At 40.1% G+C, this 283205-nt stretch overlaps 2 protein-coding genes and 1 long non-coding RNA gene across 9 annotated transcripts; 2 read left to right on the forward strand and 1 right to left on the reverse strand.

Annotated features, from left to right (window-relative positions):
• Positions 1-7693: 7693 nt before the first annotated feature.
• On the forward strand, positions 7694-202127 carry EXOC2 (exocyst complex component 2). Of its 7 annotated transcripts, XM_030552297.1 has the most exons (30): positions 7695-7793; positions 26708-26761; positions 28010-28130; positions 29214-29373; positions 34142-34318; positions 37815-37941; positions 54685-54798; positions 58813-58937; positions 82250-82330; positions 86254-86399; positions 86506-86587; positions 87580-87682; positions 90969-91087; positions 113450-113575; positions 124494-124618; positions 130912-130980; positions 131720-131877; positions 135925-136046; positions 140056-140117; positions 143167-143247; positions 144367-144426; positions 145439-145500; positions 146838-146904; positions 149296-149412; positions 155825-155966; positions 186580-186635; positions 191096-191218; positions 194743-194804; positions 195818-195877; positions 200382-202127. In XM_030552297.1, exons 4-30 carry the CDS (start codon positions 29256-29258, stop codon positions 200470-200472), a joined length of 2775 nt encoding a protein of 924 aa, XP_030408157.1. In that variant the 5' UTR covers positions 7695-7793; positions 26708-26761; positions 28010-28130; positions 29214-29255; the 3' UTR covers positions 200473-202127. The 7 variants fall into 7 exon arrangements, with proteins under 7 accessions (XP_030408158.1, XP_030408157.1, XP_030408155.1 ...); XM_030552295.1 differs by lacking the exon at positions 28010-28130; XM_030552296.1 differs by lacking the exons at positions 7695-7793; positions 28010-28130 and adding an exon at positions 8069-8224.
• Positions 202128-215406: 13279 nt separating this feature from the next.
• LOC115645142 lies at positions 215407-218533 on the forward strand. Its single transcript, XR_003998657.1, has 3 exons — positions 215407-215491; positions 215593-215744; positions 217241-218533. It is a non-coding gene; the product is annotated as an uncharacterized LOC115645142 (long non-coding RNA).
• Positions 218534-239649: 21116 nt separating this feature from the next.
• IRF4 (interferon regulatory factor 4) lies at positions 239650-260972 on the reverse strand. Its single transcript, XM_030552303.1, has 9 exons — positions 260887-260972; positions 258226-258448; positions 257303-257489; positions 256252-256340; positions 255332-255473; positions 252751-252858; positions 250939-251292; positions 246009-246121; positions 239650-243547 (listed from the first exon to the last, which is right to left on the reverse strand). The coding sequence occupies exons 2-9, from the start codon at positions 258427-258429 to the stop codon at positions 243404-243406; spliced, it is 1341 nt and encodes a 446-aa protein (XP_030408163.1). The 5' UTR covers positions 258430-258448; positions 260887-260972; the 3' UTR covers positions 239650-243403.
• Positions 260973-283205: the final 22233 nt, after the last annotated feature.

A 283205-nucleotide genomic window follows, 5' to 3' on the forward strand; every position in this document is an offset into this window, starting at 1 on the left:
CTTCAAATGAGCAAAAGGACAAAATAAGGAATTTATCAGCCAATTAATTTTAACTTCATTGCTGGGTGAATTATTGTGGCCCAATCCTCTAATAGGGTTAAATGCCCTCAAGTCTAACTAATAACTATGGAACTACTCGTAGGAATTATTATGCCTGATAGCATCTGAGGCCAAGGAGGTTTTGTAAAAAGATGATTTTTTACAAAACAAATTTTTGGGCCTTATTTGACAGTAGTACAACTTTAAGTAGTTTCTCACTTTTCCAATATCAGAGGGGTAGCCGTGTTAGTCTGGATCTGTAAAAGCAGCAAAGAATCCTGTGGCACCTTATAGACTAACAGATGTTTTGGAGCATGAGCTTTCGTGGGTGAATACCCACTTCGTCGGATGCATCACCCACGAAAGCTCATGCTCCAAAACGTCTGTTAGTCTATAAGGTGCCACAGGATTCTTTGCTGCTTTCACTTTTCCAGTTCTTCCTGTTTTTCTTTCTAGTTTAATTTCTTCTCTGTTTAGGTTTAATTCTATTTAGGCTTTTGTAACCACATGCCAAATTAAAATCCCAGCAAAATAAAGAAAATAACATAACCCTCCTATCTCACCCCCCAAAAATGTTCTTTATTTTTTAGATCTCTCAAGTAGGCAAGTCCTAGATGGTAAGATGGGTTCCATCATCTCCTTCTTTGTTTTATGTGGCATGAGACTGACACCTAACTTACTCCCTCTGTGGCCTGCTTTGTGCAGGGGTTTGGACTAGATGATCACATTGGTCCCTTCTGACCCTAGAATCTATGAATCTATGAATCTATAAGAAGCAGCTTAGACATCTAAGCTGTTCAACTCCAGGTAGCAGGCCCCTCCCTGTTCATGGATCACAGAGCTAGGCACCTCCATGCAGCACAGACTTAGAAGACTATTTCGGTGAAATGGGCAGGGCTTAACAAACACCTCTATCATCAGCATCTTCCAATGCGTAGCTTAGGGTGCTCTGTGCCTAGCATGCTGGCTTTTGCAAATCCCATTCTAAGGCAAATCCCTATTCATTGTATAGGGAGCCTAGGAGCCTAACTTGGCTTTATTGTTTCTATGATTTTCTAGTTAGGCACTGTGACTCTCAACATTGAAATGCTTAAATCCCTTTGTGGATGCCACCACAGGCCCTGATCCTGAAAATGTGTAGGCCTATGATTAACTTTAGACACCTTGGAGGTGCACCTTCAAGTGCAAAAGTTAAGTATTATGCCTGTGGGCTGCTGTGTTCTGTAGCCGTTTCAGTTCTTGCATGAATGTAAAGATAACCTGCAAAGGTGAATATAAACCACACAAAACTCTTGAACTTATGTCCTTTTTCACTCCTTTATGATATAGGAAAAAATGCCTGAAGATGTGTTTTTTTTCTTTGTACTTTTAACAGTAGAAATTCAGATCCTGTCTAAGTGGACAACTAATGCAATGATGACCTCCTAAAAGCTAATAGATGGAAAGCTAAATTATTAAAAAGGGGAAGGATTTTTACTCAGACTGCTTAAAACTGCTTTTGTTCTCTTTTAACTGCTATTTAACTTAACTGTCTGATATTTGGGATAAAGGAAGCTTTTTCAGGGATTCAATAGCCTGGTCCCTTCCGTTAAGATGTGAAAATATTTATTCACTGAGACCTTCAGCAGTGGAAGCCCAGAAATGACACTTCCAAGGTCTTGACTATGCATACTGGTTTAATTAAAGATGCATCATAAATCTAGTTACTTAAACTGATGCAAATCCCTGTGTGAACACTTAAATTGACTGGAATCTGGTTTATATCTATTTAGTTTATTCAGTAAGATTTAAGATAAATAGCTATAAACCAGGTTAAAAATCAATTTAAGGGCTTGTCTGCATGAGAAAATTGCAGTGGTTTAACTGCGGGTGTGATTTTTAAACTAATTTAGTTAAATGAATGTGGACACTTAGAGTATGTCTACACTGGCAAAGTTACATTGCTGGCAGTTACATCGCTGCTCAGAAAGCACTGAAGGGAAACCCCTGTTGTGTGTTCACACAGTCAGCTGCTTGCGCAATAGCGTGTTCACACTTGCAGCACTTGCAGCGGTATTCAGAGCAGTGCACTCTGGGCAGCTATCCCAGAGCATCTTTTCCTCTTCTGCCGCTAAGAGTTGTGGGAAGGCGGAGGGCGTTGCAGGCCATCCTGGGTCCTGTCTCAATGCTCTGTGATGCATTGCTTTGCATCCCAGCAATCCCTGTGTGCATTTGGCACCATCTTTCAACAGTTTGTGTACTGCACACTCTGCCTATTTGGTCTGCAGGAATGGATCCCGCACTGTTGACCAATATGCTGCTCGCTCTCACTAACATGTCACGAGTTATTCCTTAAACTACAAAGGAGGAGTTTGACATTGATCTTGCTACACCTAGTAGTTACAACACGAGATTGCTTGTGGCATTCCCGGAGGTGCTGACCACAGCGAAATATTGCTTTTGGGCTCGGGAAACAAACACTAAGTGATGGGATCACATAGCCATACACATCTGGGATGATGAGCAGTGGCTGCAGAACTTTCAGATGAGGAAATCCACGTTCATGGGACTGTGTGATGAGCTTGTTCCAGCCCTGTGGCGCAAGGACACGAGAATGAGACCTGTCCTGTCGTTGGAGAAGTGCGTGGCAATTACACTGTGGAAGCTGGCTACTCTGGACTGCTACCGCTTGGTTGCTAACCAGTTCAGAGTGGGAAAGTTGACCACTGGACTCGTGTTGACAGAAGTGTGCAGGGCTATTAATCGCATCCTGCTTCGGAAGACCATGACTCTGGGCAATGTGCATGACATTGTGGATGGCTTTGCACAAATGGGCTTCCCTAACTGCAGGGGAGTGATAGATGGCGTGCATATTCCAATTCGAGCAGCAGACCCCATAGCACATTAATCAGAAGAGGTATTTTTCTATGATTCTCCAGGCACTTGCATGCATCTTTCGGAACACTGGCCTGTTCAGGAACCTGCAAGAAGAGACTTTCTTCCTGAACCAGAAGATTACCGTAGTATAGGCTGACCAGATAGCAAGTGTGAAAATTCAGGACAAGGGGTGGGGGGTAATAGGCACCTATATAAGCAAAAGCCCCAAATATCGGGACTGTCCCTATAAAATTGGGACATCTGGTTACCCTACCGTAGCGGAAGTCAAAATGCCCATTATGATCCTGGGAGACCCTGCCTACCCCTTAATGCTGTGGTTTATGAAACCATACATGGGGAACCTCGACAGCAGCAAGGAGCAGTTCAACAACAGGCTGACCAAGAGCAGAATGACTGTTGAGTGTGCTTTTGGATGTTTAAAGGCCTGCTGGCCCTGCCTATATGGAAGGCTGGACGTGGCCGATGACAATATTCCTATGCTTATAGCTGAGTGCTGTATGTTCCATAATATTTGTGAAGGGAAGGGTGAAAGCTTCACTCAGGGTTGGGCCGCTGAGGCTCCACTCCTGGAGGCTGAATTTGAACAGCCAGAGTCCAGGGCTATTAGAGGGGTGCATAGCGGGGCCATAAGGATCAGGAATGCCCTGAGGCAGCAATTTGAAACTAAAAGACAATAATATTTGTTGCTCTGCTCTGCTCTACAATATTTGTGCAGTGATTGTAATGCTAGGAAGTGATTGTGATTGGTGCAGATGATGCACTATGAAGGTTTAAGAAAATTGCCTGCTGCTTTGCAGGGCTCCGTTTGCTTTCAATTAATGGATTAAAGATTGCTTTCAAACCAAAACATTTTTTTTTATTAAAAAACAACCACCAGAGGATAGAGACAAACAAAAAACCACAGCAGCACTATGGAGGATGGGGGAAGAGAAGGTCACAGGAGGAGGAGGGATCCCAGGACAGTTCAAGATTTGTGTATATCCAGGTATCATATGCAATGCTTGTCCTTTGGAGTACCAGTGCAGCAGGTACTGCACTTCAGCAGGGCTAAACTGCAGAGAGACAGATGTTGAGTTCAATGGGAACTGGGAGTTCGCAGGGCTGGACTGTGACAGGGCAGGAGTAGAATGCCGCGGGTACAGACTAGATCCAGGAGATTGATAAGAATGTTGGGAGGGCACTTGGGAAAGAGTTTTGTGATAGCAGCTGCAGGAGAGGGCGGGCACAGAGCTGCTCGGTTTGGAGTACTAGTAGTGTCACACCCCAATTGCCCCTTCCCTCAGGGAGTCCCCGGGGAAGGCAGATCAGCATTGTATGTGGCTAATGCTGTTGCGAGCATCGCAAAGCATTCTGGGGAGGGTCAAAGGTGTGTGAGTGGGGAATGGAAGATTCCTTTGCAAGAGTATGAGAGGCCAAGGTGGGAGGGGGAAAGAAAAAGCAGAGAACGGGTTAACTCGGCAATTTAGCTAGCTCCGTGTGAAGATAAGACGCTGACCCCAGCCCAAGGTCATAGGCTCATCGAAAAATCTACAGATGAGAAATCTACAGCTGCCCAGTCGTGAGAAGAGGAGAACTAAATGGACCAAAGTTGCAAAGATAGCAGCAAAAACAGAGCGAATGAGGTGGAGACAGTGAAGGCCAACAAAAGGGAAAACAAATTCTCTGGAGCCAGTGTGTTTTGGGCAGCCGAGAAGGCCACACAGCAAGCCGATTGAGACTGGTACAAAGAGCACCAGGCACAGAGGGTCCTGGAAGACGATACCTCGAAATGAACCCAGGACTTAAAAACCCTCCCAAGAGCTGGAGCAATTAGGAGATTACAGCGGATTGCTCGGATGACCTGGGCCCAGGGCAAGAACTCCTGTCCTCCCCATCCTCTTCTTACTCAGGTCTGGCCAATTTTGGGTAGTGCGTATGTGAATACGAAAGTGGGCTAGGGCTTGGGGCTCTAATGCTTTCTTTCTTCCCGAGTGACATGGGAGCATTCCCAGCACACTCTGCTGTATTTTTATTATTTTATTAATACAACTTTAAAACTTAGACTCTTGGTGTGCTTTGTCATCTCCTCCTTGAAAAGATCCTGTGGCCCAGCCTGATCAACTGAGGCCCAGGCAGATTGTCACAGTAGCACCTGGAGCGTGTCTGCTTGGCACTCCATAACCTTTAAGAGCCGCTTCGTGTCTTCATTCTGGCGTGCCACATTCTCCTTTCAGTCCCTCTTCTTGCTGTCCCACCACTCCTTCAATTCTTGTTTTTCGGCCGTGGAGTGCATCATGACATCATGCAGAAAGTTCTTTGTGGCCACTTTCTAATTCTGCGTATCCGTTCAGCCAACGATAACAAAGAGGGAGGCTGGGCTCCCAAGGTCATATCTGCGAAGCCAAAATGCAATATTTTACAGAAGCAGTATTGTTTGCAACACACAGACCACTAATTCAATGATTTAAAACACAGCCAATATTCACATACCTGTCACTAACTAGATGACCCCAGGCAAGTACACAGGAGCCACAAGACTCCCAAAATGGTGAGTAACCGCAGGGGCAGGAGCAATCAGTGTTCCAGGACCGTACTATATACTAGGCATGTGGCTCCTGGAGAGACAGCACTGTAGGGGGAGCCTTATAATCATTAATGTCCCTGCATTTTCCAGAGGCTATGTTCAATATGGAAGATATCTCACTGCTGAGGGTGAGCAGGGACTCAAGGGAGGGTCTTTTCCAACACTACGGCTTCTGCCCTGGCCTTTATGCATCTTGCCTATGTGCAGCAATGGTCCCCCCTGCCCCAGTGATGGCAGAGTGGCGTGGGAAAGTTACCCTTAATGGGGCAAGAAAAAAGCAGCTCGGCCAAAGAACGTGCGGCAGCAGATTGCCCAGTATCTCCATGACAGTTTCATGGAGATCTGTAAGGCAGATTCCCATGAAGTGAGGGAGTCAATCAACACCCTGTTCCGCCACTCAGACTAAGCATGTAGAGGTACGTGCATCATACAGACACAAGTCTGCTTTCTGCAACCCTTCTGCCCCCCAACAACTCGCTTCAGCGATTCCCAAAATCAAAGCCACTTACTAGGGGCCTCCTCTCCTGTTTGCGCTTCACCAAGCTCCGACAGCTGTGACTGGCTAGCCTCCTCTGGGGTAGAGAAGAGCTCCTGGCTGCATGCATCTCTGACCTCCGAGTCCTCCTCTGCCTCTGGGTCCCCTCCTCCTCCACATCCTCATCCAAGATTTCCTTCTCCTGGCTTGGTCCACTCTCATCTGGCACATGAGCCACCGAAGTATCCACAGTGGTCTTTGCAGTGGAGATGGGATCACTACCGAATATCGTGTCCAGCTCTTTATAGAACTGGCAGATTGTGGGTGCAGCACCAGAGCAGTGGTTTGCCTCCTGCGCCTTCTGGTAGGTGTTCTGCAGCGCCTTCAGTTTGACCCTGCACTGCACTATGTCCCGGTTATGGCCACTTTCTGTCATGCATCGTGAAATCTGTCCACAGGTATCATAATTCCTATGGCTGGACCATAGCTAGGACTGGACAGCCTCCTCTCCCGAAATGCTGATGAGATCCAGCAGCTTGGCACTGCTCCAAGCTGGTGATCACCTGATGGGTGGAACAGGCGTGGTCACCTAGAAAGATGTGCTGAGACCGCTGCACACATCACCGAGCAAACAGGAAGGCGACTTTCAAAATTCCCAAGGAATTTAAGCGGTGGGGCTCATGGTTGGTCACCTGAGGGCAGGGCAGTAGAGTTCAAACAGATGACCAGAGAGGTGAGAACAGGCATTGTGGGACACCTCCCGGAGGCCCACTGGAGCACTGTAATCAACCAGGCTGTATATGCTGACACCACAGCGCAATAGCTCTGGTGCAGAAAGCCTTTCGTCGGGGTGGTTTCTGTGCACTAAGTAGCTTGGCAGTGTGTACACCTCAGGAATTACACCACAGAATCTTACCAGTGTAGACAAGGCCTTATTTTGTTTACTTTATTTTAATTAATTTATTCTAAACTAAATCACAGTAAGCCCCTCTTAAACCAAACTAAGAGTGTTCATAGCAGGGTTTATATCAGATTAATGAGAGTGGTTTAAAAAACTGATTTAAGTTAAACCAATATAACTTTCTCAGGTTGAGAACCTCTTCCCAACAGGGACTTGCTCATCTAAAAGTGTTTTTAAAAATGAATAAATTAGGCACAACTTTGGATGAAAACTAGGACATGGGAAAACAAAAATCCAACCTCCTGCCTCCCCAACAGGACCCTTATCAGACCTTGATTTATACAAATCAAGCCAGACACCCAGTTTGAAACAAAAAAATATACTCAGTTTCAGGTTGCCTGTGCGCTGCCTCCCCTGGCAGAGCTTTGCAGGAGCGGGCCTGGGTCCTATTCTGTTTCTCTCTCTCACTTTATTCCGACTCTAAGCAGCATTTCCCCACTCATCCCCGGTGGGGTTTTTTCTTGAAGAGCCTTCAGTGGGGCTGGACAGCGCCTGGCCCATCGGGGCCCGCCCTGCTGTCCCCCGCTCCCTACAGTGTCTCAAACCCAGCAATCCCAAGGGCCTCGCCCTGCACTTGAGGGCGAATGACCCAGCACCAGCACCGACCCCGGCACCACCCCCGGGGAGGGACCGAACGCCCAGGCACTCAGCTGGTGGGAGGGGGAAGGAGGAGGAGGAGAACAAGCGCAGGGGCGGGGCCGGGAGAAGGAAGCCGCGGCACGAGCGGGAGGGGCGGGGCTGCCGCTCGATTGCTCTGGCTCCGCCTCGCGGGCGATCGATTCATCCTGGCTCCACTGCGGCGGGCTGGCCGTGCGAGAGGCGCAGGCGCTGCCGGGAGGGAAGCTGTCCCCTGCTGGTTGCAAACACCGCGGCGGCTGGTGAGTGACGCGCCCCCCCCTGCCCCCAAGTCAGCGCGAGCCGGCTCTGACCTGCCCCCGAGCTGCGGAGCAGCCTCCCTCCCCGAGCCTCTGCGGATCCTGCCCCCCCGGGGGGGGTCTCACTGCCGTTCGTGATAACGATCCGGATCGGGCCGTTGGGACCCGCCCGTTATCCTGCCCCCGCTGGGCGCTGGCTCTGTGCGGGAGAGGCGACCCCCCAACCCCCCCGCTGTGACGGGTGCGCTGGGGCTGCCGGAGGCTCCTCCTCTCTCTGCCCGGCACAGTGGCGGGCCGGCCGCGTCCGTGCTGCGGCGGATCCTGCGAAGGGCCGGAGGAGCGCAGGTTGCGGCTGCAGTACGCGGGGCCGGGTCAGAGCGTATTCGGATTCAAGCCGCTGTCATTGGCAGTGTGGGCGCGGCCCAAGCCAGAAGGTCTGTGTAGTGCATTAGTGAACACGGCTGTGAGGCCTGGGTCTGGCTGTGGGACCCACATTTGCAATGAGCGCTGGCTTGGAAACACTGGGTATGTCAACACTGCAGTTAGGCATCTGTGGCTGGCCCTTGCCAGCTGACGCATGCTGGGGGGGCTCCTGCTAATTGTGTTGTAGATGCTTGGGCTGAGGTCTGGGACCCTCACACCTTGCAATGTCCTAGAGCCTGGATTGCAGCCCAAGCCCAAATGTCTACACTGCAATTGAACAGCTCTTAGCCTGAGCCCTGTGAGTCTGAGTCAGCTGGCAGGGGCCAGCCACAGGTGTCTAATTGCAGTATAGACATACCCACTGAGTTCATAAACCCAGGTCCCAGAGACCTGGATTTACAGTGCAGTGTAGACATACCCTTATAGCTGGCCACATAATCATTGATATTTTGTCAACTTGACCACTAACCAATGTGTTTCAGAAGCAACCGGAAAGATGCAGCTGAGGCTGCAATGTGCTGTCATTTCTGTGATGCTTTCAACACTTTTTTGTTCACCTACTTGATATCAAATCTTGGAGGTTGATATTAAAAAAAACATGTTTTTAATTAAATGGAAGCTCTTGTTCAGTTTTTATTATGTCTCTGTCACTACAGATGTATTCTTCACTGAACAGTGAAATCATTGATACTACAAAACCTTTACATTCTAGAGGCCCCATAAATATCATACATGGGCAAATAATGGTGTTTCTTCTTCATTGTAAGCTACAGTTGAGGAGTACTTGATTGTACTTCCATACTTCAGGCAGTCTGGAAACCTTCAGAGCCCTGGCTCTGTAGCAGGGAGCCTGGAAGTTCTGATAACTCCAGCTCTCAGGGCTTCCAGACTCCCTGGCCAGCTGGCTGCCTGACCCTCAAGGGATCTGACTTCTTATGCTGGGAGAGCTGGGCAGCCCAGTGAGCCAGCTGGTCCAGGAGTTTTGAAGCCCTGAGATTCCTAGCCCTTGGGCAGTCTGCATCCAGGCCAGGATCTCCAACAGTTGCCGATATAATTTGTGTCAGTTTCACGGCTGCCCACTCTTAAATAGCGGTGGTGAAACAATCATGTCCCTTTCACTGAGCATCTGTGGGGATCAGGGAGCATATTCTGTTTGGGAAACACCATTTTTCAGGGGAAGAAAATTGGTTTCAGTCTGAAGTGGACCAAAACCAAATTTTGAAATGATGGCATTTCCAGTGAAGCAGAATTTCAATGAGCTCTGCTGTAAAGGGATGTGTGTGATTTTTTTTTTGATGAAGCTGTCAAGATAAGCATGGTAGTAGCCCTGTATATTCCTTACCAAGTGTATTAATTAGTTTATATCCTTGATGACAGGTGAGTTAATTAGCATATTTGCTTACTCCAATAACATCATTTAAACATGCAGACTTTATAAAAGTCCTTCAAACTTGGCTGTTTCATGGTGTTGGTAAATACTTTTTCTTTTGCAAGCTTTATAAAGTCTGCTGGGGAGCTCATAGACTTTTGAGATGCTTAGAAGACTGTAGTAAACAACTAAAATTAACCATCCATTCGTCCAGAAAATATGTTTAGGAAATAGTTTTTAGTTAATTAAATTGATGAGTCTTTTAGGCCAGATTATCTTTTGATATAATCCCTCTTACCCAGTTACAATTTTTCAAAATTTAAGTGGCTTCTTGTCAAAGTACTGCATTTCTAAAATGCTATATCTAATTAACTCCAGATTTCCACACCAAAAAATGATGTTAACAGGAGATCACACATGACAAATTTCAGGCAGAAAGCTCAATTGCTCCCCTATTTTGCGTTATAGATACCTATATGATTTGAAGAGCTTATCTTCTACTAGCTAAGTAGGGTTGAATCTCCTCTTCCCTTTCCAGCTACCAATTCACTCCTTGTTACTAATCTTCATTAAAACTTTTTAAAGCTTTTATTGTTTTGTATTAAATATGAAATATTCAGAACATTGTGATCTGAAAAGAATATAACACAAATATTGTTCCTCTAATAAATGTAGTAATGTTCATAAAGTTCTTGTCATTTAGGTTACTCCTACACAGCAAATGAAGGTATACTTTTAATCTAACTAGTGCAGGTATCAATAGTAATAAAGATGTGGTGACATGGCTTTCAGTGCAGGCTACTTGCCACTGTATAACCCTGGTGGGACCCTGGGTAAGCTAGCCCTTGCTGAAGTCTGTGTTGTCATGTCTTTACTACTATTGGTACTCATGCTAGCTAAATTAAATCTAGGGTGGGTATGTTTACTTGCTGTACAACCGTGTCTTCATTTGCTGTGTAGATATAACCTCAGAATGTTTTGGGCTTTAAGATTTCTCATGGTCTTAAAACATGTTTACAGAGCAGCATTGACAGTAGCTAAGGCAAAAGCAAACACTAAAGCAGGGTTAGGCAACCTATGGCATGCGTGCCGAAGGCGGAACGCGAGCTGATTTTCAGCAGCACTCACACTGCCTGGGTCCTGGCCACTGGTCCGGGGGCTTTGCATTTTAATTTAATTTTAAATGAAGCTTCTTAAACATTTAAAAAACCTTATTTACTTTACATTCAACAATAATTTAGTTATATATTATAAATTTATAGAAAGAGACCTTCTAAAAATGTTAAAATATATTACTGGCACGCGAAACCTTAGTTTACAATGAATAAATGAAGACTCGGCACAGCACTTCTGAAAGATTGCTGACCCCTACACTAAAGGTTTTCAGATTTAAAATATACTGACAGTCTTGCCATAGTCTAGATTTAGAAATTTCTTTATTTGGTTGTATTTATGTATTCCTTTATGTGTTGGACCGCTCAGCATAGTGAATATGATCCAAAGTAGTAAATAAAATAGGTGATTAGACGAGAGAGTCTACGTCATGAATCCTATCATGATGAAAATTGCAAAAAATAAGCAGTATGTAACACATTCGACTAATTTTTAAACATTTATTTAAATAGTTACGAAGTCGAAGTTTAAGGAAGCATATTTTCAAAAAAATCAGATTTAATTTAAATCTTATTTTAAATATATTTCTACTTATACAGAAATCTGAAAATATCAAAAATCCTGGTTTATTGCTAAAATTCTAAATGTAAAGTTCAGAATATCTGACAGAGATAGAAGGTTGAATGTGAGAGATGTTTTTAAAGTTGCATTATTTCTACTGCTAAATTATCTCAATTTATGTAAAGCAGCCTAGATGATAATTTACCCTGCTTTTCTGTTTCCAGCAAAAACAAGCCTCTAAAGCAAAAAGATTGTTACTGCCCAGAACTACAAACTCTGAAAGGCTAGCATGTATACATATTTAGTAAGTTTTCTCTAAATGTATGTTGCTCACAGATGGAGTGACTTCATACCTGTGCTTCTGCTTTCCTAGTTGTTATATGGGAATAATGATAATGACTGCCCTGAAAAGCATGTTGAGATACATTGATGAAAAATGCTGTGTAAAAGCTAGTTGTTGTTATCATGTAGCCTTTACCCAGATGCTTTTTTCTAAAAATTGGTTGTTTGATCCAATGGACTGGTTCTTAGACGAGGTTTGTCATCATACGGTGTTATGTCCAACAGTGTCATGTAGCAACAATGAACCAGATCAGACCACTCCCATGATAAACCCTGTGAGAGGAGATCCTGAGGAAGAAATTTTCTTGAGGATCCCTCCACTGTTGGGAGGAGGTGACTTTTTTCTTCCTCAAGAAAAGCTCTTGTGCCCACCTTCCCCAAATCTACTGGATCCCCAGGTCCATCTATTTGGAGGTCCAGAGTTTCAGGCCCTAGCTGACTCAACTCTAAATATACTAGTTGATATGGAGAGAAATTATGTTCATCCACCACTAGCCCTGCCTCTGGTCCATCCACACTTTCCTCCTCCATTCTGGCCTACCTACTTCTCTTCAGACTTACAGTGTGCATTGTAGGCTCATGGATTGCCTTCCACAGTGAAAGCAAAATGGGGCTGTGGGAGGGAGGAGAACTGCCCTCTACATGTTGATTGTGGGGGATGATCTCTGCAGTGATTTTAATATCATATAAAGTAAGTGAGATTAAAAATAAAAAAAATTTTTTTTCCCTTAGATATTAGGTAGTGCATATGCATAGTGGTAACTTTTCCAAGTTAAAGACTTAGAGTTCACATCCCATCCTCCTAACCTTAATGTAGCCAAAGGCACTAGTCTGTGTTTACAGTCGACAAACTATCAGTTGCAAAAATAAAACTGATTTCAAATTGAAGTATAAAAGCAATCTGAAAATTAATCAGTTCGTTTACATTCGTATATCTCTATATAGCTTGATAGAGGCAAAACCACCTGTCTTCTGGGATCTCATGCCAAAAGTCAGCCTTGGATACACTTTGTAATGCTAAATTACAAATTCTTGAAATTTAAAATGGGAAGGCTCAATTTACTTATAGAATCTTAACATCCTAGACTGCATATCAGTAACATGCTTAAAACAAACAAAATAAAACAAACAACACTATATTCCTCACCACTATATTTGACATATTTATTTTTAAAATACACATTTTTAGACTATTAATGTGTATTTTAAATGGATGAGTCTAAGGCATCTTCTTCAGTAGGAAACTGAATAATTTCAACTCTGTTTTTTTTTTTTTTTAACAATAGAGATAATCATAGATTATTAGGGTTGGAAGGGACCTCAAGAGATCATCTAATATGATGCTGACTGTTCAATGTAGACAAAAACAAGTTATGGTCAGCATTGTCAGGTAGTCATGGTAACCCTTCTGGCACTTGGGACCATGCACAATTGTGTTTATAAAAACCAAAAAAGTAAATCTCCCTCCCACCCACTCGCCCCCCGGTTTTAAATATGATTGAGCTTCCTAGTGAAGTAAAGCCCTAAAGAGGTCTATATTCTATCAAAATCCAAGGAAACTGACAGTAAAATAGGGTCCTGACCTCCCAATCAGATTCATATTGCCAGAACTTGTGCGTGTGCAGAACTGCAGAGTCAGTGGGACTCTGGGCTATACGGTATACAAGAATCAGATTGCATTGTATCTGGATCTGACTGCAGTATTGGGACCTAAATGAATGTATAGGCCCCTAGAAGTGTGTTCAGGTATATATTTTAACCCTTTTTGGTTGAGCTTTACTGACTCTGTGTCATAATATCTGTAACAATATATTCTGTATCGGTGGTCTCCAACCTTTTTACGCCAGAGATAACTTTTTGAATTTAAGGGCAACCCAGGATCTACCCCGTCCCTTCCCCAAAGCCCCACCCCCTCACTCCATCACTCCTCCCCATTGCTCACTTTCCCCCACCCTCACTGGGAGGGGGTGCGGACTTTGGGCTGGGGCCGAGTGGTTTGCAGTGTGGGAGGAGGCTCTGGGCTGAGCCTGGGGCAGAGGATTGATGTGCAGGAGGGGGTGAGAGGTGCAAGCTGTGGGACGGAGTTTGGGTGAAGGAGGGGGCTCTGGGCTGGGGCAGAGTGTTGGGGTACAGGAAGGGTACAGGGTGCTGGCTCTGGGAGGGGTCTCAGCTGGGGTTTGGGGTGCAGGAGTGGGTATGAGGTGCTGACTCTGAGAGGGGTTGGTGCTGGAGTGAGTGTTGGGGTGCAGGGTGCTGGCTCTGGCAGGGGCCTGGAGGTTGGGGTTCAGGAGGGGATTTGAAGTACAGGAGGAGGTATGGGGTGCTGGCTCTGGGAGGTGGCTCAGGGCTGGGGTTCAGGGTGCAGGATGGGGTATGGGTGCTGGCCCTGGGAGGGGGCTGGGGTTTGGGGTGCAGGAAGAGGTATGGGGTGCTGGCCCTAGGGGGGGTGCTGGGTATTGGGGTGCAGCCTCCCGCTGGGCAACACTTACTTTGGGCATCTCCTGGTGGTGGCTCAGCAAGCCTAAGGCAGGCTCCCTGCCTGTCCCAGCCCCACGCTGCTCCCGGAAGGGACCAACATGCCCTTGTGGCCCTCCGGGGTGGGGAGGGGATGGGGTCACGCGGCTCCATGCGCTGCCTCTCTCTGTAAGCACCACCCGCATTGGCCAGTGGGAACTGCGGGGGTGGTGCTTGCAAGCAGACCCCTGCTTCCCCGCCCCTGTGGCTGTGCTGGCCGCTTCCCGGAGCAGTGTGGGGCAGGGGCAGACAGGGGGCCTGCTTTAGCAACAGCCACACTACACTGCCGAAGATCATGATCGACCAGTTGGTGATCACTGCTTTATATCTAAGGAGGCTGATAGCAGCTCCAAAGTTAAGGTTAGACTTTTCACTTAAAAGTTAAATCTCTAAATGACACAAAAACTTCCCACTGGTGAGTACGTAATGGTGAATACAGACACACTGAATTTTCAAAAAAATTTTTACATACCGGAGTCTCTCTTTAAAAATCTAACTACTTTAAAATTGCTATTATTGAAAATTTTCAAATGCCTGGTGGTGTGTGTGGCCAAAATGGTTCTCAGCATTCATACATTGCTTCATGCTGCTAAAATGAACATTATGTTCTTGACAAATAATCTTAAGGAACTATAAAGAAGGGTGGTATGCTTTTGTTATCGTAACATAGTCCCTTTTCATTATCACGGAAGGCGACGAACTTTAATTCTTTACAGACAGCTTCAGTTCTCCACAACCACACGAGAGAGAGGCTTTTAGATAGAAGATCCAGGCTACAGATTGGGAGCACACAGGCCACCTCCAATATTAATACAGACATATTGCTTGTGTTAAACTGAGGGAAACATATTATTTGCATATTTATGCGTACAGGCCCACATTCAGGAAAGCATTTAAGCACATATTGCATAGGGACGACTCCTCATGTGCTTAAAAGTCAGGCACATGCCTAAGTACTCTGCTGAATCAGGGCCGGTAGCAAGCATGGGGTATTGGGGGAGTGCAAAATACTTTGAGTTATAGTGGCACAAGAGCATTTCCCTCCAATGCAAACAGTAAAAATCAAGGAACCAACAATGACACACTGCAAACATCGCTTTACTTTATCAACCTCCCTGTCTCTTATATCCTCACCAACAAACACAAGGTTTACTCCAGTCATATTAATTGTATAGATGTGGTTATTTTATGACTAATAATGCTTGGCTGAAGAATAGAGTATGTAGATACATGAGGTTATGGAAAACCTCTGGTGTTTTATTTTTTTCTCTAGTAAAGTAAACAAAAACCCACCCCAGTGGGATTTATTTAGTTAGTTTTTTTTTAACTTCTTAATATATTTATATAAACATGTTTGAAAGTTTTCTGATGCTCAAAACATCAGGCTCCAATTTCAGTCTGTGAATAAGAACTTTTAACTAATTTAAGAAGTTGAAAGGAGATTGTTGAGAACACTAACATTCTTGTAATGACATTAGATTTATTAGGAAACCATAAGAAAGTTACAGAATTGTAGAAGCCTTGAGTTGAAGGGGATATGTGGGCAGAATCACTGGTGATTGGAGACTGGAAGGCTAGTGGATGGCATAAACTTTCAATGGATTTTGGACAGAGAAGTAGGTGGAGTCTTAAATTAGGAGAGGGTTTGATTTGCTAGTCTGGAAATTTATAGAAAGCTTGTAAGCTATCTGACAATATGGCTGGCTAGGTCATTTTGGGTCTTCATATTATTGAATTTACTATGTAAATTCATCTAACTAGTAAATGCCAAAGCTGTTGATCAATACTTCAAATGGGTGATTAGTATTTTTAGGGATTACCAAATATCAATACATGTTAAATCAGACAAATTAAAAGAAGGGATAAGAAACAAGTTATTTAATGGACTAATGTCCATTGAAAACAGGCTGTTCTAAAGTAAAACATAAACTGTCAGGAATAGTGTGACTGTCTTGATTTGAGGTGGTGATCCTTTCTGTGTTTGTGAAAGAGATTGTTTCACAGTTTGTGGCATCAACATGGTAGAAATTTGTGGAAGTCAAATAGTAGATTATGGGGCACTTGATTTCAGAATTTGACCAGTTTTAAAAGACCTTTACTCCTCTCAAGCCTGTTCAGCATCAATGAAGGATGCCTTAAAGACAATTTGGATTGATTTGGTTGAAATGTTATAATAGGTTAGAGTAGTGAAAGTGTTTCTTTATCTAAGGGCAGATACAAAACAGTGAAAAGTAGACTGGGATTCTTGTATTTATGTTTTTTGTATGATATTTGTAGAATTGAAAGTTTTAAGTCTTGGACAATGTGAATTTAAGGAATTAAGCATGCTTATGAAGTAAATGCTGTATTTTGTGTTACATTTCATAAAATCTTGGTGAGTGTTTCTGGTTATTTTGTATGCTAGGGCAAACCATAATAACCCTGGTTTATGAAACTGAATTTGTTTTGTCATATAGGAATTACTGTAGTGTGGAAAGAAAGTAAAAGAGTATGAGCTTTAGTTTTTTGTGGGTGATTTTGCTGAATGAATGGGTGAAGTATGTAGGTTGTGATTTAGACAGATAGGGCTAAAGTGTGACTGAGTGGATATAGGATGTTGGATTGTGTGTATGGGCAAAGTTAAGGTTGTGTGTTTCTTAGTGAGTTAGAGGGAGGAGGAATATATGATGTGGGTGGTGCATAGGAGGCAGAGTGAGGGGTGAGGTGGGGTTGATTACGGTGAAGTGTGCCCAGGGTGGAAAGATATTAAAGGTTTTTAAATGGTCTCATTTCAATTTTTTCTGTTTTGACAGATATTGGTTTTAGTGATATCCCCCACATCTTAAAAATAATAGTGGGTATTCCTAAAGTGGTCGAATCTTTCACAACAAAAGACACTTTCTATGTGTGACCACTGAAAGGGTAATTTCTTTGGTTTCAGTAGTTTATGTTGGTGGGCTATACCCTTGTGCAGCCTTAACTCATAGGGCCAGATTGAGATACTCTTACACTGAGTGGCATCTTGTATGACAGGTAACTCCAATGACTTCAATGAGGCTGCTTGTGTTGTAAGGTGATATTCAAAGTGAGGCTTGGTCTAAGTACAAATTGGGCCAATTTAGTTAAAGATGTGATTCGAAACTGATTTAATTTAAATCTGTGCATCTCTTCTGTGTGTGGACAAGCCCTGAATAAGGGTAACGTAGTCTGGCCCTTAGTTAATGGGGTTTGTTTTGTGATAATCTTTTCCAAATATAAAACACGTCAAGTACTTTATTTGAATATTTGACACACATTCTCCAGGTAGATCTGTTGCACATACTGCAGTCATTTAGTGTTTACAATTTAGTTTTTGATACAAAGCTAAGATTTTTTTGATGTGTGACAGATAGGAGGTTAATTGATGTTAATTGATGTTACCCTTCATCAGCTACTAAAATGGTACAAGAGGAGTGAAAGTCATTACTACAAAAGGCCATTACTGGTATGTTTTCTCAGCAAGGATTATGGATTTCTTCTTTCTCCTTTCCTTCCTCCCCAAACCTCACAACACAAAAGCCAGCTGCAAAGATAGGAGGAGAAGGCAAGCAGCTTTCTTAAACACACACACTCCACTCCATTCCCCCAACCTTCATCTTTCCTCTTTCCTCTTCATACCTCAGTAGAGTGACAGTTCCTAGATGTTGCGTGCGAGTGAGTTCAGCTGGTGCTGTGTGGTCTGGGTGTGTGGTCTCCAGCTCGGCAGAGAGGCTGCTAACAGGGTGGATGAGAGAGAGCAACACTGTTTACTTTAATTTATTTCGGATGCCGGAACTATGCCCGGAGTTTCTCCTGAGCTTGATTCCACAGTTAGTGGCGTCAATCCCTTGCAGCTGCAGTGCAGTCTGAAATATGCACTGAACTCCTCTACCAAGTGCTTTCACAGCATCTGCTTCAGGTCCAGACTTCTAATCCCTTGTGACTCAGAAATCTTAGTGACATGCTGAATACTGTGATTATTTTGCTTTCACTGTGTCAACATATATTGCCTTGAAGATATACCTTTTTTGGGTTAAGTAAAGCAAGAGTTTTAAGATATACAGGTACAGTCACTGTGAAAACAAAACTATTGAATGGGCATTACTCGGCTACCCTAAAAGATAATATAACAAACATATAGACCTGTTGGCTGACTAGATCATGTGACCAAAACATGTGCCTTTAACAACAGAATAAGGCATCACATCAGGTCATTTAATATAAAATCACATTTTTGTTTTCCAAAATTTGTCCCCCTATCTCCCACAAATTTATACTTTCAAATTCTAAATTGATTTTGGCATGTGACACTGGCCTATAAATTAGCATGTTTGTCAGTGTTAATATTGGCTTGACTTAATGTGCCAGATTTGACAAGCTAAGACAAACGAGGCTTTACTAGTTCCATGTAATGGTGATATTACCCTTTATTTTATATTTGTTCATCTTTTCATTATAAGTAGCTTAGTGGTATTTTGAAGACTTTTTTTCCACAAAATATAACATTCATGAGCATTTCTTGTGTAAGTTGACAAGTCTTCTTTTATTATATAAATAAATGTGCATGGACTCTTAATATCACTTGGAATTTCAGCATTGTTTAGCTTAGTCACTTCCCAGTCTTTTCTGGCAGGCTTGCGGGATTAGACTTTGTATTATTGATGCAGTGTTGAAGGCTGTGGAAATTGTAGGGCACTGAAGATCTTCAGAGGGGTTAATAAATGTCAGTTATTTTCATTGTTTCTTTCTGGCTACTTTTAAATCTTGGTTTGTGTAGCATGTCTGTCTGAATTTATATTGCTGGGAAGATAAAGCACAGAAAAGGGTGCAGTAGTGATTTTCATTGGTTTGCAGTGGCTTTGAATTAAAAATCTAAGGAACTTATTAGTAATCATCTCATTGTCCTCCTTTGGGTCATTTGCCATGCTTCTTCATTGTCTCTGTTGTATCAGTGTTTTCCAAAAAGCACTTGGCGTTTTCTGTATTAAACAAATACATTAGATTTGTGTGGTGGAAAAGTATGTTTCATAGTTAACCAGGATGATAGACCCTTCAATTTATGGAATCTGTTAAGGTTTTTTGGCTTGTATTTTTTAAAGTGTGTTTCAAAAATCTGCCTTTGTTGAGAGCATGTAACTGCTAATTGATTTCAGTGGGCATGGGGTCCCTAACATATCACTTCCAAATTTGCAGTTCCTTGTATGTGAGAAGGCAGTTAATGGAACTAATTCTCTGATGAATACTCTGGAAAATGAAGCATGCCATGCTGGGCATTCCTGCTGTGCCTTGCACCACAACTGGTTGAACAATAATATTTTTATGAATGTTGGAATTTTTTCTTTAGGTATTTTGTGACTAAAACACATTCAGGAGCATGTAATGGTCTTGACATAGCTTATGCGGTAGATATGCTCGTTCCACCACAATGATGGCAAATAAGTCTTATTTTTAATTTCCTCTTTTGAATTCAGATTCCCTCTGCTGGATGACTGCAGCAATGCACTGTGACCCCAGTATTACTCTTTCATCTGAAAGAGAATCTTTCAGGTTGACTGTTTGTCAGAAATTTCATCTTGCAAAGTTCTGGGGACTTTAATTTAACTGGGTTTTCAGTAATTGGAATCAAGTGACTTTACTTTTTCCAAAGCCTGGAACTTATCTTTATGACATCTTAGCTGGTATTTTCTCTATTGACAAAACTCCAAAAAATCTAATTGTTAATCCTCCTCTGTTACCTGGGGTTCTTTCAACCCAAAGCTCTTGGTAACTTTTAATCTGTGTGAGGTGGTGTCAGGAGATGAATCAGGGGAGACACGGCCATCCAACCGATAGGTGGCTGGCACAAACAGGACAACACAGGAGTGCTTTCACTTAAAGCTAAACTTAGTCTTAAGGACGTCCGCAACAGGTTAGTAAAACACCCCCAACCCTCGATAATTACTGAAGCTGAATGTGGCTCTCCCCGTACACCTCTCCCAATGTTCGGTGCAGAAAGTTGCCTCCTAATGTCTTTCATCATTCTCACGATAGCCTTGTCCAAACGTGAATCCAGTGGACAACATGATACATCGAAGTCCTGAACAACTGTGACTAAATTATTTCAGATTCTGGTAACGTCAGCAATATCCTGCTTCACAAAACTGGTCTGATCAGTTATGACAATTCCTTTATCCTCTCACATCCCTTGCCATTTGGCCACCCAGCTTGTCCTAGAAAGTGAATCAGAATTCTCAGAGTAGTCCCAAAGGTTAAATAGCTTTCTTAGCAAATCTGATAGCCTCTGCTGTTTCTGCTTGGTTTGCCAGATCCATATTTGTGTGATCAGAAAACTTACTTGAGAAATTCATTTAAAGAGAAAAGGATTGTGCTCATCTTGCAAAATGTCTCCAATAGTTTTGTTTATAGTGATACTTCTCAGCTCCTTGCACTTCACACCAAGAATTATGATAGCCAACATGATATCAAAAAGACTTATCTGGAAACAGTCATGGAAATCAATCAAGCAACTGATGTGTATACCAGATTACACCTTTTTTGTGACTTTGTTTTCTCAAAATAATAAAAAAGAGACAACTACTATAATAAAGGAATATGGTCCAAAGCAAACAAAGAAGAAAGGTTCTAAAGAAATTTCTTCAATAAGACTAACTTCTCAGAAAAAAACATTGCTGAGAAACCTGTCTTTCCGCATCTGTCTATGAATAACACTCCTCAGAGAAGTATGACAGTAGTTTTGTAAAAGTTTTTTTTAATAATGGAGACAACGGGAAATAAACTAATTAAATTTCAAAGTGATAATTATTACTGGAAAAAGCCTATCTGAACATTCTTTATAGTCAGATAGGTGTTTTGTAGCAGATATATTTTTCAAGTTTCACTTTGGGTACTCACTGGAAAGAACAGTGGTCTTTAATGGCTCTGAGTTTGTTGCTGAGAGACTACCAGATGCACAAAAGTTCAGAAGATGACAAAACTGGGAAATCTCTTGTCCACCTGCTGGCAGCACAGTGTTGGGCACATATAATCAAAAGAGAGAGAATTGTGCTATTTCAACCAGTGTTTATAAACCTGGTGAACAGTCAATTTTTGTGCCGAGTTTTCTATTTGAGGCTACATTTATAATTATAACCCTAGGTATGGACTCTGGCTATGATTTAGTATTTTCCTAAAGTGCTTCTTCCTAGAATTATAAAAGTCATGTTTAGTTTCCAGTTTAAACTTCTTTAAAAATAAGTTAAAGGAGGTAGAAAATTAGAAACTAGCATTTTGGGGACACCTGTAGTCTTTTGGGTCTTTTATCTATAGGTCAGTATTTCAAATTCAGATGACTACTGAGTTAGAATCATTTTTAGCTAATGGCTTTTTTGAACTATGTGACATGAATGGATGTTCTCAATCTAGTTCCTATTGGACAGGTTGCATCATACATACAAATCACCCTTGAGAGTCTTATCAAGGATGCCAGTGACCAAATGAATTGAACTATTGTATCTTCTTTCCCCTTCTAGCCAGTAGAAGTGTCTCTGTGTGTAACAATCAAGACACATCGTCTGGGCAGTGTGGGGAAACTTGCCTTGTTCTCACTCATGTTGTTCTAGTTTTTATGGATAACTAGAATACTGTGGTACTTTCTGTTCAGGACCTTTTGACAAGTTCTTTTATACTTTACACAGAAGAACTTAGGATCTCAAATATAGCTGTGTTAGAGCTTTATTGTTTACTGAATTTGGGTGGGAAATTTCTGACACTGAAGATTAGTGGGTGTTGAGTTGGTTTTTTGCTCGTGATTTTCTAGTGCTGATTTGACTATATTAGGGGCTCGATCCTACAATTGGATCTATGTCTGATGACCCGTACAGCACAGTGCTCCACTGAGACTAGCTGTACTACTTTAGTCAGTTGGGCTGTACACGGAACAAGGGCCTTCCTGTGAGGAAATGCTGACAGAAAAATTCCATTCGGTATACTATGTGTTATGTTAATGGTCGGTGTTATAAGTTCCAATCCATGGTCTTTACATTTGCAATAATGCTAGAAAGCCTGAAAATATTGCTTTTTTAAATATAATTAATGCAAATATTTTTATTCTGTGTTCATTTCTGACAATCTGTTGTGTCCTCCTTTTGAGTCCCCTTTTTAAAAAGTGCCAGTCTTACCTTTCCCTACTTGATTATCACTTCATCCATCCTAGAAATATGCAGAAGGAATCAATTAGAATATAAAAGCCCGTGGTCAGGGCAGACTTATAAATAGTCAGGTAAATATTGGGTATTGGCAAATAGTCACTGCAAGTGAGGGGATGGGAAGTAAAACCAGAATTCTACTTTCTAGTAAAACCATGAATTAGAAAAGCACGATGTAAGCTCCAGGTAGCAGAATGGAGAGAATAATTTCTATATTGTTTTCACGAGTCAAGTTTACTGGAAGGTTAATTGCAATGATAACTATTATTTGTAGAGATTTGGCAAATTGATTATAATGTTGTATGTGGTATTTCTAGTAGATATCTGTGCAGTAGTTGGGATCCTTGAAGCATACTGTTTAACATTTTATTTTTCATTGTCCCTTCTACACCAGTGTTAACAAACCCATACAATTCTGCATCTTTCTGTTTGTTTATATAAGTGCCCTAAGACCTAGGCACATTCTCTCTCTCTCACGCGTGTGCACTCTCTCATGCTCTCTGTTTAATATTATACATCTAAATACAGAACAAAACTTCTTTAGTGGAATGGTCCCAAGCGCTTGCTCACTCTTTGTAGCTAGGAGAGGATATATATAGAATTCCTTTACCTATTCTGAGAAATAATGAAGCCAATTGTTATAAATAAAAACTCAACTGCTCTAGACAGTCTGAATGCTATAGTCCAGCTGTAACATTTTGAGGTTTATTTCAGGCTCTCTATTCCAGTGAAATATTTTTAAAGCAGTTCTGCAATAAATATAGCAATATTTTAGAAAAAATATTAGACTTCAGAAGGCTCAACATTTTTATTACATAGATTCAGCTCATCATGGAAAGAGATCAAGTGCTAGTTTCTGAAATCCAGCAAAATATGTTTTAATATTACTTTTGAGTTTAGTCTTAATTCCAACACATTACCTGTATGCCCAGATATTTTGAAAGATTCACTATCCCCAGTAAAAAGAAAATGAAAAATTTTCTGGTGAAGAAAAATCAAACAATAACAAAATAGTTTTTTCCTGTTTCATTTTGTCTTCTAGAGATTTCCCCCACATTACTAGTGAGGCTCTGAAGAGTCCTCTATTTTGACCTGTGTTTTGGTCTTTGTTTTAAAATTCTATATAAATCTCTCTAAATGTGTCCAATGAATATAATGGTCCAGATGATCTCACTCAGATCCATGCATCCATCTTCCAATTCCTGTGGAAGTGGGGTGCTTAGCAACCTCCATGGCACTGTCATACCCCTCTACTTTCTGTGGAGATCTCTCCACACTGATGGAGGGGATAGAGACTGGGTGGGCAGGCTACTGGCGAATGCACAGTATTTTCTTTCTGGCCCTGTGGAAATCACTCAAAGAGAATAATACAGTCCTAGACTGCAAGATCTCTTCTATCCTGTCTCAGCATAGAGAGCTGGTCTAGGTGACCTCTCAAGATCCTTACATTTCAAGGATTCTTTGATTCTAGGGAAGTCTCTGTAGGTCTCTACTGGAGTCATCAAACTCTGGACCTGAGAAGGCATGGGGAGTCTGTCAGGGACCAGAGACACACGACTTGTTCACAGATGGCCTGTTATCCTTCAAGTTTCAGAGTAGTCTCCAAAGCCACCTTTTTGGAGGAAGGAAGACCATCTCCTCTGCTGACAATATTGTCTTCTCCCTGGATCTGTTCCCACAGGAAGGGATGACTCTGGGCCTATGATAACTGCTACCTTTGATCCATGTGGGAAATGCAGTCAAAATTTCCAAAAAAACAGTATTTTTAAACTTGGCAATAGGCACAAAACTTGTGAGGAGGGATGCACATGTACTTAATCTTTGAACATCTTATTTATTTGAGGCAGAACTCCTATTATTAAGGTTGCTTTACATTTCACATTATGAGATCATATTTTCATTTGGTACTTGGTTATAAGTTTGCAAAATTGTAACTATTTTGGCTGAAATTATGAACGTCTGGTGCCTGCCTCAGTCTGTTTTTGGAAAATGTCATTCAAAACATTTCAGCCACTTTTGAGAATGAGGCTAGGAAAAATACATTGTTTTGCCCATGTTAATAACAATTCTTAAGCTTTTTTATTGAGAAGTTCTAGCTACTGTTTGGTGCAGGGATTTGATATTTGGCAGGAGAATTTCTCAGGATGTGCTTTTTGCTGTCCTTGTGAAAATCCACCCAAATTTGGGCAAGTTGTAAAAAATATAAAATAAAAAATCACAGTTCGCACATGCTCAGAGCCTTGCTACAGCCTAGCAATTTAATTCTCTGAAGATTCTGTCCTCACTGAGCATACTGTAACCTGGGTCTGAGCAAGACTTTCACTGAAACTGCAGTTCCCTTGGGCATAGGAACTAAGAACAAGGAGCCTTGTCTCTTCTCTGCTCTCAATGCCCTCTTCTAATGATGCCCAGGCATTGAAGAAGAGGAAATTATCTGAATGGAATGCAGAGGGGACAAGAGCTGAACCAGAAAGTGGGCGGAGAGAGAATAGATGTGAACAATGCATTTAGGGGTGGAAGACTGGAACCGGGGGATGGAGAGGGAGTTGAAATTGTAGTGAAACTGGGACTGGCTAGGCAAGGAGACTGGGGATAGGAGAGCGGGGAGATAGATAGGACAGAGAGCCAAGGGTGGGGGAAAACTATCACTTTTTTCCAAAAACACACTGGGGAGGAAAAAGAAGCAGGGGTGGGGTGACACAAACTGAGATAAGGAGGAGCAGGCAAATGGAGGCCAGGGTGGGGAAGAGAGACATCAGATGTGCAAGGAGGGGGAAACTGGGACTGGATGGCCTGAGAGCCTGGGGAAAAGGATATGGTATGGGCGCTTGAATTGCAGGGCTAGGAGACTGAGACTGTGGGAAAGACTGGGATAAGTTGTTGGGATGGGTGAGACGAGGACTTGCTGGGCAAGGAAACTGGGACTAGGATTTGGATGAGAAGACTGAAGAGTGGAGGCTAGGAATGGCTAGGAGTGGGGAAGGGGATTAGGACAGGGACAGTTTGGAAGGGATGGTGCAAAGGGGTCAAACTAAGGGGGAATGGACAGAGAAGTCTGTGACCCCTTCACACTCCACTTCAGAGCCTGGAATGGAACCCAAGATTCCAGAGTCTCACCATTCCTCTGCTATCAACAAATAACTATGAAATCCTCTGGCAAAGTGTCTCATCCCACCTCTAGTGCTGGTCCACAGAGGATGACTACCTACTACTGCTATCAGTCCACTAGGTCAAGTGACTGAGGCCTGTGCAGTGGATATAAAGGGTTCCAACCCTCCTGCTGATCCATGTGGGTGTCTGTATGATGACACATGATAGAATTTGTTTTTTCAGTTGACTACAGGGAGTCCTCAGACTTATGACACCTGACTTACCATGGACACCACTTAATGATACTTTCCAACTGAGTGCCCATTTCTCCCCCGCGATGCTTGGTTTGCCCTTACGATGCTCAATTTGCCTAAAGTTCACTTGAAATCACTTCCTGGTTGCATTATACTGGTATGGAGCTGGAAGGTGTCACTTCTGATTTGCTTTGAGGCAGCAGGGCAGCTTGTTGCTGGGTAGGGTTGCTGCTTGTTTTTGATTGGCTCTCTACCCCAAGCTCAGCCAATCAGAAAGCTTGAGCAGTGATTGTCTGAGGCTCAACATGTGTGCCATTCTCCCTGGCTTTCTGAGCCTGTGTTGCCAGCGTTCTGAGCAGCATGTGTGAGTTTATATGTTTACAAAATACAGTGTACAATAAATACATTGATGTTGCAATATTACTTATCTGTGATTCATTTAGTATGTAGTGTATCAAGCCTTGGTTCAGTAACCAATCCCCGCTTCATACTATTGATTCCTATGGGAAAACAATTTATTATGTTTCGACTTACAACACAATTCTGAGGAACAAATTGTGTCAAAAGTCAGAGGACTCCCTGTATTTCAAAAATGTAGGAAATTACACACTAAAAAATTGTGTTAAAAGAACATTATTAAGTTGCAATACCAAGCCCCCAAAAGCTAGGAAATGCCAGAATTAAGATTACACATTTGATTTATTTCGGCTCACTTGTTCATATGCATTATGATACAGTTTCTGTGCCATGATTACATACTATTTTTTGCACAGACCCCCTGCCTCATTCAGTGCACAGGATGGGCTTGCTCGGGGAATTAAACAGGGTTGTATAGTGAAGGAGACTTGTCTGTAGGACCCTGCATCATTTGTGGCAGAAAATGGGTGATATGTTGTGAATGAGGCATGGGATGCAAAGAGAGAGGGTGGTCTCATGATTAAGACAGTTGATTGCTGCACTGGAAAATTGGTTTCTATTCCTGTCTCTACCAGTGATGTTATGTGATGCTCGACAAGTCATTTGACCAAACTTTTCATGGTAGTCACTAATTTTGTGTTCCTCATTTTCTAGATGCCTGAGTTGAGATCTTGGTGTCTGATCTGCAGAAGTGTGGAGCATTCACAGGTACAACTCAAGTGAATAGGAGCTGTACTTAGTATTATATAGCACTTCATATGTTCAAAGTACTCTGAAAAATCATGTCCTAATCATCTCAAATTGGTTACCAAAATTACTTTTGACCTTAATCTCTTTGAACCTCAGTTCTTCATCTGTAAAATGGGAATGATAATACCGCCTTCTCATTTGGGTGTTGTGAAAGTTAGTTAATGTTTATGAATCACTCAGAGACTGTAGTGATGAGCTCCATAGAAAAAGCCTGGGGGAAATTAATAATCTTGTCTTCAGAATAGGGTTTGAGTAGCGTATAGTAAGCACAGCTTGGGGTCACGCATTGAACAGTGAAGGGAAAACAAAATATTGAATAGCTGCTCATTAAGTGAGCCCTGCCCATCCTGTGCATTGAGTGAGGTAGGAATCCCATCCAAAAAATAGTCTGAGAGTGGAGAAACTCTTACCTTCAGAGCTGGGCGGCTAGAGATCAGCGGCTGTTGGTCAGGTGTCCAGCTCTGAAAGCAGTTCCCTGCCAGCAGCGCAGAAGTAAGGATGGCAATACCATACTATGCCTTAATTCTCCACTGTTGCCTTCAGAGCTGGGCAGCTAGAGAGTGGCAGCTGCTGACTGAAGGCCCGGCTCTGCAGGCAATAGCGCAATTCCATATCATGCCATCCTTACTTCTGCACTGCTGGTGGTGGCGGCTCTGCCTTCAGAGCCGGGATCCCAGCCAGCAGCCACTGCTCTCCAACTGCCCGGCTCTGAAGGCAACGCCACTGCCAGCAGCAGTACAGAAGTAAGAGTAGCAGTACCGCAACTGGACCCCCTGCAATAACCTTGGTAAACCCCCCCTTCCCCAACAACTCCTTTTTGGGGCAGGACCCCTACAATTACACCCTGTGAAATTTCAGATTTAAATAGCTGAAATCATGAAATTTATTATTTTTAAAGTTCTGTGACCAGGAAATTGACCAAAATGGACAGTGAATTTGGTAGGGCCCCACTCATAATGCATATGCACAAAGAGGGTGAATTAAGGTTGCACAAATAGCTTTAATCCATTTTGGACAGCCACCCGGCCTGGCTTTTATATTGTACAGTACCTGTACTTTTGTTACTTTCATAATATATTATCTTATACCATAAACCAATATATTTTTGGACTACTCACAAGTCATTTGTCATGGATCACATCCTGTCATGTTCTCATTAGCATCTATTTAAGTTGTGCTGAAAGGTTTCGGCCATTTTTTTTTCAGGTGTTATATTTGGTTATCGGCTTGCCTGGACTAGAGAAGTTCCTGTTATAAATACATGATGACAGATCATCTTCTCCTCAAGAGCTACTGGTGGAAGGCTGTGCAGAGGGGACTAAATGCTGTGAGGTTCCCCCTCAGAGTTTTTTTGTTTTTTTTTAAATTGTCCTGCCTGGCAAGATTAGGGAGTCACAGAATAGATGAAGTGATCCATATATCCCTTGACACAGGAGTCATCATATATGGATTGCTGTCCCTGAACCCAGCTATGCTTTCCCCTTTCTTTACTGTTAAAGTTACTGCAGGACCTATTTGCTTCTTTGGACTGAATCCCTGTGCAGCAGCTGCAGAAAGAACCCAGTGGGAGATAATGTTGCTTCAAGCCGTGTGCATCTGCTTTGTGGCTTGCAAAGCTTCACAAATGAAAGTTACTAATAAGCAGCAAGAAGTTTAGTATCAGAATTAATCACGGATTAAGTATGAGTTGCATGACACAGGAGTTTTAGTAGTGTTTATGACTGCTGAGATAACTGAAATGATTCAGGCAGGCTCCTGATTTGAAATGCAGAATGATGCTATTCTGGAAATAGTGCTCAAATAATTTCACATGCTGTTTGAATACGTATTCAAACCGCATATTGTCTTGGGCCAGATAGGATTTTTTTATATTGTCGATAATATTGATTTCTCCTTTATGTTGGTATCGGAAGCTGTCTCTTACTTGCAGAGTAAGAATGGTTTCCATTGTGGATTAAACGCTCATCATTTATCTAAACTACTCCTGAGGAATCCTTTCCCTCTCCAGGAAGGAGGGTGTTATGGTTGTGAACATACGTAGTATCATACCTCTGATCTAAGCCAAGGATGGACTTGACTAAGTAGATTCTTCCTAATTCTTACTACTGTAACCTTATACAGGTGTACTCTGAGTTACCATTATGAATGTTAATGGATTTGTTTCTAATGTATCTTTTTGGGGATTTTTACTTTCCATATTTAATGCAGAATTGGAGTTATTGAATATACATTTGTGTAAATGCAAGAACATCTTGTAATAATATAAAAAGTTTAAAATGTGTCGTGAAAACTGTTTTTTATAAAAACATTTTAAAAAGATGTTTAGTTTTACAATTTTAATGTTTTCAGTTTTTGGTATAATTATTTTGTAAATACTTACATACTGTATTTATTGTTCCTTATTGAACAGATTGCTGAGTAACTGGATTTCCAATCACAGAAGGAAAATATCATGTCTCGATCACGCCAACCCCCTCTTGTAACTGGTATCTCTCCCAATGAAGGGATTTCATGGACAAAAGTCACAATAAGAGGAGAAAACTTGGGAACTGGGCCAACAGACCTCATAGGTAAATTCAGAGAAATGGTTTGATGCATTCCACATTTTTAGACTGCAAGAAACTGCTTGGTGACAGATTCTGATATCTTTACATTCAGAGGAAATACACAATGTGTAGTATGATAATATACAATTACCTCCATGTGTTTGGAATGATGGTTTTGAATTGGTAATATACGCGTTAAATATATGTGTAACTTATTACTTATGCCAGAGGTGGTTTGTCTTGTAGTTGGGTGAAATCTGGCTGTAGTGAAGCCAATGAGAGTTTTGTCCTTGGTTTCAGTGGAACCAGGATTTTACCCTTGATTGTAAAACAGAACGCCCAAGTTCTGTTCCCTACTCTGCCAGTGACTTCTGTGTCTGTGTTCAAATTGTTTAACTTTACTGTGTTTCAGTTTGCCATCTAAAAAAAGAGTATAATAACATTTTCCTGCTCTGACCAGGATGTTGAAGCTTAGTGAATATTTGTTTAAAAACACAACCAAACAAAACAAAAAAACCCACCTTTGATATATGTAGGTAAAAGGCACTATATATACACAATTTTTGTTGTACTTTTTAGCACTCCAGCTAATTCACCTGGACTCTGTGTCACACCACAGCCCCTGCAATAATACACCTGGGCAATTGTGCATTACTTTACAGTGTAAATAAGTCTTCTTTCAAATCTTTGCTGCTAATCATCTTCTGTGTTGATGTAGGAGAGTTGAAAGTCACTGTAATTTTTATCTTATTTAACATTTAGCTTATCTGGGGAGTATCTAAAGGTACATCTACATGTCTGTGGCTGGCCCGGGTCAGCTGACTTGGGCTTGTGGGGCTCAAGCTGTGGGGCTTTAAAATTGCAGTGTAGAAGTTCTGGCTTCCACTGGAGCCCAGGCTTTGAGACCCTATGAGTGGGGAGGGTCTCAGAGCTCGGGTTCCATCCTGAGCCCAAACATCTGCACTGTTATTTTTAGCCCCACAGACAAGTCCTGTGATCCCATGTCAGCTGATCTGAACTCTGAGACTCAGTGCCATGGGTTTTTTATCGCAGCATAGACATTCCCTAAGGTCCCAGTCTTGCAAAGAGTTACACATGATGGGAGTACTCACACTTGCAAGTCTTTGCTGGATTCAGGTCTAATATATTTATAAATGTCAGTTAAGCTCTCCTTACCACCTGCTGCCAAAAAGCATTACAATGCAATAGAAAGTAGAAAATGTTATGTGCTTGGGAATAAACTGAATGCCGCATGTATGAAGAAAGAGAATGTGCCTTTTTACATCATTCTGTTAAAGACAACCAGGTTGTAAGTCATTTGTGACTTTGAAACTTATGAAACTGTAAAAACACTTGCAGAAAATTTAAGAAAATACTTTTCATTTATAAGGAGGTTCAGTCATTTGGGAGCAAGTTTGTTTCTGGATTCAAATATGTATCGAGGGAGATCTTTTGTCAGTTGTAAAGTTTTAGCCCTGTGCCATTACTATATTTAGTGTGGTATGCAAAACATTAATGAAGAGCACATACATTACGGTGCCATGTCATCTATTATTCTGTGAGGTGAAGCCGATTATAGCAAATTTTTAAGTTAGTGGACTTCTTAAGTCCCATGTTTCCTGAGTAGTAATATTTATTTAAGAAATAAAATTGAAGGCAGGAAAAAAACTCTTAAATAATGTAGAAATCTTCAAACGATTTTGCACAAGTATAAACATTTCCTACATATTTTAGTGAAAATCCAAGTTAAATTATTCCATCAACTTAAATTAAATAGTAATTAAATGAATCTTATTGAGTGAACCTTAAAACTGGCCTACAAAGGAGGAAACAGGCTGCTTTTTTTTGCTTCTTTTGATGTATAAAGACATTCTGAATGTTGTTATAATTTAGAAAAAATAAAATAAATGTTTTTTTCCCTTTGCTAGTCCTTACACTAGAAAAGTCTGGTATTGTCTACCCTGGTTTTGTGGGATAACTTTATGTATACTTGTCTTTTGATATAATTGCCACTAGTCTGTCAAGAGTCTTTAAACAGTGACTAAAAATCACTTTCCCTCTCAATTGCCCAGGTTTCAAAGTCTGATTTCTTTATTTCTTCATTATTTTTTTAGCACCTACTTAATTCAAACTCCTATCACACACTTGGGAAAAAGTTCTTTGTTAAAGATTCAACTCTCTCACCTTTTCAGTCGGGGCTGAGAAAAGTTTCACTCCAGCCTCTTATTTTTGTCCTTCCAAAAATTCCGGGCAAAAGCCAGAAAAGACAGGGGTTGATATTTCATACATTCTGAAGGCAAAACGCAAACATAAAACCTTTCCTTCCTTCCTTGTTAATTTATCACAAAAAAGCAACCTCCCTATTCCCTCCCCCCCCCCCCCCCCAAAAAAAAACAACAACAAAAAACCCACAACCCAATAACACACAACTACACGGAGACAAGATTTATTTCTCTGCTTGTCACCTTTACTTTAGATCTTAGTTCCTCTGGTACCACTGACACATCTGGGAGTCCAGTTCCTCCATTGATTATGGTCACTCACTAGTTTTGTAGTAGTTCAGGTGATGCCAGCACATTCAGTTTACTATGTCATTGTCTTCTGCCAGTTCTTCCTTGGTCTTCCTCATTTTTTCCTTCCTCCCACAGGTACAATGCTTGCTTAACACTTGCTCCAATCTTCCATATGTTGTACATGTCCAAATCAACATGCCTTTTTTTGTTTTTGATATTTTCTAACATGTCCTGCTCTGTCAGGTTCCTTACTCTTGCATTTGTTGTTTTGTCTTTCCATGAAATGTGTAATATCTTCCTCAGCCATCTCTGGAGAATACCCATCAATCGCTTTGCGTTAGCCGTTGTCTCTGCTCTGTACAGTAGTGAGCTCAGTGGAGTCACATGGTATAGTCATGGTTTAGTTTAATGTGAAAGACCTCTCTTTGCTTTTTCCTAATCTTGTATCAATATCTTTCCCAGTCCCCTTCAAATGTCATCACTTTCCCCAGATAGCTGAACTCTTCTACCTCTGTGATTTCTTTTCCATTCCCATACGTCTTTGAATCTGTTGTCCAGTTTCTGACCTTCATAACTTTTTACTTTCAGTCCAATTTTTGCTGCTTCCTGTTTTACATCTGATATGAGGGGAATCATTCAGTGCCACATCATACTTAGTAAAGCAATTTCATCAGCAAAGTCAAAGTCATGTCACTTATCTCCGCTAATCTATTTTACACCATCCATAGTGCCTTTTGCCCTCTTCATCACCCATTCTGGTGCTAATTCAAAGAGAATTGTTAAATAACACAGATCCTTGCCCAACTCCAGTCACAGTATCACAATAGTCACCCAGGTCTATATGTGACCTCACTGCACATCTGCTTCCATCATATAAACTCCCTTATTATGTTGATCAGCTTAGTTTGACATAGCTTCTAGTAATATTCCACAAATGGTGTCATTTTGTATCATTGCCAGAAAAGGGTGCTCTCATTCAATGCATGAACTGGAGAGGCACTGCAATCAGTATTGGATACCATTCTGTTGGTTGAAAAGAATGAAGAAGGCAGTGGATGGTCACCTTCAAAAAATATATAATTTATCTACCATCCCTGTACATTTTAAAAAGAATTATTTCTGAATATTCCACTCTGTTGTAAAAAGCATTTTAGTCCCTTTAAAAAAAATGAATTTGGCCAGGTTGAGATGTGCTATCTGACAAAAACCTCAAACCTGCCAAATTTGTCTGCTGTGTACGGTCAAAGAATTAAATTATGATGAAAGAAAGTGTGAAATATTTGGGGCTGTGCAACACGTGGACCTTTTTCATGTAAGTATCTGTTAAATTGGTAAGAGGTTTCTAGAAATTGAAAATACAAACCAACCCAATTTAAAAAAAAACTGTCATTGATTACAGTGATGTACCATCTGTACTGGGGCAGGAGCTAATCTAGACACCTATACCTGAAAACTGAATAATTAATATTTGTGCAGTGTTTTGAAGATATAGAGGCTGATCAGCAATGTACTTTGTACATAAGGAGAAACAGTTTCAAAAGCACCTAAATGATTAGGAGCTTTAAGTCCTATTTTCAAAAGTGCCTACCTCCCACTGAAAATCAATAGGACTTAGGTTCTTAAGTGACCTATGTGCTTTTGAAAAATATACCCATGATTTCCTTACTGTATTGGGTCTACAAAGTACTATAGAAGAGGTACATATTAGTAGATGAGAGTACCTCAATTATCTCTAACTAGGCTTGGCAGGTTTAGATTTTTATCAGTAAATGTTAGTAAACGTTGATTTCATTGTACATTGATGATAATCAAAATATAAAGATAGGCCAAGTACAGAAAATGCTGCTTGAGAACTTCTTAGAGTCAAAATCCAGTTGTTTAAATTTTTGAATTAGACTTATTACAAATGGATTAGGGAATGAATAGTAACAGGTCTGATTTTTTGATTTAAGGATATTTACTTTGTATATTTTGACATATGATGTTGGCAATTTGTGTTTTAACAGTTTATAAAGCTTAGTAGTTTGAATCTATTTGTTATTAAATAATTGTCTGATCTCCCCCACCCATAATTTTCCACAACTGTGAAAGTTTAAATGCATAAAAATAGGAAAAAATACTTAAATGTAAACATCAGTATTATCCATCTAAATTATAAAAGACAGGATTGGCAGAATTCTTTTATTTGTTTATAACATGTCTAGATAAACAGAAAACTAACTATTATAAGACAGACTGTATTTCCTCAGTTTTATTCACAGTAAGTCTTTGATTTCCAGGTTTAACAATCTGCGGACACAACTGTCTGCTGACTGCTGAATGGATGTCTGCCAGTAAAATAGTGTGTCGAGTGGGACAAGCTAAAAATGATAAGGGGGACATTATTGTCACTACAAAATCAGGTGGCAGAGGAACTTCTACTGTTTCCTTCAAACTCCTGAAACCTGAGAAAATAGGTATTTTGCATCATTCAAACTTAGTAATTTTTGCTAAATAATGAAAAATGACTAGCTGTCGTTGGCTTTGTAAATAAGTTATTTATAAAATTTAACCCACTGATAGTTGTTCCTTAGTTACTCTTTACTTGTTTAGTACTTGCAAAGTATATACTAACAATACACATTTTGAGTTAAAATCTGCCTTTTAGGTATACTTATACTTTGGTCATTGAAGGCATCTGTTCTTCTGAAAGCGAAAACTCTTCGGTTTCCTTCACACACTCCTACCCTTTAGAATGGATATTAATACTTGCAAAAACAACAGTCCCAGTAATCAAGTTCTTTAATGGGCTGTTGAGCCTAATGAATCAGTAAAAGACACAAAAGGAATGTGTGGACAGTACACCTATAATTCCTTCTGACTGTTAGGCCTGGTCTACACTACACGTTTAAACTGAATTTAGCAGCGTTAAACCGATTTAACCCTGCACCCGTCCACACAACGAGGCCCTTTATATCAATATAAAGGGCTGTTTAAACCAATTTCTGTACTCCTCCCCGACGAGAGGAGTAGCACTGAAATTGGTATTGCCATGTCGGATTAGGGTTAGTGTGGCCGCAAATCGACGGTATTGGCCTCCGGGCGGTATCCCACAGTGCACCATTGTGACCGCTCTGGAAAGCAATCTGAATTCAGATGCATTGGCCAGGTAGACAGGAAAAGCCCTGCGAACTTTTGAATTTCATTTCCTGTTTGCCCAGCGTGGAGCTCTGATCAGCACGGGTGGTGATGCAGTCCGAAATCCAAAAAGCATGGACCGTACGGGAGATACTGGATCTGATTGCTGTATGGGGAGGCAAATCTGTTCTATCAGAGCTCCGTTACAGAAGACGAAATGACAAAGCATTTGAAAAAATCTTCAGGCTCCGATAGAGGCCACAGCACAGTGCTGTGTGACAAGTGTAACGGAAAGCCAAAGAATCAAATGGACGCTCATGGAGGGAGGGAGGGAGTACTGAGGACTCCAGCTATCCCACAGTTTCTGCAGTCTCCAAAAAGTATTTGCATTCTTGGCCGAGCTCCCAATGCCTGAAGGGTCAAAAACACTTTCCCGGGTGTTTCAGGGTATATGTCTTCAATTTACACCCTTTCGCCGCCCTCGAAAGGGGAAAAAAAAAATTTCTCGCTTTTTTCAGTGTCACCCTATGTCTACTGCTTGCTGCTGGTAGATGGGGTGCTGCAGCTCTGAACACTAGCATCCCCTTTCCAGTGGCAGACGGTACAGTATGACTGCTATCCATCGTCATCATCAGCATGTGAGTGCTCCTGGCTGGCCTCAGTGAGGTTGGACGGGGGTGCCTGGGTAAAAATGGGTATGACTCCCGGTCATTCCTGGCAGATGGTACAGAACAGCTGGTAACCGTCATCATCATAGCAACTGGAGGCTGAGCTCTATCATTCCCCCCCCCCCCCCCTTTCATGTCTAAAGAAAAGATTCTGTACTGCCTGGACTATCATAGCAGCTGGAGGCTTCCTCTCCCTCATTTTATCTCACTAAAAAGTCAGTGTTTCTTATTCCTGCATTCTTTATTACTTCATCACACAAATGGGGGGACACTGCTACGGTAGCCCAGGAGGGTTGGGGGAGCAGGGAAGCAACGGGTGGTGTTGTTGCAGGGGAACGCCCTAGAATGGCATGCAGCTCATCATTTCTGCGGGATCTCTGGGGCTCTGACACGGAGCGGCTGTGCTCTCTGGTTCTCTAGTACACTTGCCCCATATTCTAGGCAGGACTGACTCTATTTTTAGACAAAACATAAAGAAGGGAATGACCCGGGGAGTCATTCCCATTTTTGTCTGTGCGCCCACGGCCGACCTCAGCGAGGCCAGCCAGGAGCACCCATGACAGCAGCAGATGGTACAGAACGACAGATAACCGTCATCTCATTGCCAATATACAGTGGCATGGCAGATGATGCAATAGGGATGGTAACCGTCTCTACTACCTTGCAAAGGCAAATGAATGCTGCTGTGTAGCTCTGCAGTACCGCGTCTGTCGTCAGCATCCAGTACACATACAGTGACAATGACAAGGCAAAACGGGCTCCATGGTTGCTGTGCTATGGCGTCTGCCAGGGCAATCCAGGGAAAAAGGCCGCGAAATGATTGTCTGCCGTTGCTTTCACGGAGGAAGGATTGAGTGACGACATTTACACAGAATCACCCGCAACACTGTTTTTGCATTGAGATCTCAACCCAGAATTCCAATGGGCGGGGAAGACTGCAGGAACTATGGGATAGCTACCCACAGTGCAATGCTCCGGAAATCGACGCTAGCCTCGGTACATGGATGCACATCGCCAAATTATTGTGCTTAGTGTGGCTGCGTGCACTCGACTTTATACAATGTGTTTTACAAAACCGGTTTATGTAAAATCGGAATAACCCCATAGTGTAGACATACCCTTAGCCTTTTGAAAAAAGAGTTGAATGTTGGATGCTGGGATGATTAAGCAGCATTAGCAACTAATACCTGGTCTGTCTCTCTCTGTCTCTCTCACTCACACACACACACACACTCTCTCTCTCTCTCCCTCTCCCCCCCTCCCCTTCTTGGGGTATTTCTAGTATGTTGTTTAATAATTAAGAATGTTGTCAAGTACTCTAACCCCAATATAATCTGCAATCCTGTCAAAAATGTCCTTTGAATAAAAAAAAAATTGGAATCCAATCTAGATCATTGAGAAATTAAGACAGGCACTGTTTATATAAGGGCTGCACAAAAGCAACAGTTTAGATTCTTGTTTTCTATGGTTCCAATGGCAGTTAAATAACACATACTTTCTCCAGAGCTGTTCTAATGTTTTACAATCCAAATATTAATATTTCAAACTTTATTAGAAACTCGTTGGAGGGGGAAGTCTTGGGGGAGGAAGAAATCTGTGTTTTGCCAAAAGACTGAGGGCCTTGACATGTTCCCTCTGCTTGAGCTGTTGGGAGGAAGCCAGTTCTCTCTGCTCTACAGTCATTGAGGACTGCCACATACTGGGGGACTTGCTAGCTAAGGGGCTTGTGACCAGAGTTAACTTTTATTCTGGCTGAGTGGTGAAAATGAGGAATCTTCCTCAAAATTTATGAAAAGAGAGACTACCACACTAGCAGCTGGTATCTTTGGCTGGTGACAGGGTTGGAGATGATGAGTAAAAGACTTCGAAAAGTGCTGTTTCATTATTTTCTGTTAAATTTTCCGTGTTGGTACTTTGTATCTTAAACAGAACAGTGCAGTGTGTGAGATGTAAGGTGTGATGCCCTGCCACTGATACCTTTCCAGCTACTCTAAGCGAATAGTTTAGCATAATTGTATCCAGGTTGTTTTCTTCTGTATCTTCCAAAATATTACCTAGGCATGCATTTTATATTTTTCAGTCTTTTTCAAATTAATTCAGTATGGCTGAAGTTGATGGTGCTGGACAGCCTTTATTGTTTTAAGGATATGTGCTTTGTTTTCTCTAGGTATCTTGGATCAGTCTGCTGTCTGGGTTGATGAAATGAACTATTATGACACGCGCACTGACAGGAACAAAGGGATTCCCCCCTTGTCTCTACGCCCAGCTAATCCACTTGGTATTGAGATAGACAAGTAAGTATCAAATGCCTTTAATCCACTTTCTTAGTGGTTTTTTCTATATATCATTATATGAATTCCAGAAAAGTTTAACAGCTTAGAGGATGGGGAAAGACAAGAAAATTCAATTAGCTGATGGCACGATACCTAGTATTCAGTGGTATTTGGTAATCCTAATTTTTGTCTTTTTACTGGGTGATCGATAAGAATGTCAGATAATCTGAGAGCCTAGTTCTTTGAACCTTGTGATGTTTACAGTTTTGGGATTGACAAATAACTTAGAGTCTAAGGGTTTATACGTTGCAGTTATAGAACTCTCAGTGTTTGTGCTTGAGTTCTGTGGGGCTTTTAAGCACGTTTAGATAGATACCTCTTGCTAGTATTGCAGTGTGAAATATGTTTTATGTATCCATCAACTAGTTTACTTTTATTGAAACATTTATATGGGTTTCTGACCACAGACCCCTTGGCTTTTGTTCGCAAATATTGTAGACTTTATAAAATTGCTCTGTAATAAACTTACTCCCTTATTATAAATCTATCATAGGGCTTTAACGGGATACTACCAGTGCCCAAAACATAATCGAACCTAAAATAGCATTTAGAAATAAAATTCCTCGGAAGTAAGATATCAGCCCCTTCAAAAACAAAGGCTGTGTAAAATTAGACTATTTTACTATGGGATCCATTCTGTCTGGAGTGCATGGCTTGTTTGTGATCTCTCTGTCCATTTCTTCAGAGTAGCGAAGGAGAAACTATTTCAATATTTTCTCCTTCACACAAGAATGGGGCAGCATGACACACATTGGTGAATCAAGAGAGCTGAAAGTTCTAATTTTTGGCCTCTCAGATTTGACAGTGTACCTTTTGAAATGGTTGTCATAACTATGTATGCATTTGGGATTTAATTAGGATATTGTCCCTTTATTCTTGCCACACTGGATAAAATCTTCTGTTAAATAATTTATCATCATTCAAGTTTGAATATCTTCATTTCCACAATTATGTCTGTAAAATACTTGAATTCTTACCACCCTAAATCCAGGAAATTACTGTTCTCTCAAAGTCTGAATCCTATCCCTAGTAAAATATTGAGAGAGTAATCATGTCTAGAAAATCCAAATCTGTTACATTGTCTCTTTCCATTTATCTGTCAGTTCTGTAACTGTATCCAACAAAATGTTTGTCAGGCAAGATCTAGTCTTCATAAACCAATGCTGCTTATTGCTCATGACTTGGTTATTTTTAAGATTGGTTTTATTTTGATAAACCCTTGGATACAGTCTCAGAACTGTCAAAATGAATTCAGATCAGCTTGACTCTGATTGATGTCACATGATTGACAACTACCTGAAGGGAATGTAAAAAAAGGATTTAATTTAACAAATGTTAAATTGAAAGAGGAGTCTAGAAGGTATAGAGGAGTTTACTATTGGATCCAGTCTTACTTAATATCTTCTTTAATTTAATAATAGTAGGTGGCGTGTTATAAAATGTACAGTTACTAGTGTGCAGGGAGTGGTACAAAATAATACAAAAGGTTGTGGAAAGTTCTCAAAAATCTGGGCAGAAACAACAAGAGGTGAATTATCTTAGAAAAATGCAAGGTACGTCTAGGAAATTATAATCCCAAACACAGATATGTAATGGGGAGGAGGAATCTGGGATGTAATAATTCTGGGAAAGACTTAGCTTTAGGTTTGACTGAGGAGAGAGAGTTCAAAACAAATTAGTAGTGAGACATCTGAGCAAAAAGGACCAATACAATTTTTGGCTGCATATGCTGAGGTATTCCATGACACAGCAGTGAGGTGATAACCAGGACTGTAATTGGAATATTCTGTAGTTAATATTGAGCACCTCTTACTAGAAAGTTTTTGTTGTTTTTTTTTATGTATTTATTTTTACAAACTGGAGGAAGTTCAAAGGACAACAGAAATGGTTATGAGACTGAAAAGATTGGCTTGTAAGGACATTTTAAAAGCTATATGGGTATAGCTTAGCTAACCATTGATTAAGTGGGGACACAAGTCTGCAAATACAGGAAGTGCATAACCATCGAGGGAGAAGAGGTGGCACAATTAAGATTAATGCAATTAAATTAAGAAAGGTAAAACTTAGACCAACTAGTTATAAGCATAACACTTTCTAATGATAAACTTTATTAGGCTTTGGAATCCCAGTGAAAGTGGTGTAAGCTGCCCCATTGCTTGGCATATTTAAAACTGGACTAGAAGTAGGTCTAGTACAATACAGAACAATCCTGCATTACCACAAAGATGAACTAGGTGACACAACATCTTTGACTCGCTTAAATTATTTAAACATGCACACAAGTTAGGATGCATTTCTTAGGTTTAATTTCAAGTTTTAGGAGTGTGCCATGGGCGTGCAGCACTGGTCTGACTTCGTGGAATTTGCATCCTCTGTGGGCAACTTGGTTTGCTGCCTGACAGAGGTGGGGGGAAATGTCAGCATACTAGCCTTGCTAATAATGGTAGACAATAAAAGCTGTGGAAGGAAAGGGGTGAAAGAAGAGGAGAGAAAATGAGAGGTGGCCGGGTAACAGGAGGTGAAGAGGGACCAGAAAGCACGAGGCCTAGAGTAAAGACACAGGAGAAAAAAGGATCATGCCAGAATAGCATGTAAAACAGAAAAGCTGGTTCCATGATGTGAAATGACTAAATCACCTGCCCTGTGTGCTGTGTTTTTAAAAAAACAGGCATAATGCTTTCTTCTTTTTAAACGGAACGTTGCCTCATGTGGTTTTCTAAATATTATTTATGGGACCATGTCCAATGCAAATGCATTTTGAAATGAATCATGCATTGTGAATCATACAGACTGGTATTTCCAAGATGGCTCCAAATATGTTACTTAGGTTTTAATGATAAAACATCTTAAGCCCTAGGAATGCCTTTAGTTTGAAGAAAAAAAAAACCCAAACCCAATGTTTAACCGTTTGTATGAATGGGGAAAATGTATTTGAATTTGTGTATATAATCAGCAGATAGGAAAAAGTGGAGTTTGATTAATAGAAATAATATGGGAATTGTTACGGCTTATGTGAAAATGGCCTTTGAATAATGAATTACTTGGTAATAGTGGTGGGAATGCCTTCTGATGGTGGATGAGTCTGCTGCCAGTGATTTCAATAAGTCACTTTTTTTTTTCAGCAGTACATGTAATGTACATGTAAGTATGAGTTTAATGTTGTCCTCATGACCAGTTTGTCTGAATGCAGAAAAGAAAGTGAGAGTTGTTGCTGCTTTTGCATGACTCAGGATTTAATAAATATTTTATGTGTGTACCCAGCATGCAAGCTGTCATCTTTCAACCTGCAAGTTTAATAATTGGTATTTATTGGCAGTCTTTGACCGTTAGGTCCTTCATATTTTTAAAGTCCTAACTGATGTTTTTGTACACATGGTGCCTTAATAGTTATAAAAATGCAACTAAGTTCCTACAGAAAAATTAAGTTAATTTTGCAAGGAGACCAGGACTTGGTGATTAAAAATTTGCAGTCATGACTTTATTATGCTGATTCAATATTTACAAACAAATATACATTCCTAGGATGATTTCTTCTCTGCCATTGTCAGGTCTTTTTTTATAACTTCAAATATAAAAGCAGGTTCAAATTAGAAGGGGCTTTGTTACCCAGCGTTGGAACTCAAGTGCACGCTAATGTGTTTTCTTCACCAGGTTTTGTTGTTTGTTCAAAATATTGAGTCTGCTTGTTGAATTCTAGCTTTGTAGTGTAGCCATCAGCTTGTAAACATAAAGCAGGAATTCAACAAAAATTGAGTTTAGTGTCTTCTACTTTTATTTGGTGGCTTGAAATTTAAAGTAGACCTGATTTTTTTCCAAGGTGTGTTGCTGGCTATGATATTATTGAAATGCAGCCAGAAACCCAGCAGAAGAAGAGGTACCAAGTAGTGACCTAGAGCTGGAAAACGGGGAAAAGTAACATAAAAATACTATTTAAAAAGGGATAGTGGCGAAGTATGTTTGATTTTACCATTTAGAATTTTTACAAGAACAAATTGGTAGGTTAATGATTTAATGCCTAGAATTTTAAAACACAAAAAGAAAAGAATTTGCAGTATCTACTTCATGATAGCAGTGGGAGAAATGTTAATGAAATTCAGGCCTACAGAGAACTTGTTTTGAATGATTACTTGCTATATCAATAGATTTACCTAGTCAAAACAGCTGAACAAGGTAATGTATACTACAGTTTTTTCCTTGTAACCTTTGCCAGACCATGAAAATGAATGCAACTGCAAAGCAACAACTGCAGTCAGACCTAACTGTATCTAGTGTGGTTAGAAATTCTCTTGGAATAATGTTTGTTGTTTTGCATGCTGCATGGGTTGTCACTGTGGATCAGTCTTGTACATGAACGCAATTGTTGACATGCTAAGTACATTCCACATTAGCTCTGTATCCACCCACTCTATACAGATAGTTGCATCTTCCCACGGCCAGCTTCTGAAACTTTTCAGCCAGAAGAATGTAACAGACTGATCTTACACTGCCACCTAATGGAGTATGTCAGTTTTCTATTGTGATATGAGAGAAGACTGTTTCAGTGGATAACTTCAACGTTGACCTTGGCTATTTGAAATTTACAGCAGCAGTTAGACAATGGAAGTTTAAATTTTTCTACTGTCCGTTTTGTAAACTGCCTCATTCAGATATACAAGTTGTGAGATCTACAGATGAAAAGTGCTGTGTAAGTGGCCATGCATTATTATGCCGTAAAAATTACGGTTTGTGATATTGAGCTATCAGTTTTAGCAAGCACAGTCTTCCACTGAGTCTCTCTTACAGCATTCTCCTATGATTAGAAGCTGTTCTGACATTTCAGTATCTTGTTTCTGCTGGGACCATCCCTATGTCAAATTTTGCTAGAGTGAGTCATTGCCTCTCTCCTGCTGTTGCAGAGGTCCTTGTTAACACTTTGGATTTGTCCTGTTTAGTCTACTCCAGTGTCCTTTTTGCTGGTCTCTCTGTATGCACGATTAACAGAGTACAGCTGGTACAAAATCCTGCTTCTAGGATTCTGACTGATACCAGACAGAGCAAGCTCATACAATAACTCTAGTTTTAGCTTGTTTATGCTGGTTGACATTCAGAATCTGTGTTTATTTTAAGTTGCTCCTCTTGACCTATAAAGTCCTCTGGAATCTAGTTCAAGTTACCTTTTGGTGACTGTATCCAGTTTTCGGACCTGATTTTAGTCTCTAAATGGGTTTATATTGTTATGTACACTGAAAAATCTACGACTGGATAGCTAATACTTTGTAAAAAAAAATCTTTGTCATTTTTAGAGGGTTTATTTTAAAGAAGCTATGTTCATTAGTACACATTGCCACCTATTGTTGTTCCACTTACTTGTTGTGTCTTTGTTTAAGTTAGTGGCAGTGATTATTACTTGTTATATTTACAGTCTGATCTTGACTGACTTCTGTGGTTATTGTTAATAATAATAGTCTGTGTGTCTGTGCATGCACAAACTCGGTAACAGAATTTGCAGGAAGAGTTTGTATAGGCCTAGGTACATGAAATTAGAATAAAATTAGATGGGCATTGTTCTTGCAGTATGCAATAACATTGGGATTGCTTGGCAGATGCGGCATAAATGACGTTAACTGTATTTGACATATTTTCAATCTTGAATGTATGAATATACATTTTAACAGGGAGCAAGGACGTGTACAGCACTATGAGAAGTTAAGAGCATGCTTCCAGCACACTTGAGGGAAGTGGGGTATAAATGATGGCTCAAATCAAAGTCTATCTTTTGTTGTAGTTAAGATATAAATATAAACTGTGTGAAATTGTAATGATTTTATTTTTAAAACACTTCAGTCCAACCACTGCAATAAAAAAGACTATTTTCAAAAGGTAACAAGGCTGTAATACCAATACCAGTGATGTTACTCCATTTCCTCCAAAAAGTTTTGTTAGATGTTACTATGACACTCTGCTTCTTCTTTGAGAGATGTCTGTGTGGGTGCTGCACTCTAGGTGTCGATGCACCGCTGCGCCTTTGATCGGAGATTTCTGCAGCAGTACTCATAGCGGCCACGCATGCTCAGAGCCTGGCCCCCGCTCTGAGTATGCCTCTAGTGAGCATGCGCGGTCGGTTCCCTCAGTTCCTTCTCTACCGTCTCCGGCTTGAGATGGAGCTCAGCAGACTCCTTGAAAAATTTCTTTCCTCATTTTAAAATAACTTGTAGTTAGACAGTTTCTTGTTAGTTAGTTGTTAGTTAGTGGTACCTACCTTCTTTTCTACTGTTAAAAATTTGTTCTCTCAGCCGCTTCAGATATGCCTGGCTCCACAGGCTTTAAGCTCTGCTCCTCCTGTAAGGATGCTATCCCTCTCTCCGATGGACATTCACAGTGCATAAAATGTTTGGGGGAGACCCATATTCCCCAAAAATGTGCTCACTGCACTAAACTAAGCTCCAGAGCGAGAAAGGACAGGGAGATAAAACTTAAACTTATTTTCCTTCAAAAATCCCTCGGGTCCACCTCAGACCCTGGCGCGGACTCTGCCTCCGCTCATCGACACAGCTCTCCCACTTCTAAAAAGCAGAAGAAAGCAGCAAAACAAGGACACCTTCTGTCAAATTCAAAAGAAGCCCTTAGACACAAACCTTCTCCAGTCAGATCGCACAGTCTCCTTACTGGTGCTCCCCCGCCTGAGCACTTTCGACAAGCCTGGCTCCTCCGGCACCACATTAAACCTGCCTATGCTTTCGGCGACAGCGCGAGGCTCTGGTGCAGAGGCGACAGGCTTTCAGTTGCCTGCCTCGATTATGGCACCTATCGGCACTACGATGAACGTGGTGCCGACAAATCAGGCCCCCCCTGAGGCACCACAGCCTGCTATTAATAGCGCGGCACTGACTACAGCACCAGCATTAACAGCACTACTTGGCACGGAGCCAAGTCTAAGAACTCCAGTGCAAGCCCGGGTTCCCTCACAGCAATTCTATCAGCCTTCACCTTCATCTGCCTCAGTGCTGCAGTTTACCCAGTCAAGTGACCTCCTAGTGTCACCTACACTGCAATCGCCCTTCCTTAAAGACTGCTTCTCCCTTACGATTGATTCAGGGTCCGAACAGCCTTCCTCCAGTGAGGAGGAGTCTGAACTACAGGGTGATGTTTCAATACAATCAGAATTCCATCCTTGGAGTCCTGTCACCCGCGGGCACAGGAAAATTGTCTCAGACTACCCTCGAGACCCTGCCTCCTGGTGTGTTAACCCCTGGATGGCACCACCTATGCCTTTTCTACCACCATGGCAGTATTGGGCCCCATGGGCATCTTTCCCTTGGCAGCACACTCGCTATTCCAGTCCGATGAGACGCGAACATCCAAATCATATGACTCACTTGGCGGCTCCCTCCCATGCTCAGGATCAGTTAACTCCTGCTTCTGACCCAGTACCAACTGAAGTACCAACTGAAACAATGCCTGAAGAAGCTTTACTTCCCTCCCCTCTACCGCCCTCAGACGATTTTTCGAAATTCCAGGATCTCTTTAAAAGGGTTGTCAGCGAGCTTAGAATCAATCTAGAGGAAGTACTGGAGCAACAACATGAGTTAACGGACATCCTGCAACCCTCTTCTTCATCCAGACTGGCATTACCAATTAATGCAGCCCTTCTGGAACTTGCTAAGTCCATCTGGCAGGCCCCAGCCACAAGCCAGCCTACCCGCAAACAAGCGGACCGTAAATACTTCATTCCTTCTATGGGCTCTGAATTCCTTTTCTCACATCCTGCGCCAAACTCACTGGTAGTGGACGCAGCCAATCAAAGGAACAAACAACAGTATTTCCACTATTCCCCAGCCAACAAGGAAGGCAAACGCTTAGACCTGCTGGGTCGCAAAGTGTATGCCTCTTCAACCTTACAATTTCGAATTGCCAATTATACCGCAATTCTGGCAAAGTATGACCATAGAAACTATAACAAGTTCATTGACTTTATTGAACACATTCTAGACTACAAGAAACAACAGTTTTTACAGCTTTAGTTTCCGAGGGCCAAATCATATCACGCATGGCTCTTCAAGCAGCTCTGGATTCAGCCAATACTGCAGCAAGATCCACCGCTATGGTGGTGGTCATGCGCCGAGGTTCATGGCTCTCCTCTTCCCTCTTTCCTCGCGAGGTTCAGAGCACCATAGAGGATCTCCCTTTTGATGGTGATAAACTCTTTGCTTCCACCACTAATGAGATGCTCCACTCAATGAAGGACTCAAGGGCAACTCTTCGATCCTTGGGCATCCAAACCCCTACAACCAGAAGGCGACAGTACAGATATCAACCTTACCACCGTCCACGCTACCCCCTATATACTCAGCATTTCCTAAGATCTCAGGATCAACAACACCAACGCCAGAGATCCAGATACCAGCGGCTTCGCCCCAATTCCTCTGGAATGCCCCAACTTCCTCCAACTAATAAGCAGATTTGAACCTTTGGTCGAGGGTCTCCTAAACATCGTCCCAACTTCAGCGTTTGCACTGCCTACAACTATCTTTGGACACCACCTACAGCCATTTTTGCACCAATGGCAGAATATTACCACCGACAAGTGGGTTCTAGAGGTCATCACAACTGGGTATTCTATCCCATTCCTCTCCTTACCTCCCACCCATCCACCCTCCCCATCCCTCTTCAGGGACACCTCTCACGAGCCACACCTCCAGCAAGAAGTACAACATCTCCTTCACCTGGGTGCTATCGAACTTGTGCCCGAATGCCACAAGGGGAAAGGGTTCTACTCCCCTTATTTCTTAACAGAAAAGAAAACTGGAGGATGGCGACCAATCCCCGACCTCAGGAGGCTCAACAAATTTGTCAAAAAGCAAAAGTTCAAGATGGTTACTCTCACCACCATAATTCCAGCCCTGGAGCAGGGCGATTGTTTTCCAACCCTCGACCTACAAGACGCCTACTTTCACGTCACTATCCACCCGGCCCACAGACGTTTTCTTCGTTTTACCCTCAGTTCAATGCATTTCCAATACAGAGTTCTACCATTTGGCCTTTCCACTGCCCCTCGAGTTTTCTCCAAGCTCCTAGCGGTAGTCACTGCCTACCTCCAGGAAAAAAGGAGTCATAATATTCCCTTACTTCGACGATTGCCTCCTGAAGGCCTCTACATTCGACGAGGCCCTCTGCTTCACACAAATCACCATCGAGTACTTCCAATCCCTGGGCCTGCAAATAAACGAAAGCAAATCCACATTAAGTCCTACCCAGCACCTGGAGTTTATAGGAGCGAGCCTCGACTCCACAACCGGACTGGCATCTCTCCCACCCGACCGATTCACTACCATAAAACTGCTGGCTACAAGTCTTCGCAACAGTCCCCGGGTCACCGCCTGAGACCGCCTCCAACTACTAGGGCACATGTCCTTGTGCACTTTTGTGGTCCAGAACGCACATTTCTACGTGAGGTGCTTCCAAGCTTGGCTGGCCATGGTTTACAAACCAAACGTGCACTCACTAAACAAACAACTGGCCATACCCTACCGAGTCAAAGACTCTCTCATATGGTGGACAGTCCCCTACAACCTCTGCTCTGGAGTCTTCTTCCTCTAGACCCCCCCAACTCTGATGATGGCGACCGATGCATCCCTCACGGGCTGGGGGACCCACATCTCTCACCAAACAGTCCATGGGCTATGGTCTCATTCCGAGACCTCCCTGCACATAAATGTTCTAGAACTTCGAGCTATACGGAATGCCTGTCGCTGCTTCCTTACACTAATCAAGAATCAGTATGTACGCATAATGACAGACAACATTGCCTGCATGTTCTATGTAAACAGACAAGGAAGGGCTCGTTCCCACTCTCTTTGCTCAGAGGCCATAAAACTCTGGAATTGGTTCCTTGCGAACCACATCTGCATATCAGCTGTTTATCTCCCAGGGGTGATGAACACCACTGCCGATGAGTTAAGCAGACGTTTCCCTTCGGAGCACAAGTGGGAGATAGATGAGGGAATCATTTACAACATATTTCGAACTTGGGGTCACCCAACTATAGATCTCTTCGCAACCGCGAAAAACACGAAATGCCTCAATTTTTGCTGCAGGGCGGGACTGGGCAAACACTCCCTCGGAGACGCATTCATGATCTCATGGCACTGGGACTTAGCTTATGCATTTCTCCCAATACCATTGCTCAACTGGGTCCTCATAAAGATACGAACGGATCTTGCCGGGGTGATCTTGATCGCACCTTCATGGCTGAGACAACCATGGTTCCCTTTCCTCACCAGAATGTCAATTCAACCACCGATCTCCCTGCCTCTCATCCTGAACCTCTTATTACAGCAACACGGCCGGCTTCTTCACCCCAATCTCTCCATGCTTCATCTCAAAGCCTGGTACCTGCATGGTTCTCCCAACGAGAACTAGACTGTTCCGACCAAGTTCAGAGGGTACTTCTACACAGCAGAACACAATCCACCTGTGCCACCTATCTCCGAAAGTGGAAACGATTCACAAAATGGTGCTCAACTAAACAACTGTCTCCTACCTCGGCACCTCTTCCCTGCATACTCGACTATCTATTGGACATTAAGCAATCCGGCCTTTCCTTCAGCTCCATCAGAGTCCACTTAGCTGCCATCACAACCTTTCATGGTACAGTTAACAATACCTCGGTCTTCACTCATCCCATCACCAAGCGTTTCCTGAAGGGACTCCAAGCCCTATATCCAGACATTAAGCCACCTACCCCTCCATGGGATCTTCACCGAGTATTGTCCTGTTTAACTCATCAACCCTTTGCGCCCTTAGCCACCTGCTCCCTCTTGCACCTCTCTATGAAAACAGCCTTTTTGGTGGCCATTACCTCTGCCAGACTGGCAGGTGAGATAGCAGCCTTTATGGCAGATCCACCATATACACTCTTCTTCAAGGACAAAATTACTCTACGCCTACACCCAAAATTCCTTCCAAAAGTTCACGCTTCATTTCACATCCATGAACCGATACATCTACCAACTTTCTTTCTGAAACTACATGCAAACTCCTTCGAAGCCACAATGCACACACTTGATGAGCGCAGGGCCTTATCCTTCTATTTGGACAGAACCAAACCCTTCAGAAACTCTCCTAGACTCTTTATCTCCATCACAGAGCGCTCCAAAGGCATGGCTATCTCTACCCAGAGACTTTTGAACTGGATCTCCAATTGCATACGACTCTATCAGATAAAAAACGTTACACCTCCAGCATTGATCAGAACACATTCCACTAGATCTGTATCTACCTCTGTAGCCTTCTTACGTAAAGTACCATTGTCTGACATTTGTAGAGCAGCCACTTGGTCCTCCGAGCACACATTTGTCAAACACTATGCCCTTACTCAGGGCCCTCTCTCTGACACTCGATTAGGCAGGGCAGTATTATCTACTGCATTCCTGCCAGACCCAAAGTCCCTACCTCCTTGAGATACACTGCTTCGAAGTCACCTAGAGTGGAGCACGCACAGGGACATCTCTCGAAGAAGAGGAGGAGGTTACTCACCTTGTGCAGTAACTGACGTTCTTCGAGATGAGTGTCCTTGTGGGTGATCCACTACCCACCCTCCTTCCCTCTACTTTGGAGTTGGGGTAGCCTCCGTTGTAGAGAAGGAACTGAGGGAACTGGCCGCGCATGATCACTAGAGGCATACTCAGAGCGGGGGCCAGGCTCTGAGCATGCGTGGCCGCTACGAGTACTGCCGCAGAAATCTCCGATCAAAGGCGCAGGGGCGCACCGACACCTAGAGTGGAACACCCACAGGGACACTCATCTCGAAGAACGTCAGTTACTGCACAAGGTGAGTAACCTTCTCTTATTACAAAGATAGGTGTTTCAATAGGAGTAAAGAGCCTTGATAGCAACATCTTTACCTTCATTGAAGGACTTAAATATCTATCAAGGGGAAGAAAATCCTAAAGTTGTGGTTCATCAAAGAAGGTTGACTCGCCTCCCATCTTGAATTATGACAAAGTCCAACAGGCCCAATCCTAGTGATCTTCTCTACAATGGTGTGTGGATGTTAATTATGTCATTACAGCTGCCCAATGACCAAAGCATTAGAAGTTATTTCTCACTGTCTCTCTTTTTATATAGATTTAATGGTAAATTGTATGCATAATGGTGTTTGGCGCTTTTATATGGGGCCAACATGATCTCACTTTATGTTCCTATGTGATGTTCCCCACACGATGGGCTGCTGTCATCACCACTACTTTCTTCACTTAGGAAAGAAAGAAACATCCCATTCCCAGTACAAGTAGCCCCTGTTGCCTGGCCAGAGTGTTTTGAGGTAGTAAGCAAGTCCTTAGAAACCAGTTTCAGTGGAATGTAATGAAAACATACACAGTATGTTTTAAGAGCCAGTTTCTTTGGATACTTCTATCCAGACATTTTTAAAGATCAGATATACTCTCACTTCGATAAGACGCCTTTCTCTTTGATTCTCCTGAGTTCTATTTGGATTATCAATTTTTCTATTATAGCAAGTCATGAAGACGGGAGTGTTATTAATTCTCACTTCTTCACTAATCTACAAATTCGGTAGTTCTAAAAAAAAAACAACCAGTGATGTTACTCTATTTCCCCCAAAAAGTTTTGTTAGATGTTACTATGGCATTCTGCTCATTACAAAAATATAAAATATTTTGAAAAACATGCTACTACGATGTATTAAACTCTACTTAATAATGTTAATGGACACAATACACCATAATGTAGTCTTTTATTGTAATATGCAAAATTTGTTAATCTACTTTGCATTGCCCATTCATTTCTGTGGTTCTGTTATATGTAGTGTCTATGTCTTATCCATATTTGTGTGGTGTTGTCTTTGTATGTATCTAATTTATAATCCAAAATAAGTAAATATTTCAAACAAAAAATCCTTTAGAATTTTTCAAAGTGGCCAAATGTCACACTAAAATAAACTAAAATACAACCAAGTTTTAGAGTTTTTTCAGGCTCTTTGACTATTGAGTGTACAAACCAATTTGCGGGACTTGGTTTTTTTAAGCCTGGACAGACTAACTGGAGGGAGTACAGTACATTGAAATAAATGCTAAGAGTTATATTAGCAGTATTTATGTTTGTTTGGTTTTGTGTAAGATATAAAGCGAGATGTTGGTAATATTTTGCAGTAATAAGTATTGTCTCTTAGAGGCTTTTTTGGTTCATTTTTAGTCAGATATCTGTCTCTGATACACTCTCAGAAGCTGTGCATCTACTTTGATGCACATGAATAAATCCTGTTTTTCCTATGTGTTGTTAAATGCATGCATCAAGAGATGATACCGTACTTGAATGTCTAGTTTGACTCATCTTTCAATGGCCAGGGAAAAGAATCTTTAGCTAGATTGTTTATTGTTTGACCACAAGGGCTGTACATTTATGTATTTTGTGAGCACTGTATTGTATTATAGTGATCCTATACATTTTGTTGATTAATAGTAACTCAGTGATAATCCCACTGTAAAAATTCTTATCCTGATGTGTCCTTCCCATTTGAAGACTTATAACACTAAGGCCTGGTCTACACGGGAGGATGTCGATCTAAGATATGCAACTTCAGCTACGAGAATAGCGTAGCTGAAGTCGACATCTCTTAGACTGACTTAGAATCACTTACTTCGCATCTTCGCTGCACAGGATCAATGGCCGCCGCTCCCCTGTCGACTTTGCTTCCTCCTCTCGCCAAGCCAGAGTTCAGCAGTTGACGGGAGAGCGATCGGGGATTGACTTATCACGTCTACACTACACACGATAAATTGATCCTTGATAGATTGCTACCTGCTGGTGGGTAGTGTAGACATACCCTGAGCTACTGTCAAGTACACCTGACCATCAGCATTTCCCATATCAGTACTGTAATGATTCTCAGTGCATGCACATATGGATTTTTGTATTCCACATAAATTCTTTCACCGAAGTTAGAGAAAGCTAATTTGGACCATTTTGTATGCAATCTCTACTTCTCACACATTTCCTCCCCTTCTTTCCGCTCCTCATGTTGTCTCTTTCCCTCACACCACTTAAATAATAACTAGGATTGTCTAAATTATTTGTTGTTTTAATTCAGTAGAGGATGCCACTGGCAAAAATTTTCTGGGTCTAAAGGGTGGTGCAACTCGTGGTGCTAATAATTCTCAGGATGTAAAGTGTGGTGGAGCAAAGATAACTTTGTTTCTTTGCAATCCTCAACTCTTTTAAAAATACCTATCTTGGAGTCACAAGTTCATTTTAATCTGCATTTTGCTTTTCAGCATATTTTTTAAATACATGTGTTAGAACAGTTCATCCTGGAAGCAGGTTTTATAGTCCTCCTTGCCTCTTTGAAATATGTTTACCAATAGTTTGTTTTTAAAATACCTTTCTCATGTTTTTGAAATACCTTTCTCATTTCCAGTGAAATGGATGTTGATACATATTTAATATCTTCTCCAATAGCCTGCTATATATTCTGTGTCTTCTTCATTTTCCTTTTGGTCTTGCCAGTTTAATTTTAAGTGCAAGGTCCTGCAAGTTTGTTTTCTGTTTGTAGTGTGTGTTGCAAAGTCTGTTGCACAGTCCAACAGCAGTTTGTCTAGGTCATATGCCTCAGAGAGGATTTTATTTCAGATTCTGTGCCTTCATTTTTGGACAACAGTTTTTTTGATTTTTTTTGGCAGAGTTTGAATTAGTTTCTGATGGATGCAGCTGTGAGTAGAGAACTGGGAGTGGTAAATGTCTCAGGTGATTTTTTTTTGAGTTGGGAATTTTTGACAAATTGTGAGCATGTCTTTTATGAATCGAAGAAAAATGGGTTTGATTTTAAAGTTATTTGATTTTAGAATAAATGATGTAAATATGCACTGAGCAGGGGGAAGAAGATGAGTTGCAATAGTTACTTGGCTACGGTAGCCCTAATGCTGTTGTGGAGCCATTTTGCTACTGTTTCTTTGGCTGCCTACGGAGAGTTATTCCATCTCTCTGCACCAATCTCCTTTACTTGGTTTGACATAGAGTCCAGGATTCACCTCTTAATAGATTAAGCTAACTTGAAAGATACTCAGTGTTCACAATTTTTCATGCAAATGTGGGAATCGTAGTATCAGGTCTGCGGTCTTTCTAGGACAATATACTATATTTAACAGTGGCCAGTACCAGATGCTTCAAAGGAAGATTAACCTCCTTCCTAAAAACTAAACAAATAAAAAGCCCCTCAAATGAAATAACCTGAATCTAAGGGATGTTTCTTTCTAACCTTCTACATTCTGTGTTTTAAAAAATAAATAAACTGTGCATGAGAGACTCATGAATTTCAGATTATTTTTATACTACCAATCAGATATATTGAAACTTTTTTCCCATTGGTTCATAACTTTGTGAGTCTGTGTTCCCTTTAGGCTGAAAGTTATGACACAAAGTCTGGCCCTGTTTTGTAAATGAAAATAAATGAATTGAAATGTTTTGCATACAGATAAGATCAAGTAAATGGAGCACTTCTAACAAATGTGGATGGTGGATGAAATGGAAAGATTTTTATGAAATTCAGAAGACGTTATTTTACATATACAAAGGGAAATCTGTCCACAACCCACATTGAAAGTATGTTAGATTCTGGTGCAAACTTCAAGTCTAGAAATTCACTTTCTGGGGTTAAAAAGATAAGTGTGATTTCACAGCTTTCAGCATTTTGAATGCTACACAGTTTAGTCTCATGGTGCTTATTACCCATTGAAAGTTTTAACATTACGTTTGAATTTTCCATACTTTTGTGGGTATAAGCAAAAGTCTTAATTTATTTTAAAATGAGTATAAAAAGGTTTTTTTCTACTTTATTTTTCTACTTGAAGTAACGTGAGATTGAATATCTTCAGTGTATACTTATTCATGTATATGTATCTACACTGTGTGTTTATATATACTGGACACACACAAGGCATGAGAGAGAGAGAGACATTGCCATAGATTTAAATCGGAGTTAGATCAGGACCTTAGGGACCACCCGTCATTGTATTATCTAAATACTGATATTGAAAAAAATAAAGGGCTTAAAAGACTTACAGCAAAAGGTGAGCTTTGCTCTCACTTTTCTGGAGGTTAGTTGATAAATATTCATTCTGTATGTTTTATTGCATTATGAGAGAGTTTGAAATAAGATGAAAATTTCTGCTTGCCTTCATAGCACACAGTCTTCATTTAATTTGAGTAATCCTTTTACTAAACATAAATATTTTAAAGGCTGTATAAATTGATGTATGCATTCTTTTTCAAGAAGGAGAAAAAAATATTTGCATCAACAAATGTACACAGATTTCTAAATGCAAATTATAGTATTCAGACATTTTGAAGTTAAAAAAGGAAGTAACAGCCTTCGTTGTAGAGAATGTTCATGGTGATACTATTTATTGTTATAACTGCAACTATTGTGTATAGCACCATTTTAATCTACTACTCCCATGTACATTAGTAAAATCCAAAAATAATTTACCATTTTAATTTCAGTTGCCTCTTTCCTAGATGTGTTGAGTTTACTCTCGAACCATTAGTACCAGATTTATTTTGTTAGGTTGTTACAGTTCTGTGTTTTTATTCTGTTACTACTTAGTGTCATGATTTGAAGAATGGAACATGGGCTGTTGTTTTATGTGGTAATTTTTCTTATAATCTTTTGGCAGTAAACACTTTATTTTATAAATTATTTGCTTTTTCCAGAGGCAGATTTCCCCAGAAGGATTTGGAGGCACTGTTTCCTGGGATGAGTGCCGATTTCACTAGTGAAAACTTCTCTGCTGCATGGTATTTGATAGAGAACCATTCAACAACAAGGTTTGTGGACAATAACAATGTTTTTGAAACATCCGACAGTATTCGTATTGTTACTGAACGTCATAGATATCAATGGTGGTAGTAGTGGAAGAAATGTTGTTTATACTACAGTAATGTCCAGAGTCCCTAGTCCAATTTGGGCCCCATTATGGTAGGCAATGTACAAACACATAGTACAAAACAGTAGGGCTTTAATCAGCAGGCAGGTGAAATGCGATAATAGAAAAAGGTAGGACCCTCCAGTGAGATTCATGGGATGAAGTTCTGGAAATTTTTGCCAATGACTCCATCATAATGCTTAGGAACAACAACTTCTAGCTTTTGCTTGTGTGCAAACCTTCAGAATTGTGTACACAGAACTTGCTCTCATAACCACCTAATTCAAAGCCCATTGAAATGAGTGGAAAATTTTTCCTGATTTCAATAGAATTTTGGTCAGGCATGGGATTGTGGTAGTTACATGGATACATTATGTACATACACTTTTGCATAAGCAACTGAACATGCACAATTCTGCAGTTTTTGACTACAGTAGATTTAATGGAGGATGGAGCACTGTTTAAAAAAATGTGAATTTTAATATTCTTGTAATGATGTTAGCTTAAAACCAGGCACTGAAGTAAAGACTTCATTTGGTGTAGTAATTTTCTCTTGCATTTGAGTGGTAGACCGTGTTCAGTTTACCAGGACCCAAGAAGGCTATGACCACTTTAAATGAAAAGCACACAGTTGTTTAGATGGTCATAGAATACTTTTCATTTACTCCTGCATCAAAACTATGACTGAAAGATCTCTAATTATAAGACAAAAGAGCTGCTCCAATAGCAAGGGAACGGTATGTTCCAATACATGTGTAAGAGGAAGAGTGTATTTGAAATAACAGTAGAGGGAGGAAAAATTACTAAAATGACTTTTCATTATTTGTCTAAGCTCTCTGAGCCTGATTCTGGCATCGTTACTTACAGTGAATAGTAACTCAGTGGATCCACTCATTGTAAAGATTGCAGACTTGAGCCCTAAAATAGGTCTTTGTGGTTATCATTCAGGAACTAACAAGACCAGGAATCTATCTTTTGGTTTACCAGGATTTAGCTGGAATGTAAGCAACAGAATAAATCCACAATTAACTCTCCAGTAAAACAGTGTGTCGATAAATAAAATATTGAAATTGTGTCCATGAGTTGAAAACATAAATAACTACATAGACAACAACGGAGCTTGACATAGACTTACTTTCTTAACTGTTTCACATTGTTGTGTTGAATCAGTGCCTAGTGATGCATTCATGTGTGAAGCCTCGTATTAAAATGGCATGTTGTTACATTTTTCTGCCCATATTAACTCAAGGCATGGAATCTCTCTTTGGAAAATAATTTGTCACAACTTTCTACAAAACCGTTCTTGTGAACTTCAAGTTATTGTTGTATAGCTTTCTTTATTTGCTTATCCCATTAAGCTGTTTTTTGCATTGGGTCCACTGCTCTGGACTGAAGCCATAATTCGTAGGTATTTCTGTTCAAGCCAATGGAACGGGGGCAGAGTGCACCGTTATTTTGTATTGATTTATTTTTAAATAGAAAGCACTTTGTTTGCATGTTTGCTGAACCAACTCATCATAAGTATAAACCAGGAACAAGGGTAGGGCAAAGTGAAGGAAAACTGAAAATATTTAAAATGGCAAAAATGCAAATATTCTTTCAGACTAGTTACAACAAGGAAGACTTGAATGATAGATTTAGTGATGTTTCAGAGGTGATTATAGATTAATAGACAAAGTTGCAGATTAAGGATAATTCTGAGTCTGCTGGATCTTTAACTATTTTTCCAAGGCTAGAAATTTCAGAAACATGGGACAAAGAAGACATTACCCAGCTGGAGCAGAACATCAGAGTTTCAGATATTAAGTACTAGGAAGTTAGGGGGTGTTTTTGATAGAACAAGTACATAAATGAGAACTAGAAGACTTAAGAGTTAATTAAGAAGGGTAGACATAATCAAGGACAGATCCATGCCTTGAGTTAATACTGGAAGAAAAATGTAACAAGATTCCATTGAGTAGGCTTTCATCGACATAGAAACGATGGCGCACAAGGTTGGGATTTAGTACTCCTGACACCTAACTTTGCTGCTACTTTATTGTGTAACCTTGGGCAAGCTAGTTAAGGTAAAATTTTCAAAAATGCCAAAGTGATGTTTAAGTCCCACTGCAAGTCAGTGGGATGTAAGTTGCTTTGTCATTTAAGGTTTTTCAAAATTTTAGCCTTGTCCTCTCTGTACCTCAGTTTCTTCAGCTCTAAAGTGGAGAGAATACTCATCCCATTTTGTAAAATGCTTTAAAATTTATTGATGAAAAGCACTGTGTAACTACTAGGTGGCATTATTTTGGCCCCCAGGTACCTTACTTGTGCTGTTTTGTTGTTTTTTTCAGAAGAGCACAGCATATCCTTAATGTCCCTACCCTTTATTTAACCCCAGGTAGCAGGAACTCTGAATGTGTGGAACTTTGATGTTTTGGTTAGCTTATGTATGTTTTTTCCTTGAAGGAAATTCAGATTTTTTTCACCCTAAAATTATTTTCCTGACAGAACAACATAACAAGTATAAACAAATTCTTCAGCCTTCATATTAATTTATCAGATAACAGGGAAACATTAGTTAAAAGAGAGCAGAACTGATTTTGTTAAGCCCAGCACTCTGAAAATGCTGCTAGTAAGAAGTTCTTATTGTACACCCAAATAGGCCATTTCAGACAGCGAGTAATATGATTTCCGACCAGCAAATGGAAACGAGAAATAAAGCAAAACATTGTGACATCATCCCTGTATAAAGGGAAATGCCTTTGCACAGTGCACCCGTGCTTTCCTGTCTCACAGCAGGTGGGGATCACTTTCTGACTGACTGAGCTCAAATTACTTTTTAGTTTGTTCTTTCAACAAATCTTTTACTAACGCTTTTAAACTGACAGAGTTTTTGGTGCTATTGTGTTAGGTGTATCCGCATTGGTGGCTTTTTTAATTTCCATCCTTCACTGTCGTCTTGAGCAGTCGTTGTTTAAAAAAAATTGAAATATCTTTGAAAAATCACACTTTTTTCTAATTATAATTGGTATTTCCATGCTTACTAATGGTGGCTGATTAAGTAACGTAACGTCCCTGAATAGAAGAAACAAATAGTATATGTGTAGTGGTTAATCATGAATTACAGATATTATTACTTTGAAAATAATCAAAGCTAGTTGAAACTAAATTTCCAATTTAAATATTTGACTAAAGCAAAAATGGATAAATCTGGGGGTACTGAGGAGCAGTGATATGGAAATATATCTACTGTAGGAGTGACACTGGACAGCTAGTTAGACATGAATTTTTTGCTACTATACTGTGCTGCAAAATGCAGTAGGCTGCATGTGCAAAAGCATAAAGGAGTGGAGCAGGAATGTGTTTTTCTTGAAGGCTTTGATGCAAAATTGCATTTAGTTTGGAACCTCATTATCAAGAAGATGTTGGTAAATTTTGAGGGACTTCGGAAATTAAAAACAAAAAGTGAATGGGGTTAAGTTTAAAAGAGTTAAATGTACATTGTTTGGCTAAGTGTACACAGAAGAAAAGAGGTAAATGCAGGTAATTATATACGATGGTACAGTGCAAGCGGATATAACTTGGAGCAATAGAGTGAAATTTAGAAAGGGAAAACTTAGGGCCAGTATCAGGCAAGACTTCCTGACTACAAAACATACTCAATGGAATATCTCTTCCAAGAGAAGTGATGGAATCCCCTTGTTTGGGAAAACTAGATTGTTCAGAACTCTAGAAATGTAACATGAAGAACAATTCTTCGTTGGCAGGAATATGTATTAGATAACCTAATAAATCTCTCTCTTGTCTAATACTCTATGATATGATAAAATATTGTAAATTACCATGTCCTGTGTGCTAAATTTTAATACATTACTTTTATTGTTTCAATCCCTTTTCATTGTACCGATGACAATGTTTCTTCTTTGCTTAATTTCAGTTTTGATCAGCTCAAAATGGCAGTCATGAATCTGAAGAAGCAGGCAAACAAGAAAAATGAGGGGAGTCTAGCATATGTGAAAGGAGGTCTCAGCACTTTTTTTGAAGCACAAGATGCCCTGTCAGGTAAATTGATTAATGATCATCAGCAATATAAAAGAAAAATCAAATATTCATATAAAAACCTATTTTAATTTACTCATTTCAAAGTAAAAAATATGAAGAAGGAAAATAGATTATAACTAACCTAAAATTCCAAATGATCAAGGTTGCAAGATAGGACTGGCCAGCTAGATGTTCTAATCAGTGAAAGATGGGCACCAAAAAACCTGCTAGGTAACAAAGATATTCCATGGAGATTGCATAATCCATAGTATGAAATAATCTAATGAAATCCAGAAGAGCAAGAAAACATACTAAACCAGAGCTGACAGACAGAAGATAAATTTCAGACTTTAGGAAAATAGTCTTGGTGCTGTGATGTCTCATCCTGAATTTAGATTGAAAGAGTTACCAGTGTACAGTAAGTTCTGACTTGAGAAATCAGGCCAAGAATTTCAAAAAGAACTCTACTCTCTCAAATTTGGGGTGACCAATTTCATATAGAGGTGTTATTTTCGTTGAGCCCATCCATCCACCGAAAAGTAAGGGCCCTTTAAGGTGTTGCAAGATGAGCATGCAGAACTGAGCACTCCCAAACCACTGTTCATTAGAAAATCTTGGCCTAAGGCTATTTTATTAAGAGATGAGAAATTTTGATGAGACAAAATCTTTTGGTGGCAGGTTTGAGTGATGTAACTAAGTAGAGAAAACTAGAGTAGAATCATAGAATATCAGGGTTGGACGGGACCTCAGGAGGTCATCTAGTCCAACCCCCTGCTCAAAGCAGGACCAGTCCCCAGACAGATTTCTCTAAATGGCCCCCCTCAAGGATTGAACACACAACCCTGGGTTTAGCAGGCCAATGCTCAAACCACTGAGATTTCCCTCCTCCCAAATATGGTGACTACTATCATTTTAAAGGATCCTAGTACTGCTGGTCAGGTTCTAGTTACTTTTGCCGTGGTTCTAATGACCATGGTTAAAGCTTTCAATAGCTTTTAGAGGTGGGGAGGGGTCTCGTTCTCTTTAGGAAGTGCATCACAAAACCGTGACACTATGCTTGTGGAACATTTATAGTCTGTTACTGTGTTTATAGATCTAGTAACTGCCATAGATGTTTAATAGTTGCAGACAAAAGTGGAATAGGAAAGAATATGCGGAAATGTCATTTCTAGAGGGCTTGTTACTTCCAACATCTGTAACAGACATTTTCTTACGTGAAAAATGCTGATAGATAATGATTTTTTTTTCCTTCAGTAATCCGAAATCACCTGGGCAAATCTGAAATCCTAATTTGTAAATAATCCTAAATCTATGAGTTAATGTGAAAATTTAACTTTAAATTCCTATGAATACCCTCAAATTCTTTTTGCTGTAGAGATAATAGAATATCAATATATACTCCACTACAGTTCATGACACACTTTTCCAACAACAACCAAAAAAAAGTAGCCCTGATGGATATGTGGTAACTGTGCATGTGACCTCTTGGAAGATTATTTTGGGAATTCTCTTTTCTCTGATTTATGAAGGCTGAGTGATTTGCAGAATAGTCAATGCATTATCATAAAGTGTGTGTCTTTTCAGTAAGACCAAAAAACTCATCTGCAGTTGTTTCTCTTGTCCCTTCCTTGTGTATTTATGCTCCGTAAAACCAGCCTGATAAGAGATTGAGGCCAGAGAGCCAGCCAAACTACAAGTTAATTTTAAAAATATTAACCTAACAAAAGGAAAATTGCAAAGCACCATTTATTTCATTTTAAAAAGTGTCTGCTTGAATACAAAAGTACACCTCTACCCCGATATAACGCTGTCCTTGGGAGCCAAAAAATCTTACCGCGTTGTAGGTGAAACCGCGTTATATTGAATTTGTTTTGATCCACCGGAGTGCGCAGCCCCACCCCCCCGGAGTGCTGCTTTACCCTGTTATATCCGAATTCGTGTTATATCCGGTCGCGTTATGTCGGGGTAGAGGTGTAGTTGCTAGCATAATACCTTTCTGCATTTTTCAGCTGGTTTTCTGCAGCTTTCCAGTAGCCTCATTCAGAGTGTTTTAGCTGAACTAATTCTGTGCTTTCATTTCTGTTCATTTTAGGGGCATATCCCCCCATCTAATAAAAAGTCTTAGTGCACCTGTTTTTGTATTATAAGCACTATGAATTGAAAATAGAGGAGTACTGTAGATCTTGGTGTCACTTTTTGTGCCTATGATCAGTGACATGATTTGAGTCTTCCTCCCAGAGACCCCTAATGAGCATTCAAAAGGAAACAGACGTGTAGTGTAAACAGTGAATAAAAAAAAAATCATTGAGAGAAGAATGTCCCTGATGCTGATACTGTTGAAAATTAGCATCTTTAAGGCTTTGAAACTCCTCCTTTCATTCAGACCTGTAGCATTAGAATTGGAGGGAGTTTTGCATTTGATTTCTAAAACTAATTCTTGGGGAGGACACAATTAGAGCTATGGGAATAACTAGTTTTTGATTTGCTGGCATTTTCGAACAATCGAAAATAAATTTCACTTAGGGCAGAAAAAAACATTTCCTTTTGACAAAATAATTTCATTTTGATTTTGACTGTATGTAAATGTTTGATTTTTTTTAAAAAATGAAATTTTGAAACAAAGTTGTTCAGAAGCAAAAAACCCAAAACATTTTGTTTAAAAAATGTCAAAACTATTTTTTAAAATGTTTTTAGTCCCCACCACATCCCCAGTCTAAACAATATGGTAAAACTGACTCAAGTCTGCAGACTGTTTGTGACACCAAATCTGCATTTTTCACTAAAAGATTTGGCAGAAAAATTCCATCCGGCATTAGTTATAGTCTGTTCCCTTTCCCCAGTGTTCAGTTACCCTCCCTCCCCATGTTTCCCGTCCCCATTGGCTCCTCATCCTGTCTGTCACTGTTCTGCTGCTGTTCCTTGACCCAGTCTCTTTATGCAGCCACTCCCAGTTCTTCCCCCTGCATTCTGGTTTCTCATCAGATCTGTTTTGCCTCCATCTTTCTCCTTCCTCCAGTCTGGGTCCCAGTTTCATTGTCCAGTCAGTACCAGTCTACCCCCATCCTAATACCTAGTCTTACTCTCCCACCCCAATCAGCTTCCAGTTCCAGTCTCCCCTCTCCTTATCACACTCCTTGTCCCACTCTACTGCTGGCAGGTTTGTCTCTTGTCTCCCTGCATTCAAACCAGGCAACTCCCTGTACACCACCTTGGCATCAGTAGGGGAGAGCATTCAGAGTTCAGAAGAGAGAGTCTCCCGGCTTTCAGTTCCATTTCCTGACCAGAATCCAAAACAGCTTGCAGCATCGCAGAGTTGCAATTGCAGGGATAATCCTGCTCAGCCCCCTGCTGGCCTGAGCAGGAGCATGCCAAGAATGGAAATTTTAGCTATTAAATTCTATCATGTATTTATGAGCATGTGCAAATTGCAGAATTTTCAAAGGCATATAACTTGGCCCAATTATGGGTGGATTTAACAGGGATGGCAAAAGGCACATCTGTGACAGGCTACCCTTTGACCAAATTTCAAGTTCCTGTATCAAAGCATGGGGGCACTTGAGTTTCTCGAAGAGAAGGTTACCAGAATTTTTTAACATGGGCAAAACAATTTTTTTTTCTAGCCTCATTCTCAGAAATGGCTGAAACTTTTGGCTGAAAGTTTCCAAAAACATTCAGCCTGAGTCAGAGACCTGGCATGGAACATTTCAACCCAATCTATTCATCAGCGTTGTTTATATTCAGTTACAGAGCCCCATTGCACTTAAATGTAGGAATTTATTATTATTTGTTGATGTTGTAGGTTATACAGTATTAATTTGCATAGGGAGTTATACTGCTGGTGATGTCTTCCCATGCAAGTACAGTGGAATTTCCATGTAATATTTTTCCTCCTTTAAATTCTAGACACACCTTTTTGTTTTTAAACTGTGCTACATCAGAAACAGCTGATAGTTTAAAGCTGAATCTGGCTTCAACATAATCCTTAATAAAGAATATAAGCTTGATTCTGCAAACTGCTTCACTAAAAAGCTGTTAAACAGTACAGCTGTCAAAGTATCACATGAACTAGAGAGAGAAAATACATATTAGATCACATCTAGTCCATCTCTCCTGCCAATACAGTCTAAATGTCCTGTGTTTATTGAATATCCTCCACTTCCTGACAGGAAATCCATTACATTGTGGAATAGCCTCCCCACAGAAGACATTCCGTGATAGCCTATGTTTTCCCTATCAGTTTTATCCCAGTACCCCTATATTATCCCCAAACAATTTTCTTCCAGACTTTGTTTACTCCTCTCAATTAGTTGTGAACTATTACTATGTCCACCTTTTTTCTGTTTAACAAAGCAACCTACTTCTCGTTCTTTTTAATCTTTCCTCATAAATTGGTCTTTCCTAATCAATAGTCATTTTTGCTTCGTTTTCTTGAACTCTCTAATTTGTTGTGAAATCTATAGTATTAAGAAATCACCACATTTCATAGTAAAAATTTATTGAGAAATAGAATGCTATGTCACCTGACCCCAGGTGTTTTGTATTTTCTTTTAACTATAAAGTGGAAGAACAAATATGTTTGTACATTTTTAAGCTTACATTTTAAACAATTTTTTTAAGATAAAGGGCCGGATCTTGCCTACAGTTACTCACAGATTTGTGTGTGGCTGCTCCTGTTAGTAAGGGCTTGAAAGATTGCACCCCGATTTATTAAGTAGACTTGCCAAACTGATGACATTTTTACATCAATTTTAACGTATCTTTACAAAAAAAAAGTGAAAAACATAAAAAAGAGTTGGACCAAAAGATGCTCATTACATGGTGCAATTTGGAAAGTGTTTACTAAGAAAATAAGAGGTCAAGTAGGCCGGACATATTGTTATTTGGTTTAATTTCCTCAGATTCCCATGTCTCTTTGTCCGTTAGCTTCGCTGACAGTTTGACAGTAACTTTGCTATAGAGGAGATGTTCAACAGGAAGTTTGCTTTGTCAGTGAAAGAAGGCTGTAAACTGAGCTGAGGGGAACTAGGCTCACCTCGACTTGACCCATTTGTCGGGATCAGTTATGTAGCTGGTTTATTTCCCATAATATTTACGGTAACCTAGAAAGTAGCATTCCAAACAGAGCTACTGTTCCTTTCATCATAGAGAAATATACATTTGCATTTACTAAATTACCTGAATTTTCAAGTGTGTGACAGTCACATTACTAGTTATCTTTCTTCCTGCCTTTTGGATATGTTGAAAAATTCTAAAATAAGTTATAGTTTGTGATTATGACAGTGAGTAGGACAGCTTTGTACAGCTCATCTAGTGCAATTCTGCTGAAAAACTGGTTTAATTAGCTCTCGGAAGAACCCACTAGAGTAGAGGGATCCTTGGGTGGCATAATTTCCCCTTCTCCCATGGCTAAATCAGGGTGTGGCTAAGGGAAAGTGGGTGTGGCTGGGGCATCTCTGTGCCCTGGTGAACCCTGTTGTCCATAATGGATACTTGGTTGCTGAACAAGTTAGAGCAGCATTTAGGCTACTTTAACTTGCACCTAGTGACAGGCCCAGAGCAGAATGATTCCAATCTCAGGTGAGTGCAAAGGCATGTTTGCAGACCACATCATGCCTTCCTTTGCTCTCCCCAACCTTGATTTGGAATGGACACAGCCACAACCCACCATTTGGCCCAGTGTCAGGAAACTTATGGTGTGGTATTACTACTGCTTAATCCTGTTTCTCCAAAACAAAAGAAACCACTACATAGTCATTCAGTTCTGACTCAGTCTGGGGTCTTGGGAAACTGACAACTGATGTTTGCCTGCCATTTAAACTTCCTTCCTGTTGGACAGTCTGAAGCTATCCAAGTACGTTGTGCGTATTTTCATAGCACGCTAGTAATGCAACAGATGTGTTTGACATGGCACATTCATTCTAAAGTCCTGCATTTTTAATAGTTTTTATTCATAAATCCAATTTTGGGATGGAATTACACAATTAAGAGCTTAAAAACATATACTGGCTGGGAAGGTGGAAGGGGAAATTTTCTGCCTATTTGTCCATGGGTACCCAAACTTTCAAATTTGGTTGTCTTACTGTGGTTTCATTCAGAAGTAAATTAAAAATTGTTGCTGCTGTGATTGTCTAATGTCAGTAGCATTCTTTGCATTCTGCTTGTTTTGCTTTGGTCTACTGTCCTGGGTTACTCATTATTATTCTCTTGTTTTTTAGTGTGTCAGGCACTAGGTCTTATATATTAAGTTTTAACTTCACTTTAATATAAATTCACACTGGTTGGGCAGAAGCCCATTAGAGTGAGAGTCAGAAGTGAGACTGTATAATAATGCATTTTAAATCCAAATACATATCCTAGTACTTCAAATAATATTATGGACAATGTCCACCTGACTTGAAATGTAGATCTGTTCATACAGAACAGCACTAGTCTAGTCCCTTCTGTTGAGTGCTCTTTGGGATTATGTAAATGAATATTTTGTTCTTGGTCCTACACTAAGGTAGTAGAGAATAGCCTGGCAAGGGTGTAAACGGTCTTTTATTGTTGTTGTTATTTATTTCTTATTATGGTAGCACTTAAAGGTCAACCAAGCTTGGGGCCACATTGGGCTGGGCAGTGTACAAACAGAGTAAGAGGACACTTGGGTCGTTCACTAGTATCTACGTCAAGTACTGGAGTACTTTCTTGTAAGGGGAGATAGGTGGGCTTGATTTTATTAAATTAATTGCAGATTATCCATGCTCTATTACTGCTGTGCTACAGGACAACAAAAATAATATTTCTACCAAGAGCAGTATATCCTGAAAGGAAGGTGGTCTGATAGTTAAAAGCCTTTAATTAAACATGCACATGCATTGTAATTTGTTGTGGATTTGATGGTAATCAGGTGTCATTTCAGATAAAACCAACATCTTGTACACTTTCCTCCTCTTCTTTGTGCAATACCTAATAAAATAGCAGGTTGTCAATATATACATTTACATTTCCACAATGGGCCAATTCTTTTTGACCGTTAGGTCATCATGGTGAGTCAAAGGTTAAAATCATGTGAGTGGTGGTTGCTACAGCCTAGTGAATCTGGCATACATATATTCAAAAGCAGTTTCAAGATGATAGGTCTGATTGACTGACTGATTTACTTAATGCAGCTTTGCCTTTAAAACCCAAGAAATGTTTATTTTGTCAAATGTACCATCCTAGAGTTAAGCTTCCTGACATATGGGACAGACTTGTTTTTCGTTGCTGCAAGTCCAGCATAGCACTTTCTAGCTTTTGCAAAGTATCAAACAAGAGATTTCGCCTTTAAAAATAAGAGAGACTTCAGTTGGAATGGTGGTTGAGTCCATGCTGAAATACATGTGCCCAAAACTGTGCATGTCTTGAGTGCCTTAAGAATAACCCATATTTGATCTGCGTCAGTCTCTGACTTAATGTCTTCTAAACCGGTGACAGCCTTCAGAGCTCTGGCCTGGTGATCAACCCTGAACACTTGGTCGATTCTTCCAAAATACCTGGTAATTACCTTAAACTCACCAGAGACAGTTTGAAGTTACTGTCATCTTTTATGACTTAAAGTTTATTTTGAATCCCATTTTCAAATTTTATTTTTCAATTGTTTAAGCTATAGATAATCTTTTATTAGACTAGAATATAAGGCTGAAGGTTGTGGTTGGTGCTGTGCACAAAAAGAAACACATCTTATCTAACTGTAACCTACATTTCATTTGAAAGCCCATAGTCTCCACTACATAGTTTAAATTCATGTTATTTCAATTTTGATTCAAACTCTTCTTGTCCTTATCTCCACAGCTTGTAAAGCTGCTTTTATGCCTTATGTGATATCATGAGACGTCCAAGATCACTGGGTCACTAAAGAGAGTATAACTTTTCCTATCCTGTGAAACCCGACATAACCAGAATTGCTCAGCTGTGGATTTTTCGCTGGCTCATTCAGCGGAGTAATAAACCTAGTTTTTAATAACATTTCTGAGACACTTTCCTAAGAGACTTTGCGGCTGCTTATATAGTTTCTTCCTACATGGATGCATTGTTACCAAGTTTTGAAATTTTATTGTAAGTCTCACAGTAGTTTGTGTTTTTTCTTAAAACCCCAGCCCCTGGAGTCAGGTGATTATTTGAGACTCTGCTTTCATTAATAAACATTTTTTTCTTGCCTTTGTGGTTGTGGGGAAAAGCATGAAACAGTTCAAAAAGCAAAAGATATTTAAACACAATCCAACATTTATTATTTCAAAATCTCATGCTTTTTAGGCCCAACATGTTTTTCAGTAGTTAGTTTGGCGATGTTAATGCAATATGATTCAAGATTAAGGCCATGTTTTTCCTTCAAGTTGCAAAATATTTCAAATATTTCACTATTTCTGAAAATGAAATAATATTTAGTGACACTGTAAGTGACAGTAAACCACGTTGCTAATTTTATTGATCTTTTAGCATTTTATGGAGCAATCTAGTAATAGCTTCTTGAGGACAAAGTGACACACTTCTGTACATTTCAAATGATCAGTAGAACAGTCATGTATATATCTGGGATCCATTCTGAAGACTTTTCACCTCTCATATGGGGCATGCCCTTATCAAGAGCTTTTCAGGTTTTCTCCAAATTACACAAATCATTTAATCTTTCTGACATGAAATCCATGGACATTTGGGTTTCCATTTATTCTGGAAAGTGTATTTACATTTTAGTTTTTCCTATTCCTTAGTATATTTTGATGCCAGAGGCTTAATGGATACTATGCCCAGGGCCTTCAGAACTATGTTCTGCTGAATCAGTCTGTCTTACTTAGTTGTTTGTTTTTTGGTTTGATGTGTTCCAGACACTTAAAAAAAAAATTATCTAAGTTTCTGTGCAAAAGCTCTCAGTTTTGGTCTACTTCTGCTCCCGTTGGAAACCAATGGTAAAACTTCTGTTGACTTCAGTGGGAGCAGAGTGAGAGCAATGCTAAGCTGCTTTTGAAAATTTCACCCATAGTTTTTGAACAAATTGGTATTAAAAATGGTGTTCACATTAATGATTGACTTGCAAATTTAGATTGCCTGGTTCTGCAAAGCTGTAACAAAGTTTTAAACCATCTCTTTCCTAGTATTAAATTGTTTTTAACACAAACAGCAACTAATCAAATTGCAGTTTAGATTACTAGAAAGCCTATTGCAGTGTAGTTGCCAGATTAAACTATCACTTGTTTTTCTGACAAAGATAACTGCCTTTGAACTCTTCAGCTGTGGTTGAACTGCCTAGATTCAGTCTCTCCTTGCCCCAATAACTGCAGACTTTTTATCAGAGCACTAAGAGTGTTCCAGCTGATACTCAGATATGGTAAGCCGTGGTCCTAACCAAGCATATGGTTTGTGTGGCTGAGTCTAGAGACATACAATTTCCAGATGTTTTGAAGGCATAGAAAAAAGACATATGGGGAGGGCGGTTGAAAAACAGAAATTTTGGAAAAAATTGAAATATCTGCAGTAGCTACTTGCTTATCAAAATGAAACTTTACTTCTTTAAGTGTGAGAAATGTATTATGTATCATTTAATTAGCACATAGAGATTACTGCTAGTTACATTTCTGAAGTAAATAAGTAGAAATTCTTTGCATTTGAATAATGACAAATATATGTAGTAATAGAGATGGAGCTGCACACTGAGATATTTGTGTATTTTTTGCCTATTGACATCTCTCTAAAATATGGGGAGGGAGGCCGGGGGGAGAAGAGAGGAATTAAAATATTGATAATAGAAAGCATGAACATTGTTGACTTGTACACAAAAAGGAGAATTATCCGTAGGACTCAGAAATAATATGTAAATTGAGATCTGATGTTATAAAGCAGATACAAAAGAAACTCATGTTTCTAGAGAAAAAGTGCTAAAAATGAACATATTTATATTAGGGTTGTCAAGTGATTAAAAAATTTAATTGTGATTAATCGCACTGTTAATAATAGGATACCATTTATTTAAATATTTTTGGAATGTTTTTTACGTTTTCAAATATATTGATTTCATTTACAACACAATACAAAGTGTACAGTGTTCACTTTATTTTTTATTAATATTTGCACTGTAAAAAAACAAAAGAAATAGTATTTTTCAATTCACCTCATACAAGTACTGTAGTGCAATCACTTTATCGTGAAAGTTGAACTTACAAATGTAGAATTATGTACAAAAATACCCTGCATTCAAAAATAAACTTTAGAGCTTACAAGTCCACTCAGTCCTACTTCTTGTTCAGCCAATCGCTCAGATAAACAAGTTTTTTACATTTGCAGAAGATAATGCTGCCTGCTTATTGTTTACAGTGTCACCTGAAAATGAGAACAGGCATTTACATGGCACTGTTGTAGTCAGTGCCACAAGGTATTTACATGGCAGATGTGCTGAAGATTCAGACATCACTTGATGCATCAGCCACCATTCCAGAGGTGCATACATGCTGATGGTGAGTTCTGCTTGGAAACAGTCCAGAGCAGTGTGGACCAACACATGTTCACTTCCATCATCTGACCCAGATGCCACCAGCAGAAGGTTGATTTTCTTTTTTGGTGGGTCGGGCTCTGTACTTTCCGCATCAGTCTTGCCTTTTAAAGATTTCTGAAAGCATGCTCCATACCTCGTCCTGATTAGATTTTGGCAGGCACTTCAGATTCTTAAATCTTGGTTCGAGTGCTGTAACTATCTTAAAAATTTCACATTGGTATCTATTTTGCCTTTGTCAAATCTGCAGTGAAAGTGTTCTTAAAACGAACAACATGTGCTGGGTCACCATCTGAGACTGCTATAACATGAAATATATGGCAGAATTCAGGTAAAACAGCAGGGCACATACAATTCTCCCTCAAGTTGTTCAGTCACAAATTTAATTAACGCGTGTGTCATCAGCATGGAAGTATGCCCTCTGGAACAGTGGCCGAAGCATGAAGAGGCATATGAATCTTCAGTGTATCTGGCACGTAAATATCTTGTGACGCCAGCTACAACAGTGCCATGTGAATGCCTGGTCTCAATTTCAAGTGACATTATAATTGAGAAGTGGACAGCATTATCTCCCGTAAATGTAAACAAATTTGTTTCTCTTAGGGGTTGTCTGAAAAAGAAGTAGGACTGAGTGGACTTCTAGGCTCTAAAGCGGGGTAGGCAACCTATGGCACGGGTGCCGAAGGCGGCACGTGAGCTGATTTTCAGTGGCACTTGCACTGCCCGGGTCCTGGCCACCCGTCTGGGGGCTCTGCATTTTAATTTAATTTTAAATGAAGCTTCTTAAACATTTAAAAAATCTTATTTACTTTACATACAGCAATAGTTTAGTTATATATTATAGACTTATAGAAAGAGACCTAAAAACGTTAAAATTATTACTGGCATGCGAAACCTTAAATCAGAGTGAATAAAGGAAGACTCAGCACAGCACTTCTGAAAGGTTGCCAACCCTTGCTCTAAAGTTTTACATTGGTTTGTTTTTGAGTGTAGTTATGTAACAAAAAAACCTACATTTGTAACTTGCATTTTCATGATAAAGAGATTGCACTCCAGTACTTGTATGAGGTGAATTGAAAAATACTATTTATTTTATCATTTTTACAGAGCAAATATTTGTAATAAAAATAATATAAAGTGAGCCCTGTGCACTTTGTATTCTGTGTTGTGATTGAAATTGATATATTTAAAAATGTAGAAAAAATGCACACATTTTAATAAATTTCAATTGATGTTCTATTGCTTAACAGTGTGATTAATTGCAATTAATTTTTTTGAGTTAATCGCATGAGTTAACTGCGATTAATTGACAGCTCTAATTAATATATATTCATTATAGTGTGGTTAACATAGTACAACATTAAGGATCTGCAGTAAATATCGGTATATATCCAGATTTTATAGTGAATATCAGACTCTTTAATAGTGTATTATCATTATATATAATGTGTCATATTTGTAGGCAAATCTAGCTATCTCATAAATAAACAAGTATAACTTAAACAGTTTAATTATCAATTTACTCTTGGGAATGCTACCATAGCTCAAGTTTTTTCTTGTGACTTTTCTAATCAGAATCTCTCTTTCAAAAATTAACAGCTTCTGATTCTGAACTTCCACTATGATCCTCATCTATTTCATTAAACTGAGGATATGCATGGCATGAAACAAACTTTCACATGTTATCGTGTTTCTTGAGTTTGTGTGTGTATTTCCAAACATTGACCTGTATCTTTCTCATGCTTCAGAAGATGGAGGGCTCTGAAGCAGATGAGAAGCAAAAGGAGTCAATGGTTGTGCTGTACAGAGGCCTTGCCACTGTGTTGTAGAAGCAGTGTGCTTGGCGGATTTCCAGATTGTACTCTGGGGTCAAATACCTGAAGAGGTTCTGTATTCTGCAACATTTGAAAATGCTTCACACAACACATAGTCAACCTGTGGAACTCCTTGCCTGGAGAGGTTGTGAAGGCTAGGACTATAAGAGGGTTTAAAAGAGAACTAGATAAATTCATGGAGGTTAAGTCCATTAATGGCTATTAGCCAGGATGGCTAAGGAATGGTGTCCCTAGCCTCTGTTTGTCAGAGGATGGAGATGGATGGCAGGAGAGAGATCACTTGATCATTACCTGTTAGGTTCACAACCTCTGGGGCACCTGGCATTGGCCACTGTCGGCAGACAGGATACTGGGCTAGATGGACTTTTGGTCTGACCCAGTATGGCCATTCTTACGTTCTTATGCTTATCCAAAATCTAGTCCTAAATGTGTAGTTTTTTTAGTAATCCAGTCAAGTGATGTAACAATGCTATCATCACTAACATAACTACCTTTGAACCTTGGATCTAAGTGTTTTGCAGTAGCATATATTGATTTACAGCAGAATTCTTCCCATCTACATATAAAGTCCTTCACTTTTACGTCTTCCTGACTTGTATGTGGAGATGATCTTAGATTTTTAATACAGTTGACTTTATCTTTGTCATAACTTGAGGAATGTCTGACAAAAGTGCTTTGTCTGATTCAGATACAGTGATTGAAGAAGCAGTTAATTTCAGAATCTTCAAAGTGTTCTGCAGGTGAACCCAGAAGGTGTCCTCATGAAGTACAGTGTGTTGTACACTTTTAAGATCTTCATTCATCACTCTTTCTTGAACAGCTTCTTTGTTTTAATACATTTTCAAATGACATCCCCACAATTCCCATCTTGTTTTGTTAGAAACGTGTAGTGTTACCATTTTATTTTTACAATACTTTTTTCTTTTTGCTTCTTCTTAAAGAATATGAGTAGTTGTCACATTTTATAATTTCTTTTGCTTTTTTTAATAGATCTCTTCCATGTGCATAACTGCATGAAATCATTAATAAGCAGGTTTAGGCAATGAAAAGCATATCCTTTTACAGTTATATGGGGATATTTGTCCATTATGTTGTCCCATTCTGCCTTCATATTACTGGCATTGTCAGTCAGTGGAGCAAATACTTTCCCATTTCCACTCTTCTCTAGTACTTCACATATTTCTCTCCTAATATACTTTGCAGTTTGTCTGTTTTCTCCTAAAGTGGTGTTATTACAAAGTTTGATTCCTTCCCCTTCCATCCCTACATTTGTCTACCCATATGTAAGTATTGCCAGACAAAGTGCTTCACTGATTTATTTTTTTTCTTGCACAGGTTGAATTGCATGTTCATATTCTGATTGTAGAAGAGGCTTGCTCAAAAATGTTTGCTTGGTAACTGGTATGATGGTCTTAATAATTTAAATGCTGCCTGCCAATTAACTGTTTTCAGTGACTGACACTGGAATACCAGAAGCATATATCAGTCTTGCTTTATCAGTCTTTTTTGTTAATATTCAGGTGTCATCTTGTCTATAAATGAAGTAATTGTTGGGAGGTAATATCTTTTATTGGACCAACTTGTGTTGGTGAGAGAGACAAGCTTTCAAGCCACACAAAGGTCATCTTCAGGTCTGAGAAAGGAACTCCCAGTCTCACAGCAAAATGCAAGGTGGAACAGATTTTTTACCATAAATAGTTAGCACATATTGTAAGAAACCACTCAAAATAGAATGGTCTGTTAACACCCCACCCACACTGTCTCTCTAATATCCTGGGACTGACATAGCTACAACTACACTGCATACAATCATTGTTGGGAGTCTTTTGGATATCGTTGGTTCAGATGCCTGTGTTTTCCTGATGACTGAAGAGTTGACACCTGAGTGTACAACACTTCCAGATGAAGATTTCACAGAAGCAGAAGGACTTCTGGATCAAGAATGTTTGTTGCAAATGCAACCAATATCCATGTTGTCTATCTCACACTCTTCTTCTTGACCTTCATTTCCACTTTTAATGTCTGCAGGATATTTCATGCATGCTAGGGTGTGTATGGTCATTCTGGTGGCATATGTAAAGGCATATTTCATTTGGCAGTATTTGCAAAACACAGGTCCTTTTTTTGCCTGAATTACTTCCAGCTTGGAAATGCTTCTACGTGTTAGAAGACAGTCACATCATCTTTGCTGAGGAAAAAGGAAAAAACAAGAGCTTCTCTGTGCTTGGTGGTGTTGGTTCCTCTGGTGGATGTCAGGGTCAGGACTCTGAGACAGGATCCATTCTAGCACCTCAAGATTCTCTTCCAGTGGCTTGCAGGCACAGGCCTCTGCCCCACTGGCTCTACAGAAGCAGACAGTAATCTGTTCGTTTGTTCCCCAGCAAGACACAGGGTGTCAACCTTCTAATCTGCTGAGGAGATAGGATGAGTGAGCTGCTCCCTGGGGCCTGTCAGGAGGACAGCAACTTCAGGATAGCAGCTACTTCTCTCTTCCTGCTCATGTTGTCGCCACACTTAACTTCACTCCTGCTTGCTAGTAAAAATAGTAGCACCTTGTACTGACTGGGGGGCTGTAATAATATGCCCCAGAGGAATACATAGATATATACAGTATATAGACCTACAGTTTACAGGAATTGTAATTGCCTAATACTGTAAGTTTTGAAATAAAGTAACTTCATTTGACATACTTATTAGAAAGCATTTGGAAGGACTGAAATTAATCAGTAATGATATTTCATATATTACTTTAATAATTCTTCATTCAGAGACACATTTTTTCACATGAAAATTTATTTTCCATTTCCCCCAAAGTTCCAATTTTTCCATATCAGGCATTGGGGGAACCAGGGGAAACCAGGAAAAAAGATATTTTTTTCCTGAAAGATTTTGGATTTTTTCTGGAGCCTCTTATTAGTGAGGCCTAATCCCTTTTATTGGCATCTACTTTGACTGCCCTTGTTTGCATGGTGTCACTTTAGCCCATTCTTGAGTTTCTTTGTTGTTGTTGTGTGGCAGGCAAGAAGTCCAGTTTATCCAGATAGCACTTCTTCTTTTCCTAGGCTTTTGAGCATCCAGCCTCTGTGTATGAAGAAAATGTTTCACTGTTTTTGAGTTACTTTATAATGAAAACATGATTTAAATCACCATTTTAATAAATCCTTCAGAAGCTTTTTGCATTGAATCTTGAACCTAAAATTTAGTACGTGCATCGTTCTCCATGAGGAATAGACATATAGCTAAATCTGAAAATACTGTTGGATGGTTTCTGTGTATGGAAAGTGAAGGTATGTATTGTGCATGTGTAATATGTTGTATTCTCTACCAGTTTGAGTGTGCATAAAGAAGTTATTTTTATGTACACCGTGTTCAATGAGTTTAAGGTAATTTAGCTGGACTCATTGTGCGAAACTAGTTCAAACAAAAATACTAATTGGTATGTAGGTAAACAGTCACCATTATCTCACTTACTCCAGACAACACTTTCCCTCTACTCTAGAATCTCTTAACACCCTGACAAAACACTTATACCTTATAGATTTCCTCTCTCCTCTTACCTCCACAGCTTTTAAAATGCAATTGTGTGACGGCTTTTACAGAGCCACGAGTCCACCAATTTTGAAGTCTGGGTACTCTGTAGCAAGGGGTCTCAAACACTTTCATAATGTGGACTGTATCTTCATCTAGTCATTGTTTTATGGCCACTCACCTTCCTGTTTGTGGTTTCAAAGATCACCTGCTTTCCCATTCATGATCACATAGCCTACTAGTGGCAACTACAGGAATTGAGTTACATGGAAAAGTAACACCAGGAAAATGTATATATATTTTTAACTGTCCCTAATTTTAAAAAGTTAAAAAAAAAAAGAGGCTAATTGTACTATCTCCATTTCCTTTTCATTTAATCTCATCTGTCATTTCTGCTTCTCTTACTGGAAATGAGACCACGGCAGACCAGCAGCTTTCTATAAATCTCCTGCTACTGCTTTGTAGACAACCCATGGGTCATGGGGTAGAGCCCTACCAAATTCACAGCCATGAAAAACATCTCACAGGCTGTGAAATCTGGTCTTTGGTCTTTTGTGTGCTTTTACACTATGGTACACTATACAGATTTCATGGGGGAGACCAGTGTTTCTCAAATTGGGGGTCTTGACCCAAAAGGGAGTTGCAGGGGATCGCATGGTTATTTTAGGAGGGTTGCGGTGTTGCTACCCTTAGTTCAGCGCTGCCTTCAGAGCTGGGCGGCTGTAGGGCGGTGGCTGTTGGCCAAGGGCCCAGCTCTGAAGGCAGCAGCGCAGAAGTAAGGGTGATGATACCACACCATGCCATCCTTACTTCTGCGCTGCTGCCTTCAGAGCTGGGCTTCCGGCCAGCAACCACTGCACTCTGGCTGCCCAGCTCTGAAGGCAGCACTGCCACCACCAGCAGTGCAGAAGTAAGGGTAGCAGTACCACAAACCCCGCTACAATAACCATGTGACTGCCCCACAATTCCTCATTGGATCAGGATCCCTACAATTACAACACTGTGAAATTTCAGATTTAACTAGTTGAAATCATGAAATTTATTATTTTTTAAAATTCTATGGCCATGAAATTGACCAAAATGGACTGTGAGTTTGGTAGGACCCTATTCATGGGCCTCAGACTGGGAACCGCTGCACTTTAGGATGTAGTTACTAAGTGTAATCAAAATAAGTTGATTGATTTTTTTGGTATACTGTTCAATACACTGCAAACAAGCAATTTTAAACTTGGAATATAATTTTATCTATAGTACATTCCAAACTCATAGTGCTTGATTCTCATCTCTTACCAGTGTAAAGTCAGGAATAACTCCACTGAAGACAATAAAGGGCTTGTCTACACTGCCCCGCAGATCAGACTATGAGGGTGTGAATGGCAGTGCACACTGAAATGTTGTGCTTTAATGCCCCCATGTGGATACAATGAGTGTGAACTAAAAGGTTTCTAGGTTACATTAATGTAGTCCTCTTCAAACAGGACTGCATTACTGTGAACTAGGAACCTTGTAATTTGCGCCTGCAGCATCCACATGGGGGCATGATGGCACAGCATTTTGGTGTGCATGGCTATTCACACCATTGTAGTCCAAACTGCAGGGCAGAGTAGACATAGCCAAAGGTACACCAGTTTAAAGCTGACAAAGGAATGAGCAGGATCAAGTCTGCAATGTTCCAAAGCACTTAAAGAGTTAGAACCTGGTAGGGCAGTGCCTCTAAAGGAAAATGTATCAGGAGTTAGACACTGGTCAGTAGTTCACACCAATTCTTGGACAGTAGAACTCTCTTTATTGGTGACACCATAATTGTCCAGTCTCATTTTGAAAAGTGGTTTAAGCATTTGGACTGATACAATTTTTAGTAATTGTATCCCAAATATGCTAAAAGTTTAAATTTCTACCATTTTTAGGTTGTCTCTTGAGTGTTCAGATAGGTAAAAGGTCACACACTTCATTGCTTCTGTATGCCAAGCTCACCACTGCCCACACTACAGGTTCTTTGCATCCTTTCATTCTTCCTCACAAGCTTCCTGTATGTCACCTGTCTACCCACTCTCTATTTCAGGAACTATTTGCAACTCCCCAAAGCCCCCAATACCAGGATCTTCCATTCTCCCTCCCCCATGCCAAGGGTTGTGGGTATGCCCTATTCCAGTGGTTCTCAAACTATTGTATTGGTGACCCCCTTTCACATAGCAAGCCTCTGATTGTGACCCCCCTTATAAATTAAAAACATTTGTTTATATATTTAACACCATTATAAATGCTGAAGGCAAAGCAGGGTTTGGGGTGGAGGCTGACAGCTCACGACTTCCCATGTAATAACCTCACAACCCCCTGAGGGGTCCCGACCCCAGTTTGAGAACCCCTGCCCTATTATCTATCTCTTCTCTTCCCCCTCTCCCCAACCTTTTCTCTTTTTTTTTTTTTTTCTTTCTGTATGAGAGATAAGTCATTTAGTGTGTCAACACTTTAAACGATTAGGAAGATGGGCTGAGCTGAGTTGGGTTATTGTTATGCTGGAAGGAGTTAATGGCTGCCATCATAAGTTCTTTCATCTTAAGATGGTTACAGAGGTAGTTGAAGCTTTGGCTCTGCTAACTAGTTGCCAGGCACTGTCACCCATTTCTCCCAACTGTTTCTCTAATTTCACAAAAATTAATAGCACTGTGCCCACTGATACTAGATATTTTGAAATCATTGGCAATATCACACAGCAGCGTTTCACAGCTTGTTACGCAGTTGAGGAACCCAAACAATCTTCTCTGCCCTGTAGTAACACAATTAGGGGAAAAACAGGTTTTTTAAAAATCGGTTTCGTATAGTCTGGGACCAAAAACACCAAAATGTCTTAATTTTAATCAAATGGTTAATGCATGGTGTCACTGCGGGGCAGAGTTACAGTTGTGTGGGTGCTCCAACTGTGCATTTGCATGTCTTAACATGACGTTTGACTTTAACTCTGGATTTATAATTGACTTTGGGATAATTCAGCATCTTTGTAATCTTTTATATCCTTAAATTACTGGTACATAGCTCTCAATCTTAACACCCTTTTATTGTTGTTTTTTGTCTGGGAATATAGAGGATAATTCTCTCAAGAACTAGTAGTCAAAATGGTCAGGGATGCAACTCTATGCTTGGGGCGACTCTAAAGCTCTGACTGCGAGAAGCTTGGAGGGGAAGATGATTGGATCACTCCAATAGCACTGTTCTATACACTACAGCTGAAGCTCTGGTACTAGCCACTGTCGGAGACAGGGTGCTAGGCTTGGTCTGACCCAAAATAGCATTTTTGATGTTTTTAGGTACTATTTTAATTAGGGCTGTTGATTAATCTCAGTTAACTCTTGCAATTAATTAAAAAAATTAATCATGATTAATCACAGTTTTAATCACACTGTTAAACAAGACTGTTGAAATTGAAATTTATCAAATATTTTGGATATTTTTCTACGTTTTCAAATATATTGATTTGAATTACAACAGAGAATACAAAGTGTACAGTGCTCACTTCATATTATTTTTATTACAAATATTTGCACTGTAAAATAATAAAATAAATAGTATTTTTAATTCACCTCATACAAGTACTGTAGTGCAGTCTCTTTGTCACAAATGTGCATCTTACAAATGTAAATTTGTTTTTGTTACGTAACTGCACTCAAAAACAAAACAATGTAAATCTTTAGAGCCTACAGGTCCACTCAGTCCTACTTCATGTTCAGCCAATCGCTAAGACAAACCAATTTGTTTACATTTATGGGAGATAATGCTGTACACTTCTTATTTACAATGTCACTTGAAAGTGAGAACAGGCATTTGCATGGTACTTTTGTAGCTGGCATTGCAAGGTATTTACATGCCAGATATGCTAAACGTTCTTATGCCCCTTTATGCTATGGCCACCATTCTGGAGAACATGCTTCCATGCTGATGAAACTTGTTAAAAAAAAATGTGTTAATTAAATTTGTGACTGAACTCCTTGGTGGAGAGTTGTATGTCTCCTGCTCTGTATTTAACCTGCATCATGCCATATATTTCATGTTATAGCAGTTTCGGCTAATGACTCAGTATGTTGTTCATTTTAAGAACATTTTCACTGCAGTTTTCACAAAACGCAAAGAAGGTACCAATGTGAGATTTCTAAAGATAGCTAGAGCACTCAACCCAAGATTTAATAATCTGAAGTACCTTTTAAAATCTGAGAGGGACGAGATGTGGAGCATGCTAGCAGAAGTCTTAAAAGACTCTAAAGCAAGAAGTACAGAACCCGAACCACTAAAAAAGAAAAGCAGCCATCAGCTGGTGGCATCTGACTCAGATAATGAACATGAACGTGCATCAGTCTGTTCTTCTTTGGATCATTATTGAGCAGAATCCATCATCAGCATGGACGCATGTCCTCTGGAATTGTGGTTGAAGTATAAAGAGACACAGAAATCTTTAGTGCATCTGGCATGTTAATACACCTCTACCCCACTATAACGCTGTCATGGGGACACAAAAATCCCTACCACATTATAGCTGAAACCCTGTTATATCTGGGTAGGGGCGGCAGGGCTCCGGTGGTGATTTAAAGAGCTCTGGGCTCCAGCTGCTGTGGGGAGCCCCAGGCCTTTTAAATCGCTGGTGGAGCCCCACTGCCACAGCCCCGAGGTAGGAGTGGCAGGGCTCCAGCGGTGATTTAAAGGGCTCGGAGCTCCCCGTAGCAGCCGGAGCTGCGGACACTTTAAAGCACCGCCGGAGCCCTGGTGCTACCTCGCTATACGCAAACCCGTGTTATATCGGGTTGCGTTATAGCGGGGTAGAGGTGTATCTTGCAACACCATGCCAAACGTCTGTTCTCACTTTCAGGTGACATTGTAAACAAGAAGTGGGCAGCATTGTCTCCTGCACATGTAAACAAACTTGTTTGAGCAACTGGCTGAACAAGAAATAGGACTGAGTGGACTTGTAGGCTCTGAAGTTTTATATATTTTTTTTAATGCAGTTATTTTTTGTACATAATTCTACATTTGTAAATTCAACTTTTGTGGTAAAGAGCTTGCACTACAGTATTTGTATTAAGTGAATTGAAAAATACTATTTCTTTTATTTTTACAGTGCAAATATTCATAATTAAAAATAAAGATAAATGAGCACTGTACACTTTGTATTTTGTGTTGAAATTAAAATCAATATATTTAAAAATGTGGCAAACCTCCAAAAGGATTTAAATAAATTGTATTCTGTTATTTTTTAACAGTGCAATTAATCGCGATTAAAAAAAATAATCTCTTGACAGCCCTAATTATAATTAAGGCTACATTTATGACACAGAGGTCATGGAAGTCATGGAATCCAAATTCCAGAGACCTCCATGACATTTTTTGCTTCAGCTTCGGGGCTGAAGGACTCTGGAGCTGACAGCCAGTGAGGCCCTGGCAGGGTTCCAGTGACAGGCGACAGCAGCAACAAGTGACAGGGGGCCCTCTGCAAAGTTCCCCTCCTGAGGGGGCCATCCTCAGGGTTCCAGTGCCAGGCAAAAGCCTTGCACAGGGAGAGGGGAATGCTTTGGGTGAGCAGCTGGGGTGTCCCATTTTCTCTTCGGGAAATATGGTCACCCCACAGCTCCCAGCCACCACAGTGATGGGAGAAACCATGGAGAAATGCAGCAAAAGTCACAGACAGGTCACGGCTTCCGTGAATTTTTGTTTATTACCTGTGACCTGTCTGTGACTTTTACTAAAAATAATTATGACAAAATCTTAGCCTTAATTATAATATAACTGTGGCTTCTCTCTATTGTCATGTTCTGGGGTGCAGTCCAGCCCACTGAATGGTTGTGTCTCCACAGCCTGTAAACCCGGGTGCCTTAAATGCTCTGCTGCTGTGCCAACAGCTAGAGTTACCAGATGTCCTGATTTTAAAAGAACAGTCCTGATATTCAGTACTTTGTCTTATATAGACACCTATTACTAGTCATCCAACCTCACAGCCCTGACAGTAACAGCCAGGAGTCAAGCAGGCACTGAGTATCTGTGTGTTAAGCAGCTCTGGTCAGCTACTCTGATTCTAGCAGCCCACTTGTTACATCCTAGCCTTGCTCTGGTATATGCCAGGTGTGGTTACACCTGGCAAGATGACCCCCAGTCCTGAATTTTCCCAAACTGTTCGCTCTGCAATGTCTAACCTCTTTCATGGATCATTCAGAGGAAAAATAAGGTTTGTTTGCTCCTCTGAAGAGACAGAATGCACATCTTACCACTTTAGTTGAAGCACAGCACTGGGTTGATTTAGATTAAAAGTAAAACAAGTTTATGAACAAAAGGAGATGGGATTTTAAATGAGTTCAGGTATAAAGGATAGAGTTAGAATTGGTTATAAGCAATTAAAAGTGCTTTCTAGAAACTTAAAAAAACTACAGTCTTGGTTCAAGGTAAGATTCTTACCACACTTCCTTCCAGCAAGATGGCTAACCCCACTTCCCCGCCCTCCCCCCATCAGAATCTAGCACAAAATACTAGGTTCCTTTGTCGTCTTAGGTGAAAGATAACTTGCGGTTCTTTGTTCCTCTCTTTTATAGTCCAGTGAACCTTTGAAATTGATTCTTCTGAAGGTTACCCCTGCCACGTCCCCCACTCCCTAATAAAGTTTGTTCAAGCTCTGAGGAAGGAGACATGGAGTCTGGGGTGAAAGAAGTTCCATGCCGGTTTTTTCCCCTGCTGGTGTTTGCTAAAATGCAAATTGATCTGTTCCTGCCTTCTCCAGTGCAAATGAATGTCCACTTGACATGTGATTGCTAATCACCTGTGGTGACACCTGACTAGAACTGTTAGCCTGTCTTTTGTCTGAGAGAAACCTGTTTACCCTCGCCCCAGCCTTGTCTGGTAAACACATTTTAGTTCCACATTTCTTCATATTTTTATGGTCCCTTAGGAACTTACCGTATATACATCACACAAGAATGTTAGTAATCAGTGTGGTGTTAGTTTTCACAAAACACACACGAGATACAGATTATAACATTAATGAATTGGGGTACTCTGAACTGGTCAGGCGAGCTGAAACTCATTACCAGATATCAGTGAGCCTCTTGCATTGGGATGCTGTTAGGGTCACACCTACAAACTACTTTCCAGTGTCATGGTAACATATTGCATTTATGTGTTATTTATATTTTCAAAATACTATACAAAATTAATACTATTTTATAACATTATCCTTGGAGGGGAAAACTGAGACCAGGAGATAAGTGATTTGTGCAACATCACACAGTGGCAAAATAACAATTAGAATTCCGAAGTGTCTGGCTCTTCGCCCTGTGGCCCACTAGACCATGGTGCCTCATAACATTTGAGCTGCTTGTGTCTAGCAAGAAATATAGCACTTAATTTAAAAAATTTGAGAAGCTGTTTTAAAGTGTCATGTTGATATAAGGTATTCCCATCGATTTTAATGGTCTGCATTTTAACTAGACATTTTATTCCAGCAATCCATCAAAAACTGGAAGCGGATGGAACGGAAAAAGTAGAAGGATCCATGACGCAAAAACTGGAGAATGTACTGAACAGTAAGTTTTGTCCTCCCACCAGCAACTATTTATGGACTTCATACTTTATGAAAGCTTTAATATATTTCTTGGAATTTGTTACACAGTAGAAAACAGTAAGTTTTGTCCTGGCATTTATTCTTGCATAGTGATGATTTTTGGGACCTGATGCTGCATCCATTGAAATCCATGGGAACTTTGCCATGAACTTCAATAGGTACAGGATCAGATTTATGGTTAACAGTGGAGAAGAAGGGGAGACTTTTAAGGTAAATATTGTTTTCCTGCTTCTAAAGTGGCAAAGCTTGGTTTTAAAAAGTATACACAAAAACGTTCTGAAAAATAAATGTGTATCTAGGACAATGAGTGAAATTAAATGCATTACCTTAAAGCAGTGGCAGAAGAAAAATAGAGAACTGCCACTGGAAATAGTGTTTACACTAGTAAGATTTATTTACAATACATTTTTTATTTGATATTCAGTCATTCAGACCACAGTGGGACTGGTACGCCTAAGTCATGTAGGCGCTTTTGAAAATTCCATAACCTCTTTCTGTTAAAGTATTCCTCATATTGTATGATTTGAGTTGGGAGAGAGTATTTACATTTCTCTTGCTTGGTACATGCTTCACCAGATCACAAAAGTTACAGTTCCTAATTTTTGGACTTGTGCCAAGATACTTTTACTTTGTTTCACTGTGATTTTTTTCACAGAGGAAGGGATGTTTCCCTTAGTGCTGTATCAATAAGCAGGGAATGACATCCAGATAACTGACTCAGTATCTGAGAGCCTAAATGTGCTGTATGAAATCAGAAAAGTGACATGGAAGCAGATTTTTTTTTTTGGTCAGTATACTCTTGTGTGTGAATACACAATGATAGTGTGGGTAGGGGCGCGGGAATAGTTTTTCAAAAGGGCCTCCACCCAGGCTCTGTAATAGCACATTTCATGTACACTGTTGTACGTGCAGTTTTGCAGGTAGGTTTTTTTTTTTCCCTCGGCTGTGCAAAACCTGGTATTTGCAATTTACTATCTGAACAGTTTGTGTCCACACATCTGTTTTGGTGTTTGGGTTTTTTTTTTTAATACAGGCAAAATGATAGACGTAGGAAAACATAAATGTGCCAAAATTTTAGGCACAACCTACAATGCCATATATTTTACACCTATCCACATGTAAAGTCAGTGCAAGCTTTTTTTCTTTTGACCAAAGTAAGTTTTTAAAATGTAAAAATTGTAAAAGAGCACAGCAGAAGTATCCTGTATTTAGATTAATTCATGTATCCTCTCATGGACTGCTTGTGGCAAACCTAAGATTAACAATAGGTTCTGTGATCATTCTCTGGTTTAGCAAGTGGAGTTGAAATCTGTATGCAAGTAATGCAGTCCATCTTTCGCAAGCAAGCTTTTTAGAATAGCTTGTGCCAGCCACTTCAGAATGGTATTGGCTTTTGCTTTCTTGTGGAAAAGGATTGGTGGCTTTTCTGTCCCTGTGAAGGTGAGCAAGTCATGATGGAAGACGCTGCCAGGGCCTGGGCTTTAAAAAAGAAAGAGAATAATAGCTTATTTGCAGAACATTATATTTACATATAAAATCATGTATTATACCGTGCAAAGGGATGGTTTTAATCAAGAATGATAGCTTAAAAAAATTCAGTATATTTTTAAAAGTTGGTTTCCTTTTATTGGTATGGTATCTACCTGATTGTCATTTTCTTCTGTCCACGTACATTTTTTTATTTCCCAATTTGTCAGAGAAGGAAAACTGATAAGTAGTCAGTACTTTACTTTTTGGTAAGAAGCACTTATGGACAGAGTGTCTGATAGACCTTTCTTAAGTACATTTCTTCAGCATGGGGCTTTATTCGGCACCTATTGAAGTCAATGACAAAAATCCCATTGACTTCAGCATTACAGGCATAAGTCTTTATTCAGAGGTCAAGATGTGAGGATTGTTTGAAGCTTAACCCTTTGGAGAAAAAAATGTGTTTATAAGGTACACCAAATCCTTTTAAACATGAGTCTGCCGAGCAGTCTGAAATATGCCAGTGTTTTTAATGGTTGAGAACACCAGGGGTCTAACGTAACGTTGGAGGTGATGCACTCTTAAGTATCACAGGAGATTTTGTAATAGGTCATAAACAAAGGACAATGATTAACTTTTCAGTTTGTGTAACTAAAAAGATAAACTTTTTCTTGCATAGAAATTTGATATTTCTCAAAAATTAATTAAAAATAACCCACTGAAAAGAAATGCAAGTACATTAAAATTGTGCTGGGGATTAATAAAGCATATTATTTCTTCAAGGAATTGAGTTATGGATTCTTTTAAACTAAAGACCAATATCCATGTGCAATTCTGCAGTTGTTAGTCACCTTATAAAGAAGCTTCCTTTATATGTAAGGGAAAAATGCCTTGTGATTATAACTATAATTACCAGAAAATAATAAATGACTTATTGCTTTACTATTAAATGAATGTATAAGTAAGTTGTGATTTAAAATAAAACAGTGATTCTCTTTATATATATATAAAAATATAATAGATAGGCATTTGGAAAAAATCAAACTTTATCCAGAGTCAGTATTTGTGTCCAGTTAGATATTATGTCGTGGGTTTTTTCTTAATGAATTAAACTATTATACATTAAATCACATGTAGTAGAAACGGCTATCCTGACAAAACAAAGATTTTTACGTCAGGGCTTCGAAATTTCAACAGTTTAAACATTATTTAGATTTAACAATTATTTTACAAAGACTACTTTTAACTTGAGCAGGCCACCCACAGTGTTGACTAGAGAAAATGGCATGCAAGCCACCCAGCGAGACTGATGTAATTTTTTCATCTTTGCTTAAAGTATAGTCACTAGACCAGATAATGTAGACACTTTTTACAGGCAGCAGTATAAAAGGCTAAAAGAGTTCTTCTTTTTCCTTTTGCCTAATTAAAAATAAGTCACAAGTTGAAAAATGTAACTGTTTCACATCCCATACTAATCTTCCTTCATGTAACAGAAATTTAATTATTTTGGGCCAAATAATTATGGGAAACGTTTTAGTAGAAAATGATATAACACTTTGTAGTCTGGGGAAAAAATAATTTTATTCTCTTTAGAATGTATTTTGATTTTAAAATAAATATGAATAGAACAATGTAGACATTCTTATTCCCATAAAATTGTTAACATAGGGCTTGATCTTGCATCCAGTGAAGGGAATGAGATTTTTATTGTTGACTGCAATGCAAACAGGATCAGACCCTTATATAATGGTGTTCCAATAATGAGCTCTGTATAATTGCTTAAATGTGTCTCTAGTTACTATATAGATTCGTTTTTTAAAATGAAGCATTTTAATGCCAAAGATCTAAGGATATCCATTGTAAAAAAAAAAAAAAAAAAAAATTCTTACTGGAATTCAGAAAAGCCCCAACTTGCTTTATATAGCTATAAAGAAAAAAGAAAGAAATCTCCTCCTCCCCCCATCCCCCCCATGCTAGGGAGTTCAACAAGTATAATTTCATTATATTCTGTTCTAAAAAAACCCCAGTCTCTGATGATCGAATAGCCTAAAAGGCATAGATTAACTGTAAAATTTAGATTGGTGGCCAAAACAAACTATAAAATCACCACAGTGAAGTTAAGCACTTGAACTAGGAAAATGTGGTTGTTTTTAATTGTACGTAGGGCTCACCACATTAAAAGGCTGAGTGATCAGCACTGAAATGGTATTTCAGTAAATTGTGATGTGTGCGTAATATAGCTGAACAGAAATCATTAAAGTGTTAATTGGAGTTTATAGAATCAGCATTAATTATTCACTACTTGATAATTAACATCCAGTATTATTTGATAAATAAGATTAGCTATTGAGGAATATATAGTGATCTTATTCTGCAGTGGTTACTTTATTTCCTTTTTTTCTCCCTCCTTTAAAATAGGGGCAAGTAACACTGCAGATACCTTATTCCAAGAAGTGTTGGGTCGCAAAGACAAGGCAGATTCAACAAGAAATGCACTCAATGTCCTTCAGCGTTTTAAGTTTCTTTTTAACCTTCCTCTTAATATTGAAAGGAATATCCAAAAGGTAAAGTGCATTTAAAGAATAAAGTACAAATGTGTTTTTCCCACTGAAATCAATCTGTGATTTTTTTTTTATTGTGACAAATCTCCAATGTTCTTTTATTTTAAAGGGTGATTACGATGTGGTCATTAATGACTATGAAAAAGCTAAGTCACTGTTTGGGAAGACCGAGGTTCAAGTGTTCAAAAAATGTAAGATTTGGGTTCAGTTACTTTGGCTCTCTGCTGTTTTTTAACAGGAAAGATAAAGAACATGTAGCATCGTGAGAAGCCTTATGTGGGCTTCAGCTTCTGTTTATATGGAGGCCTCTTTAGAATTTGGAACAATTACTTTAAACAATATTTCTGGCAAGTTTTCCATCTGAGAGATGCATATTACTTTGTAGTATATATAATAGGAGCTTGCAGCCAGTTTTTTTTAAAAGGCTTAGTATTACTAGATATAAAACAGGTTTCAGTAACTACAGGATACAGCTTAGGGTGTCCCTCGCTTGGCATACTTGTGAAAAAGCTTCAAAGCCAAGGCTTGTATTTTTGTAAAATTATTGTTTACAGAACTCTTTCAGATGTAAATTACAGTAAAGAGTACATATACCTTGCTTGAGTACACAAAGTGATTGTTTTGAATATCTAATTTGAAATTACCAAGTCTAGAAATTTATTAAGAACTAAGATCCAATTCTATATAAAACCCACTTAATAACCTTTTTTTAATTCTTAAAAAAAAAAAAAAACCATTTGAAAAGAAAATGAACAGAGAGCATTGCCACCCATGTGGTGAAATTAGTGACATTGGAAAAACAAAACTAATCCAAATTGAACACAACAGTGAAGTTGTTAAGGAAATATTATATATGGTAGTTGGGGGGGGGGGAGCAGTGGCTGCATATGTAAAAAGACAAGAAATCTAGGTTTTGACTCCTATGTACAGAGAAAATAGTGCAGGCTAGAGTACTGAACATGCTAACAAAGCAACTTTTAAATTTAATCCTCCAAGGAAAACATAATAGTTTGGCGATTATTTGAAGATTCATCTTGTAAGAACTGATGCAATTTAAAAACTTGTTAAAATTAATCAGTTATATCCTAAATCCATGAGATTTTGCTGAGGAAAATATTAAAATTTTCAGTTGACACTTCAGGCAAGAAAGGTATATTGGAATTCTGCATTCCTTTTTTCATAGATTATGCTGAAGTTGAAACACGAATTGAAGCCTTAAGAGAACTTCTTCTGAATAAATTGCTTGAGACTCCATCAACATTACATGATCAAAAACGTTATATAAGGTGATCTTTTACCTAATATCTTTGTCAGATATAGTCTACGTCAGATGCATGTCTGTGCATTTCCTAGATAATGCAATGAATATTTTATTACATTTTAAACACTGATTTTTTTTCTTACAGAATTTGAGATTATCTTTTTCAGCCCAGGACTCAAGTCTATGTAAATAATGGCACTAATAAATGACTCCTCTAGAATGAGAAATTTAATCCCAATTATCGTTCATTAAATGTTTATTAAAAAGCTTTGAAACAAACTTGTATCTATATCAAGATTCTGATAAAAACTATCACTGTATGAATCCAAACTGAAATAGTCTTGAATTTAGAAATACTAAAAAGTGTTAATTTTGATTTCTGTTCAAAATGTTTTACTCTTCAGATTATCGTTTTGGTTCGTTGGCCACTGGTTCATATTCAAAGGAGTAATATTACATGGGCAGATAGATTGATTTGCATAGAAATTCCAAGGGTCAGTGATGTTTTTCTACAACAGCATTTCCAAAGGGGGGAGGATATGCACAAGCTAATGTTGTGCATGCTAGCATGAAAGTGTTTTTGAACTCCTCACACCTGCAGCCTTTTGTCAGTGCTACCCTATTTTGAGTAGGCTCTTAAAGCCTCAGGAGAGGACTTGGGAAGAGCAACAGGCCCTATTCCTCTGCTCCAAACCCACTGACTCCTAGACACTGTGAGTACTGCTACGCAGTCTGCGGAAGCGAGCCTCTCAGCTCAGTTCGACACACTTGGGCTCACGCTACCATGCTAAAAATGTGGTGGCATTGTGGCTTGGGCTGGAACTTGAACTTTGAAGCGGGGGGGGGGGTGGACTTTAGAGCCCACGCTACAGATTCAAAACACTGTCTGCATAGCTATTTTTAGTGTAGTAGTAATAGCCCAAGTCTGTCAACCCTGGCTGGAAGACTTGCTGCCGTGAGCCGTGTAGTCATACCCTCCTCCTTGATACATAGGACAAAAGCCTCACCAGCCGCTTCTTGAGACAGTCTCAAAACCCCAGGACATCCACTGAAGAGAGCTCTGTGTGCACAGAACAAATTGCATGATTGGACTTTTAGGCCCTGATTTAGAAAAATACTTATTAAAGTATTTAACTTTAATCATATGAGCCATTGAAGTCAATAGAACTACTTATGAGGTCAGAGATAGGCATTAGTTGAAATACAGTGCTGAACTGGATCATTAGATCTTAAGTTCTTTCTTACAGTGACCAGTCGTCTTATATCTGAATTGTACCAACACACTTTTTGGGTGCTATATGGATAGTATGTAATTGCTGTGTCAGTGTTTAAAGGAAGGGTCATGGAGCAAAGATGTATATTCCCTCCCCCCTTTTTTTTAAATGATATGTAAAATAGTCTTGAAAGTTTAAAAAAAGTCTTTCCTTAGAAAAAGGAAAGTCATGTTGCTCCCTTTTTGGAGTGCTTCTTTGGAAGATACAGAAATGTGTGTTAGGAGCTTTTTCATGCCCTCATTGAAAGGATGGAAGTGTTGAATCCTGAAGAATGGCCCCACCTACATTAAGGAAACTTAAATAAGCATGTCTACACTGATTGTAGTTACACGTGTGGATGCACTGCATTGGTGCAAAATGGGGCTTACTTCAGTCCTGGTTAATGTGATGTGTTACTAGCTGAAGCTGCACTGGTGCAAGCCCTGCTTGACCACAGTACATCGTGTTTATGTTAGGGGTTTACATGGGTGTAACTATAATGATATGGTTATACCAGTGCAAATTTCCTTAATGTAGATGGAGTAAAAGAGTTTTTTTTTCCCTCCCAAGTGGTCTTAGTCACACAGATATTTAGATAGATAAATAAATAAACCCTAAGACTTTAAAATAGTCTGAATAAAAATCACTTATCCTCAGTAAATCGTTGATACTTTTGATGTTCTCTGCATCCTGAGCATTTCAGAGTCAATGAACTCTGAAACACTGCAAATTATTCCTTCCTCCCTCCGAAAAAATGTCTTAACAAGACGCTAAAAGTGTCAACCCATTTTTATCTCTTTTTGTAGGTCATGTTTTAGACTAATATCTGCATCATACTGTTCAAAATTCCCTCATCTAGTTAATTAAACATTTTTCCCAAAGCCAGCAAAAGCTTTTTTTTAAAGTAGAAATGAGTCAAATGCAGATTCAAGTCTTTTGAAAACTGATGAAGTTAAGCTCATGGTTTATAAATCTTACACAACTGCTCATTTTTAAAGAGTATCTCATCTATCCAAATGATGGGCATGCTTTGACAAAAACAATTTGTTCTACATGTCTCAAGTACCACAGACAGTTCTTAAGAAAGTTGGAATTTTGCAATCATATCAATTAGCATTACTCAGATGTAATAATTTAGCTTTTGTGAAAGGATTATGCACTTTTCAGTACTGCTTACGATCTTAAATCAGTGTATTATTTCATCTGGGGTATCTTGCATTGCTAAATCCATTCTGTGTTTAGGTAGTACAAGAAACTTTGTGGTATACAAAATAGTAGATTTGCTAATACTTAAGCACTTATCTTGAAGCACTTTCAGGCTCCGTTATTCAGCATGCTGCTGTTCTCGTCACATACATTCAAAGGCCTGTACTTTAGTTTCAGAATTGCTGGGCATGAACTTCTAGAGTCTCTATTTGTGCACATACATATGTGAGCACAGCAGCTGATTTTTTTTCTAGATACCTATTGATGTGCTCCCCCTTTTCTAGAAATTTATGGCCTTATTTTCAAAGGAACCTCATCTAGTCTCTATCACACCACACACACATTCTCTCAATCCAGCCCCCCCCATAATGGTTCCTCCTTTAATCTTGAATGTGAATATTAAAGATGAGTAAAGAGATGATAGTACAATTAGATAATAACTAGTGAAAGAAAATACAGTAGATTGGTGCTTATGATGTCAACAATGGTTGCAACAGAAACACTAAGCATTGAACTAAGATCTTGACAGATAATTAAAGAAATAACTTGGTTTCAATTACTTTATTGGAGGAATAACTAAAGCTATATATTAATGTTTTGTTAACTATATATTCTGCCTATTTCTGTTCTTTTCTTTGCTCAGGTAAGGCTTTGTCTCCACTGAATTAGGAAGGGAAACTGCAAAGCTTGTTCTAGTTTTCAGTGTAAATATTTCTCATTTAAAATTCTACTAGTTCTTTAGATTTTTCCTCCTAAGAAGTACAGAAAAGGTTCTTTATGATTAAACTTTGCTGTATTTTAAGTTTTCAGTGTGTCAGGTCAGAGCTGCAATCTCTGGACTTGGTTTTACAGATATCTTTCTGATCTCCATGCTTCTGGGGACCCTGCGTGGCAGTGTATTGGTGCCCAGCACAAATGGATTCTTCAACTCATGCACAACTGCAAAGAGAGCTACGTTAAAGATCAAAAAGGCAAGAATGTTTTTCCAGTTTACAAAAAGTCTTTGGTTTGACACTTAAGGGTTTGACATGGTTTCTTATATTCTATTTGACACAAAAGCAAAGGTTAGAATTAATTATTATAATAACTTTTTACTTTACTTTAGTGGCATTAAATAGTGAAAATATTATTAGGCTTTATCCATTCAGCTAAAGTTAGATCCAACCCTTGAAATATTTCTCCATGTTGAGTTTAATTCATATTGATTTTTAATTGCTGAATACAGATATCTGTTGTCAGAGTATATGCCAATAATGCCTGGATATGTAGGAGACCAGAGCATTGTAGAATACTGAATTTGCACATATATTTTTATTGAGACTCAGTTTAGAGATTGGGAGGTTGGCTGCAACCTGCTACAGTGTCTAGGGCTACATCTTCACTACCCGCCGATAGCAATCGATTGCTCGGGGATCGATATATCGCGTCTCATCTAGACACGATATATCGATCCCTGAACGCGCTTATATCGATTCCGGAACTCCACCAACCCGAACGGAGTTGTGGAGTAGACATGGGGAGCCGCGGACATCGATCCTGCGCCGTGAGGACGGTGAGTAATTTGATTTTAGATACTTCTACTTCAGCTATGTTATTCACGTAGCTGAAGTTGCGTATCTGAGATCGATTTTCCCCCATAATGTAGACCAGCCCTAAATATCCATTTTACTCAGTTTTACCAACAGGTTCATCAGCTACTCAGTGATCTTCATTTTCACTGGTGTTGCTACTGGAAGTATTGCTTGTGTATATATAGTGCTTCCAGGAGTTTCATCACCACATTTAACCAATTAACATGGTCTGTTTATAATAATACTCTTTCCAGAAAAACTAGTCATTAGCCTGATATTGCAGGGTGTGAAGCCAAAGGAAATGGTGCCACACTTTGATTTGACTTGGAAAATTAACTATTGTCGAAATTTAATATCCATATAGTCATTTGGATCCATCCAACTATTGAATAGTATCTTTTTTCACTTAAAAAGTAAATAAGATACTAATCAAGGTAAGTGTATCAACGTCTGTCCCTCTTCTGGGCAGAAAGATAACTCCCATATTAATGTTACTCCATGTGTATCCCAAACCAAAGGTATCTCTTCTTTGGAACCACAAGAATTCCATTGAACTGTATCCATTGTAGAAGTGCTCCACAGAACCGGTATAGGACTCTTAGATGTGTTTCTCCTTCCAAAGAGGTTACCAGGCGAGATAAAGGGTTCAGCAGATACTTAAAGTATTGAACATGGTGAAGATAGTAGACTCATGAATTGATGAGATCTGATTAGAACATGCACAGCATATACCTTTAGCATTGGTCCACCCTAGCGGATGATACTGTGTGCCACTATGCCAGCAGTGATAGCAGGGGAGATTTTCATTCAGGAATACACCAATTTAGGTGCAAAAAATAAACAAAGTAACAAGATCCACATAAAAAGATATCTGTAGGCTTTCTTTTTCTCATCTCACCTGAGGGCTTATTGAGAGCAGTCATCCCATAGCTTCTTACCCAGAGAAATAAAACAGGAAGATAATGAGGTTGAGACTATTTTTTTCTGATGCTGTCTAGAACAGTGTTTCTCAATGATCGGCCTTTGGACCTGAGATCTGTCTGACACAGTTTAGGAATTCAGCAAGCCGATCCCTGGTGTCAAAAAGGCTAAGAAACACTGGCTTGGAAGACATAAAGATATGTTTAATTAAAATTAATAGAAATGTGTTTCCACATTTTCTAGCTTGCCTCAACAATCTCAACCTATGTATAACACTACTCCTTACTCCTTATTATTTGAATTGTTAAGGTGTGGGACTTAGAGCAATTCACCCCCATCCCAATGTTAATATTAAACAGTTTATTGTGTTAGCAGCCTTTCTGGGAACCAAATAGGAGGAATTTATGTAACTTTAGTCTGCAGAGCACATACTTTTATATATGGATGGAACAAGCAATACATATATACATCCATATACTAAATGAGCTTAAATGAATGTGATCAGAGATGTAAAATAGATTAAAACACACTATAATAAATATGTCTTTCAAGCAGGAAGTGTGTCTTTCCAGTCTAGGTGTAAAATTGGTATGAAACTGAGAAATCTAATTAACCTATAGAAATAGAAACAAGGCTTTTGACAGAAGAAAGTTATTTATATTTATACTGCATTCAGAGGCCATTTCGTAAGTGAAGTTGGTAACAGATTTTCAGACTGCAGTCTTCTATTAAAAGCTCCCTTTTCCAAGAAAGATTCTTTTGTATATCAAGTATTTGGCAGCAGAGGTGGGTCATAAGGTTGATATTCTCTTGAACACTGTATTAGATCTTTCTCAAGGTTTCAGTTTTTAACAGGCATAGCATGCACTTACCCTAGTAGATGGTGCTCTTCATATTGTAAACATTGGGATACAGAGCTGAAGATTACTGCTGCACCTTAAGCACACCAGCATTAATCATTGGCTATTCCAGACTGTTGTCCCACTGACTGATTATACAACACAAATTTGATACGTAGATTTAAATTGAATCAGGACTGCCTATGTTAAAACTCCAATAAAGATACCTCAAGTACCAGTAGGAGATGGACAGAGAAACAGTGTGTGTATGATGTATTTCCCAACTTTTTAGTGAGTTAGCGTCACAAGCAATTTGCAGCTAAACTGTATCTGTTTCAAAGCAGACCAGTGCTCTGAATTGTTATGCATGAAGAATTTTCTATTGCCTTAATACAAGTCTAATTCATCTCTTAAATTCCTGGGAAACAGGTCCAAAATTAGACCAAAGTCTTTGCTTTTCCTGCCAGGAAAACCTTTGGTTAACGCCCCTCTGGCATCCCCAAACAGGATTTTTAGAGGTGATCATCAAAGCTGGTTGGTTTTTTTCTTTGTTTGTTGGTTTGAGGTTTTTTTGGCAAGTTGTGGTGTATGTGGGAGAAATAGTCTAACACTACAATTAATTGCTAAATGCCCCGTTTAACAAGGATAATCAAGATATTTAGCATGTCAGTTATTCTATGACCTGCCCACAATGGGGATTTTTCCTATTTCAACTATTGGTGATCAACCACAAGTGTATCTGAGCCAATAAAAACCTGTAGTGCATGGACAGTGTCACCTGCTATAAGAGCTCCTCGTGTGTAAATACTGGATTTGCCTGTCAGCACTAGGGAATTCAGTGGTGCAGCTACACCAGCCAGGCCACTGGTGGCTGTAATCAGGACAAGGATTATATTTACTTCCCCACTATGCATGTTTTTTTCTTTTTAAATTTCCCTGGAGTTGCCGTGACAGTCTACCCTGCTGTCAATTATCTGACTCTCAAAGCCTCTGCTAAGCATAATTAGAGAAGGAACTTAGTCAGTATAGATGCTCATGTAGTTGACTTTTTTATTGTATGCTGTAGTTTAAATAGATATTTAAATATTATTTTGTATCTCAAATGAGAGTGGAGGATTCACAACAGTACCATCAGAAAAAAAAATTCTCTTTACTTGGGCCACTGCTGGACAAGCTGCATCCTATAGTAATGGTTAGTGGTAGCTAGCACGTGCTAGAATTCTGAGCCACCATAGCAGAGCGCAGAGCTTGCAAATGCAATTTGGAAGTGCTGAAAGAGGGAAAAGATGGCAAGCTTAGAATACTAATAGGTCCTGAAGTTTACTCCTGGAATTTGTAAGTAGGGCTAATTAGAAGTCCTACGTATTTCAAATGTTCTCTGCTCTGTGCTCAAATTGTGAATTTATGTATTTTACTGTCCCATTGAAATTGAAAGTTATGTCAGGATCTGAACTGTGTAAAACTACACCTCTACCCTAATATAACGCTGTCCTCGGGAGCCAAAAAATCTTACCACGTTATAGGTGAAACCACGTTATATCGAACTTGCTTTGATCCACCAGAGCACACAGCCCTGCCTCCCCGGAGCACTGCTTTACTGTGTTATATCCGAATTTGTTTTATATCGGGTTGTGTTATATCGGAGTAGAAGTGTATTTGTCAGCCTGATGTGGATGAAGAAGCTAACAACTGAAATAGCAAATCAGTTGTAATAATTAAAGAAATCTTTTGATGGGAGAGTCCAGGCTCCATACAAACTATGCAAATCTGGTGATTAGATAAATGGTTGTGTTTATTTTCTGAGGGTGGAGATAAGGGGAACAATGAGGGAAAGAGAATCTTAACAAAATATGTGGGGGGAGGTGAGATTTCTAAAGTACTTGGGTGCATTTTTGAGTTCATTTCTCAGAAATGATATTCAGATGGAGAACAAGAACATAAATAAATCCATGCAAATTAATGGAGTAATCTTTCATGGCTGGCACCAGCACCAGTGCAACCTAAACAGCAGCTTTTACAGAGCTGAGAAGCAGATTACAGGAGGAAATTCTCTGCTCCCTCTCCAACACTGAAAAGACCAGAACCAGTGCCCTCTATCTCAGTTGAGGAGCAATTCTAGATGTACGAGACAATGATCCTTATCCCAAACTGAACCCAACAATGATATTCATTCCCACCAGCTGATAGACCATCGTGTCTACTACCAACAGGTAAGACAGTTCTTGGAGATCAGAACTTCCCCTTTGCTCTCAAACCAAAGTGAGCTTGCCAACCACCCATCCTTCTATTTCAAGGAACCACAATTCTCATCATCCTATGTTCCCCCAACACTGATCAGATGATAATCCTCAAGCATAATTGATGGAGTGGATAACAGACATCGCATTAAGTCCAGACACATCTCCGGCCACATCACCAATGTTTACAGAAGACCTGTGTTTGATGAGGTATGCAGGCAGAAGCTAGCATAGGTAGTACAAGAAATTATTAGAATCCAACATAAAAGCTTAACAGTGTAACAGTGGCTGAGACCAAGAGACTACCTTCCTCTTCAGCATGCACTCTGAAAAATACTAGGCCATGGAACTTTTCCAGATGGTGAGCTACATACTCCAGATTATCTTTGTCCAGCTGCAGACCCTAGTACAATTACAAGGCCCCATGACTCTCATTAACAGAGTTTTGTACAGCTGTGGAAACAGAGTTTCTGAAAGCTCAGAGAGATGTCCACATCATCAGGTGTAAGGTGTATCCATGTTTTTAATGACTAGTGGATTGAAGTGAAAGTCACTTTTTGCTTACTGTTGAACTGAGACTGTCAATGCCTCCATCAGAAGAGGAAAATCTACTGATCACCTTGAAAACATGGAATAACCCAATTTGGTACTCAAGAATCCAACAAATGAATAGGAGGATAGATATTCAGGCACTTTTGAAAATTTCCCTAAGCATCTTTAGGCACCTAAAGACCTTTGACAATCTGGCCCTAAGTGACTTGCCCATCATTATGAGGCAAGTGTGTCGCAGAGCACTTACTTGAACCCAGCTCTCACAGATCCTGGGTTAATGGCATAACCACTGGATTGTTCTTCTTCTCACCTAATGCCCAAAAACAAATTCAACCTCTTCCAATATGTTTCAGAGATGAGATGTAAACATAGAACTATGCTCCTGCTAATACCTTCTAGACTCATTAGGAACTTTTGGCCCCGTTGCCCAGCAGGGTCGTCTTACCTGCTTGTGAAGTCACTTGTTCCTCTGACAGATTTGAACTTAAATTAACCTTCTGGGCAGTCAAAGAACATATTTTTTCGTAGGCTTTTGGGAAGGGGTGATGGTTGGAGATGGTTGGATTTTTTTGTTATCTTCATGATATTTGCTAGTGAAAAATTCTCTCTCTGAAGGTGGGATCAGCAGTCCTTTATATTTGTATTTTTTATTTTACATTTATGGAACAATTGCCCGGAGCATTGGATGGACCCCTTTTATAAATCTAAATAAATACTTGCAGCACTGCATCAGACCCGTGATTTGTCGAAGGGTAATTGTAGGTAGACCCAAAGTCCCTTCCCTCAATTAGTTCATAGGCTTATCCTCCCCAAAGAAGAGTCTCCAAAATAGAGAGAAATAGAATTCTGGGAGGCTTTTAATTGCTATTTGAATTTAAAGCCTGTCTTGTGAACAGCACTGCGATATCTTAATGTCTGCTCAAAGCAGACAGGACTTGAACGGCACCTGAATGGTAAACTGTATAGTACTCAATTTTTCACTTTGGGATGAATAGTCTGAGTTGATCCTGCTGTGATTTGGAGGAGTCCAGGTATTTTCAAACCTGATGCTTAGACACCTTAGTTATCCCCTGCAGCTAAAACAATTTATTTAAATGTATTTGGCCACTCCTTTACCATTTGGCACTTTTTTTTGTTTTTTCGATACTCTTTTAGGCTTCTCACAGTCAAACTTGCTGTAGTACAGGAAACATAAGGGATATAATGAAGTAAAGTAGCAGGCAAATAAATAAGCTTTAGTTTAAAATATGCCGTGGGGCACCAGGAACAGTGCCAAAATACAGTGAGTACTGGGATTTCTAAAGTGAATATGAGGGAAAGAAACCATAGAGATTAAGAATATTTTCTATGTGTCTGCTAGTTATTGCTGGAGCTTTGCTATTAGTTATGCGGCTCTTGACTGTAGCTAATATCTTCGTTTATCAAAATATCTTCACATAAGATGTTGTTCAGTATTGGAGCAAAGATATAATCATTTTTCAAACCCCTAAAATAGAGTCTTATGGAAATGCTCAGACAATTATAGCGTGAACTGCCTGCTGCAATATGGGGGGCATGGTTGGTATGTAGATCCTGTCTACATTGTGTGTTACTTTTTTAACAAAGTAAACACTTGTATCTATCTTAAAACAGAATAATGTATCACGTTTAATCAATTTTTTTAATGCTAAAATTGTATCATTTTGGCAGCACTTTTAGTATGGTGCTCAACTGTGGATGCTGTCTTAAGGATATATGTTTTCTTTTGATGCCAGAATACAGCAGCTGTACATAGTGTGAAGGAAGGAGGCAGATGCTTAGACCACTTTGCTCTTTCTTCTGTACCATGCTAGAATTCTATTCACCTTGCAATGAATGATCTATCTTTGTTAGAGCAGACAGGCCAGCAAGGATTGTGTCAAAAGGGTCTTTTCAATTTGTTATCCTAGCAGCTGGTTCTCTTCTATTGCCTTCACTTATTGTACATCTGGAAGAAGACTTCTTGCAGCTGGGAGCCATTTCATGTCTAAACCACATCCCCTGTCCGTCGCAGAAATACTCTTTTCACAGTGAATGTTCAGCAAAACTCATAACAAGCTATTAATTAATAAATTAAAATATTAATCATTACAGAGTTTGACATTGGGCTGTTGTTTTTGTTTTGTTTTTATTATTACCTGTTAGTCTGCTGTTCACACTTTCTGCGGATATCTTACGGGGGGAGGGGAGTGTTCCTTTATATGTCAGTTTTTAAATTGTTTAAACCTATGTCACAGGCAGTAAAGGTCTGACAATAAAAAGAAACACAATTTGATCAAGGCGAACATTTACAAACTGGGGTGAAATGCTGGCCAGATTGAAATCAATGGTAAAAGTCCTATTGGCTTCAGTTGCTAAATTTCCCCCAGTGCCAAAATTAGTCTCCTAAATCCTTATTTAGGTGACTAAATAAAAGTGGGCTGACTGTCAAAGATGCCGAAAACTTCAGCTCCACTAAAATAGACCAGTAAAAACAAAGGCACTTTTATGTAAGTGCCTAACTTTCTAGGTACTGAGTTTTGAAAATGAAAAATATTTGTGAAGTTCTTATTTGTTATGCCAAATCTGTTTTCTTTCTGTAGACAAATTGCTGTTTTAAATATAAAACCTTTTTGCAGCATTTGTTTTTAAACATATTCCAGAAGTATCAGTAATTGTGATGTAGGAGAACTCCAGTCTACTAACTGCTAGGTTTTCTTGTTTTGTTTGAATGGACTGTTTTGTATTTTTACTTACTGACCATGTGAAATCTGTCATAATTCTAAATATATATGAGAGAGTATTGAGAGCAAACAAAACAGAGTAACTTATCTCTGGAAACAGGTTAATTTTAAGGGAATTCGTAGTACTCCCTTAATTTCTTGCCTCAGCAAATTGAAATTCTTCTGTGCGGTGTGCTTGAAAGGAATCCTATCCTAGTTGTGTCAGTGCAGGCTCCAGGCACTGCATGTTTGGTCAACAAGCAACAGTGGGTGGTCGGGCTGTAGCACAGGACAAGGGCCCGCTGTGCACAGGAAAAAATGTTCAAAGGTGTTTAAGGGTGGTAAGGAAGTCTGCCGCTCTTCAGAGAGTCCGGAGGCTATAGATCAGTATACCCTCACACTGTTGTGGCCTGTGAGAAAGCTCACTATAAGAGACATAAAGGATGAGAAAATACAGTAACTATATTCACCTAGTTACACATGTGCAGAGCCCTCTTAAATTTTACACATATGCATACCATATATACAGTAGTCTGTTTAAGTACAGTCTGGCATTTTGGCTTATAAAGGAAAATTGTAATTCTTCAGACTGAAAAATTACTAAAACTGAGCTGTAACATGTCTCATTAGAAGTTGCTTTTTCAATCCAAGGAGAAATAATATTCCTCAATAGAGCCAAACTTCAATCAATACCTCTTCTGAAATCCTTTTAAAGAATTTTAATTGAATTTTACTTGAATGACATGCTAGGTACAGTTTGATGCAGAAATGAGGCCCCATTTAAAGGTAGCTCAGAGACAAAATGTCATTGTTATAAAGAAAAAGAACAAATAAAGTTAAGGAACAGAGAATTTTACGGAACAGATGTATGCTGCAGAATAGTTTCACAAATAAGTTTTAAAATACGGAAATTAAGTCATTGTTTACAGGGTTTAAATTGTTGACCAGTTTGTAAACTACAGCAAAACTACTTTTTAAGTATATTGCCTCTGAAGCGTCAGTGAATTTACACATAGTAACATGCTGGATATACAGTATATATGCATAATCCATAGTGCATACTGTATGTAAATATGTTTATATAGCATACGTATATGTTAATGTAGAGAGAGAAAATTCTAGTCCCAGTTATAGGAGCTTGCACAGAAGACTATATTCATAATTACTTACTATACAGTAACTGTAAGCCTAAGTGTAGTAGATGTCCTCACAAGACATACAGTTGCTTTAAATGCAAGGGCCTGATTTTGAGAGGTGCTGAGCACAGACAGAGTGTGTGTAAATCTCAAATGTAATTATTCTAATATTAATATTTTATGCCACGTTATCACTGTAAATATATGTGATGTAAAATACATATTATAGTGTATTTTATATTAAAATAGTATAGGAAAATATTAAAAAGTGACTTTAAAATCCTGGAGCAATGAATATAAAAATCTTCAGTTACAAATTCTGCTTTATTTGATCTTTTCATGGTTTTACAGTTGTAGATATAAAAAATCACATTTAATTACATTTGCAGTCTGTTAGCGTGGTTGGGGAGAATGTAGTAAATTTTAATTTAAATATTTATTTTTCTGCTTTCTTTAGTTAAATATACACTTTGGCACTGTAGTCACTGACAAATATGCTCTACACAGATACTGTGTTTGGGAACAAAATATTTCTGTGCCATCAAAGATGTGATTGTATGTCAGGAGTGTGTATTTATGCTGCATGTATACTATCTTAAAACCTATTCCTGCAATGTGAAGCCCTTAATTTCTTGAAACTCAAACATAAGATGCTAAGAATCTCAGGTTAAAAATTCTAGAATGTGTGTGAAAAAAGTAAACTTGTAATCACGGTAATATCTTTTGGGGTTTTAAATGTTTACTGAACATCAATATCTCCATTCCATAGTTTGCTTTTAAAATAATCTATTGTGTTATATTCCATGGCTAACCTAGTACTTGTGCTCCTAGAGAGGAGGAGTTGAATATGTGAGAAAACTTGTTTGTAAGTTAACTTCCACTTTTCAAGATTTATGTTTAGTATGCAGTCTTCAAGCGCTATCTTCTGGTCAGTTCAGAGCAAGATCGGCTTTGCTAATGTACTCCAGATGTTTATAGTCCTGGAGGTATATGTGCTGCTGTTGTTCCCTGCTGCTCTGTTATACTTGCTTATAATGTCAGACAACCAATTAAGAAATTAGTTCATGTTAAATTTTCTTTTTCTGGTACTACCGCAACCTGATGATGTGGTTTCTAGTGGAACAAGAGAGTATTCTTTACACTGTCTTCTGTTGGTGAATAAATAAATCGTTTGAGTTTTTGTAGTCTATCAGTGGCAATAGAATTTTACAACTTTCAGCCATATCTGTGTAATATTGGGCACACTATTATAAGTGAACTTACCTAAAGATCATTTTGTAAATGGTCTATTTTTCTTAAATAATTATGCTAATTGAATAGGCGCTGTCTCACATTTACAAGGTATGTGGATGGTGAGGGCAGGAAATCTATTTCAATATATTAAAACATGATATTTTCACTTTCTCCTGTATGTGAAAAAGTGGTTTGTGTGCTAGAGAAAACAATGCTAATTTTAAAAATATATTAAAAAGCACATTTAACTGGAAATATTTATGCCAACTAAATAACTTTGAATTGTCTTACCACCTTCTTCTTGACCTTACAGAAAATTTGCATTTTATTTGTTTGAATCCTAAAAGTAGAGTCAATGGAAAAGCTTATATTGATACCAAAGAATTATGTTAAGCTTTTTGAATTTCACAACGTCTTCTGTGCTATAGCCTTCCTCTTTGGCCTTAGGGAAAAATGTATTACATAATTTGTACTTATCCCTTTATATTGTATGGGTTTTCATTCTGTGTGAGAGAGTAAATTCACTCCATTCAGATTATTCAATTCCACAAATGTTGCTAAAATGTTATTACAGATGTTAAGGTATTCTAAAATTAGAACATTTGAGTGTGCTGTTTAAAAAAATAATAGGCATATAAGTTGTGAATGCAAAAAATTGCATATCCAGGCACAGATCTCTTTTGCCTGTGCAATTGCATATTTTACATGCACGATTAACTGTTTGCATTTACATTGTATGTGCCTATTTTTAAAATCTTTGCCCTTGTACATTTTCCTTGCCAATTATTCCATATATTGTGATGAATTTTTTTAAACAAACTCTCATATTCAAATGTACCATGGAACTATAGATTTTACTACTATATGTAATACACCTGTATCACTGCTACAATGTCTATATTGTTGAAAGTGGATAAATTAGGGTAAAGAATCCACAAAGTTGAATTAATCTAAGTGAAATACAAATTAAATGCAAAACAGTGTAATAAAGCAATGTGGAGGTACCATAGGTAAGATCACAAAGTCAGGGAATGTAAAAAGTTTAATGTTCCATTACCAATGTAAATCTTCTGTGTAGCAAATGCTATTCATTTTTAGGTATACATTTTATCACTAAACAGCAATATATTATCTTTTTGTGTTTAGCATGGGATCCTGCAATGAGCTTTGCCCCCAATGCATAGCCTCATTGAAGAGACCGAAGAGTTCTCTCTTTTCAGAGCTCATTGCAGGATTAGATCCCTAATCACTAAATAAATAAATACCAGGAATCTGTGTTGCCAACTCTACTGATTTTTATTATGAGTCATACTTGATTTTGTATCTGTTTTAAAGCTGCAGCTTCTGGAGTCAAGTGATTATATGAGAATCTCAGGACAGGACACTGGACATGTTGGATCCCTCACTTGAGCAGATATGGCAATTCACATGTGCCTGTGTAATTCTTGAGAATCTGAAAGTGAAAAGGGTTTTGAAATTGCACATGAAGCTGATTCTTATTTTCATTTTCCAAGCTGAGAGAAACGGGAAAAAAAGTACCAAAGAGCAATAAAAGTAAAAAATAGATTACATTTTTTTGCAGTCTTATAATATATTAAGAGGATGCCAGTAACATTGGGTATGGCTACACCGCAGTTAGGAAGCATGATTCCCAGTGTGGGTAGACAAACTAGTGTTAACTTCACTTGATCAAGCATGCTAAAAATAGCAGTGTGGATGTTGCAGTTTGGATGGCAGCTAATGCTAACTTTCTGAATCCCTTCAATCTGAGCTTGGGTGGTTAGCCTCAGCCACCTCCCATGCTATAATGTCCATACAGCTATTCAAATCTTGAGCTTGAGCAGCACTAGCACTGGTCTCTCTACTTGCGCTGGGAATCGCACCTGTCAGCTGCAGTGTAGACATATCTATACTGTTCTTCTTTAATATATGCTGATCCATATATATTCCATTGTTAGTGCCCTGTGCACTTCAGTTTGGATTTTTTTGGCCAGCAGTGTCCTTTTGGGGGCTGCACTTGCTCCATGACAGTCCTCCTGCCATGGGCATAAAGGGGAGGACAACCTCAACCGCCTCATAGTTCCTTTTTACCACCCATAGCTTCAGTTTGGAATTTTGCTACGTCTGACCTCTCACCCACTGTGTGGCCCTCTCTTTGTTTGTAAGTAGCGATGGATAGTGGTATTGGTTCAGTAGTTGAGTGATTAATTTCCTTTTTGTTAAGGAATTTGTTTTTCCCTGTTAGACTTCCCCTGTACTGGTTCCTTCCCATATGGTGGGTCAGAAGTCTCCATGCTTTAAGAATTGCTTTTCATGAGAGGCCCTCAATGGTGGGCATTCTAGGTGCTTAGTGTATTTGGGAGAAGGGCAGTTGTTGACAGATGCTCTGTTCATAAGTTGTTCTGAAAGAGAACACAAAAAGCTAAGGAGGCACATAGGAAGATGTACTTCATGGAGAAATCAGAGTTCTCTCCTGGGGTCTAGATGCCATATACCTCTGATAGGAAGTCTAGGTCTTGTTACCGATATCCTAGCTCTAAAACTGACAGCAGTGTTTCCCCTTACTATCCTCCACCATGGCCTTCTGTTCCTTATACATACCAGCAGCTTGCCTTTACTGTGCTCCAATGAGGCTTTTAGTCTGCAAGGAGATCAGCTTCCATGACCCATATTTCCATCACCACCACCACCACATAGAGTAGCATTATGAACTACTAGGGAACCAGCTCCTACTGCCAAACATCTTACTTACGGTTTTGACAAAGAGTTGCAAGTTGATGATCCCAGCACCCATTTCTTTGTCATTTCCTGCTGAAGCTGTAGTTGCATCAACTTCGCAGCTAGATGATTACAGATCATTTCAGGAGTTAACTTAGAAGAATAACTAACACGCTGGAGATCCCAGGGGAAGTTAGCAAGCTCCTGGACACCACTCATACCACCATGCTAGGTCATTTAGCAATGCCAATTAATGAAGGCTTACTGGATACTAAATTACTCCAGCAGACAGCTGCCTTTCTGGCACCCACATGGAAAAGTGCAGTGCAATACAGTGAGTAAACTTCTGCAGATATCATACAATTTTATATGAATCCCACTTCGGGAGCCTGTGTGATATCAGTGATCCATGAAGGAATGAAGCCTCAAGGTCTTAAATCTACCCCGATTTACAACCTAAGAAATCAGATGTATTTGGATACAAGAATTACTCATCTACCAGGTCGCACATGAGAATAGCCAATTACCAAGCCATGTGGGAGAAATAAGACTAATTAAATTATGATAACATCTCTACATTTTCTGATAAAGTCTCACAGGTAGCATGGAAAGAAAGTAAGTGTTTGATTTCGGAGAAGCAACTTGTAGGACATACATCAAGAGTTGTCTGTTTGGAAGTATCTGATACCGTCTCCATGTCCATGACAAATTTTGTTGCCTTGAGAACGTCTTACTGGCTACATGCATCCGGCATACTTGAGGATGTACAGGTTACCATAGAAGGCCTGAATTTTGAGGGATGTGACCTGCCTTTTGAGAAATGTGATGTATTTACTTAGAAAACAGATGAGGCCTTACTTTCCTGAAAGGATTTGTGAACAACCCTGAGATTTTTAGGGGTGTATACAACTGCTTTGACAAGAAAATTAGCTAGGCCTCAGTCTTACCCTAGGAAGTCTTATTGCCCTAAACCCAGACATTCTGTACCTCCAAGAAAGCATCAAAGGTTCCAGACAAAGAAAACATTAACTTCCCATGCATAATCTTCACACTTTACAGCATCCTCAAGGCAGCAAATTTTACTCCTCAGTTGGGAGTTGTGAATGATTTCTAATAGATCATCTTATTATTTCAGCCCCATTTGGAAGCCATCTCTTTCATTTTCATGGGGTTTAGAGTACTGAACCGACAGTCTATTGGACTACTTAGGTAGCAGAAGTGAGATATTCCATTCAGTTCCACACTTTCCCCATCCCTTGTCAGAGACCCCTTGTGACTTCTATCTCTTGTACCAGTAGAAGAAGTTTCGCCAGAATTCTCAGGGAAGAGGTTACATTCTCACTATTTTCTGATACAAAAAAAAAATGGGAAATGGTACCCAGTTCTGTATTTGAAGACATCAGAGCAACTTCATCAGCAAATTCAGGATAAGGATGGTAATTCTAGCTTCTTTGATTCCCTCCCTAAATGCACACGACTGGTATACAGCTCTCAACCTTCAGGATGCTTATTTCTATATAGCCATCCATCCTGCCCACAGAAGAGATCTAAAATTTCAAGTTGGCAACTGCAATTACCAATTCAGGGTTCTGCCATTTGGACTATCAGTGGCACTAGGAGTATTCACCAAATGTCTAGCTATAGTGGCATCTTACCTGACAAAGCAGGGAGTCATAGTTTAGCCATTCGTGGACGTCTGGCTTACTCAAGGGAAATCTCATCAAGCTGCTGATTCCATTAAGCAGATTCTCTGTCTCTTTGCCTCTCTAGGACTTAGAGCCAATAAGGAGAAATTACTCTTACTTCCCATTCAAAGACCATGTCTACAGTACTGGCCAGGATTGATGGACAGCGATCGATCCAGCATGGGTTGATTTATCTTGTCCAGTATAGACGCAATAAATCGACCACTGATCGCTCTAGCGTCAACTCTGGTGCTCCACCTCAATGAGAAGTGCAAGGGGAATCAATGGGAGGGTGTCTCCCATCGACAGACTACAGTGAAGATGCCTCAGTAAGTAGATCTAAGTACGTTAACTTCAACTATATTAGTCACATAGCTAAAGTTGCGTAACTTAGATCAATTCCCCCCCCCCCCCCCCAAGTGCAGACCATCCCAAAGAATACAGTTTGTGGGGGCGGTAGTCTGGGACTCAGCCACAGAAAAAGCTTGCTTACCTCAAAGAAGATTCTGCAGCATAGTAGAGAGTCAACTGCAAGTACATCCTTCAACATCTGTGAGAACTTGCTTCAGGCTTCCAGGGCGCATGATCTCCTGCACTTGCGTAACTCAGCATGCCAGACTTTGTTAAGTGAAGAATAGTTGAAGTCAGTATATCCGCTTATCTCATGTCATCTAGAAAAGAAGTTGCAGGTCACTCTAGAAGTCCTATTGTTCTTTAGCTGATGGAAGGATTCAAGGGAGTACGCTGCTCTGCAATGTTACCGTCCAAGACTTTAGAAACAGATGTCTCCAATATAGGATGGGGAGCTAGACAACTTACAGACTCAGGTCCTCTCATCTCATCAGGAAGCTCATCTTCATATAAATGTTCTGAAACCTAGAACAGTTAATCAGGCTTGAACAGTATTCCTTCCAGTTCTCAGAAGATTATCTATTTAGGTCTTCATATGCCCCCATGAGGCAAACCAGTTTTAAGGGCAGTCTGAGTAACCATGAGGATTTTAGAGCCCTTAGAAGATTTGAGCTTTAAACAGAAAGTTGGTCTTAACCTTAACTATATTAGACCTGGCAGTCTGCTATAATTTGGTAGCACCCACCTCTGTTAAATTTGTCACAGTGGAATATGTATGGGCAAGCACTTATAGAAGAAGGAAACGGTTCCTTATCTTACAGTGACTGTGGTTTCTCGAGATGTGTTGTCCAGATATATTCCATGGCCTGCCCATCTTTCCCATTGCTACAGAGTCATGACACCTGGATTCTGTATTGGTAAAGGAATTGAAGGGAGGATTGAGATTGCCCCATCCTTTGTTCTCTAGGCATGGTCCCCAACAGACACTGCTAGCCGAAAGAATCTGAACTAAATTGCACAGGGTGCATGAACTCCAACAGTGGAATATATGTGGACAGCACATCTTGAAGAACCAATTACTGTAAGGTAAGTAATTGTTCTTCTTCAAGTAATGCCTCTATGGGTGCTCCATTCTAGGTGCACTTGCACCCCCTACACCTTGGATCGGAAATATCTCATAGCAATGTCCATTCATCTGCACATGTGTGCGAGTCAGCCTCCTGCCCCATTCCATTATTATATAGTAGTGCACAAGTGAACTGCCCCCAGTTCCCTCTCACTTGCCTCAGCCTGAGATGGAGCTCTGGCAGTTGTCCCTGTTGAGATTGCCTCTACTGCGTCCCAGTTTCTATTGTAGTACTAAGTTTATAGTAGTTCTTAGTGTAATTAGCAGTAACATTAGCTTTCTAGTTTTAAAAAAAGTATTAAAAGTTTTAAAATAGAATATATATTATATACATAGATATTAGTAGAAAAGGTTGTTCTTATTCACTGAGAGATTATGCCTGTTCTCCCAGTTTCAAACATTGTCTATTGTGCCTGGAGGCAATCCCAGTAAACAGCCAACACTCCCAGTGCATCCGTTGCCTCGGGGAATCATACACTGCCCAGAAGTGTAACTTCTGTCACATATTGAAATCTAGAGCCAGAAAAAAACAGGGAGATCAAACTTTGTCTCTTCATGATGCGGAGCTCACTATGCCCAGCTTCTGACTCAGCCAAGAGACCCCTCTTGTACACCAGTCTCTGAGCAAGTCTCCTGCCTCCACTGTCTGAGCTACATTCCTCGAGGGCATCTAAGAGGAAGACCCAAGACTCCTCTCATAAGTCTTCCAAAGCCCATGTCCTGTGTTTACCAGGTATAGAATCTACCTCAAAAAAACCAAGGTTGTCGGTGTCTTCAGTTACTTCAGCGCCATCTGCTCTCCAGTCTGGTCCCCATGAAGCTGCTGCTTCATCAGGTTCCAAGGGCACTGTTAGACTGAAAGAGGGCAAAGCCTTTGATCCAGTGAGATCATCAGTGTATTCAAGCATCAAGAGGAGCTCTTCCATTGCTTCATCGGTACTGAAGAAGCCTACTTGGGCTCCTACCATGTTTCCCTCAGAGTGGCTGAGATTCACAATACCATCTGCTCCCTCAGCCACTATTATCTCTATGCACACCATGGACTCAATAATGACAGCACACTTGGTACCACAGGAGTTTCGTTTTCCCTGAGACCTGGCTGTAACTAAGATGCCCGATTCTCCACTGCCTCACTCCAACATATTTTCGGTACTGAGGGTATCAGGATTGCCAGAAATTCACCCAGTACTTATGGTTTTACCCCAAATTTATGCTCCACCATTCTATAGTGAGTTTGAGGGGGAAGAGGGCTCTGATGACGGCCTTGCCTCAGTTTCCCAAATATTGGTCTAAGGCTCTCCTCACCCCTCCAGAAGTATCTGATAAGCCTATAACCACTTGTGACACAAGGGCGCAACCACCAACTCGCTGGTCTGAGCACCAATGGCTGCTCCCTCCTGTTCCTTATGGACCACCAACTTGTCTTATTGGGACCCCTGGGCGGCCTATTCCCATCAATTTTCCAGGGTTTTGAGTACCACACTCATAGATAGCTAGGCAGTCTTCATCATCTGCCCTCTCCAGGAGACATGATCCTCAGGAAGAAATCTTTGAGGAGCAGGAAGCTAGAGCTAATGAAGAGGTCTCTCCTTCAGCCATCATCTCCTCTTCATCTCTAGATGAAGCAGTTACGCCTCTTCCACCTTTGCAAATGGTTTTAAGCAGTTTCAGAATCTGATTAGGAAAATTGCCAGCTCCCTGCAGATCATGCCCATTCAGTCTCTACAGTGGTAGTTATGAGATGGACTTCCTGGCTCCAGCTCTCTGCATTTCCACAGGAGATCCAGAATACCATGGAAAACCTCCCTTTTGATTGGTCTAAATTGTTTGCAGACAGCTTGGATGAATCTCTGCGCACAGTAAAGTACTCCAGATCTACTTTGCATTCTCTTGGGATCTATACATCTGCCTACAAGAAAAGGTTTAGCAACTCCCATATGGCTCAAAGATCCTGTCCTGCCCAATTCCTGACCTCCAAGAGGTCGTATGAACCATATCAGAAGAGAGAGAGAAATTCCAGAGAAGGAAACCATCCATCTCTAAGCCTTCGACCTCACACCCTTCCACCTCCAAGCAGCAATTCTGACAAGCTGGTCAAGGGTCTGAATTACCATCCTCATCCTTACTAGTTTCACCAGTTCACCTGCATTCCTCTCTTCAGAAACTGCTTTTACCACTTCAGGTGAGCTTGGGAATCAACCACTTCAGAGAAATAGGTTTTGGTGATCATCTCCACAATGTACACCGTCCACTTTACTATTCGTCCACCAACTAATCCGACTTCCCCTTCCCTTTTCAGAGACCTCTCTCACAAGAGCTTGCTTTGTCAAGAAATAGACTCTCTCCTACACGTAAGTGCTATAGAATCAATTCCTGTGCAGTACACAGAAAACATATTTTATTCCAGGCACTTCCTGGTACCAAAAAAGAATGGCGGGTGGAGACCAAGCCCAGATTTGAGGCTATTTATCACTTATGTGAAGACACAAAAATTCAAAATGGTGACACTTGAACCAATAATTCCATCACTAGATCAAGGAGATTGGTTCTTGGCCCTCAGCTTTCAGGATGTATATTTCCAAATTACGATCTGCCCATCTCAGAAACAATTCCTACATTTTACTGTAGGCCAGGGCCACTCAGTACAGGGTGCTCCCTTTCAGTCTGTCATCTGCCCCAAGGGTCTTTTCAAAGATTACGTCAATAGTAGTGGGGCAGCTCCACAGGCAAAGTATTTTAGTATTCCCTTACCTAGATTATTTGCTACTGTAGTGTTGCTCCCTGGAACTAATTTCAAAGGCTACTACTTTCAAAGCCATAAAACTCTTCCTCAAATTGGGCCTACAATTGAATATTCAAAAATTCCCTTTAACACTTGTGCAAAACTTAGAATTCATAGGAGCGCATCTCGATTCTGTGCAAACCTTCCCACTGCACAGGTTTGTGGCTCTTTCCAACATAACCGATACAATCCAGTTCAGCCCTCAAACGCGGGTCAAAAACAGTCTTCAGTTGTTGGGGCATGTGGCAGCTGGTACCTTCGTCATAGATCACACAAGACTACCTTCAAGGGTGGAGTCATAAACAGATGGTTAAGGGTTAATGCCTCTTTTACTTGTAAATGGTTAAAAAGTTCACCTAGCCAAGCTAACACCTGACCAGAGGAACCAATGGGGGAGCAAGATGTTTCAAAAGGAAGGAGGGAAGTTTTTCTTTTGTGGTTTTTCAGTTTCAGCCGGAGTGAGAAAGATCAAGGAACCAGCCTCTTATCAGAGTAGTAAGTTTTAGAAAGGAATAAATAGGTTTATGTTTATTTCTTTGTAACCTGCCTTATGCAATTAGAGGTAGAATCGAATTGGGTATTTTTTTTGTGTGTGTAACTAAATTTGTGCCCAGGGGAACATCCTCTGTGTTTTGAATCTGTTGTCTGTGAGAGTAGCTGGTATGCTAATCTCTCCCAGAGGGTTTTCTTTTACCTTTCTTTTCTTTAATTAAAAGCCTTTTTCTTCATACCTGATTGATTCTTTCTGGACTCACCAGGGATTGGTGGGAGAAAGGAGGGGGGATGGTTAATTTCTCCTTGTTTTAAGATTCATGGGATTGGATCTGGACTCACCAGGGAATTGGTGAAGGAGTCTCTCAAGGCTACCCAGGGAGGGGAAGGGTTTGAGGGGACAGGGAGTGATCCAGACACTGAAAATTCTGGATGGTGGCAGTGATACCAGATCTAAGCTAGTAATTAAGCTTAGAAGTGTTCATGCAGGTCCCCACATCTGTACCCTAAAGTTCAGAGTGGGGAAGGAACCTTGACAGGTAGCTTGGGACTATTTGTTCATCAGACACAGTTTAAATATTCTACTTTCCATACCCACCTGCATAAAGGAATCCCTCAATTGGTGGAAAGACCATCACAGTGTTTGCACGGAAGTCCCCAAAGGTCATATTCATGATGGATATGTCTTTGCTAGAGTGGGGAATGCATCTGGGCACTCACACAGCCCAGGGCAAGTGAATGTTGCAAGAAACCACGCTACACATCAATCTCCTGGAACTGAGAGTGATCAGATACACCTGTCTCCAGTTTCTACCACTAATCAGGGGCAAGTACATGAAGATTTTAACAGACAATATGTCACGCAAGTTTTATATCAACCAGCAAGGAGGAGCAAGATCCCCCCCTGCTGCGCCCAGGCTCTCAAGGTTTGGAATTCATGCATATCCACCTACATATGCAATCAGATCATCATCACAGCTGCCTATCTTCCAGAGGTTCAGAGTGTGACCATGTATACACCCAGCAGGTACTTCTTTCAAGACCACAAGTGGGAAATAGATTCCAGCATGTTACTCCGCATATACCAGCAATGCCCTGCTCCCCAATAGATTTATTCATCACAGCAATAAAGAAAAGATGTTCCCAGTTTTGCTCCAGAGGTGGGATGCTTTTCACTTTCACTGGTCATCGGATCTAATGTACAAATTTGCACCGTCTTCTCTAATAACCAAAGTTCTACTCAAAATAAAAAAGGACAAAACCAGAGTCATCCTATAGTTCCAACCTGGCCCAGACAGACATGGCTTCCTTACCTGATACAGCTGGCCATTTGCTCACCAGTCACTTTCCCAACCTTTCCTCATCTTCTCTCTCAGGAAAGCGGTAAGATCCGTCACCTCAGTCTTGGAGTGCTTTGTCTCAGTGTGATTGGTTGATGGTTTATGGGGTTAGAAATGCTCAGAAGAGTTAGAGAGTACTATTACACATCAGAAGACAGTCTACTCACTACTTATACTCTCAAAAATGGACCAGATTTGTCTGTTGGTGTGACCTCAAACATAGTTCAATCATGACCTCATCACTACCAGATATACTGGACTGTATCCTAACACTAAGAAGTTTGTGGCTATCAATGAACTCTTTTAGAGTACACCTGGCAGTCGTCATGACTTTTCATTCTCCAAAAGAGAGTTATTCCACTTTTGCCCACCCATGACAGTGAGGTTCCTCAGCGTGATCGTAAGTCTTTTTCCCCCAGTCAAGCATCCTATTTCAGTTTAGGGCCTGAGTCTAGTCTTAAATGCCTTACATGACCACTGTTTGAACTGATGGTTACATGCTCACTTCTCCATTTATCAGTGATTTATTTTATTTATTTATTCCTGATAGCCATCATGTCAGCCTAATGGGTTAGGGAAATAAGGGCCCGTATGTCATGCCTCCCCTTCACAGTATTTTTAAGGACGAAGTCATGTGATCACACCCCAAATTTTTACCTAAAGTCTCCTCCGAGTTCCATATTAACGAACCCATTCACCTGCCAGTGTTCCAGCCTAAACCTCACCTAGAGAAACAAGAGGCACTGTTGCACGTCCTTGACATCAGAAGAGCCCTGGCCTTTTATCTGGACTAAACCTTCAGAAAGACCCCCAAATTGTTTGTCTTTCTGCAATTTCTAATCAAAGATTTTCCATGTAAATAACGGGCTTCATTAATCCTTGCAATGAATCTCATAATATTCAGGCACGTTCAGACAGATGAACTCTCTCTACATGGTCCATTTCCATCTGTATGGCATGTCTCAAAAACATGCCCATTATTACTGAAATGTGTCAATCCGCTACAATATATACATTTGCTGAACACTACGCAATAATTCACAGCTCTGTTTCCAACACTGTGTTTGGTTCAGTTGTACTGTTTTGTACTGGACTCAACTACAAAGCGCTCCTTCTCCTTAAAGGGGAACTGCTTGGTAGTCACCGAGAGTGAAGCACTTATAGGGACACTACTTGAAGAAGAAGAAATGGTTGCTCACTCTGGGCAGTAATTGTAGTTCTTAGAGATATGTGTCCATATGGGTGCTCCACTATCCGCCCTATTTCCCCTCTGCTTTGGAGTTCTCTGCTATAGGTCTTCATGGTAGAGAAGGAACTGAAGGTGGTTCAACCCCCTGTGCTATATAACAACGGCACCGGGCTGACTAGCACACATGCACAGGCTGAATGAACACTGCAATGAGAAATCTCCGATCAGATGCACAAGGAGGGCAAGCACACCTAGAGTGGACACCCATAGGGACACACATCTCGAAGAACTGTACTTACTGCACAGGATGAACAATAATTTATTTCTTAGGTTGAAGACATATTTTTATTACCTAATTTTGAACCTGATAGTCCCTCTGCAAATAAAATTGGAGTTCCATGAGAAAATGAATATATTAATAACTGTGTCACTGTCTTTCAGGCAATTCGTTGCTACATAGCCCCATGCTAGATCTAGACAGTGATGTGCGTCCGTCTCCACTTGGTCATCTCAGTCAGACTGCTTCGCTGAAAAGGGGCAGCAGCTTTCATTCGGGTCATGATGACAGTAAGCATTAGTTTTATTTATACTTCAGACAAATTCCTAGGCCTGTGTATTTTACTGTGTATTCCCCAAGTATTAAAATTTGACAGAGGGTAATCATATTCATTGTTTTAGTGTGTTGACAGAAAATGAGCCACCAGTCCATAACAGAATAATATATGTGTATGAAAGTTATTTTCATATTCTGCCTCTACTACCCTATAAAGACGTAGAAGTTTCTTAAAGGTAAATTGCAAAGCGAAAAGGGTGTGTGCTTATTACATGATGGGATCAGTCGAGGAGGAGCCCACAAAACTGGACAGTTATCCTCCCCTTATAGATAAAATCCTAAATAAAAATCCCCCTCCTACTGAAGCAAAAAACATCATACCAAAGCAGTCCTCCCCTTCCTAAGATAAAAACTGGGTCCAAATCCAAGTCTCCTTTTCCAAGTTACAGTCAAGGCAACAAAGTCTCTTTCCATGTTGCGTTTCCCTACACATTAGGAACTACTTCCTTATTTTTATCATTTCAGTCTGTTGGTCTCTGTAATATGAACCCCAGCTGCATTTAAATGTTCCTCTGCTACTTAACGCCTCCAGGCCTGCTTCTGTGATCCTATAAACCCAACAGGGAAAATAAGATTGCATGCCTTGATTTTACCTGGCTGTCTATAGCCTAGCTCCCTGTTATCTTCCAGGAACTGGATGGACACATGAAAACCATTTTTTTTTTTTTAAGTTCTCATGATGTAGGAGTCTAAAGGCATGTCTACACTTACCTCCAGAGCAATCGATTCAGCAGGGGTCGATTTATCATGTCTAGTGAAGACACGATAAATTGACTGCTGAATGCTCTCCCGTCGACTCTGGTACTCCAGCAGAGCAAGAAGCATAGGCAGAGTCGATGGGGGACCGGCAGCAGTCGACCTACTGCAGTGAAGACACCACAGTAAGTAGCTCCAAGTACGTTGACGTCAGCTACGAAAATAGCGTACCTGAGGTTACATAACTTAGACTGACTTAGCTTGCCCTCCTGCCCCCCCACCTCTCAGTATAGACCAGGCCTAAGTCCCATTGAGCCCCGAGTAGTGAGATCACTGGTGGCTGAAACTTGAATTTGTATCTTTGTATCCAGGCCTTCCTTACAGGGAAGAGAACTTTTAGTCAGCCAGTAAAACTTTGTAGTAGGGTTGGGGGTTGTTTTGGTTTTTGTGTGAGGGCAAATTCTGACAAACAGTTGGTATAAAAATTCAACATCCACACCCTTTTCTTAGAAGCTGAGGAAGCTACAGCTAAGGTTTCGTTCTATTGTGGTGTTAGTATCCCATTTCGCTATCCAACAAAAGCAAAGACATAAAGTCTTGCTGTTTCTGAGTTTAAAAACAAGCAACGAAGGGAACAAACTTTGAATCTATCTTTTATACATCATAAAGAGGTATGAAGGAAGAATCATTTTTTACTAAGGCTGTCGATTAATTGCAGTTAACTTGTGATTAATTCAAAAAAATTAATCTAGTTAAAAAAGTTAAACCCAATCAATCACAGTTTTAATTGCACTGTTAAATAATAGAATACCAATTGAAATTTATTAAATATTTTGGATGGTATTCTAAATTTTCATATATATTGATTCTGTGTTTTAATTGAAATCAAAGTGTTTATTATTTTTGCTTACAAATATTTGCACTGTAAAAATTATAAACAAAAGAAGTAGAATTTTTCAGTTCACCTCAAACAAGTACTGTAGTGCAATCTCTTTGTTGTGAAAGTACAGCTTACAAATGTAGATTTATTTTTTGTTACATGACTGAATTCAAAAACAAAACAGTGTAAAACTTCAGAGCCTACAAGTCCACTCAGTCCTACTTCTTGTTCAGCCAGTCGCTAAGACAAACAAGTTTGTTTACATCTAAGGGAGATAATGCTGCCCTCTTCTTATGTCACCAGAAAGTGAGAGCGGGCATTTGCATGACACTTTTGTAGCTGTCATTGCAAGGTCTTTACATGCCAAATATGCTAAACATTCGTATGCCCCTTCATGCCTTGGGCACCATTCCAAAGGACATGCTTCCATGCTGATGACACATTTAAAAAAAAATGTTAATTAAATATCTGACTGAACACCTTTGGGGAGAATTGTATTTCCCCTGCTCTGTTTTACCCATATTCTGCCATATATTTCCTGTGGTCTGGGTACACCGCAAGAAGGACAAGAGACACTTGTTATGGATTTTAATGAGGCCGCAACTTTATTATGTACATGTCTGGGACTACCCGGCAGATAACGTGTACAGTGCAGGCAAATCCATGCTGCTTCTTTGAGTGACTGTTCATGTCCATTCGAAGCAGGTGTGTGCGTGCCATGTGCACGCCAGCCGGAAGATTTTCCCTTAGCAGCATCCATAGGGACAGTCTTGGGTCCCCCCCCCCATGGCACGCTATACAGGGGCCCATCGACCCTTCACCCCCTCAGTTCCTTCTTACATCTGGTGACAGCTAGCTGGAACTTTTGCTCGCTCTTACAGCAAGCGTAGCAGTGTCCCATTTAAGTGTATATAGTTGTTTCCTCTCTCATAGTCTATACCATAGTTAAAGTCAGTGTTAGATGGTTAATAGTTTGGGGGGGGTCCCTCAACGTACACGTCTCCCCGCTGGGGCATGCTTGGGTCCCCAGGGTTTAAACTCTGCAAGGACTGTGGGAAGCTTATGCCGAAGAGTGACCCACACTCTTTCTGCTTAAGGTGCCTCGGAGAGAGCCACCAAAGAGACTGGTGCAGTATCTGCAGGGGATTCCGTCCCAGGACTCTTAAGGACAGAGAGCAGAGACTCAAAGTGCTCCTGATGGAGGCCGCCTTACAGCCACACTCGTACCCTGAGCTGCCCGACCCGGCGCCCAGCGCCTCTTCCACAGTACCCCGGCACCGCTAACAAGTCAGGAGGCCCAGTCTAAGACTTCTAAGCCCCAGCAGCAGGGAGAATCGGGACATAGAAAATCAGCCTTCGTGAGGCACCAATCATCATCTTCGGTGCCCGCAAAGAAAGAAGGCCAATGAGGGGCCGATCACACGACCAGGACCTTAAAAGGACAGCGGCGTCCATGAGTGCTGTGGGACAAGCCATGCCACAACTGCATCCTGCAATGGTTCCGTTGACTCCCGCCCCAGTGGGGGTGCGGTCAAGTCCAGATCAGTCGAGATCCCCAAACTTCAACGAGGATGTGCATCTTCCATTGACGCCAGAGATGTTTGAGGCAGCCTCTGACTTATTAAGCCTCCCGGTGTCGGCCTCCCCACACTGGAGGAAGGAGCTGCAGAACATGGCCTGACCTCTGGTCCAATCAAGGGGCAAGCCAGCAATGATGTCGTCCCAGTCCCTGTCCCGTGCTGCCCCTGCGGCACCGGCGCAGAGAGAGCATTCCCCGGCCCCGTGGCACCGCCCTCTGGCGGCAGTGGGTACTGCTCCCCTCGATCCTCCTATTCAGAGACCTCAGACTCGGAGGCAGAATCCTACCGATCCAGTAGTAGGAGCAAGAGGTCGGCTTCACAGGCGAGCCAACAACCTTACCCTGTACAGTGACAGCAGCAGTGACAACAGCCCTCCCTGTGGCTGTTCTGGACTCCCTGGGCTTACCATCAGAGCATGGGACAGGTGCATGGCCCACGCTCCAGGTCTGCGTCTGTCTCCTTGACGTCAGAGGCCCCGGCGCAAATGCCTCAACCACCGGCACCGCCGTCAGACGGAGCGTGCCACATCAAAGCCCGGCACCCTCTAGCAAGACACCAGCACCAGCGGAAACCATGATCCCGACACCGCAGGCACCGCACAGCACACCTCGTCATTCAGTGTTGACCCCGGTACTGGCTGCGGTGCCGCATCTCGCATTTGCATCGGCCAAGCAACCGCAGTACTGTGTGCCGCAGGCCCCTGCAGAGACTGAGGGTACGGAGGAAGACCCTTTGCAGGTGATCTCCTCCTCTTCCTCTCCGGATAAGGTGGTTGTGGGAACTTGAGCGGCACCGGCCTTAGAGGACAACCAGGTGCTTCAGCAGTTCCGTAAGCATGCAGTTCAGAGCCTGGTGATCCAAGCGGAGGAGATTGAGGTGGATGTGGATCCGATAGTGGACATCCTGACCCCCTGGGCCCATCTAGGGTTGCCCTACCGTTGATAGAAACAATAGCCTGAGACTTAGAAAACTTTCCAACACCCTCAAGTCTTCGTTCATCTCTCTAGTGACTCGTATATAATGCTGTGGCCTGGCTATGCTGGCCATTGCCACTGCTAGCCAGGCACAAAATGCCTGCCCCAGGGCAACAACCCTGCAAGCAAAGTTCAGGTGCCCCAGAATAGATTGCAGTTCCTGCAGCATGAGTTTTTTAGCCCCGACTGCTCTGTGGAGCAACCCAGGTAGCTCCTGAAGCTTATCCTGAGAGAGTCGAGATACGCCTTCCCTGGTGTCCACCTCAATGCCCAGGTAGGTCAATGTAGTGGAAGGACCTTCTGTTTTCTCCTCCACTAGTGGTACCCCCAACTTTTTAGCCAGAGCCTGAAATATGTCCAACCAGTAACACACTCATCTGATGCTTCTCTCCCTGTGAACAAAAAAATCATCCAAATAATGCATTACTTGGTTTAGTCCTGCTGACCACACCACTGTGCAGTGCAACATTGTACTGAATTTCTCAAAAGCTGTACAAGACACTGAACAGCCCTTGGGCATAGCCTTGTCAAAATAAAATTGCCCCTCAAAACAGAAACCCAAGAGGTCAAAGTCCAATGGGTGCACCAGCAGTAGTCGGAAAGCAGACTTGGTGTCACATTTAGCCATTAGCACCCCGAGGCCGCATACCCCAATGATATGAATTGCTTCATCAATGGAGGAATAACGTATGGAAAATAGAGCCAGGTCTATCTCGTCATTAACAGAGCCACCTTGTGGATGTGACAGGTGATAAATTAATTGGTATGTCCCTAGGGTCTTCTTGGGGACCAGCCTCGGGAGAAACTCGCAAATATGCTATAGGCAATTGATCAAATGGCCCAGCTGTCCTGCCCTCCTTTAATTCTTGTACAATCTTTTTTTTTTTTGAACGAAATGTCCCATCCCAGCTACTGACTTTAAATTTTTTGACATCAAATGAGTGCTATTTCCCACAAAAGGGATCTGAAATCCTGCTGTATACCCCTCCCACAAATATGCCCCATCTGCCCTGTTAGGGGAATCCCATAGGAGAATCCTTAACACATCCAGCCTATCCGGCATTGGAACCTGTGCCCATTGCACCACCCCCAGCTTGTCCTCTTCCCAAGCTTGTGCTCTGTGTCCCAGACCCTGTTCCATCCACTCCAAACCTGCGATTGGTGCTTGTGCCACCCCTATTCCTGTTTTCTCCCTGTGATCTTCCCTTCCCACTCTGGCAAGAACGGGCTGAATGGGTCCCAAAACATGTCTCACAAAGATGTCTGTATCTACAGGTGCTTCGAAGAAAATCACCATCATTAAATGCCCAGCAAATATTATGTGCCTTGGGCCCCTCCCGAGCTTGCTGCAGTATGAACATCACTGTCTATGTGAACTTCTGGCTCCTTGGGTGTCATCCACTCCAACCACTGTGTATGATGAGGTGTGTCCCACTTTATCCCAGTTTGTGCTGCTGCCCTTAATTGAAATGGCTCATCATAATTAAACCAGGACATGCCCCACATTGTGTGCCTGCCTACTTATGCCCATATACTTAACCAAGGCAGGGCTCCTCTTTGGGTAGGCCTGTACTATAACATCTGCACAGATGAGGAAGGTATCCTCCCAATTTTCCCATGTTCTAGGCATCCTTGGTCTCTTGGGCAGCTCGCTGTTTTGCTTGCCTTGCCCATGTTTACTGTCTATCAACACCTCCCTGCAATAGCGGTAGTATATCCATGTATTCGCCTCTCAGGATTTTGTCGTTAGTTGTCCTGAGTAGGCAAACTCTCTTCGGATCAGCCACCCTGGCAGAACCATACTCAGGACTGCATGGAGGGAGTTCCGCAGAGTCCTGCTCCCGCATAGGCCCACCAGGAGTCTCTACTCTGTCCCATGAGGTTACATTACCTGATGGCCAATGAGTCCCCATGATCCCAGGAGCATCATTCCCAACATGGGCTTCACTACCCTTGCTGGGAGCCTGTCCTTGTCCTGCTGCTCAAACTTAAGCCCACGCTGGGCCTACGCTGTGACCCTGTGCAGACCCCTCACACCTAACTGCCTCAAACTGCTGCAGTAAATGCAAATTAGCTTGCAGCAGCTGTGTAATACCATCAGTGCCCCCACTGAAGATGTCACCTCTAGGTATGTCTCCCCAGGCTTCTGGACCTCCAGCTCCTGGGCCCAGAGTATTTACTACCCCAGTAGGCTCACTTCTATCCCCCTCAGGTGAACTTCCTGAGAGACTGACTGAGCACAGTCGCTGCACCTCACTGTGACCCCTGCAACTGCCACCTCTTGCCAAGCTGGAAGCTTTATGCCACCTCTGCCACCCATCCCCCCAACCTCTGTCTGGTTCAGATCACATCACCCCTGGGATCAGCATTACTGCCGTCCCTCGTATTCAGTGGAGGAGAACATCCTGGTTCTGGGTGACCTTGTGCCCTTTGGAAGCGCTTTAGTGATGTGGAGAAAACCTCAGAAACAATTTCACTGACCATTTGCTGACTACCGCTGACTACCTCATTAATCCACACAGCCTGCCCACCTGCATGCGTGGATGCTTCCCCTCGGTCATTTCCCTCCCTCAGTCCATGAGGCTACCGTGGGTTATTAAATACACCACCCTAAGCATTAGCAGCCCCTGTATTGGTGAGCACCCCTGCCCCTGCTGCAATACTATCTCCCTTGGGTCCCCCTCCAGCCTTTGGGCTCCATTGGGACTGCCCTGTGCTGCAGCTGCTGCCTCTGCTTGTCCCCTTTCTGGCAAAGGTACAGACACCTGAGCAGCATCCTGCTCACAGCCAGAAAGAATTGCAGACTGATAGCCCATACATTTACTTGCAGCACAGCTGGTACATGAAATAGTTAAATTCTCTTGTCTCCCTCTTCCCCTCCCCCATCCCCTTCCAATGCAGGTTGATTGTTTCAAACACTGACTAGCTTCGATAGCCAATTCACCCTCCCCAGTTGTGACTTCTAGCTTGCCTATGGATGGAAGAACCTGGGGCAGGGGGATGCTAGTTCCCCTTCTTTCCATCCTCCCCTTCCTGCGTGAGCCTGAAGCCACGCTGTCTACTGCAGCAGACACCTAGCAGCCGCTTCACTTGCTAAATCACACCCCTTGTGTCCTACTTGTAATTTGCCTCTGCTTGCCCTCTGGGGCCAGGGGGGTAACAGCCACCTTTTTCCCAAGCTCTCCCTTCTCCGTGCCCCTGGAGCCATGCTGCTTCACGATTCTGTTTGCTGGCTTACTCTCTGTGTGGAACCGAGACACTTGCCCCACCTTTATGCCCTTTGGAACTTGCATTCCGGGGGGGGCGGGGGGGTGAGTCATTGCTGCAAAGCTGACCACCAAGCACCTTTTTTACAGCAGTTTCTGGCCACCTTCTCCCCTTTCCCAGCCACTGTAAAACAGAACTGTCCTCCCCAGGTAAGCCCCAGACAAACTCTGCCCCACCTTAGTTGTGGTGCAGTAATTATAGCAGTCTTGGATGATGACCCAGCACATGTTGTTCATTTTAAGAACACTTTCACTGCAAATTTCACAAAACGCAAAGAAGGTACCAATGTGAGATTTCTAAGGATAGCTAGAGCACTCGACCAAGGTTTAAGAATCTGAAGTGCTTTCTAAAATCTGAGAGGGACAAGGTGTGGAGCATGCTTTCAGAAGACTTAAAAGAGCAATACTCTGATGCGGAAACTACGGAACCCAAACCACCAAAAAAGAAAAGCAACCTTCTGTTGGTGTCATCTGACTCAGATGATGAAAATATGCATGCATTGATCCACACTGTTTTGGTTTGTTATCGAACTGAACCCATCATCAGCATGCACGTGTGTCTTCTGGAATGGCGGCTGAAGCATGAAGGGACGTGAATCTTTAACGCATCTAGCACATAAATATCTTGTGACACCGCTCCAACAATGCCATGAGAACACCTGTTCTCACTTTCAGGTGATGTAAACAAGAAGCAGGTAGCATTATCTCTTTTGCAGATGTAAACAAATTTGTTTCTCTGAGCGATTGGCTGAAAAAGAAGTAGGGCTGAGCGGACTTGCTTTTTTACAGTGCAAATACTTGTAATCAAAAATAAATATTAAGTGAGCACTGTATACTTTGTATTCTGTGTTGTAATGGAAATCAATATATTTGAAAATGTAGAAAACATCCAAAAATATTTAAATAAATGTATTCTGTTATTAACAGTGTGATTAATTATGACTAATTTTTTTAATTGCCTGACAGCCCTATTTTTTTACCATTGTCATTTATCTTTATTCTTTAAATGCAAGATTATAACATTGTTTTATATTCTTTTTATGCTGAATATTCACAGGAAAAATATAAATTAAACAGAACCACCAAAATATCCACGTGCTAAAATAGAGTAAGCGCATGACTTTATTGCTGTCACCGTTGTCCTTCCACACTCCATCTCCATGATTAAAATTAGTTTTCAAGCAATGTGGGATAAGGCAATGCATTCATTCTTTCTTTCTTTTTTTTTTTTTGCAAAATGTCTAGCACACTCTTGGTTACTATAAAAATAGTAATAAATTCTGCAAGATGAAAGTCAAGATGCTATCGTTGCTTAAATCTTTTGCAAAGGACAGTCTGTATGGTGAACTGGTCCCATCAAGCCCCTTTTAAATCTCATATAAACGCAAGAGGAAAACCCTAAACTTCTTTTTGACTTTGTTACCAATATGAACTAAAACATTTTCCAGCCATACTATGAAACTGCCAAAAATTCTTCCATAAGAATTCTAGAATAATCTTACCCATTCCTTTTAGTTTTGTTTGCCTGTGCTACTTGATGTTCTTAGAGAAAAGACTTTTGGTTTATTTTATTTTTCTGCACTTTGAGATCCTGAAATGGAGGCATTAAGGACTATTATACTTTTCTTTGCTTATTTGCTTTGGTTACATGTAGTTTATCTACATTTACATCATAGAAAGTTTGTGATATTAAAGAGCATATTTAGGCCAAAACTTGATGTCATTGCTCAGAGGATTCATTGATCCATGTTATTCACTAGCATGATGCATCATTATGGCTGCAGTGAATTCTGGAACAAATTCAAAGAAAGTTGAATACAAAATAGCAAATTCAAATTACATCGACTCTGGCTTGAACATAGATTTGCAAGGAATTTTGAAGTATGGCTTCAGTTACAGCTTTAACTCCATAATATCTAGGTCCTACAGCGTGTATAAAGGACATCATGCACTGATCTTGGACAGATGCAGTGTTTTAGGCACTAAAGAGAGATTTGGAGAATTAATAGTCAGAATAATACTAAATGTATAGTTTGAGAAGAGTGTGACTAGTTTAAAGTATTGCATATTGTACAGCACGGTAATGACTACTTAAGGTTTTTTCTATTATAAGGTAGATTTTTGAGCCTTCTAACTTCCCACACCAGAAGTCTCCACCTGAAATGGTGCATCTTTCATCCCTTGACAGCGGAGCTAATCTGCCAGTTTTATATGGGCTCATGTTTGTCTGATTGGTGACTTTCTATGCTATATGACCAATATTTATGTTATAGATTAAAGACAAATACCATAAGCTATCCAGCAGTCTTCTCTGCTCCCTTGGAATCATGTAAACTCGTTTCACACTCTTTAACGGTGTAATTTGTGAAAGACCTAAGACTATACAAGAAAATCTCAGGTCCCCTTTGTAATCAGTTTGAAGGTCTTTGACGACTTTGTGCCCACATAGTTCGCAGGGATCTAATTCTTGATGTAAAAAGCATGCAACGTTTATTTATTGATGCAGAATAGTTTGCTAAGAAACAGCTCTGATAATCAAATGGAGAAAGTCAACATGAGGAAGACAAACATGATTGGAGATGGAAGTTTCCTATCTCACCTCCACTTTCCATACTCGTCCACCCTCTCCTGTATTTCCTCTCTCCCATCTCTCACCTGACAAGAAAATGGGAGAAGATCCACCTCTTCCCCTATGTTCCCAAAGTTGTGACTTTATTGATGTCTAGTGATGGGTAAGGTTCCAAGATTGTATAGAGGTTTATGCAACTTCAGATAATTTTTCTCTAATTTTTTGGTCTCGTCCCAAGTGAGAAATGCTATACTTACTTTTATTATGATTTTTTGAACTTCTAATATTACTAGTCATCCAAGAGTCTCAAATTGCTTTACAAATATTAATGAATTTAGCCTCCCACCTACAATGTCAGTATCCATCCCCATTTTACAGAGAAGGAAACTTCGCTAATGAAATTGTGGAGAAGTTGATGAGTGTGATCACACTGGAAGTCTGTGGATGATCTGGAAATAAAATTCAGATCTCCCATTTCCCAGTCTTTTGTCTTAATCTCAAGACAATTGTACTGCCTACATTCCAACCTTCCCCCACCCTATGTTTTAATGGCTAAGCCTCTGATCCTCCCTGTTCAGTTATCATTTAGCCTGGTTTAAAGACAGATTTATGCGAGTGGATTGTTAGGATGTACAATATAATTCAGTGGGGCCATACAAGCACCTCTACATAAAAGGCATATTATACTTACAGTACCAACCCCCTCAAAAGAATATATGGAAATAAATCTCGCACGTACACAAGCTGTATGCCATATGGACCAACTCATAAAATGTTGCTATTCACACCTGTGAGATTATAAATATGCATGCTAGATCTATTATTTTTAGATCACACTCTAGCAGCATGTTAAAAATAGCTTTTATTATCAATTCAAAGTTATTTATTCTTTCTCTTTTCCTCTTAGCTTGGCATTGTAAAGCTCCTCAACAAGTTGCGTTTGTTGAAAAGTTGACAAAACTTGTTGTAATTCAGCTCCCCAACTTCTGGAAGCTCTGGATTTCTTACGTGAATGGAAGCCTTTTCAGTGAGGTATGGGGTTCATGCATACACATAACCTAAATGTCTTCAGATAGACAAAGCTCATAGGAATGATTTTGTATTTGAATTTGAGTTTGAAACTGCAGAGGTATAGTACCTCAGTGGAGAAGATGCCTGACTAAGATGTCTTTGCAGCTTTTAGATTACAGAGATTTGTAGAACGACATAAGTAATTGTACGTCTACTGATGGGTGCTTGATTTGGCATGAAGCAATGGACCCACTTTGTATGTTATGAATGTTAATCAGTAACTTTCCTAAAAGCATATATGTAAGGATGCTATTTTTAAAAAAACCCTGAAGGCTTCACAATAGGAACTATTTTATACTGTAATATAGTTCTCTGAGTGACCTCCTCCTAACAATTGAAATGTACATAGTTTCAGTCCTGCCTGTCAAGATCATCAGCCAACTGTTCCATGTTGGATCTTACATTTAGCAACATCTAAGAAAGGAGACAAGATGTTTGGTAATCTTAAGAAATGATAAACTAAATGAATCTTAAAGATATGAGAGACAAAGCTAAAGGGGTAGTGTTTGACTCTGGAATGGTCATACATATTTTGTGACTTTGAAAAATTTGGATTTGAGGATAGATTTAACCCCAGAGTTTCAGAATGACAGAAGCCTAGAATTGTGTGTACATACCCACTCACACACACACTAGTGTGCCCAATCTATGTGCAAGATAACTGTAGTGTCATGTGTCACAATTGTTCGCACCCTTCATCCTGTCTTATGTTAAGTAAATCTAGCCCATTAATTGTGTAGCATTACTGTATGATGCCAAGAGCAACAGAAAATATTTATCGTAATATCAAAATATCATCAAAAGGAATGTAACTCAAACCAGTGATCATACAAAATGACAGTGTTAATAACTTTAGTAATTATTCAGATATACATAGCATACAGCATACTGCCATATAACCTTTAAAACTAAAGAGAATAATGATATCTTTTGATTTGTATAATTGCTAGTCACCAGTTTACAAAACTACAGTGTATTTGGCAGAAAAGGTGAGGCTGAAAGTGGCCTGGCCATTTCTCTATTTTTCCAGTAGCTGGATACTAAGAGTGGGGCATCCCTAGAAGAGGAAGTATAATTATGCCATTTTCCAATGATGATGAAAGGCATTATCCGGTAATAGAATAGGGAACCTTCAATTGCTAGGTCATCTTACCAATATGAAGGTTGATTTCAGTCTAATTCCTAGAAAAATGTCATGTGCCATTTTTTGGAGTTTAATGTACTATCCTACACACCTATATTAGACATCATTTGAAAGCTTGTTTTAAGTGCATTTAGATGAGGTATGATTTGGAACTGTCAAGTGGTGCTGTAAACCTGTAGGTGAGGTGAAACAGTAATACCCCAAATGATAAAGTGTCAGATTTGCACAGTTGTGGAAACACTGCAACATGACTATGACCACAGTTCTTACTGTTTAAATTAATTTCAAAACCTTCATGTGGTGTTTATTGGTCAAAGCTACCAAATGACTGTATTAAAAGATTGTATTGGTTTTGCATGGACAAATTTTATTTTTTTGTTTTATTTCCAGGAATGATGAAGCTGTTTAGCATGTGACAAAAATGTCAAATGTCAGTATTTTGCAATCTACTAACATGAAAGGTTTTCACATTGCATATTCTTAATTGGCAAAGTATCTCACAAGTGATTATAATAGTTTTCTGTTTATTCAGTTGAAATGTGCTGATCAGATCAGTCTCACGCTGAAGGTTATGCACCAATAGCAGTAGATTGCATTCTCATAGTTTGTACAGCATGGTGGGTAAATATAACTATATGTGAATTCCTAATGTAATGCTTCCCCATTTGTAAGCATTTGTACAAAACAGCGTAGCATCTAGTCTGCCTGGTAGAAGATTTTAATTTGTACTGCCTATGCATGAAGTACTAAGCTTTGAAATATTCTAGAAACTAGCTTTTTAATTCAGTGACACTTACGCATGGGTCAGTACTAGTGTTGGAGATGATGGTACAGAGCTTCATATTATGAATATGCAAACGCTATTGGAGAAAGAAGGGACATGACATAAGAAGTAGTGAAGACAAAGTCCACAATTAAGTTCTTGCCTCTGTAATGAAAAGGGATGGAGAGCATGTTATAGCTCTTATCAATCATGTCATCAACAATATGAGAAACCGATTTGACCCTGACTCACACCCAGAGGCATTTATCAACACATCTACAGGATTGCACATAGCATCAGTTGTGCAAGAGTCTCTACTGAAAATAGCAGATGGTGGTAAAGAACAAATGGAGAGATTTGTGAGAGGTGCACTTGATTCTGATTGCACATGAAGCTTCTTCAGCCCAGTCTAGAAATTTGGCATCAAAACATTTGCTGATGTAGCCAAGAAGACTCAATTTAATTCTGGCAAGGAGGGACAATCATAACAGCTGTCAGTCTCAAAATTGTTTTCCCTGAGACCTCTGTCTTTAGCAAGATGGAGAGATGATGTTTCAATCTCAGCTGTTCCTAAAGCTGGTCTATACTGAAAACTTGTATTGGCACTGCTGTGTCTCTTAGGGGTTTGAAAAATCCACCCCCCTGAGGCAGACAGCTATGATGACCTAATCCCCAGTGTAGACATGGCTAGGTTGACAGAATAATTCTTCCATCGACCTAGCTACCACTTCTTGCAGGGCGCTGGATTAACTATAGTGACAGGACAATTTCTCTCATTGTAGTGAGTGGCTGCACTGAAGTGTTACAGCAGCGCAGCTGAAGCACTGCAGCTGTACTGCTGTAACCTTTTCAGTATAGACATACCCTCACTCACCCAATAGGATCTGTGCCTATGTCCCTTTTTCTTGGTGATGGAACAGTAAGAGGAACAGACAAAGCTAATTTAGGGCATCAGTTGAAAGCTCCAGCTGAAAAAATCCGTGAGCTAAAAACATTCAACAAAGAAACCATAGTGTACCTCTCAGATGCCAAAGCTGTCATACAAATGATAGCTGGAGACAAAGTCTACACATTTGATGAATTGGCTACTGAGTACTTGAGGCAAGTCCTAAAAGGATTTGAAACTAATTCTTTAACTGGAATCTTTGATGGGTATGACAGTAGTAACTCTGAAAACTTCAGAAAGAGAGCTCTGAACAGGGTCTAAGGTTGGATGCAAGAAATACCAGGTGATTGGTGGACGCCCTGTGCCTCCATGGGAAAAATTTTTAAAATGTGGCATCCAACAAACACTCGGTTGCAAAATTCCTCTGTGAATGTATGGTTCAAAATGCACCTGCATGTAGGAACACACCCAACACAAACACCACCTTTCCAGTGGTGAAGCAGCAAAGTTCATCACCAGTTGAGCTGTTAAAGAGGCCCAAGACCTGTACAGTATTCAAGAGAAAGCTGATACAACATACAGAAGCATCCTCGTATGTGCCAATATGGTTTTTGATGTCAAAAGAACCATTGTAATTAGGTCACCTGATACAGATGTTTTGGTCGTTGCTGTTCAATACTTTCCAAAAATGGAACACGTAGATAACATGTGGATTGAAACAGCCATCATTACCAGCACAACTAACAAGTCTCTCTTCATGTCTGTGCATGAAATTTGTGATGCACTGACTCTGGATGTCTGCAACATGCTTCCTGTTCTACATGCTTTAACAGCATGTGACTCTGTGACATACCTATTTGATATAGGAGAAAAGTGGATGCATTTTGTTTACCCCATTTCACAAATGGAAATCCGAGGGAAAGAGATAACATGCATTTGCCAATGCCATACAGTGATCCAGAAGTAGAGGCAGTATTAAAATGTAGGAGTTTGACTCCTTCCCAGTGTTTTTTCCATAGAGAATCATGCCGTAATTCTCTAGTGAAAGTGATGAGAATCCTCCTGAAGCTTTTAATTTGAAAATAACTAAAGTTTTGGTAATAATACATTTCTGGTTATTAGAGATTGGATTTGGACTTAAAACCTCAACTGTAAATTAATGTAGTCTTCTGTCTGAGAAATTTCAAGAGACACTGACACTATGTTTACAGTTGTACACAAAGTTGAGCAGTTCTGGTTGTGAGAGTAAGTGCAAGAGAAAACACAGCAATCTTGTATAATGCCTGGTCAGAACATTGTTTCCATGGCAAAAAAGTTGGAGTTAATTTGCATGTTATACTGTTGAGGTACCTATACTGTACTTTCATAGGGCCAGATTCTGACTGCATAAGCAACTCATCCTCATCCCTTTGTTCCTTTTTTGTCCATATGTGGGAAATGGCCAAAATCCTGTGGACAGTGCAGGCTCTTGTTGCCACTAGCTATCCGAAAATGGATGGGGGCCTAAGAAACTTCATTAGGAGATCCTGAGGAGAGCTTCAGCCACAAGCTGTAGAATTTTGCCAATAGTACAGATTTTAGGCATCATTGAAGGTGTCCTTACTACATTTCCTTGCAGTTTATTGACATGTGAGAAACAAAATGTTGTTCACCATAATTTTGGAGACAGAGAGAGAAAATCATGAAAACAACGTGCAGAGAACCATTTGAGTGAAATCCAGAAGCCTGAAATAGATTAACTCTAATACAAAAGAAAAACCCAGTGATAAATAACAAGCTGGTTCTATTTTCTGTTGTGAAGTTATATATATTTTTCTTGGCATAAAGGTAGGCTGTTAGTCTTAGAATAGTGACAGTTAAAGATTTATGTGCCATTTCTAACAGCTTAAAAAGTTTGCAGCTCTTTGAACCACTCAGATCCACATGAAGTAGCATATGTGAAGTCAAAACAGTGAAATATAACCGTTGGTCTTACCACAAAGTAGTTTTGGTCTGTCTGTGCAGGAAAGGGTTAAGATTTTTATTCAATGAAATCACTAAAGGCAAAAGTATCTTAAGATCGTTTATATTTTTTCTTTAATATAATTTCATATATGCTTTAAGGGAGCAATCAAAACAGTTTAAAAACTTTAGTTGAGTAACATTTTAAAAGGTACCTGCAGCATAGAGAAGTTTATTCAATATGATTGATTTTTTTATCAGAAAAAAGGATAAAAAAGAGGACAGTACATATGAGGTTCATCAGTAATATGCAGGAATTGTTCTAATTAATATGAGATGATACAGTTCAGAATAATAAAGGAAAACAGAGAATTTAAAAACTCTAAAGTGTTTTTGATGAAAAGCTGCTTTTTATTTGAATTTCTTGTTGGTAATTTTATGCTAACTACAAAATTTACTTGGCATTCATAAAAATAATCTGAAGAACTTCTAAAAATGATGAATTATAAAAAAACAAACATTAAACTTCTTTAGACGTTTTAAAAATATATTGATTATATACTGCTTTAAGGACAGTTTTAAGAATATCTTTTCCTAACTACAATTCTGCTAATATACTTTTGTCCAGTAGGTGTCACAGTGATACATTAAATTAGCAAATGTTCTTAGCTAAACAATTCCACCTACTTCTCCAATCCAGCCTTTTAAACAGCTTTTTCTATTAAACATGCTTTGTGTTATGGCACACTTCACACACAAATATATAATTATCACTTGCATTTGAAAACTACTAACAGTATGAGCAATGTTCAAGCCATACTCTTTTCGTCACACAACTGTAACCAAAGTTGCTAGTGCAGATGTGCTTTCATGCTTCTAAATTTTCAGATATGTGAATTGTCCAGCAAGATGATTATAAATCTTCATAGTAAGTCCATTACAGATGATTTAGTTCTTCACTTTGGAAAATAATGGCCTCTGTCTTCTGAAACAAAGTACTAAGCCAAAAGAAAAAGAGGAACACGCAGTACTTCTGCACTATCCATCATTACAAAGAATGTACTTTATTTTAGACCCACATTTTCCTCCATGCACCTCTCACCTAGTGGGGACTTGAAGATTCTTTTCCTGCAAACTTACTGCAGGATTGAGCCATGGATTTTAGAGCTCTTTTAACAAAGTTAATGCAAAATCATAATAGAAAAATATTGCTTGACTTCAATGAAGCTTGTACTTCCTACATTGTTATTTTACGTTCACCTTTTATTTTAGGTTGTTATGGCATATTGTGCCCCACACTTAAACACCAGCAGCTTGATAGCTACTATAAGTAAATACGTGTTGACCAGTGGAGACTTTGCTTGTAGATGTGACTTGAGTTAGTGTCTTTTATCCCATTGTAAACTCACTAATCATTTTTGACCCCTTTGCCATGATGCATCTTTTTTAGAATGGTTTTAAAATTGAAAGTCGTGGTTACAAGACACTGATACTTTTCAATTGTTTCTCATTTTTACAAGACTGCTGAAAAATCTGGTCAAATGGAAAGATCAAAGAAGAATGCTAGGCAAAGACAAAATGATTTCAAGGTAAGGTTGGTGTGCAGACTTATTTTCGGATAGGTGGTCCTTCAGATTAAGACACCTGAAGAAGGCTTAATTTTCAAATAATGGTGAGTGTTGACCCTGTAATAATCAGGCCCCTTTAAGCTGTTTTAGATTCGGCTCCCAGAAAACAATAGTCACTTACCCAAAAGGGAGGGGGAAAAAAAAGCCCTGATCCTTGTTCTACAAGAGACTACAATTTAAGTAAAAGGCAGATATCTTGTACTGGCAAGTATGCTCACACATCACCAGCCATTTAAGAACCTACCATCACATCTGAAGCCTCTACAGACAATCATGCTTTGGCTGTGGTGGGCCCTGCATCTTGGAACTCACTTTCTTTATGTCCAACCCCTGAAATCTATTTTATTTTATCCGTCCTTTAAAAAAAAAATCTTAAATCTTTATTTTTCACAGTTGTTTTTTGCAGTGACCCTTATTAGCCTTATGTTTATTCCCTTCCCTGTCCTAATTTGGACCCTGTTGTTTATGTTAAAGTGATTTTTTTGTTTTATATATTGTATTTGTTTTAATTATGTTGTACAGTGCTGTAGTGTTTGTTATGTGGGTGTTTGCTATGTAAGTAAAATTATATTCCTTAATGAAATTTGAAATGTATGCCTGCCATTTCAGACTAGATTATGTGATGAATACATAACTGGTTAAAAATAGTGGTGCAGTTTCTCAGTATTTATTTTTATGATTTTTTTTTATGCTATAACAGAAAATGATTCAGGAGGTGATGCAGTCACTGGCAAAACTGATCCGTGGAGCTTTGCTTCCATTCAGCCTCAGAGAAGGAGAGTTGAGACAGTATGGTGGCTGGGAGATGAAATCTGAACTCTCTGGACAGTGGCTAACACATGTCATCCAGACTGTAAGGTAACTGGGGCTATTGGTCTGTGTGGTATGAGTGTTTAGTATGTATAATATAGTCTAAACTGTGTCTTATTTTTTTATTTTTTTTCTTTTGTGTTCAGCTGAAAGATCATTAATGTTGCAAAGTCAAGGACACAAAAGTTAGGAAATGTCAAAATTAAGGTTGCCTGTGCAAGATTAATTCAACCTACTTGTGCAGATATGCATTATGATATAGTCTGTAATTACATGATCACTTGCTATATTTTTTCCTCGGGACTCTTGTTTCAGTGCACAGGATGGACAGTGCTCTGTAGATGAATCAGGGTTGTGTATGAGGTTGTTACCTATGGGACCTCTTTTTCATTTGTTTTAGAAGTTGCAAGGGGTGTAGTAAATGAGGCAGGAGACTGCAGGAAGAGAAGGGATGTCCTCATAAATAGGAAAGCGGAATGTCATCTTGGAGAATTGGTTTCTGTCCTTGCTTCTCCTTAAATTCTGATGTAATGTTGGGTTAGTCACTTAAACCAGAGTTTTCACAGGTGACCACTGCTTGTATTACTGATTTCTTAGATGGTTAAGTGAACTAACAATGGCTTATAATCAACTAATTAAGTGGTCATGCTGAGCAGACAATAGTAATGGTGTGAACAAAGTCGTTGATAGTTACCAGATGACATTCCAGAGTCACAGAGCAGTGATAGTGGCACACAGAGTGATGAAAGTTTGAAAATTTGTGTCCATCCCCTGCTGATGGCTGCTCTCAGTGCCTGCACTCTGCTCTGAAAGAGGATCAGGAAAGATGATGGCTTTGCAACGCCACAAAGGTCCTGGTTGTTGGTGGAGGGTTATCAAGTGCCCACACTTGGAGCCTGGTTCCTGCTGCTAGCTATTCCCGATCCCTGTGCCCTGCTCAGGATCAGGGAGTATGGCAGTGACTCAATTTGCCTAGTTCTTGCCCAGTGCGGAAACATTAAGGAGATGCAACCAGTATAGTGTCTTTGATAGGCAGCAAGTTTAAAACAAATAAAAGGAAATATTTCTTCACACAGGGCACAATCAACCTTTAGAACTCATTGCCAGGGGATGTTGTGAAGGCCAAAACTATAACTGGGTAAAAAAAGAACTAGATAAATTTATTGACGATAGTAATGCAAAGTATTGCACATTGGGAAACAAATCCCAACTATAAATATAAAATGATGGAGTCTTAATTAGCTGTTATCACTGAAGAAAGAGATCTTGGAGTCATTGTGGATAATTCTCTGAAAACATCCACTCAATGTGCAGCGGCAGTCAATAAAGCAAACCGAATGTTGGGAATCATTAAGAAGGGATAGATGATAAGGCAGAAAATATATTGCCTCTATATTAATCCATATAACACCCACATGTTGAATACTGCGTGCAGATGTGGTCGCTCCATCTCAAAAAAGATATATTGGAATTGGAAAAGGTTCTGAAAAGGGCAACAAAAATTATTAGGGGTATGGAACAGCTGCCATAAGAGGAGAGATTAATAAGACTGGGACTTTTCAGCTTGGAAAAGAGACAACTAAGGGGCAATATGATTGAGGTCTATAAAATCAGGACTGGTGTGGAGAAAGTATATAAGAAAGTGTTATTTACTCCTTCTCATAACATAAGAACTAGGGGCCACCAAATGAAATTAATAGGCAGCAGGTTTAAAACAAAATATTTTTTCACACAACACACAGTCAGCCAGTGGAACTCCTTGCCAAAGGATGTTGTGGAAACCAAGACTACAATAGGGTTCAAAAAAGAACTAGATAAATTAATGGAGGATTGGTCCATCAATGGTTATTAGCCAGGATGGGCAGGGATGGTGTTCCTAGCCTCTGTTTGCCAGAAGTTGGGATTGGGCAACAGGATGGATCATTTGATGATTACCTGTTCTGTTCATTCCCTCTGGAGCACGTGGGATTGGCCACTGTCAGAAGACAGGATACCAGGCTAGATGAAGCTTTGGTCTGACTCAGTATGGCCATTTTTATAGGTCTATCAATGGCTATTAGCGAAAATGGCCATTGTGCAACCCCATGCTCTGGGTGTCCCTGAGCCTCTGACTGCCAAATGCTGGAACTGGAGAACAGGGGGTGGATAATTGATAATTGCCCTGTTCATTCTCTTTGACGCATCTGGTATTGGCCACTGTTGGAAGACAAGATATAAGGCTAGATGGACCATTGGTCTGACCTAGGATGACCATTCTGATGTTCTTAACTCTTCTCCGGTCTTCCTTTGTGTCCCTGCATAAAGATTTGGCACAATTGCAGCACTCCAGTTAAGACTGCAATTGCTGCCGCTTACAAGTATATAGGATGCCACAGTCCTCATAGGGAGAATGATAAGGCATGGCTCCACCCTCTTCCACACCAGTCAGTGGTGCTGGGCTGATGGAAATTAAATGGTGTTGGTTGAGTCTATGCTGCACTGTCTTTAGACGTGGCACAGTAAGTGTGTTCCCTATTGGCACGTCAAACCATTATGCCCCGCTAAGGTGATATACCTTCACATTACCCTTCACTGCAGGCTCTGTTGCTGTTTATTTTATGATCACCCCTAGGAGTGCCGATCATGGACCAAAACACCATTGTGCAACGTGCTGTACAGACATAGAACGAAAGGATGGTCCTTGCCCCAAGAGCCTTCAATCTAAGTATAAAACAAGAGACAACAGATGGATTGTCATAAACAGATAAGAAAAGTTAATAGCACAGAAGTACTTTATATCTCTAACTGTAAAGGGTTAACAAGTTCAGTAAGCCTGGCTGTCACCTGACCCGAGGACCAATCAGAGGGCAGGATACTTTCAAATCTTGAGGGAGGGAAGTTTTGTGCTCTGCTGTTAGTTTTGGTTGTTGTTCACTCTGGGGGCTCAGAGGGAGCAGATGTGCAACCAGGTTTCTCTCCAATCTCTCCGATACAGGCTCTTATAAGTTCAGACTAGTGAGTACTAGGTAGATAAAGCGAATTAGGCTTATGGTTGTTTTCTTTATTTGCAAATGTGTATTTGGTTGGAAGAAGTTCAAATGTGTATTTGGCTGAAAGGAGTTCAAATTGGTATTTTGCTGAAAAGATTTTAATTTGTATTTGTATACTTAGGCTGGAAGGGTGTTCCCAGTGTCTATAGCTGAAAGACCCTGTACCTATTCCATTTTTTTTAAATTTACAAAGATAATTTTTACAGTTTTTTCTTTCTTTAATTAAAAGTTTCTTGTTTAAGAACCTGATTGTTTTTTTATTCTGATGTGAGACCCCAGGGGACGGGGTCTGGATTCATCAGGGAATTGGTGGGGAGAAAGGAGGGAAGGGGGAGAGAGAGGTTAATTTCTCTCTGTGTCAGGATTACTTTCTCTCTCAGGAAGAGTCTGGGAGGGGGAAAGAGAAGGAAGGAGGAGGTGAATTGTCCTCTTTGTTTTGTGATTCAAGGAGTTTGAATCACAATGATCTTCCAAGGTAACGCAGGGAGGGGAAGTCTGGGAGAGGCAACGGTGAGGGAAAGGGTTTACTTTCCTTGTGTTAAGATCCAGAGGTTCTGGGTCTTGGGGGTCCCCAGGCAAGGTTTTGTGGGGACCAGAGTGTACCAGGCACTGGAATTCCTGGTTGGTGGCAGCGCTACAGGTTCTAAGCTGGTAATTGAGCTTAGAGGAATTCATGCTGGTACTCCATCTTTTGGACGCTAAGGTTCAGAGTGGAGATTATACTATGACATGGATACAGACAGATGGAGAATTACAAAGAACCAACAAGACAATATTGGTCATTGTGATATGGAGTGGTATTAGCACACCAGTGGTCTCAACTTTGTCAAGTTTATACAGTAAAACAAAGAATCTCTATATTGATATGGTTTCAGCAAATGAATGAATCAGATAGTAAAACATACCTATGGTATTATGGATGATCACACAGTTTAAAAAGCTTACTGTTCAGGGGACTAATATCCATAAGCAAAAGAAACTCAAGTAACTTTGTGATATTTAGCAGTATTGTCTAGAAAACTGTAGGTTTAAACAAAACCTTCATTTTATTTTCTTCTCTTTCCAGGCTTAGTTATGAGTCCCTTACTGCACTTGAAATACCAAATGATATGCTTCATATCATCCAGGATCTTATTTTAGATCTTCGAGTACATTGTATAATGGTCACCTTACAACACACAGCTGAAGGTAATAAAAAAAAGAAATGTGCAGACCTACATTTATGTGGTTAGGATTTTTTATTTTCTCTTTGGTTAAATCAGACTGCATTCTAGAATAGATTGTGTTCACTTTAGGTACTTGAATCAATAATAAAGTCACCTGTAATTCACAGAGTCACAACATACAAGACCTGTTAGGTTATTTTATCATGTTCCCTGTATTATGAGCCTTTTTTTCCCCCTTTAATATAAGGCAGACACTTTTTTCACTAGGTTACAGTCTTTTTTCCAAACCGAGCAAGCTTTAATTTATTTGTACTTTTTGTCATGACACAGCTATTCTGTGCAGTGAATCAGCATTATTACTACTCTGTTCTGTAATTTTAGCTCAAGCTTGGATATTCTTTTTTAAGTGAGCAATTTTTAAAACTTTACACAATATTTTAGTTGCAATTTTATCAGGGATACTCATTGTTTGTCTCTAGAGTCCTATTTAGCTCTTTGCGGTCATAGATTCATAGATTTTTAAGACCAAAAGGAACCATTAGTTTATCTAGTCTAACCTGTATAATAGGGGTCATAGAATTTCAAAGAGTTATCCCTGTATTTAAGTTCAATAACTTGTTTAACTAAAGCATGTTTTCCAAAAAGAAATCCAGTCTTGATTTGAAGATTTCAAGAGATGGTGCATTTGGCAATATCCTTTGTTAGTTTGTTCCAATAGTTAATCATCCTCACTGTTTTTGAAAAAAAAAAAAAAAAAAAGTGCCATATTTCTAATTTGATTTTGTCTGGCTTTTAACTTCCAGCTTCGGGTTTTTGTTATGCCTTACTCCACTAGATTAAAGAACCCTTTATTAACCAGTGTTTTCTTACTTTTCCATTTCAAGTCTCTTCCTGACCTTTTTTTATACGTTAAACACATTGAGCTCCTTCAGTCTCTCACTGTAAGGTATTTTTTCCAGCCTTCAAATCACTTTTGTGTTCTTTTCTGTACACTCTCCAATTTTTGACATCTTTTTTTAAATCTGGTCACCAGGACTGGATGCATTATTCCTGTATTGGTATCACCAGAGGTAAAATCATTTTCCTGCTCATACTCGCTACTTCCCTGTTTATGCATCTAGCAATCGCATTATCCCTTTTGGCCAGAGCATCACACTGGGAGCTCATGTTCAGTTGTTTCTCCACTAAATCCTTACCAGTTACTGCTTTCCAGGATACAGTCCTACACATTCTACAGGTATGAATTGCATTCTTTGGTCCTAGATGCATAACCTTGCCTTTGGGTTGATTCAAATACATTTGGTTTGAATGGGCCCTGCTTACCAAGCAACCCAGATCACTCTGTAAGACTTCCCTCTCCTTATCAGTATTTACCACTCTGTCAGTCTTTGTCATCTGCAAATTTTATCCGCAATGATTTTATGTTTAATTCCAGATTACTCATAAAATATTGAATAGCGTCAGACCCAAAACTGATCATTGCAGAACCCCACTAGAAATTCCCCTATTCAATGATGATTCCCCTTTGACAACTACTTCAGTTAGCTAGTTCTTAATCCATTTATCATGTGCTTTACTAATATTGATTAGTGCTGATTTTTTAAATGCAAATGTCAGGTGGTGCTAAATCAAATCCCTTATAAAAGTATAAGTATATTAGACACTTATGCAGTTACCTTTATCAACCAAACTTGTCAACTCATAAAAAAATGAAATTTGGTTTGCTTGACAAGATCTGTTTTCCATAAAACCATGTATATTGGCATATTTATAGTTCCATCCTTTAATTCTTTTTTGATTGACTCCCATAAACATTTTTCCTTTATTTTGCCTGCAATTGATTTGAAGCTAGCAAGCCTTATGATTACCTGGGTCATCCCTTTTGTCCTTTTTAAATATTGGCACTCATTCAGTCCTCTGGAATTTTCCCAGTTTTTCAAGATGTATTAAAAATTAACACCAGTGGGCTAGAGATCTCTCTTTCCTGCTTTTTTCTTTCATATGGGGATCATGGTGTCTACTGGTTTGATCAAACTTCATTTATTCTGTGATGGGCAGCATGCTAGACAATGTAATGATTCTCATGCTGACTGATATATGCAGAGCAGTGCAGGGACCATCTGGCAAACAAACTGGAGTGAGCAGGATCTCTTCCTGTTCCTCTAAACAACCTTATTTCTGTTTGTTACTCGCCTTATGCCCCAGTTCAGCAAGGTACTTAAGCCTAACTTTAAGAACATGAGTAATCCTATGTGAGAAGTCAGTTAGGCATGTGCTTCAGTGCTTTACTGAATCTGGACCTCTCTGAGAAGAGCACCAATGATCATATCTGATATTTATACTGCATAATATTTTTCATTTTCAGAATATTTTGCAAATATTAATGATCATTTACGGCCCTTAACTAACTCTTGATTTCTCCTGCTACATTCACATTATTGCCTATATTTGTTAACTCACACTAACTGTCCATTTAGTGCCTCTGAAATCCAACCAGAACACTTCCCTTGTCAAGCCTTCATTGATTACTCTTTCATTTTCTTGTTAAAAAAAAAAAAAAAAGAAAACAGACCCAATCCTATTTATTAGATTTAATGGCTTTAATTTATTTGTTTTTCTAATCACCAGCCTTGTAAACTCAACCTGGGCTCTGAGAGTCAAGCTGGTTTCTTTCCTTCTCATGCATCATCACTGGCAATAGAGGTCATGCAAAATAAATTACGCTAATACCAAATTAAACAGTGAGGGTTGAACAAGTGTAACTGACTGGAAATTAGTAAACAATTATTTTGAAATGCACAAGAAGGAATGTAATCAGCTCCCTCTTTTACAATATGCATTAAAAAGAACTATTTCTATATCATGACAATCATTAAAGAGAGAACATTAACTGCAACTCTTATATTTTCTTGCTTGGATTATACTGTGCCTCGTCTTTGTGTGAATAATTTTTAGTTTATTCATCTTCATGGGCGGAAGTGCTTTTACAGTGCTGCTTAATTTTCAATTCTATAATTTAAAAAAATGAATTTTTTTGAAAGAATGTATCCACATGGTATAGTGGTAATGGAGTTCTCTTCTTATATAAGCTATCTCACAGCACTAAGCTGTACGTTATTTTTTTATTGACTTACAAACAAAATTTCCGCAGTAAATGCAATTTAAACAGCAATCTAATAGTTTAAAAAAATCAGTTTTGAAGAGACTTTTACCTTGTATTGTAGCTCTTACTTTCAGGGATACAGCCTATGATTATTTTGCAACTAGATTTTTGCTGGAATCAGGTTTTGTCAAACTGGAAATGACTGTGGGATGCTTATTGTCGTTCAATGATAAACGTGTTCAGTTTACAAGTAAATGGAAGAGGGATTTTCTAATTGACAGCTTTGTAAACTCAGTCTGGACCCTGAAAGTCAAGCAGTTTCTTTCCTTCTCATGCATCATCACTGGCAACAAAGGTCATGCAAACTAATTTATGCTAATGCCAAATAAGGCAGTGAGGGTTGTACAAGTGTAACTTACTGGAATTTAGTAATCAGTTCTTTTGATGATGAATAAGAAGGAATGTAATTCAGCTATGTGAGTCTTAACACTTGTCCTGATCTCAGCTTAGGTTTTGTACTTGAAGGTTTTTGTTTTTAACTGCATTGAGCCAGGAATAATAAAACATACATACATTTGAATTCCCAAATATAGTGCCTATATTATGGGTACACTGCCATGATATGTCCGCTTTTTTAAAACAGAGGACTGTAACAATTTTTCTTTAACCTCAAGATTTCCAGTAAAAGGTGGGCTTTATTCAACTATTGCCATGCACCATAAATTTTACTTCTGTAGGAGAAAGCAGCAGCAAACTATGTGTGTGTACCACTCTTAGTCATTTGAAAAGTGGCTGAAATCTTTTAAGTATGGCCAGTGTACTTCTATGCCTGTTCATCACACTAAGGTGTCTGCGGTTTTATCTCTTATTAAGTTCAAGGAGTTTTTTAGAATGAAACCTAGCATTTTAACACCTTTTCTTTTTACAGATGTGAAGAGATTAGCTGAAAAAGAAGACTGGGTGGTTGATAATGAAGGTTTAACATCTCTGGTGGGCACCCATCTTTTTGTGCATGACTTGTGTAAATTTCATTTTTCTTTTCGTAAATATTAAAAGTTTTGCAGCATGTTATACATTTACTTATATTTACACATGTGTGCACACGTATTTATAAAAGAATTAAAATATGGTACAAAATAAAGCTAATCAGTTCCCATCTAAAGTGGGTTAGAATTTAGATGGAGGAGAGATTATACTCCTATGTGAATTCTTTCTGCCCTCTGTTTGCTCACTTTCTCAAATATTCATGGTAGTATAAATCCTATCACAAAATCAAAAGCTACTTTTTCTTTTCTTTCACCTTTTCCCTCTTTCAAGAGTTATTTTTCTCCTGGTGGATTTTCTTACATGTATCAGTGAGCATAAGCGCAGTTGAAAGTAGTTCTAAAAACTAAATAAATTTCAGCTTATGGATGGGGTTTTCAAAAGCAGTGTCTTTGGTCCCAGTTCAGCAGAGCCATATGTGAATAAGCTTTATTTGTGTGAGGAGCAATTCACATCAGTGGGACTACTACCACAAGTAAGGACTACTCATGTAAGTAAAGCTTTGCTGGATTCAGTCCTTTAATATGAGTAGAATGTAAAGAAGCACATGGAGAAGAGGCTAGCATGGCTATAAATTGGGAGGGTTGGGAGAGGGGGGGTTAATGTGCCCCCATAAAGTTTTTACTGATCTTCCTTAGTAAGATTGTGTAGAGATTTAAAAAAAGGGGGAGTATTTTTTTAGCTAAGGATGTTCTGCTAACATACAGTTTGTTTTCTCAGGTTGTGACAAGTTCAGTCCACATCACAGTGCTTCATAACTTAGTGGGTTTGTTACCATGGAACCTGGACTGTAGTAGATATAAAAAGTTGCTTTTCTGGTATAATGAGAAATTTAACTGAGAGCCAACTAATTTAGGAGGTTGCTCACAGACAAACAGTAAACGACTTGAAACCATATTAAAATAAATTAGTGAGGTGCTTTCGGGAAAGAAATAGTAATGACTAATGGCTAAAAGATGACAAGCACATTGTAGGCATGACTTAAAAACAATCTGAGAAAGCAGAAATGGCTGTGGGAGGATTAAACGTTGTGTGTATTATATAAGAGAGTACTCGGTAGGCCATGTGTCTGAAGTTGTGCTTGTTTGTTACTATAAATACATTTGAATAAAGTTGAGTAGGAGGGCATGAAGCATTCCAGATATACATATTGTGGGAAAGAGTGTTGTCTGGTTATTAAATATTGAGTACTGGGAGTCATGACTTCTGGGTTTTATTTTCAATTGCAACGTACTCTGGTCATTTCAGTCCAGACCAGAGCCCCATTTCCTTCTTCCATCTAGGTTTGCATACAGGGTCATTCTTTTGTAGAACTAGTAAATCTAAACAAAATCTTATTAGTGCTTCATTACTGTGCTCCAAAGCTATATCTACCCTAGGATTTTTTGCAAAAATTTCCCACCAGTTTAGCTCTGCCAGCAGCAGAAACAGTGGGTGTATTGCTAGTGTATATGAGTCTTTAGGGAGCTGCCACTGTGTTAAGTATGGTGTCATCTAATCCTGCTGAGATCATGACATGGTGCTTAAAATACTGGCAACTGGTGATGCCTTGTCTATGTGAATAATCCCAATTTTACCACTGCTGATGGATCTGAATCAGTTGTCGTAATAGTGGGAAACTTTAGCAAAATTTCTGAGAGTAAACAAGGCCAGAGAGACCCTTTGGAGACAGCTTAAGCTTAAAACTATATGTGTAAAATGCATGCAAGAAAATTAGTTATTAACATCCTTGATATTTATACAGCTGTTAAAACATATATTGGGATATTGTTGTCAGAAACCTACAGCCCTGAGGCCTGTAATGCACAAAGGTTAATGTACAGAGAAGCTTTATTATTTTCTTCTCAGGCAATAAAAATCTACATGAGAACAAAAATAAAAGGAACAGCATTTTACTTTTCCACTGAAAGTATGCCCTTTTTTCTGCCTGTTTAGCTCTTTCTCTGCTGCATGTCTTCAGGAGCTTGTTCTAAAAATGAATAAATAGCATTTAATATAGTGCTTTAGATTTTCAAATTGCTCTACAGACATGAATCAATCCTCATGACACCTATGTGAGGTGGATAATCTTTATCCTAATATCATAGGTTGGGGAAACAGAAGTGAAGTGACTTACCCTAAGCTGCACAAAAGGTAAAGGGCAGAATGAGGAGTTGAACTTAAGTTTCTGGCTCCCATTTTTGAGCCAAATCAACTGGATTGGTGTCCATTTTTCTAGCATGGAGATAATATTTGCACTTTCATGTTCCCCTCTGGAAACACAGTTTTCCCCCTAGTGCCATCAGGTGGTCTCTAACCAGATTGGCACAATATCGAGCAAGAGAGGATGGATAAGGGGAGATTGGCTAACAGGAGTAATGCTACAGATTCGTTTGCATCTAGATTTATACACCTTAAGACCTATGTAGCTTTATTTTTTTGGCATGTTTCCATGCCATTTTTTTTGCAAAGTATCAAAGCAGTTTCTGAATAGACAAGGTTGCCTTACTTCCAGACCAATCCACTCCTACTTGTTCTTGTTGATTTCATGATAGTGAAATCATAATGGTGAATTTGGGATATCCTAGAATGGCCCTATTAAATTTAAATCCTGGTCCTGCTAGTCAATGAGACTTCTACTATTGACTACAATGGGGATAGGATTTTACCCCTAGACTTTTCCTGAGTAGCCATGCGTGCAATCACAAACAAGATATAAGAACTTCACTGCAGGCTTAAGGCGAAGAAACCGTTCAGTGGAAGAACCCCTCATTCAGACACTTGCAAATAAAATTGATCTGTGTAATTATTTTTGTTTGCTTCAGTATGAAAGTACATCATTAAAACAAGGGCTTTCTGTAGTATATGTATCATGAAATTTTCATGAGGCGGGTTCCATTTTGGATCAGTAAAAAATGAGTATCTTCTCTGTTACTGTAAAAAAAGTGTCTATTAATAGTTTGTATAGTATGCATTGCACATTCATTTAGGAACTCAAAAATCTTTTTACTTTCAGCCATCCCAGTTTGAACAATGCATTGTGCATTCCTTGCAGTCACTCAAGAGTGTTCTGGACTGCAAACCTGGAGAAGCCAGTGTAAGTCTTGTTACGTACTTTATTTTCTTTCCTTGTATGTAAATTGTTATTACTTTTAAAAGTAATTACTGTATAAATGTTTTATGTATTATTAGTGTTAGTGGATAATACAGAGATGCTGTTATAAAATGAATTAAGAAATTACTCAAGCTTCACAATATTTTTTCTTCACTTTGACCAAAAAAAGCCCTTGCAATATTGAGGCTGTTTTCAAATTGCACTCATATTACCATTTGTTTGGGAGGGGGCAAAAAGTGAACTGTATTTAAATGCAATTTTTCTGTAATAAAGGCTACGACTGTAGCTTTCAAATGGTAGCAGGTATGCTCTTATGATGTAGGTACCCTGGAGAGCCAGTTACAGATACATATCACATCTAGACTTCATTCGGAACATAACTCAACCCTTTGTTTTCTCTACTCCAGTATGCCACATGATAGTGTTACCCCCATTCATTTACTGCATTGGGGACCTGGTGCCATAAGGTATGAGCAACTTCCATTGACTTCAGGAAGACATGAGAGCATTCTTCAGGAAATGCTCAACATCTCATAGGATTGGGTACTGTTGCTGTTGCTCTCTTCTTCTTTGTCCCATGTATGACAAAGGTATTCTATTCCCCCAATGAGGGTTCCCCAGAAGAACCCAAAAGGGGATATTATTTCACGATTAATCCCTCCCCATGAGTTGATCTTGAGAAGTCCTAAGAGCTTCTGCGATCGCCCTGTTCTCTTTTCAGCTTCACTTGGTTTCCTCCATCCTACATTTTGCTACAAACCTTTTTCTCCAAGTTTCTGTGGCATACAGGACGAAGGAAATCTAACTACTGCTTTCCCTTCCACTCACTTATTCTTTCTCCCACCTTTTTCTAATCACAGTTTCACTTTCATGGTATGGAGAACTGGAATTATCCACAGCTAGGTAGTGTCATGTGCCTATCCATTGTGTTTATACATAGGATTTGTTCTACCAGCCACTCTTCTTTCCCTGGGGAGTCTCACAAGAACAGTGTATACAGAGAAACTAGGTTTGATATTTATAACTCTTCCCTTTCCTCACTTCCTTTGGAAGAAGGTCTTCTGAAGCTATTTCACTGAAGTTATATGGTTGTTTCTTCAGGTTTTCCAACAACAAAAAACACAGGAGGATGTGTGCCAGCTAAGCATTGGTATCATGCAGGTAATTTTAAACTGGAATTGGGGAGCATAAATGAGTGATTAAGGGCTTACTTTGTATCCATTCCTCGCCAAAAAGTAATAAAAGGTGATAAGATGTCAGATACTGTTTAATTCAGATCATCCAGACATAAGTGTTATTTTAACTTCAAATTACAGTAACTCTTAAGGATAATGATGCTTAATGCTTCCTGGGGTTTCTAAGGCCCTAATTCATCAGAGCACCTAAACGCTTCAAACATATACTTGAAGCACTAACTTAACTTCAAGCATTTTCTGGGTTATTAATTATATATTTAAAAGATTAACTTAAAATTTGGTTTCAAAGAGCACCGGTTTCTAATACAAAACTAAGGGCAAGCGCTTGAGCTGGTATAAATTGGCATAGTTCAATTGCAGTCAGTGGAGCTATGCCAGTTTACAGCTGAGGATCTGGCCCTTAGTTTCATATTAGTAACCAGTGCTCTTAGCAACACATTTTTAAGGTAATCTTTTAAATGTATAATAAGCCAGAAATGTTTTTAAGATAGTAAAGCAGCACCCAGCAGTTTTAACAATCGTTTGTATTGTGTTATCAATTAAAATGTCACAAATCAGACCAAAGAAATGATGTGTAGTGGACTTAAGGGATGTTTGCATTGGGGTCTCTGTTTAAGCTCTTTAAAGCCAATAAAGATACGTTCCTTGTAAACCAGTGGACCCTCAGTCCTATGATTTCAACTCTGATTTGGGAGGTGATTTAGCAAGATGATAGATAGTACAAAGAAATAGTACAAATCTTTTTTTCCACAAGAAAACAAAGGCTAACAAGATAATGAAAACATTTGCCGGACTTAATTTAAAATGCTACTGTTTTCAATTATTTGAGGTTGAAGAAAATTGGGGTGTTTGTGATAATTCTGCTTACGTGCTGCAGTTAAAAGTTCAGTTAAGAAAAATTAAAATGTTTTACAGGTTTTGTATCAGTAGTTCAGCTCTGATGGAAAATTCAGAATTTTTTTTAAATTATTTTATAGGTTTTTATAGATTGTCTGGAACAACTGAGCACTAAGCCTGATTGTGATGCAGATACCACACAGTAAGTAAAATAATACAGTTGGAATATTTGAAGTTGCAAATTTCAACAAGGTTTTTCTCACCAATATTCCTGTGGTATTGCTATTAGATAGCTTTTGTGAACAATTTTGGCTTTGACCAATAATGCCATAGAGCCAAGTAGAACATATCTACACCAAAAAAAAATAAAAAATGAAATACAGATTTGAATAAGATAATGAAATATGATGAATATTAAAAAGTTGTTTTCTTAGTAGTTATTGTAATGCTTGATGAAAGCTAGCTTATTCAAAATCCCTCTGCTTGATTCCCAAAGAGAATCCTCTTTCTAAAGGTTGTAACTGTTATAGCAGACTAGCCCATTTTTTATTCTAATGGTAATATCTGTGGCTGGTGGTTTTTGTCACAGCTATAGCTTCCACGCAGTTTATATGAAAGAAGTTGCCACTGTTACTGAATACCCATCTACCAATGGGGAATGGTATTTTCCTTGCTTTTCCCTCTGTCTTTGGCATGTTCCTAATTCTATTAACATATCTACTAAATTGTTGACAATTTTGCTTTTATTCTATCAACGAGATCTGAGGAGTCATAAGAACTTGAATTTCTAAGGCAAGTCAGATATTTACCTGAGTAAAACAGAGAACCAGAAAATATTGCTTGGATTTGCCTGGAATTAAAACTGATTGACTGTATCCTGAAAGACCACGTTTGTTTTTCTCTTTACTTGGTTGACCTTTAGTTGGTATATAAGAGAAGAAAACAGAAACGATTTTATTGCAAATCAAAGAAAGTGCAGAAAGGTGCGACTCCACCTTCCGCCCTCTCCCAACATGATTGCTGGAATGGCAATTCCTGTTCCCAAAGCTCTTGATCAGTTTCTAGGTGATTTAGAAAAGCTCTACAGCTCATTCTGCCTTCTATTCCATGGTATGAGACACTCTGACACAGCACTCCAACTTTTTCTAGAGTCTTTTCAGCTGAAATCAGCACTACAGCCAGTCAGAACATTTTCGACTAAATATTTTTCATCAAAGCCATATTGATTTTGATGAGTTTTTTGACAAGAAGGTCTCTGAGGTCCAGGGTGGGCTAACTCACTCTCGGGGAGAGAGAGCCACACTGAAGACCAAATATTTTTGATTTAAAAAATGGAATTTAAACCCAATTCCATTTTGCAAATAAGTTCGAAAGGTTTGGGGTTTGCTCTGTTTGGAATCTTGTTCCGCATGGTTAAAACCTCGAAAGTTGTTGAGAAATAGAAATGTTGTTCTCCAGCAAGCACACATCATAGCTGATTTGTAAATGCTTAGAGTAAAAAGAATACTCTCCTATTCACATTTTTCAAAATATTTTCAGTCTTTCAGCTGACGTTTCATCTCCTGATTTATTTGGAAGCATTCACGAAGACTCTAGTTTATCTTCCGTAAGTGTGGCGTCTAGTTAAAATGTCCTATTGGGGGTCAAATTAAATGTCGAATAAGGCATTTATCTTTTACTGCTTGTCTTTTGTAACGCATTTGTGTATTCCTAAGTCACTTCTTTGAAAATAATATCAAACTTTACTAACTGCAAGATTATCAGAAAAGCTAATAATATTAATGGTATTTCAAGCTTTAGATTGTTCAGTATTCAGTGTATTTCCTACAGATTCTTACACCTGAATTTTATTTAAAAAAATAAGGGTTGGAGCCAGGTCCTCAATGAGTGTAAACTGGCAAAGCTCTATTGACGTCAATGAAGGTAGCACAAATTTATACCAGTTCAGGATCTGGCCCTTGATGTTTAGTTAAAACTCAAGTGCGAATAACTGTATTCCTAAAACAGATAATTAATTTTCATTTATATATATTTTTCAGAACATAGAGATAAATGTGTAAAAATAATGTAGTTTGCCTTGGTGAGTCATATTCCTTACAGTAGAATGTGTTGTGATGAATGAGAGATTAGAAAAAGTTGCTTTTCCATAAAATTCCTAATGTTGCATTTTTTTTGTGCAAGTTCCACTCCCAGTTATTTGGACTAATGCATTCCCATAGAGTACATGCCGCCAGCACAAGGGCTGTCAAAACACATAAAGTTATGCCCCTCAAAGAATGAATTTGAAGTTTTTATTATGTTTGTAATAATCTATTTCCTGCAGAATTTAGAAACTTTTAAGGGCCCAACCTATATCCTTTACTTTCATGAATAATCTAACTGCAATTAGTAAGCAAAGACTTGTAGGATTAAACGCAGAGTTCTAAATTCTGAAATTTAATAATAATTTAGTACTTATATCATTTTAATTCTCCAAGTACTGTGTGAACATTAATTAACTGCTATCAAACTGTTTCATTTTCCTGTGTTATTGAAGTCCATGTGACGTTCTGAGGGTTTTTTCCCTCCCAAACAAATGGTTCAGGGCTTTTTTAGCCAAAAAAAATCATTGCCAGTAACCCAATATCTTTGACCAGCCATATGGCTTATACAATGGAAAAATAAATTTGGTTAAGAATTATTTTGAAGCTTCAGATGAGATATTAATAAACAAAAGTAGGAAAGAGTATTAATTTCTATATTTGGCAGTTAAGAGTTTTAATCTGTAGATTTCAAAACACAAGTATCAGTAAGAATTATTATCCCCCATTTACAAATGGAGTAGCTGAGGCACAGAGAGTATTAAGTGACTGGCTAGGATTTTTCATTGTTTTTTGACATTTTGTGTTTAATATTGTACATACAAATAATGATAAATTAATCAAAGTAATAGGCAGGTTAATGGGCACACATTTATTACACTAGTCATTGTAGTTCATTACTGGTTGATAAGACTGCTGGGAATTTATCAGGAATTGCAAATCTCATTCTTAATAAGATATTGACTTCTTTCACACCTCACTATGGTAATTTATCCTCAGAAAGTTTTCATTTTTTAAGCACTTTGCAAATGATGGTCCTGAACTCTCTTCTGAGGTAGGAAAGTAGTTTTCAGGTAGGGAAACTGAGGAAATTAAGTGACCTGCACACAGTTGCACAAAAAGTGACCACCAACACTGAGTTTATAATTTGGAAGTTCCTATCTCCCAATTACCTCCTGAGGAAAAACTAGACCTTGCCTCTCTCCCAGGTATCATATCGTTGCACAGTCTCAAGGACCAAGAGTCCTGATATAACATAATTCAATATCTGTTTTGAACCATATTTGATTTTTAAAACAAAATAATTGGAGAGCAGAGATGACTTACAGTGTTTCAAATTATATGCAGAAATGATTGAGTTCTATCAGTCTTTTATTTAGTTTAATTTGGAGGATGGGAATGCATTTGTTTAATATCTGTTTTGCTTCCTTTGCTCGAACGTTAAAACTGAATTCTTCAGGCAGTTTCATATGAAAGTGAAGATTTTGGTTTTATTTTATGGTGGTCATCATTTTTAACAGGTTACTAGAAAAAAAACAGTAAAATGCAGAAACCGCTTCTTGGAAAGCTGTTTGTGGCTTACTTTTTGGAATGGGATCTGAATCACAGATCTATATTACTCACAATTATTCCAGTGAATACTTTCAGACATCAGAGCCCATAAGAAAAAGTGCTCATATTGAATCATTGCATCCACTGTTAACCAGTTCTTAGGATTTTGTTTACAAAACTATTTGTTACTACGTTTTATTTATCAGCATGCTCATCATATGACTGTTGTCATTCAAGTCAACAAAACATTTTCCATGATCAAAATGTATATAAACATAATAATAAATATTATTATAATGCAAAGTTATCCTAGATATTTCCTAATTACTGTTCATTTTTCTTCCTTAAAATGTCTCTTGATTTAGGAGAAAAAACTTTTAATTGTACTCAGTAATTGCTGCTACCTGGAACGTCATACTTTCATAAATGTAGCTGAACACTTTGAGAAACATAGCTTCCAAGGAGTTGAAAAAATAACTCAAGTAAGCAATAATATTAAAATGAAATTGCTACAGATGTATCATTACTTTGGATGGAAAGATTTTTTTTCCTTTTCACAGGTATTAAATTACGTATTTGTACAATCACCATGCATAAATATTACTTGACCCTCCTACAAGTGAGTGTGATTTTAAGCATCAGTTTAAAAAAAATAATAATAATAATATGTCTGTGTGTTTTTATGTGGTTTAAATAAATAGTGTAGCAAAGTGGGCACTTGTTAGACTTGTATGTTCATAGGCAATGTTTATCTGATTTCTAAGTAAAGCTTTTTAATGTCACTGTGTTTTCTTGATGCAAAGAATAAAAAGATCATAATCTCAAAATATATTTGATAGATTAAATAATCTAGTAATCTCTACCACTTGACAGCTCTTGTTCATAAACTAGATCAGGGATTTTTTTTTTTTTTCAAAGAACGAAAATGTCAAGGTGGGCGGCTAAAGATGTCTCATTTTCCTGCCTTTTTGTAATGATTAATCATTTTTTATGAGAAATGTTATGACTTAGAATCTTTATGGCCATCTAGTTGGTTTATTTCCAGAAATGTTTGTTGTTTGAAAGTAAAATGTTATCTCTTCCAGTACAGAGTATTTCTCTACAAACTGATGCTTCTACTACACAATGAACTCTCATGGCCATCCCAGTGAACGTGTTGAACTTTTGTGGCTGGAATAATTTTGAATATCATTCAAATGGGGTTTGAAATTATTTGCATTGTTAGTATAGTATACAAAATTGCTCTCGATTTCTCCCTTCACACTCAACTATCCTGAAATGCTTAATAAAGTGCTGAGTTAGGTACTGGTAGTGGGGTGACTATATAGGCAAATGAGGTGCCCATTATATATTCAGCAGTTGATCTTGAACAGCCACATCAAAGTATTGTTCTTAAAATCTGGTATTTTTATAAAGAACAAAATTCAAACATTGAAGTCACTGAACAATTTAAAATCTATATTAACCCTTTAATGACCATGGACAATGCAGTACTGTAGATACAGTACATATATACAGTACTAGATGGTATATATAGTACCAGATGGTATTCACCTAATAGTTTTGAAGGAAATGAAATTGCAGAACTAATAACTGTGGTATGTAACTCATTGCTTAAATCAGCCTCTGTGCCAGGTGACTGGAAGATAGATAATGAAACACTGATATTTTAAAAAGGCTCTAGAAGTGATCCTGGCAATTACAGACCGGTAAGTGTAACTTCAGTACCATGCAAACTGGCTAAAATTATAATAAAGAACAGACTTATCAGACACAATGATGAACACGATATGATTGGGAAGAGTCAAGACGACTTTTGAAAAGGGAAATCCTGCCTCGCCAATCTATTAGAAGGGTGTCAACAACACCAGAGGGTCTTAAGTAAAGTAAGCAGTTGTGATAATAAGAGAGGTCCTCTTATGGATCAGTAACTGGTTAAAAGATTGAAGAAAAAGGTTAGGATTAAATGATGAGTTTTCACAATGGAAAGAGGTAAATATTGGGGTTCCCTGATGATCTGTGCTGTTCAACGTATTCATAAATGATCTCAAAAAAGGGGTAAACATAGAGGTAACAAAGTTGCAGACAGTATAAAATTACTGAAGACAGTTAGCTCCAAAGGTGACTGTGAAGATTTTCACAAAATTGGGTCACTGGGCAACAATATGGCAGATGAAGTTTAATGTTGATAAGTGCAAAGTAATTCACACTGGAAAAAATAATCTCAGCTATTCATATAAAATTATGGGCTCTAAATTAGCTGTTACCATTCAAGAAAGAGTTCTTAGAATCATCATGGATAGGTACCTGAAAACACCAGGTTGATGTGCAGCAGGAGTCAAAAAAGCTAACAGTATTAGGAAAGTGATAAATAATACGAGAGAAAATATCACACCACCACTATATAACTCCATTGTACACTCACAGCTTGAATACTGCGTGCAGTTCCAGTTGTCTCATCTCAAAAAAGATGTTAGAATTGGAAAAGGTATAGAGAAGGGCAACAAAAATGATTAGGGATATGGAACAGCTTCCATATGAGGAGAGATCAAAAAAGATTACTTTAGAATAGAGATGACTGAAGAGGGGGGCTTGTGATGAGATCTATGAAATCATGAATGGTGTGGAAAAGTCAATAGAGAAGTGTAATTTACCCCTTCTCAGCACAAGAACCAGAAGTAACTTGATGAAATTATTAGGCAGTAGGTCTGAAACAAACATAACAAAGTACTTCTTCACACTATGTGTAGTCAACCTGTGGAATTTGTTGCCAGGAGCTGTTGTAAAGGCTAAAAGTATAACTGGGTTGAAAAAAGAATTAGGTAAATTCATGGAGGATAGGTACATCAAAGTCTATAGCCAAGATGATCAGGTACACAACTCCATACTTTTGGTGTCCCTGAACTTCTGATTGCCAGAAGCTGGGACTGGCTGAGAGGGGATGGATTATCCCATAATTGCCCTGTTCTGTTCATTCCTTCTGAAGCATCAGGTCCTGGCCATGGCCAGAAGACAGGATGCTGGGTTAGATGGATCATTGGCTGCAGTTGTAGTTTTTGGGAGTTGCTATGTCCACTGGTTCCTCCTGGACAGATTAGAGATCAGATTAGATGATCATGAATGGTCCCTTCTGACCTTAAAGTCTGTGAGTCTATGAGCTGACTCATCTAGTCATATTTCCATGTGAATGCCATCAGGCACTCAACATTTATAGTCACTGTACTTTTTTCTGTTTATTCAAAGTACCTTCAGTCTTTCATATCTCTTGTAATAGGTTTACACAGATGCATTATCAGATGAAGTGTTATTTTCAGCCATTCAGGAGTGAGTTCAGATAAACGGAAGTGTAGGAAGTGACAGCTACTGTCTACTGACAAATCTCCTTTCTCCTATAGTTAAGAAGAATTACACTATTGTGTTGCAGAATCACAGATAAGCTTAGACAGGGGAACCAACAACCACAGCCCGTAACCTTATTCTTGCACAATCTGTCTTTGCCAAATCAAGAGAATGCGCCATACTATATTGTAGATGTAATCAAGTAATTCCAGGGAGGAGTTTTACACATCTTAGAACCTACCAAAGCCCGGAAAGATTTTTTTATTTAACAGTTCTAGAAAGTACAGAGTAGATCCTGACTTCAGTCAGGAATGTAAGATCTAGCCTAATTAGCATTATCTTCTTGATTGCCCCAGAAATATTTCATTTTAAGGTGGAAATAGTCTAAAACATTTCTGACCAAAAGATATCCTCCTTTTTAAATAAAAGACCAAAAGATTCACTAATTGCAGCCAGGGTGACCTCATCACTAAATGTTACCAGTTGGATTGATTTCAATATGCTTCTCTTTTTTATAGGTTAGTGGGAATATTAATGCTTCTTTCTGATGTTTGTGAGTCAGGGGAATTCCCTTGGGTATTAGATACTTAAGGAAACCTTACCATTGAGTTCAATGGGCATCAGAGAGGCCCTAAGTTACATGATGTTCATTGCCCATAGAATGATTAAAATCAAATTACTTGACCACTGTTTTTAAAAAACCTGGCTCTGCATCAGTGATGTGCAAATTTTATAGCACAGAGGGCCGAATTGGCAGCTTCCCAAGATCCTGAATGCCACCTTACTTTGCATACATATATGATTTTAATTGAAGATAAATGCACACATCTCTTTCTTATGGAGGCTTGTAACTGTACACAGTTCTTTCCAAATCACACAGACCCAGACTTGAACTCTTGAGAACTCCAGAAGTGGGAGGGCATTTGTAGGAGGGCATTTGGCTGAAGAACCAAACGTAGTCATATGGCTAAAAACAAACCAAAACTGTACTGGATGTGGAAAGAAAAGAAGCAAACAAATAATATATGGAGTCAGTTAAAGCTTGCAGAATGAAGATAAGGGTGAAATAAAAGGCAGAATGAACTAATGCTTGAGAAAGTAGGAATATAAGTTTGAGCTGTTGCTCCATAATTAAAATTACAAATGAGTTTCCATTATAACCTCCAACTCCACACACCTCCACCCTAAGATGCACACTAAAAAATGATAAAAAACACTAGTGGTTTGCAGTGTTGTATCTGTGTTACTCCCTGGATATGAGAGAGACAAGGTGGGTGAGATAATGTCCTTCAGTATTGATATTTGGAGCTCTAAAGTTTCTCTCTTTCATCAACAGAAATTGGTCCAATAAAAGGTATTACCTCACCTACCTTGTGGGTCTCATATTTAGTAGGTTAGATCTGGTGCTGAGGTAGAATTTTTCTATACAATATGAACTGAAGTGGAAAAGGGACTAGGTAAGTGTGCCATTTCGTAGCCCTCCCTCCCCCTGACCCCCCCCCAAAAAAAAACAGAAATCCAGAGAAATATAAAACTATGGCTTTTATGCACAAGATCAAACTTTTGTTCTTTAGATTCTAAACTTCCTCGCTTTTAAATTGGAACATCAGTAGGAATGACTGGCTCATGGACATGAAAATAGAGACCTTAGCTTGTATTTTAAAACAAGTAAATCACTGTCACTATTCCTTACAGAGATAAAGCTGAAAATGTAACCTGTCACTAGGAAACTTGTCCATGCAGGTGGCAAGGGAGTTTTTTCTATTAAAAGGCTCATGAAGGAGGCTGACAATCTTAAGACTCACACAGGCAGAAGCAGGAAGAGGTGGGGTAGGGTGAGGATTCTCCCCTTTGCAGACTTCAGAAGTCTCACAGGAAGTGGGTGGTGGGGAGGGAAGGAATTACATCCCTGACTTTTTCCTGAGGCCCACTTCTCACTGCCCTCATGAATGCTCCCCTCCTGCCAATCTCCTGAGCACCTTTTTATGGTCCTTTGTGGTTCTCAGCTGTTGGACTCACTTCTGACACAGCTCAGGAGGTTCACTAGGTGGAGAAAGCAGGAAAGCACTAGTTTATGCTGCTCCTGAGCACCAATTTCTCCCATTGGACTCCTCTGCTACTGGGAGCCTCCAGGCCCCCACCAATATACCTGCTTTCTCCCATATTCACATTCCCCTCCAGAACTCCTGTTTCTCTCCCCATATCTAGCTCAAGAGACCTTCTCTCACCATCTACACCACAATCAGGACCCAGTGATTTGTGATTACAGTGCTCAGGAACAGATTAGGGGAGTAGTAGGAGAAGGCAGAGCAACAGAAGCATCAATGATTTTCTCCTTGCTTCATTCAATGAATCTTCAAGTGGTTTTCAGCACAAGGACTCCAATCTGATAAGTCTCCAGGGGAAGAAGGCAGTGAAGTGCTAGGGCTTTTTTTCCCCCCTACCTTTTACGTCTGTTCTCCTGGGTTGGTCTTTGAGCCTTCTAGGGTGAGAGGTGGTCAGGTGAGAGGGGAAGTCCCTAAACCTCACAGTGTCTGAGAAACGTGCTGAGTGACATTTAAAAAGTTTTATCTTGAAATCTGATAAGCTCATAAACATAAATATCTTCAACAAGTGGTCCCATGTTATTTTCTGCATGACTTGTTTAATTAACATTCATGGTGATATCAGGATGTTAACTTTCAACTACTTTTAGTAGCTGTCTTGTGTAGTTATATTAAGAAGAAAATACTTGTACAGTATTGAAAGAGATACAGTCTTTAAATATAGCGAGCAAGAGAAACATACACATACATGTATTTCATTGACTAATCTTTTTGTATGAGTGTTTCATGGTTTAGTTACTTTATTTGGAGGTTTCAGTAATTGTAGTGCTTGTATTTAGCTGTATTCACACAAAGGAAAGAAGAGCACATCCTCGCTCTATATTGTACCCAAAAGAGCTGCAGCTTATTGTTTTGTTGTACAAGGATACTTTTAAAATAGTACTTGCAATGAACTTTGAATAAGCTGCTAGGAGGTCACAGATCTCTATGGTGAAACTGAATTTTTCAAAAGGATTAAACTCTATATACAATGAATAATAAAAAAATCCACAGTTACATTAGGTGAGTAAAAATATAAGGATTTTAAGCATTCATGTTTCAGGACATAAGCCAGCCGCTAAAGGCTTGATCCTGCTCCCACTGAAGTCACTGGCAAAATTCCCATTACCTTCAATGATGCAGGATCAATACCTAAATGACAGAATTAGGAAGAAATTGTGCTTATGGGAAGGTTATTCCATGATTCTCCTCTATGGAGTTTCTTACGTCTTTCTGTGAAGCATCTGGTACTAGCCACAGTCAGAAAAGGGATACTGGACTAGTCTGCCCAGTGATGTGATCTAGTATGGAAATTCTTACAGTCAAAGAGATATTGCTTAAAATTATAAGGTTGTAAGCTTATGGCATGTTTCCTAAAAATCAAAGAGAAGACAAACCATAAATTTTTTATTATTATTCTTGCTTTCATAATTAGTGGATAACTGTGCTTTTCTTTTTGCTTTGATTTTAGATTAGTATGGAATCCTTGAAGGAGTTGGATCAAAGACTGTTTGAAATTTACATTGAATTGAAGGCAGATCCTATAGTTGGCTCTTTAGAACCTGGCATTTATGCAGGATATTTTGATTGGAAAGATTGTCTCATTCCAACAGGTAAATATCTGTGTAATAACTGTGTAATTATTCTAACAGAAGCTGAGATGTATTGAGATTTAAAAATCTGATGTTTAATTACAAACTGTTTTATCGTCTGGTTTTTCTTAACATTTACCAAGATTTAATTTAAAGTTGTTTTTCAGAGATTTTACTTTATAATTCCTAAATCTCTTTTCAAATGAGTATAGCATCTTTTATCATTGATTATGAAAGATTTCTTTGCCATTTTTTCTTTTGAAATTCATTGGGATTTTTTGGAATTCTTTTGTAAAAATCTGGTCATTTTTTAACAGCCCTAACTGCAATTCTGAAAAGATGAAAGTTATAAGAAAATGTGTAGGTGTAACATTATCACAGTAGTTTAGCAACAAAAATTAAAATGTAGAAGGATTCATAGATTCCAAAGCCAAAAAGGGCCATTGTGATCATCTAGTCTGACCACCTTCCTGTATAACATGGGCCATCAAAGTTCCCCCCAAATAGTTCCTATAGCATATCTTTTAAACAAAAATCCAATCTTGATTTAAAAATTGCTAGAGATAGAGAATCTACCATGACCCTTGGTTCAACAATGCCAAACAATAGAGAAATACTAGCCTAAGGACCTTCCCTTTTATTGCTTACAAAGTATTTAATACTTTCCAGTTCATCTCCAGGTATGAGGTTTAAAAAAAAATCTGCTTGATCAGAATAAAATAACAGTACCTAGTTGACTGGGAACTGGCAAGACACGTCTTAGTGTGCAGTTCTGTGATACTGAATCATTTAAAAAAGTCCAGTTAATTAATCTGGTGATTCATGAGAGAAATGTATTTGTGAAGCCATCATGGTACTTTTTAATACCGCATCTGGATGAAATTAATACCTGTTCTTAAAAGTAATCTTTTACTAATGCAGATTTAAAAATCTGATTTGAGTCATTGAACTGGATGTGTAGATTTTAACTGTTTTACCCAAGATTGTCACAAAAGTTGATGCCATTGGAGGAGGGGGAGAAAAAAAACTTCAGCGATTCAGAATTGTCTATCTCAGTAGGATCATGGGAAGAACTGGTAGTGTCGTCTAGTTAAGGTTGCTCAACACTTCCCATTCGTTCAAAATGATCCGGACAAACTGGAGAAATGGTCTGAAGTAAAGAGGATGAAATTCAATAAGGACAAATGCAAAGTACTCCACTTAGGAAGGCATAATCAGTTGCGCACATACAAAATGAGCAATGACTGCCTAGGAAGGAGTACTGCGGAAAGGGATCTGGGGGTCATAGTAGATCACAGGCTAAATACGAGTCAACAGTGTAACAATGTTGCTAAAAAAGAAAACATCATTCTGGGATGTATTAGCAGGAGTGCTGTAAGCAAGACATGAGAAGTAATTCTTCGTCTCTACTCCGCACTGATTAGCCCTGACTCAGCTGGAGTATTGTGTCCAGTTCTGGGTGACACATTTCAGGAAAGATGTGAACAAATTGGAGAAAGTCCAGAGAAGCGCAGCAAAAATTATTATAGGTTTAGAAAATATGACCTTTGAGGAAAGATTGAAAAATGTGGGTTTGTTTGATCTGGAGAAGACTGAGAGGAGACATAACAGTTTTCAATACATAAAAAGTTGCTACAAGAAGGAGGGGGAAGAGTTGTTCTCCTTAACCGCTGAGAATAGGCCAGGAAGCAATGGGCTTAAATTTCAAGAAGGGTGGTTTAGGTTGGACATTTGGAAAAATTTTCCAACTGTCAGGGTGGTACTGGAATAAATTGCCTAGGGAGGTTGTGGAATCTCCATCATCCGAAATTTTTAAGAGCAGGTTAGACAGACATCCGTCAGGGATGGTCTAGGTAATACTTAGTCCTGCCATGAGTGCAGGGGACTGGACTAGATCACTTCTCGAGGTCCTTTCCAGTCCTATGATTCTATTATATTGCATTATTATAAACCCTGTTTTCAGTTGCATCTAGTTTTGCCAAAATGTAATTGTTTGGGCTGAAATTTTCCATTCTGCATGCTTGCTTCAGGCTGATTTTCTTTATATATATATATAAAATATAAGTTTCAAAAAAAACAGTTCAGCTGGTTCCAAGAACTGGGTTTGTAGAAGTCAGTATGTGATGTCTTTTCAGTTTTCTTTCATAAAATATCAAGGGAAGTTACACACACATCTAGATTAAAAGAATATTAAGGTTGCAAAGTCAAACCCTAAAAAGTTTAGGAAATTCCAGAATTAAGATCGCCTGTTCAACATTAATTCAGTCACTTTGTGCATATGCATTTTGATACAGCCTCTAATTATATGATCACATGCTATTTCCTCCCCGTCCCCTCCCCCCCCACCAAGGTTCCTGTCTTATTCATTGTACAGGATGGACGGTGCTCTGCGGAAGAATCAGGGTTTTGTAGTGAAGAAGGCTGTTGTCTGTAGGACACCTGCCTCATTTGTTGCAGAAATTGGAAGGTGCACGGTGAACGAGGCAGGGGGTTGCGGGAGCAGGAAGGACAGTCTCATGGCTAAGACAGCTGAGTGTTGCCCTGGAGAACTGGATTCTGTCCCTGCCTCTGCCACAGTGGTCCTATGTGATTCTGGGAAAGTCACTTAAACCAAACATTTTGCAAGTGGCTACTAATCGTGTGTTCCTTTTTCTTTCTTGGTGCTCTGCTTGAGATCCAGGGGCTAAGTACTCACAACCGCAACTGAAGTCACTGGAAACAGTGCTTTGAGTATATAACGTTGTATAAAATGCTAAGCATTCTGAAAAAAATCAGGCCTTAGGCATCTCAAATTGGGCATCCAGTGTACACTTTTGATCTTTATCTCTCTGAACTTCAGTTTCCCATCTGTAAAATGGGGATAATGCAGCTTTATCTCAAAGAAGGTTGTGAAAATAAATTCATTAATATTTGTCAAATACTCATAGTATTAGTTTCATAGAAGCATGCAGGAGGAAATTAATAATTCAGAGCAGGGTTTGAATAATGTGCAGAAAATAAGGCCTGGGACCACACATTGAACAGTGAGGAGAAAGCAAAATATTGAATAGCTGCACATTCAGTGAGCACCATCTATTCTGTGCACTGAATGAGGCAGGGATAGTGTGTTAAAAATAGCAAGTGATCATGTAATTAAAGACTATGTCATAATGTATATATACAAGAAGGAGGATTGGAGGATTAAGGTTGCACAGGTAATCTTAATTCTGGCATATCTTAAATTTTGTGTCTTGACTTTGCAACCTTAACAGTCTTTTAACTGTAGAGGGCTTTTTCAGTGTAATTATGTAAAATTGCACACAAAAAAGTAACTACAAATTAACATACTCATTTTGATTACACTGATGGCATGATCAACCTTCTTTATGATGTAAATTATAGCTAATTTTTCAGTATGAAGTAAATCTTATTAAATTGACAGGATTTATTTACAGATTTACTGTTAATTTAATGATTAATTCAAAAGCCTTATATTATTATGCAGACTCGAAGGACAAAGATTTCTAATTGAAGCTGAATATTGAAATTGAATACAATATCCTAGAAAAGACTGGCTTCTACTGCAGCAGCATTACTGCCAGTTTAATGTAATGGCGTCTAGATCTTTACATAGGGCACTCTAGAACTGATTGTCCTAACAGATATTTAATCTAATGCAGTTGCAGAAGGAATAAAAAGAGAAACATATGAACTGGGGCTGGGGGAGAGAATATGAATGTTCAGCAGTTGCTATCTATGATTAAATATATTTTATTCTCAATTTTCTCCATCTACGCCATGGAATCGTGGCTTATCCATCAGTTTGCTTGGATTTTCACTTGAGGCTAAAATGTTTTTCCTGTCTTCATAAAGAATCCTATCAAATTTGTTACACTTACCTTGTTTATCATTTATCTAATCGTTAATACTAGGTTCCATACTCTGGATTCCAAATTCCACATTCTTCTAAGAAGCTAATCATGGTTACATGAACATTGAAATTGTAAAGTAGGAGCACTTAATAATAATTTGTTACAAAATAACAGACTTCATAGTGGACTAATGTGAACAGGTTAGAGGCCTGAATATAAGAAACACGTGGGCAGTGTTTGATCAGTAGCTAGTCGTCTCTCTGTTTCTTGTGATGTGTTTATGGCTTCCGAACATATAATAAGGTTCTTGACAATTTTGTTACCTTAAACTAGCGTGGTCATCATCTTAACTGGCAATAGCATTGTCTGAAGCCCAATTACACATATATTGGTGGTTTAGATGATAAACCGGTAATTTAAAATTTAATTACTCAATGGATCATCCCTTCTGATTAATACTGAGAAAGTAGGGCAGTCAGCTAGTTATCTTAGGTGCCTGTACACGAATGACAGAAGCCTGGGAAACAAGCAGGAAGAATTGGAAGTCTTGGTACAGTCAAGGAACTATGATGTGTTTGGAATGACAGAGACTTGGTGGGGTAACTCACATGACTGGACCACTGTCATGGATGGGTCTAAACTGTTCAGGAAGGACAGGCAGAGAAGAAAAGTTGGAGGAGTTGCACTGTATGTAAGGGAGTGGTATGATTGCTCAGAGCTCCAGTATGAAACTGGAGAAAAGTCTATTGAGAGTCTGTGGGTTAAGTGGTGAAGCACTGGAATGGGTTACCTAGGGAGGTGGTGGAACCTCCATCCTTAGAGGTTTTTAAGGCCTGCCTGACAAAGCCCTGTCTGGGATGATTTAATTGGGGTTGGTCCTGCTTTGAGCAGGAGGTTGGACTAGATGATCTCCGGATATCTGTTCCAACCCTAATCTATGATTCTATGAAACAACCACACAAAATGCTACATCACATATTGCGATCATCTAACATAATTCCTTTGCTTTGGAATCTACATTAGTTTATGGTTACTCTCACGAAGATGTCGGATTCCAATAAGATGATAGCACATTCTAGAAACATGAAGTGGTATGTAGCGTGTGTATCATTTGAGTGCATGTCACTGTATTTGATTTTCTTGGAAACCATGCTATATACAGTATGTCAGAGGGAAATAGGAACAGTTACATTTGTGCTGTAATTAATTAGTCTCTTCCCAGCCTGAGGGGGACAGACTAACGAGGGTCAGGTGATAGAGTAATGGACACCTTATAAAAAGCCTGAGAGTGTGCTCACTCTGGAGTGGGAACCATGGGAAGCATGCAGGACCCTGAGCCAGGGTCTGCAAAAGGCTAGGTACTTCAGGGGAACCATCTTGGGAACCCAGAATGTATACCAGATCCTGTAAAGGCGTAAGAATCTGAGAACAGTAATCTGGGAGAACCAGCCTGTGGACCAAGAGCTCTGTACCAGAACAGGGGAAGAGACTCCCAAAGGCAGCCTAGGAAAAAGGGGCTGGGAACAAGGCCTCAGTGGCCAGGCTGAGGAGAAGCCCTGAAGGGCACAGGAAAATGGGAATTTTTAGTTGGACTTTTGCTACCCTGCAAGGGATTATGTTGGTTTATCACTTGCCTGGAGGCTTAAGCCACGTCTCCAGTAGTGACATGTATGGGGAGAGCTAAGGAGCTCCATCTTTGGGAAGGAAAATGAGGCAGGCAATGTCACGCTCAGCCAACAGAGGTGGTACAGGGCAGCCATTCCCCATGACACAGTACCACAGAATGCTACAACTGTCTCCGATATTCTCTTGTACTCTCACACGTGGCATTCTGGAACAACTGCGTGCAAAAAAAGTGTTTTTTAATTCATACTTGTAATTAGTATTATATCATACTTTAATAATTACATTAATATTGTGTCATTACATTGAGGAATTATCTCTTTTCTGCAAGATACAATTAAAAATAATGTTAGAATGAGTTTAACCGAATAATTAGTTTAAGATTTCCAGGTTCACCAATGAACATGACCATGTTCTGAGTGCTAGATTTTGCATTTGGATCACCGCCTGCAGTATACCTTGCAGAAAAGACCTCTTCAAGTGTGTGATTGTTGTACAATATCTTTTTAAGTAATTATTTTTAATTTGATTCAATTTTCTGAGTGAATTTGCTTTTAAAAAACACAAGCACAGATTTCTCAAAAGAAGAAAAGACTGTATGAGATGATATTTTGACTAGAATGTACAAAAGAATACAGTTCAGCTTAATGATGCCATGACTGTGACACAGTGAACACCATCTGTTGGACTTGCCCTATCACTAAGTAGCAGTTCTTGAGACTTTTGTTACCTGATCAGCTTTACAAAATGTACCATGTGAACCATTACTTCCACTTCTCTACAACTAAAAGCATTCATTCTGTGCATCAAAATAGCTCTCTTTGGTTAATTTCACTTTAACCTCAAGTTCTCTTTCTCTAACTTCACTTTCAAACTTGTTTTAGAAGATATGACATAATTTTCTAATATCTCTCATTTCTAATAACAAGGCAATATGGAAATGTTGTATCTGCATACTATCTGAGCAATAAAGTTTATGAACTGGATTCACTCCAGCAGGTGCAGAGAGATGTACGTTGTACCCTCTTTGCCCACAGGGGAAGCAGTTTCAAAGAAGGGGAGAAGGGTTTCAGATTCAAGGGAGGGCACAATGTACTGCCATGATGCTCTCCTGTAGGTTCTGCCAGGAGGACGGTTTTAAAATCTGGTAGAGCAGCACAGGAGTCCCAGCAGAAACTGTCCTCGAGGCACTTCATTATCATATTTTCCAGGTCTCTTTTCCCTCTCTATCCAGCCCCACCCATTTCAAAGGCTTCATTGACTAGCTAAAGAGCTCTTAGCAGAGCAGAGCTTACTCTTTTACACTCCACCAATTTCCATGCAGAGTTTCTGCCACCAAGAGCTTTGAGCCTGATTTTTGTTAGTTTGTGCCTCTAGAACCTATGCCTTAAGTACAGCTATTAACTGGCATTTCATTGCCACTTGGGAATCTTCTTCCTCGTCATTTCTTATGACTGGAATAATCTACTTCTTGTGCACCTGTCCATCTTCATTCAAAACCCTTCTTGAAACATTCTTTGACATCAAGCCTATCAGTGATAATCCACTAGAGAATGTCCACCCATACCCCTGCTAACTTACATTTCCTCTGTGGCCCTTCAGCTGTCCCTCTGTATTCGCCTGCCAATGCCCCCCGGCAAAATATCATCTTGAGAGAGGATGCGTCTGTCCATGGCATTTGGCAAACTGTGTTGTAAGTCAGGCTCCTGGAACTCTTTGCATTTCAGCACCTCTCCTTAGAAACTGAAGAACTTTGCTTTTCTTTGGAGGCAGTCTGTGCGAAGTAACCTAGTCTGTGAGTCATATAATCACATTTTAAAAACAAGATTAATTAAAAATAGGGAGGAAATGGTAGCAAAACAAAATAAACTGTTTTCTTCCCTGAAAACTTCACAAAGCCTAGTGAGGCAGGCTTCCTTTATATTAGTTACAGAAAGGGAAAATATCACATCTTTAAAAAGCGAGTCCCTCTGATGACCATCCCTTCTCAGCTTGGCCCAGACGTTCTTTCTGTGTTCAGAGATGATCTACTTCTTCCAGCCTACTTATCAAGTCGTTGGTATAGAGTTCATTGTCATATCAAGGTGAGGTTACCTTAACATTTTCACATGAGTATTTTATCAGGAGTACCATCTGGAAGGAATACAGAAGTCTTATTTTGTCCCCCATGCAAGAACTATTGTCCCCTAATTGCTTTTGGGATGTTCCCCTACTTCTTGACTCCAAGTTTAAAATGTCACAGGCCATCTTGACCTTCCTGGACTCTCCTCGCAGTCAAGATGATTGACTTGAGATTTGCATGTCTCTTTTTCTTATTTATAGTAGTTGAATCACCCTCCTGCCTCTTAAAATCTCTATTATCAGTTTTCCATTTCCATGAAATTGTCAGAACTCCAGCCCTCTGTCACAGTGAGAAATTTAAATGATATAAAAACAAAAGAAAATTATAAAATTCAACTCACAAACATATTCAAAATAAGTGATATGATCTGTATATTCCTGAAAACAATGCTGCCGTCCCAGCACCAGCTCAGGACTTGCACCTGTGCTGGTACATGGAGAAGAGGAGGCAAGGAGCCTCCACCCTTCCCCCAACCCCAGTTCCACCTCTGCACTAGGACAGGCACAATAGTATTTATGTTCTACTGAAAGCAGGCTTCTAGATGTTCCCCCTCCATGGCATTCCTGGGAGAACAAATAATTCTCAGGGAGCTGAGACCATGATGGAACTGGCAGGATGTAGAGTGGGTCACATACTTCATCATCCTAAAGGATTATTCTGGTTCTCTATAGCTTCTCTCCTGAGTGGTGTGACTATCTGGCACGATGTAGACCCCAGCACTTACTGTTATTCTCCCCATACTACTTCCCCTGTATTTGTCTGCCACAGCTGATCGCAAGATGTCGTATGCACACGTTTTTATTGGTTCTTTGTTTAAATATAATTTAGGCCCTGATCCTGCAGACTCTTATGCTTTATTGCCATAAGGCAACCCTCCTTATAATCAATAGGATCAATCACATCTGTAAAGTTAAACACGTGCATAATTGTTTGCAAGATCAGGGCCTTAGATCGCAGTCTTCTTATGTCTTTTTGTTTTCCTGTAAAGCACCCTGCACACTTACAGGGCTATATAAATAATAGTTAGCAGTATGGTAGATCTGCATCTAATCAAACAGTTCAAAGCTGTTTCTAATAAGGTGAGCTTATAAGCCTTATAAGCCAAGGTTATTCACATTTGTGTAACTGAAATCCTCAAAAAAGGTTTTGCTTTTGAAGGCAGGGAGTTTCTTTAGTGTTACGGCTACTATTTACAACCAGAGAGTCAATTTTCCATGTTTCATCTAGAAGACTTTTGTTGCTCAGAAATCTAATTTGTGTTATTTAGTCCTATGCTTTCTTCAAGAACAAATGGTTGTGGTAGATTTTCACCAAAGTGATACACCTGCTTTCCAGAGCAGAAGTAAGAGCTGTGTTGTGCTAAGCCTAGACTTCAATGTATTAATGCACCACAACTACGTAATATCCAAATAAACTTGAAGTAGACTTTGATGGATACATTTTCAAACAACCTAAAGAACCCATGCATTTATCGCTGGGGGACGGCAAACCTCCTTCACAGATTCTGATTTTTTTAGGGTCTTAAACTGAGATGAATATTTAACCATGTTCTTTGGAGCTATATTTTCCACTTGCCGTGCTTTTTAATCATTTAATATTTGGAATCAATGCAATGATGATGGTGCTATGACTGTTGAGACCCATTTGGTTATAATTTATTTGTTTGTAAAAAGATTTTGATTAAATAAAGCAGAGTTTAGCATTGTATGTTCTTAAATGTTATGTTTATTAGCCTTCATATAAATCCTGGGTTCTGTGCTGGAGCCTCTTAAAACAAAATAAAACAAAATACCTGACTCCAGGTTGCCATTATGACAATGTGTGTGCTTGTCACCTTGAGCCTCTTTTATACTCTGTTCTTATATGTAGTTGTTAGGCATTTCTCATGCATCATGTGAGAGGATCAAATCCCTGTAAAAGACAAGGCCACTGAGTCCACATTCTTTTAGACTGAGAATTGTGAGTGAGTGATTGCCTGAAAACATCACTTGATATACCCTTCAGATAGGTTTGATCTCTTTCACCCTCTTCCTCAAGTTCCCCTCTCACACAGATATTTAGACATGTGTGCTCTGTGGATGATCTGATTGTTTATCATGTAATGTTCCTGGTATGGTTCCCAAATCCTTTCAAGATTGTGGTTACTGCTTAGGATAAACAATTTGAGATTACTGTTTCTTCTGCTCCCTTTATACAGCCTAAAAAATTCCTTTCCTTGTGTATCCACGTTAGCAGTCTCTGCTCATGTTCCCCCATTCCAAGGGCCGTTGTCTGTTCTGTGCTCTAACCTGATGATCATATCATTCTGGCTCTGTCAGTCTGAATCCTGCTCACTGTCTGCCTTTATAGAGACAGGACTTATTTTCTTATAGTCCCTTCTTAGAATATAAATAAATATCAAATGTAAATTATTAACAGACTAAAGTTATTTTATCACAATGTACTGTCATTTCTGTTACTGTACATATGGTGTATTGGCCATTGCATTCTTTCATATTGAATCAGCTAATGGCGTATATTATTCAGGTCCCAGGCTGCCTGTGTAAAGTTCTATTGAAATCAAGGCACAAAGGTACACTTTCATGGGTCCATTTGTGAGATTGGGGTCAACTGTGCCTACTAAAGAACTTTATGGAATTTTAATTGAAAAATAGTTTGTTGGGTATTGAAATCATAGTCACAATTTTAGAAGTGGGTGTTTACACTGGAAGTCTGTGAAGCCATGGGCCATTTATGGAGCATAACCCATTTTGGAAAAATGCTATGTGTCATTGTAAGCCATTTTAAAAGAACGTGGGTCTTTGTTCCCTTGTAGTAATTGGTGTACATTGGAGATTTGTGTCTGCTAGTGCTTCTGGCTACAGTCATATGCCCTGGTCTTCAGAAGTATTTAGTATCTTAATTTTCACAGAAGCCAATGGAAGTTAGGGGCCTAAATATCTTTGAGAAGCTGGGTCACAGTCTTTTAGCTCAAAAGGTAGATATGCTCATGCTTTTAGCACTGAAGATCCTGCTAAAATCCTGGTGATCTTTGCAGAGGCAGAAAATGAGGAACAGAGAGGCTGGGATTTACCAAAGACCACAAAGCAGGGCAGTGTGGAGCCTTATTAAAACCTAGCAAACTTGATATCCCTACTCAAACCACTAGACAATTCACCTCCCGGGCAACAACTGTGATATGACAAACACAGGATCAAGCAGAAAGCAAAACCTGGACTATCAGTGGAAATAAGCTCTCATTCAAGCACAAATATTCTATCTACAAAACTGCTAACCATGTATGGTAGCAACTTAATGTTAAAGATAGTTTCTGTTTTTAAATACTCAAAGACACAAATCAAAGTATCAGTATAAAAATATGAAAGTTAGTTATTGGTTGGCGAGTGGGGGCATATGGATAATCACTAATCTCTGTCTTAGTACTTTAACATTTTCTGATCCATATTTTTTGGGTTGAAATTTTTGGCTAAAAACTTTGCCTGGAAACTTTTATGCAAAGTTCAATCTAGAATCTGTTCTCTTTATAGCCAAGTTGTAAACTCTTTAAAAATAAAACTCTTTAAATCGGAAAATCTGATAGACTCTAAACAATATAGCAGGCCTATTGTAATAAGTGTTATATTAATTTAAAATTTCTTTACACTGTGCAATTTAAATTTAATGAAACACTTAAAAATTTTATTAGTGTTTGGATGGGATTAGAATGCTGAACTTGTTCAGAGCATCAGAGTAATTCAACATTATTAAAACATTTTTCTTTTAACTGTGAAAAATTCTTAAGCTTTCCAGTTACTTTAGATCTCTCCTAAGCTCAGATCATTTCCAAATGTTAAATTTTGGCTTTAATAATTCTTAAGGCTTCCTTGTACAGTTTGTGCTAAGAAACCCCAGTCACTTTCAAAACCATACCACTCAAAATATAAAGGGCTGCAGTGGAGGTTCTCTGAAACTAGAAAGTGGGGGGGGGAGTTTTAATCTCTGTCTATTTATGCAAAATAAATGTGTAACTTCAATGAATACTGCACACCTAGCAACTGTGTTTTTTTTATTTTTTGAGGAGGTGGTAAGGAGGGTGTAAAGGATCATCTGTTTACTCCAGTAATATAATACAGGTCTACAAAACTGCCACAATCTGCCTATTGTTGTCTGTCATAAAGTCATTGTTGTCTTTTCTTAGCACATGGACAAAATTGAGAGCTGTCTTTATGAAGCTGTTTCACAAAATATAAAGCCTGCACACTTGAGAATAATTATTACTGGTACACCTTCTACCTGGTACCATACATTTGATTGCAACACAGATTCTACATTTTAAAAATATCATATGGGGAAATCTGGAATAAAAATGGCTGTCAACAATGGGTGAAAGTCAGAATAATTGTTATCCTTCTGATCATTGCAGAAGGGATCACGTTTGTGTACAAAGAAGTTAGGTTTTACCAGAGAAAGTTAAAACGTTAAATGCTCCAATCTAATAAACAAAGGAAAAGAGGGCGTATGTGTGACGTTCCCCTCTGGTGTTATCTGGACCGGTGATCTGCTGGATCACTCCAATCCTCGACTCTGGGAGCCAGCCTTACCCTGCTCTGCTGTGAGAACCCCCACTCCTGGGCTGTTCATGCGCACAGCCTCTGGCAAGTAAGCTGGTCCTTGGATTGTGCAGCCGAACGACACCCGCCAACATCTCCCGTCCCAGACACAACCCTAGGAACCCGTCTTGCAGTGTCCAGTTACGTCTGCTGGACACTGCAAGCTTATGAGTTCATCAATTTAACAAAGAAATTGATTTGTATTAGGCTTGTTATCCTCTTCAAACTAAGCACACTGCTTCAGGTAGAATAAACAAACAAATTTATTAACTATAAAAGATAGATTTTAAATTATTATAAGTCAAAGCATAAGAAGTCAGATTTGGTCAAATGAAATAAAAGTAAAACGCATTCTAAGCTGATCTTAACACTTTCAGTGCCCTTACAAACTTAGATGCTTCTCACCACAGGCTGTCTGGTTGCCCTTCAGCCAGGCTCTCCTCTTTGATCAGCGCTTCAATCTCTTGGTGGTGATGTCTGTAGATGGAGGTGAAAGAGAGAGGAAGAGCATGGCAAACATCTGTCCCTTTTATCAAAGGAAGGGGAGTGACTCACTCGAGAGTCCAACAGATCCTTTTGTTGCTGCCTAGGCCAGCGTCCTTTGTTCCTTTGAGGCTGGGCTGGGTTTGTCCCATACATGCCTTGATGAGGTGTGAACTGCCCCTGTGCTCTTAGAGGGTTTTTGCCTGGCCTTATTTTAAACCATGAAGACACATTTTCAGCCTCATAACTATAAACATGAAATTACAACCTATAATATTACTATAACAACGATTACTATAACATCACCATAACAACAATGCTCAAACTTCATGAGCCTTCCGAAGATACCCGACATGACAAACTTCGTATTAGATACCACACAATCATATTATAAGGATGAACATGTGGATGTAAGGTGTTCCCACGAGGTACAGAACATCACAGTATGGACTTATGCTGCAGTTGCCAGGGGACCCAAATTCAAGACCAGGATCCTTATCTTTCTTCAGATTTTCCCTAAGACTCCATTCTTCCTTAATACATAAAGAACACTGCTAACTGATAATGGCTATACTGCTAGTGAACTGAGACTATTGACACAGATCTGGTCACTTGTCTCCAGTAACAAACAAAATAAATCTAGAAATTCTGCACAGATCCACTCTGTGAAAAAATACGTTTACTTTTGTCTCCCTTTCCTTGTTTACTTGCTTCAGCTCAGTGGGGCTGCTAATGATATTAAAGTTAAGCACATGCATAAGCTATTGTAGGATTGGGGCTCAAGATAGTCCAATTCTTGCCCCGAGAATTTACATTTTTTACTACATGTGTATGCAGCACATAACATGAAGGAGCCTTGACCTGTTCTAGACCTTTAAGTGCTACTGTAATAATGAAATGCCTTCAGCACAGCCTTCAGAAAGTGTGTGAGATTGTTCAAATGGGATATTACTTAGACTACCCAGTAAAAGACAGAACAAGCTGTAGATGCACACCTTGCAATTGCTGGAAAACATTGCTTCTCAAGAAGAGACAACTTTAATGTTGCATATTTCATAAATAAACTAAAATAAACCCTTCAAGAAATCTAGATGGCTCTCTTCCATTTCCTTTTTTGAGATCACCCCTGTTTCTTCACCACCTGGACTGTGTATCTTAAGTCCATGACAGTGAGTTTAGCCAAAAGCAAGTTTATCCAAATGTCTTGGATAGTTTGAAGGTCAGATGTTGGGTGGCCTCATATGCAGGAGACCCATTGTTAGTTCCATATCGTTCCAAACAGCTTCTCTATGATGTAGGTCTTTTTGCATCATTTGGCTTCAATTTTCTGATAATCTCTTATAGTAATATTCATAATGTTTGAGTGACAACCCAAGTAAATTCATAAACATGGTATATCTCTAAACTCGTTTTTCATTTTTGAAATTGCTGTCATTTCATCTTACAAAGGCTATGACAGGTTGTTATTACTTTAACGATGACTTTGGGAATTGTAAGTAGAATACATACCACTTTTGAGCTGTTTTGTGTATTGAAGGATTTTAATAATATTAGGTTTTATAAAATCATGAAAAGACACCTTCAGGGTGATTTAAAAAACTGATGGACTTGAAAGAAATAAATCAATATTCTTGTAGTCTACGGTTAGTTTGTGTTAATGAAAGGAAACATTGGTATAGATTTCTGGATTCTTGAGTATTTTTGTTCTTTTGGTAGGGAAAGGTGATGGTTTTTAATGTAGTTTTTATATAAAGAAATTGGGATTTTTTTTATGTTGTGCCTCCAGTATCTTCTAGTTATGTGTGTCTATAGCTACTCTCTTTTGTCTGTGAAGTGCTTTTGAAAAAGTGGCAGGGTTTACATTGCACTGAATCTGTTTGCATTTTGTAGAAATTTTTTTTAATCGGGGCAGATTTGGGCATTGGGGTGCGGGATCTGATCCTGCACCATTAATTTAGTTGGAGTTTGCCACTGATATCAGTAGGCGCATGATTGGGCCTTAAGTCTTCATTTTCCAGAGTAATGTTGGGATGGGAGAGAAGTACGGAAGATGTGCAAATTAAAAAGTGTAGGCCTTTGATAATGAATGGGAGAGCTGAAGTGAGGGGTGAAATTAGCTTCATTTTCCTGAACAGGGGATCAGCTTTGAAAAGTTTGGGAGACGCTGTCCTAGGTAATTGAACAACAGAAACACAGTAGCTGCAGAAACCATATTTGACTCCTAAGCTCTCTGAAGCTAGCAGTCTACTACTACTGCATTTCCTATTTCCATTTTCAGTAAAAGCCAACATGACACACAAATGCAATAGTACAAAGGGATTGCAACACTTTGTACTGAGGGGGAGTCTGAAATTGTAGCACCTTTCCTTATACCTTCTAAAACCTGTGACAGGGCTTTTGAGTATCACAGTGCTTTTAAAAAGCAGCTAGCACAACAGAAAAGAAAATTGGAAGCCCCTATTTCTTGTGTCTTAAGCAGTGCATTCAAGAGAGATGGATTATTATTAGGGTAACTGTTGCTTTTGATAGGGAATTGAGGTTCACATATCTAACTTACATGTTAGGATGAGGATTGGTTACATGTAACTATAAACTTGAAATGGTGGAATTATTTGAAGAATATATTGTTGCATATAAATGCATATTTTCCCCAAGTGCATTCCTTGTTGCCATGTTAATGGACTAAAATTTGATGTGTGTGTGTGTGTGTGTGTGTGTGTGTGTGTGTGTGTGTGTGTGTGTGTGTGTGTGTGTGTGTGTGTGTGTGTGTGTGTGTGTGTGTGTGTGTGTGTGTGTGTGTGTGTGTGTACAGTTAGAGTGCTCTCCATTGTCAAGGTCTTTGCAATTTCCCTCCTGCCCAAACAGATGGAAATAAACCTCCTTAAACAAAACACAATTCTCTCATAACTACTGCCCGTTCAAGTGCCTTGGCCTCCTCCCACCTGCAGTGCTTTTCAGATTCCTACTCCAGTAACCTCATTCCCTGCCCACCATTCTCATACAGAGTCTCCCAATGCTGCTTTTCACTTCAAATTGTAGCACCCTCGTGGTGCTGCTCCTACCTCACTCTATCTAGTGCTGCTTCTCCTACTCCTTCAGTGGCAGAAGCAGGTCTCAGGCCTTGGCTACACTGGCACTTTACAGCGCTGCAACTTTCGTGCTATGGGGTGTGAAAAAACACCCCCCTGAGTGCTGCAAGATACAGTGCTGTAAAGCCTCAGTGTAATCAGTGCCACAGTGCTGGGAGCGCGGCTCCCAGTGCTGCAAGCTACGCCCATAGAGGATGTGGTTTATGTGCAGCGCTGGGAGAGCTCTCTCCCAGCGCTGGCGCTCCGACCACACTCACAGTTCAAAGTGCTGCCGCGGCAGCGCTCTGAAATTTCAAATGTAGCCATACCCTCAGTCTGGTGGTTCTCTTGGTGACTAGTCAGGATCTGGTAGTGGCAGCTGGTCTGGCTCACTGTGACTCCTCCAGCTCTCTCTTGTGGCACTCATGAGTTAGATTTGAGGAGTAGGAGGCAAAGCCTTTATGAAGCAGCCTCAGCAGCAGATCCTGAATAGTTCCAGGTCCAAGTTTTACGGCTTCTTGGTTTGGGCTATGCACTAGGAAACAGAGCCAGCACTTTAACACTGCTGCCTGGCTCCACAATTTGGAACCTCTGCTCTAGACTTACGCACATGTTCAGATTAGACCATTAGCTGCAACAATGTCACCACTTACTGTTCCCTGACGCTGCTAGCCAATTCAAGCACAGAAATATGCAGACTCTAGTCTGTGCACCCTGTGCACCCTGTTCAGTTATTGAAATCAGAGTACAACGAAGCACATACTGAATAATAGTTTTAATTTTTATGTGTTTTTAAAACAATTATTGTGATAATGAGGTGGTAAATCTCACCAGCTGATGTCCACAAGGTGTATACATATTACATCAATACAATGTGTCCTAGCTTAAAAAAAGGGGAGTGGGCGAGAACTAGTTCAGGGATATAGCACTCTCGACTTCAGTTCTGGAAATCCTTGGCCATCAGAAAGGTTGGATGGAATCTATTCCCCTTTTCCTAATAACTCTCAGCAACCTGATTGTCTTAAAAAAGCCTTTCCCAAGCAAGATACCCTTCCAATCTGTCTGCTGATAGTTGCACCTTCTTTACCTTTCAGCTTGTAAGTATATAGGTCCTTTTATATCATCATTATTTCCGATGGCTTTTTCGCTTTCATTTATGAGGAGACAGAATTTCTTCATGCTAACTGTCAATTATGTGAGAAGAATTTAAAGGAAACAAAGTACAGATCCTCAGAACATATGCAGAGATCACCCACTATTCTCTTGGCCTCTATCGTAAATGCATTTTGAATCTCTGATCTTTGAGTTATCATCTTTTGTTTCTCCAAATTATGGCAAAAACCAGTGCACCACCAGCAGTTTATGTACCTTCCATAACATTAATCAGTGTGCTATTTAATGTGGACCTGCTGTGAACAAAAAATTGATAGATTTATCAGACTGTTTTCAGTTTTACAAAGACAATTGCTAATGAGCTATTTATAGCACATTGTTATAACTATTTTTTGTCAGTAGACTAGGGACTGATTTAGGACAAATGGGTTAAAAACAGGAAGTGTGGTTAGATAAGTAGGTAGTCTCTCCAAAGAGTTTCCAGAGCTTACCCACACATTCACATTTTCTTCTGAAACTACTATCAAAACAACATTGAGTACAGTACCTTGAAATCCATCTCCGTTTAAAGGAGGAATATTTTTCAGCAGTAGCAGGAAATGGCTCATAGAAAAGTTTTACATTCTTGTAAAAGAAAGTTCAAATGATGATCTGAAGTCATTGTCTGTAAATGTTTTCTCTCTGCTTTAATCACATTGCAGCACTGACGGCATTTTAGTTGATTCAGGTGTCTCTTATGAATTCCTACAAGCATATAAATAGTACAATTATTTATAAAGTAGTTGTATTTTCAAACCCAGATAGTTGTGAGCACTGAATTTCTTCCAACATTGCCTTTTCTTTTAAATGAAACTATGCTTATTTATGGATAGTGCTATCGTAATTATATTTTAATGAATTGCTGTCACAGTTGCAGGAGGCAAAATGAGTAGACTAACAATACTATTTGTAGAAGAAATTTTATACACCATAAATCTATGGAGTACTGTGTCTGCTGAAGACACTGAACACGATGCATCTGTGGTGCTCTAGACTTGTAGTAGTTTCATTGGTAATACAGGAACAACATCATCCATTGCTTGTTAGCTGTCTTTCTGTGGTATAATGGTCCTGGGACCTCAGATTTTTCCACCTAAAACTATATGGTGGAATTTTCAAAAGCACCTAAGTGATTTAGGAGCATACACCTTATACTTATAGTTTAAGTATATTTTTGTATGTCACTGAATAAAGAAAATGCATTTTTTCTAATAATTTGTAATAGAACTATGTTTGTCCATCATTAACCAGGCACTATTGTCCTGTTTAAAAATTTTCAATCTCTGAGTAAGGGAACAGAAATAATAATGTATGACTAGGGTGACCAACCACAGAATGCAACATAGTGAATAGTCAAAGCAAACAAATAAGTGAAAATTATTCATCTAAAGTATTTGGTGAGTGCTTGTAATTAGCATATTTTAAAAATAACTGGGTCAGTTTGCGAATAATGAATCTAAAAGGGGTCAAAGCAACCAAAAAAAAATAAGGAATAGATTCAGCAATCTTAGAATAAAGTAGGTGCCTTTGCTGAGAATCCTGTGTTACTTTTAGAGTCACTACCACATGTAATTATGCCATTTTAGGCTTCTCACATCCCTCTTGCTTCAAATGCATGGTTCTAGAAGCATTTATGTCCCAAGAAACTAATTAGAGAGGAAGTCAAACAGCATGATGACAAAATGGATTTTAAGTACTGTAATTAGAATGAAGCAGGCCTATCTATCAGGGGTAAGAAAATAGGCCACTGCTGGTTACATATTGATTGAAGCAGATTTCCCATCAGCCCACTTTAGAGGGAGAAACCTGCATGTTGTTGTAGAGAACAGAGGTGAGTTGCTTTGTTGTGTCCATGGGGAATTTCCAAGTCAGAACTCTTAATTTTTTTTTTAAATCAAGCTGCTAGGCTAGCGGGTTAGATGATATCACTGTGTGGGTGGGGACACTTCAGTCAAATATCACATACTCATGTGCAGGTACTGTAGTTCAGGAAAGGCTTATGACTGCAAACATTTAGGGCTCATTCTTTTCTCACGTTTGTAGAATACCTTGAAAGGTTATGTGGTTTTAAAAGAAAAAGTTATTTTAAAATAAAACATATGATAACATTTTTAAGAATCTACCAGATCCCTCCTTGAGAAATTATAAACAAGTTTCTTGGAACTTGAGCTGTTATTTTTCTGAAAGAGAGCATCAAAAGAAAAATAATCTCACAGTCAGTAATGTAATAGGAAATCGTAATGCTCTTTACATTTAATCTCCTAAGAGATCAAACTTAAATATTTGAAGTCAATATATGCTAACAATTTCTTTGAAAGTTAATGTAGATTTCTGAAATGTACTAGTAACAATACATTAAATCCCTTTCAATTAATACTTTAATTTGCATAAAATGGATATATACACATCAGACACATTAGACAGATATAGATGCAAGTGATGGAGCTCTAAACAGCACTCTGGTATACCCTCATCCTTCCCAGCAGCTTTTGCAGGCAGGGTGTCTGGTCCTCTTGCAAGAACTTTGCCCCTGGACTTCACTGATAAAGAATCCCACCATCATCTTTCACATCTGCCTTTATCTGATTGGTTTAATCCCCCCATTGAAGCTAGTTTTCAGACCTTGGCATAGTGCTATGAAAGAGGTAAGAATAAAACAAATTTTACTTAATGATATTATCACAAATGATTTCTTACACTTTTTATACAACCTTTGCAACACATATAACATCTAGTAGTTCTATATACTGAGTCCACAAAGGTCATTTACATGAAAAGTACACTAAACCATATTTGCTCAGCATGAAATGAAATGGAAACATGGAGGCATATATAATGTGCCCCAAAATTATGTCAGTAGTTAACCCCATTACGTATGTCAGTAGTTAGCCCATAGTTAGCCCCATGGAGTGAACCAAAGGTTGGTTGTGCTGCTAATTGAAAAGAAAATGCATATCATAGTGTTGAAAAAAAATATTAAAATAAATACCTCAGAGAGAAGAGGTCTTACCATATACACAGTGTGTCAAAACAGATATTATAAAATGTTGGCAATTAAATTAGTGTATGAGAAGTGTACATGAATGAAAAAAATATTACAGGATGCCGTCTAAACTCTAAAATTATAGGAAAGCTTTTACATGGCATTTTAGAAATATGTGATCATTCAGTTAAAGAGTAATATAATACACAAGCATTTGGGAGCAGAGTAATTTAGTTGTAGAAGCAACTTTAATTGTAGCATTTTCTGATTTTTGGGTGTCTAACAGTGCAACTTAATTTTCTTTGAACGTAGAAAGTTTTGGGAAGGTATTTGGAATCATATGCAAACACAGAGAGAAAATATATTGAGTAATTATAATGTAATCTTAATAAACCACAAAAGTTAATGTCACAATTTTGCGGTGTTATAAAGGACCCCCAAAAGAACTAGATGCATTTATAGTCATGTTAATTTTGTTACTTTATTGCAATAGACAAATGGTTACTCTTTTCCCAGGGTATGTCTACACTACCCGTCAGATTGGCGGGTAGCGATCGGTTTATCGGGGATCAATATATTGCATCTCATCTAGACACAATATATCGATCCCCGAACACGCGCCCATCAACTCCAGAACTCCACTAGGTCTAGTGGCGATAGCGGAGTCAACAGGGGGAGCCGCGGACATCGATCCCGTGCCATGAGGACGGGAGGTAAGTTGAAATAAGATACTTCGACTTCAGCTATGCTATTCCAGTAGCTGAAGTTGCATATCTTACATCGACCCCGCCTCCTAGTCTAGATCAGGCCTTACTCTGACTTTATTCTCATGAAGTTCTGCCATCCCCAGTCAACGTCTCCAGCTACACTGATTTTCAGCATTAAACCATTGTTAGTCCTTGTAATGTATGGATGTGATAGCAATGCCAGAAATTACACATCCTGTATGAGAAGTGACTGTAAACTGCAAGACTTTAATAACATTGAGGGATTTTTTGGTAATAACATCAACCACAAGAGTGAACTTCAAAGAATTTTGATTCCACCAGAAACTCCAATGTGGCAATATAGTCTTGGGCATTTTCTGTTGTTGTTTTTTTTCTTTTGGATAATATAAACAGCCAGTTTTTTTAAAGCATCTAATGAAAAACTTTGCTTTCCCTATCAGTGCCATAGCCATCAGCCCACTTCTCCTTCCCTGTTCTTCTTTCTTTTCCTACTCTTTACACTTTCTCCTTTATAGTGGCACCTGAATTTTTTGCCTTTGATCATGACAGGACTGGCTTTAATTTAAACATTGCTTTGAATCACAGCAGATTCATACATGTTTCAGAATTTGTGTATGTGAGGCCACTCTATGAAGTGAAATATTTTGTATAAGAGTGTGTTTTTACCATATATTGTGTTTTTCACAACATTACCTGTCATTCATTTATGAGCAAATCTATGTTTATTACCTTTTATGAATAGGCAGAAGTGTTAAAGTGTATTGAATTATATAAACACATAACTGACTATTAGTATTTATGTATAAAGGACAAAGGTCTAATGTTAATATTGTAGAATTCAGTTGGTTTTGAATTTCCTTTATCATAAAATGAATGAAAAATATTTAAATAAAAAAACTGTTTTGTTGATATCCATGCAATCTAGTTTCAAAGAGATTCAGATGCAAAGCATTTCAAAGCAAGTTGTGCTTTATAGTTTTGGAAGATGTCAAAGTATCAGTATGAGCCTATTCACTGCTTTGTGGTGGTGTTCTGTAATGCTTGATCATTCTTTATGAAGCAGTTGTGTGGAGATGGTTGAAAATTAGATACCCTAACATGCCCACATTGTGATTAAAATTGTACTATCAACCTCTGTATTCAAACACTGTTTACTGTCTGCTGACCTGCTGTGACCTAAAATAAGTCATTTTAATTTTCTGTGCCTCTGTTTCCCCTCCCACCTTTTGTCTGTCTTAACCTGGTAGATCATAAGTTTTCTAAAAGAGATGCTCTAGCTGAGCCAAAATGTAAGGGCTTGATATAGGAATACTGAGTGAAATTCTACAGCCTGTGTTATGCGGGAGGTCAGACTTATCATAAATGGTTCTACCTGGCCTTAGACTCTATGAATAACCGATCTGGGGTAGAGACTGTCTCTCCATATGCACACTGCCTCATACAGTGGGCACTGATCTCAGTTGGGGCCTCAAGTCACTACTGTAATACAAATAATAAACAGTAGTCTGCCATGCTACTGACTAGCCTATAGTACACTTTTATAACAAGGAAAACAAAATACCCTGGCCACAGTGATCAGGCAAATGGTACCAGCAGCAACCATTTTTTAAGCATTCATTAGATAATTCACTAGATAATAGTCTTGCCTTGAGTGCATGGGACTGGATTAGATGTCCTCTCGAGGTCCCTTCCAGTTCTGATTCTGTGAATCTACGATTACTATCACCATGTGAACTGCGAAGCAGACAGCATCTAAAGGAAATTCATCTCCTTTAAACAGTCTGATCTTAACTGTTATATGGCTTGTGGATATTGTTCATTGGTTTCTATTTAAATGTCAACTACGCAGCAGTGCTTAACCACTTTAATATATATGTGCATTTTTTTTCCAACGGCTACTTAATAGTTAATACCATATAACACATTGCAAATGCTTAGAGCAGGGGTACAAAATCTTGAGTGACAAAAAGCTATCTGTGGCTTGTTATAAAGTTACAGAACTGTATATCTGAAATTTGGTATGAGAATTTTTCATGGCACTAATATGAGTTAATTAAAAGTTCTTTGGAATTTTTTTGAAAGAGTTGTCATACCTACATCAGATCGGCACAAAGAACAGGTGACTTTCTTAAGACAGGACTAATGATGACATGCATTCTGTCCTCCTTTCATACATTCAGACACAAAGTACAGGCCTACCATACCAGGACAGCCTATGAACCCACCAAGGACAGTCAAGTATAAGAACAGTGCAACTACATGTGAATCGCATTCTTCTAGAGCATCTCTGCTCCCTTCCTGCCCTTCTACATAAGCTAGGCTTTGGGAGCATCTGCAGCAAGGTCACCATTGTCCCTCAACCGAGACCATGCAGGGGAATCTACATGCACAGTACTGCCTTTCATCCTGTCAGTAGCCCCTCGTGTATTCACAAAAATGCATGGTTGTAGTAGAGGCATTCCAGTGAAGGTCACGAATCCATGTGTTTTCCTACCTTGATGATGAGCTAATGAGAAGCTGGTCCAGGTCTCGGGTACCGTCCAGTGTAGCTACTGTTCAGTCCACTTTTGACAAGTGGGGGCTCCTAATAAATACAGAGAAATCTTTCCTGATGCCTGTTCAAAGAATTCATTGAGGCAGACATGGATTCTACAAAGGCCAGGGCTTTCCTGGTGGAGCAGAGGTTCCAAATAATGCAGGTCATTGCTCTACATCTAACGGGGCACCCTCTCACTACTGTTTGGAATTGCCTCAAACTTCTAGGACAGGTGGGGGCTGTGCACTTACATGGTGCAGCATAGTAGGCTATGCCTCAGAGAGCTACAGGGTTGGCAAGCCTAGATGTACTCACTGGCCCATCATCATATGGACATGGTGGTTCAAGCACCTGTTCAGCTGTTGTCCTCCCAGAACTGGTGGGTAGAACCTGCAGGAGTTTGTGACAGTCACTCTAGACACAAATGAATCAGATCTAGGTTGGGGAGCTCACTTAAATGTCCCTCAGGGTCTTTGGTATCCTCAGGTTCTAAGTGTCCATAAAAAATATCAGGGAGTTTCAGCTCCATTTAGCTTGTGTGGCATTCCTTCTGCATATCAACACAGCAGCCACATTCTGTGTAAAGAAATGGGATGGGGAGGGGAGCATTCCTCAAAGTTATGCCAGGAGGTGAACCTCCTTTGGAATTTCTGCATCCCCAGAGCCATCAACCTGAAAGCTGCTTACCTTCTGGAAGTTCAAAACACTCTGGCAGACCACCTAAACAAGTTGTTCACAGGTCACCACAAATGGTTTATTCGCCAAGATGTGTCCAGGTCCATTTTCCAGCGGTGGGGAACACTGCAAGTGGACCTGTTTGCAACACCAAACAAGAAATTTCACTTTTTTGTTCTTAAGAGGATCACAGCCCAGGTTCACTGACAGATGCCTTCCTCCTGCCGTGATCAAAAGGCCAGCTGTATGCTTTTCCTCCAGTTCCACTCCTGCCCAAAATTTTGTCTAAAGTCAAGGAAGATTCCACCCACCTTATTCTAATAGACCCAGCGTGGTCCCATCAACACTGATTTTCGACTTGACTAGCCCTATTGGTCAGATCTCCACTACTGCTCCCAGGAGACGTGGATATGATCTCCCAGAACCACTGCTGCCTCTTTCATCCCAACCTTCAGGCCGTCCACCTGACAGCATGAATGCTTCATGGCTGATAACTTGGGAATGAGTTCTGTCTAAGATGGTGCAGGAAGTTCTGCTAAATAGTAAGAAGCCTTCAACTAAGTCTATTTACCTTGCTAAATGGAAGAGATTCTCCATCTGCTCCATACAAAGAGGCATCCCCCAGCTCAAACGTTGATTTTCCATATCTTGGATTATCTTTTATTTCTGAAACAAAAAGGGGTAGCTCCTAGCCACCAAATGGACTCTGATGGAACTATCTCAGCTTTCCACCCTCCCGCAGATAACCAATTTTATTTTTTGAAACCCTATATCCGTTTTAAAAGGTTTGCTCAAATTACATCCTCAATCATCCACAGCCCAACTCCACAGTGAAGTTTAAATTTAGTTCTAGCAAAGCTGAGTTTCTCTCTACTCCTCTCCCCCTCCAGTGAGCTCCTAGTGACTGTTCTCTGTTAGGCTTGTCTATGAAAGTGGCCTTCTTGGTTACTATAACCTTGGCCAGGAGAGTAGGGGAGCGGCAACCTTCAGTATCAGAGCCGCCTTATACAATTTTCTCTAGGACCAAGGTTTTCCTTTGACCTCACCCAAAATTCCTGTTGAAAGTGGTTTCCGATTTTCACATTAATCAAGCAGTTTAGTTTATTTGTTGACTTTTTTTTCCAAAGCCTCATTTGAGTAAAGGGGAAAAGTTGCTTCACACTCTAGACTTTAAAAGAGCTTTGGCGTTTTGCCTGGATTGGACTAGGTCTTTCAGATCTTTTTTTCAGCTCTTCGATGATGTTTCAGACAGAGTAAAGGGCCATCCAGAGGATTTCTTCCTGGATTTCTAGCTGTGTTTGTGCTACCAACTGGCTGATATTGCACTTCCAGTAAAATGGTGGCTCGCTCATCCAAGTTGCAGGCAAACTTCTGTAGCCTTTCTGGCTCATGTAACCATACCAGATGTTTGTAGGGCAGCAAATTGGTTGTCAGTCCATATGTTTCCCTCTGACTATGTCATCTCTCATCAATCTAAACACGATGCCAGATTTGGACAGGTGGTCCTTCAATCCCTGTTCAAGTAGACTCCACGTCCACCTCCAGTTCAAACTGCCTGGGAATCACCCATAGTGGAATGGACATGTGCAATCACTGAAGAAGAAAAAATGCTTATCTATCTTTCTGTAACTGTTCTTCGAGATGTGCTGCACATGTCCATTCCCTGACCTGCTCTCCTTCCCCTCTATAGGAGTCTTTCCAAAAGGAACTGAGAGATTGGGAGAGGGGGAGCATGATCCTTTATACCAATCGTGCAGTGGTGCAAGGCACCAGAGAGTGGTCACATTATCCCAACAGTTATTGCTGAGGGGAAAAATTTATAGCAGCTGTGCACAGGATGCACACACTTCTGCAGCAGAATGTACGTGTGCATTCAATAAGTTACGGAAAGGTAGATTTTTTTTTTCCCTAGGGTCCTTCTCTACTGCTTCTCTTTCTTCCTTCCTAACATTTTGACATTACATCAGCCTTCATTACTGGTATGGTTTACTACCTATGAGCAAAACTAAGGATGCCACCCACTTTTTCTTACAACTTGTTCGTCTTAATCCCTTCTTTACTCACACCACTTGACCCACAGCATACAATCTGACAGGCTCACTTGACAAGAGACAATGAAAATGAGAGTTAACACTCCTCATTGTGCCAGTATTCTACATCATTTCTAAAGCAACTCAAATCTTTAAAACATAAAATATGTTAAATGTAGGCTGAGTTAAAAAAATTCCTGTATGTTCCTGCTGTCCTAGCTGAATTCAAAGTTCTTTGAGCTCTGAGTTTTCTAGGCTGTGGAAGAGGTTAAAATGTTTGATGTTCACATCCTCTTTCTGTATCAGTTTACTCTTGAATATCTTTGAGCACTTGAAGAACTAACTTGCTGCATGCAGATGTCCTGACGAGTTCGTATATACTCTGTGTGTTCAGGTGCATACAGATTTTTGTTGCTTTCTTTTTAAAATATGTTAAACTTGCACATACAAAGGTAGAAAAGTTTCAACATTTTCATGTTTATTTGATCGCTTTAAAACTTTGAGCAGCTTGTAGACACATATGCATTCCACACAAATTCTACCTTTCAGCAGTTTTTTGTGGAAAACTTACACTAGCTGAATACTTCTGGAAAACCCAGCACTCAGACCCCAATTAATTTGATACGTAATATTGTGTGTGTTTTATGGTTGTTTGTGGAGGATTCAGTGGTATGGTTCTACTACAGCTAAACCTGTATTCCCAAGTGCAGTACATTTGGTAGAATAATACTGTATCTGACCCTCTCCTGAACTACTATGCCACTGAGTGTGACTGCAAGCTTAGTTTCTGGTACTTCTCAGAACCACAAATCTTTCCCTTCTGTTTTTCACATAGTTTGTACAATTGCAAAAGCTTTACATTCTTTGTTAAACTTTCTTCTAAAAAGTGAACTTTCTGGGGTTTTTTGTTTGCCACAAACTAAGCAATTTAAGACATAAAATGGAAAATTGTATTTAACAGATAATAGATTGTCTTCCCAAATGTTTCATCAGTACAGAACTGATGGTTGGCCCAAAATGGGAAGATTTTTTTTTTAAAGTTTCTATCAGCCAAAGTATGGTTGAAACTGTCCTACATGTCTGTTTAAATCTTCCCAACCAGCTTTTCTCTGCATGTCTTTAGAACGTTATGAGGAATGTGTTTTTTATTAAGTTTAACCTAAACCTCCCTTGCTGCAATTTAAGCTCATTGCTTCTTGTCCTATTCTCAGAGGTTAAAAAAACAGTTTTTCTCCCTCTTCCTTGTAACAGCCTTTTACGTACTTGAAAACTGTTATGTCCCTTCTCAGTCTTCTTAGTCCAGACTAAACAAAACCAATTTTTTTCAATCTTCCCTCATAGGTCACGTTTTCTAGATTTTTAATCATTTTTGTTGCTCTTCTCTGGACTTTTTCCAATTTGTCCACATCCTTCCTGAAATGCAATGCCCAGTCTTGACACAATACTCCAGTTGAGGCCTAATCAGCGCAGAGTAGAGTGGAAGAATTACTTCTCATGTCTTGCTTACAACACTCCTGCTAATATATCCCAGAATAATGTTCACTTTTTTTGCGACAGTGTTACACTGTTGACTCGTCATTCAGTTTGAGGTCCACTATGACCCCCAGATCCCTTTCCGCAGCATTCCTTCCTAGGCAGTCATTTCCCATTTTGTATGTGTGCAACTGATTGTGCCTTCCTAAGTGGAATACTTTTGCATTTATCCTTATTGAATTTCATCCTATTTACTTCAGACCATTTCTCCAGTTTGTCCAAATCATTTTGAATTTTAATCCTATCCTCCAATGCACTTGCAACTAAAACCTCTCCAGCGCATCATCAAGGATCTACAACCTATCCTGAAGGATGATCCATCACTCTCACAGATCTTGGGAGACAGGCCAGTCCTTGTTTACAGACAGCCCCCAAACCTGAAGCAAATACTCACAGCAACCACACACCACACAACAAACACACTAACCGAGGAACCTATCCTTGCAACAAAGCCCGTTGCCAACTCTGTCCACATATCTATTCAAGAGATACCATCATAGGACCTAATCACATCAGCCATACTATCAGAGGCTTGTTCACTTGCACATCTACCAATGTGACGTATGCCATCATGTGCCAGCAATGCCCCTCTGCCGTGTACATTGGCCAAACTGGACAGTCTCTATGTAAAAGAATAAATGGACACAAATCAGACATCAAGAATTATGACATTCAAAAACCAGTTGGAGAACACTTCAACCTCCCTGGCCACTCGATTACAGACCTAAAAGTCGCAATATTACAACAAAAAAGTTAAAAACAGACTCCAACGAGAGACTGCTGAATTGGAATTAATGTGCAGATTGGACACCATTAAATTAGGTATGAATAAAGACTGGGAGTGGATGGGCCATTATACAAAGTGAAACTATTTCCCCATGCTTATCTTTCCCCCGCCCAACACACACACACACACACAGTTCCTTATATCTCCTTGTCAATTGCTGGAAATGGGCCATTTTCATTACCACTACAAACAGTTATTTTTCTCTCCTGCTGACAACAGCTCACCTTAACTGATCACTTTCCTTATAATGTGTATGGTAACACCCATTGTTCCATGTTCCCTGTTTGTGTATATATATCTTCCTTCTGTATTTTCCACTACATGCATCTGATGAAGTAAGCTGTAGTCCACGAAAGCTTATGCTACAATAAATTTGTTAGTCTCTAAGGTGCCACAAGTACTCCTGTTCTTTTTGCGGATACAGACTAACACGGCTACTACTCTGAAACAAAGAGTGATTGTTCTTTCCAGTGCCCAGTTAACACAAATTGTCTCCTAAGTTTTGATTATAGAAGTTATTGATTACTTTATACTGGTGCAAATATATTAAGAGCAATGGTATTGCACACGTGTGATTCAAAGCATAATTTGAAGACCGTGGAGTTATACAAATGTGACTAAAGGTCATAATTAAGGGTAAGTTTAGTCAGGGGTATTTTTAGTAAAAGTCATGGAGAGGTCACAGACCATAAATACACCTGACTAAGGGCTAGTCCACACTGGCAACCCTAAAGCGCTGCCACGGCAGTACTTTAACATGCCTTGTGTGGTTGTGGCGCAGCGCTGGGAGAAAGTTCTCCCAACGCTCTAAAAAAAACCACCTCCAGGAGGGACATAGCTACCAGCACTGGGTGCACAGCTCCCAGCGCTGGAGCACTGTCTACACTGATGCTTTACAAGTTGCAGCTTGCTGCACTCGGGGGTGTTTTTTTTACCCCCCTGAGTGAGGAAGTTGCAGCTCTGTTAATTACCAGTGTAGACAACTCTTAACTGGGGAGCCGCTGCCCTAGGGTAAGCCCCAGGAGGCCATTGCTGCTTCCCTTAATCTTCCAACCTTCCTGTATATGCTTCCTTTCAGCTCAGTCCATCTGTGAATAATGGAGAAAATTTATAGATTTGTAAATATACACAAAATACATATTTAATAATAAGCTGTGAGTGATAAAGATTACAGGGGTAAGTGCCAGTGGGACTCTGGGTGTGTTTGAATTAGCTTTGATAGGAAGGAAAGAGTGCAGCCTGATTTTTAAATCTCAAGCTGGATTTGCAAATAAAATAAACACACAAATATATTTTTATAAACTGAGTACACTTGAAATGGCAGTTGAGAGACAATGCACTTTGATTCCCTCAATGTCGTTTTTAGAGTCACTTTTCAAAGTAGAACTGTGCTAGAATGACTGAGGTAGCTGAAGAAAGATGGAGTAAATGAGACAAACTGATTACAAGTGTATCTTTGATGCAACTTTTACAGTGGATATTAATATTGCGATTATAACTCACAATCTGTAGAGTCTCAGTATTCTCCAACATTCTTATCTCAGTTACATTTGGAGTATGTACAAAGAAGTTGGTGTGCGCTCAATGTACTCTGGATTTATGCTAGTATAACGAGATCAGAATCTAGCCAATCACGTACATCCGCCCCTTCTCTCTCTCTACTGCTATTGTGCTTTCAACGATTCTGCTTGCCTTTTATGTTACAAATTAACTATCCTTAAAAAAAAAAAAGTCCCTATTTTGTCATTGCTTGCAAAGCAATGTACACAAAGAGCCAGATTTGTTCTGTTACTCTAGCAAATATTTTATATGCTACTGTAAAAGTTTTGTTAGAAAATAAACTGCTTGCTTGAACTTTTTTCCCAAAAGAAACTTCTCCTATATAAGCATAACATATGCTATAAATTGTCATGAGTAATATCTTCTAAAACCACTTCCATAGAAACAAGAATTCTTATTTCCATTTATGATGATATTTCACAATCAAAGAAGCTGCAAAAGAAATAGGAATGAGATCTTCTGGTTGCAAGCTATGTAATCCTGTTGTCTATGTTCGCTTCTTAAAACATCTCTTGCCTGTTATACATGTAATATACCATATTGTATGTGTGCCACCAGGACCTTTAGTTTAAGGGGTTTTTCTTATTTTTTAATATTGAATCTATGGTAAACTGAAAGGTTATCGGAGTCAGGCTGTCATACAGAAGAAGAATACTGAAACAGGAACCTACTGGCTTCTTTAACCTTTTGCTGTAAGGAAATGTTCCTTTCTCCATTTGATTTGAAAAAGGAAATAGATTGTGGTGGTGTGGCTGTGGAACTTTCTCTTTCTGCCTCTGTCATTGCAAATGTGTTAGTTAAAGAAATGAAATGAAAAAGTCTATTATTGAACAGTAGAATTGAACTGTAGAATATCTTAGCTCTGTCAAGATAACACAGTGAAAGTGATTGACTACCCTTTTTGTTTTTTTTAGGTGTCAGAAACTATTTGAAAGAAGCGTTAGTGAATATCATTGCTGTGCATGCAGAGGTGAGGTAACTTCAGATTATTCACATTATTAAAGTGTCAAACAAAATAAGTTGGCTGACTTCACTGGAAATGAGCACCTCTGAAAATCAGGCTACTTTTATTTACGTGTTTTATTTTATTAAAGAGGTGGGAGTGGTTAACAATTGTATAAACTTCCATCAGTAACACCATATATCAAATTTTAGGGCTTGTTTGCCCTGAAAGAGAATCCAGAATAAAATAGCATGTGAATTTAAAGTGGACTAACTATTCCTGATTAATTCTAGGTGTAGACACTCTTATTCCAGAATAAGAGTGCCTTATTCTGAATTAGTATGGATTAAACCTGTTTTACCTATGTGAACAGTTGGTATGCAGCAAGCTCGGAAGTAAATCTACACACCCCTAAATCCAGCTGTGTAGTAGAAATTGCATATCTAAACTAATTGTGACATCAGTGGCAGATCAATACTGAGACTTGATGGACACAGATGTGTGAAGCTGGATTCAGCACAAATAGGTGCTCATGAATGGCACCGTCAGTTTCAATGCATGTGTTGAGAGTGCAGAATATTCATTCTTGACGGTGAACCCACAACTCTGGGAGAGAAAATTGGGCATATGTTCCTCCCAAGAATCAATTACAGGAAATTTCAATGAGCTGTTCAATTTCAGCTACTGGCAAATCCATGGCTTGATGCTTGCAACAGGTTTCACATCCAGTCATACTTTATAATGTTCCAAGGTCAAGGAAAAAGGATGCAAACCATTATTACTCCATCTGGTTGAGATGCTCAGTCATCACATGTCTGGGAGGCCAAATAATTTCATTGTCAGCCAGTAACTTACAGCACAGAGCAATTTACAACGATTCTTTATTGAGTACTAACAGGATACTTAGGGTGGCATAAAAGAAGATATGAGCCCTGGCTTAAGGTGCTTACAAGCCACTGCAGATTCCCATCTCAGAAAAAGCTAGCACAGACTCCTACTGGCTCAAGCAGAGAGGATGCTCTTGTGGTAAAACTGCTGCCCATAGATAAGTGTCTTCTGGATTCAAATCTCCCTCCCCTGGGTGCTGGCAAAGCCAGATGGTGCAAATGGTTAAATGGTGTCCATACAACCACCTCCGTACAGCGAATGTGGCTGGACCTGCTCCACAAATACTGTGCCAGGAAGTTGCTGTTTTGCAAAATGGTGATCTCTGCACAGAGTGACCTTGCACACATCGTAGGTCTAAGGTCACACTTTGTGGAGGTCACCATTTTGTAGATCAAAATAACGGTCTCTTGGTGTGGCACTTGTGGAGCAAGTCCGGACGTGTTTGGGAGCAGACAGCTTCAGATTGCGAGCTGAATCTGACCTTTTGGACCCATGACCCCATCTGCTGAGGGCACTATCCCCAGTTTGGGAACCGTGGATATGTAGCGTCTGAACTCCCAAAATGGGCCATGGCTTACAACAGAGAGGAGGAGTGTATGTTAAAAAAGTAAGCATGAAATAATGATGAAAATTGAAATAATTATTTGCAGAGCTGCACACTTGCAGATGCATACTGTGACAGACCCAAACCAGTGGGGTACAGGAATCTGGTAGAGGGCAAATATACTGATCACTGGCTGAGTAGTTTTCTGTTCCCTGAGTGACCAGAGCAGGGGCTGCACTAGAGTAATCAAGAACTTGATAGAACCAATTAAGGCAAGCTAATCAGGGCACCTGGATTTAAAAAGGAGCTCATTCCAGTCAGGGAGGGGGGAGCCAGAGGAGAGGAAGTGTGTGTGAGGAGCTGGGAGCAAGAGGCACAAGGAGCTGAGACTGAGAGGGTGTGCTGCTGGAGGACTAAGGAGTACAAGTGTTTTCAGACATCAGGAGGAAGGTCCTGGGGTGAGGATAAAGAAAGTGTTTGGAGGAGGCCATGGGGAAGTAGCCCAGGGAGGTATAGCTGTCATGCATCTGTTACAAGAGGCACTATAGACAGCTGCAATCCACAGGGCCCTGGGCTGGAACCGGGAGTAGAGAGTGGGCCCGGGTTCCCCCCAAACCTCCCAACTCCTGATCAGACACAGGAGGAGTTGATCCAGACTGTGGGGAAGATCACTGAGGTGAGCAAATCTGCTAATAAGCGCAGAACCCACCAAGGTAGAGGAGGAACTTTATCACAACACCTAAGTGTAAATAGATTATTGCAGCAATTTTCTACAGTACTTAAGCTATAGCACTTGTTCTAAATAATCCCATCCCTCGCCATCACAAAATGTATTTTCTCATTAGTATTACCAAAACCATTCTTTCACATAGCACAGATAACACTGTTCTGTCTTTAGACCCTCTTTTACTTGCTTAAAATTGGCTTTTGAGTATTTTAGGCTCCTTTTAATATTTTCTTTAATTAGAGACACTAATGCAAATTGAAATATTTTCATGGCTTTTGGAATTCCAATTAAAACAGATTTTTGCTTTGATGCAGGTGTTTACCTTCAGTGTATGTAGCACAAATACTGCAGCATTGTGCCAGTACCTGAGAATGAAGAAGTTAACATCACTATAAACCACAATGAAAATGATTAGTTTGTTTTCATTTTCCAGGATGAGTAAATTACATGAAAGGAACAAACAAAATAAGTTAGATTTTTCTTTTAAATTCAGTTAAAATAATCTGAATTGTTTTTAATAAACACAAGTAAGGACATTTTAAAAATGATTTTTAACTTGTGTCCTTTTAAGTAAGTATAATGATTTAAAGTCCTGATTCAGCCAGGGAGTTACACATGTAACTAACTTTAAAAAGTTTGTTGTCTCATTGACTTCAATTGGACTACTCGTGCTTAAAATTAGGACATATGCATAAATACCCTATTGAATTGGGTGCTCGCTGATCTTCCCATGTTAAGTTTTGCCTCATGAATTTCTGTGTGTGAAATGACATTTTCGCAAGTACTTGCAGAAGTATGTGAATTTGATCATTGGTGTGAAATTTTACAATTTCCACAAGAGTAACACTGTTTTCTGCTGAAATTTTGCCAGTCTGGCTCAGTCTTAGATTTTGCCAGCAACACTGCTGATTTTTGTAGTTTAAACAACACTAGTTAACCATCAACTGTGCAATAGGCAGGTTCTGAGGTGAAAAAAATTGTTACTTTAACTAAAAAGTCAAATTTGAACTGAAACCAAAATAAGTATAGTTTTTGCAAAAATGTGGTAATCTACTATGGCTGAGAATTTTTTTCCTGAGTTCTGTCAAGTAACGTTGAGAATGGCCATTGTGGGTACAAATACTTCCTCCTTAGTAGAAGGCTTTAGTCGTTTTCTTGGTATGCTTGTGTTGTATTGCTCAGCAACACCCATTTTGCTTTTACCGTTTTTCTCTATATGTGACCAAAATTGTTGGCTTTTGTGGGTCAAAGCAGTTAAAAGCAAGATGATTATTTGAAGTAGCAGTTGAGTGACTGATAGCCAGCATATGTGTGGTCAGTATGCCTTGGCTGTAGTGCACATCTGTTATTTTACTGTTTGTCTAGTCTGTGAGATCCATGACACATCACTCTCACATATATTGTGAAAAATCGGGTCTGGTTCCTAAATTCATATTTGAGTTTTACTCATCCATATACTGGTGTTTCTGATTATGCATTTCTATAAAGCAGTTTTTCATTGTCAAATCAGACACACTCCTGATTTTAACATAAAGCAAAGGTCCTGTCGCAAAAGTGTGACCCAATCGTTTGTTGTTGCTTGCTTGCTTGTTTTTTTAAGAAATCTGAATAAATTAATAATGAAATTTCTAGCCAAAATCATCATCATTCCCCATGACTCTGATCACATCACTTCCTCCTCAAATCACCATCCCTTTATCTTTCCCCTCTCTTTTCCACATGTAATCCACACTGCTCTTCATTTTCATCATCAAGGTTTAACACAACTCTGCTCTACCTATAGAGCCAATCTCATTTCCTCTTATCCACCTCTTGCCCAGTGTTCCGCCCAATTTTCTCTCCTAATTATCTGAGACATTATCGCTCTTCCGGTGCACTCAGTCTTTTGCTGTCTTTAAATCTCTCCTTAAACCCGACTTTTTTGCCAAGCTTCAGGTCTCTGACACTGTTTGATCTCATTTCAGCGCCTGACTATCTATTTGTTTTATTACTCTACTATTTTGTAAGCTTCTTAGGAGGTGGATCTTGTATTATTATTAAATTGAATTATGGCAACAACTATGGACCCTAATTGGGAATCCAGGCACTGTTGGTCTCAGTGTTATACAAGCAAGTAATAAAAAAGACAGTCCAAGAGAGTTTTCAGTCTACGTTTATGACAAGCCATAACAGGTGGAACAAACTGGCTGAGCAGTGAGAAGAAGATAAGGTGCTTCTGGGAAAAGCAATGAAACATGCAATCAAGGTTAACTCTCCATGTCCATACTAAGGTGCAATATAAATATTAATGCAGATACCCAATTCATAACTCTGATTGAAAACCGGCAGGTATTCACCATCTCTAAGGAATTAGTGCCTCGAGTACTGTCAAGGCTTGTGGAATCTGTTGCTGAAGAACTAAGTCGACTGATGCAGTGTGTATCATCGTTCAGTAAAAATGGAGCTTTACAGGTAGATAAAGACTCTGAGTTTCTGTTTCTGAGTTGAGAAAATTGGAAATACTGTAGCTAGAAAGTAAGAGAGAGAGATTTCCCCATTGTTATTGAACTGTAGCTTAATAACCTGTTTGTATTCAAATGCAACCAACAGCTGTTGTAGAAGTTATATTTTTACCTGTTATTTTACAGCAGCCAATTAAATATTTTGATTATGTTCTTATTTTTGTCCACAAAGGTTTTGGTTTTAATAATGTTTTTAATTGTATTTTAAAGCTTGTTTTTAAATCTGTTGGTATTAGTGTGGAAAGGCCAATGTAGCGGTGTGTCGTAGTGGTATATTATTCCACTGTTTGGAGAGAGAATAAAAGCATTTCCTGTATTGTACGACTCCAAAGGAAAGCATAGCTGCAAAATATCTGCAAAATGACATCACTACAGAAACACTTGCAAAAATTACCATTAAAGAAAGTCTTAAAGATCCGTTTATCAAAAGTCTTGCCATTCCCATTTCAGATTAGATGAATCAGAACTAACAACGAGCAAATGAATTGTGACCAGAGTACTGTATTTTAATAAACAGAGGTGGGCGGAAATGTGTGCTGGCCCATTGTTTCTAACAATTTATTTTGAGTGCTTTTCTTGTGAAATTAAGTTTCCCAACAAGGTTCAAGGAAGGGTAAGTTCTTAGGGTTTTGTAAATAACTATAACCCTGGTGCTTCATTAGTAAAATATTTATAGAATACATGGTTTAATCACATTCTTCATAGAATCAGATCCAATAGTTCTTACTCAGACAAAACTCTTAAGTCAATGCTTTTGAATCTTTTGACTGAGGAATACCAATAGGCTATATATGGTCTGTGAATTGTTTGTAGTCCAGTCAATTAATTGTACATCTTAAAATATCTTCATATTCAGGCTTTACTTCAATTCTTCCATGTCTTGTATTTAAAAAGTATGTTTAGCTTTTAAAGCCCATGCTTAATAATGCAGATAAAAGAAATAGAAATCTGCAGCCAACACCCATCTTACTGTTCTTTCAGGTTCATTTTAGAATTCTAAAGCAACTGAAAATCTTAACGAAAATTGGTTTATTTTTAAAAATATATTACACTCTTTGTATTGAAGATACAATGTAGAGTATTATCAACTTAACGTTTAAAGAGGAGGTCAATAGACTATTTATGTTTTTTAGTTAGCAATTAAACTTAATTGGAGCAGAAGACTCCATAGCTTAGTGAAATTACAAGGGTGGAATTAACTAGTGTATATTTAAAATGTAATTACATGTAAATGTGTTAAATACATATGGTATTTCACAAATGTGACAAGGAAAATATTTGAGACCGAAATGTGATATGTTGTAATCCACAGTGGTCTCGTACAAAGGAGCTTTGTGTTCCATACTGGCATACATGAGCATTCTGGTAGTTTACCTACCATTAATTGTGCATATTTTCCAAAAGGGATTTTAGAGGGATGAGGAGTTTACTCACAATAGTTGTATAATGTTGTTAAAGGCAAAGTCTCAGGACTATATTTAAATATTTGATTTTTGTTTTTAAATCAAGCTTATGATTTTTTTAAACAAATGACCTATACTGTGTGGCAGGGTCTTTCAAATTGTGGCAGTGCCTGATTTGAACTCATACCATGGAAGAGGTGGCACTTTACCAATCTGTGGGTAAGACAGATAGTTTAACACTGCCCTGCTCACTTCTGATTGCTCCATTACTTTGAACTAGTTCTAGGAAAGTCTAAAGAAGAAAGAAAGCTCCCTTTGACTCAACAGGCACTTTCTCTGACATACTGCCTGTCTAGGACTTGCAGGAACTACCAGCTGCCATCTGATATTCTCTCCAGCAACTCCCTGAACCCATAACTGAAAGAATTGTCTCTTCCAGCAGAAAAATTTGTCAGTTGCTTTCTCTTTCTACCATTCTGGCCATAATCAACCCTCACTATTGATAGATTGATTGTACCGAAACCGGTAGGATATAGACCATACCAAACTGCTCAAAAATACCCATTCCCTGTGGAAAGAACTGAGCTTTGACAAAAGATGCCTCAATCTGTATTTAACAGCCATTTCCCTGATCCAGACACTCCCTACATATCCAGGCTTCACTCACTCCCCAGCCTTGTGCTTGATGTTAGGCATAAACTATGGCTCCTGATAATGTGCCGCTACCACAGTGGGCTTTTGCCTCTTAAAACTGAAACATAATTGCACAACTTAGTGTTACATTAAAACCCAAGAACTCAAAATTTTATTGGTGGCAGAACCAGGGTCTAAAAGCGCCTAAGGCACCCAGCTCTCAAAAATCCTAACCCATTCATCCTGAAAGAACCTACAAGATGTTCAAGAAAGTTGAGAAGGCCCATCTATGCTTGTCATTTTCCTACAAGGGAAACATTTCTCCTCAACGTAAAATTGGTGGTCAGCTAAATCCTAATGCTTACCAGGAAGTCCTGCACCCTTAACGCACAAATCTATGCTGGCTGCCTATACAGCAGGGAAAAATAAAAACTCTGTATGTATGATATATGTATAAGATATTCCCAAACAAAAGCCTTCATTACAGTTGAAAATAAATATATAAGTTAGAGTTTAAAAACCTTTATTAGAAAGTTGACGTAGTTATATTAACTTTGGTTAAGTTGGATCAGTCTCTGCATTTCATGGTTGGATCCACCAGAATCTCTGTAGTGGGCTGAACAAAAGCTGATTGTGAATTATGATGAAGTTTGTGGCTTTAATCCATTTCTAGAAAGAAATGTGTAAATGGGATTTTTAAGTATTGATCAAATTCGTGGTGTTACCATCTTCGCATAAAATCCATAGTGGAAATTATTTCAGTGAGAACAAAGAAGATCTCTTTAAACCCTGCTTGATTCACTTTTACCTCAGAAATGTACCCAAACTTCATTTTCCATCGTAGCCTGCTTAGCTGGAAATTGACAAACAGGTACATTGCTGAGGTAAAATCCCCATGCCTGTATACCCAGCGAAGTGACAGATGAGACAAGTGGAGCAGAACGATCTACTTCCTCATCTGAAGAAAATTAATTCAGCAGCAAAACCCAGGCTAAAATGTATATTAACCAATTTTTGTTCTCGTGTTTTCTTCCTCTCTGGCCAAACTGTACTGTAAGGTGCTAGTCTTTCCCTGTAGAAAGCAATAGCTAAAAGCAGAAAAGCATGGAAATGCTATCTCAGAGCAAAAAAAGAGCACCGGAGTTTGCTTTGGTACTGTTACTGAGAGACTTTGTTTGGAGACAACTACATAGTGATTTGATAAACAATTTGACTTCAATTTCACAAATTTGTCATAGTTCCTGTAGCACTTCTTAACTGACATGGCAGAGTGGTAACCAGAAATACAGGAAACAAGTTATTGAAGTTAAGGCTGCTTAAAGTTGCAGTGTGCAGTAGAATTTTGCTTCTGAAAACAGGTGAGAGGCTTTGTGACATATATGTTTAATTAATCAAAGAATGTTTTAAATTTGTAACAATGGTTACATTCTGTCTCTAGGCAAGGCTTGAAATTTGTGCATTGAGAGATGCTGTGGCCGTATACCTAACGCCAGAAAGCAAGTAAGATGCTAAGAAACTTGTGCTCTTGATTTAAAATGAAATGCCTGATAAATATGAAAAAACCACTAAATACAGTTTAAATATTTGTTTAAAGAAATTTTATTTCAAATTAATTTCAAACAATGGCATACTTTGAATACTCTGTTGTTAAGCTCATCTCTGATAATGGGAAATATTGTTACTTTTATGATCAGATTTTGAGCAGTATCTTTTCATCTAATTTGGGGAGTATTGCTTCCCTGCTCTCCCAAGAGTCTGGCAGAGGTAGGGATCTGGATGAAAACAGTTTGGCATAAACACAGATTGGATAAGATGAAAATGCTGCTTGTTGCAATCAGAACAAAGTGATTCACAGTCTCTGGGTCTCATTAGGTTCCTCCTGGTTCCTGGACTCCCCACTAGAAGTAATGGCCAGGAATACCTTAATTCATCTTCTATTGGCCAAAATGTACCCTTCTCACTTGAATGCAGATTTTGACACTGTTACGTACAGCTCTGTCAACTTAGCACTTGACTACTGTAACACCCTCTGTGTATAGGACTCTTGGAATGGCCTGTCTCTTACATACAGCAAGCCTGTCTCTTACGTACAGAGCATATACATCTGTACTTTGTACTCTTCATTTTATTCCTGTTCACTTCTGGGTGAAATTCAGATTGTTAACTATTATTTATAGGACCATAAATGACTAAGACCGGTTATTTCGGAGACTGCCTCTTCCTCTATGGCCCCTCACAGCTACTGTGTTCAGCATGAATATTTTTCCTGTCAGTCTCCAGGGTTTATCTGGTATCAGGTATTTTCAGTGGCTGTGGACTTTCTTCAGGCGAGAAGTCTATCTGAGCCTATGGCTGGCTATGTTCAAATTATACATAAGCATGAGGTGTTGAGTTGATAATCTGTTAATTTAGCTCAATGAAAACTTTTCATAAATGGAAGTATGTATTCATGGAGATACGGAGGGAGGCTGTGAGAGAAAGTTAAATTAAAATTAAATATGTTTGCATTACAGCTCAAGTTTTAAGCAAGCTTTGGAAGCCCTGCCACAACTCTTAAGTGGAGCAGACAAAAAGTAAGTGTACTTGTACTTTAACATTTATAATACCACTCGCAAGAGTACTGTTTTTTTTAGTGCAGTAGCAAGATAGTGGTGCTGAGGAATAAGTTATGGCATTTGACTTTTGTGAGTCACAGAATGGCAGCCCCGATTCAGGACAAAGCCCTGATTCAGTGTGGGATGTTAGACCTAAATTTTACAGCAGAAACTTTGGCTTTATGTTGCATTGCTCTGTTCCCTAGTCCAGTGTAATCAATACAGTATCATTTTTGAATTACAGTCAATTATAGCTTTTCACGCTAATTTTCAAGTTTCAATGTGCTGTATTGTCTTATTCTGTTGAATACCAATAACTGCATTGGAGAAATAGCCAGGGAGGAAAACTGAAGCTTTGACAATTGGTGTTTTGGGGAACTTGGAAGACAGTTTTGTTTGGTTTTGTAATCCAAAGGCTTTAAATAAGAGGGGAATGTAGCGCTCCTTTAAATTCAGAAGAAAAGGAAATTTAATTCCTCTTTCCCCATCCCAGCAGCCCTTGACAAAGGCATTCTGCCATGCTACATCTAAACCAGTATCTATACAGTGGTGGATAAGCACGTTAGCTTGATGTTTAGACTAAAATCAGAATTAGTGCCCACATTTACATTGTCATAATTAACTTTCAGAGTTAACACTCATTGTGGTGAATAGACAGATTCACGTTTCCACACCTATTGTTTCAGGCGGTCAGCAAATTCAAGCAAATGTTGCTGTGTTCATTTCCACTGTTTTTTCACAACTATAAGGGCTAGAAACTTCAATTTTTCCTAAATGAGAGCTTAGATTCTGGAATATAATTAAAAATTAATAACTTCTTTAAAAATAGCCACTTATACCATCATCTAATTGTATTATACCAGGGCCCTTGGTACTGGCCAAGAAGGATTCAGATCTGAAGATGATGGCCACTGTGACCCCAGTCTAGCAAAGAATTTAAGTATGCACTTAGACTAAAGCATGCAAGTAATGCCATGTGATAAATGGATCTACTCACACATTTAAGATGAAGTATGTTATTAGTGCTTTGCTGGTTGGGGCCAGAGTGCTCAGCACTTTACAATGTTGAGCCCATAACGAATGTATTTACACACACAAACACACGCACACACATCTCAGAAAAACAAACCTGATACTGGTTTGTGTTCTATGAAACTGAATCCAAAGATGTGTGAAACATTTGCACAGAATCCATTCAGACATCACCTTAGTTCAATATTCCGTAGACACAAGCAAAAGATGCTTGCACAGCTACAAAATTTGTGAACCCTGCCTCCCTGCAATGGGCCTCCATTTATCCAACAATTACTCCTTGCTCCTGCCATCCACAAGCCTCAAGACCTCTCCCCACCTTTTCCAGCTCTCCATGAGGGTCTGAAGATAAAAAAGGAGCCTCTTTGGGGTTAAGGAACGTTCCCCTTTGCAATTGGAGTTCATCGAAATTAAACTTTCAGACAAACCCATAGAGTTTGGTATGTTTTCAACCACTGTGCACTGAACTACAGAGGGCGGTTCACAAACAAAGTACTGTACAGTTTTTACAGCTATACCTCCACCCAGAGGGCAGCTCTGAGGACCAGAGAGCTAAGGATGTGTTCTATACCGTAGAACACATTTTATTTTCTCAGGTGTGTTACCACTACATCTGTAAACTCCCCACGCCATTCATGACACAATTAAAAATAATTATGTTAAATGTATTTTTTATGGAATGATTTAGAGCTGCTGGTGTTACCAATAATACACTCCATGTAATATTGAAATATAGCCTGCGTGTGAATGATGGATGTCCTCAGTAGCCTTTCCGAGAGGGGCTGTTGGGGAAGTGGGTATTAATTTGTGTTTTCACTCGCTGACCCTAGGAAAGCCAAGCACCTGTTAATTTTACAGCACACAACGTATTATTTGTTTTCTGAAAAAAAGGATTGGCAGCTGCTTAAAGGAAGCCTGCAATGGATTTTATAAAATTGTGTGGGCTGCCCTTTCTCGCTGCTTTTGATGTAGACCTCCAAGTTTGGGGGTTTTCCCCTCCCCCAAAAATGCTTAATTTTACCTTAGAAATAGGAATTCTGGTTTTCCCTGGTTTTGCTGGAGGAATTTCTTGCCACTCTGAGATGTTCGGTGTGATCTAGTTAAAGCGATGGGAGCATTGAATCTTTAACAGAGACACCCTGTCACAAATATTCCATATGCATTGTAGCTGAAGAGGAAAGATGGTCTGTGGTTAAGGCACTCGACTATTGTTCAGGAGATCTGGTTTCGATTCCCAGCTCTACCACAGACTTCCTGTGTGACTTGGGACAAGGCACTTAACCTCTCTGTGTCTCAGTTCCGTATCTGTAAAATGGGGGTGATGATACTTCCTTTCTCCCATCCTTTCTCTAATGTTAGACTGTAAATTCTTTGATGCAGGAACTGTCTCTTATTACATGTATGTACGGTGCCTAGTGCAGTGAGATCCCTAGTCTCATCTGAGGCCTCTAGCCATGCCTGTGACACAAATAATTACATTGAGATCAGTAGGTGCTAACATAAACAATAAAGCATTTTGAATAGCCTGATGGAAAATCTCATTACCTTGCATTTGGTCAGCTTTCAATCTCTTGACTTTTTTGATCTTGCCATTTCACTATTTCTCCAGGCATCATAAAGTCTTCCTAAGTAGCAAACCAGGCTTTTAACACAAAAAAAAAAAAGTCAGACCACATTATTTTGTGCTGCTACTCTGAAACCTGACATTAGTTTGTTTGTTTGTTTTCAGAGTGATAGGCACTATACATTTTCTGTCCAAAAGAGTTTACAGTCTAACTAGACCTAGACCATAAGAAGGGGAAAAAAGGGGGGAGACTGGGAGAAGCAAGTCTACTTTTTCTTTTGCAGGTCACCTTTTAAATGAAAAATTATTTTTGAAGATAGCATTTGTATGAAGGCAAAAGTATACAACCTCTGAGGCTATATTCTTCCATGAGCACATAATTTTTACTGTCCCATTATGCAGCAGGTTAAATATAACTTGTGCTTGTTGTACATCTAAACATTAGCTATATATATATTCGTAAAGCAGTGCCAGCATTTGATCTGATTTAAGTTGACCGTGTATTTGAGAACACAGAAATAACTGCTAAAGCTTTAAGTAGGGTTTTCCTTTATCATCCTATTCAGCCACATAAAAACAGGCTCCTTGTGATACGTTCTAAAAGAACAAGCTTATGGGACTATAAGAAAAAGTGGCAAGTTAACACAATCTGGTCCTAACATTCCCGATGCTCCGCTACTGATTCCCTGAAAGCTGCTGCTTCCAGTATGTGTCTGTTAGTGTCACTCCAGTGGAATTTGTCATTTTCCTGCTGTATTGTGAAAAATTATAAGAATTTTCATACTAAAACAAATCAGAAGTCTCTGTGTTCAAGTATCCGGTCTCTAACAGTGGTTTATACAGGATCTGTTACCAAAGGATGTAAAACTACTTCAGAGCATCAGTTATCTGACATGATACTGTGGGAGATGTGACAGACCCAGGCCAGTGTGGTACAGGAATTTGGTAGAGGGCAAATATACTAGTCACTGGCTGAGTAGTTGTCTGTTCCCTGAGTGACCAGAGCAGGGGCTACACTAGAGTAATCAGGAACCTGCTAGAATCAATTAAGGCAGACAGGCTGATTAGAACACCTGCAGCCAATCAAGGCAGGCTAATCAGGGCACCTGGATTTAAAAAGGAGCTCACTCCAGTCAGGGAGGAGTGAGCCAGAGGAGAGGAAGTGCGTGTGAGGAGCTGAGAGCAAGAGGCACGAGGAGCTGAGACTGAGAGGCTGTGCTGCTGGAGGACTAAGGAGTACAAGTGTTATCAGACACCAGGAGAAGGTCTTGTGGTGAGGATAAAGAAGGTGTTTGCAGGACGCCATTGGGAAATAGCCCAGGGAGTTGTAACTGTCATGCATCTGTTACAAGAGGCACTATAGACAGCTGCAATCCACAGGGCCCTGGGCTGGAACCGGGAGTAGAGGGTGGGCCCGGGTTCCCCCCAAACATCCCAACTCCTGATCAGACACAGGAGGAGTTGATCCAGACTGTGGGGAAGATCACTGAGGTGAGCAAATCTGTCAATAAGCGCAGGACCCACCAAGGTATAGGAGAAACTTTGTCACAGAGGGTAAGAAAGTACTAGAGGAACTTGAACACAAAAGAATAAGATTTTCCTTGCATTACCCACAATAAGTAGTTTAAAAAAAAGATAAAAAATAGGTGTGCATCTACAGTACCTGTTTTTGTAGTAGTGCATATCTGTTCCTGATATGCTATATTGGAGAAACTTAACTATTTAATGTGTACAAAAATATTACTTCCTTAATGTGTCCAAGGTCAGAGAGCTTGGGATATATGCCACATTAATTACCTTCTGAATAAATGGATAAACCTAACTTGCAACATCCCAAATCTGTAAACTCCAAACCACCAAAGTTATACAATGTTTTCTTTTTTACAGGTTATTAGAAGAGCTACTAAACAAATTTAAAAGTAGTATGCACCTGCAGCTCACCTGCTTTCAAGCTTCTTCGGCAATGATGAAAACATAGACAACAGCACAATACAAGCAATCCCACAAAAGAACACAGATAAACACACTCCCATTACTCCCGACTGTTTTCATTTCCTTTGAACACTTAACAGAATACTTACTCATTGGAGTGGTGTTTCAATTTACTGGCAGGCAGGCAGTGGTGGTGTAGCCTTCAAAATAAGAAAGATTATTAGAAATGCCACTGTAAAAAAAATTGTTTTTCATCATATCAAGGCTCTTTACAGCTGTATGTTTATAGAAAAATCTTCATTTGTGTGCTGCAAAGTATATTTCATTTGTTAGAAACATATTTTGAAAATGGGGCATGTTAGACATTTCTGAATATTTCTGTGTATCAGTTTGAAACTCCCTGGACACACAGGAATGCTGATATGAGAGGATTTGTATATTGGCATGTTGTATAAACTATCCAGAAGCATACTGCAAATGTTATTACCTGCAGATGGCTGTAATACACATTCAAATATAGTATGCTGGAGAAGGAGCTGCATGTTTAAAAAATGTAGCACTTCAGCTAATTTCTCTGCCATTGTCTTCAAGTGCTCACAAATCTGACTTCTTGGTGTTTTTTAAATTCAGCTGATCTCCTGGGCAGGGCAATACTGTGTTGTCTATTCCAGTTCAGTCAGAAAGTCAAGGTTAAATATATAGCCAAAATATAGCAGTATGGTTACCTTTTCAGTGGCCACTTAACAGTTAGTGACTACTCTGCGTTGTAAATGCAAGCACCGCAGTATTTTAAATAATCTAAATCTTCACTAAATCAAATATTCTTTATTGGTTAAGGTCCAGAAGAGCAAACAACTTCTCAGATAGTCAAAATAAGCTACCAATAGTGTAGTGTAGGCTACTGGATTTTGCTGCTTCCTTTCCACTTCCTCTCCTGCCTTTTCTTCTTCTTTTAGACTTACTCCCTCTGTCTGCCATCCCTCCCTGATTGTAGCATTCTCATCAGGAAATACTGAATTCCTGTTGTGAGTGGGTGGAGATTAAGCAGACCAAAGACAAATTCTGCTGTTACTGCCATAGGTGTGTAATCCTAGAAGCTGTGTATGTATTGTTGCTTCTCTACTGACCCTAAGGACTCACATGCTGTGACTTAATGTAAAGTACAGAAAATATAAATGCCATAAACTAAAACAAATATTAGTTAGTATAGGCTGTTAGTTTGAAGGGGTTTGTTTTTTTTACTGATCTACTAAACAAATAATGGCCAATAATTATCTGCTGTTTATGTATTTAAAGTTATTTTGGCCTGCTTTACAGAAGCCGTCATTTGAATTCACAAAACATTTTTAATGAATCACTGGAAATTCTTTATCTTGCCAATACGGTTAAATGCTTTACTAATAAAATATAGAGCTTCAATAATAAGCTATGAAATATTGTAGGAAACAATTTGATGCCTATATACATGGCTAAATTAGCATTAAGAGCATTTTAATGAAAATCTGAAACTTTTTAAGTGCATATGCTTATTGAGGGAGTATTAAACAGTTACCTGGACCACTGTTGCTTTCCTAAATATGTTATCTAACCTAAGCTGAGTATGTACATTTATAATCACAGTTTCTTGTATGATTGTACAGTTTGTTAGACCTGCACTAACTTCAGAATAATAAAGTGATGTTTAAGCAAGATGACCATGAACTTTTTGTGAATTCATTATTTTTGAAGAATTTATTACCTTCTTTACATAATATGTGAGGTTTTATATTTGCATCAGCTAGGTTGCAACATTTATGAAGCTTTTATGCTCAGGTAAGAAACATCCCTCAGAGTGTCATTATATTGGTCACTTTATGTAACAAGAGATTGGTTGTTCTCTTCAAAACCTGAGCCAAGCCATTTGCTTTTAGTTGAGTCTTTCTACAAGAATGCTGAATGTTACTGACAGAGAGGCTAAGAATAATGGGAAAGAGATTGCATGCTACTTGAATTAAACGTGGTGAGGACAGGAGTCATGAACCGTGTAGTACAAGAGTATTAGATTTCAAGAAAGCAGATTTGGGGAAATGAAGAAAGCTAATGAACAAGGTGCAATGGAAGAAATTATTAAAATCCACTTGTGTGGAAGAGGGGTTAGGAATGCTACAATACCATAATTAAGGTACAACAGAGTACAGTTCCTCTGAAAAAGAAGATTATGAGGAACAAGAAGTGGTCAATGTGGCTTCAGAAGGACCTGTTCAAAGATATAGTGAGTACAAAAAAATCTTTACTGGAAATGGAAAAGCATTGTGGGGACCGCACGCAAATATATAGTCAGATAAGACTGGAAGAGGTGTAGTTATGAGAAACTTAAATGAAGTAGCTAGCTGCCTCCTTCCATTAGTAAATTGCTATTTTGGGACTAATGAAATTAACGGGTAAGACACACTTTTTTCTAAATGCAATTGTTTGTCAGTTGTCAAAGTGAACTTGTTCTGATCAGAATATATAGGCAAAATGTGTTTTCTTTTCCTCATGTTCTCATTACATAAAATAGTGTAATCAATTCTGCTGAAAGTTTCTTCATGTGTAGAAAATTCTCAAACAAATTCCTTTTGAGTTGGGAGGTTTTGAAAAACTTGAAAAAGAAGGATCAGAATAGAAAGTGGAATTCAGCTTTATCTGTAGCAGAACTTGGTGCATACTATATACTTCTGATCGGCTTTTAGACCGTTCGGCATCTTTCTGGATGAAACATCTGTAAATACTCATTGTCCATAACAGATTGAGGGAACAACAAGGTGAGAGATATGATTTGAATTTGGTCTTAAATGGAGCCTCCTTGCTTGTTGTTTCTAAATATTTGGATGATCTAGGAACAACTGGGAGGTCCTGGTCTGTCTCAATTTCATTGCCATTGGGGGTTTGTGCTTTAACATTTCTGTTAATTCAACAAAAGTATGTTGAAATTCTCACTGTGGTAGAAGATCCTGCTTTAGCAAAAAGAGCACTTTCCTTACTTTTTTATTTTTATTTTATTTTATTTTATTTTATTTGGTCATAAGCAGATTTTCAGCATATACTATCACATCAGATCACATATAATGTAAAACTAACAAGATGAGAAAATCCTCATCACTGCTCATTACTCACATTTTCTGATGAATTTTGTCCATTGAAGTGGCTTGCATTTTTTATATTGACAAAGAGGTGATTTCCCCTTTCAGCTAATCTTTTAGATATTCAGTAGATAATTGTAAAATTGAAATGCTAATGTGCTTCTTAGCATTTTTAGGTTGTGAGCTAAATAAGTAGGTAGGGTCACAGAGAGATTTGGGAATGAGTTAGTAAAGCCAAGACAGCTCTGAAACGTTATAAGGTAAATGTTTGAATGCAACTTTTCTAATCACAAAAGCATGCATGCCTGGAGAGACAATCTCCAAATTTTTCTGTTCAGGCATTTGAATGTCAGACTTTCAAAGTGGCAGAAGGTGATCCCTCCATCCAAATTGCATGATAACATGTTAGCTATGATCATCTGAGTTTGTAAAATGCCGCCAGCCAAAAGATAGAAGTAAACCTCAATAAAATCCTGCCCGTTGTAAGAAGAAAATCTATCACGCATTCTGAAAGCTGGCAAAGTAATAATGTCCTTGAGGAGAACACCTTTAATTATTCAGCACAAAAAGAGAGGTACATCACATAGGGAGTGCCAGGTGGGATCAGACCGGTGGTCTATTTACTATCCTGTCTCTGACACTGACAAATACCTGCTGCTTTAATAGGTTATGTGCTAGCAACTGTGGTCAGCTGCTTATACCCTGAATCACCAGGACTTATATCCCTCCTTTAAAAAAAAAAGTGGGGGAAGGTGGAGTATGCGATCTAATTTAACTGGATACTCTCCTTACCTATATAAACACTGAATACTTTTTTTGATTCTTACTAAGCTGTTGTCCTCGATGATACCTTTTGACAATTAAATTCCACAGGTTAAGGATGTGCTGCATATATTTTTTGAAGTATCATCATAAAAGAACGGCAATATCATACCTAAATTGTGTACTGTGATGTGACAGCTGGGGTAAGGGTGCGGGCACTGGCTGGTGCTGGTGGCCTGTGCCGTACAGGAGGTCTGACTAGATGACTTGGGGGTCCCTTTTGGCCTTGAACTCTATGAAAATACCTCTGAATTATTTCCAAAAGCACAGCCCTAGCTCTCGATTATAAGTATTTAGGCACCGATTAGCGTAGTATCTGGGCACCTGACAATTTGTAACGTATTTTCCATCACAGAAGTTCTGTGAGGCAACGTACTATTATCCTCATTGTCCAGGCCTGGAGTTAAGACATGGAGAGGGGAAGGGACTAGCCCAATGTCATTTTAAAAGTCAGTGGCAGAACACTGACTTGAACCTAGGTAGCCCAAGTCCTAGGTTAGTTGAAGGGTGGCTGTACTAAAGTGTCAGCTTGTTGACACACGTTCACATAATAAGCTATGCCTGTGTGTATAAAGACATTATGCTCTTCATAGTGCAACATCCATTGAGACTAATGGGAGATCTGTCTGCTTGCAAAATAAAGGGAGAATGTGCCTCTTTGAAAAGACTCTCTTTTCTGCGTAGCCATTGACTGAAATCTGCAAGTTCTTTGTATTAAGAATAAGTTTTGGATGTTACTAATAAACCAGATACATTAAATTCAACTTCCTATCTCTAGAAGCTGGTTCAATGACATGTCTTTTGGCAACATTAGACTATCTGAGATTATGATTTTGAGAAGTTTCTGATTGTCTGATGTCTTGCAGCTTTATGTGATTCCATTGCTGGCGCTGTATTAAACTTGGCAATGTAGGGTTTTCTGGACTCTCATTGAAATCAACATATCAGAGTAGTGATGGTGGTGTCCTTTCTCAAGTGGAAAGTGTGGGAGGCCCGGTTATGTAGAAAAACCTTGACATCCGTCCATCAGTACTGGTTTTAGTACTGGATAAATATGTAATGAATATATGGAGAGCTAATGAGGGCTCAGAAAAATGTGGTGGTCTCGTATGGATGGTTGGGTGTCTTTCCTCTGTGTTGCTGCAAAAAGGTATGTGTGCCAAGAGAACTTCCTTCCAGAAACTGCCTTCTCAGGAAATCTGAAGAATCTGCAATTTCTCTTCATACATAGTTTCTCACTAAGTCTGCCCATAACTTTCTGTGGGAACCTGAATCCCTCAGTTCTTCTTTGAAGAGTGTCCCTGTGGGTGCTCCTGTTTAGGTGATTGTCTGTAATCGGAGATCTGTAGTAGCAGTGCCTGGTTGGGTCGCACATGCGCTGTCCTCGTCTCGCGTCGCTTCAGGTGGCTACATAGTGCTGTGGAACCCCCATCCCCACCCCGTTCCTTCTCTACTGCCTTTGGCTTGAGTTGAAGCACTTAACAGCACCTCTGTACTTTAAACTCGCTAGTCTAGTTATTTAGTGAATAGTTCATTGTTGGCTAGTTTATAATTACCTCTCCTTCACTATTTATTTTATTTCTCTTTAAAAAAAAAACTTTTTTCTCTTATATTAGGATAAGTTTCAGTTGTTATGAACCTTTAGATTAGCATATTGTCCTCCTTCATGGGAGAAAACCCTTCTCTGAGGGGCATGCCTGGCTCCCCTGGTTTTAAACACTGCCTTACATGCGGACTCTCTATCCCAGTCTCTGACGGGCATTCACAGTGTGTCTGCTGCCTTGGCAAGACATCCATCCCGCAGAAGTGCTCACACTGACATAACCTGAAAACCTGAGCCAGGAAGGCAAGAGATCTGCAGTTGAAACTCCTTATGATGGAGGAGTCTCTGCACCTCGCATCTGATCCCGGATGCCAGTCTCTCACAGCAGCCTCTAACAGAGGCTCCCTTTTACAGGCTCACGCAAAAGAGCACTCCACCAAGAAGGCAACTAAAAAGCGGGCTCAGACTTCCCCTCCTCAGGAATCCACCAAGAAACACCATTCTCCAACTCAGCAGCCCCTATCGGTACCAACTGCACCGGGACCTTCCACCTCTGAGGGACCATCCAGTATTGTGAGCGCTTCACAAGCAAAGACCCTAAGCAGGCTAGCTCGGACAAGCGCAGCAATGGGAAAGCGAAACCCTCTGCCTCAGTACCATTGGAGCCGATGAGGCACTCAGCACCAAGCAGCTTGACATCACTTCAGGCTATGGTGCCACCTTCTGTCTCCACAGTACACAGAGCCCTAACCCTGGCACCAACAACTGCACCCCAGATGTTGGTACCACCACCAACACCTTCGTTGATACCTTTGCTCTTGGTACTGCTGCAATTCTTTCGCCACAAGAATTTCCTAGTCTCCTTGATGCCGGACTGTCCTCTCCTCGGTATCGACCTCACTCCAGCAGGCTCCATACAAACCATCTAGATTTTCCCCTCCCTTTTCAAGTGATGAGGACAATGAGGATGAAGGAGAAATCTACTCCTCCCATCATTCTTCACCTCCCTATACATCTGCTAGAGGAGGTCCATTATAACACCTGTGACCTGAAACTCAGAACTGGTACAGATATCCCTGGATGCCACCATCCATGCCTTTCCCACCACAGTGGCTATACTGGGACCCATTGACAGCGTATCACTGCAGATGCACTAAGCAGAACATTTTCCCAAGACTGGAGCACTACGGAATATATTCAAACAGTGGGAGTCCCCAACTATAGATCTCTTTGTGACACATGTGACAAGTGACAAGTGCCCACATTTCTGCTCCAGAGTGGGATTGGGTTCCCATTCCCTGGCCAATACTTTTCTCATAAAATGGAGCACCTTCCCTCTGGCCTGTCTTCTAGCATGGGTCATACAAAAGATCAGGACAGACAACTCTAGAGTCATTTTAATAGCCCCCACATGGCCCGGACAAACGTGGTTTCCTTATCTCCTAAAGATGGCCGTGTGCCCATCATGCACTCTTCCTCTCCTACCTCCCCTCCTCTCCCAGTATGCGGACCAGGTTCATCACCCCAATCTGGCAAGACTTCACCTCCAGGGTAGCTACTCCATGGCTCTAAGAAGCCAAAATGACCTGTTCAGAGTAAATAAGAGACATTCTGTTAAATAGTCATAGACCAACTACTCAACTCAGACCTGCACAAATGGAGGCGCTTCAGTACATGGTGCCAAAATAGACAAATCGTGGTGGTTTCCTCTCCTTTACCATAGGTACTGGACTATATATTGGAATTTAAGAAATCGGGCCTCTCCAACTGTTCGGTCAAAGTACATCTCGCAGCTATCGCAACATTCCACCGCAAGATGGATGAGTTCTCAATTTTCACTCTCCCAATCACCAAGAATTTTCTCAAGGGCCTTTGTAACATCTGCCCCAAAATACGAACCCCTACTCCACCATGGGATGTCAATCTTGTGTTACAAGGCCTTACTCGACCCCCATCTGAACCACTAGCAATATGTTCACTACTTCACCTTTCAATGAAGGTGGCCTTCCTCATCACCATCATGTCCCCTCAATGGGTAGGGAACTGAGAGCCCTCACAGTAGCCCCCCGCCCATATAACATTCTTCAAAAATAAGGTTACCTTAAAACTGCATCTCAAGTTCTTACCTAAGGTTGTCTCCTCATTCCATCTTAATCAGCCCATTCATCTCCCATTGTTCTTCCCAAATCCCCATAGGAATAAATGAGAACCAACACTCCATACCCTAGACATCCGAAGGGCACTAGCCGTTTACATCGAGAGAACAGAGACTTTCAGAGAGTCACCACAATTATTCCTTTCCATCACAGAATGATCAAAAGGAGATGCCATATCTAGACAGAGGCTATCTAAGTGGATCTCCGGGTGCATTAACTTTTGCTATCAGCAACAACAGCTGCAGCATTACAGCTGTGCCATTGTAAGGTCCATAGTGTAGATGTAGCCTAAAATCCCCACCGGGGACCCACACACATTCCACCAGAGTTCTGTCTGCTTTGATAGCCTTCCTTAACATTGTCCCAACTATAGACATTAGCAAAGCAGCAACCTGGGCATCAGCCTACACCTTCACACAACATTATGCCATAGCAGTCGTTCTCAAACTTTTTTTTTTCCCACGGACCACTTGAAAATTGGTGTGGGTCTCGGCAGACCACTTAATGATCTTTCCAAATGTTGGTTGTACCATTAACTAACTATTGTAAAGTGCTTTGGATAAAAACACTATATTAAAAAAAAACCTTAATAATAATAAACTTTTTTTGTTCTACAGATAAAAGCACACAATTCATATTTTCATACCAATAGTTTTACCTTTCTAATGCGATGGATGTGCCCTCTCTCCCCCACCGTGGCAGCCCCCAAGCTGAGGCTGGGAAGGAGGGCCATCTCTCTCCAGCAGCCACAGCCCTGGAGCTGGAGAAAGTCAACTCTTTCTCTGGCTGCCACAGCCCTGCACATCCCAAATTCTCCCCACCCCCTCTTCTCACACCATTGCCCCCTCCCACCTACCCCTTATTCCCTGCAAGGCCACCACCTCACCTTACATGTGTGTTTTCTCCAGGGTCCAGGCACTAATTAGTGGAGCCAGGCCTGCACAGCTCCATTAATTAAGTGGGTGGCCCTTCATTCTCTTGTGTGCACCTTAGAGGGAACTATCCGCGGACCACCTAAATGGCGCTCGCCGACCACTGGTGGTCCACAGACCACAGTTTGAGAACATCTGCCATAGAGCATTCATCATCAGATGCTCTGTTTGGACTAATGGTTTTATCCGCCATGACTGCAACTTTGAAACCCCTCCCTTCCACTGAGGGGCACTGTTCCACAGTAACCTAAAAGTGGAGCACTCATAGGGACACTTGTTGAAGAAGAAGACGAAGAGAAGGTTATTCGTGCAGTAACTGAGATTCTTTGAAATGGTTGTCCCTCTGGGTGCTCCACTACCACCCCCCACTTTGGAGTTTTCACACTAGATACTTTGAGGTACAGAAGGAACCCCAGGGGGAGTGGGTGTCACAAGGTGCTATATAACCGCCTGAAGCAGCATGAGATGGTGACAGCAACCCAGCCAGGCACTGCTACTACAAATCTCCAGTTACAAGCACAGGGGCACTCCATCACCTCAAGTGGAGCACCCACAGGGACAACCATCTTGAAGCACCTCAATTACTGCACAAGGTGAGTACCCTTCTCTTCTCTGCACCTGTAGAAAACACCTAGAGCAGTGAGCATTGTGTGTCATATGTAGGCTTGGAAAATTAGATTTTTATCAGTAAATGTCGGTAAACGATTTCACCGTACTCACATAGTCTGATAAAAAAAAATTTCCATTGATAATAACTGACATTTATATATAGGCAAAAAAAAAATACTGCTTGAAAATATATTAGAGTTTGAATTAATGATACATACTTTGTATATTTTGGTGTGTGATGCTGACAATTTGTGGTTTAATAGTTATTAACTTCTCAAATCCCAATGGCTATTGTCATTAAATAATTATTGTCTGGCCCACTTGCCACATAAAATTTAAATAGATAAAAATCAGGGGGGAAATGCTTAAAAATAAACATTGATATTATCTGCCAAGATTCTGTATAAAAAATTGAATACTGCCAAACCCAATCATACGCCACCTTCATCTAGTGGATTTATATTTCAGTGCTGTAAATGAGAGCTTTCTACAGCTCCTCGTACTCTTGAAGAGTAGCAACAACTGGCCCCAGTCCATATATTAAAATTACAACTGGTCAGGACTGTCTTTCCCTGCCCTATCTTGTACGTTGAAATAATTTCTGCAAAATGCCATTATAGAATCTCCAGTTTTCTCTCTCTTCACCACGTTTCATTATCCTAGACGCGTTAATAATAGCATTACTCATGTACATGCATAGTGTAGCTGAGAAGGGTAAAGTCAGACCACCAGCACCCTCCATAGTAGACTCCATGGCTATGTACCAATCAGGGATCTGCGGGGCATTTCAACAAATCTGACCTTTTGTGTTTGTGAGGCTGCATCCTGCTACTTATATGGGACCTAAACCTATGTTTCTCTCTCCACTCCCAGTAACAGAATGATATTTAAACAACTTGACACTTCTGCTCATGGCCCACCATAGTGAAGGTCATAGAACTCAGTCTATTTTACTCGGGGGGGGAAAAGCAGGAAGTTGGGGACTGAGTGGTCCCTTTGAATACAGAGGATGTGGGACAGGCTGTTGTCCAGTCACAGCATGATGTAGATGAGAGTGTAGCTGAGAAGAAATTTTCTTTCTTCTAAGAGAACGGGGGAGACGGTTATGGTAGCATTGTGCCTGTTACACTTGAAGAGAGAGAGCAAGCATGAAAGGAGTAGAAGGAGGGTGGCAGCAGGGAAGAACAGGGTCTAGGAGCCCCAGTCACAGACTAGGACCCCGCTGTGCTAGGTGTTGTACAAACACAGAACAAAACCCCCAGAGAGCTTACAAATCTTAGGCTACAGCTACACTACACACCACTGGTGGCAGTGCATAGGGTACGTGTAGCTACATGCCACAGTGAAAAACAGGCTATGTCTACACTGCAGCATGTAGCTACAGGTGTCAGTGAAAGACTCTGGCTGGGGGTGGGTAGCAGAGACAGGATCCCCACTGCCTCCCCCACTGGAGCCTTTTCCCACTGCCAGAGTCTCTCTGTGGTGGGGAGGGGCTCCAGGATCAGGGAGCTGACAGAGTCTTTCCCTGCTGCCTCTTCATTGCTTCAGTGGGGAAAGGCTCCAGCAGTGAGGAGCTGGGTGGAGCCTTTCCCTGCTGCCAGAGCCTCTCCCCGCTGCCCAAGACTTGCCTTGCACCTGGGAAATGCTCCAGCAGCTGAGAGGTAGCAAAGACACTACTACATGGCTAAAAATAGCAGTGTAGACAGGAAGGCAGGGCTTGGGCAAGTATAGAGCCATGTAGAGCAGTGGTTCTCAACCAGGGGTACATGTACCCTTGTGGTATGCAGAGGTCTTCCAGGGGTACATCAACTGGTCGAGATATTGGCTTAGTTTTACAACAGGTTACATAAAAAGCACTAGCAAAGGCAGTCCAAGCTAAAATTTCATACAGTGACTTGTTTATATTGCTCTCTATACAATACACTGAAATAAATACATTATTTATATTCCAATTGATTTCTTTTATAATTCTATGGTAAAAATGAGAATGTAGGCAATTTTTCAGCAATTGTGAGCTGGGCCACTGTTGTATGTTCGATTTTGCAAGCAAGTAGATTTTAAGTGATGTGAAACTTTGGGGTGCGCAAAGCAAATCACACTCCTGAAAAAGGTGCAGTAGTCCGGAAAGATGAGAGCCACTAGTGTAGAATATGCACATGGGTACATCTTCACACCATTCAGGCATGTTTGTACTCTGCTTGTGTGTACTTAAGCACGTGCAGGGGGGTGGGGGGACTACCTGAATACATACTCTACATACCACTGAAAGAAGCATGCAGCATAGCCATAGCCATAGCATAAGCCACAAGAGAACCGATGACATAGAAGGGGAAGAGAACATGGAGGGATATTTTGAATACTAAGAACTTGTACAGCATAGTCAGAACTGTTCAGGATTTTTTGTTTTTTGTTGTTTTTTGTTTTTTTTTACAAAAATGAAAGTTGTTCATGTTCATTGAAATATTTCTTGGAAATTTTTCAGGTTTTTATGAAAAGCAGAAAAAAAACTTTTTGTTTCTGACAAACGCTGACATTTTAAAACAGAAGTTTTGATGGAAAAAATTCAGTCAGCCCTAATGATGCGTTCTGTGCAAAAAAACCCTGTCATCTTTACTTGGAACGCCTATGTCACCTTCTGACTAGAGACCAGTTGACTTTAGTTCGTTGCTAAGTGGAGGGAGCACTGACATAACAGGTTGTGAGAGAGACCAATGGTGCTAAGCTTAGTAATTGGAGCTGATTCTTGGATAGACAAGCTAAGCAGTCTAGCTTAATTTTAAGAATGCTCATAGTCCCCCTTATTTCAGTGTAGCTACTCATATGCTTAAAATTATACACATGCATAAGTGAAGGGAGGGCTGTAGTTCCAAACATATGGGCTATACTAGAGACAATATTGCTGATGTATTTGGTCACATGCTACATGAAATGTATATCCGTGTACCTTTTCCTCCCATGTAGCTCTAGAGCATCTATTTTGACTTTAAAGTTTGCATTTCTCCTCTAACCTTTGCTTATTGTTCCTCCTCTAAAATTGCATGATTTGGACTTGTATGGAAAGAATGGCAAATACCACAGATGAGAATTATGCTCCAAGTTATAAACGACCGTGTATGACCAGGACTTGTCAGTTTTCAGAGAAATCAGCACCATGCTAGTTAAACAATACCCTAACATGAAATCTATTTCCATGTGAAAAAAACTAGTTTACAAATTCAGAGAAATAGAATTATGCCAGATGAGGCCTTTCAACTCAGGACCTCAAAATGCTTACCTGGGTGAACACCTGATCTCATAGAAGTCAGTGACAAAACTCACGTGTTTATCAATTAAAAGAGACAACTCTCCATGTCAGCATTATTGGCCTCATTTTATAGAAGTATCACTTGAGACATGGAGAAATTAAGTGACTCATCCAAGGTCACACAGTGAATCAGTGACAGAGTTAGGGATAGACCTAAGAAATGCAAATTCCCAGTTCTATGTTCTAACCACTAGACATACACCCTCCCAAGTTTCCCTTAAGCAGCAAATCATGTCAAATATCAGATATAAACTCACCCATTTTTGTTATCCTGTGAAAATGAGCATTTAGATTTTAAAATCACCTTCTTTGACTGCAGTTTTCTCAGTGCCACCAGGATTAGAGTGTCACTATAGTAAATCCAGAAACATGTGTTCTTTGTTTTTATTATCTCAAACCTTAATATCTTGCTCTCAATAAAGATATTCATTTGAAAAACATGCTTCAGATCCTCAGACAGCCTTTCTAGTCTTGTGGCCAGTTCATGCTGAATAGGTTATATATTTTATTATAATGATGAGTATGTGTCCACTGCAAAAAATAAAATACAAAGTGTATTTTTAATTCTGGTTAGCTAGCCTATGCTAGTTAACTCTGGTTAAAGTAGCAGTTTATAGTTAACTTGGATTAGCAACTCAAGTTAAAGCAGTAGTCAAGGGTAGATATGAGTAAATGGAGTTTAGGCACTTCTTATTTGGAGAATATGGAGTTTAGATTAGTTTATCCACTTCTATTTTTACCACTATACCACTATAAAGCCTATACCACTATAAAGCCTATAGGGCACCCTTAGGTTGAACCTGGGTTAACAGCTGAATTGCCATATCTTCACTGCTGTTTTAATCCAAGTTAGCTAACATGGGTTAGCTAGCCTGAGTTAAGAGCACACCTCTTTTGGCAGTGTAGACACGCCCCAGGAGCTCCCCATATGACTCCTATAACTGTTCTGAAGTCATAAAATGAAGATTTAATGTTAAAAAAAAAGGTTGTTTTAAAATTATATTTACTACTAAATGACACTATAGACGTGACATTCAGACTTGCATACAATTTGGTCAGCCTCTACTGACCACATAGTAGTAAATACTCATTTGGAAATCAGCTCGCTATGTGCTGCTTGCTGTTGGGTGTTGCTTGAATTCATACACTATACACACAACATTTCCCATCAACAAAGTCTAAGATGAAGCACGTATGTCAAGATTGTACTAGCTATGTTAAGTTCTTTGTTCCTTTTTTATCTGGGCTTATACGAGTATGAGTGAATCTCGCTAAATGACTCTTAGGTTCCTTCCCTTTGAAAATTGGGTTATTTTTATTTTTTTTCAATTTCTGTGGCTGGTGCTTTAACATCCTTCCTGCTCTTTATCAAGCCACTTAGCGTGGGGAGGGGAGAGTGAGGCAGTTCAACTACAATCCCAAACTAACTGAACTTCCTTGCTGTTAAATGTTAGACTGGTTGGAATACTAACCTTCATGTCTCAGTTCCTAGCTTCTTTCAGTGTTGAGGTTTGCTTTGGTTTTCTTTTCAGAAGTTTACACCTTTCTCGAACCGTGAGTCTGATTTGGGTTTTTTGGACATGCCAGTGTTTGGGTTTTTTTTAATAAAACCCTTTAACATGCTAATCACTGAGACATGATTTCAACCTTGACTCCAGCTTGAGAAAGGTTTTGTTCATTTTTTCACAGGAAAGTGCTTTGTGTTTTGAAAAGGTAACATGGTGTAATAGAATAAGGTAGACAGGGGAAAGTCATTGTATGTTTGGGAGCCAAATTGTGCCATTTGGACCCCAGCCTAGGTGGGGTAAAGTTCGGCTTGCCCCACCACAGTCAAGGCTCAGGGAAGCATTGCCCCTCAAGGAAGCACAATAGCATGCAAGCTATACTGTCCTTTAAAGTACTGCAGCCTGCTCCTGCCCTGCAACCAGCCCACTCCAAGGGTCATGGGGGAGCGCAGCACCATGGTCCCACCTGCTCCCCACAGCATTTGAGGTGATATGCATCCCCAGGACTGCATTGCGGTATAGTTTCTGTGGTGCACTGAAGCAGAGAAAGTATGCAAGTGTATGGGGCAGGAGGAGAGAGTGTTGGATGAATAATTTTATAGATAGTAGCTGGTGATTGGCTTGTGCCCTGAAGCACAAGGTTTTACATTAGTTGCCCCTTTTTATCCTATCTAACTGTGGATAGTCTCATTATCCATATAAATGTCTAGACCATTTTTATTCTACTAAACTGTTGGCCTCAATAATACCTTGTGGCATTGAATTCCACAGGTTAATATAAACAACTGTTTCCTTTTAGCATTGTCTGCCTTTATATATGTATACCATAGAGCCTGTTTTGAGTACTACCACAAGATACATAAAGAATAACCATAATTATTATTAATAATTTATCATTAATAAACATGTTATTTACTTTGAGACAGAGTCCTGATGGTCCATAAATGATCTAGCCAGCACTTGATAATCTAATCTGTCTTTTCCAATTTAGACCAAGTCCGCAGGTGGTGGAAATCAGCTAGACTGATTTAAAGCAATTGAGGATCTGGCCACTCTCCTATGTGACCTGTTTGACTTGTGGATCTTATAAAATGTAAAGTATTTTTGAAGGCTCTTGTGCTGTCTGTTCCAATGGGAAAAAAAATCTCTGCAGCTTTTCTTTATTATTCTCTAGACATCTCACCTCTGCCACAGGCAACAGAGGCCTGGCCACAGAGAGATGTCATCAAAAGAGAGAAAGCAAGAAGACCCAGAGAAAGGAGCAAGCACACGGCTTCTGGGAGTACGCTGCTGGGGAGAGAAATTGTGCAAGTAGGAAAGAAAATTAATGGCAAAGAGCATCAGCAGTAAGCGATCCTGGGAGATCGTCTCAGCCAAGGGGTTGTAAGGCTTGTGATATGATAATCATTTACGCCCAGATCCTCAAAGGTATTTAGGTGCTGGACTCCGGCCCATATGCCCTGATCTAACCACATGTAGCGTGTGTGGACTGGTGTGCCCATTTAGACTTCCACTGAAACTGGCACCCCAAGTGACTACAGTGGGTCTCCCTACTTATTGTAGGATGCGGGCTTTACACTTCTTAAATTTTCATTTTCGTTAAGAAACAGCCAATTAAAAGTACAAAAAGGTAAATGACCTATAGCTTGTGTCTATTTCCAAATACCTCACACTTCACAGAATGGCTAACAGAATTGTGGAATTAAGCAGTTTTGCAACTTGACAAAGCTACTCAAAGAATGCCAGACCTCAATACCACCTAACCCGTCCTCTTTTTCCTTCTCCCACCCCTCCTCTCCCTATTCATGCATGTCTTGTTTTATTACTGTTACCTCCCACCTTAAGTCTATCTAGTATTTTCTGGGTTTGTACTGTATAATCTTGCAGCTTTGACACTTCTTTTAGTTCCACAAAGTGAACTATACAGTGTTTGCTATTAATTTGGAGAGGGGAGAGAAATGCTGGGGAAGAAGGAAGTGATTAAAATGGTTTCACTTGTTTCCTTATAACCATCTAGAACTTCTTGACAAGTTTTAGAAAGTACTTGAAACTCAGATCTTTTTGCTACGAAACCCAAAGACCAATGACTCACTTGCAAAGCTGATTTGGACAGTCTCTTGTTCCTCCATAACAATTTCAGTGATAAGAGTAAGATGTTCTCATGCACACTTCATGGAAGCCAGCTCAGAATAAAAGACAGCTCTTCATTTCAGGAAACCTCATTGTTCATTTGTAAAATGGATCAGTAGACACTTCCACTCACTTCCAGTCAAAAAAAAGTTTGTTTGGGTTTTTTTTAAAAGGGTTAGTTCTTCACTGTCATGGCAAATAAACTGCAGACAATAGCTTTAATGCTTTGAAAATATAAAGACTGTATTATAGTCAGAGCTGATTGCACTACCAATTATTAAGGTTGCTTGACACTTCCCATTATAAGATCCTGTTTTCAGTTGATTATAACTTGCTAAACATTAATTGTTAGGCCTGAAATTTTCCATCCTGATTGTCTGTCTTAGGCTGAATTTTTTTTTTCTCACGATTTCAGCCAAAATCATTCAGCTGCTTCCAAGAATGTAGCTAAGAAAAAGTACTTGGTTTCATGTTAAATAGTTCTGGTGACCTTTTCTTTGCAGCAGTGACTTGAAATTTGATGGGGAAGAAGGGGAGAGCTTTGTGTCAGGGATGTATGTTTTATCATTGCAGTGAAAATCTGCCTAAATTTGCCCAAGTTATAAGCCTGTGAAAAATCAGGTTCCACATGCTCAGTGGAGACTAGCTAGAGCTTAACAACTAAAATTTCCAAAGTTTCTATCATCACTGACCATGTTCTGTCTCCTCACAGCTCTTACATGTGGCCAGACTGTGCGTACACCACCATCACCCACCCCCTCTAGAGCAACTGAACATGCTGCACCCAGAAGCTGGATTTTCCCTGTAATAGCTGCTGTCAGCTGTTCCAGACTGGGATGGAACCAGGCACTGGATCTAAGAGTGGGAAGCCTGTCCCTGCAGTGCTCCGTATATACACACACACACACTCTCTCTCTCTCTCTCTCTCTCTCTCTCTCTCTCTCTCCTGCCACCCAAGCAACATGGAGCCGGAAACCATCTGATTTGAATGCATAAGGGACATGAGCCTAAACAGGGGGAGGGACAGGATTAGATCAGGTCAAAGAGTCTGGGTCGATGGGATTGGAAGGGAGGGGAGATGCTGACTGAGAATGGGGGGAAGATTTAAGATCGCTTGGTTAAGGAGACTGTAAACCATGTGATGGTGAGTCTGGGAGCTGGTGAGGGAAACTGGGGGTGTGAGCCGGGGGACATTGAGATTGGACAAGGTGCTGGGGAGAAGTGGCTAGACAATGAGACTGGAGACAGAAGGGAGGACAGGGATCCAGGAAGGGGGTAGGAAGGACTGAGATTACCTTAAGAGCTGAGGGAGGGAGATTATAACTGGGAGCTAGAGGCAGGATTGGGGAGAAACAGATTGGATGAGGAGTTGGGGAGGGGGAACTAGGACTAGCCAGGCAAGGAGACTTGAACTCAATGTGAGAAGGGGGAGATTGGGACTCAGACACAGAGCACAGAGGACTGGCTGGGCATGGAGCCTGAGACTGGGATGAGGATCCTGATGATTGGAGAGGCAGGGATCCAGGCATGGACAAGAGACAAGACTGTGACAGGTTGGAGAAGAATGGAGGAGAAGTGATCATGATTGTGGGAGAATGAGCAGAAGAGTCTGTGCCCACTAGAGCACTCTCCCCTCCTGAGCCTGGAATAGAATTCAAGGATTCCTGACTCTCATCATTCCTCTGCTGTCAGCAAATAGTCTTGAAACTCAATGGCATCTCATCCCCAGCAAATGCAGAGGATGACAACCTGCTACTGCTACCAGTCACTCTGTTAGCTCAAGTGACAGAGGTCTGTGCGGTGGATCTAAAGGTTCCATACCTGCTGCTGATGAATGTGTGCATCAATATGATGCTACCTGAGGGAATTTCAGGTTTTTTAGATTGCTTTTTTTAAAGAACTAGGAAATTATGGACATGCACGCACAATGAGGCAACCTTAATTCTGGCATTTCCTAACTTCTGAGCACTTGAATTTGCAACTTTCATATTGCTCTTTTAATATCGTTTTCATGTGCAATCCTATGTATAAAGTAAGAAAAAAAAAAGCAAATAAGAGATCTGAAACTTGTGTGATTAAAGACTTCCTATGAGAGTTCAAGTTATTGCACTAACTTTTCAGCAACAATGTAGGTTTGTAAATAAGAGTTGGTTTGTTTATCTGAAGGACTGAACACCCACATGTTCAGTCAATTGCTGCTCCAGGTGTCCAGTGCTTCTGAAAGTCAGGCCCTAACATCTGAAACCTCTTGCTCACTGGTATCATATCCCTGCTACTCTTTCCTAATTAAGCACTGCAGAGTTTTGTGAACATGTGCCTGAATTTCTCCTCACTCCCACTCTTCAGCTGCATCTGTTGATTTAATCTGTCTCTTTAGTATTTCTTAGACCAGGGCTCCCCATTCTTTTGGGGCAATTGTGCCCATTCCTCAGGCTAAGGACCTGATGCTGCACTACTTTTAAGCAGGCCTCCCCCTTATGAAGATTCTTGACTGAAGTCAATGGGGGTCCCTGTGTCTGCCTAGCACTTAATGTAAGAAGCTTGGCATAGATCCTTAAAGTAGATAGATGCTTAACTCCCATGTTAGGCACCTAAATACCTGGGCCCTTATGCTTAAGGCACTGGATTGGGACTCAGGAAATGTGGGATTTATTTACAGCTCTGCACCAGGTTCCCCATATGGCCTTGGGCTAGTCATGGGACTAAATCCCAAAAGGAACTTAGGCATTGCATTGCCTAACCCCTCAAGGCCAAGGGGTACTTAAGATGAGCATTGCACTAGCTAACTGCTAGGCAACCTGTCCTCAGGTGGAAATCATAGCTCCGAGTTAGGTGCCCAGGCCCCTTCTACAAAGGGAAGAGCGAGGTGCCCATGAAAGGAAGCATCAGAAGCCAGCAAGCTAAGCTAAGCTAACCCATAGGAAATGCTAAGGAGAGGACTGTGACCTAAGCACCACCTCTCAAAGGAAGATAAACACCAAGGCCTGGCTCCACTTTTAGGCACCTTCAAAATCTTTGGCGTCCACAAAGTCTGAGAAGGCACCTGGGTTCCCAGCACAATGCATGGGGAAAAGTGGGCATGGGATCCACAAAAGCTAGAATGTTAGATGGGGAGCTGCCTAAGTTAGCCAATGAGAGAGATGTGGCTTAAGCCCTGCCCCTAAATCCAGACTAGAGGGAGATACCTCTCTCTACTAGCACTCTACAGCTGAGAATCATCTCCTGGAGTCAGCCAGCTTAGGTGCCTAAACTATTCTTGCAAGAGAACAGAGAATGTGATACTTCCTTCCTGCTCACTTTGATCCTATGGTTAGGGCACTCAGCTGGGATGGGGGAGAGCCAGATTCAAGTCCCCATATCTGCCTGATAGGGAGAATGGGGCCCCTAGTCAAAGCCTTTCTCAGAAGAGTGCTGTAACTACAGAACTATGGGGTATTCTGGTGAGGGGTGAGCATTCATCCTCGCCTGTTGAAGCTGTTCCACTTTGTATTAATAATGAAAGAGGGATTGGAGCAGGACACCCGGACCTTGGGGATCCCATCTTCATGCTCTCACCACTGGACTAGAACCATTTTTTGTCCTCTAGGTCTCACCAATGGCTATTTGTTCAAAGTGGAACAGCTTCAGTAGGAGAGAATGAGGAAGCCCTCCCTCAGACTAGCCCATAGCTCAGTGATTTGCCCATCTCTTAGGATTTGAATAAGGATAGCACACTCTCCTTTCTCCCCATCAAGCAGAGAAGGGAATCGTTGGTTGCCATTATTTCTGCTTTGTACTGTTGTGAAAGGCTTTCCACAATCCTTTCAGACCCAGCGAAGACGGAGAGGAGGTTGGGGGGTCTGCAGCATGTGGGTTTTTTTTTTCCCTGCCCCAGACATTATACAGGTGGCAGAATTGTCCACACGCGCCAGTTAAACTGAACTCTTCCTGAATAATGTAACATAAACATTTGGGTCCAACAGCTGCACTCAGAGGCACACAGTTCAAGTCAAACATATAGCAGATCCCCTTGCACTGAGTAATAGTGGTATTCACAAACGGCTTTACACCTGGTCATTGATTAGACATGCGCTAACACAGCACCCGAACAGTAGAACTGGAAAAGGTGATACGAGTCAACCTCATGTTGCATCAGCAAACCCAAGGAACCCCACCTCCCAGGAAACTGGGTAATGCTCTTGAGCGCCATGCTTGCTGGTTGAGGGGGACAGGTTTGTGTGATTTAATGGCACTTGATTCTTTAATTTGTGCCTCAGTCTCAACCTGGTCCTGTCTGTCTGCTTATCTGCCCACAGCTCATTGTCCTGCCTTAGCAGAATATGGTTGAATTGCTTTGGCCTGTCCCACTCCTAGCACTCAGCTTACTCCTCCCACCCTAGCTATCCAGTGTCCTACCCCTGCCACCAGTGTTGGCTTGGCTGTGGCATCCATCCCTCTCCCAGTGCAACTAGTGCCTCTGCCTGTTACATGGCACCTGTACAGAGAACGGAGACAGCCCAGCACCACACAGTTGTTTGGTGGGTGAACCATAGCGCCCAGAGACAGAAGGCTGGAAGAGTGGGGCTCCCTTGAGATCGAAGCCAGACCCATGACAGCAATGGAAAAAGCTGTCCCTCCCAGAACATCCAGTAAGGACTGGATGCACCCAGATTCCCATGATGCTGCTGTTGAAGATGAAAACAGGCTGAGACCACAGGCTGTAAGAGTCGGACGCATCCCATTTAGCTGTAATTTAATAAACCAGTTGAATAAACCACAGACAAGTCACTGACAGGCAACTGTGGGTGGTGCTCAGTTTCAAAACCTTCCTCTCCCTCCCCACCCTCCCCCCAAAAATGGCACGTATAACGCAAATATTAGGCTTGAACATTTGGTTTCACTTGTTAGTGTCCAGTTAGTATAGTACTGATTGCCTTTGTGGTGCCTGCTGTTACTGCAGACCATGTCAGCAACACTCGATTTAGAGCAAAAGGGAGGAAAAAACAGTAACAGGCACTTAACAGTAGATTTTTTTTTCTTTATCCTCCCCCTTTATGAGCTAGGAAATAGGCACTAGAATGCAGTGGTCTCGTGCTGGCTCAGCGTGCGGTGTCATAGTTCCATACAGCGGCAGTTAAATGTCACACTCTAAATGTCGGTGCAGTCATTGCAGCATCAGCCCGCTCCGCAGCTAGGCTAAGCAGCCCTAGTGAGGAGCTCTTCCTTGGCTGAGGGTGGGGTATGCCTAATGCTACATGTTGGTGCCGCTCAGATCTGAGGCGTTTCAGCATTGATGGCCTAGCCTTTTTTTGCCACCCCCATAGTAAAAGAGGTGCCCCTATGACTGGCTCTGAGTCACAGCCTTTAGCTGGACTGAGCCCCTTGCTTTCCCTCTCCCTCCAACCCCCTATTTAATAGACTAGGTTGAGGCGGTTTTAGCATCATCCCAGTAGCTTATGCAGCTGCAGGAAACAGGCCACTGTGAGCCCAAAGCCTCAAAGGTCTTTAGGCACCTAACTCCCAGTTAAAACGAATGGCAGTTAGACACTGGCAAGGCACTGGGCCATGGGCCTTAGGACCAAAGCAGGCTGCTATCATGCTGCATGGAAGGGCCTGGATCTCCCCGTCTCACACCCTGTGCAGTCATTTATGCCCACACACATTCCACCAGCTCAGACTCCTAGCACTGTACACCCACTTTACTCAGATGTGAATGTGAAGTGGCGACTCAAGCCAGAAGTGCTTGGTGAATACCTGGAAAGATTTGCTTGGCAGTGACCCACTCTGGTGAGAAGGCTGCTTTATCAGCTCCAGTTCCTGATAGCTGAGTGCATAAGGTGACACCCCTGAGCACATCTTTGTACTGAGTAGTACCAAAGTACCTGATTTTTTTTTCCCCCTTTCGTTTACAGTGCTGTAAAGTAGGAGCAATGCCTTTCTGGCTGGCGTTATAGTACCATACCCTTAGCTCAGAACCATGTCGACAATCTTTTGCAGCACAGACCATATGTAATGCCATTTTTCACTATCTAGCTAGGGCAAGGACTATTAATCCCATTTCATAGCTGAGCACTGAGGCGCAGTGAGCTTACGGGTGACAGGACACGAGGGTGCCAGCTACGTGAGCTAAGAGGTATGATGCCTGGCTTCTGTAGACGGACCCAGGCTAGTGCGGCTTAAGTTACCAGCTAAAAGAGTTATGTAGCCAGCGTACCATGTGCGCCAGCTCTGGCTAGCTAGCACACTACAAGGCGCCCCACCCCCTCCCATACTACCCAAGCTATACTGCTATTTTTTTAGGCACCAGCTGGAACAAAGCTAGTATGGGTACGGCCACATGAGTGGGAAATCACACCCCAGCATAAGTGTCGCCAGGCCCTATGGGTGCTTTTCAGTGAGCCGAAGACTATGTCTGCACCTGGAGCGGGGAAAGGATTTTGGGGGGAATTCCTGGCTCAATCTAACAAACTCACGCTAGTTCTAACTGAGCTAGAGTGCTCAAAAATAGAATGGGAGGGGCTAGCCACCCCAAATACGTACCTAGGGTCCCTGACTGGCATAAACCCAAGCTGGCTTTTGCTTCTGTGGATGCACTCCTTATGGTGCACTAGCTCAATGAGAGCTGGCTTACAACTGTCGCCTCAAGATGGAAAGCACCTTCCCAGCTCAGCGTGGAGCCAGACCCTAAGGGATGGGATTGCAGCCGGCATAGACATACCCGCGCTAGCCTTACTTTACTAGCAGTGCAAGCTTGGCAGCTTTGGCTTCAGAGAGGATTAGCCATCTAAATAATAACCCAGCCCAGTCAGAAGCCTGTTCTGCAGCTTCACTGATCTGGTAGCTGGATTACCATTAGCTTGGGTCAAGAGCAGCAGAGCCTTCCCAAAAGTGGGGGCGGGGGGCAGGGGCCCCTGCTCCTCCTCTTCCCCATGAGGCTCCTCCCCCAGCCAAGCCAGAAGCTGGAGCCAGCCCCTCCCCTGCCCAGGGGCCGAAAGCAGCTCCCTGCCCATATTCCCCAACCCACAGCACCCCTCCCCCCTCTCGCCCCCCCCACACCCCAGAGTGAGTAGAGGGACCCAGGCTCCCCATAGCTTTTACCCCAACCCAGCTCCGACCAGGGGACCGGGGCCTCAAAGCCACGTGGGCAACTGTGTGGCCAACTCTCTAGGATTGGCCTGGCATCGCCAGGAATTAAAGATTAAGGTTTAAATTCAAGCTTGTGTCATATGACTGCATCTCCAAACACACTCGGCAACCCTAGTGGATAGCTGTGGCATGGAACCTCCACCTACCCTAGATGGGGACCTCTGGAGGGCTGGGACATGGGCCAGGGGCTGCTTCCGCTCCCCTTCCCCCCCAACGTTCTGGCCCAGCTGTCGCAGTCACACTCTGTGATTGCAGTGGAGACAAACTCTTTGGCTTCTAAGGGCTAGAACCAGACAGGGATTTACTTAGGCTGTGTGGCACTGAGTCTTAGAAGGGCTGTCTGGTGCCTAAGCCCTGCCAGGATTCCCAAACTTGCCTATCTTATCTGTGGGGCCCAATCCAGTAGATGTGCACAGCACATATCTAACCCTCACAAAACACAGCTTGAGTGTGTATGTGTTGGGGGGGGGGGCTATAGCCCATAGCCCAGTGGCTAGGTACTCACCTGGGATGTAAGGGGCCTATTTTCCTCTTCCTGAATTGGAGCAGGGACTTGAACCCAGGTGGCTGTCCTAACCCCGTTTTTTTCAGGCAAAAGGGCTGCCCTGGCTTAGGTGCTTCGCTCCAAGAGACAGTTCAGGGCTGGGAATCGCTAGCAGAGAATTAACGACCTGTGAGGGGTGAGCCCTAATCCCCACCCTTGTCCTCAGCGTTTCCTATTAGCTGCTGTGAATCCCTTTCTTAGGTTCCTAACGCTCCTTATACAATGCATGGGCTGCCGGGGTGCTTTGCTCAGGGCTGTGAATTCCACTGTGTAGCAGGGGACCAAAAAGTTTGGCTTTGCAACACCTAAGGCCCGTTGGTGATTCTAGCCCTTATACACATTTGAAAATGGTTCCCTCAGCGTTGTCTAAGGTCTCCCAAAACAGGGATTTGAACACTGGATGCCCTGAGTTCCAGCATCCTGAGTAGTGGACTATCTCCCTCCCTAGCTGAAAAGGGGGCTCTCATTCCAGGACCATTAGAGCACTGTTTAAAGTTACAGGGGAAATGTAAAAACATCCTCTATTTTCCCTTTCCTTTTAAAAGTCAACCATCACCTACTCAGCTAAGCCAATGACACTACAAATATGCAAGTAATGCAAAACATCTAACTCCCCTCAGCAAACATTTTTGCATATGAAAGAGACAAAACAATAAGGGGGTGGGAGGGAGAAGTGGGGATGAGGAAGCTAGTTAAGTCAAACATGATAAAACAGAAAATCACTAGCGTGGAGTTCCTGATGCCAACCGCAGGAGAAAAGACACTCGTGTTTACATAAGTAAATGTGTTCAAGCATGGTGCTGTTTGTCTGTGTAACAGAGAAATGCATAACATTTTTACCTTGAGTTAAAAGTATAAAGTAATCCTTATTGATAGTATTACAAAGCATCCGTGGATGCCACATTCCAGAGAATCCATGTCCCAGATACATGGAGAACATCGTTACAAAGAAATCAGTGACTTGATATGAAACCAGTAGTAGTAGCATCTAACAAAACCAGTAACAGTTGTTCATTGTTTGTGGTTTTTACAGAAGTGCTGAGTGCAACTATTTGTATTAATACCTGAAGCATACCCTGCAGCTTCACATCAGCATGACCCTTGCTTGAAAAGGGTTGGTTCTTTTTTTTGCTATTCTGTTTGGCTTGCACAGAGGAGCTGAGATTTTGAAAGCTGTCAAAGGGATCTAGATGTTCAATTAATTTTAATGGGAATAGGGCATCCAAATCACCTGAAAACTCTCGGCCCACTTGTTTTCTGAAAAAGTCCTTTTGGACCAAAGAATGAGATGGTTACTTTGGGAAGCTTCAGGGAGATGTAGCTTTCAGGATAGTAATAGGCCAATGATGATGGTGCTTTCTGTACACTCTGCTGCTTTTGTGATGGATGGTTTCCAGCTGATCACTCTGTAAGGGCTTGTCCACACTAGGGGGGGGAAATCGATCTTAGATACGCAACTTCAGCTACGTGAATAACGTAGCTGAATCAGCTACGTGAATAACGTAGCTGAAGTCGAATATCTAAGATCAGATTACTCACCCATCCAGATGGCGCAGGATTGATGTCCGCGGCTCTCCATGTCGATTCCGGAACTCTGTTGGGGTTGATGGAGTTCCGGAATCGATATAAGTGCACTCGGGGATCGATATATCACGTCTAGATTAGACGCGATATATCGATCCCCGAGCAATCGATTTTAACCCGCCGATACGGCGGGTAGTCTGGACGTGGCCTCAGTGTGTTTTCTTTCTGAATGTGTTTGTTGTACATACCCTGCCTTCTCCACTTACTATTATTATTCTTTGACTGTACTATGGTAGCCCAATCAGGATCAGAACCCCATGTTGGTAGGTACAGCACAAACACATATGCCTCAAAACATTTACAAAATTTGAAATGTGACTTAACAAGGAAGTGTAACAAACCCTAGAAGACAGGGTGGGGAGAGAGAGACAGGACAGGAATAACCACAATAAGATTCTGTGCCAATGCAAACTAATTATTGCACAACTTGATGGTTCCAAATAATGTGAAAGGTTCTGTTAGAATTAAATAATCAAATAAATAAAATAATCTCTCCCCAGCTACTGCTTAGCTTAAGTATCGCCAATGGACTGATTCCTTGTTGGCATAATGGCCAAAGTGGTTCTTGAGGGAGGAAATGATAGTATTGATTTTAAATGTAACTGTAAAAAATGCTCTTTGGCCCTCTTAAAAACCAGTGCAGTTTTTCAGATTTACACTGCTGAGGTACTTGGCCTGCATTTGACAGACACAAATTCAAAGCTAACCACTGGGCTATTGGGTATAATGGGAACACTGAGATAAGTTCAAGACTCCTGACCTCTGATGACATTTTCAGAATAATATTTCTAGGGATTCTGTGCTGCCAGTTTATTCCTACTATTATGAATACAGAATGTCTTGGACTCCAAGGATTGACACTCTTTGATGGCTTGTGTTCAAGCAAGCAGTGATGGTTTTAGGACTAAGCTAAGGACTACAGTTGGCTACTTAGGAAGTCATGTATAAGGAGGAGCCACTGTGTTACTACTCAATCCATTCTGGTTATTCAGCAACAGGCTATTCACCATTGAGGCCAATCCAGTTCTTCTTTGATGGGAAGTTTCTGGCCAAATAATCCCCTCTAAAGAGATGTCCTTATTCTCCTCAGTTGTGTGTAGCAGGCACCTTTGTGCCTAAGATATGTCCCAGAATCCTTTGCGCTGTTTTCCACAACATCTCTCTTTAAACCCCACGGCAGGTAGTACAGAAGATTTTGGCATCTTCAGACTCGTACATCATGACTCACGATAGCTCTCCACATGCAAAATTTAAAACACGAGCAATAATCTGAGAATGTGACAGAAGGAAATGTAAAAGACTCTACCTAAAAGGTACCCTGAATTTTAAAACAAATAACTGTCTTCTCATTTATGCTGTAGCCCCATCAGCCCTCAAGGAAACTAGAAAAACGTAAATATTGCAGCATTCCCAAAAGGTCACCAAATACATCTTCTGGCAGATCAAGATGAGCTCGGATGAAAGACCCTTCACTAAGAATGCCCTGCCATTGGTCCCTCCACCTTCTAAAACAGTGGGCCTGTAAGCTTGAGCAGCTCTATTGGTTACAACTGCAGTGGCATCACATGGGAATTAATATAGCCCTTCAAGCAGCTAGGCCTCAAAGCTTTTGGGAAAGAAACTTCTCCATAATGAACAGCCGAGGAAGGACAGGGACTGACTCCCTTGGGGACTATAGAGTGGATGAGCTGGGTGGGTTAGTAAGATGAAGTGATCAGGGAGTGACTGAAGTGAAGAGAAGAATGTGATAATTTTTAGATGACCCCTCCTCTCCTGCCCAAGTAAATTATGAAATAAGCCCTTAGTTTTACAGCAAATTCATCAACTCTCCTTCCAATACAGTGCCTAATCCCCCTTCAACTCCACTCCACACGCATAGTCACTCATTAATCCCTCATCATGGACCCTCAAAATAATTGCATCAATCTCCTAACAAAGTCCCTCAGGAAAAAAAATCCATCTATAGCCTCCCTGCTTTTCCTACAGATATACACAACCATCTCCACTCCACCCAGTTCTAGCTCTCCCCAGATCATAGGAGGGGAGATGCCAAACTCCTCACTCACCTAAGATGATAATACACCTGTGGGTGCTTCTGATAATGTGGGAGATAATTTTCTTAAAGTTGCTAGTTATATCAGTCATTGTCACTCTCAGTCTTTCGCCAGAGACTGACTGAAAGATTAACTTACTGAAAATACTGAAATTAGGTATCTACAGCCAACTTTCTTTTAAAGTGAATTGTTTTAGTGTCCCTTGGGCAGAGTCACCCATTGACTTGGCAATGTGGTGAGAAGGAGAACTAAGGAATTAACACCCTTCAAGCCCTGCAATCAGCTCACAATTGCCATAAGGTCTCTTTAGCTTAGACACACAGCAAAAATTATATAGGCATACATGCAGGATAATACGTTGTTGGGTTATGTGTCTAATAAGCATTCACGTAGCGAGTAATGGGACTGATTCATCTCTGGGTTACTTCAGTTTTATGCCAGGATAATGCTATGATAATCAGTGGAGTTACACTAGTGTGAAACTGGTGGGGAATCTGCCTCATTGTTGTCATTCTGCTTTTAAGTATAACAACAAGGCAGTTCACTAGGGTACTGCCAGGGCCGTCCTTAGGCATAGGCAACATAGGCAGCTGCGTAGGGCACCTGAAAATTTGGGGCACCACTGGGTCTTAGTGTCCACCTTCTTCTTTTCCTATCCCTGTTCTAACACTTCCTGCAGGCTCCCACAGATGGCTGCTCTAGCCTGGTGAGTCTTCCTTGGGAGGGAATCTAGTAGTTAAAAGTGAAAAAACCTCCAGCCTGCCAGGCCTATTAGCACAACATTGAAACTGTTAAAGAGACATTCAAGGGGTAATAAAGCCATTTAATTAACAGGCATTTGCCAACCCCAAGGTATATACTGACAGGTTTCAGAGTGGTAGTCCTGTTAGTCTGTATCAGCAAAAACAAGGACGAGTCCTTGTGTCACCTCAAAGACTAACAAATTATTTGGGCATAAGCTTTTGTGGACTAGAACCCATTTCATCAGATGTCCAAGAAAGCTTACGCCCAAATAAATTTTTATACTGTCAGTTTCTGACTTTACTGACAAGAATAGTTGTGCATTAATGTAATATTTACACAGAACATGTCAGTCTACAGGACCTTAGTTAAAAGTTTGCTTTAAAAATATTTCATTAGTGAGCTGGTGAAGATTATAAAATCACATTTCTAAAAAATGCTTGCATAGAGTTTTAGATGCACAATCATCTTTAGCCTTAAATGCATGGATCTTCAGACATACAGTTTTTAAATAAATCCTTCAAAAGACCTCCCTTATCTAAAATACATATTTTAATTACTATAGTTTAAAAAAAAGTGCTTCCAAGTCTTCCTGTGTCCTTTCTGTCCATCCCTTCACCACCTCTCCCACCACTCCCCACTGAAGAGAGCCCTTAAAGGGACAATAGTTCTTCCCTTCCAGATAGCTGGACAAAGAGTTTCCCTTTCTTTACTTCTGACTATCCGACGAACTAGTTTTAAAAGAACCCTCCAGCAAAATCAGTACCTTAGTAAGACAAAATCCTTGTTATACCTAAAATCTTTGGAAACATATTTTTTTAAAGTTGGTGAAATTTCATAACCATGTCTCTTGTTATGGAGATCACACAAACTAAATTACTGTTCCCTTTTTCTAAAAACAAAGAACATTGTTATGAACACACTAAACCTCTCTGATTAATTTAAAAGAATGTCTTTGTTTCAGTGAGTTAAATATGTAGTAATCTGGAATGCTGGCTTAAGATTTGAGTACATTTAAAATATAAATTCAGCTTAGAAATACTGATTAAGAAAATGTAAAACAGAGAAGAGCTGCATCGTGTATTCCATTATATGTAATGTTGTATTCAGCAGGACAGCTGACTCACCCTTACTATGAAGTTTTTGCAAATAAATCTCTGACAAACTTCAGGGCATATCAAAACACCTGTGACAGACATTTTTTATTCCCAAATTTTAGTGCTTTTAATTAGGTACTTTCTTCATGTCCATTCTGCATGAGGGAGAGGGCATGGAAGTCTCTGCGGGGAACTGTGACTCTCCACCACCATGAGGCAGGCCGGGCATCTCATTATCCTTTGCTGTCAAGTCCCTCCTCTCCCTCCCCCACCAGGCTGTGAGCTTGGGCTGCCATCCGGCATAGGGGCACCAGTTTAATAATACTGCGTAGGGCCCCATAAATCCTAAGGACAGCCCTGGGTACTGCAATGAGTACTGCGGCTCACAGAGCTTCAATACTCCTGACAGATGCATTAGCATCACCAGTACCCTGTGCATTTGAGCTTCTTTTCTGTTTCACCCACAAGCACTTACAACACAAACACATTTGGCCTGGCTGTCAACAAGAGCCAGGCACTCAGAATAGTTCCAGTGGGGGCTGCTTGGCTTTTCTTGTAAAAGGAGAGATTCAAGTAAGTTCTGACGCTTACATTCCCACCTTTACTTGACAAACAGAACAGGGAAATGCCATCAACACGCAAGCTGTTCCTCAAACCACCTTGTTTTTAGCTAGTCGTTCTTTGCTGCCAGTCACAATGGAAACACACCACTTCCTCCCACATGCTCTGAAATGCCTAGACTGTTGCTCTTCTTTTCAATTCAACCAGATCATTGCTTGTCTATTATCCTAACCAAGTGCTTATGTACTAGTGACTGCAAATACCCTGCTGCAGTGACTAAATCAGACAGTGAGATAATTATTTCCATGGCAAACTCCCCCTCCCCCGCCTCCTAGATCCTGCAGACACTTTCACTTTACTCCCATTGATTTCAATGGGAGAACTCACACTAATAAAGTGAAACACAGACGTAACTTGTCTGCAGGATTGGGGCCATATGTGGTATTACCTTGCTTCACATACAATTATGGCTTCCCAACCTGTCACGGACACATCTTAAAATCCCAGTTATCATTGCTTAAATAGTTATAAACACTAGCTTGAAGAAGCTAATGAATATTTCATTTGGACAAATTTATTAAATGACTTGATTCAAATCTATTTAGAATCATGACTAAACCAACAGCCCTGTACTGTACCCAGCTAGTGCAGAGCAATGTGAGTGGAGGAAGGATGGTTTTGTGGTTAACATGCTGGATTGGGATGCCTGAAATTATGAAATCTAGTTTTCATTCCTGGCTCTGCCACAGACTTTCTGTGTGATCCTGGGAAAATCTCTCCATCTCTCTGCATCTCAGTTTCTCTCCCATCTTGTGTAGATAGACTGTAAGCTCTTATTACATGCTTAGGGTGCCCAGCAAAGTAGTGCCTTCCTCTCAGCCAGTGTTTCTAGGTGCTACTGGCATTCTACTAACAAGTCATTTACGTTTTAAAGTACTATGTAGAACTCCACCAACAACACGCCACTGGGATTTTTTCTGTCTGCCAGTTTAAGCAAATCACAGGGCAACCTGTGAAGCAGCTGGAAGGAGACAAAGCAAAAGAGGCAGCTGCTCAGCATTCAGGTCAAGTCACTACATACGAAAAGGGAAGGAGCATGGATACTGGAAATGGCTGATTCAAAACAAAACTGTAGATCCAGGGCTCAGTCATGCACTTCCTTTGCTTGCAAAACCGACTTTGACTTCAGCAAAATAAATTATTCTTTTGTGCTAGTTAAACAGGTTGTGACTTTTTAGAATGTGTAGCTTCCTAGCAAAATCAGTGTGGGACCAGCATCTGACATATGATTTGAAATAAGATCAGTGATGGCGCAATGGGCCCAGAGGAGACTATCTCTGCAAAGAGCAGGAATTCCATTGGAGGAGAATAGGCTACATCCCTAACTGGCTTACACTGGCAGAGTTCCACTGAAGTCAGCAGAGCAACATCAGTTTAAACTAGCTGGGGATCAGGCCCAGGAGCTTTAGTTTTCACCAGTCACTTCCTGAGATTCCTGCTGGTGGAGGGAGGAGGAGGGATGTTCTCGCCTCAGCCCAAACCAGGATCTATATCGAGCCATGGGGGGGGGAGGGGGGATGGAGGGGGAAGAGGGCAGCGGTGGCCCCCCTGAAGAATCTCCATGTCAGAAGAAGTTGCAGTTTCTTTCAGCTACGGCTACATACCCCACCCCCTCTGGGGTCTGAGAGGAATTTAACCCAGTGTTCCTTTTGATCTGAAACCTCTTTTAAAAATATTTCTGACACAGAAGTTGCTTCACAGGCATTTTCTTTCTCCTGAATTGTTGCAATCAATTGACAAACTTGTATTCTTGGGACATGAGCCTGATTTCACTCATTCTGATGTCAGCAATTTTACATCTAGACAGTTAAAATCCTTTCTGATTTGAAGTAGAACCAAAAGGGTATTTGTTAAAAATTGATCCCATAAGTTAAAAAGAAATTCAGATGTCACTTTACACATGCAGATGTAGATGGCCATGTCTGCATCAGGTGTATGAACATGTGTGTGGTTGTGGGCAATTCTTACATGAAGCCCAAGCAAGCTTTGCTCAACTTTGGTGAGGAACTGAGGAATTATTCAACATCCCAGTTTCACTAGGGCTTCACCACATGAAGACCACTTGTTAACTTTCACTCTCCTTTAAAAAGTTCTCAGTCTAAACATTGTTCTTTATCTGATCTCTGGTATCTCAGTTCCCTCTCTCTCACCATCTTCTCATCTATCTCCACACCACCCTCGTGCCTCTCCACCCGGCCCTTTCATGACCTCTACACCTTCATTGTCCATAATTTCTCTGCTGTTCTCTCTACCAGACTCTGCTAATGAATTTATTCATTCCATTCTCTCTTTCAGTTTTGGCTGTCTTGCTGCTGTCTCAGGCACAAAGTCCAACCCCTAAACCCAAACGTGGTGCAACCCCCACGTCTGATTCCTCCACTCCTCCTCAAAGCCTTCTGGCAAAAGTCCTAAGTACACAGAGACTTTCTCTGGCAGTAATTAATTCTCCGTCCTTGTTTACTTCTGTCATATTCCTTGCCAAACCACATTACTTTCCCTCCCTTATTGCTTCCCATGCATGTAAGCCCCTTGCTCATTTATGACCATCAGCTCCCACCTAAAAACCTCTCCTCTGTCCCGAGTCCTCCTCCTTTTCTTCACAGGACCTGCCACTGCAACCTTATCCCTTCTTGCCCTCTCTCTCTCCTTGTACCAGCATTTCTCCCTCCCACATCACCGCCTTAGTTTCTCACTCTCCTCTGGCTCTTTCCTCTCACAGTAGAAACATGGCCCAGTCTGCCATCTTCAAAAAGCTCTCCCTTGACCTCCACTTACCTGTTAAGCTAGCATCCCATTGCCCTTCACCACTACATTCATAGGCTGTGCCATTTATAACCATTGTCTCCTGGTCCTCTCCTGCATGTCCGTATTGGATCACCTTTCTTTTAGCTTCCTCCCCCTTCACTCCACATAACTTGCTCACCAAGGGACTAAATGTTCCTGAGCCAATCTCAGAACCTCTACTCCATCCTCCTCCTCCTCTTTGAGTGCTGCTGATTTTGACATTGTTGATGATTCCCTCCAGCTTGACATCTTGCTCTCTCTTGGCATTTGTGATACTGATTCAGGATTCAGGAGGCTTGAGCTCCTTCCTGCATTTCCAGCCATTTCTTCAACTTCCCTTTTTTGTGGGTTCATCTCCACTCCCCCATTTTCCACAGAGGAGCCCTCACTGTCCTAGCCTACAGCTCCCTCCTCTTCTCTCCCCCTACACCCTGTCCTAGGAGCACCTGACCCATACACAGGGCTCTAGCATTTCTATGCAGATAATTCATACATCTACCTCTCCACTCTTGCTCTTCCCCTTCTCTATTTAAAAGTGACCCAATAAATATAAACTACAACAAATCAAATCACTTAGCTTAGCATAATGTGATGAATAACCACCAAATGAAGTGCACCTAGTCTGTTGGGGAGATGTGTGAATTCATTTCTAAGCAACCCTTGACTGCCTTTCATCCATTCCACTCTCTTTGTTTCTCCTGCATCCATTTGATAAGCCATGTCTGTATTTAGACTGTAAGCTCTGTGGGAAAGGGGCTATTTCTTCAGCAACGTGCTGAGTGTAATTTTGGACATTGTAATAATGACTAAAATAAAAATAATGAAACTAACTTTTTTTTGTCTTGTGATAAGGATTCTTGCAAAGTTCAAAATCAGCAGAACAGAACTCAGCATGAAGAGATCTCCCCGGGCAGTCAGTTGGAAGGAGCATTGGCACCACCAATCCTATGTGCACATATGTCCACCTTCATGAATGAACCCAGTCCTCTGGGTTTGTTGCCAGCCTGTGAGCTGTGATCTTACCAATCTGATTTTAGAGGCTGAATAAACTGTCTTCCAGAAGGTGAACTGCTCAATGAGAATGCAGCTATGCACTGGATATCCTTGCTGAATGTCACCATTGGCCAAGGGGAAAGGAGGCATTCAGCATTGATGAGATCAGCGAAGAGATATCATAAATTCCAGATGACGCATTGCAATGGTCTGTGAGTCAGTGTTTGTCATTGATTATGCATTTGTACAGAACCTAGCATAATGAGATCCACCCTGGTTGTGGGGTTATAGGGCTAACGCCATAGAAATAATCATGACAATAACATTTATGGTGTCGCAGTGGTAAGGATTAGGCATGGGTAGGGGGGAAATAAATATTTTAACATTTACAAGGGTTCTTACACTTTTCTTTGCTCATTGTTCCCTCATTAGATGTAGTCACCACTAAAAGGGTACAAATTGGCATACTCTCAGGTTGGCTAGGATAATGTTCCTTTAACAAGAGTCAACCAATCAAAGTTTTGGGGTGGCCTTTTCAAAGTTCTGAGGTCACCACTACTTAAGCTTCCCTTTTGTGGTTCATGTCACCCGAGCAACTTGATATATTCATTTCCTTGTAATTTACAGATAGAGATCTAAATTTAAACACTGTGAATAAGGTATTTGGGTAAGCCCTTTCTTGTAGTATACTGGCTGTAAGCAAGGCAAGAATTTACCCAAACCACTGAGGCTATCACTCTCCTGTGTAGTGGCTATTAAATGACACCCACTTCCATCTCAGACAAACTTTAAATAAATAACCAGCCTAATTATTGCATGCAGACCTCCTAATAGCTAGATCAGTGATGCTCAGACCTCAGTGGTTCAGGAGGCAAATTAGTGACCAACATTATTCAAAAAAGCCACAATAGTGGGAATTCATTGTTTTATATATATGTTATATACATGTTATATATGTTATATATATAATTCTTACAGCAAAATGACTGACCAAGTATTATTATTTTTAGTAACTACAAATGATTAATAACATAGTGAAAGCATCCTGATTGGTTAATAACTTTGGTTAATAATTATATCACACAGGGTTTTAATATCATGTGCTACAAAGAGTTGTGGGAGTCACATTAAAGAGCCACTTGTGGCTCACAAGCCTGTCTGAGTATCACTGGACTAGATGACCACAGTGGTCCTTTCTGACCTTATAATGTAGGAGAGCACCTCTCTCATCTTTCCTCCACTGAACTGTGGGACTGATTTGACGCTCTCTTATACTGGTGTAAATCAGGCATGATGCCATTGTTAAACTGGTATGAAGTGAGAAAAAGGACCTTGCACGTGATCCCTCCTTTCCAATAATACAGGTAAACTTAAGCCCAAATACACAAGTGGGGAGTGGAAACATGAACAGACTGGTGTAGCATCTCCACTGCATGCTCCTCCTACTTGTAAACTCACAGAAGTTCCTCTGCAGAGCTACCACAATGTTGGGGAGCTGCAGCTGGATGGTTAGGAGGGGAGCAGCTACCTTGGGACACAGAGCAAACCTCTGTGATAGAGCTGGTCAAAAATGTTCAGTCAGAACAGGCCTTCATTTGGAAAGTATTTGGTGGGTTTTGGTTTTTTTAAATAACAAACAAAAAGAAAATCTGTAAAAATCTGTCTTTTCTTTTCCACAGCCAGCTCAATTCTGGCAACAAGCTATGAGCTTTGTGTTTCTGGGGCAACCATCACTGTCCCCATACAGCCACCACCACTGCAGTGGGGTAGCCAAGTAGCCATCGGGAGGGGAAGCCACTGGCAGAGAATGTCAACAATTCTGCAGGTTTGGTTGAAATTCTCAGGATTTCACAAAGTAGCTGTGACCTTTCCTAGATCTAGAAGGCTCTCATCCCCGCATTAAACAGGGGATGATGCAACAGCCACGTTGCATTTAAAAACACACCATATTTTTGAAGTCTCTCTCTCTCTCTCTCTCTCACTCTCTACCCCTCTCGTGGGTTTTTCCATGGGAGGGGACAATCATGAAGAGTGATGAAGCTCTTGGTCATGCATGAAAAGAGGAAATGAAAATGACTTATTGTAGGTGCAGCTAGTCCTGACCCAGATCTTTGGTTTCTGAGGATATAAAGCTGCGAGCTGTATGAAAAGCTGAATCTGAAGTCAAGTTAGGAAGACAGAGAAATTTGATCTTATCTCATTCTACCTACACTATCATTAGAAACTGGAAATGCTCATCCTCCACTTATGGAGGAAAGAATTGATTCAGTCACCTCATAGAGAAAAAACAATCAGTGCGTTAGAGAAGCCTGAAATATCCTACATATTTGGTTTCTGTGGCAATTCCAAGAATGGATGGTTTGCAAGGCCCTGCTGTGCATTTTTATGAGTTAGAAAATGAGAATCATAACCAGCAGGCCCCAAGAACTTATCAGTAATAATTATTGGTATTCTGGTAGTGCCTAGAGGCTCCTATCAAAATCTGTGTCCTTCTGCACTAGGCCTATACAATTACATAGTAAAAAACAACCTCTACTCTTGAAAGCTTACAAGCTAAATAGACAACACAGAAATAGGATGGGAGAAGAACCCACAGAGAGATGATATGGCTTGCCTAATTTCACACAGCAGGTCAGTGGCTAAGGTAGGACTAGGTCTCCTAAGTCACTCACCACTGCCTTAACCGCTGAAGCATTCTCCCTCTTCTTGCAGATCCTGCATGGAGGAATAGTGCTCGGCCATCTGATGGGAGATGGAGGGCATAAATACCAGAAGGAACTAAGACCTAGAGTAAAGGTAGATGACTTGATATGCCAGGGGGCACTTTCAAAAACAGGAGCAGAGGACAGAGCCATACACAAAACTGCCCAGTCCCCATTAATATGGGTAGGAGTTGAGCAGAGAGACTAAAGATAGCATACAACCCAAGTTCCAACCTGGGTGCCTAAACACGTGTCCTGCATTCAGAAGCACAGAGCACCCACAACTCTAACAGAAGTTAATGGGAGATGTTGAAGTTTGGCATCTCTGACAAACAGGCCATTCCTTTAGCTGTCTCATTTTAGGCACCCAGATTTGAAAAGTTAGCCTCAATTAATAAAGTGCAAAGGAGCAATATTTTATGAGCAGTGATGTTTTGCGTCATTGCTTATGGTAAAGACAGCAGTGAAATACATGTGTGAACAATGTAAGTATTGCATATGAAAGTCTCTATAGAAAGGGTTAAACAAAGGGAGTTTTACCCAAAGGACTCCCATAAGGATTTGCTGCAGCAATCACACCTGGACTGAGGGGACTGCAGAAAAGAGGCACTAACAGTCAGAAAGGAAGTTATTTCCCAGCTACAGGATGGGACACAGATGTAAAATCCAGGGTTTCCGCAAATGAAATTGTCTTGGTATTTTTGTCATCTCTGCTCAAGGGACAGGACTGTGCATATTTTGTGAATAAAGATAGAACAAGCAATGATACTGTGAATCTGTGAAACTAATTTCAGCGGACCTACTGCAAAGCTCCAAAATCTGCTATTACCTGGCAAACAGACAACATCATAAAAGAGCTGGCAGGAGTTTTCTCTTGACATGACTAGGCACATAGTCTAGGCATGTTGTGCAATTGATGATAGAGAATAAATATGTATTTGCAAAAAGATGCTCTGTGTTTCATCACAATTCTGTCCAGATATGGAATCTAACCATATAAACCAATAGAGTAAGTGACAAGAACTCAGACCCTCTGCTGTGGCTGAAGTATGCACAGTGCATGGGGATTTGTGCAAACTTGGCTTTTTTACTTCTCCAATCCCAAGCCATCCATGTGTTGGGCTGATCCCCTACCCTAGCTTAGAGCAACCTGAAGGCTGCTCTCAGTTACACCAGCTTCTAAGTGGCTTAAGAGGACTATATAGCAGCCAGTAACTGTAGGGTTTGTAAGATCCAGGGACAAGTCTCTTTTCACCTGGTCAAACCCCGTATGTTCTACGGCACTGGAAGATTCCTCCAGCACTGGGGCGATCCTTCCATGGTTGCTTACAGGGGTGCTGGAACAAAGGTGGGGGAAGGTGCGGCAGCACCCCCTGGGTTGAAGCGGTTTCCATCATATAGAAGGTTTACAGTTGGTTCAATGGCTCTCAGCACCCCCACTATGCAAATTGTTCCAACTCCCCTGGAACCTACACCAGCTTTAGGCTCACAAATTGCAAGAAATGAAGTGAAAAGCAGTGGCACCACACACAGGATCAGAGCCAAGATTTCTTACCTGTTTCTGGACTCACATATGATTTGTCTACTTGATTATTAAAAACAGGGGCCAACTCACCATGCAATCATTTAAATCCTACACCAGAGTGTTTTTCAGATATTCAGATGTTTAGCCTATGGGGCACATCAAGGAATTGCTATTTTAAGATACTATGTTACTTCCTTCTTGAATGTCACTTCAGAGAACCTAAGCCTTCGGTTTTCTGTATTTGCACACTTGGGGCCAATTTCTACTCTCGCTTACACATATGCAATCCCAGGAAAGTCTGTGGAGCTGCACATGTGTAAATGATCTATTCATCCCTTTGTAATTTAAAGGTATTTTAACCTTCAGTCTGAACCCCTTTAAAATCTAAATCTCTTTTAGCTTGTTACTATGCTGCCTGATAATTCTACAACAGCCAGCATATAAAAAAAGGGTATTTAAACTACTTTTTTCCTGGATCCAATTTATCTAAATGTCACTGACCACGACATCATCTAAAATTAAACAAACAACCTCTTTTAAAAGTTAGTCCTTAATAAATATGAAATGGAAATCTACCATAAACTTAATACAAAGATGATAAGATAGTTAATTCTTCTGAAAATACCACAGTGATCACAAATCCCACACCAAGCCCAACTAAAATCGACACAAATGGCATAAAATTGTTTCTGAGAAAGGACAAATCAATTTTTATTTTTATTTTTTAAAAGGTTATTCTTATTAAAAAGGAACCACATATTTATGGTATGTCTAGGGTCTAGAAGGAGACAATGATCTACAGCCCCATGACTGAAAGCTTTACTTTTTCCTCAAAGCTCTCTGATCAGAATGGTGTTTCCCCACCTCCACTTTGCTGACAAATGCTGATGTAAACAGCATACGTACAAAGCATGGGGGTTTTCATGTGAATCCTGTGTTTTTTCCACAAAACCTTTTACGCTGTACTTTGCTTAAAATATATCTTCTCATTTCTGGTTAACCTACATCCCCACAACTGTTAATGAGCTTTTAACAGTAGACTGAACCGCTTCACAAAGTGAGACAAAGCCAATTTTTAAAGAAAGCAAATCGTTTGTGGGATTTGGACATGAAGCTCTTACAAAAGCTCACAGACAGTTGTAGCAATGTTGATATCAGAATGAGATTACCATATTGACAAATTACAATGGACTCCATTTAAAACACGGATCAATCTTTGTCATCAGTCTTGCTAGGAGTAAAACATTTGAGATAGAATACCACTGAAATCCTACCAGGAAGGAAGTAGACTTCAGAAGCTATAAACAGAATTTAACAGAAGTAGGAAGTAATTCAAATGCTCTCACATTAGTGACAGGGTAAAAACATTTAATCAAAGAGAATGTTTAGGGGGGTTTTCCCCACTTTATTTATCCATTAGTTATTTGGAACAATAGCATGTTGTCACATAAGTCAAATACAGTCTTTAAAAATCAATTTACAATGCAATTCATGGTACCATTCTAGATATTCATTGCTCTTTCAATAATAGATGTTTCTGGCTTTTTGATTGTGTAAAATACATTTTCACCTGGAGGCTTTCCTACACTATAAATAGGGTACTCATAATTAGGTCAGAATTTACAGACAGTCCTACTAGATATCACATGCAACTTCTTATTGGATGCTGCTTTTTCTTTTTATCCCTTCTTCTTCAACAGCTGCTAACTTTACACTGTACTTCTGAGGGGAGTATAATTAAAAGCTCCATCCAAAGCCAAGCTCAATGTACCTCTGACTTTGGATGGTAGAAGATGCAACACAAAGAGATGGCTAGTTTCCCCTCCCTGAAAGGCTTAGTAGATCTTTTGCACAGTTTGCAGACTCTCCTCTTACTTTGGGTTACTGAGTACAATGGCACATGCTGTTGCTACTCTACTAGGACAGTTCCTATTGTTTAATTTGATCATCTCCCTTTGGTCCTATCCCAACTCCTCTTCTCTCTCACACACACACACACACACACCCCAGTACCTCAAGCTTTAGGCCCCAGTTCAGCAAAGCACTAGAATTCGGCATGCACGCACATGCTTTGCTGAGTAGGAACGGACTTAAGCACATGCTCAAAGTAAGAGCTTACGTGCTTAGCTGAATCAGGGCAGTACCATTAACAGCAATACTAGTTGTATGCAATGAACCTGTGAAATGCTGGCCATCATTACCAAGGGGTTGGTAAAATCAGTGTAAGTTTAGAAAGTTCTTCTCTCCAGGGCTATAATGGGTAAAACCTGGAACACATTTTGAGAAGCTGCGTCATTCTATACTTGCAATTCCCTGCTTTCCTGGAAGGTACCACATTCCAAAACAACAAGTAGTTCAAATCAATTGGCTTTTAGACTTACATGACACTAACCTATCCTAAAATATCTACCAGCAAAAAATACATGTAATTTATAAATGAATCTACAAACTTTCAGTGTTTCTGTAGCCTTTATTCTAAAACATAGAAGCTTATGAAGCTGTGATCTTTATACTCTTGATGGAAGAATGTGAAACTCCCCATTCCAGAAGGATTAAAACTGATCACTTAACAGTCTGTGCCATTCTTTGCTCCCATAAGGCATCATCTGGTTCTCACTGAAGATCAGTGGGCCTTTCACTATTGATTTCCATGGGAGCGGGGTCAAGGGCCAACATAACTAACTTACAACCTCTTGTGTTTTTCCTAAGGAATTTAGTAATATCATCCTGAAAATAGCATATTCCAAGTCAAACTTGATGAATTGGACAAATAGTTCAATATCTTTCCAATGTGCAGGGACACTGAAAACAGATACCACTAGGCCTCGATTTTAAGAATCAGGATTTCACATAAGCCATTGAAGACACCAAGGTCCAAATTCTGAAGTCAATGGGAGCTCCAGGCATCCAATAGCAGAATGTGGCCCTCAATTATTTTTATTCCCTACAATGTCTACAGTTCAGCAAAGGAAAAAAATACATATCTTTCGATGCTTTGCTAAGGGAACTAACACTGAATGTTTTCATATTTCAGACTTCCTTTCTTGTGGTCTGTTCCTGCAACCTTTACATAAACAAACCTCCCACTGACTTAACTGGGCCTCTTGCTTGAGATGGCAATGCAGGATTAGGCTCTTAAGAACTAACCCCACCCCAGAAAACAACACATCTAATCTACCAAACTGAACTGGTGAAGTCCAGGACTTGATTCTGAGACATGTGGTGAGACACTCAGCAAGTGAAGCAATGACTATTAGGAAAAGTTAAACCCAAATCCATTACGGTATATCAGTTCATTTCGGCAGTCCTGCACACAAAAGTCCCGTTGATTTCAAGTGAAGTGCTGCATGGTTCACTGGACTAAAATATACATAGAAGTGTGCAAATTAAAAAGGTTTGGAGGCTGACTAATGCAGAGATTTGAATGTCTATGAGCTTGAGTATTCCCCTTAGAACACATAAGTCAGGAAAGATATTTCAAGTAAGGAAGAACATTAAAACATAATGAACTGATAAACTGGCCTTACGGGAGGGGAGAAAAGAGGGGATATTATATCCCAAAATAGTATGCATCTTTAAGATGTATAAATTAAAGTTCCCTAGAATGTGAGTCTGCTGTCAGACCATATACAATTTTGTTCTAGCTAGAAATTCATGCAAAGTGTATTTCTAACCATGGAGAGGATCTTTCTGGCATGAGAAATATAAATTCACAGATTTTTAAGGCCAGAACAGACCATTATGATCATCTAGTCTGACCTCCTGCATAACAGACTGTAGAATTTCAGTTATATATACACACACACCAGTATTGACAAATCTCTCTCTCTCTTTGCCATACAAAGGCGTCCCAAGTTTATTTGCATATGCAAGCAAATAATCAACACCCCAGCATTAAAAGTTGTAAATCTCCTGAAGTTATACTTTTTTTTGTTTTTTAACTTTTTAAAACAAAAGTTAGGATAGATATTCCCAGCTCTACTAATACTATGGGCCAAAGTCTGCTCTTCTTTGGACACCTGGCTCCCACTGACTTCTGCACACAAAGAAGGGAGCTGTAGCTGCACAGACAAGAGCAGAATTTGACCTTGTGTAAGTCAACGACTCTTTTTGTGAATATTTACCAAATCTGTACAAATGTACCTTGGAAATCTATTTCATGTTACATATATATGCCAATGAGCATGACCACCAAACAAGAATCATATATGACAGAATAAGTATAAAAGATTGCAGTTATTTTCTCAAAAACCTGTTTTATTCTAGGGTCTAGAATTCAAGTCAATGGTCCCACCTGCAACACAGACAGCAAAAACTCCCAGATCTAGAGATTGTTAGAGAGAAGCATCAGTTGCCTGCTGACTCTGCAATGTTAAATGACCACCCTTCACAATGTACTACCCCAAATATACCATCTAGAGAACTCTTCTAAGTGTTGTTATGAGTATCAATCCACTAACAGCGGTGATAACGACAAAATGCACTTTGAAGAGAAATGTCAGGCATTAAAAATATATATCTCATTAGGACTGGATTTTTTTTAAAAATACACACTGAAACTTTCATAGAAGAATATAGGCATAAAAAGTTTACCACGCTTAACAATCTAAATTCTTAACCACTTACATATGTAGCTATTCACAACATAACATTTATGAATGCCTAGGCCACTTGTGTGCCATCTTTGCCACAGTAGCTACAGTTTCATGTTGGGAATACTGCAAATATATTTCCCTGCCCTGAGATTTGTAATCACAAATAAATAGCTCTGCAAATATCATAACACTGTAAACTCTGAATTTAAGTCTTCAGCAAGAAGTCATCCTCAAACCATGGAGAATGTTTAAACAATGTAAACATATCAAACATTTTGTCAGTTTTCACAGTGATCCCCAGCAACCGCAGAATCTATGTTAAATGTACCATCCAAATGTTGAAGCCTCATCGTTTCTATTGTACAATACTGTTGTTCATTTTCCAGTCTCTGGGACTATGTTTTCCTGAATAAATCCAGCTGTGATTTGTATCCCCAAAATGTGATCCAGCTCTTTTCTTCCAATATGCATCATCTTTACAAAGCCTTAAACACACCCCTTCTGAGGAGATTATTCTTGAATGGAGGAATGACGAATAGATCTGTGGTAATCCTCTGGACTAGTGACATGTTCTGGTAAATCATAGCCTCTCAGAAAATGTCCACTGTTTTGCTGAGCAAAGTAATAAAGCTGCCTTGCAAACATTGGCTCAACCTTAACAACAGATAAAAATATTATTGAAGTGCGATAGCATGTGCCATATCGTTCGTATTAGCTATTTACTCATCAGTAAAAAGATGTTAAAAACAAGGCAAAATAAAACAGTTCCACATACCAAAATTGAAAGAAAATGCACTCTGTTCTCATTGAGCTCTGCCTTTACTTCAACTCCAGATTTTTAGAGCTAGCTGCAGTTTTTGCCAACAAATATCCGTTGCGTAAAGCATGCATTTGCAAGTGTACCTTGTCAGCTAGTCCACATGTGCATGTGATGCCTGATTTGTGTGTGCACATATTTCCATGGTTAAATTAGGCACGGCCAAATGCAGGCCCAGTTTCACATGCTTAACTTTAAAAATCTGTCCTTCATTCTGAGTCCAAGTCAAACGTTTCTAAATTTAAATATTATTGTATGTCCATTCATCCCTAATGTTATCTGTTCAGCACTGCACTGGTTTAATATGGCCAAGCTTTTGGGCAATGTTTGAGAGGCTCTACTCATTTCTGTTGTCTCACTAGCCCCAAGGGTCCCCAGCTTTGCACAGTGCCTTAGTTAAATACTTAACTTTCACACCTAGGATATAAAAACTTGAGACTTATAAATGGGGAACAAATATGTTCTGAGAAAAGATCCAAGATCCTCTAAACATTTAGACATATCCCTGCACAGACATCATTTTATGGAGGAAAGGTGTGTGGGTGGCAGGGAGAAGAACATGTCCTCCCTAGCTTTCAGCTGACATTGGCAATGGAGGAAGGGACAGGAGTTTGAGGCGGATGCTGCTGCAGCAATTCAGCAATCTCTCTCCACTTCCCTGTATCAGCTGTTGGACTAGTCAGCTGGACAGGAGGGAGGCAGCTACAGGTGTAGCCGCATGCTGCTAGGCGCTGTTCAGGGCTTCTGCTGGGCAGCCATGCAACTGAGTGCGCTATGGAGCCTGCTCAGTTCCCGCCCTCCCCATCCTCCAAATTCAGAACAGGAGGACCCAAGGCAGAGGCTGAGCCAATTCCAGAGAAGAGATTGAGCTGCCAGCCAGCATAATGAGGTTCAGGAATAAGGCAGAACGCTGGAGGAGACAACAAACTCACTGAGAGGTATGGCGGGGGGCAGTGGGCACATGCTCAGAGGAGAGTCTTTGTGGACAGGGGAGAGAATATGTTTGAGGAGAGGAGGGCTGTGGAGAAAGGGTACTTTGAAGGGAGACTAGGAATTTGGAAAGCAGATGGGAGGAGAGAGGGAGTGGTTGGGAAGTGGGAGGTGTTATGGATGGTGGAGAGAATTTGTACTGTTGGGGGCCTAAGTAGGGAATGAGGAGGCTTGAGGTCCAATGATATCCCTGATATTTGCTCAAATAATTTCTGGCCCGATACTCCCCAGCAATCTAAAGATTCAGGACTGATATCTGTGTTGGGGAGCATGTGTTAGAGTTAGAGGATCTCTGAACGGGAGAAAAGGCTAACCTGACTGTGGGAACATGCATTCAAACAGAGAATGTCTGGGTAGGACAGCAAACTGAACTTGAAAGCTGTAATCCTCCACCCAGGGGAACCACAGGGCAATGCGTTGCAGGCAGATAGTGGTAAGGAAGTCACATAACTAGTAAAGGGAAGGTAATTATTTTATTACAAAAATCTATAGCCTATCACCTTAGCATCTGGATGACTTACAAAATTAAACACCAATATTCTCCCACTTTGGAGATAATGGCAATAAACTAAACCCTGCCTCTAGCATGGGCAGGGAGACCATGGGTACATTTCCATTGTGGAGCTCGGTTTTTGGAAAGCGGCTGATCCCAGCTTCCACTATTGCTTCCACTGGTGCAGCTGCACTACTGCAGGGAGATGAATATAAAAGTAGGCAGAATAGTCAAGGCCCAGTGTTATGAAGTTTACTGCCAAGAGGTGAAGCAAGAGTAACCTAAGCAGTAAAGCCTGCCTCAGTCTGCTATGGCATTTTGTGGTGCAGGCACCAGAGGCTAGGAGGGGTGAAAGGGGAGAGGGTACCTCTGAGAAAGCTTAGATGCTGCAGCACACTTATGTGGCAATTTTAAAAGAATCCATAATTATGCACCAGCTTTGGCAATCATATTCTGTGAAAGGCCCGGCTTACTGGTGTCACATGGCTGACACTATCCAAGCTGTTCCATTTAGCTAATAGTCATAATCACTCCTCTATAGTGCTTTCATCTGTAGATCACAAAGCACTTTACAAAGAAGGTCGGTCTTCCTATCCCTATTTTTAAAATGTGGAAACTGAGGCACAGGGCAGGACATGACTTGCCAGCGGGCTAACGGCAGAGCAGGGAAGTGAACCCAGGTCTCCCAACCCAGTGCCCTATCCACTAGGATATACTGCCTCCCTCACAGCTTACTGATGAGCAGCAGAGAGGACTGCCTGGCAGATTCACATACCCTTCATTTTAAACTAAGAAATTAAATAAATCATACTTACGTGGGCTGTAATTAGCTTCCTCTGTCTTTGTGGGTCTGGAAATTCCTCTCCAAAACACAGAGCAACCTGGAATCTAGGCAATGGACGTCCATGGTGGGCAAAAGCTTGCAGCTCTGAAGACAGAAAAGATATGTTCAGAAAATCCTCACCATCAATGGCTGAGTTCCAGAGTTAGCAATGAAGAACCTTGGAGCAGAACAGCAGACTACAGGAGCAATGAAGAGGTTCTGTTGGACAACTGACAAAAGTGATGACAGGGTCTAGCAAAGGGAAAGCGAGTCTGGGAGAAAGGAAAGATACCAGCATAGAAAAGTGATCTTGGAGACTTTGCTACAGATCAGGGAGAGAAAACAAGGGACAAATAGCTGAAAACTTTGTCCCCTCGCAAGAGCTAAGAGACTCCAATTATTCTATTTGTATTGCATTTTGAGTAATTTAATATAAACAGCAATTGGGATTTCCTTAGATTCATATTTGGTTTTGGCTTAACAGGAGAAACTTCTGAGACATTCTTCATGACTTTTGAACTTTTGCCGTTTACGTTTCTCCTATCCACGCATACATTTCAGTAAGTCACACTGCACGCCTTCTTTCAAAAACAATGGTGCTGAGATGCTGCAGGAGGGCCTGTCACCCTCAAAAGTAGAACTGAGAGCAGTTTAAGTAACAAAAGTGTTTACACTTTGACTTCAAACTACCCTGCTGTGCCCACTACTTGAGATGACTGAACATCAGAAAATGGACTGTTCATTGGAAAGTAGATGGTGAATCTCAGGACTAGCTTGCAGTGCAGTTGGTACACCTTTGTAAGGGTTTGATCTTGCTCCCACTTAAGACAATGGCTTCAGTGGGAGCAGGAGGAAGCCCAAACAGAACCATGTCAGTGTCTGTACACTGTCCACAACCCTCCCCCAACCCCAGGTCATGAATCCACAGGAAGGTAATTGGGTCAGATCACATATTTTCAGAATGGTTTGCCTTTCGCTTCTACTACAGGAGCCAGGGTCCCAGAGATCTCATGTCAGCCCTTTCTAAGGGTCTGTTTACATTGCAATCAGCGCAGGTAGACATAGTTGCGCTAGCAGAGCTAAAAATAGCAGTCTGAATGAGGCTGTGTGGGCTAGCAATGTACACAGGTCCCCGGGGTCCACACTGGAGCCCACGCTACCACATCAATGTTGTTATTTTTAGCCATTTTAGCACAGGGAAAGCCAGCGTGGGTCTGACTCCACAAGCTGCAATCACATCTCAGATTGCAGTGTGGACAGACCCCTTGAAAAGGGCCAGGCTCAAATACAGCGACAGCTGTGACTTTTCATTGCCCCCCTCATCCTTTTTTCCCCTCTCTGCTGCTGTCACTTGTTGGTCATGTCTATTTTTATACTGCAAACTCTGTAGAGAAGGCACTTCGGGTGAAATCCTGGCCACACTGAAGTCAATGGGAGTCTTGCCATTGTCTTCAATAGGGCCAGGATTCCATCCCTTCTATTGCTCTGTAAAGCACAACATAACATCATCAAAAATGTTAGTTTATAATACAATACAATGGAAATCTCAAAAGGTTGCAAAGTACAAATTTGGTTATAGTCATCAAGTCTAATAAACAGTAACAACAACAATACCATACAGCTCTTATACAGCACATTTAATCAATAGAGTTCCAAGCGCTTTACCAAGGACATCAGTATCATTATCCCCATTCCACAGATGTGGATACTGAGGCACAGAGAGGGGAAGTAACTTGTGCAAGGTCACTCAGCAGGACAGTGGCAGAGTCAGGAATAGAACCCAGGTCTCCTGAATTCCAGTCCAGTGCTCTAGTCACTAGGCAATACTGCCTCTCAAATATATACATATTTATATTATTAGACAAATTATTCCCTGTATGGGGGAGATGTTTACAAGAGGGCTCCACTTGGGTTAAAATACATTGCTCTTTGGGGCAAGGACTGTTTCTTACTCTGTGTAAATGTAGTGCCCAGCACAACGGGGTTCTAGTCTCAGTTGAGACCTCTAGGTTCTACTGAATAAATTATAATGATTTATGATAAATTAATAATTAATGCAAAGAAAACTGTACTCTATTTGTAACAAAAAAAGTAGGTAATGTTCTCTCTCTATTTCCAACAAGCCCTAAAAACACTCACAACCTGCTAGGAGCAGAGGGGGAGACTTTCAGTTCTTCGGTATGATCATCCAACACTGCATTCACTTAGGTGTCCCAGGAGAGGGCACGGAGCAGTCTGGATTCAGTGCAACTCCTGATTAATTAGTCCCAGTGTTACTACTTAAGAAAGAACGCCATTCCTACCCCTCTTCTGTCACAGAATTTTACTCAGGCCTTGTCTACACTACGGGAGGAGATCGATCTAAGTTATGCAACTTCAGCTATGTGAATAATTTAGCTGAAGTCGACATACTTAGATCTACTTACCATGGGGTCCCCATGGACCGTTTCCCCATCAATCCCCCTTGCGCTTCTCGTTCAGGTAGAGTACAGGAGTCGACGGGAGAGCAATCTGTGGCAGATTTAGCAGGTCTTCACTAGACCCACTAAATCAACCACCGATGCATCACGCATCAATTCCCCAGTAAGTGTAGACAAGCTCTCAGCCTCAGTGATTCTCCAAGTATTGCAGCATAATAGCCCAGGGAAGAGATGGGATAGAGAAGGGAGTTGGCCCATGAAGGGTTTCAGTAGTAAGAATGATCTTCAATATGAAAGAGTCAGAGAATCCCAGCTATTCCAGACACATGAAAACATGTAATTGAAGTCCTCTCACTGCTCTGAGCATGTCACTTTACTCTTCAACCAGCTCCACTGACTCCCTCTCATCTCCTGGGTCAAATTCAGACTTCAACTGCCAGGTTTTCACACACCTCTCCAAATCAGGTCTCATTTCCTTCTATTCTAGCTCCAACTGCCTACTCTCAACCCATGCCAGCCTCCTTAACACTCCTTCATACCGTTCTCCTATTCCAGTCTTTGAGCCTTCTCCATATTCTCTCCCTCTCCTGGTTTGCTAAAGTCATCACTCAGATCTCTCCATAAGTAACCCAGACATTAGAATCTGGTCAACTCTGTACTATATGTCAGAATCACAAAGCCCAGTCTTTCAGTGAGTCCCATATGGACATATCCCTGCACCAAGATGCAGCCATATCAATTAAAGGCCACAGCCCTAGTTCTGCATCTTCCTTCTGTGAATTCTTTGGGACATGCATCTCTTAGCAGAACTCCTGAGTGTTTCCATTCCCTAAGAGTCTGATTTTCTGACTGTCCACACCCAAATGTGCACTTAAGAGCTCACTAACCAAAATTAATGTGTAGCTATGGTATGTGCATGGCAAAATAGTCACTTAAGAAGTTACCTGGTTAGCTGCACGTTACACCCCAATTTGCACATACTATTGTGATAACTACACACAAATTAAGCATGCAATTGTGCATGTGTTTGCACATTTATTTTCACACACATAGCTTAGAAAACTGTGCTTAAGTTAACCTTTGGGAATAGGCTTCTAAAAAAATACTGCCACATATCCTGTGAATGGTTTGGAAGAGCCAGATTAAATTTAAAGTGGCATCTGAAAAAGGAAAAGGGACTTCCAAGCACATGATTGCAGGCATAACGATACATCTTACAATTAGCATACAATAGAAGTTGTAACCCCATAAATTCAGCTCAAATTCCCCTTTTTAACTGTCAATTTTCATATCCTCTTCAGATGCGTGTTTAAATGCATATGATGCTTGATAATTCTGCTAGGATGACACATCAAAGCCTGGAAAATGAAGTATTTTAAAGGCAGTGGCTCATTTGAGGTATTTTTTTAAAGCATTGCATTATTTTTCTACGAAACTGTAACTTATACAAATATATCTGAAAGGCAGTAAGGTGTCCTGCACAGAGGGGAGACCATGCCACTCTAAAACTTAAGATCTCAACTGTAGCTCTGCCACAAGCCCTAGTAAGGGGCAGCATATAATTGTGCTGCCCTGTTTCTCCCCTTACTCCAGGGGAAAAGAAATAACCTGTGTCCACCCCTTTCCCTGGAGCAGGTTGCTCATCTCTCTGTGTTAGCTCAGACGTGCTGGTCAGCATCTTGGAAACTGGAGCCAAGACTACATCCACTCCCTTCCCAGAGCATGAGTATCCCTGGGAGGCTGTTTTCCCCTCCATTCTGCTACCCACAATACAAATAACCAGCATAGGGGGTTGAGGGCATACCTTCAAACATCTGACTCACTTTTGCAGGTGTGTTGGGCAAGTTACCTTCTAGCCCTATGCCATTAGTTTATAGGATGATTGTTGAAAGTCAGAGTTTATAAATTTACCCCACAAATATTTTCCAGTGTATTTGTTTAAATACAGACATACACACACACACCAAAACACAGATTTAAAAAAATATCTGATGGGAGTCATACTTGCTGATGTTTAAATACTCTGGGTCAGATTTCAGACATGTGCCGGCATAAGTCTGGAGTAAATCAACTGAAGGTAATGGAATTACTCAAGATTTACACCACTGGATCCAAAATCAGAATGTGGTCCCATCTACTAGCCAGTCATAAAAAGGACTATTTTGTTGGGCTCCTCCCACTCGGTATAAAGTGACACAGGCCTTACCTTGTACTCAATTGAGTATGAGTAGTTCCCATTATTTTCAATGGGAGCCACATAAGGGTATCAAAAGCAGAACTAACCATGGAAATATATAAATAAAACACTATTCCTAGGATGTGCTCTTCTAACACCTACATATAGGGCCACATCGAGAGTGAAGCTGAGCACCTGTGTCTCCCAACCACTTTGGTGGGAGTAATTTAGTGCAAAGAGCCCTTTAATAGTGCCCATCTGGAACCACAATGACAGTGATTTGGTGGCATTTATATAGACAACATGCAATCTAAATTGAGAATTACCTGCTAAAAATTGCTGAGTATCAAAAAGTTTGCAGGTCTGCTCCCTTTCCAGTTTATTTGGCCTGTCACTGCATAATGCCAGAGGTCCATCCCAGTAGATCCTGCTTTGACAAAGTCTCTTAGCATAAAGCCCATCAGGTGCCATCCAGAGTATTACTCCTCGTTCCAAGTGGCTCAGTAATTTTTCTATGTTTTTCCTCTGGCCATTATCTTCTGGATAGGGGAAGATAACTTGATCCAAGCTGCTGACCTCATAATTTTGGGCATGAGATATTCTACAGCCTTCAGGACTTGAAGTCGTCATCTCTTTCACCAGTATTTCGCGGTAATATAGACAGATGTGTAGTCGACAGTCTATAAGTATATTTCAGAAAAAAAATTACTGCTGTTCAATATTGTGAGTATTTTGCATTATATCACAGTACTATTAAGGCCAATGGGCCAGATCTTGCAAGGTACTATGCACCTATCATTTCTAATACTCAGCATCTCTCAGAATTTAGCCCTGATTTAGGGAAAAACATAGATTGAATTGAAATAATGAACTATGGAAGCACAAACTCCAACACCAGCTTCTACCCCTGGGGAGAGAACTGAATAGCCTGTGATGCAGATAGTGGAAAATATGCTAGATATTAAGGCCTGGCAAGCTGCATATTTTCATTAGTGGGGAAAAACGTGTTTGTACTTCACAGGTTTAATTGGAATTAAAGCTCAGTCTCAGTATGTTCTCCTAGATACATCAGAAAATAGCTGTGTTTCTCCCAAGATGTTGTATAATAACCCTGTTAAGCAACTACTCACAAGACTTGCAAAAATGCAATCAGTTGCCCAGTAGAAGTGGTCTTTGGCTGAAATGCAGACAAAATTATATTTGAAATGTTAGGCAGAGTTTTAAAGTGGTCACTCGACACAGGAGAGTGATTGTTAAGGGCTCGATCCTGGTGCAGGGCTGTGCAAATAGACCCATTTGGGACAGCAGCCCTGCTCAGGAAGGGCACTTAGGTGTGTGCTTAACTCTGTCATTTGCCAGACAAGTCTTTCCCCTTAGTTGCATTATCAATTTCTCCATATAATTTTCATTGTTAGTTTAAAAACCAAACTAGCTTCTACATTTCCACATAAGGAATAAAATAAATAAATAAATAAAACCCTTAAGTCTGAACGACTGCAAAGCTGGCTGAACAGGTTTCTTTTCAGAGAGTGAAAGTGCCATCACCAAAGTACTGAGAGGTTTTATTTTATCAAGGATAAATAAATGCTGCAAATCCTGATGCAGTCAACAGAGATGACAGAAAAGTATCCATAGGACAAAATGTTGAACAAAGGAATAGTATTTTCAGAAAGGATACGGTCCAGGTAAACAAAAAACAACAACAACAAAAAAAACCTCTAGGCCTCTGAATCCAAAAGCAATGTGGCTTTGTGGTGAGCTAAAGAAAAATCTGCTTCCCCCATCAGCAGTTGTCCTATCTGATGCTTCACTGAGGAGCAACCAAGAATTTGCTTGAAATTTGCTTGAAAGAGCAAAGTACTTAAGCGTGTATAACTTTCAGCACATGAATGATCCCATTGATCTTAATCTGAGTTACAGATTTCAGTGAAGATAACTCAAGTTCTTAAAGTTCCACATGTTTAAAAATCTTGCTGAACTGAGGCCTAAGTGTACATGCACAGAACTCACTTGGAAAGGAAATGTCACTTTCACTCACAAAAGAAGTCCCTATAAACAGTGAGCAAACATTTACTTGGAAAGTTATAACGAGAGCCTCCTGGATGGTTCACCATGAAAACCTGGTGTTATAGACTTACCTGATAGTGCAAGAGCTTCACCAGACCTTATGCTTGGCTCTATTGGGATCCCAGGAGTCTGTGACTCAGATGGTGCACAAGCATAAAAGGTTCCAGTCACCTGACAACCTGTTTTCACAAAAAAAAGTCAAATGATATCTAGCTATCTAAAACCCAACAACAAATTTAGAGTTCCCAGCTATGCACATGACAGTTTCCGAGCTCCAGAACCTTCCCCTCGACCAAAACATTTTATCCACTCAAAATGTTACCTAGATTTTTTTTATTTGGATCTTTTAAATGCTGTTCTTTTACCTAACCATACCAGTGCATATTATTCTCCCATAGAAATAATCTGCATTTTAACTAGATAATGGTGATCTTGGAAGCTGATGAAAAATAATCCGTTCATTCTCACAGGTCTTAAGGAGTTTTATCAAAGACAACTCAAATATTCAAAGTCATTATGTCTTTAATTGTGTTAAAGAAAAAAGGTAATTGTAGGGAAAAGAGATTCTCCTGCAGCAGAGTATTAGAGTTTTAATACTACAGCCAACATTAGTCCTTTCCCAAGCTATCCCTTCCTGTGAGTGAGATAATACTGAGGCAAACTAAAATGCAATAACATCTGTCCAAAGTCCTTTGAAGTCAACAGAAATCTTAGCATTGACTTCAAAGGGCTTTATATCATAAACACAATATCTATGACACAGGTAAGAGACACTACTCTTTCCCATACACAGATCTGACTCTTCTCAAAGCTACTTCACTTTTTAATCTATGCCAAGGGTATCTGTGAGTGACTGTTGACAAACAAGACAATCCAGTGAGTAAGCCACTATTGCCCAATTCTCTGATACAAGCTTAATGCAGCACTTGGACCTTGAGACAGGAAAACACTTGAGAATTTGTTTACATACATGCCTATACAAAAAACACTTAAGCATGTGCTTAATTTTAATCATATGCTCACATCCCATTAACCCATTATGCATGGATTTAAATGCTTTGCTGCATTGGGGATTTATTCGTTTTCTTTTAAGCCACAGAGATAGAAGACCCTGCATTTCTTGTGTCTTCAGAATGCCCACTGACCTCAAGAAACACAGGATCAAGCCCTAAAAGACCCATGAAGATACAAATGGTGGGGAAATAATGCTTTGGAGCACTGACTTTTTAAAGAACTGCCATAATGATAAGCATAAGACTGGGAGTTGAGGGAATGAAATTGAAACCAGGAAAAGCAATATTCTTACTAAAGCATGACATAATGTTCATGGTTACTAACAAAAAACAAAGCAAAAATATCAGTGATTTTTTTAAATATGTATATGCTAAGATTCTATCAGGTAATCAACAGAAAAAGGGGAAGAGAGAAATTTTCCAAAGAAAAATTAGTTATGGTCTTCTTTCTAGTATTAGAAAATGCCATGTTTCTTTTATTCTCTATCTTAGCATTTTCTAGAGCAGTCTTTACCATGATATCCAAGAGTTTATGACACTTTTCATTTCCAAATTAGTATTTCTATTCAGCATAAGTTCAATAGAGCATAAGGACCAAAACCTACATTCACTACCCCGTTGAAGTAACTGTTGCATGGGGTGTAAATCAGAGCAGAATTTTATAAAATTTCAACTAAATAGCTCACTTGTCTAAATGTAGAGTGTTCAGTTGTCAGCAGACAAGTGTAAACAGAAGTTTATTTCATTGCACTTAAACCATTAAAGGACTGCATTTTGTAGTTCTCATACCCTGTGCACTTTAAATATTCCTTCCTCATCTCATCTTGGACTAAGGATTTCTATTTTTTGCAAGATTATTCTCATATGGCTGTGTGGGGAGCTGTACTTATGAAGCAAATCCATGCGAAATGAGCATATATCCCTTGAGAGTCTGAGCCTGCAGCCATACATGGCACAATGGATGATCATGTGAATAAGCAATAGACTGCAACTCAGGAAATCCGGGCTCAATTTCTAGCTCTTCCACAGACCTCCTGTGTCACCATGGAACAAGTCACTTAATCTCTGTGTACCTCAGCTCCCCACATAAGATAAAGACTTCCCTACTTTGCATGTTTTTCAGGTGCTCAGATTCAGTGTTGCCAACTCTAACGATACTTAGTATGCTATGATTATGTGAGAATCTCAGCTTTTCTTTAAGGGGTGGGGGGAGTAAGTTTCTAACCTACATGATTGTGGAGAAAAACATGAAAAATGTGAACCATAGAGACTCAAAAATCAGAAAGCAAATAAAAAATTATCTATACATAGTCATTTATAAATCATTGGGCAGGCTGACTCAATTTTTGAATGCTTGGGGTTGGCAATATGAGATGCTATGATGATGACTAAGCCTCCTAGGCACTACAGTAAAACAAATAAAATAAAATAAAACAAGTGTCAATATAGATGATAGTCAGAGGTGCTTATCACCTGCTGCTGTCACTGAAGGATGCTCAGAACTTCTGAAAATCAATCCTTCAATACTTATGCCACCGAAGCCATGAATAACAAATATGAAATCTGTGGTCCTTCTATGGTGGTCACATATTGTCTCTTTAGATTAGCAAGCAATTGACCTCCAGGGAGATGTTCTTACCATTTTCACAAGCAGGACCTTGCCAATGGTGACTGCGAGCTGCAAAAGGAACACTTGGGCATTGGTAGGAGATGTCAGGATGTGGCTGCTCAGGGGCAAAATCTCTCCAGTTACGTTCATGAGGTACCATGTAGTTTGACACCTGTTCAGTTTAATGAGACATTGTTTTATTTAGCTGTAATCAGAACTGATGCTACCTTTCACATAATCTCCCATATTATGGGGGAGGGATAGCTCAGTGGTTTGAGCATTGGCCAGCTAAACCCAGGGCTGAGAGTCCAATCCTTGAGGGGGCCATTTGGGGATTGGTCCTGCTTTGAGAAGGGGGTTGGACTAGATGATCTCCTGAGGTCCCTTCCAACCCTAATAATAATCTATGTTTCTAGATTATAAAGTTTCCTTAGTTCTGCATGAGTCCTTTTGCTATTTGTTCTCCCATATCTCTTGTAGATCAAAGTATCACACACACCACCTGGATGATATTTTGCCAAACAGAGGAGGCTTTCAAATGAGCTGAATGTCACCATTAGTGTAAACTATAAACATGACAAAATTATAATAGGCAACTGGAGCACTGTTGCAAAACATTACTGCAGAATATCTATGTTTCATCATATGTTCAATTTCTGGCACCAGAAATACTAGGGCAATATATCCATTTTTACCAAAAAAAATCTAACAAAACAGAGCTGTAATTCACATTTTAAAAAATCCCAGCTGGATCAGCTGCCCTGTGGTTTCACATGATGAAATCATTGCTTATAGATTTCTCAGTTTCTTATAAAAAAGTATTTTTTCCAAGCAGAACTAAATGGTGGTAGACTAGAATAGAAAGGCTTGTACTATAATATGGTCCTGCAAAAATTAGCTCAATAGGCACCCAACAAACAAGCCAAAAAATAACACGACTGATACTGTACCTGAGCCTGTAGTGAAGTGTAAGGAGAAGTCATTGTGTACGGATGGTTCATCATTATCTGTTGATCCTCTAGGCTGAGTTGTTTTGCTCCTACATACATGATGAGGATAAAAACATAGTTACCAACTGTATCTTAAAGAAACCTGAAAATGATCTACTGCAAAGGAACTTGTACTAGGGAGCTTCCTTAATAAGCAATCTCCTCTCTTAAGAGACCACTCTACACCATCCCCTAACACACAGGGTTTGATTGTGCTTTATACATACTGACCTGTAGTGGGAGTGATGCAGAGAGACCTTTGGGAGTAATTCTGTCTCCCAGAGCTTCCCAGTGCATAAAGAAAGAGCACCTGCTGCTCACATCCCTTCAAGGGATATTTTCTTTATGTGCCCATCCAGCTCTGATGGCCAGTGCATACAAGGGATGACTGATGGCCCTACCTGCTGTGTGCCCTTTTTGGGGTGTCTTGAGGGTCTGGGCTTCTAGGAAAATAGGGGCACAGGGGAGTGCCAGGACTGTGACCATACTTGACTGCTATGCAGAGGCAAAGAAGGCTAGGGAGGCTAATGCACTCCTCTAACCTTGCTCACCCTTGAAGTAGTCAGGCACAATCTGGCTCATAATTAGTTCAGGCCTGCTCCACCTTTATTTGAAGTCCACTTCCATTAAGCAAACTTATTTTTGCCTGTCTCTTGAGTGGTTGCTTAAGACAGGCATCTTTTTATTTAAAACTGAAATAGAGGCTGTACACCCAAGATGAAGCCCTCCAGTAATTTACATACTGCATGCTTGTACCTCCAACAAACTAATATTTTTTCAAATGCTATGATTCAGACTCCCACCATTCTTTTTCAGGCAATGTAAGTTAAAGGGAAATTTATCCAAAGAAGATGTACTTGAGTACTGCACATCTTATTTATTGTATTGATTGCTACCAAGTCTGGTACGGGTGACTGTATGGTTATATGAGACACCAGTGACTTACATCTCTTCAGTTTTTGCACACTGGAAAATGAGACTTTAAATGTATGTAAAACCTAAGATGGCCTACCTTTTTTAGCTCCTTCTGGCACTATTCTGTACACTTTATACGGATCAGAAATATCCAGCTGGCTTCTCTCAACCAGTTCTTCAAAGTCATTGCTCTTGTTCAAAGCACACCTTAGCCTTGTCTTCCAAGTTGGAGGATCTGGTTTATCAATGCCCTCTCTGAACTTTCCTTTAAAAAGAGCCCAAGCCTGAAAACGTTTCAAATGTTCAAAAAGAAAGAGAAAAAAATCAAGCTATAGGTATACAATCACAAAAGCTGAAATAGCCCTTGAGCAGAGAATTTATTCCCTATTGGTTTATGCTAAAGTATATGCCAGGTGGTTTTTTGGTAAGGTAATAAGAACAGTATTGAAGGCAAGATAAAATAGTAAGAGAAAGAAGAAAAGTGACAGAGTGGGTGCAGAAATAAATGTTCTTTAACCATACAACCGTTTAACATTACAGTTGGAGAAGGAAGGAGCGGGAAGTGTTCCATATGGACGCTGGCAACCCTGTCGTTCAAATAAAACAAAAGCAAAACCGAGAGGGCTGGCTATGGAAAGCAATTAACTGCATTAATTCCGGGAGAAACTGCACTGCCTCGCTCTAGGCAACAGCCAGCAACCAATGCGCTTGAAAAAGACAGACCCACGCCTGCCCTGACCCAGCTCCCGCTGAAGTCAATGGCAAAACTCCCATTGGCTTCAACGGTGCGGGCTGGGGAGCCTCGGTGAGTCCCGGCTGAAGGAGATCGGACCCGGAGAGCAGGAACCCCCAGCGGCTGGCTCGGCTCGGGTTGGTGTTCAGAGGGGAGATAACCCACTACCCCCGCTTCTTGCTAAGGACTCGATCCCTCCTGTCCCCCACCGGCCGGGGGGGTCGGGGCTGCAGGACGGCCAGAGACACGCCCAGAGGGCGAGTGAGTGGCCCTTGGCCGCCCCCTACCTTGAAGAGGGCGGCATCCTCCTCGCGGTTGTAGTCCTGCTTGCCGGCGTGTTTCCAGGGGATGCGGAAGATGCTCTTCTCGTCGTTCTCCCATACCAGGCCCGGGTACTTGCCGCTGTCGATCTGGTCAATCAGCCACTGGCGGAGCTTCCCGTTGCCGCAGCTCACCGAGCTCATCCCGCACTCGCTGCTCTCCAGGTTCATGCCACTCACCCGCTGCTCGCTGCACACGCCCGGGGGGCAAGGGGGGAGAGCGGCGCCCGCTGTTAAACACCACGCGCCGGAGTTCGCGGACCCGCCAGCTGCAGCCTCCGGCGTGGGCTGGGCCGGGCTGCTTAACTTTGTGCCCGGGCTTGAGCCTGGGAGGGGAAGGAGAGAAAGTTCTTCTCCCAGATGCGCAGCAGCCAGGGGGCCCAACAAGAGCCTCTTCCCGGCGGGATGAGGCGGCCAGGCCCTGCCATTCAGAGCTGATGCGCTCCAGGGCACGGGGAGAGACAGCGACAGGCGCTGTATTTATCTCTACCTGCTCCTCCCGCGCCCATGTGTGTGTGTTTATGAAACAGATACTGAGAGTATAGCTGGGCATGTGTTCATGTATACACCTGTGTTCATATGTAAATACTAACCCCCTGGCACTGCTTTGAAAACCTCAACCACAAATAGTCATAAATAGCGCCTATGATCTCTAAGAGTGCGTGTGTATATATGCATACGCGCACGCACACACACACGGTGTATGCATACATATGATGCTAATTCACAAGTCCGCACAAGAAGATATATTTCAAAACCATACCCGGAGGACATAATATATTCTACATGTGTGTAACTATAACATTCACTAGCAATACAAGATTATACCAATCCTTATAGCTAACAGTTGATACAGACTGAGCAGACATTAAGCTATCCCTCATACAAGTAAGCTGCTGTCATTTATCTAAAAGTGTGTAACAATCTGAAGAGACACACATGCAAGATGTCTGTCCACAGACACGTTCTGAACAGATCTAAAATTGGATATAGATTGAAAAGATCCTAAATGAAGGCAATTCTCACGAGTTATGAGTGGACGGGGAAAATGTACGTGTGATGCATTTTCACACACAAAGACGCACACAGACACGCTGTGAAGCTATAAGTGTGTGTGGCGCTTCCTAGCTTTGCAGTTTCCCTTATGACTTCTACTCAGGGGTCAAGTTTTTGGTATTTGCACCCACCCACTAGTGCACCGCTGCTGCCGAGCCAGGGACTTTTCCATCACTACATTGTTCTAGTGAACATCATTTCCACGCAGCTGGTGGGGGTGGGTCTGACCGACCGACCCCGGGACAGAAAGCGGAAAAGGTCATCCTGATCTCATAGCGCTAGAGACTATTTCAGCCGTCGGAGAGATCGCTGGGCAGAGCACGGAGCGGTTCCACCTCCACTTCCCCGTTAGGGACCCAACAGTAAAAGCCTCATAGTAACATCTGCGAAAAGAGAGTGAATTGGGTTCCGTCTGGAGCCCGGAGTTAAGGGACAGGGATCATGACGCCCTCTCTGGCTCCCATTGAAGTCAACCAGGGCCTGCAATGCCAGCAGGCTCTTGGCATAGACCGGGGCTCCCAGTAGCGATGAGGACAGGTGTATTCCAGAGCCGGCATTCCCAGAGTCTGGAAGAGTGGTAGCAAGCCCAGCTGCTTCCTGTTAGATCACTGAGCGAGGCCAGGCGCACGTTTTAACCCAGAGCTGCCCAGATGGCTTGGCTTAGACATTAAAGAAAAATAATTTTAAAAAGAAAATGACGGGGGGGATGTAACTTGATGGAATCCACCCCAAACTTTTATTTTTCTCCCCTTTCCAAAATAATAGTATAGTCAGAAAAATCTGTGTCGTGCAAGACTCGTGGGCTGCTGCTGGAAAGCAGACAAGGAGAATAGGGGCCGAAGATCGAAATGTGTGATCTCCTACCAGCCAGGGACAGGGTTACAGTAATTTAAGGATTGAAAAGTGTATATACACACACACTCACACTTCTCTCTCTCTCTCTCTCCACACATATACACATACACTTTTCTAGAGAGAGAGAGATGAATATGTATATTTGCTTAATTACAAGTGCTGCAGTAATCCTTGTTCTCCTAGAATCACAGAAATTAGAGATGGGGGGTGGGGAGAGAGAGACGGGAAAATGTAGGATCATTCACGCCAGCCAGGCTACTTTTAGAATGTATCATTTAAAAAACAAGAAATTCTGTAACTTTGTTTTCAACAGCACGCCCCCCCCCAGTCCGACCTGCTGCAACTGAATTCATTTTATGCAACATTCTGACTAAATGCCCATGGTCAACTGTAATGCTAGCTTAATGCACCCTCTGTCTGAGTGACAGCTCTTCTAAATTATGTCCATCTCTAACTTCTGTTATCCCAAACAGGAATCGCTCTGGGGCTAAAGGGGTGAGAGCATATGGCTCGAAGAGTTCCTTCTTGAGAAAGCTATTGTGTAAAGCAAAACGAGGGAGAGAATTTGGCAGATAATGCTCATTCAATATGCTACCCTCCTAGAACAGGATCAAACCACGACCTGCTTAAATAACCAAAGGCATGCCCATTGCCCCCCACCGCCCAATTATTATTATTTTGTTTTACGATCAGCATTGTAGATGATCGGTCTCTTACCTCTTTCACCCAGCCGCTCAGTGCAGGAGGCAGCCTGTTTTCTCAAATGGTTAAAAAAGATATGAAACAACCAAACTGAGCGAAAGCAGGAACTTATATGACTGACTAGCTGTCAGATGGGGGGGGGTCGGGGGGAGGTTGGGGGCGGAGTCTTACAGAGGGTTGGACTGAAGAGATGCAGGAGAACGCGGGGGCCGCACTGAAGCGGCTCGGGCCGCTGGGGGTTTACTTAGACACCGTGACACGTGGGGAAAAGTACAGAACCGAATAGTTTTATATACTATATACAGAGACATATAAATAGAACGGGAAATCCCTGACTGATCACCTGCTTTACAGCAAGCTTTATTTTACTGTAAACGATCACACCTACAAGAAAATGTATTATGGTGGTGGATGGAAGGCTCATAGTTTGTGGCCAAAAGGCCCCGCGAGAGAAGGTTGTTTATCTTTGCCCTCAAAGCAGCAGGCTGATCCGAGAGACTGAAAGAGAACTGGTTCTGAGAGGTACACATTGCCTGACATTCCAGACTAAGAAACTGCCACACGTGGGCTACCCAGGACCAGCTCCCCTTCCTAAACGCATAATCATACCCATACGCCACTCCCCACGCCCTCTTTGGCACTTGGGATTTTTTACAAAGTGCGTTCAAAGCCAAATGGTATATAAGGAGAATAAGCTGCAGCAGCCCCAAAAACTCATTTGTACTAGAAGACACCTGCGAGTTGTGAAATAGATCTTGCGGGGGGAGGGTGTCAAATTCAGATTGTTACAATTCAAGTCTTCGGGAAAGTATTTCCAATCAACCACTCTAATAAAGCCATAAAGATTTTAGAACAGCGCTAATTTGTATATCGTTGGGTGACTCCTCCGAGTTTCCTTTCTCACACTGATGGATTACACGTCAGTTAATTGGCTTCTGAAACGGATACATTTTTAAAGCTAAAAGAACAGACGGTATGGGACAGTCGCTGCTTTCCTACACAGATCATGCACATACCATTCATAGCGTCAGAACTGCATGTATGCAAACAGGAGCGATCAATTTATAGCGAAAATTTTCAATTGAGCAAACCAAATGTCTCTCAGCAAGGTTCCTTTTAAACCGTGCAGCGACTGAACTCCTGATACGCAAAAAAAAAAAAGCACTGGCTGTAAATGACTTGTTAATATCTTTGTTTTAAAAAAACATTAACTAAGAGACAGGATAACTGTTCACCAGACTCTCAAACTAGGCGCGGGGAGGAAGCTCGAGGTTTGGACTAGCAACAAGCCGTTTAGTATTGTGTCTTTCAGGTTTCACACACGATTCATGTAGCAGCCCTCCCCCAGCCCGTTTTTAACATTTTTAACAGACATTCATATCCTCTGTTCTTGAATACCACATTCAAAACAATCATCGCACACTGACTTTTTTGGCTTTCTATGTATAGGATACATACAATGTTTAGAATATTAATTGCTAATCTTCAACGCCATCTTCTGAAATTTAAATGTAATTATATTTCCCAGAAAAGGCCTGATTTGGATATTGTTCATTAGAAGCAAGGATGATAATGATGGTATAGCGAACTAAGGCAGAAGTTTCATTGGCTATACAAAAGTGTTGCATATTTATTTAGTTTAATTATAAATAGCAATTTGGAACCCTTTCCACTTTTCCCAGTTTGAAAGAAAGAGCCCTGTCTCAATGTGAAAAAAGTCCGTTAGAACAAGCCCTTCAGGATAGAACTAGATCCTTTCCCCAATTTGGAGTAATGTTTTTTTAATCTTACTTTTCAGCTGAAGTTAAAATAATTATTAGAAAAACCCTCAACCCTTAAGAGAAAATAAAACCAGCAGAACTTGCCAAAAAATATTATATGAAGACAGGACAGATGACCAACAATGTTTGGTTGTCTTTTATCAACTTTGCCAAAAGCATTCTGTGAGAGATTAGCCCCGAATTGCCAGAATTTTCAGACCTCTATGCCTAAAACTAGACTCCTAAATGCATATTTAGGCACTTCAGTAGTAATATCCTGATGTTCAGATGCACTGAGCATCTGCAGTTCATATCAATCGGAATGTGAGTGCCAAGGGTTTCATTTAGGTGGATAATCAAAAGCTAAGGGGACTAATTTTAGACATCCAGGTTGGAAAACTCTGTCCAACAATTAAACTATGTTATTTTAAATAACTATTGCAGTATCAGACTGGTGACCTATATAATGTGCATATTGTATATGCTGGGAATCCTAATCATCCACTGACCTTGATTATGTTTTGAACAATACAGGAACCCTGCAGCCTAATCTCCCTTTCTAGTGATCTAAATAGTAATAAAAGGTCCAGCAGACCTGACACAAAACTCACATCTGGCTTCAATGGAAGTTTCCTGTATGAATACAAAATTTGCAGGCCCCCTGTCAGAAAGCTTGTATTGCTTTTTAACTCCTCTGCTAACCACACTTTTAAGATCACTGACTAAACTATCTAAGGGTACGTCTACACTATGGGATTATTCCGATTTTACATAATCCGGTTTTATAAAACAGATTGTATAAAGTCGAGTGCATGCAACCACACTAAGCACATTAATTCGGCGGTGTACGTGCATGGTCCGAGGCTAGCATTGATTTCCGGAGCGTTGCACTGTGGGTAGCTATTCCGTAGCTATCCCGTAGTCTCCCCCGCCCCTTAGAATTCTGGGTTGAGAGCCCAGTGGCTGATGGGGCAAAAATCATTGTCGCGGGTGGTTCTGGGCAAATGTCATCACTCATTCCTTCCTCCGGGAAAGCAACGGCAGAAAATCATTTCGTGCCCGTTTCCCTTGGATTGCCCTGGCAGAGGCCATAGCATGGCAACCATGGAGCCCGTTCAACTTTTTTTTTTTTTTTTTACAGTCATCGTATGTGTACTGGATGCTGCGAACAGAGGCGATACTCCAGCGTTACACAGCAGCATTCATTTGCTTTTGCATGATAGCAGAGACGGTTACCAGTTGTTCTGTACTGTCTGCTGCCAGTGTAATTTGGCAATGAGATGATGGTTATCTGTCCTTCTGTACTGTCTGCTGCTATCATGGGTGCCCCTGGCTGAGATCGGCCAGGGGCGCAAAGGCAAAACTGGGAATGACTCCCCGAGTCAATCCCTCCTTTATGGTTTCAAAAATAGAGTCAGTCCTGCCTAGAATATGGGGCAAGTGTACTAGAGAAGCAGTATATCAGAGAGCACAGCTGCTCTGTGTCAGATCCTGCAGAAATGATGAGCTACATGCCATTCATGGGGGGTGCCCCTGCAACAACCCCACCCGTTGCTTCCCTCCTCCCCCAACCTTCCTGGGCTACCGTGGCAGTGTCCCCCCGAGTTGTGTCATGAAGTTATAAAGAATGCATGAATAAGAAACAGTGACTTGTTAGTGAGATAAAATGAGGGGGAGGCAGCCTCCCAGTGCTATGACAGTCCAGGCAGGACATTAAGCGGTGCGGGGAAGAGGAGCCCAGCATGCCGCTGCTATGATAGTCCAGGCAGGACAGAATCTTTTCTTTACACAGGATAGGGAGGGAGTTGATGGAGCTCAGCCCCCAGTTGCTATGATGAAGACGGTTACCAGCTGTTCTGTACCATCTACTGGGAATGACTGAGAATCATTCCTATTTTCACCCAGGCACCCCCAGCCAGCCTCACTTAAAGCCAGCCAGGAGCACTCACGGGTTGATAAGAAGGACGGTTACCAGTCCTACAGCACTGTCTGCCACCAGAGAGGGGAGAGGAGCAGATACTGCTCTTCACTGCTGCAGCATCGCGTCTACCAGCAGCATTCAGTAGACATAGGGTGACACTGAAAGAAGTCAAGAAACGATTTCTTTCCCTTTTCTTTCACGTGTCGGGGTGGGGGAGTAGATTTGCGAGCTATTCCCTGAACCAAGCCGGACAATGTGTTTGACCCTACAGGCATTGGGAGCTCAGCCAAGAATGCAAATACTTTTCAGAGACTGCTGGGGACTGTGGGATAGCTGGAGTCCTCAGTACCCCCTCTCTCCCTCCATGAGCATCCATTTGAGTCTCTGGCTTCCCGTTACACTTGTCACGCAGCACTGTGTAGCCTGGAGATTTTTTTCCCAAACGCTTTGGCATTTCGTCTTCTGTAACGGAGCTTTGATAGAACAGATTTGTTTCCCCATACAGCGACCAGATTCAGTATCTCCCGTACGGTCCATGCTGGAATTTTTTTTGGATTTGGGACTGCATTGCCACCCATGCTGATCAGAGCTCCACGCTGGGCAAACAGGAAATGAAAATCAAAATTTCGCGGGGCTTTTCCTGTTTACCTAGCCACCGCATCCGAGTTGAGATTGCTGTCCAGAGCGGTCACAGTGGTGCACTGTGGGATACCACCCAGAGGCCAATACCGTCGATTTGCGGCCATACTAACCCTAATCCGATATGGTAATACCGATTTTAGCGCTACTCCTCTCGTCGGGGAAGAATACAGAAACCGATTTAAAGAGCCCTTTATATCGATATAAAGGGCCTCGTAGTGTGGACGGGTACAGCGTTAAATCGGTTTAACGCTGCTAAAATCGGCTTAAACGCGTAGTGTAGACCAAGTCTCAATGTTTGCCAGGAAAAGCGGCTGTTTCATCTAAACAGTCATTCACAAGTATTTCACGCACATGGGGCTGATTCAGCTTTCGCATGCACACATGAAGTCCCTGCTGACTTCAAAGGGAATTGCACCCATGTATCCATGGAAAAAAATATAGGCCCATAATGTATAAATGTGGATGTGTGAAATGGTACGTTAGTAAGTGTATAATAAGGTTGAGAGGATACTTGCATTAGAAAGTCCTGTTTTCAGAGGTTTCTAATTCATCCAAAAAAAATCCTTTAAAACTCCTTGGGCCCCATGTTTCCCTAGGCAAGTTATTTCCACGTGAGTGAGTGTAAAGTCACATTTCAATTGGCAGAGTTTCCCTGGAATTCTTCTGTTATAAAGGTGAGGTTTGTCTCCTGGAGAAGAAGCTGTGAGCTCTACCGCCTAAATCAGAAAGTGATAGGGGAAATGTGCCAGAGGCAAAGGTTTATCTTACTGAGGTCCCTTGGCTCCACTGTTGCTAGAGACGCCTGCACAGTGCCATTCATTCAGGTGTTCCTCCAACTGTGACTATCCTGAAATCCCCTTAGGGGGTGGCTGGAGGAGAAGGGGAGTTCCAAGCTGCACAATGGGAACCTATGTAAATTACTGCAGACTACGGGCCATGCTCACTAAAACATTACTCCAGTTTACACCAGTGTAACACCATTGGTTTCAATGGAGATGCACCAACATAAAACCGGAGTTATTACTATTAATCATGTTTATTGCAGTAGAGATTAGTCAAGATCAGGGCCCCATTTTGTTAGGCACTATAACAGAGGGCAGTAGCTACTCCCTATCCGAAGAGCTTACACTCTAAATAAGTAAATAGGTAAGGATTAATGCAATGACAATTCAGACTCTGTAAAAGCAGCAAAGAATCCTGTAGCACCTTATAGACTAACAGACGTTTTGGAGCATGAGCTTTTGTGGGTGAATTCATCTGATGCATCTGATGAAGTAGGTATTCACCCACGAAAGCTCATGCTCCAAAACGTCTGTTAGTCTATAAGGTGCCACAGGATTCTTTGCTGCTTTTACAGATCCAGACTAACACGACTACCCCTCTGTTACAATTCAGACTCTGTGTAGGCATTAAATGCTCAATCCTGAACCATTTGAGTCACTACAGGTTTGGCCATTGACTTCAGCTTGAGTAGGATCAGGCCCCTAACTACTCCTCTTCCTGTGAGTAGGCGTGGATCCCTGCAGAGGTGACACTGATTTTTCCTTCCCTCCACCAAATCCCATGGTGCAGAGGGAAGGGAGCAGGAGACTGAAATCTGGTTTATATCAGCTTTGCCTAGTAGTGAATATCTCTGCCAAATTTGAAAGAAAATTAAACTGGTGCAGCCACTTTTGATTTATAGCAACAAAAACGCTACCACTTAAGTCTAGGGCCCTACCAAATTCATGGCCATGAAAATGTATGCATCAAGGACCATGAAATCTGTCTCCCACTGTGAAATCTGGTCTTTTGAGTGCTTTTACCTCATACTATGCAGATTTCACAGGGGAGACCAGCATTTCTCAAATTGGTGGTCCTGAACCAAAAGGGAGTTCCAGGGGGATCACAAGGTTATTTTAGTGGGGAGGCGGTATTGTCACCCTACTTCTGCACTGCTGCCTTCTGAGCTGGGTAGCCAGAGAGCGGTGGCTTCTGACTAAGGACCCAGCTCTGCAGGCAGCAGCGCCGAAGTAAGGGTGTCAATACCACACCATGCCATCCTTACTTCTGTGTTGCTGTTGATGGCGGCTCTGCCTTCAGCAATGGGCTTCTGTCCAGCAGCCACCGCTCTCCAGCTGCCCAGCTCTGAAGGCAGTACCGCCACCAACAGCAGTACAGAAGTAAGGGTAGCAGTACTGCAACCCCGCCCACTAACCTTTCGACCCCACCACAATGCCTTTTTGGCTCAGGACCCTTACAATTACAACCCCATGAAATTTCAGATTTAAATAACTGAAATAATTAAATTTATGATTTTTTAAAATCTATGACCATGAAATTTACCAAAACGGGCTGTGAATTTGGTAAGGCTGCACTTATGTCACCACATTTGAAGCTTCAGTGTGCCCAGTTCTAATTATTACATTTGGCTACTACCAAACTATATCTGATTATTTGAACCAATCACATAGAGGTAAGAAGCCGCATATTCATAAGCCTTTTCCACTGACGGACCCTCATGAATTCCAGAGTGAGTAGATTTTCAAAACCTCTCAGGTCCCATTTAGGCATCTCAGACCTTGTCTACCCTAGAATGTACTTCAGTATAATTTACGTTGCTCAGGAGTGTGGATTATTCACACTCCTGAGTGATGTAAATTACACCAACCTAAGCACTGGTATAGACAGTGCGATGTCAGCTGGAGAGCTTCTCCCACTAACATAGCTACTGCCTCTCATGGGAGGTGGACATAGGTGCGCACAGCACATTTTATTAGGGTGTGTACCCAGGGAATTTTTTTTTTTAAAGGCAAACATTTATTGGATACTGTGATGGGGCAAGGCCAGATGACTACAGTAAAGTACTGAGAAACATGTATGTTAGCCCCAGGCTAAACAAATCCCTAGTACCCTGGTAACCAAATGGCAGTTGCTCCAGGTTAATCAAGGCACCTGGGGCCAATTAAGATCTTTCTAGAAGGCAGTAGAGATAGCTACTTTAATTAGAATACCTGCAGCCAATCAAGGCAGGCTAATCAGGGCACCTGGGTTTAAAAAGGAGCTCACTCCAGTTAGGCAGGGAGGAGCCAGAGGAGAAGGAGTGTGTCTGAGGAGCTGGGAGCAAGAAGCTGAGAGTGACAGAGTGTACTGCTGGAGGATTGAGGAGGACAAGCGTTATCAGACACCAGGAGGAAGGTCCTGTGGTGAGGATAAAGAAGGTGTTTGGAGGAGGCCATGGGGAAGTAGGCCATGGGGAAGTAGCCCAGGGAGTTGTAGCTGTCATGCAGCTGTTACAGGAGGCACTATAGACAGCTGCGATCCACAGGGCCCTGGGCTGGAACCTGGAGTAGAGGGGGGGGGGGCCTGGGTTCCCCCAAAACCTCCCAACTCCTGATCAGACACAGGAGGAGCTGACCCAGACTGTGGGTTCCACAAGAGGGGAAGATCACTGAGGTGAACAAATCCACCAATAAGCGCAGGACCCACTAAGGTAGAGGAGGAACTTTGTCACAACACTCAATCATAAAAGACATTATTTTTTATTCAATAAACAAACTAAAGAAACTAAAACAACTTTTTTAAATTAACAACTAAATTTTACTTTAAAAATACAAACTTAAAAAAAGAGACACAAAATACCAAATTTTTGCTGTAGTGATAACCAGGCATAGACAAAGATACAGTCAATTTTCATGATCTTTATCTTTAACCAGATAATGAACTAACTCAAATTGACCACAACAGATTAAGGTTTTTTTCATCTTCCTGTCCTAGAGAATGAGACATCACTCATCAGGTGTTATGGACTTAAATTCCTCAATCACATCATTATAATTAACTGATGAAGCCAATTCTTGTTCAAAATCATGAGTGAGTTGAGCCGCTGTTGGGACATTGTACTCCTTAGTTTGGTTTTTATATGTGCTAATTTCAAAAAGGCTTTCACATGAACAGCTTGTAACAGGTAAGACTGCAAAGCACTGAATAGATTTGTAAAAGGCCTGTATGGAAGACAGATCTGATTCCTTTAGCCAATCAAGCCACTCTCTGGTGGTGTTCATAGTGCTACCTTTAGGAACAGATCCATCATAACCCCAAAGCAATCCGACTTCAGCTTCCAACTCATCCAAGGACACTTTACATTTGTTGGCAATGATTCTCACATTGTCCCTGCCAATGTCTAAGCTCAGCAGTTTTCCCATTGCAGTCACAATTTTACAAGTCTTCTGTTCGAATTGCTAGTCAAAGCTAGTAATCATTGAGTCTAGGAGTGAGCAAAATGAAGTTATTCTTTCCTGCTCCTCTTTTGTATCAAAGTGATGCTGGGACTCAAACACATCAATACAAGTGGATGTTTTTCTCTTCTTAACTGGGGGAATTGATACCTCATTCTCTACACACATTTTCACACAGTCATTGAAAATAGATTGAAAATATTCTGGACCACTTCTCATCGCAGCCAAAGAGTTACTCAAGCTTGTCACCCCAGTCATTGCAGTAAGTAAGTTGAGATCTGGAGCTTGAAGAGCCTTACTCACTTTTACCACCATCTGGAGAATAGGGTGCATCATGTGAAGGGCAAAGATGAACTTGAATGAATTTAGTTCATGGAAAAGGCTCCTGACTTTTATTTTAGCGTCAGCAAGGTGAGTTGTTTTGATAATCTCTTGCAAAGCTTGTAAAATGACGGAGTAGTTTTGTTTTACAGCAGCCACTGCTTCTGCTCTGTATGTCCATCTTGTGTTTGACAGTGACTTGACAGTCTTCAGCTGGGATCCTACTTCTTGTGAAATCTTCTCTATTACTGCATATCACACAGGACTCCCCTCCATGAAGCCATAAAGAGTCGAATAACACCAAAAAAATCAAAGGCAGTTCTGTTTTGTTTACCTGAAGTGCATGCATCTACTAGGATGAGGTTCAAACAATGTGCATAGCAGTGTACACAGAGTATTTCACTGTTTCTTTCTCTATATTTCATTTGAACTCCCACAATACATCCAGACATACTCGATGAGCCATCAAAACAGACAGACATCACTGATGACCAGTCAATTTTAAGAATGCCAAGGACGTCATTTAACTGGTCAAAAATAGACAGAGCATCAACTGTTAATAGTCTCTGAACAGACAGAAAATGTTCAGCTGGACTATGTTTTTCATTGTCAAAATACCACACCACAATGGACATCTGTTCAGGGTGTCCACAGTCAGTAGTGTCATTGGCAATTATTGAGACCATTTTTCCATTTAGTGAAGACACAATTTTTTGTTGCACAACGTTGTGCAAGGTCACAATTAAATCATTTTGGATGAGATTACTCAGGTAGCGTTTTCAGGAGATTGTTGCATATGCTTTTCCATATAGGAGCATATTGACAAGATTTAGAAATAAACCTTTCTCGAAACTCAGCTTTTTCATTGTGACCCCTGAATGGTTTCCCACCTTTTGCCAAACACAGAACAACGTCAATCAGTCGCTCCATTACACTTCGGTTATGGCACCGTTCTTCTTCTTGTTTAGACAGATAAGCCTGCTTGCCTCACCCAACAATACATCAATAGGTTTCCCTTCACTAAAACTTTACCATGAAGAACAGCTCAACACATGAGATTTTGACAGTTGGTGGTTTTAAAAACATTTGTTAGCCCTATGCTAGTTTCTGAATCCCTTAACAATAAATGCTGGATCAGTGTGACTTTTGTTTGCTGCATCATTAGAGGAGAAGAAACAGCAGTAAAAGCAAAATGCTGTGTCCTTTGATGGGCTATATTCTAACCACCTATACTTTTCATACCAATCGGACTGAAAACTTCTTTGTTTAGTTCCTATTTTACTTCTAGGAAACATGCTCAATCTAGGCTGATAAGGACCTCTAGATAATTGAGACTGGCGTTCTAATCTATTTTTTGGAATATCACAGACTGGGTCATCAGATAAAATGTTTGATGACTTTGAATAGGAAATAGAGTGACCTGAACTAAGAGACAGTCAGTCTCTGTTGGTCATTACTCAGTTTATTGGAACTGGTGGTGGCATTATCTTCATGTCAGTTCTTAACCGAGGAGTCTGAGGTATTTGCACTATCATCAGCACATTAATAATAATGTTTGTCTTCTCCTTTTCTTATCTTAAGAACAAACCAATCCATATTTTAAAATTAAAAGGGGGGTATCATACGATTGAATTAAAATGTAAAGCCATGGGCTTGTTATGCTATTTCAGTGGAGTACACATAATAAAGATTACAAACACTGTAAACACTGCACTGGGCACGCCTGACGCAGCTGCTTATATAGGTCAAAGAATTCTCTAGAATAGCAGTCAGAGTGGGAGGGAGGGACCAATGGTAATGCGGTGCCGCAGTAGTGGGGACACATGCTGTGAGCGAACACGGGCTTTCCATACATTTCTACAACATCTGTATTCCACAATTCAGCGCTTATTTCATAATGCAACAATCCATACTTTAAAACTAAAAGAGCTTATCATGCGATGAAATTAAAATGCAAAGCCATTTTTTTTTGAGACATTAGGGTGTGCCTGGGCACATCCCGTACACATGCCTATGGAGGTGGAGTAATTAAGCCGACAGGAGAGCTCTCGTTAGCTTAATGCAGCTGCACCGCTGTAGCACTTCTGTGTAGATGGAGCCTAAATATGAAACGTGGTCAGAACCCAGGGACTTGCACTGAAAAGAGCTGAGAACAATGGAAGTTGCTGAGGCTGAAATTTTTTGAAATCTTGCCCTATAATTTTGCTACCGATAAAGCCAATAAAATCAATTATTCAACTTTAGCTGTTTTGTTTCTCAACATTGACGTACCTTTTATGAGAGTAATACTGGCTACAACAGTGTCTCACATCCCACCTCTATTTTCTAGTTATTTAGTTTATACCTTCTTCAACATTTTAAACATTGCTGGTCACTCTTATATCAGTTCCCCATCTGTAAAAATTGGGATAAATGCTTTTCTACATCATAGGGAAGTTCTGGTGATAAATACCTTAAAGATTGTAGAACATTTTTAGGTCTACTGATGAAAAGCACAATGTAAGAGCTAGATGTTATTATATGGTTATAAAATCCTCCCCCATTTCCACATCATAAAGATGGTTCTGTTCTCAAACTGCTGTATTAAATTCCTTAACTGGAATCCAACTGGCTATGGTTATCAACTCAAAAAGTATAGGAGACAATGTAATTAACATTACAAGAATCCTTGAATCCAGATTCAACTAAATTATGACATTTAGTATCCTCTAGTTATTTGCCAATAACTTGCTTTTAGTCTTACAGACAATAGTTATCTTTCGATTGAATTTATTTTAATATATGGTTATAGGCTTTATTTATTGTTAATAAGTATTGGACACTTCATTTTCCAGACTTTTTATATCATTATATTGTAATTCAATAAGTGGGCTGTAGCCCACAAAAGCTTGTGCTCAAATAAATTTGTTAGTCTCTAAGGTGCCACAAGTACACCTGTTCTTTTAACTCAAACTGTCACGCTTTTTGTATCTTGAGAGAGAGAGAATTTTGGAACTTTCGTGATAGTGACAGTAGCTGACAGAAGGTTGGGCCAGACCTCTGAGATCCTGTCTCTGCCATGGAGCAGCACACTGTAAGGCAGCCAAGGATGAAAAGCATCTATAACAGGATACAAATTCTGTCTGGGGAATTGGGGAGGATTAATATATTGGCAATGATTGGAAATATTGCCAGAATTCTGCCTTGTTTAGTCTATAGCTTGCAGTTAATTGTCCAACAGTAGAACTGGGAATTTTTTGGCCATTTTTTTTTTTTTTAGGGTGGGGGAGGAGAGCAGGGAGTGCAGAATCAGTGATACCATAATGAATTTTCAAAATATTTTAGTTTCACCAAATTGTTTCAGTAAAAATCAAAAAACAAAAATGAAATGAAGCATTTCAATTTTTTTGGTTCATAATTTTTCATTCCAAAAATTCCTTTAATTTGATTTAAAAGTTTAAGATAGTCAAAAATCAAAACAAAATGGTTCACTTTTGTCAAAGCAAAATAGTTTGTTTGAGCCAAAGTGAAATTCTCTTTGAGTTTTTGATTCACAAAAAATAATAATAAAAACATTAAATTAAAAACAAATTAAAAATTGGTTTTGGTTTAACCTGAAAATTATTTTATTGTGCAAAATTGCCAGCAAACCATAGCTCTTTTCACATTTCCTACAAAACTGTATGAGTCCTTAGAATTTATATATGTTATACATGTTTCCTGGTGTCTTACCTTGCCTCCTACCAAAGCGTATCTGTCCATAACAGCAAATCTGAAAAGCAAATTCAGCCTGAGTGCAATACAATTTGGGATAATGGTTTTCATCAGGCCTGAATTTAGCACTAAATGTTTAGATTTAGACTAAGTTTAGATTCAAGCCAGCAGGAGTCTTTCTACTGACTTTAAGGAAAGTTGGATCTGGGATGTATTTTGTATAAATTATATATGTCTAACCATGTTTACCATATACAGTGTCTTATTGGATTCATATTTTTATTTTGCCTATGTACTTTTACAAGTAATCTATTTACTTTGCTGTAGATAACTCCATGTCTAGTTCTATTTAAGGAATACCCACTAATTATCACTGAGAACAGCTGCAATATGGCTAATATCCTGCCATTATTACAGGTGAGATTAATGCATGTATAATGTCAAGGGAAAAAAACAGTTTGGGATAGCTCATGGGCAGTGCTGAGTAATGTGTATCCCATAATCTGAGCATGACATATATGCCACTTATCTCGGACCCTCCTTTCTCATTATTATATTTCTAAGACTCTAATTCTTTTTGTTTGGGGAATATTATTGTTTTTTACTTGTGCAAAACATTGTCCTGTCTTCAGGCTGACTTGTATCTAGATAGTTTTCCATTTAGGAGTTAGTACTATCCTCATCACTGCAGTAATCTGCAATTACCTCTTACAATTAAAGAATTATCCTTCATTAAAAAAATGAAAAGGAACGATATGAAAAAAATTACCTGTATTTGGAGCACAAATATTAGCTTACATTTTTCTTTCACAATCAGTTTAGCTCTCTAACATTAGGGTCTGACTTCTGCAGACATGTAATTTACCCCACATGAGTAGTTCCACTGGAGTCAATGGGACTATTGAGGTAGGTGGAGTGAAATGTGTACAGCAGGCTATGTCTACATGTGCTATGTCTCTCTACATGTGCTCTGCCATCAACATAATTAAACCACCCCCCACAGAGCAGCAGTAGCTATGTCAGCAGGAGAGCTGTCCACACTGGCACTTCTGTCAGTGAAATTTATGTCAGTCAGAGGGGTGGGTTTTAGATATAGTGTAGACATACCCAAGTGTTTTCAGGATCTGGGCCTGTATAAACTCCCAACTACTTGAATTCTCATATGAAGCATCCCACTAATTTTTTCAACTCTCCTTTTCCCATGTCAAGGTACTTGACACATATCACTTGCACGTGTCACCTGCATATCCACTCTCATCTTACAAAAATTCATTTTTTTCTTAATTTGATTCTTGTGGAAAAAAAGGAAAAACAGGATTTTTGCATATCAGGTAATTCTATATTTTTTTCCTATATGTTCAACTCACTGACATGCCCCATGAGCGTTATTACATTCTTTTCCACTCTCAGGAATATTTTACTGGCGTTTGGTCTGCTTGTCACATTTGATGCAATTGTTATCATGGCATGTTGTTTATTTCCTTCATATATATGAGACAATCCAATACTATTTTTTATAAAACACACTACATTTTACTCAGATTACACAATTATATTTTCCAATATTTCCTGTATGAAAGTATTAGTGCCCTTCTGCCATCTTTGATCCTAACATCAAAGTAGTAAACAGAGCTGGCAGCACCTGTCATTATGAACATTCTTTTGTTCTGATTTTTGACTATCTTAAACTGTTTTAAATCAAATTAAATGAATTTTTGAAATGAGAAGTTACAAGCTAAAAAAATTTTTTTGGATAGCAAGTTGTTCACGAATCTATCCTGATTTCCATGAATATATTCATTGTGAATAAGTATTTGCCAAATCATTTTCAGGTTACAGCTTGTTTGTGAACTCTTCACTTTCAACACTATTACAGCCCCAAACAACTACTATTATAATTTATCCTTGCTGTCTGCATAACACAGCCTATAGAATTCCTTCTGACTATTCTTGTAGTGGATAGAATTCTTCCCTGCTACATCAATGAATATTATTGAGCCAGTCATTGTGGCTGATCTAACGCCTATCTTTTAGAAAGACATGTCATTTTGATAGAAAGACTCCAAGTGATGGAACAGATTACCAAGGGAAGTGGTAAATTGATCAACGGTCAATTACCCTTGCCGTTTAAAGGTTGCATCTTACTCCCCAATATGAATTTTTCTAGCTTCAACTTCCAACCATTGGATCTTGTTATACTTTGGTCTGCATACTTCGGATATTTGTTGTCACCTAAGTAACATGACATTGTTACTGCTCCTTGATTAGATGATTGAACAGACTAACAAATAATATAAACTTCCATATAAAAATTTAGGAAATATCCTGATTTGTGCTAAAAATTCATGGATGCTTCATGATTAACATTCTTGAGTGCTCACAGTTCATGTAAATACTCACTAGTAACTAATAATAGGGCCCAAGACAGCTGTAAACTAAAACTAAAAGATTTTATACATGAACATGTTTGCAATCATGTTTGTCTAATGAAAATATATATAGAGAGAGGATGGCCTGCTAAACCCAGGGTTGAGAGTTCAATCCTTGAGGGGGCCATCTGGGGATTTAGTTGGGGATTGGTCCTGCTTTGAGCAGAGGATTGGACTAGATGATCTCCTGAGGTTCCTTCCAACCCTAATGATTCTATGTGAAAAGGATCACCAGGAACAGTTTCTTCTTTCAATAATGGCCCTCATGACTGCAAGTTGTATTCATAACAAACATAATCCTCCTGTTTTGTGATCTGGGTTGCATGACAGATTACAATTTTGCACAATTCAAGATTTAATTTATTTAAAACATTATGGTTAGGAAGAAAATGTCTCCACACTGAACTTTCGCAGTGTGAGCCTGAGGACAGATTATAAGAGCTCTGAGAGGTAGAATCTACCCCCTTCATTGCAACAGGTCATTAACCCTAAACCCTAATTATACCAATTTGTGTAGCAACATTGTCAGCCATTTCTCAGCTAATCATTTATCTGAAACAGCCAGCTACTACGCTGATCATTATTGTCCACAATATCCACTCTTGTTGGATGCAATAGCTGATACTGTATGGGGCAGGGGAGAAATGCACAGGTCTAAGCAACAAGTAATCCTGCTGTGCATCTTATCACTTCCAAACGCCATCTCATATTCTAAGCACACACTGTGAATGAACCCTTCCCCAACAGCGAAGAAGAAAAATAAGTTACCTCTTGTTTCTCCAGTCCCTACCAACACAGGGCACCAGACAAGTGAAACAATACACTGCTGGTAGACTTCTTTGCTCCCTACTCCTGGGCTGTATTCTGCCCTCAATCTCTCTGTAAATCTCATTGACATCTACCCTTTTCACAGAATAGTGTATCATAGAATCATAGAATATCAGGGCTGGAAGGGACCTCAGGAGGTCATCTAGTCCAACCCCCTGCTCAAAGCAGGACCAATTCCCAACTAAATCATCCCAGCCAGGGCTTTGTCAAGCCTGACCATAAAAACCTCTAAGGAAGGAGATTCCACCACCTCCCTAGGTAACCCATTCCAGTGCTTCACCACTCTCTGAGTGAAAAAGTTTTTCCTAATATCCAATCTAAACCCCCCCCCCACTGCAACTTGAGACCATTACTCCTTGTTCTGTCATCTGCTACCACTGAGAACAGTCTAGATCCATCCTCTTTGGAACCCCTCTTCAGGTAGTTGAAAGCAGCTATCAAATCTCCCCTCACTCTTCTCTTCTGCAGACTAAACAATCCCAGTTCCCTCAGCCTCTCCTCATAAGTCATGTGTCCAGCCCCCTAATCATTTTTGTTGCCCTCCGCTGGACTCTTTAACATACATGCTCTAGTACTTTTTGTCCTCACAGGGGTGCTGCAAAGAGGGTTGTTGTTCATACAAGGGGATTTTGGCAGGACTGGGATGTGGTGTTACTCTGCCACTATTACTATCAAAATTGGGCCTCCAATGAGAAATTCTGAGGCAATGTCTATACTAGACAGCTTAAAGTGGCACAGCCATGAGTGGTGAAGCTTCCCCTTGGGGATGCCAGCCCCCTGCCCACCTCTTCCAGCTGAGGCCCCGCCCCCACTCATTGCTCTCAGCCCCCCGCCATGGCTCCATCAGGGGGAGTGAGGGGCTGAGAGCTTGATTGGAGCCACGGTGGGGGCAGGGGGCTGAGAGCTTGACCCCGGCTGAGACTGCAGCAGATCTCTCAGGCCTAGCTGAAGTGCCAAGCCCAGAACCCCTCCCCCATTCTGCTCACAGCCCCACCCATGGCCCCATTCCGCCATACAATTGTGATGGGCAGGCAGAGCAATGGGATGGCAAGATCGCAACTGGATCAGTGTTAACAGGGCTCGCTGAGCACAGTGACTGTTGTTTTAGCAGCGTAACCTTTATTTTGGAGAGCTGATTAAAAAACAAAAACAAATCAGGCTCACAAGTAATTTAGCATACATAATATGTTAAATATAGGCTAGGTATTAAGGTGGGAATGTGTAAATCAGATTGGAGAGACTCAGGCCATGTTTATACTCCCACTTATGCCCAAGTAATTTATGCCGCTCAAGGGGCTGTTTTTTCATGATGGTACATATAGCTGGAAACAGTCACATTAAAGGTGCAGAGGGTCGGCTAAACCTTTTGTATGTATCCATATTTTGTCTTCATTCTAATAAGAAACAGGTAATTGCATTCTCCACACAAGATTACTTTTTTAATCTCTTTGTAATTTTCCATTTGTGTATAATCATAAATGTTTAAAAAAAGTAAATATACAAATACTACAACTTATAAAAATATAGCCTACCTATGGAATATGAAGAGACATGAGAACAATGTGCTCTCATTTTGAGACAACCCTTTGGATATGTAAGTGAGTTGCAGAATGGTTACGGGTTGAAGCAGCAGTTTCCAATGGCTCCATGTTCTAGAAAAACCAGTGAACTCCTGCAGGGAAACAACATTTTGTTCTTTCTTTCTGGGTTAATATAATCTATTTCACTTTATATTTGGGCCTTAAATTGAGGAACACACATGGAAAGCAGGCAACTGCATGCTTATCTACTACCACTTGCCTAAAGTGGGCTGCGATAAAAATGGAGTTGGTATTTCTGAAGTATGAGAGGAGAGATCATAGCTAAAGTGTTTTTATAGATAATTCTAAAATGGATACATAATATTACATGATAGTAGAAGAAGCAATAGTCTTAATTTTCTTCTAAGAGCACACACAACTTTTCAGTGAACAGAAGTTTTGCACCATGACTAAAACGATAAAATTGTGACCTATTTGAGTCATTTTATCATTCAAAGGCTGAATGTGAGAGGTTCTGAAACCATCAGTTTCCATTGACGACCCCTCCCCCCCATAAGAGTTGAAGATGCCCGTGCCCTGGCAACACTGTTGATCTTACTTGCATGAAGATCATGGGGGAAACCCTCAGATGGTTTAAACTGTTATAGCTCTATTGACTACAATGAGGTTATGACAATTTACACCACCTGAGGATGTCTCCATGTCTGAGCATCATCAGCATTCATGAATATCTCATGGATAGTTCTTTAAATGGCTTCTGTATATCACTACTGAATCACAGTATGCTAGTCTGATTGCTAGAAGCGTTGAGTAGAGCTAGGCAAAAAATTTTTGGCAAATAGCAAACTTGCCAAAAATGCATTTTGGGGGAGTCACCAAAACTCTTCATAAATTTGGGTCAAATTCAGTGAATGCTTTTGACTGTTTGTTTTTGTTTTTTGTTTGTTTTGTTTGTTTTTTTTAAAATATCCAACCTTTTCAACATTTCATTTAGAAAAGTCATTTCAAATCAACATCTGACATTTTTCATTTAAACCACATGAATTTTTTTCAGTTTTTTGTTTTGATTGGGGGGCTGAAAATCAGTTTTTTGTGGATGATGGTGTTGATTTTTCAGTTCAGCCACTGACCTGAAAATCAAATATTTGCTGAGCTCTAGTAATGAGCCTTCACTGTTCTTCTCACTGATTCTAATGGGAGCTGTGGATGCTCAGCATCCCTGAAAGTCAGGTGACCCCTCTTCCAACATACCATTTGTGCATAGCCCCTGTAATCCTTACTGAGTGTATAAAAATGGCAGGAATTTCTCCTGGAAGGAAAAAAGGAAGGGTAGTCGCCTGGATAAAATATTTATGTACCAGTTCCAGGCTACTTTGGCCATTTTCTGAGCGTTTCAATGAGATACATTTTTGCTTAGGATTTTTCAGAGACCATACGTACATTTTTAAAGGAAAAAAGTATAATGGTTGGCAGTGGACTCCAATGTTTATCCAGACTGCTGCTGATCATGATTTTATGATGCTTTTATCCTAAAGAGTGGAGTGTTAGGCTACACAAATTCACCCCTATTCCTACCATTACTACTACTACTTTTTTTTTTTTTGTTAACCACACAGGATGTTCTTGTGTACAGAGATTTCAAAGAGATTATTATACACTGACTTACTGTTGGTTTCTCACAACCCAGAAAGTAACATCAAACATTAGATTTACTGCCTTTGCTAGTAAGGGAATGTGCAATGTTTTTTTTGAAATCTTTAAAATCAATGGATGGGGCATTATGGTTCATTTATCATAATATTTTACTGTTATATAACAGCTGAGGATCCCAAAGCACTTTAGGAATGCTCAAATACAACCTCACAACACCTCTATGTAATAACATTCATTTTCAGAGTTGGACAAATAATTCATAAAACAAATTTAACATGTCTGTTCATTCACAAATCACAAAATAAAAGACTGTACTTTGCTTGCATTTGTTATTAAAATTTGCCAAATAAGGTCATGTCTACATGGGGAAACTGACCAGAATATCTAATACAGAATAAAATATTCTGGAATAGCTCATTGTGTGGACACTCTTAATCCGGAATATCTTTTAATTCATACCCTACCTGGACTAACTTCCTCAAGCAGAAAAGTTCTAATTCTTGGTCTAGGTCGTTCACAAACAGTTCACTGTATTTTCATTCATAATGTGAGATGTTTTGATTAGTCACACACTATATTTCTGTTCACTCATTTTTGAGTGTAAATTTATTAGATGCATGGTTTTGGTGCAAATACAGTTTCAATTTTGATATTTGTTTTCTGCAAAAATTCTGCAATATTCATAGCTGAAAATCTAAATGAAGATTAGCAGATTATTTTTGCAGTATTCCCCCTATCCTAATCATATTACGGATATATGTAAACTGTGATGCAGAGAAGGCTAATGACTTACCCATGGGTACAGAGCGAGTCTTTGAAAAGGCCTTCCCATCATAAGAATGATGCTGGCAATACTTACACCCTCTTCTACACACAAATGCAAAATCAATCTCTCCATCTCCCCCAAAATTAAATTAATAAAATCATTAAAAATCAGAAACAAAACCTCCACACCAAAGTTCTTAGCCCCAAAAGGGGGATGAGCCAGACTCCATAAAGTCCACAAGTGATTTCTCTACTGCTATCGATCTTATGTGGTAGGCACTAGATAATACAGTGATAGGCATCAACATAAAACCCTAACATAGTATCAACCTGGACTAGATCCCTGCTATTCCAGCTCCCATTTCTTTTTGCTACACTTTCTCCTTTTGATTATTCTGTTTAATTTACACTCTTAAGGCATTTAATTTTTGCTAAAAATTGTTATGAACATTTGCTGTTCTTTATTTAATTTATCTTTTCATTAAAAACCTTCAGTCATCCAGTCAAGGAGCAGAAACAATGCCATGCGGTTGATGTGACCAATCATGTAACACGAATAACAAACTCTGAAAGTGAAGATAGGTGGAAAACTGTTTACCAGATATAAATAAAGAATACAGTCACAAACTGATTCAAGAACAATTTACTAAACCAGCAAGGAGCTAAATTCATAATGCATATTTTCATAGTAAATATAGTAGTTTGATCTATTTGCTATTTTGATGGACCTTACCTCCAATCCAGCCTTTCCATTTTGAAATCAGATAAGTCAGAGAGTCTGCCTCTTCAAGGAAAAGGGCTATCACTCGGATATGAAATTTAAAACTTCTAGCTTTATGAGTAAACTGTGAGTATTTTGTTTGTAACCCAGTCACCATATCCATTTTTAAGGAAAATGGTTAAGGAAGAAAAGCTGGGTTTGTGTTCAATAGCACCTTACCCCACAACTAGTCTTATTGAGCTATTCTGTTCAAGTCAAAGAGTAAGGAACTAATCACCATGAAAGGTCAGAAGATTCTGGTCCATAGTAAATAAGGATAAAAGGCTTAATTGTGATCTATTCGGTGGTGAGCTGGAGCTGGTTCACACCGGTTCACGTGAACCGGTTGTTAAATTTTGAAGCAGTTTTAGAACCGGTTGTTAACCCACTTCCCTGCGAGGAGGCACTGCGGTTTTGATGGGCTCTAAAAGTTTTCAGATTTTGGTTTTCAAACGCTGAAATATTTTATCTATTTATTTTATTTTTTACTTCAGCAACTGAATTTTCCTTTTTTAAAAACAATGAGGGGGAAAAATCTCACCAAAAGGAAAATTTTCTTCAAAAATGATCATTCTGGTCAAAAAACATCTTTTGATGAAAACATTACAACCTGTTCTGCCTTGAAATATGGTACTGGCCATGAGATGCACAAACAAAATCTAAATTAACTTAGATAATAAAAACTCCATATTCCAACCACAATCCCTCTAGCAAAGACTGAAGCGCTTTCTCTTTCAGAACCAAGTAACATAACTCCTTACTTAGCCAGTTGCATAAATTGCTGCTGGGTTATACCCTCCTAATCCCTAGAGCAGTGGTTCTCAACCTATTTACCATTGTGGGCTGCAACCAGTACTACATCTATGTCCTTGAGGATGTCACATGGGCCGCAAATGTGTGCTGACTGGCCACAAGCGGCCCACGGATCATGGGTTGAGAACCACTGAGGGGAAGATGCTTCCTCCAGACAGCTCCTGACTTCTGCTGGCCTGGAAATCCAAACAGTGCCCTTATTCTAAAAAAGATAGTTATTAAATTGGGATTTTCTTCTGAAAAGTAACCATAAAAATGACTCCCTGTGATGCCATGTTTATTGTTGCCATACTCAGCATTCTCAGCATGATCACATGTTTACAGCGCAGGACCTGGCACTTAATAAAGGAAACCAAATGATAAATATTTTTAAAACAAATAACTAGGGTTGGCTGACATTTTTCCATTGAAACCAATTTTTCAGTGGAAAATTGGGTTTTTGACTAAATGAAATTTTTCATGAAAAACGCTGCTTTCCATGGGATTTTGATTTTTCATAACAAATAAACAAACAAAAAAAACAAAACTCCTGATAATCAAAGAGGAGATGCATTACTGTTGATCCAGTTACAGGAAAAAACGAGACTGGCAAAAGATTTTAAAAGTCTGATATTTTACTAACCACAAATTAAAGTGCATATTACAATTTTAAACAGAGAAAACACTTGTGTGAAAGCATCATACGACAGTATATTTATAAATGCAATTAGCACAGCCCCATCCTCATTGAAGAAAGCTTTTAGAAACGCAGTAACATCAAAGCAATCTCTCTTTATGTCTCAGATATAAATAAACTAAAAAAAGTCATATGAAATGTGACTAGTGTGAGGAACACAAGGGCAGGAAAAATCACAGATAGCAAGCTGCCAAACCAAGTATAATTTCTAATTAATAAAAGTCAAGATAAAAATAAACATTTTTTCTTTTTGTATTGGTAACAGTAAATATTTTCTTCTACTAAGTTTTACACATAAGAGTGGTCTTGTCTGTT

This window comes from Gopherus evgoodei, chromosome 2, assembly GCF_007399415.2.
Source record: "Gopherus evgoodei ecotype Sinaloan lineage chromosome 2, rGopEvg1_v1.p, whole genome shotgun sequence".
In the NCBI taxonomy this organism is placed as follows: Eukaryota; Metazoa; Chordata; order Testudines; family Testudinidae; genus Gopherus; species Gopherus evgoodei.

Bases quoted from the DNA above. Each gene is read 5' to 3' on its own strand.
- EXOC2 (XM_030552298.1), top strand. From the start codon at position 29,256: ATGTCTCGATCACGCCAACCCCCTCTTGTAACTGGTATCTCTCCCAAT. The intron at 124,619-130,911 runs GTATGGGGTTCA...CATTTTTACAAG, and splicing joins ATGGAAGCCTTTTCAGTGAG to ACTGCTGAAAAATCTGGTCA. The intron at 149,413-155,824 runs GTAAGCAATAAT...CTTTGATTTTAG, and splicing joins GAGTTGAAAAAATAACTCAA to ATTAGTATGGAATCCTTGAA.
- IRF4 (XM_030552303.1), bottom strand. From the start codon at position 258,429: ATGAACCTGGAGAGCAGCGAGTGCGGGATGAGCTCGGTGAGCTGCGGC. The intron at 255,474-256,251 runs GTACAGTATCAG...TAAACTGAACAG, and splicing joins ACACTTCACTACAGGCTCAG to GTGTCAAACTACATGGTACC. The intron at 243,548-246,008 runs GTAAGTATGATT...TCTGTTGTTAAG, and splicing joins GGAAGCTAATTACAGCCCAC to GTTGAGCCAATGTTTGCAAG.